Raw genomic sequence first — 250,461 nt, forward strand, 5'->3', positions numbered from 1 at the left:
ATGGCTTCAGATGTATTTTGGTGTGTGACCCATCTTCAGCAAGTGCTTGCAGGAAGAAGGAGGTAGCGATCGAGCTACATTCCTGTCTGATGTGGGCCTCCAGCCCTTCTGCCCTTACCTGATTATTTAGAAGATTGGGAGTCTCCCACTCAAACGCTTTGGTCCCTTTGTAGACCGTTAATTGATGTGCACCCATGGACTTCATTTAGGAACCATTCTGTTGCATTGAGTATTTGCATGTCTCTGTGTTTTTATTACTATAGCTTCGAGTATCACAATCACAAGTGGTGTAAATGTTCCAAATCGTTCTTATTCTTTTCTTATTGTTTTTTTTTGTTTGTTTGTTTGTTTTAAAGATTTTATTTATTTATTTGACAGAGAGATCACAAGCAGGCAAAGAGGCAGGCAGAGAGAGAGGAGGAAGCAGGCTCCCTGCTGAGCAGAGAGCCCGATGCGGGGCTCGATCCCAGGACTCCGAGATCATGACCTGAGCCGAAGGCAGCGGCTTAACCCACTGAGCCACCCAGGCGCCCCTCTTATTGTTTTTTAAAGGTTTTATTTATTTATTTATTTATTTATTTATTTATTTATCTGACAGAGATCACAAGTAGGCAGAGAGGCAGGCAGAGAGAAAGGGAGAAGCAGGCTCCCTGCTGAGCAGAGAGCCGGACTCGAGGCTTAATCCTAGGACCCTGAGATCATGACCTGTGCCAAAAGCAGAGGCTTAACCCACTGAGCCACCCAGGTGCCCCCAAATCGTTTTTATTCTTAAAGATGATTTCTTTAGCTCTTTTAGCTACCCTGGGACCTCTGTATTGTTTTTTTAAGATTTTTTATTCGTTTAAGAGAATGAGCAAGAGCATGGGGAGGGGGGAGGGGCAAGGGCAGGGGAGGAGCAGAATCCCTGCTGAGCAGGGAGTCCCAGTTCAGGACCCCAGCCAGAAAGCAGATGTGGCTCACCTGTGAGCCACCCAGGCACCCAAGGGCCTTTGTATTTTTTTTTTTTTTTAACAGAGATCACAAGTAGGCAGAGAGGCAGGCAGAGAGAGGGTGAAACAGGCTCCCCACTGAGCAGAGAGCCCCATGTGGGGCCTGATCCCAGGACCCTGAGATCACGACCCGAGCTGAAGGCGGAGGCTTTAACCTACTGAGCCACCCAGGCGCCCTGGGCCTTTGTATTTTTATATAAGTTTTAGAAAGAGCATATACATACTTAACAACAACAAAAAGCTCGTGGGATTTTTTTTTTTTTAACTTTTTAAAATCAACTTTGTTGAAATGTAATTCACATATCATAAAATGCTCTCATTTTAAGGGATCCATGATTTTTTTTTTTAAAGATTTATTTATTTATTTATTTGACAGAGAGAAATCACAAGTAGGCAGAGAGGCAGGCAGAGAGAGAGGAGGAAGCAGGCTCCCCGCTGAGCAGAGAGCCCGATGTGGGGCTCGATCCCAGGACCCTGGGATCATGACCTGAGCCGAAGGCAGCGGCTCAACCCACTGAGCCACCCAGGCGCCCCGGGATCCATGATTTTTGGTGAATGTCTGTGCCCCTATAATTACCACCACAATCAAAGTGTAAAGAACACCTTCATTTCCCCCAAAACTTCCCGTTGCCTCTCTGAAGTCTACCCCACCCTGCTCTGGTCCTATTCTAGAATTTCCTATAGTTGCAACCCTACTGTGTGCACTTTGCTACCTCACAATTTAAAAATATATGTTAAGCCAAAGACGCCAGGTAGACTCTCACACGTACAGGAGAGCTGCAGGACAAAGCCTTGCTTCTCTGAACCGGGTGGGATCACCGGCTCGACCCTCCATCATCCCTGCAAGGATGTTCTCCTGTGTGACCACAGCAGATCGTGCGGCTCTGCTCCCGTAGACCCAGTGCGGCGTTTGCCTTCATCTAGCCCCGCTCACTGGAGCCTGTGGGTCCAGCCTGGCTTTCTGTTCCATTCAGCAGTCCTGTCTTCAGTCATCTTCAAGGTGGAATAGTTAAGTCTCCCTGGTTTTCGTGTTCGTGTGTAGAATGCCCTTGGTTTGGACTTGCCCGTGTCCTCTGGATTCGAGGAGGTTGTACATCTTTGACGGGAACACCATGGAGGTGGGACCGAGTTCCCAACACCTCCCGTCAGGTGGCCCACGAGTCGGATTTGGTCCCCATATGGACAAGGCAGCCTTCAGTGCCCATGGTGTCTGCCAGCCTCCCCCACCGCAGTCTCCGCTTCTGCGCTGAAATCCATGCCATTGGAGGAAAGCACTGGGGGACTGTGGAGGTGCCGTCCTTTGCCACAATTCCGACTTCTCTGTAGGCGTGTCGGCTCACAATCTCCTATTCTGTGGGTTGTGTCTGTTTCTGTTGCTTGTGTGGGTGCTGGAAATGCCAAAGATTGGCCATGGTAGACACTCTTCCAAGGCTGCCCCTCTCCCTGACATGTCCTGTCCTCCCCGAGCACCTCTGACTTTATGGCCCGTCCAGATGTTCTGCCTCTAAACTGGTAGCAGTCCACTTCCTGGAATTTAAATTTGCCAGTTTTGCTACTTATTTTCTCTTTATCTCATCTGTCCTTTGTTCCTTTGTTTCTCTCTTAATGCTTTCTCCTATATTAAGTGTGTTTTCACAAGCGGTTCTGTCCCCTCCGTTGGCTTGTTACCTGTACCCCTTGCTCGTGGTTTACAAATTGTGCCAGGCGTCCCCGAGTGAACTCGCATCCCGCTCAGCACAGCCCACCCTCGTGTGATGTGACCCTGAACCGCGTTGTGTATGTCAGGTCGTATATCTCACGTGAGAGCCCATGCCCGCTAGTCCCCGCGGCTGCCCCGTACCTTCGCCGTACTGCCCGACATTGTACTCCCTGCGGCTTGTACACCAGGACATTGTTACTGTTTTTGCTTTAATTAACCAGTTATTATTCTTTTCATTTGTCCACTCATTTTTTCACTGGTTTCTTTTTATTTCTTGTAACGGTTTCACCGAAACCCAGGGTGTGCTTGTCTGACTGTCCTTGGCTTTGTCGGGCTTCACAGACACTGCGTGTCTTCCAGGTCGGAGGTCTGCAGCAACCCTGTTCCAGCAGGTGTGTTGGACTGGCTTCCAGCAGCTTCTGCTCCCCTGCTGCCTCCGTGTCACATTTTGGTAATTCTCACAACGCTTCAGAGTTTTTCCTTGCTCTTACATTTGGCACGATGGTCCGTGGTGGCCAGGGGTGTTGCCGCTGTGCTTGTCGTGGGCGCGTGAAGCACGCCATGGCAGATGGCAGGCTTCCTTGGTTAGGGTCCCGTGGGCTCTGTCTGCCCCAGCGCACAGCGGGTCCCCATCTCTGTCCCTTCCTCAGGCCACCCTGTTCCTTGAGACGCAACAGCCCTGAGATGGGGCCAGTCAGGAGCAGCCCACGATGGCCACTCAAGTGAAAGGAAGAGCGGCAGGCTCTCCCTTCAGATCCGGAGCTGAAAGCGACCCTGCAGAGGGAGGAAAGCCCACCGGGCTGCTGGGCTGTCACACCGGCCAGCGGCCACATGGTGAACGCAGAGGCTGCTTCCAAGAACGCAGGCAAAGAGAGTGATCCAGCCTTGCTGCAGACGAGGAGGCCGCACCTGGGGGAGGGCCAGCTGCAGTCCCCCCAGAGCGAGGCTCCGGCACTGCAGTCCCACCCAGCTGAGGAGAGCCAAGGCCGTGGGGCGGTCGGCGGCAAACGTTGGCTCCCAACGCTGACGGAGCGACGCCGAGTCCGTGACGGGAGGCGGCAGGCAGAAGCCCGGGCTAACCCGCCAGAGCGGCCGGGCTCGCTCACAAGCCCCGAGAGCTTCGGCAACAGCCATCGGTGCCCACGGAGCGGCGCCGTCAGGAAAGATGCTGCGCAGGGCCCTCGGGCCAGGGAGGGCCGCGGGCTGCAGGGCTTCCGCAGACCGGCTGGCTCTTGCCAGGGGGCGAGCCGGCCGGTGACCGAAGTCGAGCCCGGTGCTCGCGACTTTCCGAAAGTCCCCAGGCCCGTGGGGATGGCGCGCCCGCTGCTGGCGCGGTCTGCTCGGTGCTGTAAGCCCGTTGTGGAGGCTGCTGATCCCGGAGACAGACTCCCGCCACACGTCAGCGGCCCCCAGCCCCGGCGCCCCGCAGCCCCGCGGAGGAGCGCGCTCTGCCTCCAGGCCCGCCGGGAGCATCGACTGCGCGAGGTTGCCGTGGTTCCTCCGACGGGTCTGGGCCAAGCAGGCCGGAAGCCTCGGAAAGGACCCGTCGCTCCAGAGGCCGCCGCACACGTGCCGCGCTCAGGGGAAGAGGCCGCCGTCGCGGGCCGGACGGGGGTCTGGGAGAAACGGGCTCTGAGGAGCTCCGGCCCGGCCGGTGTCCCAGCGGCGGGCGCGCGTTCCGCGGCCGAGGACTCGCTCTCCAGGGCTGAGGAGGGCCCGCGGCTGCTGGAGACAGAAGCCACTCCGGGGAGACGCCGTGAAGGCTGCTGCGGCGACGAAGGGTCGAGAACGTGGCTTCGGGGGCCGTGGAAGCGGCGGCAGGGCTGGGAGCTCGGACTCAGATTCTCCGGACGTTCCGCGGCGGGTCAGACGCCGCCACACAGCACCGCCTGCTACGGGGAAGTCGCGGGTGACGGAAGAACCGATGCGGCGGGCTCCTCTTCGGTCCTCCTCCAGGAAGCTTCCGTGGACCCGGCCTCGGCCCGCGCCCCGACCGACGAGGCTGGACGCTCCGCAGCGGGCGGGGCATGACTCGGCGCAGGCCGGGCTGGGGTCGCTACTCCTTGGCGAAGTCCTTCCCGACGAAGGCACCTGCGCGGAGTATCCAGACAGACGCCGTCGCGCACCTGGCGGGCTCAGGGCCGCGCGAACCGAACTCGGCCCCGCGCTCGCCCCACTCGCCCCGCGGTGACCGGCCCTTTGCGGTGGCGCCCGGACCCCAGCCCTCTGGGTGCCTCTGCCTCTCTGAGCGCCGGGGTTCCGTGTTCTTCCACGTTGAGGCCGGTGATTCCGAACGCGTTTATTGACTCAGCTTCCCGCCCCTGGCCGCGCGGCGGGGACCCCGGCTTGGGAGCTCCCACGAGCCCTCCCCTTCCGGCCGCGCCCTCCCCTTCCGGCCGCGCCCTCCCCTTCCGGCCGCGCCCTCCCCTTCCGGCCGCGCCCTCCCCTTCCGGCCGCGCCCTCCCCTTCCGGCCGCGCCCTCCCCTTCCGGCCGCGCCCTCCGGCTGGCTCGTCCGGCCGCGTGTGGTGGCCCCTCACGTCTCCACACGGTAGGACACGCGCTGTAAACGCGTTGCAGGGCGGGAGCGAGTCAGAAGCCCACTCAGCCCGGCGTCTTCCTCACGGCGAAGCTTCGTGAACATCCACATCTTTCATGTAAAAATGAGCCGGTAAAACACCACCCGCTGTTCCTGGACTCGGCTGGCTCCGTGCTCTCTGCCTGTAGACGCTGTGAGTCGCGACCGTTCGTGCAGGTGCTGACCGCGCGGCGGGGACCGGCCCCTGCTTGACGGGCGGCGGAGCTGCTGTCCGGGACCGTGCCCGCGGCCACGCAGCTCCAGCTGGCAGGGCCCGCACCTCCCGCGGGCGCCCCGTGCCCCTGGTGACCCCATCGGGGGCCTCGGCCCCCCGGGCTCTGCCTTACGTCGCTGCGGATCCCCTCATGATCAGGCTGGTGCTTCACTGTGAAGCAACGGGCATCCAGCGTTCTTGGCCTCTTTCCGGTGACCTCGTGAGTCTCGCGGGTCTGAACGAGCGACTTCGGCCCTTGTGTGGGACGTGTTCCGGCTGCGCTTACTCGCCTCACGCCGGGTTCCCTAAGAGGAGCCTTCATGGCTCTCCTGAAAGGAGCTTCAGGGTTTTCCCTTTCTTTCTTGAAGCCGGAAGTTCTCGGCCCGCGGCGGCGGGGTGCGTCCGCGGGTCAGCCGGTGCCCGCCCCGCTCGAGGGCGACCGCCCTGCCACTCTCGTGGGGACGTCCCCTTCCGTTTGCACCAGCCCTCCTGGGGTGTCTTGCTGGGGCGGCTTTCTCCTCGCGCTTTTCCCTGTTTCGTTTCTTTTCACTTTGCTCTTCCAGGGAAGCTTTGTTTACACATTTGTCACGTTCCACCATTTGTCTTTTTAAAAACCCCGTTTCTCCAGGGGAAAGGTCCAGGAGCAAATGGACCCCAGGTATGAACCTCAGGAGAGACATCGGTAGGGATCGGGGTGGTTCTCGCGGGGGCCACTCCGGCCGCCAGGGAGCGTTTGCTAGATCCGGAAACACGGGGACCACAGCAAAGTACTTGGAGTGCTGGCCTTGGAGGGAGGCTGCCAACGTCGCCGACCACAGAGAGGACAGCAGCCCCGCCACAAAGGGTTCCTGCCCCGAAATGTCAGCGGTGTCCCATTGGACCAACCCGGTCATGGAGAAGCTAACTGGAAAGGTCGGGGTGGGGAAGCGCAGCAGGAGCCCAGGGTCACCAGCCCGGCAGTGCGGGCTGGAGGGAGGCCTCTGGCCACATCTCCCAGGCTGCTCCGGGAGCTTGGACTTTGAAAGTCACAGGGAGAGTGATGTGGTAGACACTGTGCTTTGGGGAATGGCTCTGGCTGCTGAGGGGAAGGGACAGGGAGCGGCCCCCCATGCGGGCCAGGGCAGAGGAGGAGGAGGGACAGGGAGCACCTCCGGAGCTGGGTCTGCCGGACAGGGCAGCATGCTGGGCACGGGGAGTGGAAAGGATCTTCAGCAAGCAGTTTCGCTCCCGTCCCGCAGCAGCGCGTCACAGCTGAGGACGGCAGAGAGGAGCACAGACCTCTCTCTCTTCCTCATGGGCTTCCCTTCAGCCGGCCGAGCAGGTGCAACTGTCGCAGATAGACGCTCCAGCAGAACCTGCGGACGCCGTGCTGGCCAAGCAGCTGTTCTGCAGCCGCTGCTGAGACCCGAGGTGTGGACTGGTTGTCCAGGCAGGGGCAGTGTGAGCTCGCGTCCGGCCTTGCGAACAGCGAGGCCAGTGAGGCGTGCGAGGCTGGCAGCTGAGCGGCAGCCACAAGAGAGCCCCGGGAGCGGCGCAGGGAGGGCAGTGATGCTGTTAGAGTCCCAGTCTGAACAGGCACTTTGGCTGCAGAAAGGCGACAAGACAGGGCCACAGTGTTGCTACACCACAGCCCTGGTCCAACAGGTGGGAAGGTGGCCACATGGAAGAAAGCAGATGGAAGGGGCCTGATGGCTTTGCTTTTTAAAATTACTTGCATTTTTTATTTAAAAGCTTTTATTAAGGTAAAATTCCCTAACAAGTTCACCATTTTAACCATATTAAAATGTGATGTTTAATAAATTCACAATCAAATGCAATCATCACCAGTATCTAATTTCAAAAAAACTTCATCATTCCAAAAAGAAACCCCACACCTATCATCAAGCCCTCTCCATCCGCCCCTTCCCCCACTGGCACCCACTAAGCTCCTTTCTGTCCCTACGGATTTCCTTACTCTGGAAACATTCCATAGAATAGAATCATGTGACGGGGGCTTCTTATATCTGGATTCTTTCAGTTAGCATGATGTTTTCGGAGCTCATTCATGATGCAAATGGGATTAAATGTACAAGGATTTTATTAGATGGTATTAGGTGACAAAAGATACTGGAAATAAATTGAGAGGTGGGGGGGCACTGGGGGAAGCGATCCGACGGGTGCAGCTCTGACTCCCAGTGACAAAAGTGACAGAAGGCTGGGAGTCACTGAGCATCTGACTGGCTCAGACCCAGCATGGAGTCCTCCACCCGAAGAAGTGTGGCCATCACACAAAGGCCGTGATGGATTTGAGCATATCGGCCGAGCCCCTTATGAATCGTGTTTCTTGCAGTTTGAGGATTCCTGTTTTCATGGCAACCACAACTGTTTAAAATAATAGTAATAATGTCCTGTGTCTGTTTCTTTTAAGAAAGGCTGAAAATTAATTGCTAATCATCCACTGGAAGAATTGAATAAGCCCAAAGCAAAGGAGAGGAGAGGAAATATAAAGAAGAGAGAGTAATGAAACAGAAGAACATACACATGATAGAGGCAATCAGTAAGGCCAAAAATTGATTCTTTGACAAGATTAATAAAAATAGCAAACCTCCGGAAAGATTGAGAGCGGGAGAGAGGAAAATTCATAAGTAATAATAAGGACTTAAAAGCAAACACAGCCATAGGAACAACATAGATAAAAAGGATGATATGAAGAACTTTGGGCTAGTACATTTCTAGAAAAATAGAGCTGAATCAAACTGACCCAAGAGGAGATAGAAAATCTGAACACTCATAACCTTTAAAGATAGAGGATCAGTAATTAAAATCACAAAGAAGGGGCACCTGGGTGGCTCAGTGGGTTAAGCCTCTGCCTTCGGCTCAGGTCATGATCTCAGGGTCCTGGGATCGAGCCCCACATCGGGCTCTCTGCTCAGCAGGGAGCCTGCTTCCCCCTCTCCCTCTACCTGCCTCTCTGCCTACTTGTGATCTCTCTCTGTCAAATAAATAAATAAAATCTTAAAAAATAAAATCACAAAACATCATCCCGAGCCATTGAGCTCCACTGAATTTTCAAAGTACAAATTCTCTATAGAAATGTTCCCCAACTCAAAGGACAGCATAACCTTGATACCAGACTCTGGTAGGAATGGGGGCAAGAGGGAAACTGCAGGGTGATGTCGTTCAGAGACCAGCAGTGGAAACTCCAGACCAGTTGTTAGTAAACCAAATCTCACTAGCGCCTCAAGACAATAATCAGTCACAACCAAGTCTGATCTACCCTGGGACGGAGAGGGTGGTTTCCCTCCAGGAAATCAATTACTGTGAGCCACTGTCTCAGCGTACAGGAGAAAACTCAGAAGACTGTGCTAACGCAGAAAGGCATTTGGTAAGATTCATCTATTCATGATAAAACTCCTTGAAATTAAGACTAGAGGAGGATTTCCTGATCTGGTGAAGGCACCTACTTTTCATAAGGGACTTAGCAAACATGCTTCCTGGTGAAAGGTTGAGAGTATTTTAAGATGGGGAATGACAGTGTGCCCACTGTCACATTTTGGGACATCATTGTACCAGCTGGCACGGGAAGATAAGAAAAAGAAACACAAGATACAAGAATTGGAAAAGGAGAAATGAACTTATTTTTTAAATTTTATATACGTAGAAAATAAATCTAACAATAAATGTTTAGAATTAAGCAGAAAACTTAGCAATGTTGCTTATACAAAGAAAGCTGCATTTCCAAATATGAGCAACAGAAAATGTGACTTTAAAAATGGAATCTTTTATTATAGCATAAAAATGTAAAGCACAGCAGAATAAAGCTCATATAAATGCAGGACCTAATTTATGGAGAAAATGATAAAGCTTTTTGAAATAAGACCGCTCAGATAAATGAAGATATGTATTTTGCTCATGCATTGAGAGTCTCAGTATCACAAGGATGTTTATTTTCCCCAAATTGATCCTTTTACTTATTTTTTTTAAGTGCAAGAAGGAAAGGAGTTGGGGAGTGAGAGGGACAGAGGAGAGGGAGAAGCCCAAGCAGACCCATGTCCATCGTGGAGCCCCATGTGGGGTTGCGTCTCATGATCCTGAGATCATGACCTGAGCCAAAATCAAGAGTCAGATACAACTCACTGCCCCACCCAGGCACTCCCCCCACCAATCTTTTGAGTCTATGCAATTCCCGTCAAAAGCCCACTGTGTTTGTTTGTATACACTGACAAGTTTGATTCTAAAAATTACATAGACAAAAGAGTAGCAAGAATAGCAAAAATTCTCCTGCAGGAGAAAACCCAGGTAGGTTTTATACATTAATACAGTATGGTGCTGGCCCAGAGACAGAGCCATCGTGTGAGGGGAACTGAGAACCTGAGGGTCAGACCCACACATACACACAACTCTGCTATAGGAAGAAGTTGGCTTTGAAGGGGGGAAAGAGTGCCTTTCAACCAATGGTGTTCTGACAATTCAATTATATAAAAAATTAAAGTAGATTCCTTCCTTACAGCATACAGAAAGATCCGTTGAATGTGGTTTAAAATGCAAGAAGCAAATGTATAAATTTTAGGAAGGAATATAGGAGAGCATACTCTTAACATTCTAAAATAACATTCCAAGAGAGTATCTTCACAACAGAAAATTGAAGAATTTCTTATGATTCAAAAATCCCAAAACATAAAGGAAAAACTGGGTAGATTTAGGTTATATCATAACGAGTACATCTGTATCACGAATGAGAGAAGGCTTTCCAACACTTACACCTGACAGGCTCATACAAGAACATGGAAGGACTTCGACAAGTCAATATGGAGAAAGGTGACCTCATCGAAGATGAAGCTTTGAAGGGTGTTTGATCACGGGGAGTTGTGGATGCGTGATGAATACAGAAGCTGCCCGACTGGATGGATAACCAAGGAAATGCAGGGTAAAAGCCATAGTGAGATATTGGAAATGCCCACTAGATAGACATATTGTCCTAATAATACCTGAGTGTTGGGGGGATGCTGAAGGAGCATCAGTCGTACCCTCTGGGCACTAATCTAGGGGTACCCAACGAGGCTGATCCTGTCCCATGGCTTCACAATCCCTTTCCTCAATTTGGGTCTCCCGGAGCTTCTTGTCCATATACCAGGAGAACTATACTAGATGTTTATCGGAGAATTCCTTGAAATAGTAGAAAACATAATGGAGATGTAGACACAGTGTGTCTACATCAAAGGAAAATGGACAAATTGTACAACAGACTAATATATGTGAGACAACAGATGACTCACAGCTCTGTGGAATGACAGCAGAGTATCGAGTGGGAATAGAGTCGCGGAGGGTGTGTGTACAGCTCAGCTCTATCAGCAGCATGGAGAGCGACGCAGAGGCTGTGCAGGGACATGGGGGGAGAGAAGCGTTAGCATGAAGTCCAGCAAGCAGTGGCCTCTGTGGGAAGTGCAAGTCGGGGGGCACGCAGGGGCTTCCTGGGGTATCCTGGGTCTATTTCCTAAGCTGGTTCGTGGGTTATTTCAACCTTGTGCATATTTTATCATTTGCATGTACTTCTTGTTTGATTTTAAAAAGTAAATAGAGGGACACCTGGGTGGCTCAGTTGGTTAAGCCACTGCCTTCAGCTCGGGTCATGATCCCAGGGTCCTGGGATCAAGTCCTGCATCGGGCTCCTTGCTTGGGTGGGAAGCCTGCTTCTCTCTCTGCCTCTGCCTGCCTCTCTGCCTGCTTGTGTGCATGATCTCTCTCTCTCCCTCTGACAAATAAATAAATAAAATCTTAAAAAAAAAGTAAATAGCAACATGGGGACAATTGGGAAGGGTGCCAAGAGCGGGTGGGGGCATGCAAAATCATCAAAATTTAGTGGGGGCACTAAATCAGAAAGGGGTGGCCCGTGTTTGAAGACTGAGGGGTGCAGATAAGTTGGAGGTGCAGGAGTCTTGGCTTCCTATTCTATTTACCTTTATTACTTAAAAAAATATTAATTCATACAAAAACAAGTAAAATTCCTCTTAGTTCCCCCTTCTCCAGTCCCCATATGGGAACCCAACACATACAGCTGTCTAGAAGGGGGTCATCTCATGTACATTCACATCAAAACCATGAGACACTTAGGAATAAATTTAACCAAGGAGATGAAAGATCTGTACATTGAAAACTATAGGATATTGAGGAAGATACAAATAAATGAAAAGACACCCCACTGTGCACATAGACACACACACACACCCTGTGTTCATGGATCAGAAGAGTCAATATTGTCAAAATGTCCATTCTACCCAAAGCCATCTGTAAATTAAATGCAATTTCTATCAAAATTCCAATGACATTTTTCATAGACATAGATAAAATAATCTGGGATGCCTGGGGGGCTCGGTCAGTTGGGCGCCTGCCTTTGGCTCAAGTCACGATCCCGGGGTCCTAGGATCAAGCCCTGCAGGGAGCCTGCGTCTCCTTCTCCTACTCCCCCTGCTTATATTCCCTCTCTCACTGTCTCTCTCTCTGTCAAACAAATAAAAATCTTTAAAAAAATAAAACCTTTAATAAAAAAATAAAAAACTGCACAGCAAAAGAAACCAACAAAATGAAAGGGCAACTTACAAAGTGGGAGAAAATATCTGATAAGAGGTCAATATCAAATATTGTATAACTCAAAAGCAAGAAAACCCAAATAATCCAATTTTAAAATGGGCAAAGGACCTGAACAGACATTTTCCCAAAGAAGATATACAAATAGCCAACAAGTACATGAAAAGGTCCCCAGCACCACGAACCGTCACAAGAACGCAGATCGAAAGCACCAGGAGCGGTCCCATCTATTAAGATGGCCAGGGCCGAACAGACAGGAGACATCAGGTGTCGGGGGGTGTGGAAGAAGGGGAGCCCTCGTGCCCTGCTGGTGGGAACGCAAACTGGTGCAACCATGGAAGACAGCATGGATGTCCCCAAATTAAAAACAGTGCTGGCAAATGACCCAGTGATCCCACTTCTAGGTAGGTAATTACGGAAATGAAACTGGGATCTTAGAAAGATGTCTGCACCCCATGCTCACTGCAGCTTTATGCACAATGGCCCGGACATGGGAATAAGCGTCCGTCTCTATTTACAGGTGAATGGAGAGACGAGATGTGAGACATACGTGCGGAGAAATGTCTGAGTCCAGTCATGAAAAGGAAGGGAATCCTGCCACCCATGACAACGTGGGTGATCCTTGAGGGCATCGAGCTGAACGAAGCACGCCAGATGGAGAAAGACAGGTGCCGTATCATCTCACTGACACGTGGCCTCTGGAAAGGCTGAACTCACAGAAACAGAGCAGGATGGTGGCGCCAAGGGCTGGGAGGGGGGGAAATGGGGAGATGTTGGTCAAAAGGTATAAACTTCCAGTTATCTTAATGAAGCCTTCTTACCACAACAAAAGGAAAAGGAACTGTGTGCAGTGATGGACATGTGAACTCACCTGACCACGTAATCACGGCTGATATACACACATGTCCGATCGTCACACTGTTTAGGGTCCGTGTCAACTGTATCTCCGTGCCACTGGGCAGGGAGAAGGGGAGGAACATCTGTAGAAGATGCTGGGAGGTGCTGGCCTTCTAGGTACAGTGGGGCGAAGGGGACAAGGTCTCTACCTTCCGAGAACAGGCAGGGGGCCAAGTTTCAAGGACAGTGGAGCCCAATGACAACGCTGTCGCCAAGCCTGGGGCAGTACCAACACAGAGACCCCTGAAGACTTCCTCGGGGGGACTGTGATGACACCAGTCTGTCCAGCGCGAACTTCTGTAGAGCTGGAGCCTCAGGGGCATGCCCTGGAGGTTCAAGGTGGGACATCTGCCAGTGAGTAGGACAGAGGGTAAGGGGCCAGGGAGCCCTGGCAGGAAAAGAGGGGCCTGGGGAGCAGGACGCACTGAGATCTGGAGGGGGGTGTGGGACAGCTGAGTGAGAGGGCCCAGGGAGGAAGAAATGCCATCAGAGGTCACAGGCTCCAGCCCCCTGACCCCGTGCTAACTTCCTCACTCCCAAAGACACTTCCCTCTGCACCCCACTCAGCTCAGAACTACCACCATGTTCCTCAGTGGTTCTCTTCCTTGTCCCTGCCCTGAGCATTTCCACCTGCCCCTCCACCTCCCGACCTGCAAAGCCCCTCCTCCCTCTTGGTGTGTCACCTTGTTGCTGCTTTCACCGAGAAAGTAGAGCAGCGGGAATAGTTCTCCTCCTCTCCCCAGTCAACCTACCAATCCCTACTCGGGCCGGCGGTCCCTTGGCCGGACTCCTCTCTGCTGCAGCCAGTGATCCTCCTGCATCCTGTGCCCTCTTGCTGCCACCAGGCAGCACCCCCGTCCTGCTGCGCCAGATTTTCCAAGACCCATGTAAAGACCAATAACATCCCATCTTAAGAAAACAAGCACATGGGGTGCCTGGGTGGCTCAGTGGGTTAAAGCGTCTGCCTTCGGCTCAGGTCGTGATCTCAGGGTTCTGGGATTGAGTCCCACATCGGGCTCTCTGCTCAGCAGGGGGCCTGCTCCCCCCACCCCCCATCTGCCTGCCTCTCTGCCTACTTGTGAACTCTCTCGGTCAAATAAGTAAATTAAAATCTTTAAAAAAAAAATAAAAAAAACAAGCACACAAACTCCTGAAGTGCTGGACCTCTCTGTAGCTGGACGGCACCATTTTCTGACACCCCTTTGCAGAAAAACTCACCGCACAGGGCATGCGCCCCTGCTGTATGTGGTTCCTGTGGGTAGTCTTCTTAATCCATCGCACTCGGGCTATGTCTCACTCTTGTGTGGAGACTGCTGTCCTCAGGTAACAGGTTCTTCTGTCTGGCTGTGCTAAGGACTAAGTGTTGGCCTTCCTCTCTCCGGATGCTCAGCAGTATTCGGTAGACGAGTGTGACCTCTTTCTGACATGTTTTTCCCGTGGCCCTGGAAACTGGACTCTCCTGACCCTTCCCTCCTTGAATTCGCTGTCTGCTCCTTCTCAGGCTCCTTTTCACCCACTTCGTTCTTCTGAGACCCCCCCACCCACCCCGGGCTCTTGCTCTCTGCCTCCACTTACCCCTCAGCGATGAACTCTGCTTCAGGCAGCGGCTGGACAGGTGGCACACTCAGAGGGACTGTGGACCTTGATCTGTGCAGGGTGTAACAAGACTTCGAGGGGCTCGGAGCTCCAGGCACTGGCACCTCTCCCAGGCCTGCACAAACAAGGAGCGGGAGCAGGAGCCTGAAGGGGCTGGCAGAAGCTTGGGCTGAGGCTTATGGCCAGCCCCAGGTGAGCCAGCAGGAGAGAGCTGGGGGGATACACACCTTGACTTTGTTCTTTTCTTCCTCCAAGTGCCTACTGGTGCTCCCCATCAGCCAAGTACAGCTGAGAGCTGGATGTCAAGGGAGTGGGCTGATGCAGTCTTCACAGGGCAGTGCGGGGCCCCGAGCAGAGCGGGGAAGGGCAGACAGAATGGGAGGGGCAGACACGAAGTGTCCAGCACAGCTTCCAGATTCGTATTCCAGCTGTGACCTGTTGTCCGCACCTCCCTGGCAGTGTCCGACTGCCTACTCAACATCTCCACTTCAAAATTCCTAATCCTCACCCTGTGCTCAACAAGCTCTTCCCCTCATCTCCCTGTTCCAGTGAAGACTACCGGTCAGGTAAAAATCTAGAGTGTCTGTTCCTTCCCTCGCAAGTCTCACAAGCAACACCAGCCATCCAGCCAGCTGCAGGGAGAGCCCCTGGGCATGACGCTTCTCAACCAGACACCATCTCTTCTTTGGGTTGCTGTCAAAGACCTCTCAGTTTTTCCCAGTGACAGGCCTTTTGGCAGCCTCCCTGTGATCTTCCCTTCCATTTTGCAGCTAAGCGACCCCTGTTTATGTCTGCGGTTGCTACATGGCGCCTCAGTGTGTAATGTCAGTCCTAGTCCCTTTGCTGTACGTCCACTTTCCTGCCGTCTTGAAATCAGGAGTGGTCCGTGGTCCAGATCTGCCCAATGGAGTTTAAAGAGACGTTTTCTGGTGAGCTGCTGAGGAACCTTTTGTTTATTATAAAAGGATGTTCTATGTTTACTTTAAAAAAGATGGCTTTGGTAGCCACGTTGGGCCATACGGTGACAAGCATGACAAAAAGTGTGCATTGTGACCACGGGAGGGAGGAAGGATGGAAACAGTTTGTGTTCCTGAAATGGCTCGCTTCATGCTTTTTTAGTAAGTGAGGTTAAAACTGTACCAGGTGAGAGCCGGCTTGAGTTGCTTACATCTGAATGTATCCTGGGCGACACACCCCATGGGGCCTCCTGAAGTCTGTTCCCCACTCACGAGCCAGAGGGATTCTTCCAGAATGGGAGTCATGATGACCCCTCTGCACAGAACTCTTGCCTGACTTCCCATCACACTCAGACAGACGGATCGCCCCTGGGCCTCTGCGCTCCATGCTGGTCTCCCTTTGCACGTCTCACTTCTCTACAACATTCAGACGAATTCCTAACAGAGGTCTTCCTGACTCAGTGCCACCTGCCATCCTTGTTCCGTTCTCATGGCACTCACTGCCACCGGGTGCTGCCTGCAGGTTTGATCTGCTCTCCTGTACAGGTGAAGGGGACAGCATGTGACACTGGCTTTATCCCCTCACTCACCAGGAGTGATTCCAGGAGGCTTCTTACCTGTATGTCACAAGGACCCAAATGAACAAATTGTGTGTGTGTGGCTAGTGTCTGTCATTCCTTGTGTAAGAATGTGAGCTCCCTGCAGGCAGAGCTGGGAGCCTCGTGCCTGGCATCTAACAGGGGTTTAGTGGAGTCTCTGAATAGATAAACGGTGGATGGGTGGATGGGTGGATGGGTGGATAGCACACAGCAGGCTCGCTTCAGCTTTTATTGAATGGATGGTGGAACGAAGCAATCTCTCGGCTGAGATGTTGGAACCCCTTCAGTGCGTGTTGACAGGAAGGTCTAGGATATGACTGAGGGCTGAGGGGCCCCAGGACAGAGCTGTGCATCCTGAAAACCCAAGCCCAGGAGTTGAGAACATGGTTTGTGAGGATGTCCAAGACTCTGAAAGGATGGCAGGAGAGGGCCCAGAGCCAGCATCTTGGAGCCACTGGTCCGCAGCAAGGGGAGTGAGGTGTGGAAAGAAGCATGGGGAGCCGAGGGTCTAATTCTCCGCCGTTTGGGCTGGAGCTTCGCATGGCCGGTGACGTCTCCAGCTCCTGGGGTCAGAGGAGGGGTCCATTGGGGCCGCTCAGCTCAGCGGCGGTCCGTCGAGGACTCCCAGCCCCGCCCGGCTCCCGGGCGCCCCTGCCGGGTTCGGCATCCAGCCAGGGCCCGGCCGGGCACGAGACGGGACGCGCGGACGGCGCACGCTCCCCGGCTGGGCTCAGCCCCGAGGCCCGGGGGCCGAGGCGCAGCCCAGAGCGCTGGCGGCCGGGACCGGCCGCGGGGGACAGGGCGGGGGCGGCCAACTGGGGGCGGGGCGGGTGGCGGTCTGGCGGGCGGGGCGAGCGCAGATTGGCCGGGCGCCGCCACGTGACCGGCCCCTTATAGGGCGTGGTGCGGGCGGCGGAGTCGGGTGCGGCGGCGGGGCCGGGCGAGGTCCGGTGCGGGTCCCGCGGCTCAGCTGCTTCTCCGCTCCGAGCGCCTGGCTGGTGCGCCCCGCGCCCTCCCTGCCGGGGCCGCCGGGCCGGGGGATGCGCGCGGCGCCCGGGAGCCATGGTCCGCTTCGGGGACGAGCTGGGCAGCCGCTATGGGGGCGCCGGTGGAGAGCGGGCTCGGGGCGGCGGGGCGGGCGGCCCGGGCGGCCCGGGCCCGGGGGGGCTGCAGCCGGGCCAGCGGGTCCTCTACAAGCAGTCGATCGCGCAGCGCGCGCGGACCATGGCGCTGTACAACCCCATCCCGGTCAAGCAGAACTGCTTCACCGTCAACCGCTCGCTCTTCGTCTTCAGCGAAGACAACGTCGTCCGCAAATACGCCAAGCGCATCACCGAGTGGCCATATCCTGCCGGGGGCCGGGCCGCGCGGGGGCCGGGGGACCGTCCGAGGTCGAGGGGACGGGGACCCGGCGCGCGGCCGGCGTCCGCGCCCGGGCGGGTCTGGGAGGGGCGGCCTGGGCGGGGGTGGCGGGGGGTGGGGGGGAGGCCGGGGCTGGGGCGGGTCCCGTGCGGCGCCCAGTGGCCATCTTCCCCGGGGTCGGGAGGAGGGTGCGACCTGGGGAGAGGCTGATCCTGGACGCGGCTCTCGGCGAGGAGGGGGCGGGGCGGGGCTCCGGGACCCTCCGCGCGCCGCGTGTGCGTGTGTTTGAGTGTGTGTGTGCGCGCGCGCGCGCGTGCCGTCGTGGTGGCGGCGGCTGCGGGAGCGGGATGGACACTGGGCGGAGCCCCCTGTCCCCGGACTCGTCCGTCACTCCCTTGGTGTGGGTGCAGAGCGCGCGGCCCGCCTGGAGGGCACCCGGGGGCGAATCCGCGTCTGTGTAGGTGTGAGCACCGTGTGGACGCGAGCCGGGGCGCGTGCCTGGCTGCAGGTGCTGGCGTGTGTGCGGGCATTACAGGAACCCGGTGCTGCGCGTGCGTGCGTTCGGGGCTCCGGGGACATGTCGGTGCGAGTGCCCGTGGAGGTGCATGTGGCTGCGTGCCTCTGGGCGGGGGTGTGCGCCTGCGCGGGGTCCTTCCTCCAGCCCCTCGGGTCGTGGGAGCCGCGCGGTGCGGGGCGGGGGCGCTGTCCGCGGTGCTGACGGCCGCCGGGCTGCGCCGAGGGGCTGCCGCCCGGACCGCAGAGGCTCCGCCTGGAGGCGGCCCCCGAGGGGAGGGCGGGAAGGGTGGGGAGGGCTTCCGACCGGTGGGTCTCAGCCCCTCCGGAGGGGGCCGGGCGCTGGCGGCGGCACGGCGCGCTGGGGGCTCGGCCTTCTCGCCTCCCCTCCCCCTTGGCGCCTCCCGGCCGCTCCTTAACCCACGCACTCCGTTTGAGTACATGATCTTGGCCACCATCATCGCCAACTGTATCGTGCTGGCGCTGGAGCAGCACCTCCCTGACGGGGACAAGACGCCCATGTCCGAGCGCCTGGTGAGTGTGGTGGCGGCGCGGGCCTGAGGGCGGGGCTGTGGGGGGTGGCAGCAGCCTGTCTGGTTCCGCGGCCCGCTAGGATCTGGGGCTCCGTTCAGCGTCCTCCGGCTGGGTGATCTCTTCTTCGCGGAGGAAGAGCAGAGAACTCAGGCGTCTGACACCTCCCTCGGGGCTAGAGGACTGGGGTAGCCCGCTCCGCCGCTGATGGGAAGCGTGGCCCGAGAGAGACCGCGTTAGCCAGCAGCTGTCTGCCCTGGGCCGCTAGCCGCCCGGGACCTCAGATGGGCTGTTCAGTTCCGCGACCTTATGCCGGATCCAAGAAACCAAGTGAAAGCTAGGGTGGGGGAGGGGCATTCGTAAAGGCCCAGGGAAATGTCAGGTCTGGGAGCACCCGCCTTTCTGGCTGCCCACCCTTTCCTGCAGGGCTGGGATCGTCTTTGGTCCCTGTGGTGTGGTCTTGGGTCTAGGGACTGTCCACCTGTCCTTCAGAGTTGTCTTTCTTGGCTCTCCTTGGAATCCCTTCGCCATGCCCCCTCCCCCCATGGGAAGCGTTCTTCCCAAACAATCTAAATCATTTTCACCCATTCCTGTCAAGACCTCCGCAGATCCCTGTGGAGTCCCTGTCGCACATGACAGTCAGAACTCCAGGGCAGGGTCTCTGGAGGGGCAGAGGGTGATCTGGACCAGTGAGCCTCATTTCAAAGGTGAGACTATGTCCCCTAGCCCCCAGTCTTTCCTCCTGACCTGATCCCTTTGCCTGGGCTCCGTGTAGGCTCTTAGGCCTGAGGGCAGGGAGAAGAGCAGGGGCAGGGGCCTGGAGAGGGGGTCTGAGGCCCTGCCTGAGAGCTGCTAGAGGTCCTAAAGTCCCTGAGAGACAGCGCAGCCTCCCCTAGGGGCACTGGGCATGGAGAGGAGAATCACTCTTTCCTTGTACCCTGGCAAGCAATTGGTCCTCTCCACAGTTTCTTTCCCTAACTTTGGTGGAGATAGACAGGAGGTGCTACTGGGACAGTTCAGTGCTTAGCCCTGAAATCCCCCTCCCGGCCATCACAGGCCCAGGGCTGGAGAAGGGAAGACAGAGGAAGGCTGTTTGGGGGTGCTCACACTTGGGCAAGGCACCAAAAGAAGGCAAGGAAGTGGACAGCCAGGGAATGGGAGGCTTCTGCAGGCCAAGGGTTTGGGTTGTGCGAGAGGAGGGGTGTGAGGGCAGCTCAGCTGTGCCGCCAGACACGAGTGGGTGTGGTCCTTGTGGGTGCCTCTTGCCTCCTATGGAGCCAGACAGGGGTGGCTGGCTTCCTGTGGGCCCCTTGTGCAGGCTGGTGTTGTGCTTGTGGTGAGCGTCTGTTCTGAAGGCTGGAGAAGAGAAAGCGAGAGCAGGGAAACTCTGCCAGGCCCCAGGGTGTGGCCATACCTCCAGGGAAGTCTGGCAGGGGTAGGGCCAGAAGGAAACGGGCCAAGAGTTGGTGGGGGTCGGGGGGCAGGGAGGCTGGTGTACAGTGGTCAGTCTTAGGCTTGTCCCTGCTGGGTGGCAGGCTTGAGTGGGCCAGCCAGACATCTGGGCAAGTCTGAGCTCCTGCCTCCAGGTGAGGGAAGGTTTGCTTTGTGTTGGGGGTGGGGGTTGGGGCTATGGGGAAGACAAGCAGAATGTGCCCAGCTTGGGTCTGGTCTAGAGGCATGAGGAGCCCTTGCTGACCCTAGCCCTGTGTGCAGACATAGGCCTTCAGACCCTTAGTGGAGAGAAAGCTGGAACACAGAGCAGGGCCTGGAGAGGAGGCTTGCTGGGGTAAGAGGCTAGGTGATGCAGGTGCTTCCTTGTTTTTCAGCCTGGACTGGGATGGGGCCTCTACAGCTCCCCATCTCTGGGGGCTCTGGCTCCCAGCACCCATCCCCTGTCTGAGCAGCTCGTAGCCAGAACCCCTAGCTGGCAGTCCCATTCTACCATCCACCAAGGCCCCAGCTGTCTCTCCGCCCAACCCTCCCCAAGCCGCTCCTCAAGAGTGGGGCTGGGGGAAGAGCAGTGATGAGAGAGTCTGGGGTGGGGCCGCACGGCATCTCCCAGCTCTTGCCTGCTCTTTTGTGTGGCCAGAAGCTTTCTGTTAGGATGTGTTTGCTCAAGCCAAGCTGTTTCCTGGGCCAGATGTCAGCAGCCCCGTTTCCTTGAGGACAGGGGACCCTCCAGAACTAAACTAGACTTAAAGCTTCCGGGTGATTATTCCTGTCATGAGTCAGCATCTGGGTAGCAGGACGGCAGGGCTGAGCCATGATGGACACTGGGCTGATGGGGCCCCTCAGGGAGGTCACTTCTGCCATGCACAGCTGGGAAGTTCCCAGGCAGAAGGGACACCAGGACAGACGGGGAGAGCTCTTGAGGACCAGGCTTCTTGGGGGAGGAAGGCACAGGCCACAGGCCCTCAGTGGGAGCTGAGAGCGGCTGCTGGGAGCCAATCTGGCCCTCCCCCCGCCCCTGTAGCCCCATGGTGGCCAGTCCTCGGACCCCGCAACCCTGGCCCCTCTCAGGCAGGGCTGAGCTGCTGTCTGAAGGGCAGTCCCTGTGGTGGCTCCCGGAGGGCAGACCCTTCCCCTGCCCAGTCCATCTGCTCTTTGCAACAGCGGCCCTGGTGCACAGGTGTCTGAAGTTAGTGCTCAGGCTATTTCTCATGCTGACCGTCCAAGTGCAGCCCCTTGCTCCAGTTCCCTGGGGCCCCTGTGCACCAAGGTTCTCTCGCCTTCCCCATGTGAGTGATGCCCGGGCCACTGACCACACTGGCTGTGCCTGTGTCCATGGGGCACTCTCCTTCTGGAACCCTGTGTTTCCCACCTGGCTCAGCACCAGAGGGGGCCGGCCCCAGTGCATGCTCTTGGTGGAGAGACAAGACTGCTTTGCTCACCCTGTTCCCTCCACCTGGAGCTCCTTTCCTTGCTGCCTGCCTGGATGTCTTGCCCTCCAGAGTTTCCCTGAGGCTGGGCTGTAGTTGCCCCACCAAGATCTGAATGTGTGTGTTGTGATTAGCACGAGCTGTGTGCTGAATGAATAAGCGGGTCCTGGGCTGCTCTCTAGGGAGCTGGGACTTTATCCAGGCAACTTCGGCAATGGTTGGAGCCCGGAATCAGACCCAGATCACCTCTGGGTTTGAGAACAGCTCTGTTTCCAATGAACTGTGAGTCTGCAGCCCAGTTCCTTGACCTCCCTGTGTCTGTTTCCCTTAGAGCGGTGGATTGCCGCTGGGTGGATTGCATAGCCCACAAGTGCTGTCAGCGGGGCTTCCCCTGCTGCAGGGCCTCCCAGGACCCTTCCCCGTTTCCTGTTAGGACAGCAGGGCAGGGGAGCAAATGACAGAAGTGCCTGGTCGGGGAAGTGTGGCTGGCAAGGCCGAGCGGAGGTGCGGAGCTGGGGTGGCGTGTTTGGTGCGGCTGCCGCCCTGGGCCTGCCGAGCTCGCGGGCGGTCGCGACCCTCTCTCCGCTTCTCCTCAGGACGACACGGAGCCCTATTTCATTGGCATCTTCTGCTTTGAGGCGGGGATCAAGATCATAGCTCTGGGCTTTGTCTTCCACAAGGGCTCCTACCTGCGGAACGGCTGGAACGTCATGGACTTCGTGGTGGTTCTCACCGGGTAGGCGGCCGGGGTGGGCTGTGCCCTTGCGGGGGGGCTGGGGCTTGGGCAGCAACGTCCATGCCGGGCCGTGGTGCATGCGAGGCAACGCAGGATTGCCAGCCCGTGTGGGCTGGGGCTGTTGCCCTGTGTGTGGTGATCTCGGCTGAAGGGCGGCTCCCCGGTTCCCGCTCAGGTGTAGCCGCTCCCGAGCAGAGCCACGGGTGGGCTAGGCCACCGGCATGCTGTGGGGGTGGGGGCTTGAGGCTCTCCCTCGGCTCAGCTGGTTCCCACCGAGGAGCTCCCGGCAGGCGCTCGGTGCCCCGCTCGCCTGAGCTTGTCAGCCCGTTTCCTCGGTTCCCGGCTCTGGGACGGTGCTCAGTCAGCGTGTCCTGCCCACCGCTTTCCTCCTCAAGTGGACCCTGGTCATGACCGCTTTGGGGTTCCCAAAGCTGCCCAGGAGGTCTAGAGGTTGACCTGGGGACGGGCTGGGGGCCGGGGTGCAGGCAGAACGCCCTCACCTTTCGGGGTCTCAGTCTCTATGTCTGCCTGGTGGGCCCCTCCTCTGGCCAGCAGGCTGAGGGCCGGAGCTGAGGCCTTGCTGCTTCTGCACTGGGCGCGGGGAGCGGGGAAGTGCTTGGGGAATTTGCTCCAGAGGACCTGTTTGCACAGCCCAGGCCCCAGGGGCCCCAGCCCAGGCCAGGGACGGCAGTCTCTTCTTTCCTGGGGCCTCAGTGTCCCTGGAGAGGCTCAGCCCAGATCAGAGAGGAGGGAGCAGGCCCCGCTGTGGCCCAGAACTGTCCTTCCCAAGGATCGTGATCGTGCCCAGGATCTCCATCTTTGTGCTGTCTGCCCAGTGACCCCCTAACCTGCCTTGGTGTGGGTGAGCACACGTGCGGAGGTGGTTTGGGCAGAAGGCACAGGTGGGAGGAGGTGACCATGAGAGCCTGGGTCTGGGGCTCAAGCTTCACAGGCTCCCGGCAGGTGAGAAGACACAGACTCCGCTGAAGAGCCTCTGGGCTCCCGGGCCAGGCTCTTAGGGTGCCTGCCCTATCCCGGGGGGCCCGCTTCCCTGTTTGTACAGCTGCTCATGGCTCGGCCTGAGTTCTGTGCTGGCGCTGGGCTGGCCTCCCACCTGGCGGGTGTCTCCTAGAGGGACGTCGGGCTTGTCCCAGGCCCCTCTTGCCTTGTGCCTTCCCTCGGGGCCAGAGCCTGTGGCCCTCACCACCCTTTTGCTGGCACCGATGGGACGGGCGCCTCTGAATTCCAGATGAATGGGTTTTATGCACAACTCTCAGATTTCCATTCCATGTTTCATGATGACTAAGAAGGGAGGGGAGTGGGGACCCTTCTCCGGGGAGTTGTGGGGTTCCAGCAGCAGACACAGAGGCACTCCCTGTTCCGGGCGGGTGTGGTGTTAGGGCGGCATTTACCAAAAGCCCCTGAGGCCTTGTGGAGACTGGGAGCCACCCACGTGCCCCCCATCCTCGGAGGGCAGGGCGCTCACGCCCCCCCACACCCCCATCCCCCGCAGGCACTGGGGAGGGTGGCCAGGAGTGTCGCTGCTGTTTACATTGCTCCCTCTCTTGAGGTGTGAGTCCCTGAGGACAGGAATGGTGTCTTATTTTTCAGGGTGTCCCCAGAGCCTAGCTTGGGGCGGGTCCCCAGGAGAGGTCAGACAGTGTCTGCTGAATTGACTAACGGGTTCCTGAGGTGGCGGGTGCTTGGGGCTCGGCCCTGCCTCCCAGGAGGCGATCTTTGATGCTGAGGGCTTGGGCTTCGGGGGACAAGGCAGGGAGGCAGAGGAGCCCCCACTCACCCCGTGGCAGGACCCCTGGTCTTCTGATAAGCTCGTCCTGATGGGGGTCCAGAAAGCTGGCCCCTTAGTGAGGGCTGGGAGAGACCTTCTGAGGGGAGAGCACTCCGGGCTGCCCTCCTTGGCCTGTGACACGCAAGAGAAGAGAATGTGCCCATCTTCCTGGAGGCCCCAGGGAGAGGATCCCACAGGTCCTGAGACCTTAATGCCGGCCCCTGACCCTACTCTGGGGATCCCTCCATCTGTCCTCGTCTCTTCCCTCTCCCTGATCGTCCCTTACTTCTCTCCTGCCCTTTGTCGTCCACCACCCCCAACCCCGCCTCTCTGCCTCTCTGTCCCTCCTTCCCTCCTTCTCCCCCACTTGCCTGGTCCTGTCTCCGTATTTCTGATCCTTTCTCTCTCCTTTGTCCTCTCTGTCTCTGGTTCTTCCCTTTCAGTCTTTCTCGCCGACTTTCTCTTTTCGGCCTCGTTCTGTCTCTCTTTTGGGATGCAGAGTGTCTACTCTCTGTGTCTACAGGAGGAGGGCTTGGTGTCCAGGCTCCTGTCTCTGCACAGAGTCCCCAGAGGTGGCTGTAGGCGGGGAGGGGACCCCAGGTGGGGAGGGGCTCCCACGTGGGCCTGGAGTCCGCAGGGGACCTGCTCTCTTGCTCCTGCTCACAGCTCATGGGGACGAGGGGACCTAGGTGTGTGCGTGGGTGTCTGTGGTAGGAGGAGGCCCCTGGCCCGTCTCGGTGTGCGTGCTAGTGGGGGTGGGGGGGCAGGGAGTCGCTGGATCTAGCCCCTCCCGAGCGGCAGTCCCCGCGTAGCCGTGGGAGGGGCATTACTTCTCATTACTTTGTTGTTTTTAATTAGGGTTTACTTAATTGGTGCTCAGAGGGCTGGAGGCCCATGGCGGGGAGGGGAAGGACTCTGGCTGGGAGGCCGTGTTGCTTGGTGAAGCCCAACTTGTCCCTCGAGACCCGCTGGGATCCCTGTGCTCCTGAGGCTGGTGTGGGGGTCATGGGAGGAGCCCCCAGGCTGGGATGGGGACTCCACCCCTGCCTCAGGGAACCTTCTTTCCCTCAGATACTCACCTGTAAACCAAGCCTGGGTTCACCCTTGGCACTGGGGTCCCGGCATCTAGTCCTGGCTTCATGGGAATGAGCTGAGGGGGTGTCCTGCCTACAGTCTGTCGTCTGCCCTCTTGTCCAGGCGTCTGTCACTGGAGCGGCCCTCTTTTGAGGGCATCATTTGCTAACCACTCATCACTTATTTATGCAAAGTTTGCTGAGCCTCTGCTGGGTGCTGGGGACACAGCGGTGAACCAGATCATAGAGCCTCTGCCCCATGGGCTGCTTTCTGGGGGGCACGGTCTCTGCGGCCCTACCCGGTTTCGTCTTAGTGTGAACAGTCTTCCTCAATTGTCACCCTTCTTTTACGTGTGAGGTTCCATTGTGCCATCCCCCGCCCTGGCCCTAAATCTAGGCTCCATAAGGACAGGTCTTGACTGGCCACTTCCTGGCTATGTCTCCGTGCCTGGGGTATGGAGATCAGTCTGTGAACAGAAACCCCCTGCTTCAGTCCCCACAGGGAAGAGCAGTAAGGAGTGTGGCATGTGGGCTGGGAGGCTGCCGTGTGGGATGCTCAGAGAAGTCCTCCATGATGAGTTTGGAAGGACAAGGGATGAGCCACCTAGACGCTCAGGAGGCTGTGGCTGGAGGTGCCAGTGCAGGACACAGGGGTCCTGATGGTCTCCTGAGTCTAAGACGAGACAGGATTCCTGGGGAAGCGCCCATTTGAGCCCCGGGCCCCGAGTCTGTAGGTGGGGACTGGCCAGCGAGGTGTGTGGAGAGAGAAGTGGGTGGTGTTTCTGGGAGGAAGAGCCCTTCTTGAACGGAAGCAAGAGGCGGCTGGCAGCTGAGTGAGCCTGGTGCTCGGTTGCCGAGGACTGGCTGGGAGGGGCTCTCGCAGGGACGGAGAGGGGCGCGGGGTGAGCCTCTGGGGGCAGCTCTACTTTCCAGGGAGTTTTGTGGCAAAGCAAGGCAGAAAGCTGGGGCAGTGGCCAGAGGGAGATGAGGGCAGGAGGAGGACTACGGCCTGGGCACTATCCCAGAGGCGAGGACGAGTGGAGGCTGTAGACGGGAAGTGCTGGAGAGCCGTCCTAGGCGGGTGAGGGGAAGTGGGATCCAGAACCCTGGGCTCCGTGTCTGTTGGCCTCTAAGCTGGAGGCAGGGGAGGCACTGGTGGGTGAGCAGGCAGGGCTGGTGCCCAAGGACAGGGGAGATGGAGAGGGAGAGAATGAAGGGGAGGGAGGGAGGATGGCTCTCCTTGGCCGGCATCCAGCGTCCCCTCTGCCTGGGCGTCCATCTCGGCGCACGTTCCCTCCTCCACTCGGTGTCTGGCCGTCTGTGCCTTCACTCACTTGGACGGTCCTTGCCAAATGCGTTAGTTGTTGGGGACGTGGTGGTGACACAGAGGCTGCCTTCTCCGGGGGGGACCGTGAGCAAACGGTGTGTGCCACGCGGGATGGGGCCACGCAGGCCGCAGGTGGGACACAGAAGTCCAGGAGAGCCTGTGGATGAGGCTTGTCCTTTCGTGGGGGTTGGGCAGGTCCCTAAGCAGAGGGGCAGGCATGAGGAGTGGGACTCAGGGAACTGGGAGGAGGGTGGAGGAGGAGAAGGTGCACGAGGCCCCAGGGGCTCTGGCGGGCTCGGAGAGCAGGGCTGGTGCTGGGGTGCAGGGCTGGACCTGAGGGCTTGGTAACCCTGGGGGATAAGGAGGGGCCGTGACGGGATGGAGCTGGAGGGAGCACTGGTCTGCTGGATTGCCCACAGGAAGCCCTCTGGCCCCTCCCTAGTGTGGCGTCCGCGTCCCAGCTCGCCTGTGTCTGACTTCCGGATGCTGTCTCTTGTCACTGTCTCCCCCTCCCAACCCCCTCAGAATCCCCACCCCCACCTGGTCCTGAGGGGTTGGTTCCAGCTGGCAGTCAGGACAGAGGCAGGGTGAGGTCCCCGCAGACCCCAGGGACATCTTCCTGCTCGAAGAGAACCCAGAGTCCCCAAGCCCTGAGTGTCCCTGCTCCCGTCATGGCCTCAGCCTAGTGCTTTCCTTCCTGGTCCTAGGGGACAGCGGAGAAATGTGTCCCAGCTCAGGCAGTTGGCTTCTCTAGGGGACATTTCCAACCACAGCTTCTCATTTTACTTCAAATTAAACTGGGATTTCTTTCCAGGACATGTAATTAGAGCTCAGGGTCCTGCCTCCCTGGACTGGGCCTCCTGTGGGAAGAAGAGAGGGGGGAGCAGGCAGCATTGTGTAGGGAGGAAGTTTGGTCCTGGGCCACCCTTGGCCGCTGGGAAGCCTGCTGCTTTGTTTGGTTGGGGTGTGGACAGGCCTGCGTCCTGGTGCTGAGGAGGCCTGGTGGACAGCAGCGGGGAAGGTGTGAGAGAGTGCTCTGGGGAGCCAAGTCCAGAGGACACCTGCCCTGGGCCCAGAGGGTCCAGCAAGTATGGGCCATGGCGAGCTGTGTGTGTGTCCCACTGTGGGGACCAGGGAGCTGGGTCTCCCTGCGGATGACAAGTGACTTCACACCTGAGTATGGAGTGACCCTGTGTCTGGGTTTGAGATGACAGAAGACACCACGTCAAGTGCCCAGCAGCACTGGGTTTGGACCTGGGCTGCCCCCACTGTGTGTGTGTGTGTGTGAGCTCTAGACGCAAGAGCAGGGTTCCGCTCAGCCGTTAGAGTTAGCCCCATATGGGGTCTTCCTCCTGTGACTGTGATCCTACTGGGGGGGGATCTCTGTGCCTGGTCAGGTCAGGGGCTGCTGGGGGGGGGTCTCTGTGGCTGGTCAGGTTGGGGGCTGCTGGGGGGGGTCTCTATGGCTGGTCAGGTTGGGGGCTGCTGGGGGGGGTCTCTGTGGCTGGTCAGGTCAGGGGCTGCTGGACTTTCTCTCCTCATTCCCACCTGATGCTAGAAACGACTTCCTCAGTGTGTAGTTGGGACAAGGGGAGGGGGGCTGAATTCTAACAAGTGGCCCATGGAGCAGCAGAGGGGGGCTGTCAGGACCAATATTATTTGGGGCTGAAGTGTTAGTCCCTCAAGGCAGTGTCCGGGGGTTCGCAGGCCCACCTGGAGCTGTGGTGTTGTTGATAAGCCCGTTCCCAGAGTGGGCTGGGGGAGGGTGGGGCAGAGGGGCCATGGGCCCAGCCCCCCAGGAGCCTCCCTTCAGACAGTGGCCTCCTCCTGGCTCTGCTGGTCCCTAGGGACAGACCCGGGCCCCTGCTGGATTATGTAACCTGAGGGCGGTGGGTGGGTGGGATCCCAGCCTCCTTTGGCAGCACGGGGCGGGCGCCTGCCCTGGTATTTATAGAGGACCAGCCCCTCCCCTCTGTGGGCTGCCTCTCCATGTCTCCTCTTTCCTAGTCCCCCTCCCCCTTCTTCTTCTGTTTTAGGAAGCAGCCAGAGCCAGGCCCCTCCTGAGCACTGCCTGCAGAGCCCCCTACTCGTGCCTCATGTTCAGGGGCATGGCTGAGGAAGAGCCCTGTCCTTCAGCCCCGAGGGCTGGGTGATCCTGGGTGGGGCAGGGGATCCAGATTGCCCAGCCTCCAGGGCTGAGCTGGGCCATGGGCCCCTGACCCCAGGATTCAGGCTGTGGTCCTGGGGTGTCCGGAAAGTTGGCCGGGGCTAGGCATGCCTATGAGTAGTGGGGGTTGGGGGGGGTTTCTGGGCAGGAGCCTCAGGTCAGTGTGCAGATGCTTGGGAGGGCTCTGTACAGCTTGGGGACAACTCTTCCTTGCCAGCTAGTCCAGCAGCCCGGAGGGAATATAGGCTCAGGCCATACACCTGCAACCAGGGGGCCCAGAGCAGAGAAGGAGCCCCAGGCTCCGATGTGGCCGACGACTTCCTGGGCAGCTGACGTCTGAGCTGGAAGGAGAGTGGGGAGTCGGGCAGTGACACCTTCCAGTTTCATTCTTAGTGAGCCTTGAAGCCTTGGGGGTCAGACTCGGGACCCTGCCCCCAGGGCTCACCAAGTTCTTTGGTGAGGGGATGGAGGGAGGTAGATGGGGCAGCCTGGAGGTATCAGTCCAGTTTTGGCTAGTGAGAGGGGGATGGGGTGCTGGATGGCGGCACCCATCTGGGAAGGGAGGGGACACAGCCAGGTTGGGGCTGGGCTAGGGGCTGGGGTGTGCCCACTCTCTGGTCCCACGTGCGGTCTGCCTGGCGCCCTGAGCTGTTGGGGGGCTTGGGGGGAGGCACTCAGCTGTCAAGTTTGCTCCCTGTCTTGGATCTGGGGCTGGTAGGCTGAAGAGGCATGGCCAGAGTTCTGAGATGCCAACATTTAAGAAGAAGGAGCTTTGGAGCGCTGGGGTGGCTCAAGTGGTTAAGCGTCTGACTCTTGGTTTCACCTCTGGTCTTGATGTCAGGGTCCGCAGTTTAAGCCTCTCATCGGGCTCCACACTGGGCATGGAGCTTTAAACAAGAGAAGAGGGAGGAGGAGGAGGAACTTCACATGAAAATCCATGTTTCTGTCTGGTTTGGGAGAGTCCCAGCAGCTTCTGTTCCCTTGGGTTCCTGCGGGTCTGCCCCCACTCTTGGGGTGGGCTCACCTGAGCTGGTCTGTGGCCTCCTCTCCAGGCTCAACCCTCAGGCCTCTGGGAGCGATGCTCCAGCCCACGGTGTCACTGTCCTGCCCACCTCCACAGACCTGGCTGGTGCACCTGCAGAGGACACAGGAGGTCAGAGGCCATGGAGGTTAGGCTCATGGCTGGTGAGGGCGGGGACCTGCACACCTGGCTGGTGGTGGAGCCCAAGCCTGGACTCTCCCTCCCTCCCACCCCCCTCTCACACGGTGAGCTCAGAGCTGCAAATTCACACAGAGGTGAGAAGGGTTGCTAATGGTTGCTAATGTCTTGTTCCTGGGCCTGGAGCCAGGGGCCACATAGTCTGATGGAGGGACATGTTCAACAGCTGTGCTCCCCAACCCTACCTGGCTCCTGGGCCCTTCTTGGGCTGTGTCTGTGGAGGGACCCCTGGGATGAGCAGGGCTGGGCTCTTCAGGACCCTGTGCCTCCTCCCCTGCCTGGGCCAGCCCCCCACCCTCATCTGCAGTCAGACGGACCTAGACCCCTGTGGTTCCCAGCTGGTGCCCTGGGCCTCCTGTCACTCACCCTGTAGCCCCTCACTGCTGCCCCACTTCGCTCCTCCGTTCCCTAGTTCTGTGTCTCAGCTGCCTCCCTGGGGAGGCCACTCTAGGAACTCCCAGCATGCAGGCCAATGGCACCCTCTCCCCAGAGAACAAGAGCCTGTGTCTGGTTTCCTGGCTGCGGGGTGGGGGGCCCTTGTGGCCTCTTGCCGTCTCCCACCCTCTCCTCCACCCTCTGGCCTCTCCATCCTTCTCTTGCCCCAAGAGGCTCCCTGCCCAGGGCTCTGTGATAAAGCCATCTCTCCACACGCAGGTGTGTTCCCTCGAAGGGCTGTGTGCTCGTCAGCTTAGGCTGCCGTAATGAATCCCAGACACCTGCTGGAGACTGGAGGTCCGAGGTCGGGTGCTGACACGGCTGGTTGTGGCCAGCACTGTCTTCCCAGCTTGTGGCCAGTTGACCTCTCGCTGAGTCCTTGTGCACGCAGAGAGAGGTCTCTGGTGTCTCTTCCTATTTTTATAGGACAGTCCTACAGAACTAGGACCCACCTTATGACCTTATTTAACCTTTTTACCTTCAAATACAGTCAGGTGAGGAATTAGGGCTTCAACACAGGAATTTGGTGGGAGGAGGACACAATGGAGCCTACAGCACACTGTGCTCAGACCCCAGGCTTGCCTGCACAAGCCTCTCTGTCTGTTGCCATCGCCACTGTGCCCCGTTCCGAATGTGCTCGCCCGGTGCTGTGGGGCTGAAACCCAGCTGGAAGAGCAGGAGCCCCCGTGACCCCCGCGGGCACAGGGTGGCATTGTGACTGATGCCAGGCGTCTGTCTGCTGCGGCTGGTGTTTGTGGCTGAGCACTGTCCTGCCCGCTCTTCCTGCTGTGGGCCCTTTCTCCTCCCTCTGCCCTAACAAAGCCCCAGCCCAGCAGGACCCAGGAGCACTGAGCGCTGGGTCAAGGCAGGAGCTCCCCAACCTGGCCCCCGGGCAGGGGGTGGGGGTGGATTCTGCTGATGTGGCAGGAGGTAGAAGGTCCCCTGGGTGTGCCACGGCCTCCTGTCAGGGGCGGGCGGTGGGGGAGAACCACTGAGGAGACTCCACGTGCCCCCCCCCACAGGCCTCTGGTTCTGAGAAGGCAGTGATGGGGGAGGGGACGGCCTCGGGATGGGCAGGAAGTCAGCGTTTCTTTCTCTCCGTCACCCGGTCAGTCCAGGGACCTACGTGTCCACCGAGCCACAGTCGGAGACCCAGAAGCCCTGCAGAGCTGGGAGCCTAGCTGGCCCTGCTGCCCTCCAGCCTGGCCCTCCGCTTCTGGTCTCTCTCCTTGAGTCTGGAGTCCCTCCTGCAGGGGCATTTCCTCCTTGGGGACCCGGGCAGTGCGAGGTAGGTGGTCACAGAGACCTCCAGACCTGTCCCCAGTGCCGGGAGGAAGAGGGAGGCTGGCTGGCTTGCTCCTGAGACATGAAGCCCTAAACACTGTTTGGTGAGGTCCCCTGCAGGCTGTTCCTATAGCCGTCCTGAGCCAGAGGCCACCATCAGCACCTCCATTTAAAGAATGGAGTGTTTTACCTTGAGCTTAGGGTGGATTCCCCACGTACAGAGACAGTGGCTGAGGCCCAGAGCCACACCCGGCCCCCCACTGGCCTCCGTTCGCGCCCCCTCCAGCCTGTCGGCAGTCACTCATCCGTCCTTTGTGTCCATAGTTTTGTATTTTTAAGGACAGTATAAAAATGGACTCATGTCCTTTGGGATCGGCTGTCAGCTCCGAGGCTGACGCGGGGGATCTGCTGGGCACACTCCGTTGCCCAGCGCGGCTGCCCCGTGGCCCCAGCAGCTCGCCTGGCCCCCACCTGCTGTGGGACACGGGTTGTTTGCAGGTTTGGAGATAACACGAATGAGTTGCTGTGCACTTTGCTACCGGGTTTTTGTGCAACTGAGTTTCCTCTGGGACGAGCGCCCAAGAGCACAACTACCCAGCTGTTACCCAGAGGCTGTCTTCCCATTTCCACATTCCCAGCGGCACTGTCGCTTCTCCGGGCCTCGCGGCGTGTGGTGTCACTCCTCTCGTTTTGGCCATTCTGGTAGATGTGCGGTGAGGTCTCCCTGGTTTCAGCTTGTGTTTCCCCCCGGCTGTGCTGTCGGATGGCTTTCCCGCGCTTCTGTACCCCCCGTGTGTCCGCACAGCCCGGCTCACACTCGGCTGGTGGTGTGATGGTGGCCCGTTGCAAGTATTTTCTCCTGGTCCGTAGCTCATGCTTTCATCCTTCTAGAAGGGACTTTTGCAGGGACGCCTGGGTGGCTCAGTTGGTTGGACGACTGCCTTCGGCTCAGGTCATGATCCCGGGGTTCCGGGATTGAGTCCCACATCGGGCTCCTAGCTCCATGTGGAGTCTGCTTCTCCCTCTGACCTTCTCCTCGCTCATGCTCTCACTGTCTCTCTCTCAATAAATAAAATCTTTAAAAAAAAAAAAAAGAAGGGACTTTTGCAGAGCAGAAGGGTCTGTGTGAATGACGTCCAGCTTCTCTGTGCCTGGACAGCACCTGTGGTCCGGAGTCCCGCTCTTCCACAGAGCTCAGTCCTGAAGGTTTTCTCTCCCACAAGTTTGACTGTTTGACGGATCACTTTTAAGTCCGTGACCCGTTCCGAGTTATTGTTTTTTAAGATTTTATTTATTTATTTGAGAGAGAGAGAGAATGAGAGAGAGAGAGAGAGCATGAGAGGGGGGAAGTTCAGAGGGAGAAGCAGACCCCCCGCTGAGCAGGGAGCCCGACATGGGACTCGATCCTGGGGCTCCAGGATCATGACCTGAGCTGGAGGCAGTTGCTCAACCAGCTGAGCCCTCAAGATGTCCCTCAAGATGACTTTTGTGTCAGGATTGAGGAGGAGGCTGAGGTAATTTTTTCTCTTCCTGCTTGCTCCGGAACAATTTGTTGAAAAGCCTGTATCTCCTGCGATGACTTTTTTTTTCTACTTCTGTCAAGAATAATCTGGGCATATTTGAGTGGGTGTGTTTTGGGATTTTCTCTTCGGTCCCACTGGTGTGTCCATCTCCCCACCGGGCCTGCACTGTCTTGATTACTGTGGCCACGTAAGTCTTCAAATCACACAGACTCATGCCCCCGGCTTTCTCCCCCCTCCGCCAATTGTTTAAACTGTTCTAGTTTCTTTTCTTTCCTATAAATTTTGGAGTAATCTTATTGGTATGTGCACAGACCCTGATGGGAGTTAATTTGAGAGCAGGGACATCTCTATTCCGTTGTCTTCCAGTCTGGAGGAGGCTGTCTCAGCCTGCACGGACCTCGTTCGACTTCCGTCCTCAGCATTTTGCAGTTTTCAGGGTTCAGGGCCTGCACGTGTTTCCTCAGAGTTACAGCGAAGCCCTCCTGTCCGTTTGCTTGAGGATAAATGCTGTCACGTTGTGTTTTTATCTTTGGTGTCTCTGTGTCCATCGCTGGTATGTACAAAGATAGTCGATTTGTATATGTTTGTCTTTCATCCTGCCACTATGCTGAACTCACTAGTTCTGGGAGATATTTTCTTTCTTTTTGAGATTTTTTGGAATTTTCTATGTGGACAAATATGTCATTTGTAAGCAGGGACAGTTTTGTTTCTTGGTTCCAATCTCACGCCTTCTCTCTCTTCTTGCCTGACGGTCCGACGGGCGGCGGCTCGCGGCTGAGCTGCGGTGAGAGCAGGCGTCCGTGTCCGGCTCTCGTTCGGGAGGAGACGCCCGGCCTCCGCGATCAGCTTGCTCTGGGCTCTGTAGGTGCCTGTTTTTAAGGTGAGGCCCTATCTTCTGAGAAGTCCTGTCGTGAATCAGGGTCCCTTTCGTTAAATGTTCTTTCCGCTTCGGCGTGAACGGGGCTTCCCTGGCTTTGTGGCGCGGTGGATCGCAGTGACGAGTTTTGAGTTTTGAGCCGCTCTCCTCCGCGGAATGAACACGGTCGTGGTTTCGGCTTCGTTTTCACGTCCTGCTGACCCCTCCGCGCCGCTGTGCTTGTGAGGGTTATTGGGCTGGAGTTGCTCCGGGTGTGGTTCCGTCTCGCTCCGGTCCGCGCGGTCTGTGGATCGGGGCCATCCTGCTTCCTAACGTGAGTGGAGCTGCTCCCCTCGCCACCCAATTTTCTGGAAACCGTTGTGTAGGAATGCTGTGAATTCCTTAAATACTTGGTAGAATTCTGCAGTGAATCCAACTGGGCCTGGAGATTCCTTTTTTGGGGCTTGTGGGAGTTGTTGGATCATGGATTCAGCTCCCTTCACGGGTCTTGGAAGCATGTGGCTCACATGGGACGCCCTGTGGCACTTAGTGCCTTTCGGGGCGGTGGTCCATGTGGTCTCTGTGGTCTATGCAGTCCGGTTCCGTGTGTGGAGCCGCTGCGTCCCCTGGGATAGCCTCCCTCAGGCCTCCTCGTGTCTTCTCTGTCTCTCCTAGTCGGGCTCGCTGGATGTCGTCCGTTTTATGATCTTTTCGGAGAACCAGCTCTTAGTTTCATTGTGGTTTTTTTCCTTTCTCTCTCTCTTTTCAGTTTCATCTATTTCTCTCGGTATTGTCTGTTTGCTGTGGGCTTACTTTACTTTCCTTTTTCTCAGTTCTTGTGGTGAGAACTTGGGACCCTAACGCTCTAACTGTGCGCCGTCACGGGGTCAGTCTGCCCCGGCCCTGCTTCTTCGGCGTGCAGACCTGTTGCGGGTTTCCGCCTCGCTCGCCCGGGCTCCGAGAACATTCTGTGCAGTGTTGACTGCGGTACGCGGGTCGGCGTGTGCCGGGGCCGGGCCGGGCTCTGTCTCCGCACGTCCCGGGCCCTCGGGACCGCGTGTCCCACTGTGGCTTCACAGAGCCGTGCTCCCGGGCCCTGCATGGGGTCGGTCCCGTGCACGGGAGGTCCTCCCCCGTCCCCGGGCGTCCCGCTGGGCCTCGGTCCCCTCGTTCCCTGCAAGGTCGCTGTGGGGCTGCGCTCCGGCTGGGTCGCCCGCGGTGGGATGTCTTCTCTGTCTGGTTTCCTGCGGTCCTGCCTGCTCCTCTTTGATTACTGTCCACACAGTGTCTCTTTTTCTGTCTTTCTGCTTTCAGCTCGTCCGTCCCATTCTAGGTGAAGTGACTTTCCTACAGACAACACAGCTGGGTCATGTCTGGTTGTCATTTGGTTTGGTAAATAACAATTCTGTGCAGAACAATTGTCAGTGTGGTAGGATTAAGTTCCTTGTTGTATTTTTTGTTTCTGTTTGACCTCTCTTTTTTATGTCTCATTTTTTCCTTGCCTTCTCCCGGGTTACTTGCACAGATTTTGGAACCCCACTGTAACTAATCTGCATATTTTGAGTGCATCTTTTCGATGGGTTTTTAGTGGTTTCTCTAAGTGTTGCATTGTCTACGTAACTTCCCCAGTTGTTGATGTCATTTTACTAGTTCAAGCCAAACGTAGGAATTTTCCCCTGCTTGTAATGTAATTCTCTTAAATATCTCCTCTTCTTGTGTTTGAAGATTTTTATTTACTTTATGTATATGTATATAGAGAGCAAGCGAGAGAGAGCGGGGTGGGGCAGGGGCAGAGCGAGGCGGGGCTCTCAAGTGAAATCCATGTCTGATGCAGAGCCCAGTGTGGGGATCGATCCCATGAGGATCAGGACCTGAGCCAAAGCCGAAACTCAGATGCTCGGTCAGGCGTCCCGTCCTCTGCTTGTGTTAGAAGTGCATCAGGATATGCCATGACTTCTGCTTCAACCGTCAAACGTAACTGAGAAAACTCAGAGAAAGAACGAAATTGTGTGGTTTTTACCCCGTTTTGATTCTTTGCATTGGCCCTCCTTCTTGATGGGCAGTGATCCCTTGTTTCCATCACGTTCTTTCTGACTAGAGCACTTTGTTTGTCTTTCTTTCAGGCTAGGCATGCTAGTGACAGATTCTGTTAATATTTCTTCATCCGACAGTGTCCTGATTTCTTTATTCCTGAAAGATATTTTTGTTGGGTTTTGCTGTCTGGGTTGACACTTCCTTTTCTTCAGCACCAGAAAATACTGTGTGCTTCCTTCTGTCCGGGTTCCTGAGGAGAAACCTTGTACTTTGAATTGTTTTCCCTGACAGGTAAGGCAGTCTGTTTCTCTGGCTATTTTCAGGAGTAGATCTATACACGTATGTACATGGGTATTATTTATTTATATCAAATGTATATATAAAGTGCACATACATCATTTTATTATGAAAGTTTTCAGAGAACAGTTGGGTAGCACAATGAGCAATGTATGCACATGCTCCCAAAATTCAGTAAAAGTTAATTTTGCAATTTTTATTCTTTCTGTATTATATATTTCACTAAGCATTTGAAAGATGTAGGCAAAAAAATAAAAATACAATAAAAAATAATTAAAAGATGTAGGTGTTACAAAGCTCCATCCCTAAAATGCTGGGATAAGGACTCTGGCCGACATTAGACCAGTGACAACAGCCTCACAAACGGTCCCGTTACTTACCGCTGAGTTCATCCAGTTTTCAAGTTTCCAGGTGTCATAATTTGGTTTTCAGAAGTTTGTGATGTATCTTGTCACTATCTTTCAGTTTATCTTATTTGGAATTCATGCAGCTTCTTGAATCTGTAGGTTTAAGCCTCTTGCCAAATTAGAAAGTTTTTAGTCATTACGTTGTTGTAATTACATGCCCTTCTGGCCCTACCTTCTTTCCCATTCCTTCCAGGAATGTGATTTATTAATATATCCCATAGGTCTTTGAGGCTCCCTCTTCTCTCTCCTCCTCTTCCTCTCCCTCCTCCTCCTCTCCCTTCACAGCTTCTTCCTCCTCATCTTCCTCTTCTTCCATCTTCTCTCCCTCCTCCTTCTCTCCTGTTTCGTCTGTTCTGGTATTGAGCTCATCCTCTTAGCTTTTCTTTTTGGTTATTGTATTTTTCAGTTGTAATTTTTTAAAAAGATTTATTATTTTAGAGAGAGAGTGCACATGGGAGGGGAGGGGCAGAGGCAGAGGGAGAGGGAGAACCTCAGGCAGATTCACTGCTGAGCTCGGAGCCTGACTTGGGGCTCCATTTCCTTACTGTGGATCATGACCTGAGCTGAAATCAAGAGTCTCACGGTTAACAGACTGCACCACCCAGGTGCCCCTAGTATAAAATTTTTATAGGATTCTTTTACGTATCTTTGATTTTGTTGATACTTTGTGTCTTTTTGTTTGTTTGTTTCAAGCATGCCCGCTGTGTTTGTGGAGGCATGTTTATCTAACCGCTTCAGTATCTTTGTCTGGTCTTTCCAGGATCTGTTCCATCTCTGTGTTGGCATCCATGGATTGTTTCTTTTCATTCAGTTTGAGATCTTCCCGGTTTTTTGTTGGATGAGTTTTGACTGAAACCTGGACATTTCTTCCCTAGTTTCTGAGACGGGATTTCATCTAACCCTGTTTGAGCTGGGTCTCTGACCCTTAACAGTCACGGATGCTGGTCACTTGAAGGCCTCCCTTCCCAGGGTGTCCGTGGCTGGTGTGACTGTCCTAGGTCATGGTGATGTCACTGACTGGGCCTTGCTGCACGTCACCAAAGCAGTAGGCCTCTTCTGAGCCGCACAGCTTGAGGACAAGATGCCCACCTGAGAGCCCACCTTCTGCCAGGGCAGGTCGGGGTGGTGAGGGTCAGGGAGGTCAGCTGAGGGGCCGTATAGCACATCCCTGCAAGGGTCGCTCACTGTGCCCTCAGGAGGTTGGGGCTGGTGGCCCTTGCCGTCTGCTCTGCAGGGTCCCTGCTTGTCCCATAGCCCATTGAGGAGAAGTGATGGGAGAATGGCCACATGTGTCTAGACTCTTCTGAGCTTGAAGCAGAGACTCTGACCCTTCTTGCATGGAGGACTGACCCCAGCATGTGTCGGCGTGTGTCACTGTGAGGCATGAGGTCCTGGCTAGTGTCCCAGCCCCACATCTTTGTGGCTGTGAGCCTGGACACTTGCATGTGTCTCTGAACTGCAGTTTCTTCCTCTATGATGGGGGTCATGCTGCTGACCTCTGCATGTCCCTGGCACCCAGTAGACAGGCCACAGGGTTTCTGTTTGAATGACGTGTGAGTGCCATCTGCTGCCAGCTGTGTTCTCCAGGGTGGAGACTCACACATGCCAGGCCCAGCCCTTCTTCATCCCAGCCCGTGGCTGCCTGGGTTTGGGGCAGTCTCAGGGCCTCTGGTGCAGGGGAGGTGGGCCTGGGAGGCCCTGGGCTGCGAGTGGGCTGGGAGGCTGAGGGGATACTGAGGCCTCTTTGGCCAAGACCCACAGGCTGTCTCCATGGCAACTGCCAGCAGCCTCCTGGGCAAGAGCCAGCACCTGGAAAGTCCATGACAAAGCAGTTCCTGGAGATGGGGCCGGTGCCGTCTCTGTCATGTGTCCGCCAGCTCGGCTCTGGTGTCCCTGGGCCAGAGTTGGGGCTGTGGGCCTGGCTGGCATGGCAGCTACCCGGTGGGTCCTGGCCTGGAGGCCCCCCAAGCTCCCCGGTGTGAGCTGAGGCAGGGGCATGCCGGCGTGGACACTTCGCCTGGTGGAGAGCTTCTGGTCCCGCCCGGAGCCACTTGCCTCCCCGGCCCTCAGTGAGGTCCCCAGCGGTTCTTGGGAGGCTGGAGCCGGCCCTTCTGCCGCTGGTGGTGCTGATACCACTGGGCATGTCCTGCAAGCGCTCTGTCACGCAGCCTCACCAGGGGACCCTCACGCTGTTCTTGTCCTGTCGCAGACACGCGAGGTCTTCCCGAAGTCTGGCAGCCCGGAGGAGGTGGGCTCGGGCGGGAATCCTGGCTCTGGTGGTCGGGGGCTTGGGCTCTTCCAGGCGGGCCCTGCTGAGCTTGGGGTGCCCGTGTTGGGGTGGAGGGGGCGGCCGCAGCACCCCCCGGCCTCGGCAGGGCCTGACCTTCCCAGAGGGGCTGAGTGGTGCCCCTGAAATGCTGCCTGGCTCAGGCCCTGGCTGGGATGGGGCCTTCGCTCAGCTCAGCACCACTGCTGGGTCGTAGCATCCGAGGGGGCGGGTAGGCCCCTGCGCTCCAGACCCTTCCTGCTGCGGGTCATCCACACTGAGGTTTCCAGAAGTCCAGGGGGTGTCTGTGGCTACTGTGCTGGGTCAGCAGCATGGACTATGGCTGGCCGGGGCCACCGGACACTGGTGGTCACCCTATCTTTGCTCCCTTTGCTGGGCTTGATGGGACAGGAGTCTCAGAGCTGCCCGCTTGGCCTGGGGCTGGACAGAGGACACCCTCTACCATCATCAAACAGCATGACAGTTGTCCCCCTCTTGAGGGACTGTTGTGAGGATTCAGGGAGCTTTGCATGCTCCCAGCAGGGCAGAATCCCCCAGACTGTCATCACCAGCCTTGTGGTCCTGGCTCTGATGGCGTCCCCAAACAGAACAGAACACGGGCTGATAAGGTTGGGGGCTGCAGGACCACACCAGGTCTGTGGTTCCCCGCCAGGCTCAGCATGGACATTCTGAGGGGCTGGCACAGGCCGCAGGGGCAGGAAGGCGTAGGGTGCGAGGGCGGGAAGGGCAGGCGAGGTGTAAGCCCCAAGATGTGGGTTAGGGTTCAGATTGGGATTACGTCTGGGGACATTGGTGGCTTCTCTGTCCTGCCACGTCCTCTCAGACACATAGCCCTTGTGGCTTCCTGGTCGCCTCTGGCAGTTCTCGGCATTTTCGGAAATGGGTGGCCTCATGAGGTGTGGCTGGGTTGGGTCAGGCCTCAGACGCTGGCTCCAGCTGGGGTGTGAGCCCAGAGGCTATGCACAGACTGCTGTGGGGAGGCAGGGAGACCTCAGCTGGGACCCCGGGGTCAGGGGGGACATAGTTCCTGCATGGGGCTCAGGGACGAAGGCCAAGGCTGCAGCTGTGGGAGTCCTGCCCCCCGAGGCCACAATGCCACGGGGAGTACCCCCTCCTCCTGGGTGCCAGGGCAAGAGCGGGTCTCCGCAGGGGACTGTGGATACAACCCCATGCATTTACCCTCTTCTGCTTGCCGTGCAGAAGGGGACCTGGGCCTGGGAGTTGGGCGACAGTCGCCAGCAGGGGCTTCTATGTGCTCTGGGGCTCAAATCCTCATGTGTCAGCGACACTTGAACCATAGTTCACATTAAAAAAACTTGTATTTTATCTCCTTCTTTTCCTAGAGAAGCATACTGAGGTAAAATTCACATACCGTGACGTTCACTTTTTTACAGCATATAATTCAGTGGCTTTTCGCGTGGCCGTAGGGTGCTACAGCCATGACCACAACTTAATCTGAGGACATTTCCATCAGCTTCCCAAAGAGACCTGACTGTCTGCCTTCCCTCTCCCCTCCAGCCCCTGGCCCCGTCTGGTCCCCTTTCTGTCCCTGGATTTGTCTGCTCTGGACAGATGTGGTCAGACACGATGTGGCCCTTTGTGTCTGGTTTCTTTCCTGCCACACACGTCAGTCTGTTTCACAAGCATGTTCCCTGAAATTGTTACCCTTTGCATGGCCGCCCTGTGTCTCGTTCACTGTGGTATTGGTGTTGTGTTGTGTTTCTCTGTTGCCTAGTGTGGACATGTCCTGTCTGGGTTCCCCAGCAGATGCCGTGAAGCCTCGGTGCATTATTCCGACGGGACATGCTCGCAGAGTGGCCTGGTGAAAAGTGTTTAAACACGAGGTGCATTTCATTTTGCCAAGTTGTTTTCCAACCAAATGGGAAGCGTCGTTTATAATTCCCGCTGGTTCTGTTCCAATCATGAGTGTCACCCACCCCCCGCCTGCCCCCGCCACCACGGGATGTGACGTTTCTAAAGCTCGTGTTAATTTATTGGGTGTAAAGCTGTCTCACGGCCGCCTTACCTTTCAGTTTCCAATACTGGTGATTTTTGGGTATGTTCGCACATTACTAAATTGTGTCAGTTTTATGACTCTTGGATCCTTGGCCATTTCGTTTTGGAAATTCCAGTGCTGCTCCAGGAGCACGTTCGAGCGTGCACTCCTGCCAGGCGCCCGGCTAGGTGTGGAGCTGGAAGGAGGCACTGGCTGGTCCTGGAGGGGAAGAGAGCCGACACCCCACCCCCACCTCCCTCCCTGGCTCATGTCACCACCTCGCTTTCCAGGATTTTTCTAGAGCCTAAGACTTCGGGAAGGGAAGGCACCAAGAAATTCTTGCAGAATTCAGGGATGCATGCTCTAACTACGTTTCTGTTGCTGTTCGTGTAATGTCTGTAATTAAAGTACCTCAACATTATTATTATTCTGTATTTCTTCATTTCAGTGAAGCACATTTTTCTTTTCTATGTAAGTAAAAAGACATTGACTTTCTCGCTTGAAAATGTGGATATAGGAAAGAGTAAAAACAATGGCTCACAGGCTGTCCTGAGATGTTACTGCTGCTAATATTTTGCAATATTTCTTTCCAAGCTTTTTCTGTGCGTAGGTCTTAAAAATACACAGTTGGGACCGTGTGGCGGAGATGGCACCCTGCTCCCACCACAGTCCGTCGCCCTCACGGGGGCCTTGTGTGGACGGGCCTTGGCCACACTCTGTTGTCGGACTTGTCCTTTATTTCCCATTTTGCTTTTATAGATAAGACCCCAAAGCACGCGCGCATCTATACGCCACCTTGGACTCCTTCTGAGGCACAAGGCCTCAAAGGTGGATGGTGGTGTATTTCCTCTGTCCATCAGGCTCGAACGTGGCTCAGTTTCCTGTCGTTTGGTTGCACCTCTGTTGCCAGCCCCCTCGTGCCTCCGCGCAGAGCAGGCTCTGTGTCTGTGTTCTGATTTGAACCCTCCTGGCCCTTGCTCTGCGCGTCGGCGTGTGGTCCGGTTGCTGAGCTCAAGGAAGCCTCTCGTATCTCATTAAACGAGTCCTTTACTCTTGGCTCTTCTTTTCTGAAGTTTTTCTGAGCCTTTCTTCAATTTGTTTGCCTTTTTAGTTTTCCAGATAAATTCCGAGGTCGATTTGTCGTAGTTTAAGAAATTACTTTTGGAACAGCTTCAGTTGTTGAGAATCTCTAAGCTGATTTCTGGAGAGTCAAATTCTAAACACGTGTGCTTCGTCTGTCTGTCCAGGGTTACAGTAAATCTCACCTTTATTCAGTGCTCCCCCTTTTGTCCATAAGATGCGGTGGTTGTCTTGGTGGAGGTCACTCACACTTTCCAGTTGCTTCTAAGTGGCTCCTCTTCACTGACGCCAGTGTGACTGAAGCGTTGGGTGCCACGGTCCCTCCAAGCGGGGGCGTCTGGGTTCCTTTAGCTCGAACGCCTGTGTTCCGACACGCCGCTGGGCCCGGGTGCTGTCGACAGCTCGTCTTTTCGACGGGGGCCTCCAGCCCGCTCTGGCTGTTTCTCAGCTTCCGTGCAGCACACCTGCAGGCGGCTGTTCCGCGCGCTTCTCTGTCACTGCTTCCGGTCTCGCTTTGCTGTCCTCTCCCTTGAAGGCCCCAGGCCGTTTTCTGTCCTCTGCAGAAGCTGAAGTTAGGGGTCCTCGCAAGCCTGCAGGGTGCTGTTCAAGCTGATGCAGTTGGCCAGCGGGCGTCCAAACCGAGTGACCTCAGGGCTGCTCACGGGGCTTCTCACAGCCCCGGTCCTGGCCCCCGTCCCCCGCCCCCAGGCCAGGCTCCTCATCTCATCCCAGGCGAGGCGGCTGCTGCGGTTCTGGGATGGCCCGTGAGCGAGGCTGCTCCGACCCGGCTCCTGGGAGTTTTATCTTTGCTTTTGGAAAGAATCATTTTATCTATTCATTTCCTTACTTTTTTCTCATGTTCTCTTGTGTTTGCTAGAACTCTCTAATAAGATGAAGTGAGAATAATGGTGGGGATTCTTATTTTATTGTCTGATTTTAAAGGAAATCCCTCTGATAAATGGTTTGTCGGCTCTTAAGAATGGATTTTGAGGGCGCCAGGGGAACTCGGTTAAGCGACTGCCTTCAGCTCAGGTCATGATCCTGGAGTCCTAGGATCGAGTCCCACGTCTGGCTCCCAGCTTCATGGGGAGTCTGCTTGACCTGCTCCCCTCTTGTCCTCTCTCTTTCACTCCCTCTCTCAAATAAATAAATAAAAACTTTTTAAAAAAAGACTATTTATTTGACAGACAGAGATCACAAGTAGGCAGAGAGGCAGGCAGAGAGAGAGAGGGGGAATCAGGCTCCCTGCTGAGCAGGGAGCCCAGTGTGGGACTCGATCCCAGGACCCTGAGATCATGATCTGAGCCGAAGGCAGAGGCTTAACCCACTGAGCCACCCAGGCGCCCCTAAAGAATATAAAAAAAAAGTGGATTTTGAGCATGAAAGATTATTCAGAAAAAAAAAGAAGAATCAATATTCAATTGATTAGAGTTACAAATACAAAAATGTGTTCTTTTTAAAAAATTGAGATGAATTTGTGACAACATGGATGGACCTAGTGAGACGGAGGAAGACAAACACCATATGGTCTCACTGTTATGTGGAATCCGAAGCCAGAACAAAACAAAGCAAAACACCAAACTCAGAGAAAAAGAGATCAGATCTGTGGCTACCGGAAGTGGGAGCTGGTGAGGTGGGGAGCCGGGGTAAGGTGGTCAAAGTTCCCGAGTTCCAGCTCGAGCATCAGGACGGTGAGTACCAGGGATACAACGAGCGCCCCGGTTCCCGTGGCTGCCGCAGGACACGTAGGAACGCTGGGAAGGGGGGGCCTCCGGAGCCCATCACAGCTCGTTTAAATGTGTCTCCGTGAGCTTTTGGGTGTGAGCCGGACCTGTCGTGGGGATCACCTCGCAGCAGAGGTAAACCGAGACGCCCTGCCGTGCACCACACGCACGCAGGCATACGTGCCGACCATTTCTCAGTAAAATGGAACAATTTTAGATTCAGCTTACAAAACATCGATCCCAGGACCCTGAGATCATGACCTGAGCCGAAGGCAGCGGCTTAACCCACTGAGCCACCCAGGCGCCCAACTTTTAGCAATTTTTAACAGTGGCTTTCGAGGTGACTCTAAATGTTTTATCCCATTTCACAAACTTAGTGTCAAACATTTATAAATTTACTGTAACCGGATCTTCATAAGTACTCAAGTGCTGTGTATCCAGTAAAATGTAAAGATGTTGAATCATAAGTTTGTTAAAATGTTCCAATACTTTTTATAAACTATTAGTCTTCAACTTGAAATCACAGTGTAAATAAACTTTTCTGTTAGTTTATAAAGTTAGAACACCAGGGCGAACGTGATGCCCAAATGACCGCACCACCCAGGCACCTTGGACATGGGCAGTTTTCAAAGATATTCCCATGTACTCAAAAAGGCTATGTTCTTTATTTGTTAGGAGCGGAGTTTGATAGGTGAGATAGGAAAGATGTAGAAGACTAGAACTCTGTTGTACATCAAGGCTGCTAATTTTTTTTTTAAAGACTTATTCATTTGAGAGAGAGAGAGAGAGCACACACATGTGTGAGTGGAAGGAGGCCTAGAGGGGGAAAGAAACTCTTAGCAGCCTCCATGCCCAGCACAGAGCCCAACTCGGGGCTCAGTGTCACGACCCTGAGATCATGACCTGAGAAGAAACCAAGAGTCAGACGCTTAATTGACTGAGCCACCCAGGAGTCCCAAAGCTGCTAATTTTGTTTTAATCTTAGGTAGCCTTACTGAGTTTTGGTATTCAGCCCTTCAGACTGTGAGAGGAGCTTTGCTGGACTTTTTGACTGTGTTGAAATCTGGGGTGATGACTTCTTTTATGTCTGAAAAAAATTTTTTAAAAAGATTTTATTTATTTGACGAGAGAGAGACAGTGAGAGGGGGAACACAGCAGGAGGAGTGGGAGAAGGAGGCGCAGACTCCCCGCTGAGCAGAGCGCCTGGTGCGGGGCTCTATCCCAGAACCCTGAGATCATGACTCCAGCCAAAGGCAGAGGCTCAACATCTGAGCCCCCCAAGCACCCCTGAAAATATGTTTATTTTGCCCTCACTCTTCATTGACAGTTTAGCTGGATATAAAGTTCTAAGGTGACCATTACTTTCTGCTGCTCTTGGAAGGTATAACTCGATGGCCTTCTGGCACGTATTTTTGCCAAAGTGAAGGTTTTTTTCTTTTCAATTATCCTTTTTCGCTATTAGAAGATATTTTGTCTTTTCTTTTTCTTTCTGGCAACTTCTAAGGCTGTCTTTTTATCCTTGATGTTCTGCCATTCCTCCCTGTTTCTAGTCGGATGTATTTTCTTTATTCAATGGGTACTTATAGTGCACTTTCGATTTAAAAAGTCATTTATAGTTCTGTAAATTTCTCACCTGCTACCTCCTCCAATGTTGCTTCTTCGCCCTCTGCCCTGTTCTCTTCCGCATCTCATACCGGATGTGTGCTGAGCATATGATCTGACCTCCGTTTTGCTTAATTTCTCTCTCTTATTCCTTCTTTGGCTTCTTGATGTCTGCGGATGAGTTCTTCAGTACTAGCCTCTGTACTATTTTCCAAATCACTCATGCTCTCAAACTGTGTCTCCAGCCCAGAGTGTGATTTATTATCACTGTTACTGCTGTATGTTTATTGCCCAAACTGGCTAGTCTTTCAGACACGACCTGTTTCTGGCTGCGTTTGTTTCATATGTGTCAATTTCGTCAGAACAAAGTTCTTCCAGTAGTCAGTTTTGATAGTTGGAAGTCTCTCGTAACACTGGGTTTCTTCATGTGCTCTGGACTTCCGGTTTGAACAGATATTTTCTTGTTGCCTTTCTTTCTTTTTCCACTGAGAGTTTCAGCTCTGTCTCAAATTCTATTCTCGCTGCCATGTATCTCAAGCAGGAGCACAGAGCCTTCTTCACCAAGAGTCCGGGACACATTCTACAAGCAGAACCGCCAGGACTGTTGGTGCATGGTGTATAGAGTGAGGGGAGAGAGGACTCAGGGAAGCCCTGGTTTTGGCTGAAACAACATCGACGAGGAGTACTCAGAGAGTGGGAACTGGGGAAGAAGCAAGGCTGCAGTAGGAATCAAAGCTTAGTCGCCACAGTGTAGCAGCTCTGAACTTTCTAAAGAAGTTCATGTTTCAACACTTTTATACATTAATGTTTAAAAAATGGTTCTTTAATTATGTAATGCTTGATACACTTTTTGATAGCCAAGTGGAAGGGTTAAAAGAGCAGTTGGATGTATGAGTCCTCAGTTCTAGATTTGGGTTAAAGCTGTGCGATTAGGAGTGGAAAGCACGCTGTGGCATTCAGAGCCAAGGGGTAGATCCTGCTGGGAGAGAGCCCCAGGGCCTCCACCTCCCAAGTCTGGTGCACAAGGCAAAGGTGGCCGTCGAGACCTGGAGGGGCTCCTGGGGAGTTCGAGGGAAATGAGAGAGTTGGCCAAAGGCTGGAGAAGGAACCATTTAGAGCAGGAGACTTGACCACCGGAGTTGGCAAGGTATGGGCTCAAACGGCATTTCAGGGGAGCGGTGTGGGTGGGAGCCTAACGGGGACGGGAAGGTAAGGTCAGACCCAGGACTGACCCTCTGACTGAGCTTTGGTGTGAAGGGAGCAGAGAAATGTGCGGTGCTGAGAGGTGGTTCTCAGATCTTTTGTTTTCTGAAATGGAAGGCATCAGAATATGTTTTTCTGCCAACGGACTGATTATGACGGCTTTCCTGAGTCCCCGAAGCCTCTGTTCCACCTTCCCTGCCCCACACCGCTGTTCCCCTGAGAGAAGGGCTTGAAGAGAGTGTGTGTGTGTCTGTTCAGCCTCGGTGTTACCCGTTTCACTCCTCCCCGTGTTTCTTGAGGCTGTTTGCCATGTGGCTGGGGTTGGTGTGGGAGCCTTGTTCTGGCTTGGGTTTAGCTGGAGGGCAGATTCAAGGCCAGGCCAGGTGTCAGAGACCAAGGGTCCTCTCAGGGTGATTCCTTCGAGCCAGAGGGATGGTTGCGCTGGAAGCAGCTGTTGCTAACATTACTATGGGGACGCCTGAATTCAGTCCCTGACCCTTCCTGCTTGGCAGGTCCCATACCTTGTGCCTGCCCTGTGTTTGGACAGTAGGGGACAGAAGAGACAAGGTGTCCCTATTCTTGGGAGAAAGGATGTGGGGGGTGGGGAACGGGTTCTCTTACCTGAGTATGGAAGCCTCTAGTTCCCTCCTTCTCTTTCCTGCCAGGATCCTGGCCACGGCTGGCACTGACTTTGACCTGCGGACCCTGCGGGCTGTGCGTGTGCTCAGGCCCCTGAAGCTGGTGTCTGGGATTCCGAGTGAGTCTGGCAAGAGCCATTAGACCCAAGCCTGCTTGGACTCCTGACCGCCTCCCCCAGCCTCACCACAGCCACGGACACACTTAAGCCCTAACCAGGGACCCCTTTGGCTCTGGTGACTCTAAGCTCAGGGCTCCTGACCCCCGGGAACCAGGTGTGAAGAAGCCTTGAAATTCTCTGTAAAAGCCCAGAGAGTGGCCCAGTTCTTTTGCTCTGACTTGGCTTCCCCAGCTGGAAGCTTTATTCTCTTCACATTCTCTGCTCTATTTCTAGCTCTGCTTTGTTTTCTGGGGTTAAGGTACAGATGAGAGATTGAGCAAGCTGGTGGGCTGGTGCCTGAGAAGACAGCCAGAGGCTGCAAGGGACCCCCTGTCTTGCCTTAGGCTCGGCAGGGCCGTGGACACCCAAGGCCAGGTTAAGACATGCTCTTGGATTCTGCTGCTCAAGGAGCCGGGCAGGAGGGCCAAGGTTACCGTGGGGTTGGGTTTTTCTCAGAGCCCCTGGCGGGCAGGGACCGAGAGCTGTGTCCCCCTGAGGCCACTACAGGAAAGCCCTCATTCTGCCCCAAGACCCTGCCAGGCGAAGGCTCAGGCCTGTATCTAAGAGCTGGGGCAGGTGGAAAAGGGGTCGTGGGGTTGAGCCTCCCTGTGTGCTGGTTCCTTTGGCTTGGACACACCCGTGCTGGGGGTTAGTGGTCAGACACTCCTGGGGGTGGGTCCCCTGCTTCACTGTCCCCAAGGAACTGTGTCTGTTGGGAACTCTTATACAGCCCTCCTAGGATCTCCTGCTCTCGGCCTCCCGAATCTTTTGCTTCTCTCTCCCAGCACCCCCCACCCTTTCTCCTCAGGATTCTCTGCTCACTCCCCATGGAGCCCTTCATAGTCCACTTCTCTCCCCTGACTTTGTACTCTGACACCCCGCATCCTGCTTCTCCCCTGCTTTGGGACATCTTTCTGTCCACTTCCTTCCAAGGCTTATGCTTGGTCTCCCACCCCGGGGACTGTCCTGTTTGGTCTCCCACCCCGGGGACTGTCCTGTTTGGTCCCCACCCCGGGGACTGTCCTGTTTGGTCTCCCACCCCGGGGACTGTCCTGTTTGGTCCCCACCCCGGGGACTGTCCTGCTTGGTCTCCCACCCCGGGGACTGTCCTGTTTGGTCTCCCACCCCGGGGACTGTCCTGCTTGGTCTCCCACCCCGGGGACTGTCCTGTTTGGTCTCCCACCCCGGGGACTGTCCTGTTTGGTCTCCCACCCCGGGGACTGTCCTGTTTGGTCTCCCACCCCGGGGACTGTCCTGTTTGGTCCCCACCCGAGGACTCCCCTGTAAGTGCAGGCTGTTCCCCTAAACTCATGGTTCCCTGTACTCCCTGCTCATCCCCTACTTGGACAGTGCCCAGACCAGCACCGTGCCCCGGCCCCCAGTGCTGCCCAGCCCAGGCTCTGGCTGGTCTGCTCCCCCACTCCCCCAGCCCCAGCACCAGCCCCTCCGCTCTGACCCGCCCTCCGTGGCTGCTCTGGTCCAGGCTTGCAGGTGGTGCTCAAGTCCATCATGAAGGCCATGGTCCCACTCCTGCAGATCGGGCTGCTTCTCTTCTTTGCCATCCTCATGTTCGCCATCATCGGCCTCGAGTTCTACATGGGCAAATTCCACAAGGCCTGCTTCCCCAACAGCACAGGTGAGGCCTGGCCGCGCCCCTCGGACTCATTCATCCTGGAGGCCCTGCTTGGGAGTCCAGCGGACCGGGGAGCTCCTGTGCTAGTGGGGGACACACACCACCTCCAGGAGGGCACAAACACCTGAGCAGACACAGAAACGCGGTGATCATAGATGATAGTAACTTCTGGGGGAAAACAAAAGGAGAATTGGCAATATAGTAATTGGGGAGCCTGCTTCACGGAAACCAGGGAAATCAGCCCGGGAGGCCTGTCTCCTGAGGTGGCCCTTGAGCAGCTGTCAGAGCAGTGAGAGGGACTGCTGGGCGGTTGCTGGGCCGAGGGCTCCGGTTCCAGGGCCCGGTGCGTGCAGAGGCCAGGGTGAGGGGCCGCGGGAGCAGAGGGGGTCGCGCGGGCTTCGAGGCTGTGGTGGGAACTCGGACTCTTATTCTGAGAGAGGTCGGGAAGGCAGGGGAGGGCTCTGAGCGAGGCCGCTCCAGGAAGGCAAAGGCAGAAATAGGCTCGGGGAGGCTAATGTCACGATCCAGAGAGATGGCTGCGGCCAGGCTGTTTTGGTGGAGGTGGTCAGAATGTGTGGGGTTCTAGGTGGACTTGCAGGGAGGCAGGTCATATCACTCAATGCAGAGAAAGCTCTTACCAGAATTTGAATCATTCATGATTTTTAAAAACTTCTTATCATAGCTGGTGGAAACATGTAGACTCCGCAGGGGCCAGTGCTGTGAGGCCTGGGCGCTGTGACCCCCAGCCACCCTCTGGGTCCCTGCTGGCTGGACTCTGAGCCGACTTGCCTGGTGAGCAGGGACCGCAGTGGCTGACTCCAGCTTGTGGTGGCTCCGGAGTGACAGGCGGATCTGCCGGTCAGGAGTCTTGGGGCGGCTTGACTGTGAGGGAAAGGAGAAATCAGGGTGGTAGTGGTAGGAAGAATTGGATGTTAGGACTTTGTCTTTTTTGATTTTCAGGTGCCTAAGTCCTGAGCGTGCCTCAAGCGTGAGGGGCAGGTTCTAGCTGAGAGGGAGAGGTTGACCAGTAGTTCCTGGGAGGGTTGGTCTGAGCTCGGGGAGGGCAGGTGTGGGCACGGGGAGAGAGCCGGTGCACGGAGGGATGGTGGGACATTGAGGGAGGATCCCACTGGTGCTTGATTCCTGCTCCCGCCCCTCCCCGTGATGAGGTCTCCGCAACCCAGGAATCCCAGCAGGGGTGGGAGCACTTGGTGTTTCTGGGCTCAGGGTCTGTGCTTCACTCTTCTCTTCGCAGATCCAGATCCAGTGGGCGACTTCCCCTGCGGCAAGGAGGCCCCAGCCCGGCTGTGTGAGGGGGACACAGAATGTCGGGAGTACTGGCCAGGCCCTAACTTCGGCATCACCAACTTCGACAATATCCTGTTCGCCATCTTGACGGTTTTCCAGTGCATCACCATGGAGGGCTGGACCGACATCCTCTACAATGTGAGTTGTGAGTTGTGCCTTGGCCCTGGGGCCGTGGACGGACCCTGGAGCTCCTGCAGCCTCATTTGGGGTAATATTTCTGACCTAGGAGCCTCTGCCCAACCCCAAGCTCCTTCGTCTGCCGTAGGATGAAATCTAGGCCCCTTCCTTCAGATGGCTCCACCAGCTGCCCACTGTCCACTCACACTCTTGGCCTTGGTCCTAGAGTCTCCGGGCCGGTTCCTGTATGAGTGATGCTGAGGGCTGGGCGGACACTTTCAGAGATGCTGCTGCTGATCATTGAGTGGCCATGGCGTGGTCCCTCAGGCCCCCCACGGCTCGTTGTTAGGCCCCGTGTGAAGTGTCTCCTCCCTGTTAAGTCACAGAATCATCTCGAGAACCCCATTGTACAAGGAGGAAACTGAGGCATGGAGAGCTTGTTGAATTTGCTCCAGTCCCTAGGACTGGTGGCAGCTTGCTGGGAGCTCCTAGCTATGCCATCCCTGGCGGGGTTTTCAGGATGGAGTGAGGGGCAGGGAAGCCTACTGGCCTCTCCCTGTCCTGAGGCTGCCTGGGGAAGACAGGGCAGGGCCACATGCAGGGAGACCTCTCCGATGATGCTGGGGACCTGGGGTGAGAGTGTGTGTCTTGCGCATTCGTGTCTTCTGCTCTATCTCTCTGGCACTGTTTCTTCTTGAACGTCTTGCCCATGAGAGTGCCTACCCGTCACAGTGGTGTATATGGGGCAGTCTGGGTTGGGGCCCGTGACGAAGCTGGTCTAAGGCCCTTACCTGGTGACCTTTCCCACTCCCGCCTCCCTCCACGTGAAGCTCTTCCTGGCGGACTCTGCCATGAACGCTGGAGCACAATGCTGTTTGCTTTTTCGTGTGATGAACGCCTTGCTACCTTCTACCCACTAAAGCCCCATGAGCCCCCAGGACAGGAGCACGATTAAATTAGGCCCCCAGGGGCTCTGGGAGGTAGAGAGAGAAGGTACACACAAGCTAGGACTCTTGGAAGGTTTGGCCGGCAAGGCACAGCTGGTTGATGGCTGTGTTCTGGATGGCTAGGGTGTGCCCTGCGTGGGTACTTGGGTGGAGGGCCCTGTGATACAACACATTTCACGCTGAACCTGCCACTTGTACGCTGATGTGGGGTTTGGACGATAAGCCCCTGAACCCTGTGCTCCCCAGCCTCGAGGAGCCTGGGGAGGAAATGACGGTGGTGTAGTCTGGTGGCGTGATGGATGGGAGGAAAGGGACAGAATGGGACCCTTTGCCCTGTGCCTTCTCCGTGGGTTCACAGAGAGCCAGGTAGGTCTCAGGGCTCGGTATCCAGCAAACGTGTGGTAAATGCTCACTGGGCTGGCACAGGGAAGACGAGGAGTTAAGAGAAGTTGGCCCAATGTTCCTGGAGCCAGATCCCTTCTCGGAGTGCGAGTCGTGTCTCACAACGGGCTCTGTTCAACTGAGGAAAAGAGGAACAGGCACCAAGGCGGTATGAGGGGCTTGGCTGTTCTCTTCCTGCAGCCAATCAAAGAGTAATTTCCCAAAGACAGACCCTAAAAATAGCTCTGAGCTGGCCACATCTCCGCCATCCCCACCTGAACAACAGAAACCTAGAGCAGGGTTCTGCAGCGTTCGGTGCCGTCTGGGACTTGGCCGTCGGCCCAGGTGACTCAGACTGGTGGGTCTGTGCCCTGTGGGCGAGGGGCTGCACAGGAGCCTGACCCTAGGGCAGGAGGCTGTGGTCCAGAGAGCCACAGAGATTCCTCAGACGGGGGTTTGCCTGGGACCCACTCTCTGGGCACTCCCCGAGATGCTCCTCATACCGTGGCGAGCAGGAGGCCTTCAGTAAAGGCCTGACAATGGCCAGTGCTTTGAAGACGACGAAGGAGTATGAGGAGCCAGGAACCGCGTGAAAGCAAGGCCTGGTGAGGTCTGGAAGCCAGATATGCAGGTGGGGTGGGATTGTGCTCTGGAGCTTTGGCGAGGCACCAGGACGCCGTGACAGTGGTGAGCTGTGAGGCTGGTGCCCAGGGCGGGGTCCAGGATCGGGGTCCACTCTGCACACTAACAGGAGGGTTGTTGTTATAAATCAGCTTTTAAAGGGGGTTCTTTGGAGAGAGAGCGTACCCTCTCTTCCAGCCCAGTGAGTGCAGCTTTTATGGTCCTTTCCGATGTGTCATTGGGCGGGAAGGCCCGAGACCGTGCCTATGCCTCGAGGGAGAGCCATTGGCCTGCAGCCATGGGGTGGACGGAGAGAGAGACGGAGAGCATGCTTGTTGCTGGGAACGGGAGAGGAGAGTGTGTGATGTGAGTGCCTCTCGCCGACCAGCTATGGCCCAGGGGTAGGGGCAGCCTGGAGCCCTTTTAAATTCTGACCAGGGGAATGATGAAGTCTCAGCAGAGAACGTCTGTTCAGAGGACTGCTGACAACCGACGGAGGTGGGTGAGGGTGTCCCCGACGGGAGGAGAAATGGCTGGCCTCATTTTGAAACGTCAGTGGAGTCAGATGGGTCCTAAGTGAGACGAGTCCGGATATTGTGTCAGGCCAGAGAGATGCGACGGTCTTGGGACAGCGCCATGCACGGCACAGTTCGCCTGTCCCCCTGCTGTCCCTCCCCTGCCTGGATAGTGGTGGGGTCAGTAGCCCAACAGCATGCCGAGGAAGAAGGAGCAGGGGCAGGCGTGGAGGGGCGAGGAGGGCCCAGCCTCCACCTCCCAGTGCAGGCGGCTGAGAGAGCAGAGGCTCTTGGTGTAAAGCGTGCCACGTAGTTTGTTGCCAGCTGGGACTAGACTCGTAGTTGCTGAATCGAGACCATTTTCTCCTTGAAGTGATTGCAGAGCCTTCGGTTACCCAGGAGTTACCGGAAGTCGCAGGACTGACCCCCATTTCTGCCCAGGAGCACGAGTGTGTTCAGACGGGCTGTAGGAGGGAAGCGAGGCTGGTCTGTGAGGGTGTCTGGGTGTCTGTGGTGCTGGTTGTGTGACGGCTGCCGCCAGGCGTTCTGACGCGGGAGTGCCGGCTGCGTGTCACAGCGGGCGCCGTCGCCGTGCGGTGTGGGGGAAGGAGGACCCCGAGAGGGTGTGACCTCCCCACTGCGAAGGGTGGTGCCTTTCCTTGAGAAGGGAGACTTGGGAGCCAGACCTTTGCTCGGTTTCGTTTCCGTGGGTGGTCGCGGAGCCCAAGGACCCAGCTTTGGCCACAGGCTGTTTCAGAGAGCCATTGCCATGGTGGGGACACGCCAAGTGCACGGCCGGGTGTGTGACGGGGAGCTCAGAGGTCACGGCGGGACTGAGGGGGTCTGTCTGAGGTCAGGGTCGTGCTCAGCGTTATGGGAGAGGACGCGACTGTCTCGGCAAGGGGTGTAGAAGGAGAAGCAAAGAAGGCCGAAGACGGCGCATTCTCGAACACGGCTGCTGGGGTCTCCAACATTCAGAAGCCAAGTAGGAAGGAAGGGGTGGCCAAGGGGACCGAGGTGGAGCCCCTGGCGCGGGCTGGGAGCACCACCAGGGGCTGGGGAGAAGCAGAGCCAGGAAAACAGTTTAGAGAAAGCCACCGACCAGGCCCGATGCTGCTAACTGGACGAGAGCAGTGTCCGAGGTGGGGGTAAAACTGTGGAACGTGCCGGAGAAGATAGTGTGGGATGAGGATGGCGGCCAGTGTCTGGCTCTGGCCGGGCCCCTCCCAGGGGGCATAGCGGGAGGGACTGGCAGGGGAGACGGGGATTGTTGGAGGTAATTGAGGGTTTACATGCCGTTGTCGGAAGTCTGTGGAGCGGTCCCCTGTGTCTTTTAATTATGCAGGGGGCTTGTACCCCAACCAGAATGCTGAGCCTGACCCAGTGGGGACACAGAAGGTTCCATTCTGGCAGGACCCCCGGTAGCCCTTCTGTACCCACACCCCCTTCTCTCTTACCCTTCCCCCACGCCCCTCCAGGAACCACTACTCTGCCATCGCTGTCCTTTCAGGGAGGTTAGTAAAGGGAGCTGTATGAGCATTACTTTTCGGGTTGGCCACTTTCACTGACGTGGTTCTTGGGGGATTCGTCGGGATTACTGGGTGTGGCTGACGTCTCACCCTGCCCGGCACTCACGTTACAGGACCTCTGGACCGTTCCCAGTTTGGGGTGATTGAGAACACAGCGATTGTGCACACTTGTATACAGGTTTTCTGTGCAAACGTAAGCTGTCATTTCTCTGGGGTAAATGCCTAAGAGTACAGTTTCTGGGTTGTACAGTAGTTGCATGTTTACTTTTTTAAGGAATAGAAATTTCCCAGAGGACTGTGTTCTTTTACATGCCCACCAGCCGTGCGCGACGTGTCGTGCCCTTGCCAGTGTTTGACGTTGCCATTGTTTTTACCTTCAGCCGTCTGGTGAGTGTGACTCTGGTGCAGCCCGCACCTCTGGGGGCAGACGGTGCTGGTGTCGTTCCATGCTCACTCGCTGTTTGTGTGTCTTCTCCGTGAAATCTCTCTTCGTACCCTGTGTCCTCAGTCTGGATTGTTATTTTACTGTGGAGTTTTTCTGTCTTCTAGAAACCACTTCTTTGTCAGATATGTGACTTGCAAATATTTTTCCTTAGCCATTAACTTGACTTTTCATAGTCTTTACCGGGTCTTTCACAGAACAAGCATTTTTTTTTCCCCAGAAAAATCATTTTTTATTTTGATAAAGTCCAGTTTATTTACTTTTCCTTTTGTGCATTGGGCTTTTGGGGTCGAGTCTAAAAACTCTTTGCCTAGTCCTAAATTCTGAAGATTTTCGTCTACTTTTTTAAAACAAATTTTAATTGTTTTACATTTACATGCACACTGCAATCCATTTTGAGTTAATTTTTGTATGAAGTGTGAGGTTTAGGCTGAGATTCTCCTTCCCACGTCTCCCTCCCGTCTTCCCTTCCGCCCTTACTTGCTGAGCTTACGAATGTCTGGGTCCTCGCGTACCCTTTTTGAAGGAGCTGGATTTCCTCCATTGAATTGCTTTTGCACCTCTGCCTGAGAAGTTGGCTGGATTCTGTGTGGGTCTGTTTCTGTCGCTTTCCTGTTTAAAGCAAGTTCTACACACGATGTGGGGCTTGAGCTCAAAACGCCAAGGTCAGGAGTTGTATGTTCCTCTGACTTAGCCAGGCAGATGCCCCTGGGTCTGTGTCTTTTCCAGGGACCCATGTGTCCCTCTCACCAAAACCACACAGGCTTCTTCACGGCGGCCGTGCTGTACACAAATCGCCAGGTAGGCCGGTCTTTCTCACTTTGTTCTGTTCGAGGGGATCGTGTCATCACTCTGCCAGGCCTTCCGCTCCGGGAACATGGTGCATCTCTCCGTTTACGTCGGTCTCCTCTCGTTTCTTTAATCGGAATTTCATGGTTTTCAGCGTACGAGGCCCGCGTACATTCCTATGCCCTCTGGCTCCTTTTCCTGCCTTGGTCCGGCGCTGAAACTTCCAGCGGTGTGTTGGATACGAATGGGGAGAACAACCGTATGTCCATGCTCCGAACCATAGGGAAGAAGTTCAATATAACGTGAACTGTGGGTTTTTTTGTTTTTTGTGGCTGCTCTTTATCACAGAGGCGCGTCCCCTGTTCCTCCTTTCTGAGAGGTTTTATCATGTGTGGGCGTTGAATTTTATAAAATATTGTCTTCGCATATGATAATGTGATGTTTTCTTTAGCTCGTTAGTGTGGTGGATTACACTGACTGACTTTGGAATTTTGAAACAGCTTGACATCCCTGGAATAAACCCCACGTGTCATGGTATACAGTTATTTTTATATATTGCCCAGTACTGTTTGTTAATATTTCATCAAGGGTTCTGGCATCTATATTCATGGGGCTTTTGGTCTGTAATCTCCTTCTTTTTTGAATTGTCTTTGTCCTGATATCGGTATGAGGACAACACAAGACTTAGGAAACGAATTAGGAAGAAGCTCCTCCTCTTCCACTTTCTAGAAGAGATTTATATAGGTGTATTGTTTCTTTTTTAGAGAATTGGTAGAATTCTATAATCGGGGTCTAGAGATTTCTTTTTTTTTTTTTTTGAAGATTTTATTTATTTATTTGAGAGAGAGAGAGACAGAGAACATAGGATGGGAGAAGGTCAGAGGGAGAAGCAGACTCCCCGTGGAGCTGGGAGGCCGGTGCAGGACTCGATCCCGGCACTCTGGGACCATGACCTGAGCCGAAGGTCTTCAGCTTAACCCACTGAGCCCCCCAGACGCCCTAGAGATTTCTTTTATGGATTTTTTTTTCAAATAATACTTTTGAGATATAGTTCACATATGATAAAATTTAGCAATTTAAAGTATACAGTTAATGGTTCTTGTATGTTCATACGGTTGTGTGGCCGTCAACATTACCTAATTTTTGAAGATTTTTTTCAACTAAAAAAGAAACCCCATGTCCGTTAGCATCACGCCACAGTCACTCCCCGTTCTTCCATCCTTTAGCCCCTGACAACCACTAATATATTTGTCTCTGTCTGTTAATCTATTCCAGATGTTTCCTGTAAATGCAGCCATAGAGTATGTTGACCTTTGTGTTTCTCAGGTCCGTCCATGTTGTAGCACGTGGCACTATCTCACTGCTTTTATTATCAAATATGACTCCATTGAGTGGATAAACTATATTTGGTTTATATTTCATCAGTTGATGGAAATTTGGATCGTTTCAACTTTTTTTTTTAAGATTTTATTCTTTTATTTGACAGAGAGAGATCACAAGCAGGCAGAGAGGCAGGCAGAGAAAGAGGGGGAAGCAGGCTCCCTGCTGAGCAGAGAGCCCGATGCGGGGCTCGATCCCAGGACCCTGAGATCATGACCCGAGCCGAAGGCAGAGGCTTAACCCACTGAGCCCCCCAGGCGCCCCTGGATTGTTTTAACTTTTTTATATCATGAATCACACCACTATGAACAAATGTGCACAAATTTTGTGTGGAATATGTTACTTCCCTTACGTATTTGCCTAACCATGGGATTGCTAGATCGTGTGGTAACTGTGTGTGTAGCCGTCTGAGGGGCTGCCAGACTGATTCCCGCAGTGGCTGCAGCACCTTCCATCCCAGCAGGCATGCATAAGCGCTCTGATTCTCTGTGTTCTCCTCAACACTTGGTATCATCTGTCTTTTTAAAATTTAAGCATCCTAGGAAAAGTAAAATTTAATTTTTAAAATAGTCATGCATTCATTCATTCATGATATAAGTGATTTCTGTTGTTTTTTACAGCGTTTTATTAGTTTCAGGTGTACAGTAGAGTAGTTCAGCACTTCCACGCATCACCCTGTGACCATCGTGACGAGTGCGCTACTGAATCCCCGTCCGTTTCACCCATCCCCCCACCCGTGTCGCCTCTGGCAACCAGCACTTTGTTCTTTATAGTTAGGAGTCTGTTTCGTGGTTTGTATTTCTGTTTCTGTTTTTTTTTTTTTTCCCATTTGTTTTGTTTCTTAAATTCCGTATGTGGGTGAAATCATATGGTATTTGTCTTTCTCTGCTTGACGTGTCTCACTTAGCATGACACTCTCCAGCTGCGTCCATGTTGTTGCCAGTGGCAAGATTTCGTCCCTTCGTGTTTAGACGTGTCACATCTTCCTCACCCATTCGTCCGTCCGTGGACACTTGGACTGTTTCCATACCTCGGCTGTTGTAGATGACACTGCTAAAAACATTAGGGCACACGTATCCCTCTCAATTAATATTCCTCTAATTTCGGGGGTAAATACCCATCGTGCGGTTGTGGGGTCGGAGGGCAGCTCTGTCTTCACCTTCTGGAGGGACGTCCGTGCTGTCTTCCACCATGGCTGCGCCGGCCTGTGTCCCCACTAACTGGGCGAGGCCCCTTTTTCTCCACATCCTCGACAGCATCTTGTTAAGATTTAACTTAAATTTAACCAAACACCCATGAAGTGAAATGGTATTTCATCTTGGCTTCGATTTGCATTTCTTCTAACGACTTATGATAATGAGCGTTTTTATGTGCTGATCGCACCCGTTATATGTCTTCTTTGGAGAAATGTATTTTCAGATTCTTTCCCCATTTTTAAATTGGTTAATTTGTCATTTTGCTATTGACCTGTAATTTTTCTCTCTATATTATGATGTTAGCACTTACCAGATAGATGATTGGTAAATACATTCTCACATCCTGTGGGTTGTCTTTTCATTTTCTTGATGGTGTCACTTGAAGTACAAATGATTTCTATTTTAATGAAGTCCCATTTTTCTGCTTTTATTTTCACCATGTGCTTTTGGAGTTATAGCTAAGAATTTATTACCTAACCCAAAGTCATGAAGATTCACTTCTGAGTTTCCGTTTAGTTTGGTAGTGTTTGTCCCTGTCTTTAGCTCTATGACCACTTTGACGTAATTTTGCATGTGGTGTGTGGCAGGGATTCAGCTTCTGGTGGTCTTAGCACCGTTTGTTGAAAAGACAAACTTTCCCCTGTTGCATTGTCTTGTCATCCTTGTTAAAAAATCAATTGATTGTAAGTGTAAGGGTTTATTTCTAGGTCATCAATTCTAATCTATTGATCAATATATCTGCCCTTTTTACGGGGATTTATTTATTTCTAGGTCATCAATTCTAATTGATCAGTATATCTATATATTATTTCTAGGTCATTCATTCTAATTGATCAATATATCTGCCCTTTTTAGGGGGAAAATTTTAAAATTTCACTTTCCTTAATAATTATAGTATGATTAAATTTAGCTACTTTATACTGGATGAGTTGTGCTAGTTTGTGTGTTTTGAGAACTTGCTCTGTTTCATCTGCGTTGTCGAGCATACATCGAGTTGTTGGTGGCGTTCCTTCATTGACCTTTCGATGGCAGCTGGGTCTATGTAGTGATATCCCCTGTTTCATTCATGATGTTGATAATTTGTCTTCTCTCCTTTTTTCTTAGTGTTATCAGAGGTATGTCAATTTAATAGTTTTTTTTTTAAGAACCAATTTTTTAAAAAAGATTTTATTTATTTATTTTTGAGAAAGACAGCGCATGAGAAGGGGGAGGGTCAGAGGGAGAAGCAGACTCCCTGCCAAGCAGGGAGCCCGATGCGGGACTCGATCCTGGGACTCCAGGATCGTGACCTGAGCTGAAGGCAGTTGCTTAACCCACTGAGCCACCCAGGCACCCCAAGAACCAGTTTTAAAAAATTGATTTTTTCTATTATTTTTATTTTCAATTTTGTTGATTTATTCTCTTATTTCTCTTCTCTTCTCTCTCCTCTTCCCTTCCCTTCCCTTTCCTTCTTTTCTCTTCTTTTTTTTTTTCTTCCTTTTCTTTTCTTTTGAAGCCCAGTATGGGTTGAACTCACAACCTTGAGATCAGAACATGTGCTGAGATCATGAGCTGGATGCTTGGCCGACTGAGACACTCAGACCCCTTCGTGGTCTTACATTATTATTTAGTTGCTTGGGATTGATGTGGGTTTATGTTGCTCTTTTGTTTTTCCTAGCTGCTTGAGGTGGAAGCTTAGATTATTGATTTGAGATTTTTCCTCTTTTGTAATATATGTATTCGTGCTTTAAATTTCCCTCTTGACGCTGCCTTAGCCGTGCCCTTCAATTTTGATATGTTGTGTTTTCATTTTTGTTCAGTTCAGTGTATTTTTATATTTCCCTTGAGATTTCTTCTTTGACCATGGATTTAAAATCATTTTCCCCTTGTAAGTAAGATGTCATTTCTTTTATACTACTTTCAGTAATTTGTCTTTAGTTTTCCTAAATTTGACTATGCTATGCCTTATTTTGGATTTCTTTGGATTTAACTTCTTGAATCTGTAGGTTTATGTCTTTTGACAAATGTGGAAAGCTTTTGGGCACTATTTTTTTTTTTTTTGAGTACTTCCCAGCCTTCTCCTCTTTCTCCTGTATTCTGCCGTTCTGATGATATGAATCTTAGATCTTTCGTTATAGTCTCACAGGTTGTTGAGGTTCTGTTGTTTCTTTCTTGTTTTTGTGTTTTATTTTTAATTTATTATTTATTTATTTGTAAAGATTTTATTTCCTTATTTGACACAGAGAGAGAGAGAGTGAGCATGTGCACAAGCAGGGGCAGAGGGAGAGGGAGTGGCAGACGCCCCTGCTGAGCAGGGAGCCCGATGCTGGGCTGGATCCTAGGATCCCAGGATCCCAGGATCACAACCTGTGCCAAAGGCAGATGCTCAACCAACTGGGCCACCCAGGCGCCCCTGTTTTTGTTTTTAAAGTCGGTTTCTCTCTGCTTATCAGACTGGGTAACTTCTGTTGTTCTCTGTTACTGTTCACGGGTTCTTTCCTCTGTCTCCTCCACTCTGTTGTCGTACTTTTCCGTTTAAAGATTTTATTTATTTGAAAGACAGAGATCACAAGTAGGCAGAGAGGCAGGCAGAGAGAGAGGGGGGAGAAGCAGGCTCCCTGCCGAGCAGAGAGCCCAGCCCGATGTGGGCCTCAATCCCAGCACCCTGAGATCATGACAGAGGCTTAACCCACTGAGCCACCCAGGCGCCCTGTACCTTTCCATTTAGATTATAATTTTGATTATTGTGGTTTTCAGTTCTAAGTTTTTCACTTGGTTCTTCTTTGTATCTTCTATTTGTTTGCTGATACTATTTCTTTGCTGAAAATTTCTATTTTTTGAGTGTGTTTCAAGTGTGTACATGGTTAGCCTTTGAAGCATTTTTAGGATGGCTGCTTTAAAATCTTTGTCAGATACTTTTCTCATCTTTGTCTCTTAGTGTCATCGGTCATCTGTATCAGTCAGGTTCTCCAGAAATAAAGAACCAATAAGATGCATACGTATGTGTATGTATATAGATATGTATGAAGACAGAGAAAGAGAGATTGATCAACTGATTACTAGGAATTGGCCTTTGTGAATGTGAAGGTTGGCGAGTCCAAATTGGCAGTTTAGGCTGGCAGATTCCAGACCCGGGAGAGACAGGGGTGCAGTCCCGGTCCAAGAGCCAGCAGGTGGAGACCTAACAGAGCCAGGGGTACAGATGACGTCTGCGGCAGTCTCCGAGAGAACTCCCTCCTACTTGGAGGAGAGGTGGACTTTTCTTCTCTTCAGATCTTCAACTGATTGAATAAGGTCCACCACCTTATGGGAGGCCGTCTGCTTTACTCTATCCATTAAAATGCTAGTCTCATCCAAAAACACATTTGTGGAAACACCCAGAATAATGTTTGATAAATATCTGGGGACCCTGTGGGCCAGTCAAATTGACACATAAAATTAACCGTCATGGCATCTATCGATTGTCTTTCTTCACTCAGTTTTTGCTTTTTCTGGTTTTTGGTATGGCAAATGAGTTTCAGCTGAAAACTGAACACTTTTGGTGTTACGTCATGAGACCCAGATTTTAAAAGTCAAAAGGTCTGGGTGAGACGCCCTTCTTTGCATTCAGTTTTTGGATCATGCCTGAGCGCTGGCTTCTGGCTTAAGCCCAGCCCGTGGTGAGAACAGTTCCTTGGGGACTTGTGGCTTGCTCTTGATATGGGGGGAATAAGGCCTGGGACCTTACAGCCTCTGAGCTGTGGAGACCGCTGCAGACAGAAAATCAGACTTGGGCCTGGGGCCCCCGCGCTGCATTCAGGAGAAATGTCTGTAGAGCTGACAGGTATGTCCAGTAGCCCGGGAAGGACAGAGGAGGTGTCCGAGCAGAGGCTGGGTGTGCGGCCTTCCAGGTTTCGGGGGAGCCTCTGGCTCCCTGGAGCAAATTCCTTGGCTTTTCCACTTGGCTGGGCGGAGACCAGGAGTGCTAATTGTCCTTGGTCCTTTGAGAGCTCCGGGGCAGCTTCCAAGAAAGTGCTGTGGGGCCAGGGAGGCAGGTCTGCTGTGGGTCCTGCCACTCCCCCAGCCCCGGAACACTCCCTGCCTAGGCCCTGCCAGGTATTTGAGGAGGGTCGAGGGTGCTTCTGCAGCAGGGGCTATGGGTCTTGCGACCCGTTTTTTGCTCATCTCCTTCTCGCCTGCAGACGAACGACGCGGCCGGCAACACCTGGAACTGGCTGTACTTCATCCCTCTCATCATCATCGGCTCTTTCTTCATGCTCAACCTGGTGCTGGGCGTGCTCTCTGGGTAAGCAGCCGTGTGGGCTTGCGTGTCGCCTGCCCTCCCGTGTCCTCGGGCTGAGGGGCAGATGCTGTGGTCAGACGTGGGCGCATGTGATGTGGGGAAGGTGAGGCTTGGCCTGGCCTCATGGCCCCTCTCTGTGCTGGTCCCTCCTGTCATCCTGAGCACGGGCCAGCCTGTCCTTTGTGCTGTTGTCCTGACCTCTCTCTTCACTATCCCCTGGCCCTGGCCTCCTTACCTCTATCCCCCGCTTGGCCTTCACCCTGTACCCTGAGATGGGGGAGAGGCTGCTGCTGGAGCTCACCTGAGTCCATTGTGTGGTTTTTGGGCAGCCCCGGAGCCTAGAGGGTCCCTCTGCTGCTGTAGTGGAGAGTGATGGCGCAGCCCCATATGCCGACTGTGGTGGTCACTGGGCTCTCCACCCCAGCCTTGACCCCTGGCTTGCTCCTCCTCTCCAGACCCCTTTCTGTGCTGAGCTCCTCCAGGAGTGAACAAGGGAGGGTGGGGGCGGGGATTCCCTCCTGAAGAAAGTGGTTTCCTGACCCCACATTGTACTTGCCTGTCCTGCATGGGGCAGAGGCTACAGAAGTGGTGTGTACTTGGGGGCACAGGTGGGGCTGGTGTTTGGGGATCCCGCCCTCCCATCAGTCTGGGGAAGCTGTGTCAGGAAGGCCTGGCCTGCGCTTTGTCCCACACTAGTATGATAGCCCCGGAAGACTAGAGGAGAAATCTCCATCCTGCCTACTCTGAAGTTTCCTGCTCAGGCCCGGGGCCCCTGAGGTGGGCTCGGGGAGAGGCTTGCGGACCAAGGGGCCTGTAAAAGAATAGCCACTGAGAGGACAGTGTAGCCAAGGCCTGCATGCTCTGGCTCTGGAATGTGTCCTCGGCCTCAGTCCTCTCCTGTAAGGGGTATGTCACCAGCATGTCTTTCCAGGCACCTCCATAGGGACAGGCACACCCACAGTGCAGTGGACGGATACACGACTTCTAGTCTGAAGGAGCTGCATGGTCTGAACTGGAGGAGGCCCGGAGCTCAGGGAAACCACCCAGGGAAGGGGCATTTCCACTGAGATCCAAAGGGAGACCAGGAATGGGCTCAGCAAAGCATGGGAGAGGGTTTCCCTGGCAGAGAAGAGCTGGGGTACAGGCCCAGGGGTAACCAGAGGGGCGCGTTGTGTGCTGCGGGGATGCGTGGGGCTGGAATCGGAGGGTGTGGAGGGGTGAGGCTGCCGCGGCCAGCAGACCGCAGATTGTGTGGAGCGTGGGCTGTGTGCTGAGGATGGCGCACACTGGGGAGGTGGCAGGAACATGAGTGGGTTCGCGGTGAGTTGGGAGAGCACCCTGCTCAGGGTGGCTTTGTGTGGCTTGCCCTGAAGAATGTGCAGAAAGAACTGGGGAGCTGGGGGTGCTCCTCACGGAGCAGGGCCACGGACACGGTGACTTCCCAGCCCTTCTCCCACTGGAGGGCATCCTGGCCTCTGGGGATGAGGTGATACGGGGTAGTTTTCCTAATTAGTCTCAGCTGAGCCCTCCCTCAGGCATCCAGGCCCAACAGAGAGACCCCAGGGTTCTCTTTCAGGCCGGGGTAGGCTTGGAAATAGCGTGGCCTCTAAGGCCAGCAGACTGTGCACAGCCGGCGGGTCCACGCTGGCTACACTCCACGGCAGTATGGACTAGACGCCACGTCTGCAGCCTGGCCTGGGGAATGCTTGCCCTGCAGGACTCCGTGGCTCGGCCGCGTCTGGGCAACGCTGCTACAGGGCTGTCTTGGAGCCCCTCCAGGCTTGTCCTTCCTCATGCCCCGGGCTGTCGCCCACAGCACATTTCAGAGGGTCAGGATCAGGGATTCCTCTTGGGGCTTTTCTTAGCAGAAGCCTGGGGAGGATAGGCCTGCTGCTCACTGCCGTTTGAGAAGTGGCTGCTCTGCGGGGCCTGGATTGCTGCACGTTTCTGCTGGTGGCTCTGGGACTGACTCACGTGGGGTTGTCGCTGCCCCACGCCTGCACCCCAGGCCCTCCTGCCCTCATCAGGGCCAAGGGATGGCGTCTGGATAGAGAGGGGAGGAGGGGCGGGGGCCCGGGTCCCTGCAGGGGTTTGCGGGGGGATGGGAGGTCCAGGCAGGAGCTGGCTGCTCTCATTGCCAGGGTTGCCACAGCTCAGGCCCTGGTGGACGCTGGTCATGAGCTTGGGTCAGGGAGAGCCTGCCATGGCTGTGGGCCAGGAGTGAGGTCTGCTGGGCTCGCTGCACCAAGCCCAGAAGCTGCTTCTCTTGGAGGAGAAATGGCCACTCCTCTGAGGATAGACGTTGCTGTGGGGCTGCAGGGGCGTGCCTGCCTGTCCTCTGGGGACCTGGCCTGAGAAGCTTGCCATGCTGGATGCCTAGTGTGTGTGTACTTGGGTGTGCCTGTGTGCCCATGTGTGTGGATGGCTTCCTTCTGGCAGTGCGAGCCCAAAACCTTGTCTGGGAGGCTGGGGCTGGGCTGCTGAGGGCTAAGGAGGGCAGAGATCTCTCTCCTTGTCTTCGTGAGCCTCCCAGGTTTGGCTGAGGTGGCTCTGGAATGTTTTCCTTTCATCGTTGGCTTGCCCCCATGCAGTCCTTTCTTGCCCTGTTCCTGTCTGTCTTTCCCTTCCTAGCAAGGGCTCTGTGTCTGAATCAGTGGAAGAAACAAAGTGGGAGGCCTCTGGGCTGATATCGCCGAGAAGGTCTCTTTAGGGTGTGGATGACAGAGGCTGGCATGCAGAGGGTGTGCGCCTCGGCTGGTTCTGGACAGGGTTGTGGCACTGTCCCGGCTCTCAGGAATGCCCCAGGGGACTGGGATGCACAGGTGACCCTTTGTGCTGGAGGGTCCTGAGGAAGGAGCGTTCAGCTGGGCCCCTTGAGGGAGCTCAAGCTGGTGGCGAGGGGTGGCCCGCGGCCTGGCTGTCATGTCCCAGCCTCTTCCCTGTTCCCTCTGACTCTGTCCACACTCCCGTGGGCTGGTGGCCATGCTCACACTCACTCTTCCTTTTCTGGGCCTGCACAACGCAGAGAGTTTGCCAAGGAGCGTGAGAGGGTCGAGAACCGCCGGGCCTTCCTGAAGCTTCGCAGGCAGCAGCAGATCGAGCGGGAGCTCAATGGGTACCTGGAGTGGATCTTCAAGGCCGGTGAGAACCGGGGGCGGCAGGCGTGCTCTTGGCCTGGCCTCTGTCAGAGGCCCTGGGGAGGATGAGACCAGCCTGGGAGAGGGGAGCTGGGGCGTCTAAAGTGCGTTCTCTAGCTCTCCCGGGTCCTGACACCAGGTGGCCCTGTGGCTCTGGGGACACTGGCCTTTTCAGTGGAGGCTTCCAGCAAAGCCTCTCCTAGGGCTGCTTTCTGCCTGTCAGACGGACGCAGGCACCTGGCTCTTGACCCGAGCCTGCTCTGTGCTCTGTGGCGGGCTCAGAGCTTTCTTAACCAACTGAGCCACCCAGGCGTCCCAGCTTGGGGCTTTCTGACTGCTCCCCAGCCTCCGGCTGGCGTACCTCCCTGCCTATGGGGCGCCTGCCAGGCCTCCTTAGGTGCCTTGTCTGCGTGGAGCTCGGCCAGTGGGTGGCTGCTCTTGGGAGGGTGAAGTGAGCCTGGGGATAGGCCAGGTGCCCCTCGTGTGGCACTGCCCATGGGACACATGAGGGTGTCTGTCTCAGCAGGGAAAGCTTAGCCGCAAGCCCCATGGGCTTCTGGGATTGGAAGGGCTGAGAAGCAGAGGGCATTCACCCTGTGTGCTCCTGGGGAGTAAGCCCTGGTCAGGGGTTGGGGTGGGAAGACCCCAACCTGAGGCTGTGTCTCGCTCACAGAGGAAGTCATGCTGGCTGAGGAGGACAAGAATGCGGAGGAGAAGTCCCCTCTGGATGGTAGGTGACCACTGTTAGCACCGTGTACCCAGCGAGACCCGTGAGCACGCTCACACTGGGGATGCCACAGCCACACGTCCGTTAGGGCAGAGCCCATTCTGGAAGTCATGGCAGCTCCTGGGGAGGGGTGAGCCATGGCCCAGCCTGGACGTAGTTGGTGGTGGGCTCAGACACCATGCCCGCTGGGCGTCCAACTAGGGTTCAGGGCAGCATGTGCTCCCAGTAGGCCCGAGCACTGTGCCGCCCGGCCTGGCAGCTCACGTGGAAGCCCAGGGAAGCAAACGTGGGAGACCCGTCCCTCAGGCTCACCCCCCCTTCAGGCGTTGAGAAGCCAGATGGTGCCGGAGGATGCTGTGCTGGTCGGCAGAGACTAGGTCATTCCCGTTGTCCCAGGAAGAGCCTCTGGATGGTGCTGCTTCTAGAAGCCCTGAGTTCAGGCTGAAATCAAGTTGTATCTGTTTCTGGGGCTCAGGGCGATGTGGCTCCCAGCACAGCCTGGGGTCGCCACGAGAGCCCTGTGGCCATGGTCACCAGCCTGGCGACAGGCACAGGCCCGGGGGCAGGGAGGCTGTTCTCTCTTTACACCAAAGCCAAGGCCAGAGGGATTGGCTGTGTTTGCTGTAGCCTCCGTTGAACCTGCATATGGGGCACTGAGCTGGTCTGTGCTCAGCGTTTGCAGACCTGATCGACCTTTCTGCTCTCACCTGGCCTCAGGGCGGGCTGTGGGGACAGTCGGCTGCAGCCTGGCCTTGCCCCACACAGGGGTCTCCTGCTCTCCCTGGTAGCCACTGACGTCATTGCTGAGAAAAGGCAGAGCGGCGGCATTCGCCTCTGAATTCCTTCTCCCCTTTGCCCTGAAGACTGAGAGGGACTCCCGGGGGCCCGGGGAGGAGACCTCCAGGAAGGCCCTCGCCCCCTCAGCTGAGGGACGTGCAGCTAGGTGCCGGCTCACGCAGCCCCCTCTCCCCACACTTGTTTAAAGCAGTGCTGAAGAGGGCAGCCGCCAAGAAGAGCCGGAACGACCTGATCCACGCCGAGGAGGGTGAGGACCGGTTTGCCGATCTCTGCGCTGTTGGTGAGTGTGCTGGAGCCCGCCCAGCAGGACGGGGTCTGTCCTCTGACTGGGCGTAGTGGGTGCCCCTAGCTTCCTGCCTGTCCCGCTGGGGCCCCCTTCCTTCCCTGCCGCCTACTCTCCTGTGTCCCTCCTGATGGCAGGATGTGAGGTGCCTCCTGCCCTCTGGTGTGCACCCAGCTTTCTTGCCCAGAGCCGGGCAGCAGGGGTGGGCCCCGTGTCTGGCTCCAGGAACCTCCCTACTGCCCGAGTCCCACGGCTTGTTCATGGCAGTGCAGCCCTGACTGCCCTCGGCTCTGCCGTTGCCCGGGTAGACGCAGAGCCTTGGCTGCACCCCACGGCAGAGGGTCTGCGTGTGTGTCACCGACTGTAGGGACAGAGGGTTCTGGCCATCTTCCTACCCAGCCCCCGTCTTCCGTGCTCCTGGGCCTCTGGCTTCGTCTCTGTCTTCTCAAATGGTGACAGGAGAATTCTGGTTCATTGAATCACACGGACTGCCTAGTTCCCTTCCTGAGGCTGCTACCAGGCATGCCAGCCCTTTCTCAATAAATGCCCTGTTGCTCTGAGGTCTGCGGCAGAAGAGGGCTCAGCCGTGGGTCTCCGCCTCGGCAGGCGGAGAAGGGCCCTCGTGGCGGTGCCCTGTCACTGCAAGCCCCGAGTTGGACACGGTCAGGCGGCCATGATCTCCCGCAGTCCCTGAGCCGGCCCGAGGTGCAGGTCTGCTCCTCGTGGTGGGGTCACACTCGTGAGACAGCTCTATGAGGCGTTTACCTACCAGCCAACCTGCTTCCGTCTCTGTCTCTCCATCTGACTGTCAATCTGGGTGTCTCCTGGTCTGTCATCTGCCAGTCATTGGTCATCTGCCATCGGTCGTCTCTATCTTCTCCGCACACAGGCCCAGTAAACGCGTGTCAGTGGCGTGGGGTTTGTGCCTGTTTCTCAGATCACTTGCCTGCCCCTCACCCACACACGCGTGCACACACACACAGTGTTGAGATCTCTGCATGTCACAGAAATGCTTTCATACAGATTTTTCTGGAGACCACTCCCCTCAGAAGTCTGATTCTGATTCTCGTTCGATGCTCCGTGGGGTCACAAGAATTGGTTTGGCTGCTCTGTGTCAGTGGCCAGTCATTCATTTTTAAGTACTTTGATCTTTGTCTGGAAAGTGCTGCTGAAACAAAGCCCTGTCGACCTCTGTCCTTCCCCGCAGCGCTTCTGTCCTGTGGGTGGACGTGGACCCACCGTCCCTCTGGGCGCGTGGGAGATGCTCGACTCCGGCTGGCTGGAGGCCAGTCCGACGAGGCTGAAGGGACGTTTCCCTGGGATTGCCGTTCTCATGCACTCGCTGCTCATGACCTGGAGTCTCTTTAAATGTTGGTTTTCCCTCTCAAGTTGGGTTTGGTGACTCCGCGTACACCCTGTCCGTTTTTCTGTTGGGTGGTTTGCGTCTGCTAGCTAGTGAGAGACTAATGTGTGTTGTGGGTCTGAGTTTTGTTGCAATTTTCACAAATTTATCATGTGACTGCAATATTTAGAGTCCCCTTTATTTCTAATTTACCTAGGATTTTTATTCTGATTTTGTAAAATTAATTGGAAAGATTTTTTAAAGTCTTTTTCTATGGCTTAGAATAACTTAAATAACACCTAAATAGTGTGTTTTTTAAAGGTGAGACAAAACCTGAGCCCAGAGTAAAAAGAACTTGGGCCAGTTTTATAAATTTTGCCATGTGAGGAAACCTTCCATTTTCTCAGCATTTCAAACGTGTTTCTGTAGAGTCGCCTGCGCTTTTCTCTTGCAGTTCTCCTCATCCCCCGCACACAGCTGCACGCTCGCTCTTTGGCCCCACAGACGTTGACGGGAGCCGACGGCGTGCAGGGAACCTTTCCCGGCACAGGGGCCTCCGGCGGAGCGGAGCAGGGAAGCCCCTTCCTCGTCGGGTTTTCCCTGCAGTGCCGGCTGCAGACGCCAGCAGGGGACCATGGAAAGGGTGTTGTGTGTCCCAGCTGCCTCCGAAACAGGGAAAACCCGACGAGAGAGGGGCTTGGAGGGCAGGGGCCTCGGGGTTTTCATGAGAAAGGCCCTGAAGGCCCCCTGGGGAAAGGTCCCCTTTGAGTAAAGTGGAAGGACGCGAGAGAGTCAGCTCCGAGGAAGAGAACCTTCTGGCAACATGTGAGAAGACCCCGAAGCAGGGAGGAGAGTGGCACACGCAGGGCCTTGCAGGGGTCCGGTGTGGCTGGACTGGAGTGGCCTGGGGGTCAGAAGGCCGTGGAAGGCGAGGGAGACGCAGGGACTCCAGCTGCGGGGGTTTAGTAGAGGGGAGATGCCATCCGGCTCCAGGTTGGGTGCAGGGGAGCCCCAAGGGCAGGAAGGGCAGAAGCAGGGCCTGTTCCGAGGTCACTGTAGGGATCGGACCCTCAATGGCAGCCACGGGGGTGTCTGGTGGCCAGACTCGGAGAGCCTGAAGGTGACAGCGTTGCTGGCCAGTTGGGCGTGGGCCTCAGGGGATGTGGGGCACTGTGCGCCTCAGGGTGTGCTGGGCGCCTATGCCCAGAGTCCGACGAGCGTGTGCCACATGTGTGCAAACCCATGGGGGCACGGGTGGCCCAGCTGGGGGTCTGGCTCAGCGGCAGGAAGGTGCTGACCCCTTGGAGGCCGTCCGGTACGCGCTGAGCCTGCTCCTGCTGCTTGCTCGTTGCCGGAATGTCTGTCTGTCTGCCTGTTTTATCACACTGGATTGTGCAGGGTTCATCTGTAGGAGGTCACGTAAAATGACCTGATTGTAGACTTCTTTTCCTCTAGCTTTTCTTGAATGTCATGACTTCCTCTTGTATCTTTAGTAGGTTCATCTTTTTAAATTATTTTGATTTGCTTTTTTAAGACATTCGTAATTTCTTACACAAGGTGTCTGGCTTCTTACCGACTGTCCCGTGTCCTCTTCTCTGCAGCATGAGGCCTCTGTGTCGACTGCCCCTGCTGTTCTGCGGTGTCACACTGGTCCCCGCTGTCCCCCTGCTGCGGAGGTCCTGAGGGCCACAGAGGTCCTGGGGGCTGCGGCTCCGGTTCTGGGTCAGAAGCTCCTCCTTTGCCCCAGGGACTTGGGCCCTCCCTCACGGGGGGCTTTTCTCAATGAGTTCACGTCCTCGCATCTTTTTTGCACCTCGATCCCTCTTATCTCATGCCTGCCGCCCACTTTGCTCCTGCAGGTCTCACCCTCTGTCCCTCAGGGTTTCTCCCCTTGTTCAACATGTGGCTTGTGCTCCGCCCTTCAGGCCACTAGTCTGGGTTCTGAGAGTGAACCTCCTTTCCTTTCCTTTCCTCTGCTGAAGGGAATTTTATTTTTTCTCCAGAAAGTTTCTCCTTTCAGTTTTACTTGGTTCGCTTGGTGCTGTCCTTGAGTCCCTGGGGTGTTGCTGATTTTTCCTCCTGGGTCCCTGGCAGGCAGGGCCCGTGGCCTCAGCAGGCTCCGACGGGCTCGGGTGTGGGGCTGGGCAGGGAGGACAGAAGCGGTTTGTCCCTCTGCCTGAGCTGAGGGTGGCGGCGTCTCAGGCCCTGGGCTTGTCAGCCTCTGCCCTCACTGTCTCTGGCGTCCGTGGATGAGCCCCACGTGGCCGGCATCGTCTCACTGAGCCCTATAGGAGCCACGTAGTCTGGGTTATCAGGATCTGTTTCGAAAGAGATCTCCGGGCTGTGACGGGGTGAGGCCACATGCCATGGGCAAAGGTGATGGGGTTTGTGTCTCCAGGGCTTGCTGGCCATCATCGCCTCCATCATCCCACGCTGGCGAGTGCAGCAGTGAAGCTGGAGGGAAACACGTTTCTCCTCCGTCCCTTCAGGGGCCACGGGTGGGGTCATCGAGGGTGGGGATGGATCTCAGCCGTTCTGTCATCTCTCTGCCACTCAGGCCCAAGCTCTGTGTGTGTCTTTGGAAGGAATGGGATTGTCACACAGGCCAGTGAAGACTTTCTACTAACGGACAAGCTCCTATTTTGGATGTGCTGGCAGGAAATCCAAACGCTGTGTACAGCCTTCCGTTGTTCTCACTAATGCCCGACTGAGCTGCCATTCACAGGCTGCTTGAATTCTTGATTTCTCCTAGCTTGACGATACATCTTTTGTTTAGAAAGAATGTACACTGATCAAGTTAAATATGGAAAATGCACAGCGTGAAAAGAGGTAGTCCCAGTCCCTCACCGTTTCCCCACCCGGAGCTACGACTCTGGATGTGCAGGGGGTCCGTGTTCACTGTGGACCCCAGTTTTACCAAAGAGCTGGGGTCACTGTCCGGAGCCGACCTGACCACAGGTCGCTGCTTGCTGGGAAAGGCTGACCTCCAGGGCCTGTGTCTCTGTCTCCAGAGACCCGGGACCTGTGCCGTGTTTGCCTGCGCGTCCCGGATCCCTGACCAGGTGGAGGCCGGGAAGCAGACAGGCCTCTGGTCTTGGTTCTGCCGTGGTGTGCACGTGGCACCCGTCTCCCTGGACACTGAGGGGGGCACCTCGTGCTCAGCTTGCCATTCTCTCGCTCCCCCTCCTGTCCCTTGGAGTGTGTTGGGAGATAGGCAGGGCTTCAGGAGCCAAGTAGGGGTGCATGGTTTTGTGCAAATGTGGCCGAGGACGTTTCTGTCTGGGTTTGCCTTGTTGAGTGAAGAAGCGTGTGGTTGTTTGCATGTGGGTACAGGGGGCGTGTGAAGACAGCACTCGCGGGAGGCCTTTCCCATGGCAGGGCCCCCTGGTTCCTGGTGGGCATGGCCCAGAAAACGAGATGGGCAGGGCCATGCAGCCTACCCTGGAGAACTTGCAGCCTGTCTCACAGGCCACACGTGTGTGCACACACGTCCCCTCCTTCCCAGCATGGCCCTGTGTGTGTCCACAGATGTGTACCCGTGTGACTCTGTGTGTGGTGTTTCTCTGAGAGTGAGATGGTCAGGGTGTGTGTGTGGCTTTGTTTCTAAATGATTCAGGAGCCGGTGGGCTCTCAGGACAGGTGTGTGTGTGGCTCTGCCCATGTGTGGGTCCCTCCTGGTCCACACTGTCTGCCTCCCTCTGGGCCTTATTTCTGAGGAGGGAGCAGGTGTGTCTGGCTGTGGCCTTGGCACTTTGCTGCCTCAAGAAGGCTGGCCCAGAGCCCTTGTGGAGTGAGGTCACTCTCACTGTTGGTGGCCGGTGTCTGGTGCCTGGACCGTGAGGCTGTGTCCTGGCTTCCCCAGGAGGCTGTGATGGGGCAGTGTCTTCCGTGGGTGTGGATGGGGCGTGGCATCAGGCATTGCAAGGTTGCTCCGAGGGCCGGCTGCTGGCCCTGTCCTGTAAACTACTCCTTCTGGGCCTGTGGCTGTCGGTCCCAGCGTCTCCCCACGACACAGCTGTCAGCTTATTGATCAGTCTCTCCCAAGGCCTCAGGGCCAGTCCTCATTTCACTGAATTCAAGAAAACACCAACCCTAGAATGCTATTACTGTCCCACTGAGTCTGTGTGTCCCCCCCGCCCCATACCCCTGCACCCAGGGGCCCGGTGCCCAAGCTGACTGGGCTTGGACCCTTGGAGGCTCACACAGGTCCAGACCCTTATTGAAAGCACTAGAGAGGCCGTGATGTGCTGCAGACACACGGACTGTCCTGAGAGACCGAGCTGTGCACACTTGCCACTGCCAAGCACCCAGGAAGCCTGCTCACTTGCTTGTCAGGGAGCACATGGGCTCTCGGGAAGCCCCGTCCTGTCCTGTCCTCACGGAGTGTGCCGTCTGGCCTGGAAGCTGGGCAGAGCAGGTCAATGAGCCAGTACAGGGGCAGATGGGATTACTGCTGGGGGGCAATAATCTGATTTCGGAAGGAGTGCCCAGAGAAGGGTGTTCTGTGGGGGTGATAGCAGATGCAGATGTGAAGCTGGGATGTGGGCAGCTGTGGAGAGGGGCCAGCGTGGGGAGCATTCCATGCTTAGGGTCATGGTAGAGCCGTGGCAGTGGGAACGTGGAGACAAGGGGCAGCCATGGGAGCCTAACGCATAGGCATTCTGGAGCCTGTGCTGGGCATTGTGGGCCACACTCGCCTCTGTCTCCACTCTGGGAGCACCGCCTTGGACCAGCTGCAAACCAAGCAGCTGGCTGGGTTCTAGTCGAAGTACTGGAGAGTAGGTAGCCAGGGGTCCCGGAGGGCTTGGTCACTTGGGCACCTGCCTTCTGCTCAGGTCGTGATCCCAGGGTCCTGGGATCGAGACCCACATCGGGCTCCCTGCTCTGCGGGAAGCCTGCTTCTCCCTCTCCTACTCCCCCTGCTTGTGTTCCCTCTCTGTCATAAATAAATAAATTCTTTGAAAAAGACAGGTAGTCAGTGGCTACCGATCTCTGAGTTGCAGTGGGAGGGGGCCAGAGGCCGCAGTGCTCTTCAAGGCCCACAGAGGAGCTGGGATGGCCTGGGAGCATGGGGACTACTGGCAGGTGGCCCGGAGGGGCTGGAGCCCATCTGGAGCCTGGTAACCATGGAGACCAGTAAGGCTCTCAGTCCCCTCACTTGTGAACAGGGGTGGGGTCAGGACCCACTACAGGGCAAGCAACCAAACGCCAGGAGCCCACAGGGCCTGTGGTTAGAACTGGGGCTTTGAGCTCAATGTGACTGGGCCAAGGGCCTGTGAGGTGTTCTCCTGGGGGAGCGTGTCCTCGAGGGTGTGTCCACGGGGCCCACGTCTGTGAGGGCGACCGTGTCCTCAGTGAGCCCCTTGTTCCCCCAGGGTCCCCATTCGCCCGTGCCAGCCTCAAGAGTGGGAAGACGGACGGCTCGTCGTACTTCCGAAGGAAGGAGAAGATGTTCCGCTTCTTCATCCGCCGCATGGTGAAGGCGCAGAGTTTCTACTGGGTGGTGCTGTGCGTGGTGGCCTTGAACACCTTCTGTGTGGCCATGGTCCACTACAACCAGCCCCAGCGACTCACCACGGCCCTGTGTACGTAGCTGCGGCCTGGCCTCCCTCACCTCCTCCCGAGCCAGCTGGCACCTGCAGCCCGGGGGTCCCGGTCCACAGCCTGTCGCCTTGGAATGCCCTGGGTAGAACCCAGCGCTGACCGGCGTGCCTCCGAGGGCCTCTGCTGGGGCCTGAGCTGCCCACCCCAGGTGCCGGGAGGCCTAGATGACTGCAACGGCTTAGAAACCCACTTGTCAGTGTGCTGGGAAATGAGGCAGGGCCCAGGGCGCCAGGGGCAATGGGGTGAGCTGGCTCGAGCTGGGCCCCGGGGCCTGTGTCCTCCCTGGGAAGGGCTTCAGGCTCATGGATTGGGGGACTTATCCCTCATTCCAGTCTGCCAGAGGCTGCAGCCCCTTCCTTGGGATCCTGCGGAGGAAGAGTCCTGCCTTCTTGGGCTCTTCGTGGGCTCTTGGGCTGCTTGCCGTTTTTGTTCTTTGACCCTAACCAGGGCTGACTTGCCCATGTCCGTGAGCCTAAGGACAGGCCATGAGCATCTGAGTCATGGCTTCTTTTGGCCCTGGCTACGTTCCAAGGAGGAAAGGAGGAAGGTAACCGGCCCCTGGAAGAGGCCCCTTGCCCCTCTCCAGGGACCAGGGCTGACCTTCTAGGACCAACAGTTCATACGCTAGGGCTCTGCAGGCCATGGGGAGCCTGGTCGGGGTCTGTGGTCCCACCTCACGAAAGCTATAGAGACGAAGGCTCGCAAGTAGTTTACATGCTCGGGTCAGGCCTTCCGCCTTCCTGTGACCCGGGGTTAGCTACAGTAACCCTGCTTGGTGTCTGGGTCTGAGGTGGACACATGGCCTATTTTGGGTTCCCCTTGCTCTGTCCATGGGAGCCCGGTGTGCCTGAAGCCACCTGACGTGGCAAGAGAGTCTTTCTTCCAGAGAAGAGCCTCCTGGATGTGAGTCCCAGCCCTGCCCGGCCAGCCGCGCTCCCCTCCGTCAGACCGCCGAGCCCATCAGCCCTAAGCAGGAGTTCGGGGCGCCCAGGCAGTGTTCTTAACGTGGTCCGGACCCATGTCTCCATGGCCCACCTGAAAATGGGGAGGGGGGCTGGCAGCTGGGGTGCAGTTTCCCAGACTTGTACTGAAAGCTCTTGCTGTCTGAAGGGGAAGGATTAGGGGCAGAAGAAGCCAGGGGGGCCCCTGGGCGCTCCCGACAGGCAGCCTGGCTCGGGGTCCCCAGGGCAGCAGAGTGAAGTGATAGCCGCTCTCGCCCCTAGTCCCTGTGTCCTGGGGTCTGTCCTTTGGTGTCTGGGGACTTTGCTTGGGACTGAGGTTAGTACTTCTCTCAGGACAAAGTCTCCTCCCCCTTGAGGGTTGGGTAGGGAGCAGGGAGGGGGGCTTCCTCTTGACCCGGCCCACGGTGTGGCTGTTCCCGGGGCTTCCTCGCCAGGCCTTTCCTTCCCGTGGAAGAAGCTGATGGTGCCCTGGCAGCCCTGGGGTCCCTCCCGGTTTCCTGGGGGTGTGCCACCTGAGCGTGGGCCTGCGAGTGCCCAGGGGCTGGGCCAGGCCACAGGCTTCCTTGGCCACGAGTCCTTCCCCTTGCTGCCTCGTCTTCTCTGTGGCTCCCTGGGAATTTCTAATTCATTGGCATGACCTAGGGCAGAGGTGGGTCTATGCAGCATTGGCCTACCTGGGCTCCATGCCCTGGGCTCTGTCCCTGGCAGCTGGGCTAGAGCTGAGGAAGGCCGATCCGGCCAGGCAGGGCAGGTCTTGCAAGAGGCAGAGGCAGGGGCGGAGGTGGGCGGGGGGGTGTTGCCACCAGGACTAGCTTCCCTGGGGCTCCCCAGAGGGCTCGGCCCTGAGACTGGCCAGCCTGCAGAGAATGGGTTCTGGGCACGTCTGCTGTCTGTCCCTCCAGGATTCTCCCCCTGCCCCCCGTGCCCACCAGAATGCCTGAGACGAGCTCAGCGGGGAGGAGGGAAGGGAGGCAGCTGGCCGTTGGGTCTCGTCCTCCTCTGAGGCCCCTGGCCTCACAAGACAGGCTTGAGCGCCCTCTCCTCCATCCCGCATTCCCCCAGCACCCTGTCCTCTTACGATGATACCAAACACTGTCAGTTCTCTGCCTCCTCTTCCCCCCTTGGCGTGTGACGGCTCAGAGAGAAGGGTCCGCTCTGTCTCCCCTGCGAGTTCAGAGCAGCACCAGCTTCTGAGAGCTGAACCAATTATTCAGGAGTGAACGAATGCATACCCCTTCTTGGCCTCAGAGGGGAGGCTAAGCCTATGGTGCCAAGTGAGAGTGAAGAGCAGGCAGGACTGGGCGGTTCCTGGCTCCGGCTGCTCCCCTTCTCAGAGGACGTCTTACCATTGGCACCTCCAGTGCTGGTTCCCCGCACGGCTCTCACTTGGATCTCCCGGGAGCGAGACCAGTGACCGGACTGCCGGAGCTCCAGGGTCTGGCATGTGGGTGGGGGCTGTCCCGTCTTCATGGCTTCTTCCTCTAGGATCTGAGCCCTCTGAATGGGGCAGGTGCTTTGTGACCTTGGGTGGAGGGCTCTGGGCCTCGGTGGCTGGGAGCCTGGGATCTGTGCGGGTTGTTGGGGTGTTCTGAGCTGGACTTGGGGGCAGGATGGCACTCCCTACCCCCGTCACGCCTGCTGTTCAGCACAGCCCAGGTGTCAGTCGTGCAGGCCTGGCTGCTGTGGGCTCTTCTGCCTGGGTCCGTGGGCTTCCATGCCAGGGACACCGGCTTCCCAGCTTCTCCAGGGAGTCAGCTGTGCTTTCTTCTTAGCCTGGCTCAGTGCCTTAGTGAGTGCTTGGCTGGCTTTAGAGGCTGGGCGTGATTATCCCTGTACTCAAGCCAGAGTAGGGGTAGTAGGGGTCCCACAGCTGAGACCTGGGTGCATATAGATCACTGTGTGTCTGTGTGTGGGCGGTGGGCTGGTGTCTTCTGCTCTCATGGAGTCTGGCTACTGTAGGTCTGCCCCTGGCTGTGGCTACTGGGTCTCTGTAGGGTCATGCTTGGTGGAGAGGGGTGGAAGAAAGCAGATGTCAGGGTCCGGAGCTGTGGGGTCCCCTCTTCTATTGTCTGTTTTATCAGAAGTTGCTTGAGCTCCAGTTTCCCACTGGTCTGGCTGCCAGAGGCCCCAGAAGGGTGGGTTGGTGACTTTCCAGTGACTGGACCCTGAAGCTTACCGTCCACTCCTGCTCATGACCTGTACCCTCGGGCGCAGGCTCTGCCCCGAGTCCTGAGCTGCTTTCCTGGCTCCTGGCACTCGGGGACCAGAGGCCGTGGGGCCTATGGGCCACTCTATGAAATAGCAAGCTGATTGCAGCCCAGGCCCCGGGGAGGAGGATCAGAGACCGTGACCTTGTTCTGCGGCCTGCACGGCCGGGTTTGGCCAGGGCAGAGCCGGCTGCGTCTCTTGCTGTCTGGTCGTCCTCGCCGTGTCACTAGGGCCAGGGCTGGTGTCTTGTGTGCCTGGAATTCCCAGCATTGCTCTCAGGTCCAGCGTGGCCTCCCTTTGGTCCTGGGGACAGGTCCTGCCAGGGACAGGACTCCGGGGTGAGGCAGGAGGGGGTGCCTGCAGGAAGGGGAAGGCGCCCGTGGGAGCCTCTGTGTGACTCAGAGTGAGGGGGCGGCAAGCGTTGGCAGTTCCCAGGAGCCTCGTGCTGGCCGGGCCAGGCAGTGCTCAGGGGGGAGGCGGACACACGAATGAGATGAAGACCAAACACAGTGGCGTGGGGGTTTTGAGGAGGTGTCTCGCGGAAAGACGGGGTGCTTCTGAGAAGGACACTGAGGGTCTCCACTGTGCTCAGGGCCCGGGGCGGGGAGCAGGCCTGCAGGCACAAGGATGGGAGCGGGCCATTCTCCGGGGAGTGCTGCATGGCCCCAGTCCTCACTCCTGAGCCCAGTCCCAGGACCTCACTTCCTATGGAACCCGTCTCTGGGCCGTAGGTGGTGGGCACGCACCCTATTTCAGACTGGAACCAGCGTCTCTCTGTGCCCCTCCCAGTCCCAACCCTGATCACTGTTCTCTGGAGCAGAGATCTCTGGGCTCAGGGGCCACAGACCATGCCTGCAGGGCTCAACCCTGGGAGGGCCCAGAGGTCTGGTGTCCTCCAGTCTGGGCTGGAGCCAGGTGGGAGGAGGCTGAGAGCTAATCCCCCTCTTCTCCGGCTTTTCCTAGACTTTGCAGAGTTTGTTTTCCTGGGTCTCTTCCTCACAGAGATGTCCTTGAAGATGTATGGCCTGGGGCCCAGAAGCTACTTCCGGTCCTCATTCAACTGCTTCGACTTTGGGGTGAGTGAGAGCCTTGTGAGCGGTGCCAGCTGGGGCCAGGCTGTAGAGAGTGCACACGGCCCACTCCTTGCTTGAGTGCACACGGCCTCCTCCTTGCTCGAGAGTGCACACGGCTCCCTCCCACTGGGCTGCACCCAGTGCATGCTGGGGTCTGGGCCTCAGGACCTGGAGGCGGAGTGTACAGTGCCCCTGTGTGGGTCAGGAAGGCTTCCTAGGGACAGGGAGGGGCCGTTGGACCAAGGGGAGGCCTGTTCAGGCTCTGACTTATGGGGGGTCAGCAGTAGGACCTCCTCCATCCCACCCCTGATTCTGTCCATAGAATCTGTGCCTGGTACAACCAGCCTTCAAGTGTGGCCCTGCTCCCCAGACAGCTCAGTGTCCCTAGAGAGCTCAAGGGGGCTGTGAGCCCAACCCCTCACTGTCCTATAGATCTGGCTCTGGGCGGCTTGGACAAAGGCTTCAGGGGCAGCCTGACAGGGCCGTGATGGTCTGGCCCTCCTCATGGGTGCTGGCCTGGGTCCCTTCACCAACCTCTGCAGGTCGGGGAGGCCTCAGAGCAGGTGTTCCCAAGACTCCCTGGGACAAAGCCCAGGAGGTTGCACAGGCTTTCCCAGGCCGAGGGCCGTGGACGCCTCCCTGCTACCGTGCCCAGAGCCCAGGGAGGAGCTCCGACCCAGGGGAGGCCCCAGCGAGAAGTGGCTGTTCGCCCTGAGGAAGGCTCCTGCCTCTGCAGCACCCCGAGGAACCAGGGAGCCTGGGCGCAGGTGCAAGTAAATCTTCGACTGGAGCTTCACAGCGAGGCTGACTTTTCCCGTCAGTGGAGATCCAGGGCGATGCTGACAGGGCGTCAGTGGGGCTGACGGAATGCTGTGTCTGTGGCTGTTAGACCTTCCGAAGGATGCCCACTTTGTGGACAAGGGGCTGCAGAGGTCGCTGCCCAAATACTTTGTGGAGGAGGCAGCGTGGACCCAGGGGTTCTGGCCCTGGAGAAGCGGGTGGTCACCATGCAGCACAGCCTGACCTTGTGGGGATGTAGGGCCGTGGCTGCCCAGGGTGCTCCCTGAGATGTTTCCTGAGATGGCTTCTTGTCCCCTGCTTCGTCACGGGGAAAGGCTGTGGTGCACACAGGCCAGAGGGACCTGGAGAGGGTCACGAGATCACCAAGAAGCCTTGATCTTATAAACGTGTCTGTGTCTTCCGGTTTGAACTAACGGGATCCCAGGATGTGGGAATGATTTGCGCAAAGGTGAACAAACTATTCCAGAATTTAGCAGCATAAAGTAAGTGTGTATTATCTCACTTATTCTGTAGTCAGGGGTCCACGCCTGGTTTATCTGAGTGCCTGTGGCCCAGGGTCTCTGGAGGTCACAGCGTGTCTGACAGCTGGGACACGGCCATTCCAAGGATTGAATAGGGCAGGAGAATTTGCTTTCAAGCCCGTCACATGGCTGTTGATGGGACTCAAGACTAGCTTCCAGGCTCACTCATGTGTTTGGTGGCCTTAGTCCCCAACACATGGGTCTCTCCCCAGGCCGCCTGAATGTCCTCATGACGTGACAGCTTGTGATCTGAGAGAGAGACTGACAGTACCCAAGACAGAAGCCACAGAAACCCAGTCTCGGAGAGACAACCCATCAGTTTTGCATATTCTATTTGTCAGGAATGAGTCACTTGGCCCAGCCCACGTTTGACAAGGGGTGGGAAATACTACCCAGGGACATGAACCCCAGGAGACAGGGTTGCTGGGGCCCACAGTCCACACTCTGGCCATTCCTGATGTAAAAGGCACCCATGTCCTCCCGCTTCCCCAGCCACCTCCCATCTCGGGGTTGTCTCGGAGTCTCTCCATCCACACCGGGCCCAGGTGTGGTCGGGGAGCCCCACGAACAGCTGCCCAGTCCCTCCCCATCTGTGCACCCATGGAACTAGAGAGACAAGTTGTCACCCACACGGTGATGAGATGGCCCAGATGGGCTGCTGTCAGCATTCCTGTTCAGAGGGGACAGTGGGACATACAAGGGAGTCTCTGGCCCACAGCCGTTTAGGAATCCGGTGCGGAGAAGTTGGAGGTCCTGAGATTAGTTCTGAAGGACTGGGATGCCCTTTGGGCTTCTGGTTTTGGCGTGTGCATCACCTTGCTCCAGGGAAGTGAGCGCATGTCTTCAGCTGGGTGGTTCTCTTAGCCCACTTCCTCCCGGTAGAATTTGAGGAATCCGAAGGCCACTTTTTTGTCTTGTACTGTGGGTGTCCCTTTCAGCCCAAGCTGGTGATGTTTCTGCATAGCTCAGTCTTTTCAGAATGTTGTGGGTGTGCTGTGACCCTTCTGGCTTCCACTTGACAGAAGCTACCTCCACCCCGACTCCTGTGACAGTCCCTTCCCCGTGCGGTGTCCGTGCTGAGATGGCTGAGGCCAGCACACGTTAGTGCCCTGGAGGACTTGCTGTTTGTCAAGCTGATGTCCGGAGCCGTCTCTGTGGGGCTGGGCGCCCAGGGCGTTGCCATTGTGCCCTGACTTCCTCTGGACTGTGCCATTGCCTAACTTGACACCCTTTGCTGTCTGGAAAGGCAGAATGTTTCCAAAGCTGGCAGGTCCTGGCAGACAGCACTGCCCTCTGTCTTCTTCTCCACACCGGCTATGAGCAGCACCAGGACCCCAGGTCGCACCGGCAGACTCTGCTTGGCGATCTCTGAGACCTCCCGGTCCATGTGGCAAACTTTGTTCTCTTCACACAGCTGTGGGCAGCGGTGTGGCCGAACTTCCTGCTGGCACCCAACAGGGCTCTGCCCACTTTTCTGCAGTCCCTCCTTGTCCAGAGCCCATGGACACGCTGGGCTCACTGATGTGCCATTCTGTGCCTGTTCTCTGGCTCTGAAAGCCACTCCAACGTTGGAGAGCGCCCCACTTCTGTCTCCAAAATGTGCATTGTTTTTTTCTTGATGCCTAACAAATTCCCCCAAAGTTTAGTGGCTTAAAACAACTGACACTGGTTCTCTCTCACATCTGGGTGGGGAGTCAGGTGTGACTAAACAGGGACCCCAGCTCTCAGTCTCCCACAAGACTGTAGGAACCACAGGCTCTTTGGGGCGGGGAGCTCACACCTAAGCTCCTGCTTGTGGCCAATGGCCCTCAGTCCCTGGTCACAGGGACCTCTCTCCAGTCTCCCTCATGTTCTCCATCACGGCAGCTGGGGAGCTGCAGCAGAGCTGAGAGCACCAAGGAGGAAGCCAGTCGTTGTGACCGAGTCTCAGAGGTGACAGCCCATCACTTCTGCCAGTTCTGTTTGCTGGAAGTGAGTCACGAGGTCCAACCCATCCCTGAGGGACAGGGCTATACACGGTGGGGTACCAAGTGGTGGGGATCCCTGTGGGCCATCTCAGGGGCCGTCTCATGACCCACAGTAAGAACAAAGATTGAGGAAACGGTGAGCTTGAGCCCCAGACCGACACCCGGCTGCTGTGTGCCTGTTGGAGGTGCCCAGGCTCACCGAGGACAGCTGGCGGCAAGCTTGGCCCCTGTGCTGTGCTGCCGGGTGCAGCTGCTGGGCCGTCCTCTTGCTGGGCCGTCCTCTTGCTGGGCCGGTCGCCGTCAGCAGGACGTCAGCTGTGCTCTCAACAGTGCTCCTGTGTTCGACGTGGAGACATATGCAGAGGGGGCTGTGGCTGTGGGGGGACCCGTGAGCAGTGCCCCTGCCCGAGCAGACATGTGGGTTAATGGACTAGCGGTAGACTACACGGGGGTCTCTGGTTGTGGCCGGGGCCATGGTCCTGGCATAGTCACCAGTTTCTCTGAGCTGCGCGCTGATTGGGTTTGCAGCTGGCTGGCTGGGAAACCAGTTGTCCGACCCTCGCTCTGCCTCCTGTGTGCCTGTGGTGTGTCCAGGGTAGGCGTGTTGGGGGGCAGGTGAGCACTGGGCCTGGGGCGTGCTCCCCGAGGGCAGCAGGAGCTCTTGTGCGCGGGGGCTCCCATGAGATCCCAGGTGCTTCCTGCAGAGGTGCAGGTGTGGGCCGAGTGGGCGTGTGCCTGAGGCGGAGCCTGTCCCCCACACAGGTCATTGTGGGGAGCATCTTTGAAGTGGTCTGGGCTGCCATCAAGCCAGGAACCTCCTTCGGGATCAGTGTCCTGCGGGCCCTCCGGCTGCTGCGGATCTTCAAAGTCACAAAGTACGTTACCCGTGTGCTCCCGGGTAGGGGATGGGGAGCGCAGGTCACGTCTGAGACTGAGCCACACCGGGCGCCTGTTACCAGGAACGTGTGGTGCTGGCCTTGAACCCAGCTGTCTGGAATCTCTTTTTGTGCTTATAATTGGCTTAAATACAGAAGAGTTTACAGAGCACCCGCCCAGCACGAGTTGTCTCGGCCGTGGGGGCCGCATCTGTGCTTAGGCTTCTGCAGGCTTCCGTGCTGCCAGCAGGCTCCCCAGTTCTCCTGAGCTCGCTTCCCTGCAGCTTCCTACTGTCCTTTTTTGAAACCAGCAGTCCCGTCTACTTTGTTTCGTCAACTGAGAAAAAAGAAATGATCACGTGGAAGTTTTTTTCCCATCATCCTGCCTCAAGTCTGCCCCCTCTGGTCAGCCCCGACCCCAGGGAGGGAGGGAGGCCTCAAAGGACTCTGACCTTCTGACCCGAGCCAGCTTGGTCCCTTCGGGGCTTCCTTAGGGGCTGCGTTCCCAGGCCGGCTTTCTCTGCCCTGTGCCTGTCGCGGTCTGCTGAAGCGGTGGCAGGACGACAGCCACGGGTCTGTGTCTGTTATATCCCCCTGGGTCCCTTACATAACCTGGATGCCAGTCGCTCCGTTTTGTCTCCGACAGGGCTGAGGTCAAGGCGGCCGAGTGATGCCGCTCCTGCGCGGGTGCGGGCCCTCTGCCAGGGTTCTAGTGCTGGGAAGAGGGGGTGCGTCTCCCCCTGCAAAGGCCACTCTGCCCTCAGCAGGTCGGGGCGGTGGGCATACAGCATAGCAGGGACCACGCCTACCCTGAATCCTGGACTCCTGCTGCGTGAGTGCATAGCCCACACACGCTCCAGCCCGATTTCCACGTGGTCTCCCCAGCAGCTCTGACAGTGGCAGGACCCAGGGAGAAGAACTGTCAGCAGTGAGCCTGTGCATGGGGCCCTGGGGCTCTAGGTCATCCCTGCAGTGACCTCTCAGAACCCCACAGATCTCCCCAGGGTACAGGGGAGTTCTGGGCTCTTCCAGTCTATTTTAAATCCCAGCCTGAGACCACTGGAGGACACAATGATGTCACTGCAGGAGAGTCTGGGCCAAGACTTGGGCCCAGCTGGGTCCACGAACCCTGCTGGGCGTCTCGTGGGCCATGCGGCCAGTCCTGTCACGTCCCCATGCTGTGAGGTGACCGCGAGAGCACCCTTCACCCTGCTTGCGGGGACTGGTGTTTGAGGGGCTCTGATACCTTCCAGAAGCCAGGCTGCTGTCCTGAGGTGGGCTGGCTTTTCCAGAGTTTTCTAGCCCATCTTCCATGAACCCTCAAGTGCCTCGTAGGAGAACCCATGGAAGATAGGCGAGCCTCTGTGCTGTTGGCACTTGGGAGGACAGGACCTGGGGGCCCAGGGATGTGCAGTGACTGCTGTTTGTCCTGTCACACCCACCTTCCCAGGCCGGTGGAACCGCTGTGCAGAGACATGGGTGTGTAGTGTGTTTTGAGCTGGCTGGAGGCAAAGTGCCCCCACCTCTTCTGGGGAGGAGCTCTCCAGACGCAGGCAAGGCGTTGGACCTGTGGTCACCCAGCGAGTGAGCTCTCGACAGTCAGCCTACCGCAGACTCCAGTGGGGCCTGTGTGCCATTGGGTCCCGGTGCATGGAATGCACCCAGCGACGTGGCCTCTGGCCTCCAGGAGCATTGTGGGAGTGCGATGGAGGGGTGGGCGCTATGGGACACCAGGAGATGGTCTTAGAGTGCCACCCCGCATCCACGCTGCATCCTGGGCCCAGGGGGGAGGGGCGTTCACACTGGGTTATGCAGGCCGTGGGCTGATCACCTGCTGCAGCTGCTTCTCCCCTTGTGGTCCTCGTGGAGGCACCCGGAAGCTGCTCAGGTGTTGGGGGTAGAGAGGGACTGGGCACCGTTCCGCCAGGCAGAGGGATGGGCAGGTTCGGGAGATGAGGGTGAGTCAGCCGCCCCCCGGAACCCCCAGGGGAGGGGTCTGGAGCTCCAGGGATGTGCCCTGGGCTCCAGGTGTGGGGTCCGGGAGCTCAGGAGGTCCCGGAAGGCACAGGGGTGACTGTGAGAAGCCCGGGGTGGGGCGTGGGCAGGCGGGTGGGCGCAGCCGGCGTGGACAGACCCCCTGCCTGACAGGTACTGGAGTTCCCTGCGGAACCTGGTGGTGTCTCTGCTCAACTCCATGAAGTCCATCGTCAGCCTGCTCTTCCTGCTGTTCCTCTTCATCGTGGTCTTCGCGCTGCTGGGCATGCAGCTCTTCGGGGGCCAGTAAGTGGCCCGGGTCATTGGGGGCTGGGCTCCCTCCGGGGAGGCAGAGCTCAGAGCAGATTTGCTGCCTGGGCCCCCTCCGCCTGTCTTCCGCCTGGAGGTCCCCCCAGGGGGACGAGGGTGCCAGGCACATAGCCCACCCGCAGCCCGGGACAGCACTGCAAGTTGAGGTGCCTGTCCCCTGGCTCCTGATGGGGCAGTCTCCTCCCAGGACTTCTTGTTTTTCTCAGGTTCAACTTTAAAGATGAAACCCCAACAACAAACTTTGACACCTTCCCCGCAGCCATTCTCACCGTCTTCCAGGTAAGGCTCCAGACCTGGGGAAGGCAGACTTCCCGGTCAGTGTCTGCACCCCCAGGATGGCCAACATTTCAGTTCCCTTCTGGGGAACAAGTGGGAGATGAGCCTAGGGAGGTCTCTAGTCCCTGGGACTTTGCCATCAAATCCAGAGCCTGGGTCTGGAGAGAAACTGGGTCCCAAGAAGCATGTATAGTTCCCTGGGGGACTCAAGGGTCCTGTGGCCACTGGGCTTCAAGCCACCGACATGTCCCCCAATGCCTAGGACCTGGAGTCCCAGCTGTCTTTTACGCTCTGCGAATGACACAACAAAGCACACCCATGCTTCTCCCTCCTGTCTGTCAGGCCCAGGGGTCCTTTAGTTTTCTTTTGTGTCTGGAGAAGGTGCCCGCCATGGCTCCTGGGGAAGCCAAGGCTCTGGGCCCAAGTCATCTGTGAGGCAAACCTTGTCACTCAGGCCGTCTTTGCCCTCTTGGAGGGGTTTCCTTTTGGAGACTCTCTTGGTTGAGCCTTTTGCCCCCTTGCAGGGCTGCAGTGCCCCTGGTGCCCGCTATACCTGGCCCCACCGGTAGGATAGTGCCAGATGCTTCTGTCTTATGAAGCCTCCTTTGACGCCATGCTTGCAATTGAGCGGGTCGGGGCAGGTTGTTGTTTTGCCCAGGATGACGCTTAGGGAAGACCAACAGGCCATGTGTGCTCAGGCTGGTGTCTCAGCTTAGCTCTGGCCTCTGGGGCTGCCCTTGGCCTCCAAGCTGGGGCCTCTTGCAGAGGGTGGCCACAAGCTTTCCTGTTCAGTGCGCTCTGCTCAGTGATGGTGATGGGAAGGAGCTCCTTCCTGCTGTGGGGCACCAGGGGTGCCCTGTGGGATCTCAAAAGTTAGGCAAGGAGGCTCGGCAGGAACGTGTCCAGACACCACGGTAGGAAGGTGAGTAGAGTCAGGGTAGCAAAGGCATGGGGTCCGTGGCAAAAGGATTGGGGCTGGTGGATGTCATGTTGGACGGGCCTTCCAGGCCAGGCCAAGTGGCTGCGTCCGGCTGGCGCTGTCTCAGAGGCTCCCAAAGCAGGGAGGTGACGTGACCCACAGAGCTCTGCTTTGTTCTGTTGCAGGAAGGGAGTGGGATAAAATGGTCGGTTAGTGCTGGTGGTGTGGGGCAGAGGGGAAGAGGAAGCCAAAGTTAGAGGAAACTGATGGGCTTTTCTGGTCAGATGGTGTTCTGGTTTGGACCTCGGACCCCTCTGCTCTGGAACACAGCAATGAGGTAATAAATGCATCTAGAAATTCAAAGGAGCCAGCCCAGTAGAAAACAAACTGTGGCTGGAAATGGAACAGTGAGGAGAGATACGGAGACCGGGCTGCTGGGCTGTGGTCCGAGTGAGGCAGACGGGCTGGAAGCATTGCTGTGTGGCCTGCCCGATGCGGGGCTGGGGAAGGTGTGTGACCCTTTGAGGAGCAGAGCTGAGAGAAGGTGACCACGGCTGGAGGAGGCTGAGAAGGTCACAGGGGCAGATGGCTGTCCAGGCCAGGCCTGCACTTTCCATGGACGGTGCTGGGCCAGGGCCCGAGACCCCAGGATGGTGAGTGTTCTTGCTTCTGAACAGGGCTGGAAGGGGTAGGGAGAGTGTGTGACCAGGAAGAAAATAACATCAGGTTTGCTCATGGCGAGTGTGCAGACTAATCCGTGGTGATGCTAACCCCATGAAGAGGGCCAACCCCTGCAGTCGGAAGGTGAGCTCGCTCCTGAAGAAATGGGAGTAAGAGCATGGCACAGGTGACTGAGACCCATGTGGTGTTCGAGGGAGAACTTGTAACCCATAAACAAAATTATGAAAGAAAATACCTGAGAATCAAGAGCAAGTTAATATGAAAAATAACTAAGTAGAAATCCTAGGTGTGGAAACTACTGCTGTGTAAATAGAAAAGTAAAGGTTAAATTATACCCCGGACACGACCAAAGGAAGGGCAGATGAGCTGGGAGATGTGGGGGTACTTAGGAGTGAAGCTCCCATGTCGGGTGAGAGAGGGGGCTGCCAGCGCTGTTCTGGCGAGTCTGAGGGCTGAGTCCTCGGGGAGCCAAGCAAAATGAACAGAAGTAATGTCAAACCTAGATGTGTTGTGATGAAGAGAAAATCTTAAAAATGACCCTAGAAAGCATCTCCCCACAGTAGAATGACAGTCTGAGGGTCGGGGAGGGAATGTGAAGTCCTGGGGTCAGGCCACCATGGCCCCAGCATACTGGCCGAGAGAGCCGGCACTCAAGCACGAGGGGGAGCTGGCTGTGTTCAAACGCAAATGCGGAGGGTTACCAACTGCCCGGTTGCCGAAAGCACCACAGACTCCGTATGTTTAGTAAAACCAAAGACTTAGAAGAAAAAAGAATAACATTACACTAACCCACGAAGAAATGAAAGACCTGAACTATTTCAGAAATTGAATGATTAAAAATCTGCTTACCCAAGCCGCCATGTTCTGGTAATTTTATGAGTGAATTCTTTGAAAATTTAAGAAAGACGTTATTCCAGTTGTATGCGGATGACTCCAGAGAAGACAAAAAGGAAGGTACCAGCTGGCTTTATGAGTCTAGAATCACCGTGATAAAAAACCCTCACCACACTAATGTGGGTCTGCTGCTTGTGACTTACAGGAAGAGACCACAGCAGGGGGTGGGTGTAACACAGCTGAAACTTTTATTGCAGTAAATAAGGAGATCACAAGGAATACTTCTCAAGCCAGGACTCCATGTAGGGGTAGCGGGTTCCTTTGGGTTAGGGTTCAGTTGAATATTCAGAAAGGGGAGCTTTGTCAGTGGATAGACTTCTCCCTGGGGAGGAGGAGGGCAGCGGGCATAAGGTCACGCATGCATACTCAGGACACATGCACCGTATGTTGTGCTCATGGGGTCTGGGCTCCAGTGTGAAGTGTGACTGCTGACGGCACGGGACAATTTGGTTATCCACAGAACACAACAGGAAGTGGGGTCCTACTTTGTTCTATATTTGAAATGAGTTTGTAGACTAAGACCTGAATGTGAAGAGCAAATCTGAAATTTTAGAAGGTGCACAGGAGTGTAATGGCACCAACTCAAGGTAGGGAAGTCCTTTTTTTTTTTTTTTAAGATTTTATTTATTTATTTATTTGACAGAGAGAAATCACAAGTAAGCAGAGAGGCAGGCAGAGAGAGAGGAGGAAGCAGGCTCCCTGCTGAGCAGAAAGCCCGATGTGGGGCTCGATCCCAGGACCTGGGATCATGACCTGAGCCGAAAGCAGTGGCTTAACCCACTGAGCCACCCAGGTGCCCCAGGGAAGTCCTTCTTAACATACAAGAAGCACAGATCATAAAGGAAAACATTGACAAATTTGACGGCTAAAATAGACCTTTCTGTGCATCAAAAGACACCATGAAAAGGTTTAAAAAAAGTCATAAACTTGGAGAAGACATTTCCATAGTTTTAGAATAATCACTGACGTGTCCAGGTCTGCCAGTCAAAGAGAAAAGAAAATGTCATAGCGAGAGACAGAGTGTAAACCTGCGGCATCTCACAGGAGGGGAAGCTGGGCTGACGAAAAAGCCTGTGAGAACCATTACTAGTGCTGCTGGAGATGCAAGTTAGACCCACCACGAGACAACCTCTCCACCCGTCAGCGGTGCAGAAGTTAAGAAATCCAATACCAAGTTTTAGGGAAGATGTGGAGAAATGGAGATTCCTCTAGGCTCGTTGGGTTGGTCGCCCACTGGGGTAGAGTAATGTCATAAAATCTAATAACTAGAACTTGCATATGCGTGCTTCCTGTTGTGGGTCTGTGCTCTGCAGCGTCTCCCGCCAGGCCACACAAGGAGACGGGGAGGCGTGGGAGACAGGCATTGTAGTGTCCTTAGAGGAGCAAATAACTGGGTGTTGCCAGCGATGCCCATTGTCACAAGCATGGATAGGAAGAGTGTGTTGTGGTTTCTGTACAACAGGAACACGAATGACCTAGAATTAAATGTGTTAACTCGGATGGATCTCACAAGTATAATATTAGGCAAAAAAAGAGCAAGATTCAGAAAAATACACAGCATATGATACTACTTAAATAAGGATGAAAACATGAAAAACAATATCGTCTATGGCATCTATGCAGTGAAAATGGAAACGCTTGCCTGCGAATGAGGAAGACCAGATGCAGGCGCTGTGCCGCTGGGAGGCTGGGGGTGTTCCAGTGGGGGGATGCCTCTCCCTTTGACGGCTCTCAAGCCCGGTAGTCGGTACATGGAGGTCTGCTGGGAATTCCCCATCCTTCCTTTCTAAGTGTTTGAAAGAGGACTGAAATAAAGCGTTGAGGGATACAAAAAGTTAAACAAAGTAGAAATCATCTGCAAGAAAGCTGGTATGATACTAAGATCAGCCAAAGTTTGGGGCGCCTGGGTGGCTCAGTGGGTTAAGGCCTCTGCCTTCGGCTCGGGTCATGATCTCAGGGTCCTGGGATCGAGCCCCACATCGGGGTCTCTGCTCGGTGGGGAACCTGCTTCCTCCTCTCTCTCTCTGCCTCTGCCTACTTGTGATCTCTGTCAAATAAATAAATAAATAAATCTTTAAAAAAAAAAAAAAGATCAGCCAAAGTTCAAGTTAAGGGAGAAAAGCTTTGGTAAAAATGAGTGCATTCCATAACAACAGAAAGAAGGCAGTGATCGTGGGCCAGCATGACCTCACAGCACCCTGAGCAGCAACGGATAGAAGCCCGTGGACGTCCCCACCTCACACGAGGTTTGGGATACGTTTCTGTCAAAACGTAGGATGAGGTGAGGTCTGTGGAGCTCTTCACCCAGTGGACGGTGAACAAAACAGTCTTCATTTGGGACACAGGATGGTCATGGAAACTGACCACTTGTTAAGTCACCCAGGAAATTCCTACAGGTGTTGAGGAATTGTCATCCTGTAGAGCACATTCTTAATGGAATATAAATAAACATATCATGTGTAAGAAGTTGTTTGAAACCTTCCCCAGATTTGAAAGCTGAAGGACCGAGCTAAACAAGACTCCACAACAGACTCACAAAATGGTTAGATGTGAATTATGACGTCCAGACTTATGGAATGAGACAGAAGCGATACTTAGAGGAAAACCTACAACTTTAAATGCAATCATCAAAATAAAAGGAAGACTGGAAATAAAGTAGTGATGTTCTTGTCTTAAAAACCTAGAAAAGTGAACAGGTAAACAAAAGAAAAATTGAAAGCAGGAAAAAATGGTTAATAACACAAAACTAAAACACCAAAATGGCCAAATCGTAAAAAACTTGCTGTTGGGGGGACTAATACAGTAGGCAGCATCTCGGCAAGACCGGCCAAGAGAGAACGCACAGATGAAAACTAGAGACTGGGGGGGAGGCACGCATGCAGGGAAGGGAGAGATTATTTTAAGTCCCCAAAAATATTATGGCCAGAGATTTGAAAACTAAGGGGAAACATGCACTTTTATAGGAAAAACTCAAACACATAAATTAGCTCAAGAAGAAATTAAAAACCTGAATAGCATTCTAACCTGCCCTGGGCCTGGCACAGGTATAAGGTGATGTCCTACCTTAGATGTCCTACCTTAATGTCCTACCAAGGACATAAAATTCACTTGTGCTGCTGAACACGAGACCAACAAACAAAAATATAGCTTTCCTGTGACTTAACCATTCGATCAAAAAATTCAATTAAAAGGAAATATTTCATTCTAGAGGCAACAAAAGCTATAAGGCACCCAGGAATCTAGAAACAGTATGTAAGCCTTTTATGGGGGAAATTATGACTTGTTATCAAAGGGCCTACAGATCTGGGTACACAGGGGTATATTTATAATGAGGAGGGAGGCCCGAAAGTGGCAAAGGCATCTGTTCTCCTAATTTAATCTCTTGGAATTCAGCATATTGATAACGCGGAAGACTCAGCATCCAAGAACCGCCAAGACAATTCAGGAAGGTTTGCCTTACCATGGGTGAGAGTTTTCACGAAGCTACGGTGGGAGGGTTGGGATACGAGGACGAAACACCAGGAGAGCAGACGAGAGAAGCCAGAAACATGGCCAGGCTCAGTGGGAGGCTGGCCACAACAGGAGGAGGGGCCCAGGATAGTTTAAGCAGTAGGTCTGTAAAAGCTGGCTTTCCACTGGGGCAGAACGTCGGTCTTCATCCCCACGCGTACCCAGAGCAGGAAACACGGGCTCCAGTTGGCTTAAAAACCTAACTCTGAGAAACCACACTCTACAATGGTTTGAAGAAAATACAGAAGAGTATTTTTATTGCCTTCTAACGGAGAGGAATTTCTTAGATGCGTGGCACTTGGTCATAAAGCAGAAGCTGGGAGCTCTCCAGTGAGTAGTTCCTGCAGACAGAGGGCGGGAGCGAATGGGGACACTCTCGGAGGTCTCGAGGTCAGGGCGAGGAAGACCAGGCATCTGGGGAGGCCCTGGAGGACGGCCCCTGACCAGCTGGCCCTCTCGCTCCTCAGCCAGCAGCAGTGTCCCTGCAGGTGTCGCCTAGGACGCCTCTCTTCAGGGCAGAGGTGCACGTGGCCTGCCTCCTGGCCGTCCCCGGTGTGGGCAGACCTTCCGTGCGTGCGGTGAGACTCGGCTGCACAACCTCGGGGAGAAGGAAGGCAGCGGCGTGTGGGGGAGGGCCTGAGGGACACTGTGCACTGGGGGTCGGGAGTCAGGGGGTCTGTGTGCCTCGTGTGCGTGGACCTCAAAGATACGATCCTGGGTGAGGACGGCAAACTGATGAGTGGCATGTGTCGTCTGACGCCTTCCCGGGAGTGTTGGAACATGCGTGGTGAGTTTGGTTCATAGACACGTGTGCCGTGTAAGTGGAATTCTACTGACGTGGTTCCTCATCAGGTTTGTGATTGGGTCATCTGTCGGGAGTGACCACGGCCAGTGGGACCTGATGCCCATGGGACAGATGTGAGCAGTGTCCATTTTGATGGGTGGACACGTGAACGTCTCTTACATTCTCCTCCTGCACTTTCCCACATATACGGCAGCAAGGAGAGACCTGTTTCCTGACGGGCAGGGACTGCGTCTAGCCACCCTCTTTGCTGGACCCACCGTCTCCCAGACAACATCATGGCCCAGGAGGCTCTGGGGATGGGAGTCTGGCCTCCTCAGCCCGGCCCCCTTTCCCCAGCTCACGGCTACGGTTCTCCTCCATGCCTTTGCCCACCTTTCCCTTCGGCTTGGTGTTCCCTTCTGTTTTTGGCCAAAAAGCTGGAGTGTATGCGTCTCTCGGGGCCTGTGTCTTTCTGGAAGTTTCTCTGGAGGACCGTGGGCCACTTTGCCCTCCAGAAGCGCTGTCCTCTAGCAGCCTGTGTGTGTATGCGCACATGTGCCCCTGGGCTCTAGGGACACAGCCGTGTCTTGACCCTGAGCGTGCACCTGCGTGTGCCCGTGGGCGCAGGTGGTCAGGCAGGCGTGCCCTGTGGTGCTGTTCCCCACAGATCCTGACGGGAGAGGACTGGAATGCAGTGATGTACCACGGGATCGAGTCGCAAGGTGGAGTCAGCAAAGGCATGTTCTCCTCCTTTTACTTCATTGTCCTGACGCTGTTTGGAAATTGTATCCTTCTCTGGGGCTGGGGTGCAGCATGGCTAGTGCTTGGTCTGGGTCTGCCTCTCCCTCCCCCCCGCCCCGCCCCCGTGGGAACGGTGTGGCTCCTCCCACAGGGGAACTGGCTTAAGTATACACAGTGAATGTTCTGCAGGCAGCCTGAGCTGGGGGGGATCTGGAGGCTGAGGGAACCACATGCTACACGTCGGTCTGCAGAGGGGACGGGACGGTCAGGGGCAGGCGCAGGAGGGACGCTGTGGGGAGACATGGGCTTTGAACCCTGATGGCCGAGGGTCTGGTCTTGTTTTGTTGGCCCACTTTAATTCAGTAACTAAATTTTGGCACTGCTCCCTGCTGAACGTATCCTACCTGCAGAGAAATACGCAGCGAGGTTTCCCGTGCTGGGAGCCTGTTGGGCTCATGTTTCAGGACCTCAGGCCAGGAGGGTGTGTGTGGGGCCAGGGAAAGCCCAGGAGCTCCGTGGCAGCTCTGCCCTCAGTCCGGCCGCCGGGGAAGAGGAGGCTTCAGGGTCAGGACGTAGGAGGAGTGTAGTGGGCCAGGAGAGGGGGCGTGGATGTGGGCCCACTGCCCGGGAGGGAAATCCAGGCTGAGCAGGGACACTTGGGTCCTTAGAGTCTTCTGTACATCAGAGCCCCCGAGTGGTTGACGTGCAGGTTCCAGCCCACAAGGATGATGCCGCAGGCTCCCCCGAGAGTGCTGGTGCCGAGGTGGTGGCCGGGGGCCCCACTCAGAGACCGCTGCCCTAATACCCTGCAGGGCCTGGAGAAAGGGCGGAGCTGGCCCAAACAGGTGCGAGTCATCTTCTCCCAGACCGCCCTACGGCTCTGCCCTATTTCCCCACACGCACACCTGGACACTTGACCCTGTTTGTCTCTCCTTGCCCCTGCCTGGCTGGCTCTCCGCTGGCCTGGGACCCATGACCCTGCAGGCCTCCATTCACACCATCTGTCAGCTCTGGACCCCACGGGAGGGAGCCCTGCCTTTGTGGGGGCAGGAAACCCAGCAAGGAGGAGTCCGGGGGGTTGGTGGGGGAGTGTTTGTTTCACTGTTTAGCAGGTGGGTGGGACCTGGGGGTGGTTGACAGGAAACCCGGGAGTGGCCACCAGGGTTGTTGGAGAGGGAAGGAGCCTGCAGTGTTGACTCAAATGGTGGGGGGAGGGGTGGGGAATGAGTGCTGTCCAGAAGGAGGTGCTGCCCGCCCCCACCCCTGAGACCGAGCAGTGGCCTGGAGCTCATCACAGCTCATCCTGACCCTGCACGGTCAGGCCGGGGGTATCTGTGGTCAGGCCTCGTGCTGGCCAACAGGCGTCATTCCCTCTGCCTCTGTTCATCTCTCCGGCTGGGCCCTGAGCTCTGGTTCCTGGCCTTAGACCTGCTCTCCAGGTGTGGGAAGGCCTCTGAGGTGCTCGTGGCTGGGTTAGTGCAGGGAAGTGGATCCCAGCCTCGTGTCCCGTCCTCTGATCTGCTGGACCCCTGAGCAGCCTTGCCTATGAGGCAGTACCAGGGTACATGGGTCCCCTTGAGTCTCAGGGGCATCTCCCTGCCAGACTGGGACCTGACCAGCCACAGTCATCGCTGCTGGCCTTCTACAAGCCTGCTGCTCCTCACGGTTGGCCCTGGCGGAAATAGCTGCACCTGGGTTGGGTTGGGGGTGGTGCGTCCCCAGGCCTGTGGGGAAAGAGCTCTGTGCCGGGGCTCTGACTGGGGTGACCGTTCCCCCAGAGGACACCGGCCGGGTCTGAGATGGTCTGGTTGCCCTGGGGAGGGGCTGCTGCACCCTGGTGCTGGGCAGGGGGTTACAGATGGTGCCCAACGTACCACGCAAAAGGTCGCCCCGCTCCAAATGTCGGCAGTGCTGAGGGATGAGGTGACAGGGGAGGGCCCAGCTCTGCTGGAAAAGAGTGCAGGGACCGGCTGGTCCTGGGGACATGCTGCCCAGAGGCACACAGGACAGGAGCTTGTGGGAAGAGGCGGCAGCCCAGTCTGCTGGGCTTGGCTGTGTCTGGGGGTGACGGGCCAGTGGAGCAAGGGCACTGGAGGGGCATGTAGCCACCAAGGGAAGGAGGCTGAAGTCTCGTCAGGACCTGGGGAGAGGGGGCCCAGTTCTGCACGGGGGAAGCTGGGCTGTGACTGTGGGAGGCTGGGGGCTGGGGCAGAAGGTTCCCTTCCTTAGCTGGAGCCAACCAGACACTCTGCTGAATGTCTTCCTGGCCATTGCCGTGGACAACCTCGCCAACGCTCAGGAACTGACCAAGGTACGTGCATAGGGACACGGCCCACAGCCCATGAGGGACAGGGGGGTGGGGCAGCCACCCGTGTCCCACTGCGTGGGTCCAGAGGGCCCGCAGAGGGCCTGTTCAGGGTTAAGGACTCATGTGACCACTGTCCGGGCGAGTCTCCTCAAGGTCGCAGGCAGGTGGGAGTTAGGCTGCCGCTTGGGTGTGGTGATGGTGTGGAGGAAGCGTGAGAGATGCCAGGGCAGGAGGGGCAGCTCGTGGAGAAGCCGTGGCCTGGAAGGAGTGGCCGGAACAAGAGGTCCCGCCCAGAGAGAGCCTTGAGGAGTGGGGGCAGACTACTGGCCTGGGGGGACGGACCATGACGTGTATCAGGAGATGTGGCTGCGTGAAGTGGCAGGTTCCCCTCAGCCAGAGCCGCGTGTGCGGTGGAGACCCTGAAGGGAGGTGTGGGGTCCCTGTGATCATCCCTGGGTGGTGAGGGGGCCCCGGCGGTCAGTCCTGAGTGTGCATGGTTGAGCTGGGGCGGTCGCCGGGCAGTGCTGTTCTTCAAGGCTGGGCCTGGCTGGCTCCAGCAGGATCAGCTGCTGCCTCCTTGTCGGCGGGTGTGTGGCTCAGCAGGACGGCCTCTCGTCCCGGCGGGGGCCCAGTGGGCAGCCTCTAACACTCATCTCTCATCCTGGAGCCTGGCGGGCGGTGTGATTGTACACGTCCTCCCCTGTGGTTTCCTTCCCGAGGACACAGCCGTGGATGGGGCGGCTGGCTCTCCCGCGGTTCGGCCTCAGGCCTGTGCTTTGAACGAGCCCCAGCTCCTGGTGCAGAGGGTCCGGCCGCCTGTCAGGCCCCCTGCAGCAGAGGCCCCGTGTGCTTGCTTTCTCGGTGGAGTGCGTGCCCTGTGTGTGTCCCTCTCTGTGCGCGTGCCCGTGTGCTGGAGCTCACCCATGTGCACACCCCTGTGTGTGTCTGCTGCGGTCCAGCACAGATTGCAACGCCATTGCTGTCCTGGGGCCCAGCTAGACGCAGGCCTTCTGTGAGGAAGGCAGGTGCGGGACGAGTCTGCTCTCCGCAGAGGGGCCGCTTGGGCCCAGGGCTCCCGACCGTACAAGCCCTGCAGGGCCCCCACCGCCCCCTCCCTGCTCTCTGGAAGATGGGCTCCTGCTGGAGGAAGGCCTAGTCACGTGTCTTTCTTTGCTTCTGCTCAGACTGCCTCTTCTCCCAACCCAGGCTGAGGCTGTGCTGGTGCCTGTGGGTAGAGATGCCTCCCTTGCTCTGGCTGCTGCCTTCTGAGGACGTGGAAGTCCCACTGGCCTGCTCATTTCCATGTCAGCCTGGGCGAGACGGGCTCAGCCATCCAGAAGTTGCTTGAGAGTGACAGTCTGAGACTCCTGGCTGGGCTGCTGGGGTGGGGCCAGGGGGCCCTGCATCCACAGAACACATCTTGGGGTCCGGATTTCCGGGTCCCCAAGAACTGGTGGTGCCCAGGAGCCCTGGTGGTCTGAGCACTGGCTGTCTTGGGGCAGGGGTGAGCTTGCGTCTGAAGTTGTCACTGTCTCTTCCAGCTGTGCTGCAGTGAGGACACACCAGGAGGCCATGTCCTTGGGGCCCTGTTCTCCATGCACAGATAGCCTGTCCGATGGCCCCTTGGGGCCATCTGCCCCAATTCAGGAATTCCCCTAACGTGGCAGCTGGGGCAGGTAGAGACCTAGCTGTGTCTGGCTGGAGGGTTTCTGGGTCCTTCCTGTACGTTCCCACAATGTATTACAGCATCACATTCTTTTCAAAGTGGAAATAAACTGAGTGGAGTTTGTAGAAGCTCACCCTTTGGCCTGGAGGGCTGGGGACGAGGATGGCATCTACAGCTTGAAGAAGGGCCTTGACAGGGCTTCTGTGGTAGTTTGCCTGCTCTGTGGATTCTGAAGCTTGAGGACATCTTGCTGGGAAGTCTGTAGGCAGCTAACGGTCTTAGTTCTGGCCATTTGGGGGGCCTCTAGGAGAAAATTTATGGACATTTTGGGCCACACTGGGAATGTCACTTTCCATGGAAGCCAGGTGGGCTCGGGATTGGGGTATTTGGGGAAATACGGGTGGTCTCTGCAGTCTAGCTGAGTGACATGGAGGCCTTAGTTTCCCTCCGTGGGCCCACGGGCACAGCCCCGAGCTTTCATCCAGATCCCAGGAGCAGAGCATGTTGGTTCTTCCTGGAGACCTGGGGTCAGACCAGAGGGTCTGCCTAGATGTCCACTGTCCTTCTCATGGGAGGCAGAAGCAAGGTATCTGCACGTGTGTTGGAGAGTTGCGGGTCCTCCCCAGGAGCTTGGTGGTGGAGGGAACACAGGCACTGTGAGTGGCTATCCAGGTGGACACAGGGAGGGACTTGCCACAGCCACAGCTGGAGACGGGTAGACCCATGTGACCTGATGGGTCCGAGGAGGAAGAGCTCAAAGGCTAGGAGGTGGTCCTGCTAGATCCACTCCTGCTGATGATTCCTGTGAGTGATGTGGGGCCGGGATCCAGGCTCAGGGTGCAGAGTTCTGCCCCTTGCCTTTGCTCACAGCTTCAGGGCAGAGGCTTTGTTCAGGTGGGATAGGTTCTCCTCAGGCGGAAGGGCAGTGGGTGGGGGAAAGGAGGATGGATTTGCATTCTGATGGCGCCGAGTGGGAAATGTTGTGGAACAGACACGCAGGCAGCAGCTGGGTCCCTGTGGCTGGAGCTCACAAGTGGGGTGGACATCACCAGCTGTGGCACCCTGGCAGATGGCCCATGGCAGGTCTATAGGCAAGATTCTTGGGGACTGTTGCCTTGAGTAGCAGGCATAGAAGGGGGTCCCTGATGGCTGCCAGAAAGCTTGTGTGGAATTGGTGCTCAGGGCTGGAGCCGCTGCCCGGCCCCCAGGTGCAGAGGGCAGGAAGGACTCAGAGGCCATGGCGGGGGGAGCTGATGTGGTGAGAGTAGACGCATCACACTTCTGTCTGTTCAAACAGGACGAAGAGGAGATGGAAGAAGCAGCCAATCAGAAGCTTGCCCTCCAAAAGGCCAAAGAAGTGGCTGAAGTCAGTCCCATGTCTGCCGCCAACATCTCCATCGCTGCCGCGTAAGGCTCTTGGTGGGAGGGAAGGCAGGTGGCGGGGGTCGCTGCCGTCTCGGGCTGGGTCCTCCACAGGACGTTCCTCCTGGGGGCTTTCTCAGAATCCCTTATATTGGCTGGAGCTTCTTAGGACGCAGCCCCCAGGAGCTGTGATGCGAGGGAATGGCTCCCCTCCTGGCTCCCTTCCTGCAGCAGCCTGCGAGCGCGTTCGCCGGGAAGAGCCCTGTGGCTTCTCCCCGTTCTAGGCGGAGGGAGGCGTGGCAGCGCATGGCCCTCTCTCCGGGGGTCAGACTGGCTCCCACTTGGTCCTCAGCGGGCTTGGGTGGCTCCAGGCCTCTGGCTGGACACGGGGTGTGAGTCGGGGGTCAGGTTAATGTATCTGTCCGGACTCCACTGTTTAGGGATGTGTTTTTGAGCCAGAAGATTCACGCCGCACGTCGGCAGCCCAGGAGACTTAATGCACTTCCCCAAAACATCTTCAAGGGTTCAGTACGGGGACAGAGGCCAAGGGAAGCCTCGAGGATGACAAAAGGTGAACGCAGGGCCAAGGCTTCCCCGGGGAAACTGGTCACCCTGAGGTTCCCCTGAGCCTCTAGGCACATTGCAAACCACAGTGGGAAGAATTGGGGCCTCAGAGTTGGGACAGAGGGCCCAGACCAGGGCCAAAGGCTGCTGTGTGCTGGGGGAGGTCCCCTGTGGTGGGTAGGGAGGACTGGGACTGAGGGAGGACATCTGGGCTAGTATCATGGTGGCCATGAGAGAGCACAGAGGAAGGAGCCCTCCTTTCACTGGAAGCTCGCTCTCCAGGACTGGCTGAGTGCACTCAGAGCTGGGGACTTGTCCTCGGTGCCACGGCCCACCCACCACAGACCTCCGATTTCCAACCCAGCGGGCCTCCCTCCCTCTCTCTGTTCCCCAGGAACAGCTCCAGGAACAGCCACAGTGAAACACACGTCCAGGCTGCTGAGTGTGTGTGCTGGCAGGTGGATGAGTTTGCAGGGAGAGCGGGTGTGCAGGTGTGAGAGAGGGCCCATGTCTGCTTGTGTGTGTGAGTACACGTGTGTTGTGTGTGTGTGCGTCGTAGTGGCCCTGTTCTTGTCCAGCGGTCCCCAGGAGGATGGCCTGTTTGCTAGGAAGGCCTTTGCAGAGGACCTGCCCCTCAGCTGAGCAGGAAGCACTGGCCTCTGGGGGAGAAGACGCTAGAGGAGGCCCCTGACCCCGGGGCAGGGATGCCGGGGGGCTGTAGAGAGTCGGGGAGGACTCAGCAGTCATTACTCAGACAGCTACTGGGGGCTCAGGGCTTAGCTGTCTCTGGGTTGTTGGGCTGATTCGGTGAGTTGGACGGCATGGTCCTGGGCTTGCTTGGTGGTGACCCGGCAGACGGCCCTTCTCGGGAGCTTTGTAGCTGCTGGCAGTCTGCATTAGCAGAGGGAGCTGGTGAGCCTCTGACCCATTCCTGGGCCTGTGGGTTTCTCTTCAGCATTTGCCTTCTCTGCATTTAGAGGGGGTGCTGTCCCATGGGCCCCATCCCTGCCAGAGCTGCCCGTGACTTAGGGATGTAGGGCAGGGCGTCTGTTCCCATCGGGCTGACAGCTCTGGGCAGCAGGTGCTGGGACCCTTGGCACAACCAGGGAGAACTTGTCAGGCCACCAAGAGCGATCTGGGTGCTCTTCCTCCGTCCCTGTCTTCCTCCGAGGACACTGCTCGGTAGCCACGAGGCTGCAGACGGGCACACCCAGGCCCAGGGTGTGTCACAGTTCTAGCTGTGGGCCTGACCACCACCTGGTGCTTCTTTTCTCCCGGGCGGAGCTCCCTGGGAGGCACAGGTATTCTCCCTCACGGTGGGGCCTGAGCTTGGTGTCCACTCATTCCTGCCGTGCCAGCCTGGGTGTGTGCCGGCCTTGGCCTCTGTGCTCCCCCTTCTTGGGCATGTTCCTGGGATGCAGCTTTGGGCCTTTGTCCCCTGTGGCATGTCCTCCGTGTGCCTCCATCGGATGGCGGTCGGTCTGATGTGGTCACTGGAGATCCTGTCCTGGGGATGAGGTCTGAGCTCTGGGCGTGTGGTGTTGGCTTTCCTCTCTGTCCGTTGCCCCCCACCCTCCTAGCTGTTTCTCTTCTCCCAGTGAATCGTGTTGGGTGGGTGAGCTTGTCTCCTGCTGCTGGTTGGGCTGTGAGTGAGGCCCTGAGTGACACTCACCTTGACTCTGCCCCCCTGTAGCCAAGCCGTGTGGTCTGTGAGGCAGGAGGACTGGTCCAGAGGCTGTGGCACCCTGGGAGCAGAGGGGCCCTTACTGCCCTCAGTGTTCGACGGATTCCCTGGGTTCTGTGAGACTGTGCTGAGCCCGAGGGGCGGGGCTCCTGCCTCCTCAGAGTATGTCCCCGTCCTCTGGAGTTGGGCTATTGCCTCAGGTGATGGCCCCCCTTCAGGCTCCTAGCAGGGAATGGATGCTAAGGCTGATGTGGTCTCCTGCTTCTCCATGTTTGGTCACCCTTCTCCTCGCCTGCACTCTGAATGCTGACGCACACTCACCATTCACTCAGGACGCCCAGCACTCACTGTCACGTATGTTCACACCCAGTACCACACATGCTCACTCACCTCACACGTGTCCACACACTCGCATGCATGCTCATACGCACACACCGCACGTGCACTCACACCCAGTTGCACACCCACCCACACCCACACACCTCTTTGCTCCTGGGACCTGTAGGAGGGTGAATTGTTCTGAGCCCCTCAGTGTGTAGACTCGGCCTTGAGAAGGAGGAGCTGGGAAGCGGTGGGGTCTTCCCCTAGGGGAACGACCTCAAAGGGGAAGGATCGTAGAGATTTCTGGTTTCTCTCTTGGTTTTGGGAAGGTGTCCAGAGTCTCTGGAAAACGGCTGAAGTCCCAGTGAGGAGGTGGGTTGGTGATGTAGCCTGTGTGCCCCTGGGAGCGTCAGGGTGAGCTGCAGCGCCCGGTTTGGAGCCCGAGGGGCCCAGGACTCAGGGGGGCAAGGACAGAGTGGGGCAGGCAGGTGGCAGGGCTCGGGGGGAGCCCAAAGGTAAGGTGTCCTGCCTTAGCTGGCTTTGCTCTGTCTCAGAGGCAAGGCAAATGCACAGGTTGTCCCACGGCAGCCCCGTGGCAGTGGGACACACAATGGCAGGCAAGAGCCATTTGGAATTCAGGGACGCTAGGCGCTGGCTCCTTCCAAGGCCTATGCCGTGCGTGGGGCTGGGGGTGCCAAGCTGTGGGGCTGGCCCCGACCGCAGCTTCTTGCCCTCCGGCCGTGGGGAGGGTGCTGTGCTCCTTTTTGTGTCATTGTCCCGCCCGATGCTCTTTCTTTCTCAACTTCTCTTTTACCCCGAGGTCTCAGCTGGTGCCGTTCTGATGGACGCGTCCCCGGCCTCCTGCCCAGACGCCCACCGCCTGTGCCCTGACCTGATGTGGCTTAAACGTGTTCTGTGCCCTTAGAGCCCTCTCTGCTCCTCACTTCGGTTTTGTCTTGTTTCTTTTGCATGTGCAGTTTCGTAGCGCACACTCGGGGCGCCGTGCCTCACAGCTCATCTGTCTCCAGCGTAAACTCACCGTGAGTTCCTCTGCCGTGACACCCTCTGTGCCTTCACGGCGGCTACATGCGACACCCCCCACCCTAACCGCTTTCCCCTCCAGCCCCTTGCTCCGGGGCACTTCCAGGAAAGCCTTCTGCAGCCGGCGGGGGATGGTGGGCGCGCTTCCTCACGGTCCTGATGGGGGCGTCAGACTCTGCGCTCGGCCCTTCCTCTCCCTGCTGGTCCTCTTGTCTGCTGTCTGTCCCTGTGGCGTCTCTCTGGTGTCTTGGGCATTTTTCTCCTTCTCTTGAGGTGGCTGCTGCTGGGCTGCCATGGGCGCTGTGGCCCTTGTGTTTCCCCCAAGGGAGAGCATCCAGTCGGACTCACTGAGGACATTCACGGGGTCCTCCTGCCCCATCCTTTTTTGACTTGGGAGGGGATATATCTGGGACCCTTAGGAAGCGATCCTAGTGACAGCAGAGCTGCTTTCACGTTAGACCAGCCAGAGCCTGAGGTCGGCCGCAGAAACCCCAATGTGTCACTCTTGGAGGAGACACCCGTCTGCCTGGGGAGGAGGTCCTGGGATGGTTGCCTCCAGGGGCTTCCTCTCCAGGGTGAGGCGAGGCACTGCAGGTGGGCCATCTCTGGAACTGTTGGCTGTGGTCCGCCCACCTGGATGGGGCAGCAAGATGCCCTCTCTGGGGCCCAGTAGTGTGGGAGTGCTGGCCCTCTCTGAGCCACCTGCTCCCTGCTTGGCCGGCCTAGACCTGACACGGCTTGTTCACGGGCTGTGGGGACCCTGGTGTGTCCCAGGGTAAGAATGCTGGGTCCTGGATGACTGATTCCCAGGCTGGAGGAAGGTGTGGATGTCAGTACTGACGTGTCAACAGTGAGGGCTGCCTCCCAGTACCTGCAGCTGTGCACACCTGGCTCTCTCAGCCCAGAGACCCGAAGCGGGGTCGTGCCATGGACGCTCCTGTTTGGGCCTTGCAGGTGTCCACAAGGCCTGGGTTGGGTGTGGCCGAATAGGGCTCTGCCAGCAAGCTGGGGTTGAGGCACTGTGGGAGCAGCTCCTTGTGTGACTCCTTCAAGAGCCTTTTACAATAAGGAGTTGGTCTGGAATACTGTCACTGTGTTTCAGATGGTGGCCTGGCCCTTGCTCTCACATTCTTGGTGTTGTGAGCTCAGTGGAGCGGTGCAGAGACCTGGGTGGCCCACACTACTTCATGAACCAGACAAAGCAGGGACCGAACAGCAACCTGGTGCAGGTCAACTCAGACACCAGCAAGGAGGGGAGGCCTGCTGCACGGACTCCGAGGAAGCCAGACCTCTCTAAGCAGTGGGTGGGTGCAGACAGCTCCAGGTGTCGTTAGGGCCCGAAGAGGCAGGGCGACCCAGCAGGATCAGAGCCACAGGGACCTAGGGGGGCTGTGTGAGCCCAGCTGCTCCGTGTCTTGCTCCCCTGGGAAGTTCTGGGGGAGTCTGCTAGCTCCGTGGCACCCTATGTGTGACCGGACATGTCGTCCCTTCATGGAGTTTGGCTGGTCTCTGGGAGAGAAGGAGCTGCAGCTAGGGTCAGGGGGAGAGCAGAGCCGTGTCACCAGGAGCCTGTCCTGAGCTCCCAGCCTGCACATTGTCCCCACTGTCTTTATCACCTGTCTGTTCTGGCGGAGAACTGGCCCGAGGTCTTAGGCTGCACCCAGCCCTCACCTGAGGACCATGTGGCGCTGCGTCCCAGCCTGCATCAGGTGGCCAGGCTGGCTGTCGGCCCTCATGGGCTCCTGTCACCCATCTCACGTGGTTCAGCATTGTTCACTGTTGGGTCCTTTATTTTGGTGCCAGGCTGGGACGGGTAGGTCCCCTGGGCTCTAGGTTGAAGTCCAAGGAACGGAAACAGAAGGTGGGGGGGTCTGTTGCAAGGTGTCCCTGGGAGCAGGGAAGGACAGCTTTGATGGCTCAGAGGAGGCAGGCCAGGACCTGGTGAGGCAGTTGATGGTGTTGATTAGCAGATGGCCGGAGAGGCCACACTTGTCCCCCATGCATTGCCCTGCCTGCCCAACATAGGGGCTCCCAGGTGAGGGACCGACATCGTGCTCTTTGGCTTCCATTCTTGTGAGGCAGTGCCCTGGACATGGCTCCCTGCATTGGAGCCTGGAGTTCCCCTCCAAAGGGGCTGGATCTGGCATCACCCACTTCGTGCAGGCGAGCCGTAGGCACTGGGCTGTCCCCTCGCCCGGCCGCCTCTGGCTTTGCAGGTCAGCATGGCGCTCAGTGGCCCAGGGCCCTGATGCTGGTGGCCTGTCCAGCCTGGGCCCTGGTCTGGGTCCCCTCAGGCTGTGACTCTGTGCTCTCAGTGCAGTCAGGGGTCAGGCCAAGGCCTCACCTCTTTAGAGACCTTTTTTCTGTCTTGTCTTTGTACATGTCTGACCCTGGCTCCGTCAATGACTTGGCTGGAGGGCCATCTATGAGTCTAGGCTCAGTGTCTTCATCTGTGAAGTAGGGAGGTCGCGGTGAGGGTTGGAGGCAATGGGCTACTGCAGTTCACAGCACAGTGTGGCTCTGAACAATTACCACGACAGTAGGTCCAGAAACCTCCAGAGGCTAAAGGACAAGACTCTGGCTTCAGATGAGGTTCCTGCTTGGCCAGGGTGGGACTGGGGTCACCTACTTTGGAGGCCTTATTCAGCACAGATTCCAGAATGGAAAGGGTTTCTCATGTACCCTGGGCTGGGGAGCCCGACATGTGACTATGTGGATGAGGCTGTGGGGTGGTCAAACCTTGATGACCTGTGCAGGGACAGCTGAGCTTGGAGCACAGGCCACTCCTGGTGCTGGAGGGCTTCTCTGCGCTGGTGGAAGGAAGGGGCTCTCTGTGGAGCCAGGAGAGTGGAGGGCATTGAGGACCACAGGAGGGAGCGTCTCTAGCTCCAGACCTAACAGCTGGGCTCCTGGGAGCAAGTGGTCACTGAGCCGAGTGGCGGGTGCCTAGATGGGGTTGACCACCTTAGGGAGCAGTCCCAGCTTATCCTTTGGCCCTGAGAGGGGGCCACTGCCCCCCGGCCCCTTGCTCCCTGGGCTATGTCTACCCCGATCCTGGGGACCTGCCTCTGCTCAGGGCCTCTCACAGACACCACTGTCTCCTGGCCAGTGGCTGTTTTTCCAGAAGTGGAGGTGGAGAAGCCCCTCCCCGGGGAGCTCTGCTCCATGCTGAAGCAAGGCTAGCACCCCAGGGCGGCTGCAGGGGGCTCCCTGCCTCCTGCCTCTTCCTCAGTCCTGCCCCATTCGGACGCTGCCCCCCTCCTCTCCCTGTTGGCCTTCCTAGCCAGCAGCCCACCTGCCCTGGAAGCCTGTTTGCCACCTCGTGCTGGTGCCTGTCATTCCCACTGCCCTGCATCCCTTGGCCAAGGGCCCCTGTACAGCTGCTCCAGGGTGGCCTTGAGCCCCCCCACTGCCCACCAGCAGGCTGGTGCTCTCACAGTCGGTGGGGTCATGATGGGGTGGGGGCAGGGCCGAATTCTGGGCCCCCTGGGTGTCCCTTACTTGTTCTGCACCGGTTGTCGGGGGTCTCCAGGGCTCCTGCCCCCCCCACCCCCCCACCCCCCCCCCCACCCCCCCCCCCCCCCCGCCATCCCTCCATCACTGCGTCCATCCGTGGCTTCCCCTGCAAGGCAGAGCATGGGCGGGCACAGCCCTCACCGCTGGTCTCCCCGCAGCAGGCCGCAGAACTCGGCCAAGGCGCGCTCGGTGTGGGAGCAGCGGGCCAGCCAGCTGCGGCTGCAGAACCTGAGGGCCAGCTGCGAGGCGCTGTACAGCGAGATGGACCCCGAGGAGCGGCTGCGCTATGCCACCACGCGCCACCTGCGGCCCGACATGAAGACGCACCTGGACCGGCCGCTCGTGGTGGAGCTGGGCCGCGACGGGCCGCGGGTCCCCGCCGGGGGCAAGGCCCGGCCCGAGGGCGCGGAGGCCGCGGAGGGCGCCGACCCCCCGCCGCGCAGGCACCACCGGCACCGCGACAAGGCGGCGGCCCCGGCCCCCGCCCCGGCGGCAGAGCAGGAGCGGGCGGACGCCCCGAAGGCCGACGGCGGGGAGCCCGGGGCCCGGGAGGAGCGGCCGCAGCCGCACCGCAGCCGCAGCAAGGAGGCCCGGAACGAGCGCGGCCGCGGCCCGGGCCTCGAGGGCGGCCGGCGCCACCACCGGCGGGGCTCCCCGGAGGAGGCGGCCGATCGCGAGCCCCGGCGCCATCGCGCGCACCGGCACGCGCCCGACCAGGGCAAGGACGGCGGCGCGGCCAAGGGCGAGCGGCGAGCGCGCCACCGCGGCGGCCCCCGGGCCGGACCCCGAGAGGCGGGGAGCGGGGAGGAGCCGGCGCGGCGGCACCGGGCCCGGCACAAGGCGCTGCCTTCGCAGGAGGACGCGGAGAAGGAGGCAGCGGAGAAGGAGGGTGAGGGCGAGGAGCGCGACAAGGAGAAGGAGCTCCGGAACCACCAGCCCAAGTGAGGAAGCGCGCGTGCCCATGGTGGACCGTGCCGCTGGCTGGGGAGGGGCCGGGGTCAGGGTCCACAGGGTTGGGGGTGCAGAGCTGCCCAGCGGCCCTTGTTGCTGCTGGTCCCCCTGCCCTCTGTCTCCATCTCTCTTGTGGTGGTGACAATCCTGCCTTGATGGGGTGTCGTGTAGAACGCTTAAAACTGTGGGGGCGGGCAGGGTATGCTCAGTGAATGTCAGCCATTAGTCCAAGGCACCCAGGCGGGAAAGAGGACATGGGGAAAGTTGTTGGGACTGGTTTGGGACATGTTGGCGTGCGAAGAGTATAGTGGCCCAGGGAAAAAGAAAAACGTGGGGAGAGCCCGAGGAAGGCCTAAGGAGGCCACTGGGCCAAATGGTAGAAGGGAATAGGGCCAGGCTGTGTGGCCATGACACAGAGGGCTTCCTACCCTTCCACAGCAGCCTTGTTCAGCCTGCTTCTGGCTGGGCCAGGATCCGACTCTGACTGTGAGCAAGCTGGGGTAACAGGAGCCCCCGGACTAAGGCCAGTAGTCTGTAAGAACTCCTGCAGCTGGAGGTGACCATTGGGGTCAGCCCAGTCCAGGCACCGTCTCTGTGCAGAGCCCTGTGCTGGGCCTCTTGGACTGCTGGTGTTCTAGGCTCTCGGTGGAGTAGCTGAGGGAAACCCTCCTACCGGCTTCTTCATGCTGCAAACAGTTCCTTTTCTATACACACTGTGATGCCAGACGTGCCTGGTCTCCTGCCAGCGATGGACAGGAGAATCAGCCCTAAAAACATAGAAATGTACAAAGTGCTAAAAACCAGAGGAAATGCCAGAATAGCAGAGGAAGCAATTGGGGCTTTACTTGGTCGGCACGGGGGCACATGGAGCTGGGTTTTGCAGACTGAATAGCAGTTGGGGCTGCATCGGACTCTGACATGCATTCTTGGTTGCAGGGAGCCACACTGTGACCTGGAGGCCAGTGGACCAGTGGGTGCAGGCCCTGTGCACGCCTTGCCCAGCACTTGTCTGCAGAAGGTAGAGGAACAGCCAGAGGATGCAGATAATCAGCGGAACGTCACACGGATGGGCAGTCAACCCTCAGACTTGAGTGCCACTGTGCACATCCCGGTGACACTGACCGGCCCTCCTGGGGAGACCACGGCTGTTCCCAGTGAGTATCTCCCATCTGAGTGGGGCAGGGCCCACCTTGTGCAGGCCCTGTTGGCTCTCCCCCAGCCCCCTCCATGACAGCTGCTTGGGGATGGAGCCTGCCTGTGTGAACTGTCTCACCAGCTGGAGAGAAGGTCCTCCGTGCTCGGCGTCCATGCCTTGCTGTCTCTTTGTTTTCCAGTGGCCCCGAGGAGCACTATTACTATTCCATGTCACTTAAGTGCTATTGTCCTCCCTTCCAAAGATACTTGCAAGTTACCAGCTAAGCGCCAGCCAGGGTGTTAGTGCTGGGGGACAGCAGGAGGGAGTGGGACCAGGGCTGCCCTTGTGGGACTTATAAGTCTCATCAGGAAGACAGACCCTAAGATGGTCATGACGCTTCCTAGTTATGTGAAAGCTGCTACAGACCTTGGCCCCAGACCTGATGGGGGCTGGCAACTAGCCGGTGGTCTTCCCGTGACTTACGTGCTTTGTGACTCCTGCTCTGAGGTCCCCACAGGCCTTGGTCTGAGCTCTTCTTCCCCCTCCCTCCCACACTCCTGATTGAGCAGCTGCTCCCTGCCCAGCCATGTGCAGGCACTGAGGGTACGAGGCAAGCAAGAGGCTCTTTGTGTCTGCAGGTCACTCCATCTAGTAGGGACAGAGAGACCTGGAGGGGTCAGATACAGACCCCTCACACTGTGTGTAGCAGGTGCACAGATGACTTGTGAGCACAAAGATAGAGCACCTGGGGGCGGTTGGAGAGGGCCTGGCCGTGGAAGCTGAGCTCACGTGCAAGGTGTGATGAAGTTCAGTCTTGAGAAGACCAGGTGCCATGCAATGCTGGCCCGTGTTTGCAGATGTGTCCACACGCACAGGCATGTGCACACACCCCTCACCTCTTGGGCAGGTGCTCTCTTCTGGGGCCTGGGAACCAGTGTACCATGCCAGGGGTAGCTGGAGCAGCCCGCTCTGGCTGCTTTGGCTTCCCCCTGCCCTTTGCTTCCTTGCAAGAGAACTTTACCTGGTCCATTCTCTGGTTTCAGCTCTCACAGATACTAATGGGTCTGTGTTCCCAGACTCCTGGTCTGCTTCTCTCTGGCTTAAGCTTGAGGATGAGCCCAGGGTTCCCACCTGGCTTTTGTCCATGAGTCAGGTGCAGCCCCTCCTCCCCAACTCCTAGCAACCACTGATCTTTTTACCGTTTCTATAGTTCTGCCTTTTCCAGAATGTCATATAGTTGGAATCATACAGTGTACAGCCTTTTCCGATTGGGTTCTTGCGCTTACAATGTGCATGGAGGGTTCCACCATGTGTTCTCATGGCTTGCTAGCCCATTTCTCTCTAGCGGTGAAGAGTAACCCGTTGTCTGGCCGTTCCACAGTTGATCCATGCACCTGCTGAAGGACATCTTGGTTGCTTCCAAATTTTGGCAATTATGCGTAAAGCTGTTAGAAGCATCTATGTTCAGGATTTTGTATGGACATACACTTTCAGCTCATTTGGGCAGACAGCTAAGAGCATGACTGTTGGATTGTAAGGTAAGGTTGTGTTTAGTTTTGTAAAGAGCTGGTAGTCTAAGCAAGTGGCTGTACCGTTTGGCATTCCTGCCATCAGTGAGTGAGAACTGTTCCTCCAGCTCCTCTCCAGCATCCCGTTCTGTCAGTGTTTTGTGTTTTTGCCATTCTGATAAGTATGTAAGGGTATTTCCTAGTTCTGTTTGCAGTTCCCTAATGACACGTGACATTGAGCATCTTTTCATTTGTGTATTTGCCATCTGTATGTCTTATTTGGTGAGATAACTGTTCATACCTTTTGCTGACTTTTTAATTTTCTTATTTGAAAGAAAATTTGAGACTTAATTTTTTGAAGAGCAGTTTAAGGTTCAAAACAAAACAAAGAGGAAGGTACAGAGAGTTCCCATGACTCTGTGCCCCCACACAAACATAGCCTCCCCCATTATCCACATTCCCCATCAGATGCTGCGTCTGTTACCAGGGATGAACCTCCATGGACACATCGTAATCACCTGACATCTGTGGTTTACCTTTGCGCTCACTCTTGGTGTTGCCCATTCCATGGGTTTGGACAAAGGTACAATGACATATCGCCGTCACTGTAATATGACACAGAGTATTTGCCCTGCCCTAATAATTCTCTGTGCTCTGCCTCTTCATCCCTCCCCCTCCCCAACTTTAGCAACCACTTGATGTCTTTACTGACCATGGTTTTGCCTTATTCAGAATGCAGTATATTTAGAATCATATAGTACATAGCCTTTTTAGACTGGATTCTTGCACTTACCAATATGTATTTAAGGTTCTTCCGTGTCTTTTCATGTCTTGAAAACTCCTTTCTTTTTGGCACTGAGTAATATTTCCATTGTCTGGGTGTTCCACAGTTTATCCATTCATCTACTGAAGAACATCTTGGTCGCTTCTAAATTTTGGCAATTGTGTATAAAGCTGTTAAAAACATCTGTGTGTAAGATTTTGTGTGAACTTGATTTCAGCTTCTTTGGGCAAATACCAAGGAGAGTAAATGGCTCGATCATATGGCAAGAGTGTGTTCATTTTTGTAAGAAACCACTGAACTATCCGTACCATTCTGCATTTTACTACTAGTAACGTACAAGCGCTCCCATTACTCCACATCCTTGCCAGCATTTGGTATGGTCAGTGCTCTAGATTTTGGCCATTCTATAAGTGTGTAGTGGCACCAAATTGTTTTAATTTGCATTTCCCTAATGATGTGTGATGTGGTACATTGCTTTTATATACTTATTTGCAATCTGCATTATCTTTTTGGTTAAGATCTTTGGTTGTTTTTAAAATTAGGTTGTTTTCTTGTTTTCGATTTTTTAGAGTTCTTTGTAAATTTTAGATAACACTTCTTTTCTTATCAGCTGTGTTTTTTGCAGCTTTTCCCCTCCCGTTTGTGGCTCATCTAATTGTTCTCTTGATGTTGTTTCTCACAGAGCAGAATTTATTAACTTCAGTCCAGCTGATCCATTATGTCTTTCATGGCTCACGTGCTTGGTGGTGTATCTAAAAGGTCATCATAAACAAGGTCATCTAGGTTTTCTGCGATGTCATTCCCCTAGGGGTTTCATGGTTCTGCATTTCACATTCAGGCCTACGAGCCATTTTGACCTAACTTTTGTGAAGGGTATAATGTCTGTGTCTGCGTTCATTCCCACATGCAGACATCCGGGGTTGTAGCTCCAGCTGTTGAAGAGGTGGTCTTTGTCCCACTGATTACCTGTGCTTCTTTATCTTGATGATCAGATGGCTCTGTTTCCGGAGTCTATTTCTGAGCTCTCTACTCCGTTCTGTTGTTCTGTTTGTCAGTTCTGTCACCGAGATGGCACTGTCTTGACCGCTGTAACTTTGGAGGGAGTCTTAAAGTTGGGTGCCATTGGTCCTCTTTGTTCTTCTCCTTCTATGTTGAAATGTTGGCTGTTCTGGGTCTGTTGCTTCCCCATATAAACTTTAGAATTGTTTTGCTGATATCCATAAAATAACTTGATGAGATTTTGAGTGGGATTGCATTGAGTCTACAGGGCAAGTTGGGAAGAACTGGCACTTTGGCAGTATTGACTCTTCCTGATCATGAACAAGGAACATTTCTGTCTTTACTTAGTTGTTTGATTTCATTCATCAGAGTTTCAGTTTTCCGTATGTAGGTCTTGTACATATTTTGTTAGATTTATACCTAAGAATTTCATTTTGGGGGGAGCTAATATAAATGATAACATGCTTTTAATTCCAAATTGCATTTATTCATTGTTGATAAATAGGAAGGTAATTGACTTTTGTGTATTAACCTTGTATCCTGCAATCTTGCTAAAGTCACTTTTAAAAAAAAGATTTTATTTATATATTTGACAGAGATCACAAGCAGACAGAGAGGCAGGCAGAGAAAGCGGTGGGGGGTGGGAAGCAAACTCCCTACTGAGCAGAGAGCCCAACTCCGGGCTCGGTCCCAGGACTTGATCAAGACCTGAGCTGAAGGCAGAGGCTTAACCCACTGAGCCACCCAGGCACCCCATTAAAATCACATTTAGTGCGAGGAGTTTTTTTGTTGATTCTTTTGGATTTTCTATATAGATATCACATTATCTGTGAAAAAGGACAGTTTTATGTCTTCCTTCCCAATCTGTATATGTTTTATTTCCTTTTCTTGCCTTATTACTTTAGCAAGGACATCCAACATGATGTTGAAAGGAGTGGTGAGAGGTGACATCCTTGCCTTGTAGACCTGATCTTAGTGGGAAACTTCAAATTTCTCATCATTAAGCAGGAGGTGAGCTGTCGGTTTTTTAAAGATAGTCTTTATCAAGTTGAGAAAGTTCCCCTCTATTCCTAGTTTTCTGAGAGTTTTTGTGATTGATGGATGTTAGATTTTGTCAAATGCTTTTTGCATCTATTGATATGATCAAGTGACTTTTCTTTTTTAGTCTGTTGATGTGATCATTCAATGATTTTCAAATGTTGGAAGGCCTTGAATACCTAGGACAGATCTCACTTGGTTATGGTATATAATTCTTTTTATACTTTCTGGGATTTGATTTGCTAATATTTTATTAAGAATTTTTGGGGCGCCTGGGTGGCTCAGTGGGTTAAGCCGCTGCCTTTGGCTCAGGTCATGATCCCAGGGTCCTGGGATCGAGCCCCGCATCGGGCTCTCTGCACAGCAGGGAGCCTGCTTCCCTTCCTCTCTCTCTGCCTGCCTCTCTGCCTACTTGTGATCTCTCTATCAAAAAAAAAAAAAAAAAAAGAATTTTTGCATATGGGGTGCCTGGGTGGCTCAGTGGGTTAAAGCCTCTGTCTTCGGCTCAGGTCATGATCCCAGGGTCCTGGGATCGAGCCCCATATTGGGCTCTCTGCTCAGCGGGGAGCCTGCTTCCCTCTCTCTCTCTGCCTGCCTCTCTGCCTGCTTGTGATCTCTGTCAAATAAATAAAATCTTAAAAAAAAAAAAAGAATTTTTGCATATGTTCATGAGAGATATTGGTGTATAGTTTTCTTTTTTTGTAATGCCTTGTCTGGTTTTGTTACTAGGGTAATGCTGACCTCATAAAATGAGTTAGGAAGTAATCCCTTTGCTTCTGTCCTTTGAAAGAGATTGTTGACAACTGGGATAATCTCTTCCTTAAATGTTGGGTAGAATTCATCAGTGAACCCATCTGGGCCTGATGCTTTCTGTTTTGGAAGGTAGTTAAGTTATGAATTAATCTCTTTAATAGATAAAACTCTATTTACATTGTCTAGTTCTTCTCGTGTGAGTTTTGGCAGATTTGTCCTTCCAAGGACTTGGCCCATTTCATGTAGGTTATCGAATTTGTGGGCATAGAGGTGTTCATAGTGTTCTTTTATTATCCTTTTCATGTTCATGAGATCAATATTGATGTCCCCTCTTTCATTTCTTCTATTAGTAATTTGTGTTTTCCCTCTTTTTTCTTAGTTAGCCTAAATGATTTTAATCTAAATTTAATGACCTTTTCAAAGATACAGTTGCTTTGGTTTTGTTGATATTCTTTCTTTATTTTATGTTTTCAATTTCAGTGATTTCTGCTCTTTTATTTATTTATTTATTTATTTATTTATTTTTTGCGAGGGAGAAGGATGCCTGAAGAGGGAGGGAGAGAATTTTTTTTTTAAACATTTATTTATTTGATGGACAGAGATCACAAGTAGGCAGAGAGGCAGGCAGAGAGAGAGAGAGAGGAGGAACAGGCTCCCTGCTGAACAGAGAGCTTGATGCCGGAACTCGATCCCAGGACCCTGAGATCATGACCTGAGTGGAAGGCAGAGGCTTAACCACTGAGCCACCCAGGTGCCCTGTTAATATTTTTTTAAAGATTTTTATTTTTAAGTAACCTTTACATCCAATGTGGGGCTCGAACTCATATCCCCAAGATGAAGAGTCACATGTTCTACTGACTGAGCTAGCTAGCCACCCTAGTTAACATATTTTTTACTGTGATGTTACAGTCTGTTAATATTTTATGTAGGATTTTTGGGTTGACCCAAATTCCAGACCAAATTTCAACATGGACGCCTTCCCTGCCCCTCACCCCTCCGCCCAGTACCAAGCAATTCTCAGATACCAGTAGGGTGTCCCAGAATTCAACTCACTTCTGATACTGCTGACCAGTAGATAGCATCGGGTTCCATAGCTTAAGGGTTCAGAAGACTTCCCTAGAAGTCCTAGAAGACTTCCCCCCACGCTCCACTTCGGGCACCCCAGGCTGTCACCTCTGCTTCTGACGTATCAGTTACAGATTGGGCTTCCGACTCCTCCTCTTTATGTTCTTTGGGTTGCTCACAGAACTCTGGGAAACACTGAGCGTTTGCCAGTTTGTTAAAGGCTGTGATGCATGGTAAGAATCAAGAGCAAGGTGAAGAGATACGTGGGGTGCGGGCTGGGAAGAGGGTGTGGAGCTTCCATGCCCTCTGTTGGCATGCCACTCTTCCCAGTCTCCACCTGCGCACCAGCCCCGAGGCTCCCTGAGCCCAGTCTTTGGGTTTTTATGGAGGCTTTGTTGCGGTCCTGATTTAGTAAGTCGTTGGCCATTGGCTCCTTCCTCCTCCAGCCTCTATTTCCGCCCTGGAAGTCTGGGTTGCGGTTGAGTGTCTCAACCCTCTAGTCACGTGGCTCCTTCTCTGGCCAACCAGCTCCCACCCTTGGGCAGAGTCCAGAAGTCATCCTTCAGGATACCTGTGTCACCTTTCGGGCTCTGAAGCGTTCTCAGGAACTATGGATGAAGGCCAAATGTCTGAGAAATATATTGTGGTCATCTGAGTGACCAAACGTGTATTTTTTATATCATTATATTGCATATTTTGTTTTATTTATTATTTTTTAAATCTAAATTCAATTAATTCAATATAATGTATTATTGGTTTGCTGGTATAGAGGGCAGTGATTCATCAATCATATAATTACATATTTTATTTATTTATTTATTTTTTAAAAAATTAAAAAAATTTTAAATTAACATATAATGTATTATTAGCCCCAGGGGTACAGGTCTGTGAATCGCCAGGTTTACACACTTCATAGCACTCACCATAGCACATACCTTCCTAATTGCATATTTTAAAGTGAGATGTGTTCTGTAGTTTTCTTATCCTATGTTGAAGTATCATATGGTTTAGATATGAGTGCTGTGTAGTTTCCCAATGTTTAATTTCATTAATCCATTACTGAAAATTAAATGTTATGTTGCCATTTCCTATTATTTTAAATGGGAAAATTATAATGTACTATAAAAATTTTAATGCGTTAAAGTTGGTTGTACTCAAAATCCCCAATTAATTTTTGAAAACAGAACTGTGGTGCCTGGGTGGCTCATTCAGTTAAGTGTCTGAGTCTTGATTTCGGCTCAGGTCATGATCTCGGGGTCATGAGATCAAGCCCCGTGTTGGGCTGTATGGTCAGCGTGAAGTCTGCTAGAGATTCTCTCCCTCTGCCCTCCCCCTGCTTGTGCTTTCTTTCCCTCTCTCTCTCTCTCTCTCTCTCAAAATAAATAAATAAATCTTAACGAATACAGCTCAAGGACAGGTAAATAGTGAAAAGTAAAAAACCACCTCGTTAGGACACAGAATGCCTTCCGCATTTTCCCTGATCACCACAGCTAAACTAGTTGTTCACGGGCAATTGCTGTGCACACCTTCATAGTGGCTTCTGCCCTTTCCAGAAACATCCACGCATAATTCTAATCGTCAACCAGCTGAACTCGGAATCTTGGCTGAGAGTTTTTCCCATGTTTTTTGGGTTACAGATATTATATTGAGGGGTGCTTGAGTAGCTCAGTGGATCAAACAGTGGAGTCCTGATTTCTGCTCAGGTCACCATCTCGGAGTCCTGGGGTGGGGCCCTGGGTCTGGCTCCACACTCAGCAGTGAGTCTGCTTCCTTTCTCTCTACCCCTCCTCCTCTGCTCGCTCTCTTTCTCTCTCACATGAATAAATCAATCTTTAAAAAATGTTACATTGGGTTTGGGGGAAGTATACATTTTTCCTACGTAAATGTCAGCCGAAGAACCCCAACAACATTGCAAAGCAAGATGCATGTTCTGAAGTGCCAGTGTCATCAAACTGAGGGGTCCTCTACGGGGCCAGTTTACCAAAGGTGTTCTCTATGTGCTATGCCTCTTAATGAGTCACAGAAAGAATTAGAATGTTTTCTTCTTTTTCTTTTCTGGGGTAGTGTAAGTAGCATTAGGATTGCTTGGTCTTTAAAGATTTGGTAGAATTCCCTCGTGAAATCATCTGGGTCTGGTTTCTTTGGGAAGGATAATTCTTTGATAATTTTTCTTTTCTGTCTGGATATTGTCTGTTTAAGTTTCTTATCTCTTATCTCCTGAGATCTGTTTGGCAGATACAATTTCCTGATCATTCGACCTAGGTTTTCCAATTTACGTATGTATAGTTAGACAAAGAAGTGGTGTAAGTTTTTAAAAAAATTTCCCGTTTTACCCCCTTAATCATTTTTTATCCTGTGTATTTTGTTTCCTCCTTTTTTTCTTGATTAGATTAGTGATTTGTATATTCTGTAGGTTTTCATAAAGAGAACCAACATTTTATTTTATTGATAGTTCTACTGTGATTTTGATTTTTAACCTGTAACTTTCCAATTTTATCTTTATTATTTCCCTCTTGCCTTTTTGTTTTACTTTGTTGTTCATTTGTTAGCTTCCTGAGTTAGTTTACTTATTTTATTCTTTAATTTTTGATACATGATTACTGAATATTATGAATTTTCCTCTGATTAATAATGTAATTATATGCTGTAATTCTAACATTCGATGTCTTCATTTTCATCAGATTTTAAAGAAATTATGTAACTTTGGTTTGTCTTTCCTCCAGGTGCTTGTAGACTCCTTGGGATTTTCTGCATAAAGAATCAAGTCATCTGCTAGTGGACAGTTTATTTTTCACTTTCTGATGTGTGTGTGTCTTTTTTCCTTTTCCCCCCTCGTTGCACTGTCAGCTTCCAGAACTGTGTTGAACAGCAGTGGTGAGAATGATGTCCTTCTCTTAGTCTCATCTTGTGGGAGGAGGGAACATGCAGTCTTTCAACGTGTGAAGTATGATGTTAGCTCTCGTTTTTAGTTTTGGGTTTTTTGGGGTGGGGGTGTTGGAAGATGTTCTTTATCGCGTTGAGGAAGTTCCCCTCTGTTCCTTTTTCTTGAGAGTGTTGGCATTAAATCAGTGCTACATTTTGTCAGACGGTTTTCTGCATCAGTCGATGGGACCCTGTGGTTGTTCTTTGGTGATACGGTAGTTTGCACTGGTTGGTCTTCAGATGCCAGGTCAGCCTTGCATCCCTGGGTTAAGCTCTTCTGGCCGCTGTGCACAGCCATTTGTGTACACTGTATACACATTTGTATATACCGTATACAGTATACATTTGTGTATACTGCTGAATCGTGTTTGTTAATGTCCGGTTAAGGAGTTTTGCCTCTGTATTCGTGAGGGATATTAGTACTTTTCTTTCTTTCCTTTTATTTTTTTGTGCTGTCTTTGGGTTTGGTATCACAGTGGTACTGAATTCATAATTTGAATTGGAAGGTGTTTCTTCTGTGTTTTAGAGGTGATTGTGTGGAACTGGTGCTGATTGTCCTTTTGACGTTTGGTAGACTTTGCCAATGAAACATATCTTTTTGGAATTAAAAAACAGTCTTCAATAGTGACAAGGCTTTTATCTGTTTCATACCAGCACCTGCCAGTTTTCTGTCTAGACCTGTCAGCGGCTGGGAAGGGGTGCTCAAGTCTTCAACCAGAAATGTGGCTTTGTCGTGTCTCTCTCAGTTCTGTAGGCTTGGTGTCACATACACTGCCGTTGAGCACGTGCACATGTAGAATTGCCGTCTTCTTGAGAGGTCGGCTCTTTCATCATCGTGTGACGTGTCTTTCTGTACCTGATGATTTTCTTTGCTCTGATGTCTGCTTTATCTGACATGAATTACCTACTCCTACTTTGTTTTGATTAATATTTGCATGGTATATCTTTTTCACCTTTCTATGTTCAAACTAGCTACATGGTTATATTTTAAGTTAGTTTCTTATAGACAGCGCATGAATGGGTCGTGTTTTTAACCGACCTTTTCAGGTCTGTTTTCTGTTTGGCGTATTCAGACAATTTACATTTGATGTAATTGTCTGTGTATGACAAGTCTGCTGTTTAATTTTTGTGTATTCTTTGTTTTTTATTTCTCTTGTTTCTTTCTTTCTTTTTTCTTTTTTTCCCTCCTATGGATTGCTTAGTATGTATTTTAGAGTTTCATTTTGATTTATCTGCAACTTTTGAATCTGTCTCTTTGTCTTGTTTTTTGAATGGTTGCTCAAGGTATCACATTACATATATAACGTATCCCAGTCTACTGGTTTATTTTACCAGTTTAAGTGAAATAGAGTAGGTTTACCTCTTTTTCCTCCCTGTGTATGGATGTCATGATTATTTCCTCCTCATACATTTAGAACCACCTCAGTGTGTTTTAGTTTGGGCTTCAGGTGTCAAGCATAGTGTAGAAAACTCAAGATGAGAAGGAGAGTGTGTTGTATTTACCCATACTTTTACTTCTGTTGTTCTTTCTTCTTTCCTGATATCCCAGTATTTCTTCTTTCATAATTTACTTTCTGTTTAGAGGGTCTTTCTTATCATTTCCTTTAGGGCAGGTCTGCAGCTGACAAGTTCACCACATTTCCCTTCATCTGAGAGTGTCTGGATTTTCCCTTCATTCCTGAAGGGTGTCTACACTGGGTATAAATTCTGGGTTGACAGTTCTTTTTTTTTCAGCACTTGAAAAAAACGTGTGCCTCTTCCTTCTGACCTCCATGGTTTCTGATGAGAAATCCACTGTCATTCGAATTGTTTTCTTCCTATAGGTAAGCTGTTGTTTCTCTCTCGCTGCTTTCAAGACTTTTTTTCTTTGTCTTTATATTTCAGAAGTTTGATTATGATGTATTTTGGCATGGGTTTCTTTAGGCTTATTGTGGTTGGGATTTGCTCAGCTTCTTGAATTTGTAGGTTTGTGTCTTTTTGCCAAATTTGGAAATTTTTTCATCCATTCTGTCTTTGAATACATCTTCAGCTCCTCCCTCTTTCTCTTTTCTTTCCAGGACTCTGTTAGCATGAATGATAGATCTTTTGTCCTAGTCCCAGAGGTCCCTGAAGCTCTGTTCACTTTTTTCAGTCTATTATCTCTCTGTTGTTCTGATTGGGTGATTTCTATTGTTCTGTCTTCCAGCTCAATGATGCTTTCCTCTGTGCCTTCCATTCTGCTGCTGAGCCCATTTATTGATTTTTTTCATTTGTTATTATATTTTTTCAGTTCTAAGATTTATATTTAATTCTTTATCTCTCCTATTTCTTTGCTAATGATTTTCTATTTCTTTGCTGAGTTTTTTTCCATTTGTTTCCAGTGTGTTTTTAATTGTCTGCTGAAGTATTTTTATGATGGTGCTTTGAAATTATTTTCAAATAATTCTAACATCTGTATCGTCTTGGTGTCTATTGATTGTTTTTTCTCATTCAAATTAGCATTTTCCTGGTTCTTGGTGACAAGTGATTTTTTAATTGAACCCTAGATATTTTAATATTATATTATAAAACGGGGCACCTGGGTGGCTCAGTGGGTTAAGCCTCTGCCTTCGGCTCAGGCCATGGTCTCAGGGTCCTGGGATCGAGTCCTCTGTCGGGCTTTCTGCTTGGCAGGGAGCCTGCTTTCCCCCTTTCTCTCTGCCTGCCTCTCTGCCTACTTGTGAATTCTCTCTCTCTGTCAAATAAATAAATTAATAAATCTTAAAAAAATATATTATGAACCTCTGAGTTTTACTTAAGTCTTCGGTTTTAGCTGGCCTACTGTGATTCCCCTCCAGCAGGGGCAGGGTGGGCGAGCTGCTTCATTACTGACCGTCGGAAGTGAAAGCACAGGTTTCTCATTCGACTCTCACTGACACCCACACCCGGTGGAAGCAGGCTCCTTGCTCTTGCTGGGCCTCCACTGATACCACCCTAAGAGAGGTGGGAGTGCCTTGGCAGTGCTCCCCACATGACCTCTGCTGACACAGTGCGGGTAGATCTCATTACCTCTGGGTGGTGGTTAAGTCCATGGCTGTCTACTATGATTCACTCAGGCAAGTAAAAGGGAGGGATGCCTCATTATTTTTGGGTAGAAATTGCAGTTCAGGCTGCCCATGTGATCTTCACTGATCTCACATGGATTGGGGGGGGGTCTTGTTCCTGCAGGGTCAGGATGAAAGTCTCTGCTCTCTACTTGGCTCTCTGATTCTAGCCTGGGAGGGGCTAGGGGTACCTCATTACAGGCTAGTGAGGATAGAAGTCTGCACTTCCGACTTGGCCTCTGCTCATATGAGCCAAGATGGAGCTACAGTTTTTTCTGGGGTGTTTGACTATAGTAGAGTGTTTATTGTCCCTAAGTTTCCTATCTTTATAGGCTGCATCTTTCCTGGTCCTATTGTTAGGGAGAGCTGGCTTTTTGGGGAGCTTTTAAAAATCTGTGCCTGCTGAGATTTCTGGGTTGCTGGCTTCTCCTGCACCAAACTTAGATGAGGCATAGAAGAAAACCCAGAGAAGAAAAACTTTCTGCCGTGTTGTTCCTCAGGCCCCAAGGTCCCTAACTGATCTGGCTTCTCTCCACCTCTCAGAATCTTACGTTGGCCTTATATGGTGCCTAGGGGTTTTTGTTGTGCTTAGTGGGATGCATCTTTCCAAGAGCTCAAGTCTTGAGTTAATTTTTATATATGGCATGAGGTGAGGGTAGAGGATTTTTTTTATTCCCTTCCTCCTCCCCACACGGATATGCATTTGTTCTGTTGCCACTTGTTGTAAAGGTTATCCTTTTTTCCCATAGAATGTCTTTGGCACTTTTATCAAAAATCCTGGCTCATTTCCCCCTGTCTTCTTTTCATCTTGCGATGATTTCAGTCATGTCTGTTTTCCCTTGGACTCCTTGTGGTTTCTGAGGCAGTCTTGTCTTTCTCTTTTACTTCATTTCTCAGATGATTTCTTTTTCAGTTTCTCTCCTAAGTTTGGTCAGCTCTCATCTCTCTTCTCCTGGTTTTCCATATTCTTATTTCAAGCTTTTAACCTTATTTGTGGTGGTTTTTCTCATTAGCAATTGCTGGTTTAATTGTATTTGATCCGTGTTGGAGAGTTGTGTTGTAGTTCGCTTTTCCTCTGCTTTGCGGTGTTTTTTTGTGGAGCACTTTTTATTAGCTGAAACATTTTATCCTTACCTTCTGTTTTCTTTTGCTAGAAGCTTTGTGGGGCGGTTGGGTTCCATTTTCTGAGGATGAGGAAGCGTGTTGAATTTCCGGAGACCAGTGATTACATGAGATTGTGTGGGGAAGAGGCAGGGGCTCTGGTAGCTTCCCTGCTCTCTGGTTCGAAAGCACCCTCTTCTGTCAGCCCAGTGAACTGCGGCCTCTGTTCAGTTCTTGCTGGGGGCGCTGGCTAGCTCTGGCTTGTTTCTCTTTTCCTTCATCACAAAGCCGCGGACGTGGGCTGCTCCCTTCCAAGTGTGTCTTTTGCCTCCAGAAGCAGTGTCTTCCCGAGGTTGCTGGTGTCAGGCCCGTGTACTTGGCGGTGGCAGGGCTCCGATCTCAGTATCCCTCTGCTTAGGGTGGGGCCCCTCTTCCAAGGACAAACACGGTGTCCCACCGCCACCTAGATCCTGCTGTCCTCTCCCTCCTCCACGCAATCCCTGCTCAATGCCTGCTTGTGCAGGCTTCAGCGTTCACTTAATCACTGACATGTGAGTTCAGGCTGATACTCATTTTCCGGGTGCTGTAGGGTTGGATTGTGGGTGATTTTACTAGCTTTCCTTGCTGGCTGTGTGAGTATCAGTGACTGCCATCATCTGTGGGACACCCTCTTATCTTTTTAGTTTCTCCTGGATTTGTAGTTGTGATCACTGTGACATTTCTAATTTCCTTCCCTCTTTCCTTCCCTTGGTAACCCCCTTTTCTCCTACATCTTTGTCTAGTTAAATAGACTCAATTTTTGGCTTTCTTGATCTTCTCCATTGTATCTTTGTTTTCTGTTTTTATTTATTATTTTTTCTTCCGCTTTCTCTATCTACATCATAATATTCTTTCTCCCAGTTACTAGTGGGACACGTAGCTCCTGGCATGTAAGCTCCTCCACTTTGCTGGTGTGTTCACGCTTTTAACCTTTGCTCTAAGAAGGGTTTTAGTTGTGTCTTATGAGTTTTGAAACACCATAGTTTTCATACTTCTAAATCTTTTTCCAGGTTTCATTATGATTTCTCATGACCCATGACTTATTTATAAATGTTGTTTTGAATTTCCACATGGCAGAAGTTTCCTAATTTTTTTGGCCATCAACATGATTATATCTTCTAATATTTCATCAGTTCTTGTATTTTAGATCATCCATTTGGCTTTTCCTCCCCTTGTGTTTGAAGAACACTTTTGGATTTATTTCTTTTTGTGAGGTTTGATGGTGGTAAATTCTCTCGGTTTGCTTGAAAAATCTTTATTTTAACCATTGTTAGTAAAAAGTAGGGTTTTTTAAGATTATTTATTTATTTGACAGAGAGAGAGAGAGAGAGACAGATCACAAGTAGGCAGAGAGGCAGGCAGAGGGGGAGGGGGAAGCAGGCTCCCCGCTGAGCAGAGAGCCCGTTGCGGGGCTCGATCCCAGGACCCTGAGATCATGAACTGAGCCAAAGGCAGAGGCTTAACCCACTGAGCCACCCAGGTGCCCCCAAAGTAGTTTTGTTTTGTGTGGAATTCAAGTTTGTTAGTGATTTTCTGTCCACGGTGCCACCATTCCACTGTCTTTTCGTCCCTGCCATTCTTATGGAGAACACAGCCGTCCGCCTGAATTGCTCTTCTGTGGGGCCCTGCTTCTCTCCAGGCTGCTTAAAGGAAAACTTTTTTATTGTGGAAAATCAGAGCATTGAAAGTAGAGACACAAGTATAATGAATCCGCATATTCTGTCACCCATCCTTAAGCAATTATCCACATTTTGTTAATCTTCGCTTTGAAACTGCTCATTTTTTTCCCTGTGCTTTTTTTTTTTTAAAGATTTTATTTATTGGACAGACAGAGATCACAAGTAGGCAGAGAGGCAGGCTCCCCGCTAAGCAGAGAGCCCGATACGGGGCTTGATCCCAGGACCCTGGAATCATGACCCGAGCTGAAGGAAGAGGCTTAACCCACTGAGCCCCCCAGGCGCCCCATCTTCTTGATTAACCTCCATCCCCTTTCCACAGTGGCTGCGCCAGTTTGCTTTCAGGCGCTAGTGCCAGCGTGCGAGTGTCCCTTTCTCTCTGAACCCTGCGCAGCGCTTGCTGTGCACTGCTGTTTCTAGCCATTCTGACAGGTGCGAGGTGTATCTCCTTGTGGTTTTGATTTCCATTTCCCTGATGATGAGGGACACTGAGCATCTTCTCATCTAGATGCTGTCTTTGGGAAACATTCATGTCTTCCACCTATTTTTAATTGGATTACTTGGGTTTTCTTGGTGTTGACTTGTGTAAATTCCTTGTAGATTTTGGATATTGACCCTTTATCTGATATGTCCTTTGCAAATACCTTCTCCCATTCAGTAGGTTGTTCTTTTTTGTGGTTGTTGAATGTTTCCTTTGCTGTTCAGAAGCTTTTTATTGTGATGTAGTCCCCATAGTTTAGTATTGCCTTTGTTTCCCTTGTCTCAGGAGACATATCTAGAGAAATGTTGCTACTGCTGATGGCAGAGAAATTACCCTCTGTTCTCTCTTCCAGGGTTCTTATGGTTTCAGACCTCACACTTAGGTCTTTAATCCATTTTGAGTTTATTTTTGTGTATGGTGTAAGACAATGCTCCAGTTTCATTCTTTTGCATGTAGCTGTCTGATTTCCCCAATACCACTTTTTAAAAAAGATTTTATTTATATTTTTTGAGAGAGAGCAGGAGAGAGAGCGAGCAGGGGGAGGAGTAGAGGGAGAAGGAGAAGCAGGGAGCCTGACATGGGGCTCAATCCCAGGACCCTGGATCATGGCCTGCGCTGAAGGCAGATGCTTCACCGACTGAACCACCCAGGCGACACCCCCCACACCAAACACCATTTATTGAAAAGACTTTTTTTCCTTTGCATAGTCTTGCCTCCTTTGTCATAGATTAATTAACCCTATAAACACGGGTTTATTTTTGGGTTTTCTGTTTTGTTCTTTTAATCTGTCTATTTTTGTGTCGGTACATACTATTTTGATTACTACAGCTTTGTAGTGTATCTTGAAATCTGGGATTGTAACACCTCCAGTTTTGTCCTTCTTTTTCAAGGTTGTTTTGTCTATTCAGGAATTTTTCAGTTCTATACCAATTTTAGGATTATTTGTTGTAATTCTGTGAAAAATGCTATTCGTATTTTGATGAAGTTTGCATTAAATCTGTAGATTGCTTTGGGTAATATGGACATTTTAACAATTTTTTTTTTCATTTTAACAATTTTTGTTCTTCTAATCCATGAGCCTGTAATGTCTTTCCATTTATTTGTGTCATCTTTGATTCCTTTCGTCAGTGTTTTGTAGTTTTTGGAGTATAGGTCTTTCCCCTCTTTGGTTGAGTTTATTTTATTATTTTTGGTGCAATTGTAAGTGAGATTAGTTTCTAAATCTTTCTTTCTGACATTTCATTATTAATGTATAGAAGTGGAACAGATTTCTGTATATGGATTTTGTATCCTGCAACGTTACTGAGTTCATTTATCGGTTCATTTCATGTTTTTGTCACTTACAGTTTTTTGGTAGAGTCTTTGGGGTTTCCTCTTTAGGGTATCATGTCATCTGCAAATAGTGAAAATTTGATTTCTTCTTTACCAATTTGGATGCCTTTTATTTCCTTTTCTTGTCTGACTGCTGTGACTAGAACCTACCATACTATGTTGAATAATAGCGGTGACAGTGAACGTCCTGCCTTGTTCCTCATCTTCGGGGAACAGCTCTCAGCTTTTCACCATTGCATATGATGTTAGATTTGGGTTTTTCATATAAGGCCTTTATTATGTTGAGGTATGTTCCTTCTAAAACCTACTTTGTTGAGGTTTCTTTTTTCCATGAACGGACGTTGTACATTTTTCTTTTTTAAAGAGAAGAATACATCATGTATTCTTTTTCCGTTTGTCATTCAGTGAGCGAGTATAGGGTTTTTATCTTACTTCTTTGATTTTGTATTTATATCTCTTTTCCCTTATATGAAGCAGTTTATCTCTTTGTTTTGGGTTCACAGTAAAATTCAGCAGAAAGTGTAGATTTGCTATATTTTCACTGCCCTTGCACATGTACAACCTCCCTTCCTATCAGCAACCCCCCCACTAAAAGTGGTGCATTTGTTACAGTCAGTGAGCGTACACCCGAAGTTAATAGTTGATACTGGAGTTCAGTCTTGGTGTTTTATGTTCTAAGGGTTTAGACAAATATATGAGGACATATAGCTACCTTTACAGTATCATGCAGAGTAGTTTCACTGCCCTAAAATTCCTTTTTTTGTCTTTGATTTTTGCTTATTCTGTTTTTTAAATATTATTGTTTAAAACATTGTATTTTTTAAGTATGTTGGCTTTGTTTCTAGCCACATAGTTGCCAAGCAAAATTTCTTGTTAGCCAAATAATTTCTCTGTAGATTATTTTGTTTTTTATGTAGACATAGTTATACTGCCTATAAATACATAATTTTTGACCAATGAACTCGTTAAAGTCTGTTTTTCAATTTCCAGTTATAAAATTTAAATCTTAATTGATCTTTTTGTTCCTGATTACTGCCTTAATTTCTAACTTAATTGCACTGGGGGTTAAAGAACATGACCCGTATGATGGTTTCCTTTGAGATATACTTGTAATTGCTTTACGGCTTGGCACGCGGTCAGCTTTTGTAAGTGTTCCCCGCTGTGCTTAAGAGGAATGTTCTGGGGCACCTGAGTGGTGCGAGTTGGTTAAGCACCCAACTCATCATTTCAGCTCAGGTCGTGATCTCGGGGCTGTGGGATCGTTTGGTGTGAGGTCTGCTTGTGAGTCTTTCTCCCCTCACTTTGCCCCCTCACTCATGCTTTCTCCCTCTCTCTCTCTCTCCCTCTCAAATAAATAAATAAATAAATAAATAAATCTTTAAAAAAAAAGGGAAAAGAGGAATATGTTTTCTCTAATTTGGGGAACACTGGCTTTAAAAACTTTTTTTTTTTAAAGATTTTATTTATTTATTTGACAGAGAGAGATCACAAGTAGACAGAGAGGCAAGCAGAGAGAGAGAGAGGAGGAAGCAGGCTCCCTGCTGAGCAGAGAGCCCGATGCGGGGCTCCATCCCAGGACCCTGAGATCATGACCCGAGCCGAAGGCAGCGGCTTAACCCACTGAGCCACCCAGGCGCCCTTTAAAAATTTTTTAATGTATTTTTTTATTATGTTCAGTTAGTCACTGGCCTTTTTGTATTTGCTAAATCAAGTCTTTATTGCTAAATATTCTGTATATTCACTAATATTTTGCCATATCAATGACTGACCCATTGATAATTGAGGTGCATTGAAATCTTTCTTTTTTTCTTAAGACTTTATTTATTTATTGGACAGACAGAGATCACAAGCAGGCAGAGACACAGGCAGAGAGAGAGGAGGAAGCAGGCTCCCAACTGAGAAGAGAGCCTGATGCGGGGCTTGATCCCAGGACCCTGGGATCATGACCTGAGCCGAAGGCAGAGGCTTTAACCCACTGAGCCCCCCAGGCACCCCGAAATCTTTCTTTTTTTAGACTTGTCTGTTCTTAGGAATAGTTTGGAACATGCAGCTCATTGTAGAAAACAGTCTGACAGGTGACCGAGCGTTGTTATGTATGTTTCTACAACAATAGCTCTGTGAATCTGAATCTCTTTTGTGGGGCTTTTTGTTTTATTTCTTCATTAAAACCCCCCAAACTTCTATTAAGATATATGTCGCTTTCTGCATTTGGGGGATTTTCTATGTGTGTGAACCCTTACGTCTCACAAGGTCTGAGCTACCACTGCTGCCCCACTGTCACTCCAGTGATTTTTTCTAAAGTCTGTTTTTCTGATGCGAAAATAGAACTGACCTTTTTTCTTTCGAACATTTGGCAGGTGTATCATTTTCCAGCTTTTGGCTTGCGAACTGTATGTGGCCTTACATTTTGGGCCTGTCTCGGGGACACTGCCTAGAACTGGGGGTTTGAAGTGCGTAGCCGGTGGCCAGAGCCGGAGCCGGGCTGCGCGTGTGACGGTGTGGGGTCACTCGGGCTCGCTTCGCTGGTCTCTTTCGACCTTTTTATTGCTTCATCCGCTTCAGAGTGCGGCATTCGTTCCATTTCTCCTGGGCTTTTTTCTTCTTTCCACTCCTTTTAGGAATACTAGAAATTGGTCACTTATTTGCTTATGTATCACATTTTCCCCTCTGCTAGTTTAAAAGCTACGAACTCTGTTTCGGTTTCTTTTCTCTCAGTGTCCCTGTCATGGCGGCCGCGCTTGTGTCGCCAAGTCTGTCGTCGGGTTCACTCTAAGCTCCCTTGGGCGATGCTGGGACCCTAGTGGCAGCTGCAATCACGCTTCTCCCAGCTTCCTTGTTACGGTCGTCCTTTGTAGGACAATGCTTTATCTTTTTCCTAATCCTAAAAAGTGGATGTTATTATTGTTTTGACTTTACAGAGATCACGTTTCTTTAGATCCATCCATTTCTTGGCTTTCCTTTTTATGTTGCATCTTAGATCTTTCTTTATATCATTTTTATTCTTTTTTCATTGACGTATAATTAATAGACAGTGTTATATTAGCTTCAGGTTTACAATACGGTGACTCAGCAATTCTTTTTTTGTTTTTACTTATCTGAGAGGAAAGAGAGAGAGCATGGGGGGTGGTGGGGGAGAGCAGAGGCAGAGGGAGAAGCAGACTCCCCGCCGAGCAGGGAGGGAGCCTGACCTGGGGTTTGATCCCAGGACCCTGAGACCACGGCCTGAGCCAAGGGCAGATGCTTCACCGCCCGAGCCCCCGGGCACCCCGAGTCAGCAGTTCTCTGTATCACCCAGTGTTCGTCATGGTCAGTGGACTCTGGAGCTCCTTCCCCTATTTCACGCGTCTCCCCTCCTACCTCCTCTTTGACAGCCACCGGTTTTTACTCTGTATATAAGTGCCCATTTTTTTGCTTGTCTCTTTTTAATTTGTTTGTCTCTTTTTATTTTTTATTTTTTAAAGATTTATTTATTTGACAGAGAGAGAGATCACAAGCAGGCAGAGGCAGACAGAGAGAGGCGGGGGGAGCAGGCTCCCCGCTGAGCAGAGAGCCCGATGCGGGGCTCGATCCCAGGACCCTGAGACAATGACCTGAGCCGAAGGCAGAGGCTTAAAACCCACTGAGCCACCCAGGCGCCCCTGTTTGTCTCTTTTTCATTTGTTCAAATGTTTTGTTTCTTAAATCCACATGTGAGTGAGGTCATATGGTATCTGTCTTTCTTGCATTTACTTACCTTGTTTAGCCTAATATTCCCCAGATCTGTCTGTATTGTTGCCAGGGACGAGATTTCATTCTTTTCAATACCGAGCGACATTCTGTCGTGTGTGTCCCACATCTTTATCCACTCACCTGTCTCTGCACCCTTGGGCTGCTTCCACACTTGGCTGTTGTAAATGCTGCTGCCATGAACACAGCAGTGCCTATAGCTTTCTGAGGAGTATTTTCCTATTCTTTGGGTAAGTACTCAGTAGTGGAATCACTGATCATGTGGTAATTCTGTTTTTCGTTTTTTTTTTTTTGAGGAGCCTCCAATTGTTTTCCACCACGGCTGCACCAGTTTGCATTCCCACCAGCAGTGCACGAGGTCTCCTTTCTCTCCACACCCTCCCAATGCTTATTATTTCTTGTGTTTCTGATAAATACCATTTTCTGTCTTTCTTAACTACAGACCTTCCTGCTACAACGTGCTATGTGCATTCCTGAAAATGCCATGCACTGGAGAGAATAGGCCTTGTGGGAAAGTTAGGGTAAAGGGCAGGGATCCCACACCGCGCAGCTCTGTAACTAGCACCCGCACCAACCGGAGCAGCCCCAGTAGAGCCGCGTGCCCGTGAAGTTACCTCTGTCGGCACTGACAGAGCATCCAGCCTTCAGCCTTGCTGTCGTCCCTGACACGAGCTTCCTGGAGGGCGTTTGTCTCTAGTGGGGACAGGCCTCCTCTCGCACGTGCCGCCCTGTGCAGGGCGGGGAGTGATTGGGACTCCCGTCTCGTCTCCCTGACACCCCACTCTGGGATTTTGCCTCTCATTCCCAGATACTTCATCATTCCCAAACACCAGTCTTTGTTTCTTTCTCCTTGTAAGAGTGTCGCTTTCTCCTGGGCTGTTCCCTCACACTGCAAGTAGGTACATGGCCTTAGGGGGAAAGCTGGGGGTAATTTGGGGTCACCTCTGTGCTTCTCTTCTCCCAGGGATTGTAGCTTCTTGGCTTCTGTCCAAGCTGGTTTGTTCCCAGGGCCTTTAAGACAGTTACATTATGTGTTTTGTTCAGTGTTTTGGTTGTTTTCAGTGGGAGGATGAGTGCATTTTAAGTTTCTCTGCACAGGTCATGGAAATGCTGGGAGAATTTTATAGACATTTGTTGTTCACTCATTTCTTTAAGATTCGTTTTTTATTTATTTACATATTTATATTTACGTACTTTATATTCTTCATCTAACTTCTTTTCAACTCTTGCATCTGGGGCCGGGGTGGGGGGTAACCTGTTACTTATTTCTGCTGTCTTTCATTCCTGGGGACCTTGCTCCCTGGTCTGTTTGGTGATGGTTTTTATCTTGAGTTCGTATGTGACTGACCTTACTCTGCTATTTCTTGGCTGGAGATAATGAAGGCCTGTAGATAATGAATTGATTGACTCCTTTTTCAGTTCTCCCAGGGTGGTGTACAGCTAGCGCCCTTCTGAGTGTATAGGAGAGAAATTCTTTCCAGAGCATGGAGGTCTGGAGGGCTGAAATTCTCTTCAAGTTGAGATGGGTTGCCCAGTCTGTGGGGCCAGATGAAGGATGCTTTTGTCATGACCTTTGCTTTCCCAGAGGCCCAAGGCACCACTGGCCTGGGCTCAGTTTAGCCCCTTAGAGGAGAGTAGTTCAGTGTGACCCCGCCTGGATCTCCCACCTTGTTGCAAGCCCAGGGCTCAGGGCCCTCATCCCAGCCTTGGCAGGTCATGTCCCCACGCAGTAATGTCTCAGCTCAAATCTAGAATGCACTGGTGACAGCGGGAGCTGGTGAGTGCTGTGAGGACGCACGAAGCCCTTGGACCACGTCCAGCATGTGGCTGTTGCTCGTGCATGTTCTCTCGTCCCCACTCTGCAGCTGGCCATTTTGCTGGGTGGACTGTCCCGTTTCAGGATTTAATTTTCGTTATGGTCAAGTCTTGTTTGTTGGTTTGCTTGTTCATTTTTTAGTGACTTGCTTCTAACAATGAACTTACTTAGTCTGCTGCAGTTCCGTTTTGATCCTCTCCTGTTTTTTTGGTCTGCTTTGACTTAGTTGATCACATTTGTTGTTGCTGTAAATCTCTTTCAGGAGGAGTATTTCCATCCAGTTTCTGGCATCTTTGTCCCACTTACGTTGTGCAGCAAAACTCTTCATTGAGTCCATATTTGTCCAGCCTTATTGTTATTGAGGAGTCTGAAGAGAAAAGCTATGGCTTTAAAATAATAAATTTTTCTTAATTTAAAAGTAATGCATGCTCATCATGAAAATAAATTTTTTAAATGTTAAAAATGTTGTGAAGAGAATTAAAATTCCTGTCCGCTATTGAGCGATCAGCACAATTAGTACTGTTTTAGTGTTGCTCCTCTCCCCACATGTATTACTGTTTTGGAGTTGAGTCATCCGGGATATACAACTATGCAACCTTTTTTTTTTTAACTTACAATATCGTAAGCTTCTGTTGTCATTGAAAGTACCTGTAGGCATTTTAAATATCTGTAGTATGGCGAATCATGTGAATATTGCATACTTAGTCTTCTTCCTACGACTGTGCATTTTATAGTTGTTTGTTACTGTAGAAGAACCGACAACAAACACCTTTGCAAATGCAGGTTACGGATTAAATCAGTGAGTAGGATTCTTTAGGACTTCTTTGCCACATGGCTTTCTGGAAGATTCTGTAATGACATCAGCGGGGAGCTGCTGCCCTGAGCTCTTCCACTCATGCCCAGGACCTTTCCTCGGGCCCAGCCGTCCTCCCTGGGACTGGTGGCCGCACCCTCCTCTCTACTGCCTTCTAACATCCCTTTTCTCGTGAGACGCCATGTGAGGTCCAGTCCTGGGCCTTGGCTCCAAGTCACTGCCCCATCTTCCCAGGCACCCCTGTGGTCTCAGAAACTCTGTTACCCACAAGAACAGAAACGCACCTTGAGATAGTGAGAAACGAAAAGTCAGTGGGAGAAAAAGCACGGCGCATAGACACCAGAATCCACTTAACAGGAGCAGGAATCTACCTAAGAGAATCCACTTAACAGGGTGTTTTAACCCTGGGTAGTTTGAGCGGTGGGAAAGCAAAGGATGGAACTGAGGGGCAGGGCTGCGAGCGGTGAGGGGCCGAGCGGGGGGCCCCCGTGAGATGTGGCTCTGCTGAAGTCCTCCCTGGGCTACTGTCCTGGCTCTGTAGGCCTTTGCCAGGGTCCCAGGCTGGGTCCGCCTAGACTCCTGGGTTCAGAGGAGTATCTGTGGTCCAGGTCAGGCCCCTGCTCCTCCCTGTCCTGCTGGCCCGAGAACCCTGCGGGGTTTTCTCACGACACAGACACGTGCCGCCTTTTCTTCAGGAGGCACCGAGCCCTGAACCCAGTGAGCAGAGCCGATGGCCCTGGTCTTAGGTGCCGAGGGGGACTTTGGTGTTCATAGAACATCTAGACCAGTGGTCCCTACTGAGGGCAGAGGTGCCCACAGCCAGGGGCCCAGGGCTCGGTGCTGCTCCCACCCTGACCCTCATGCAGGGGGAGGGGAAGAAGGGCGCCCGGTGCTGGCTCCGTCCTCAGCCGATGTTGGAGGGAGTCTCCTGTGAAGCGGGGTCTTAGGCACACGCCGTTCCCTGGCTGGTGGTGTTGGAACCTGTCTGCGGTGCGGGTGAGGCCATGTGATGCCAGCTTTGCAGGCACCACGTCTCTAACTGGGTGGCCCTGTGTCCTTGTAGGTGGTAACGTGGACCTGGAAAGCCAAGCCGAGGGGAAGAAGGAGGCAGAGGCTGACGGTGTGGTGCGGAGTGGCCCCCGACCCATCGTGCCGTACAGCTCCATGTTCTGTTTAAGCCCCACCAACCTGTGAGTCTCCTGTGTGCCCATGCCGCGTGCCTGTCCCGTGTCCGTGGTCCACATGCACGGTAGCAGCGTGTGCTAGACGTGGCCTGGTGGGCATGGATTCCATGCACTTTACATGTACTAGAGTCCTGATCACCCCAGCAATCTGCAATTACCCCACAGATGAGGACGGAGAGCCACAGGAAGGCCCCAGGCCCGTCCGCAGATGCACAGGAGTGAGCCCCAGTGGTAGGGCTAGGGCTTGAACCCGGTCAGCCGCAGAGCTGCCATCCCCGCTGCTGGGACTCCTCATTGCTGCGCACATGTCCCATTTATGTCCCTCGTGTGTCCACCTTCTGTCGTGCCCACTGTGCATGCACACCTGCGTTTGTCCACGATATCCACTCACTTGTCCACCTGTGTTTCTCCGCTTTGTTTATTATGAAGTCGCCAGCATTTCTCATCCCCTCATCAGTCCCACTGGTGCCTTAGGTCACCCAGTACTTACCTAATGGCAGGTTAGGTGCTGGGAGAACAGGGGAATGAGCAGAATGGACAAGGACCCCGTCCTTGACAAGCTTCTGTGCAGGTAGGAGAGACAGACAGCAAACCAGATGAATCAGTAGGGCACCTAAGACCTCACAGGGTGGGAGGCACTAGGAGGCAGCCCAGAGCTGCGGAGGGAACTGATGTTAGGGTGGGAAGGTCAGGTTGGGTGTCAGTAGGAGGTGAGGTGGGTGAGGAAGGGCAGGGAGACCGTCCCCGGCAGAGGCGATAGACAGAGCAAAGGTACGAGGCAGCAGGGGTCCTGAGGGCAGAGGGTTTGATGGAGTCTGGCTGTGCCCTCCAGCCCCACCCCTCCACACGTGCCTTCTCTCTGCCCAGCCTCCACCACCCACCCTCCCTCCCTGTCTTGTGCTTTCCCTCGGCACCCATGTCCTGGGATCTCACTGGGCTCTGCTAGGGAGCACGGTCCTGCCTGCGAGCACGGACGTGTGCTGGAGGAGCGGGTGGTGGCAGGCGATGGGGGGTCGGTGGGGACACGGCCAGCCTGGGCTTCCGGAGAGCCCTGCACAGAGCTCTGCGGGCAGGCCAGGTCTTCAGGAGGAGATGATGGAGGTCGTGTGGGGAGTTTGGGAGTGAAATGCTTGGGAAGACATTTTGGAGAGAATCTGCGGAACTTGATAAATTAGATGGTGAGAGGGAAGGAGATGTCAGGGATGACCCCCAGAGTTTCTGCATGCTGGCTGCCCCCCCCCACCCTGAGCTGGGGGCAGGCAGGTGTGGGTCCTGTGGAGCAGGGATAGTCCGCGTCATGTCTCTGCTGGGGATTGGGAGCTGGGTGGACTCCGGGCATGTGCGAGGGGGAGAGCTGAGGGGGATATTCAATCCTGAGACACAGGATGAAAGAGGCAGAGACAGAGTGTCCCGGAGAAGGGAGGAGAGGTGTGTGTGCACAGAGGATGGCGTGAGGAGGTCACCAGAGGCTCTGGTTGGTGGGGAGGCCAGAGTATGGCAGTGGTCCCTGTGAAGAGGGGAGCACAGTAGCTCCTTCAAGGCAGGGAGAGAGTGGGTGGGTGTGGCTGGGAGGTGGAAGGTCCCTTCAGACCTATGGCCCTAAGAATAGGAAGTGGTGGTGAGAGAGGGGGCCGGGCTGCAGAGGTGAGACACGGGTCTGTCCCTGCCTCCCCCCGGCACTGGTTCTGTGGCTGCTCCTCCCTGTCCCCTGGGACTGGCTTCGCTGCCCCCCTTCCTCCCCACCGAGGGGTCTTCCCAGAGCTCCTGGTCACTGCCTGCTGCCATGTCGTAGACTTTGTCAGCATCTCAGAGTCTCCCGTTGGGTGTCTGGCCACACTCCTGTGCAGCACCAGGCCCCAGAGTCCAGCATGTGCCTAACAGAGCAGAGTCGTGGTCAGTAATGCCCGTGGTGCGAGGCAGCCCTGGGGGGACCCCGCAGCCCTGGGGGGACGAGCATGGGCCAGCACGGACCTAGAAAAGGGTCCTGCACTCTCCAGAGAGGCCCGCCGTGCACAGGAGGCTGGGGTCCAGCCTTGTCCTCTCTGAGCAGAGCACCGCCCCACCGCCTCTGTAAATCTCTGTAAATCTGTGGAGGGCGCGGCCGTCCACACACAGCAGGGGACTATGTGGGGGTGGCTTCGAGCCCTCATCCCTCGTGTGCCGGCTCTGCTGTGGATTCCCGCAGCCTTCCTGGCCCTCTTCCCAGGACGCCCCTCAGGACTCGGAGGCACCAGCAGGCGCCTGGCCACTGTCTGCCACCTGCGGGGACATAGCAGAACCTGGGTCTGGGGTGGCGCGGTGCGCAGGAAGAGGCTGGGTGTGTGGCCTGGGGAGGGATTGGTCCTGCTCATCAGGGCCTTGCGGTCCGTGCTCTGCCTGCAGGCTTCGCCGCTTCTGCCACTCCATTGTGACCATGCGCTACTTTGAGATGGTCATCCTTGTGGTCATTGCCCTGAGCAGCATCGCCCTGGCCGCTGAGGACCCAGTGCGGACAGACTCCCCCAGGAACAATGTGAGCGCTGCCCTCGGGCTGGAGGGGGCCGGGCCGGGTCCTGTCTGCTTGTTCTGGGGGCATGGGGGTGACGGTTGGGGCCGGCCTTTGACAGGCCCTCCTGTGGTTCTAGGCTCTCAAGTACATGGACTACATCTTCACAGGCGTCTTCACCTTTGAGATGGTGATAAAGGTGAGATGAGTGGTTCCCTGGTGGCCCAGGGCTTCGCTTGTCTTCTCTCATGATGGGCCGGCCAGGCTGGGGCTGCTCACGGGTCATGTGCTGGCCATGCCCTGGGTGTGCGCTCGTGAGAGAACCCGTGCACATGGGCCTGCTCATGGGTGTGGCGGGGGCAGAGGCCGGTTCACCAGATGCACACCCACTCTGGGGGAGCCCCCGGGGGCCACTCCTGGCTCTGCCACTCGCCAGCCAGGCCTCCAGGCTCCCAGGAACGTGTCCCCCTTGGGCCGGTCTCGTGACGTCAGGCTGGGAGGAGGGAGGGCTGAGTGGGTGCTGAGGACGTGTGCTCAGAGCTCTCGTGCGTCCTGTGAGGTGACGGACGCAGCCCTTCACCGCGCTCAGTTCTGCGCCTTGAGTCCTGATGGGCTTTGCTCCTTCCTCTGCGTCTGACAAGTGGCTGCGCGTGTGTGTACACGCATGTGTGCAGTCTTTGCCCACAGGGCCGCTTAGGTTGTGCCCGCGGCTTGGTGGCTGGTGCGTGTGTCTGTCTGTCTGTGCGTGAGCTCCGCTTCTTCTCTTCCTCCTGCAGACTCATGGGGGAGGCACGTTCTTTGTTGTCCCGTTTTATAGACATGGAAGCTGGCGCTTGGAGACATGGGGGTGCTGGCCAGAAGTTGCAGCTGTGGGACTGGCAGAGCCAGGTCCTTGCGAACCCCACCAGCTCTTGCTCCTGCGGCAGAGAGCTGACCCCTGCGGGCCTGGGCAGGGTGTGGGCTTCCTGTGGTGGGGAATGACTCCAGCCCGGCAAGGGGAGGGTGTCACCAGGGGGTGGGGAGCCCAGGCAAGATCTCAGCCAGCCGTGACCATGTAGGGATATTTGGATCAATGGTGTTGAGGTACAGAGGCCCTGCTGAGGCCCTTAGAAGACATGACTGGTGTGGCATCCTTCCCCCCAACGCCATGAGTTTGGGGCCTGGCCCTTCTTTGCTTTCTGAAATATTCAGCACCTAATACGTGTTTCTCCCCTGCAGATGATTGATTTGGGACTTCTGCTGCACCCTGGGGCCTACTTCCGGGACCTGTGGAATATTTTGGACTTCATCGTGGTCAGTGGGGCCCTGGTGGCATTTGCCTTCTCGTAAGTACCATATCTGCCCTGGGTCTGGCTGGGCTGCCATCCCAGGGCTATGGTCGGTGTGCAATTCAGGCAGGAGGGGGCCCCCACTGGCCTCCATGGGCTGTGTGCAGCTCCTCTCCTGTCTACCTGGGACTGGGCTGTGTGGGGTTGAAAGCTTCTCATGGTCACCTCTCCCTGCCATGGCCTGTGGTTCTGACACTGGGTGGGCAGGCCTCCGGTTCCCCTGGTGCTTGCCTCTCAGGTCTTTGAGAACCACTCACCTGCCCTGACCTCAGCTATGCCACCTGGAAAGCTGGAGCTGGTGGCCGCTGGCAGGCGCCTTCCCCCAGCAGTGTTAGACCCCCGGTTTCTCTGACTCCCTAGTGGGCAACACTCAGCTCCCTTGTGGCTGGGCCTGGATCGACTCCCTTAGACCCTGCATGGTGGTGGGTGTGGGACATGTGTGGGGGCTGGGGTGGAGCTACAGGGGAGACCCAGAGATCAGGAAGACCCGAGGGACGATATCTGCATCTTCTCTGAGCACTCGGGGACGGCGGCGCCTCCTCACTGACTCTCTTCTCTTTGTCTCTTTGTTGCTGGACTCTCGGTAGGAGCTTCGTGGGGTAATGCCTTCCCTCTGCCTCACATCATAGCACAGTGTGGCCCTTCTGGGCCGGTTCACTACCATGTCTCACCTCTGCTCACCCTCCACTGTCCAGAGTGCATGCTGCCGGGAGCCATGTCCCCAGGCCATGGGTCGCTGCCTCACCTCTGGGGACTGGGCTGGGGGCTGGGGCTGGGGCTGGGGCAAGGCCAGCCCTTGGTGAGCAGGGCACCCCAAGTGAGTTTTGGAGGCCGGGAATGTGGGCCCTGAGGGCAGTGAGGGCCTGGGTGGGAGCTGCTGTCCCCATGACTGCCAGGATGTTGGCCGTCCTGACGAAACTTCTCATGTGTCTTCTCCGGCAATGGGGCTCGCTTTCTTCTCTCCATTCCCCACGACTGCCTCCCGGCGATGCGCAGCATCTACTGTGGCGGTCATAACCGGTTTTCTTTGTATATAAAGTGTCAGTGAGGGGCTTAGGAGTAAGACAGGGAAGGGGTACAGTCCAGCCGGGCGGGCTCAGAGTGAGAGAGATCTCTGAGCTAGCAAGCGAGAAGTGAGGCCTCTGGACACAGAGCACGGACCACCTTGAGGCCTGTCCCTGCAGAGACCTCCCCCAGGAAAGGAAAGCAGTGACCCTCCCTTCTGTATCTGCCAGGGGTCTGCCAGCCCACCCTGCCCCTATTCTCTTGGGACTGGTCTGCAGGGCCTCTGGAGGAATCTGGCCTGGGGGCGGGTGTCCAGAATGCTGGGGTGACAGGAACACCTGACGCGGTGTCTGGAGGTTGGCGGCTTCAGAGGGAATTTGACCTGGCTCGGGGATGTAGGCCCTGGCTGGGTCTTGGGGCAGATATAAGGGACTAGGGCTCCCCAGCTCTCCTTAACCCACAGGCCCCACCTGAGCCTCATGGCTGCCTTTCCCTAGAGCTTAGCAAGAGCCCAGAGAAGACCACTGGAGGCCCTGCCCCCTCTTCCCATGCACAGGCTCCTTGGGAACTTGGAGGGAGGTGATCTCTGAGCAGGGTGGACTAGGACCCCCAGTCCTGAGTCCTCAGCCACTGCTGAGGGGGGACTGTGGCCTTGCTTCTAAGAATCGCCTCCTTAGGCAGCGAGAAGTTCGCTCAGGGGATCACCCCCCACCCCCGCTCTCTGCCCTGGCTTTGGGTTGGCGAGAAGGCTGCACCCAGAGTCTGACAACAGCTGGGCCCCTGGCAGCTTGAGGGAGCCAGCCGGGGCTGCCCCAGCTTCCTTTGTGCGTGGCCCTGATCTGGGCCTACTGGTCCTGGATCTCCAGGCTTGCGTCGGGTACCTGGAATTTTCTTTTCCTAACTCTCTGTCTTACTCCCCCACACTGGGTTTTCTTGTCTGCTGCTCAATTTGTCTCTCTGTGGGCTCTTTCCTCCTCCTTCCCTCCCCCTCTGTTTTTCTCTTTCCTTTGGTCTTTCATTCTTTCTTCTTTGGTCCACCCTTGTGTGGCTCCGTCCCTTCCGCTGCCCGGTTCTCTCTAGCGTTTGCCGCCCTCCTTCACACCTCCGCTTCCTGCACGCCTGTCTTCCTTCTCCTCCTCTCCCTCCCGGGCAGTTCTCCATCATCTGGAGGAGTGTGGGAGCAGCTGAGTGAGGACAGGCAGGGAGACCCAGTCACGTTCCCCTCACCTCCCTCTACCCGGACTGGAAAGCAAGAGAGACCAGCCCTTCTGGAAGGCTCTTGCCCTAATGGCTTGTAGGCTTCTGAGCCAGGTCTGCGGTCCCGGGGCCAGCTCCCTTCTCTCCTCTTTAGCCCCATGGTTGGTGTCAACATGGCGGCCAGATGAAGCCGGTTTGGGTGGGCGTTAGGGGACCCCTGGCACAGAGATGGCAGATGCAGTCTGTGAGAATGGGTTCTTTCCACCCGGAAGCCCGGCTTTCCCCGTATACCAGGTGCTGCTGCCCTGGGCCTGGCCTTGGTCTGCTCAGACGAGGCCTGGCTTGTGCTCCCGCAGGAGGGGTGCGGTGGCCCGTGGGGCTGGCCAGGCGGAGGCCTGCCTGTTCCTAGGCTGTCCTCCCTGGGGCCTACGACCGAATTCGCAGGGGAGCGCCCCCCGGCAGCTTTGTGGGAGCAGCGCGGGTGTGCGTCCTGCTGTCCGCATGTGTGGCTTCTCCCTTCTAGAGGATCCAAAGGGAAAGACATCAACACCATCAAGTCCCTGAGAGTCTTGCGCGTCCTGCGGCCCCTCAAGACCATCAAACGGCTGCCCAAGCTCAAGGTGAGAGCCTGGCCCCGGGCTTGGGCAGTGTGCAGGGCTGTCACGTGCATGTAGGGCTGTGCGTGCATGTATGTGTGCCGTGTATGTGCATGTGTGCGTGTCTGTGCATGCGGGTGTGCACGTGTGACTGCCTTGTGTGCCGTGTGGGTGTGTGCCACGTGTGTGAGTGCACCTGTGTGTGCCGTGTGGGTGTGTGCCGCGTGTGAGTGCACACACGTGTGCCGCGTGGTGTGCGTGCGTCCACAGAACTCACCCTGTCTGGCTGTAGGCCCCCTTGTGGGACGGGATGCGCGGAGCTCAGGGAGATCCCACGTTGTGTAAGTGGGTCTGGCTCCCTCAGCTCCGTGTCCCTAGAGGAGAGCTTCCTCTCGGGAGTGTTCTGGAAGGCTCCTCTCCCTTGACCCAGCAGCACCAGCAGCTGTTGTACAGGGAAGGGGCCGCCTGGGTGGTTCAGGGTCCAGCTCCTGATTTCAGCTCAGGTCATGATCTCACAGTTGTGGGATCGAGTCCCGAGTCAGGCTTTGTGCTCAGTGGGGGCATCTGCTCGGGATTCTTTCTCTCCCTCTGCCCTTCCTCTCTCTCTCTCTAAATTAAATCACTTAAATTTAAAAAAAGGAAGAAGGGGCTGTCGAGAGAGGTAGAGGGTCCTGAGAGAGAGGCAGGGAGGGTGGGTGTTCCTGAGAAGTGGTTCCTGGGCTGGGCCCCAAGGATTGGCGTGGCTGAGGTCCTGGAGAAAGGAAAGAGTGTGAACCCAAGCCCTTGGAGTTGTGCTAAAATACGATATGTACTGAGCGTGGCCCTCACTGTGAGGAGTGCTTGCGAAACTTCCCACTCGGTTAAACCCATCAGATGGTGTAGTGACGTCTCCTGCACAGCACGCAGAGGCAGGCCTCGCAGACCTGAAGCAGTGTGGGGATCACAGAAGGCGGTGTGCTTGGGGGAGGGGGCTGGGGGTGGCTTGAAGGCAGCTTCAGGTGGGGACTCAGACCTGGGCGGGCAGCTCAGAGGTGTCATGGCCCCTGGGCAAGGGGGCCACGGCTGCAGGTCCTGATACAGCCGCTGGTGTTGGAGTGTGCCAGGCGGCATCTCAGGAGATGATCGTGTACCTGCGTCTTTGCACAGCCCGGGCTGCCGGGGGTCCCCTCAGCTCTGAGGGACAGGGACCAGCTCAGGGTCCGCCAGGCAGTCCAGGGCCAGCTGAGCTTCCAGGCAGGGAAGATCCTGAGAAGAAGCCTTGGTGGTGGTGCTAACAGACGGCAGTCACCTCTGGGCTACACCAGAACACGCTTCAAGTTCCCGTGTCAGAGCTGGCCACAGCACTGCGGCTTTTCCGCCCGTGCTGGCTCGCACTGATGGGCAGGGGCACAGTTTTCCACCCCCCGCCCTGGCAGGCCCGGACGCGGGAGCGGAGGGCTGGCCATCTCCCCACCCCGACCCTGTTTCTGCCGTGTGGGCTCCTCCCAATGCTGGTTGACTTGGGCTCTAGGCCGGCCTCATGCAGGTGGCCTGTCCGTGAGTGTCCCGCCAGCATCTGGGCCGTCTGCCCGTGTGGCCCCTTCTCACGCCTCCTGCCCCCGCAAGCCCCGGGAGATGCAACGGCTGTGTCGGGGGATGGGTGGCGGGTCCTTCCGTGGGTCCGGAAAAGACCCCGAGCCTCTGAGCCGGGCCCCCGCCCCTGCAGGCCGTATTCGACTGCGTGGTGAACTCGCTGAAGAACGTCCTCAACATCCTGGTCGTCTACATGCTGTTCATGTTCATCTTCGCTGTCATCGCCGTGCAGCTCTTCAAGGGCAAGTTCTTCTACTGCACCGATGAGTCCAAGGGGCTGGAGAGGGATTGCAGGTGAGCCAAGGCTGGGTGGGGCTGGGGAGGGGCTGCGGGGGCCACTGAGAGCTGTGCCTCTGCCCCAAGGCAGCATGGGGGACTTCCGGCTCGTCTTCCTCAGCAGAGTCAGGGTCCAGCCACGCTGCGACATGGTCTTCCTGCCCAGGGACATCGGGGAGCACATGGGGGCCGCTGCGGTGGCTGGAGGGCTCCGGGCCAGGCTCCGGGATCAGGGGGCTGCCCTCTCTGGACCTGGCCCCACCCCACAGGAAACAGGAGAGGGGCACTCGGTGGGGGGAACTAGGGGAAGGGGAGGTAGGGACTGGGGTGGGTGCTGAGCAAGGCAGCAGGGGCGGCTCATTCTCCCCCCTGCAGGCAATGGTCCCTGTCGCCTCTGTTCAGGCAGTGTTTTCTGGTTCGAGTGTGTCACCACGTGCCTGCCGCTCTGTGCCTGCTGGGCATGGGGAATATTTCCAGTCGGAGGCCTTCCTGACTCATCCGGGGCTCACTCGGGCTTTCTGTCTTGTGCTCTTCAGCCTTTCTAACGTGGGGCTGGTGGCCCTTCTCTGTGGTGTGATTCATGTGGTAGCCAGTGATGCTGGGTCCTCCCCAGGTGATGGACCGCTCAGTGCCCCAGGAAGGGTCTGGGCGTGGCTTCACCTTTTGTCCTGTATGGGCTGTCTCTCTCTTTCTAACTGATTCATAGGAATTTTGTAAGGTCCTAGATCACCATCCTTTGTCAGATCTATGGTTACGGTTGTCTTTTTCTCCTTTGTGGGGTGTTTTCAACTTTTTAAAACGTGTCTTTTCCGAAAACAAAGTCGTGATTGTAGTATAGTCCACTTTATCTCTGTTGTATTTAATGGTCTTTGTGTCCTGTTCAGAAAATCTACCTGAAGGTCAGGGAGAAGTCCTTTTACGTTTTCCTCTACAAGTTTTATTTTTGCCTTTCCCATTTGGATCTGGGATCTCTCTGGGGTTGATGTCGGTGTGTTGGGTGAGTGTGGATACAGACGGATTTCTGTGGGTGGATACCCAGCTGGCCCGGCACCATTTATTTCCAAAGACCCATCCTCTCCCCCATTCCGTGATACGCTTTGTTTTTATTAAGGTATGACTCCTATGACTTATCCCCTGAAAGTACACAGTTCAGTGATTTTTTAATGCACTCACAGTTATGGGCAACCATCACCATAGTCAATTGTAGAACATGTTCATAAGTTGAAAATAACACGAAAAACTCCCATGTCCTTTATTACCCACCAGCTCCCTATCTCTAGCCCTCAGCAACCGTAAATCTTTTTTTTTTTTTTGTCTTTACAGATTTCCTTGTTTGTCTAAAGGAAATCATAGCGACGTGGTCTTTTTTGTCTAACTTCTTTCATTTTTGAGTCACCCTCACTGTAATGTGTGTCCGAACATCGTTCCCGTTTATGGCTGGATTTTATTCCCTGCTGCGGGTGTGGCCCAGCGTGTCTACCTGGTCCTCTGTCGACGGGCATCTGGGTGGTTTCCGTCCTTTGGCTGGTGTAACTGATGCTGCCATGAAGTGTTTGTGTGGACGGATGTTTTCATCTCTCTGGAGTGGACCCGTTGCCCTGGACTTGATGGGTCCGTGGGGATCGGGCTCCTCCGGCGTGGCTGACCTGGTCTGTATTCCCAGCAGCAGTGGGGGAGAGTCCTCATTTCTCCACATCCTTGCCAGTTCTTGTTATTTTCCCTTTTAAAAACTAATTATCGCTCTCCTCCTGGGTATAAAGTGGCATCTCACTGTGGTTTTCTTTTGCATTTCCTGGATGACTCCAGATGTTGAACGTCTTCCGTGTGCTGATCGCACGTTGGTATACCTTCTTTGGAGAAATGCCGATTCAGATATTTCACCCATCTTTTTAATTGGGGCATTTTTTTTTATAATTGATTATGATTGTTCTTTATATACTCTAGATCCAACTCTTTTTTTTTTTTAAGATTATTTATTTATTTATTTGACAGACAGAAATCACAAGTAGGCAGAGAGGCAGGCAGAGAGAGAGGAGGAAGCAGGCTCCCCACTGAGCAGAGAGCCCGATGCGGGGCTCGATCCCAGGATCCTGGGATCATGACCTGAGCCGAAGGCAGAGGCTTTAACCCACTGAGCCACCCAGGCGCCCCTCTAGATCCAACTCTTACCAGAGAAAAAATTTTCCAGTATTTGGTCCCATTCCGTGTCGACGAGGCTCTGGAGCACAAAGCTTTCCATTTTGATGGCGTCTGCTTTACCTCCTTCTGGGGTTGGCGTCCCGTCTAACAGTCGTTCCCCTCATTCCGGGCCCCCAGGGTCATCGTCTCACAGCTTTCTAGTGTTAGCTCTCACCTGCACGTCTTCAGTCCGTTTTGCGTTGGTCTTGTACCTGGAGGGAGGTGGGGTCCAGCTTCCTTCTTCTGCGAGCGGCCCCTGCTGCCCAGCGCTCTCTGTGAAGAATACTGCTCTTCCTCTGTTGGACGGGCAGCCATTCCAGAAATCAGCTGGCTGTAGACAAACGTGTGTATTTGGATCCTCTGTCTTTATGCTCTGACCTCGTGTGTGTCCTCGTCCCCAGGGGCCAGTATCTGGACTACGAGAAGGAGGAGGTGGAGGCCCAGCCACGGCAGTGGAAGAAATACGACTTTCACTATGATAACGTGCTCTGGGCTCTGCTGACGCTGTTCACGGTGTCCACAGGAGAAGGGTGGCCCATGTGAGTGCTCACTGGCTCCATGTGGCAGAGCAGGGAGAGCAGAGGGGCAGCTCGGGCAGGGAGTCCCCACCCTGCGTCCAGGCATGTTTTAGTCACCTGGCAAATGTCCCGTTTGCCCCTCCCGGGGCAGACACGGGTCTGCTCTCCAGGAGTGGGAGGAGCAGGAGATCCAGACAAGGTGCACAGCACAGCGATCTCCTGAAAATCGTTTCTGAATGGTTGAAGGCCGGAGGGAGGATGGGCTACTCCATATCTCCCTGTCCTGCCCTTCTGGCCCCAGTTAAGGGTGGGCAGAGGGATGTATGTGTTCTGTGCCACACTGGATGACAGGGGACTCCCTTTGGGGCTGGGAGGATCACCACTCAGAAGGTGGGATCAGTGCTGTGTCTGGAGCCCAGGGCTTTCTAAAGGCAGGTGAAGCTGGGCATGAACTGGTGAGCTGGGCATGAGCAGGTGTGAGCCAGGAGTCAGCAGGGCAGGGCAGAATTCCTGGGCCTCCACCTGTCCTGGGGTTAGGACCTCTGGGCCCTGGAGACCTCCCCTTGATGGCTGTCCACCAGTCCCGAGTACAAGCCCCGTCGGGAAGGTCGTCTGCCTCAGGAGACTGCAGTCCTGGGGAGTGGGCTAGGGTCCACAGTGTTGAGTACCCCCTTCCTCTTGCCGTCCCTGGGCTCGGGTATGGAGGCCTCACTTGTCATACAGGTCTTGACTTTCCCATGGCTCTGTTCCTCGGGTCCCCCTGACACTTGGTGTTTGCCCTTGGTGCAGGGTCCTGAAACACTCCGTGGATGCCACCTATGAGGAGCAGGGCCCCAGCCCTGGATACCGCATGGAGCTGTCCATCTTCTATGTGGTCTACTTCGTGGTCTTCCCCTTCTTCTTTGTCAACATCTTCGTGGCCTTGATCATCATCACCTTTCAGGAGCAGGGGGACAAGGTGATGTCTGAATGCAGCCTGGAGAAGAACGAGGTGGGTGGCTCCCTCTTCTGCCTCATGTGCATGTGGGCCGTGGATGCTCTGCTGGGCCCCCGATGGGCAACAGAGGCAGAAGCACTGGACTTCCCTTCTGTGTGGGGCTCACTCACTGCTGCAGAGCCAGCGGCCAGCACAGGGGGCGGGGAGAGAAGGAGGAGGCTGGCCTGGGCTGCCTGCGAGGGTGGAAGACATGGGTGGGATGCTGTGGGTGCTCCGGTCTGGGGGTCCCCCTGCCCCCTCTGGGTGCTCACTGCCCCTTCCCCATGCAGAGGGCTTGCATCGACTTCGCCATCAGCGCCAAGCCCCTGACACGGTACATGCCCAGGGACAAGCAGTCGTTCCAGTACAAGACCTGGACATTTGTGGTCTCACCTCCCTTTGAGTACTTCATCATGGCCATGATCGCTCTCAACACGGTGGTACTCATGATGAAGGTATGTGGGCCTGGCACGGGGGACAGTGGGGGATAGCTGGGGTGTGAGAGAGCCGCCATTGCGGCTGATCACATCCTGGGCAGCATGGGGTGCCTACTCTAGCCCCGTGCCCGGGGTTCTCTGTGGGCTGAGACAGTGTGTCCTGGGAGAACACAGGGAGAGCAGGGACGGCTGTCCTTACCTTGGGCAGGCAGGTGCGCAGTTCTCTATGCTCTGGCAGGAGGTCAAGGTGGGGGTGTCGGGGGGCAGCCAAACCTGCGGCTGATGGCACTCATTCCCCACACAGTTCTATGATGCACCGTATGAGTATGAGCTGATGCTGAAATGCCTGAACATTGTGTTCACGTCCATGTTCTCCATGGAATGCGTGCTGAAGATCATCGCTTTTGGGGTGCTGGTAGGTGTCTTGGCTCCCTCTTGGCCTTTTGGTGGTCTGCACTCTGGCTCCCTCTCTGTAGGGGACCCTTCAGGGCCTCAGAGCATGGAGCTGGGAATTCCCTGAGCCCCCAGAGCAAATGCGACATTGCCAGGTCCCCGAGGAAGGGGCTGCTCCTGTGCTCTCAGCTGCCTGAGCTCTGCCCCAGCCCAGCTCCTGGAGACAGGCAGGGCCATGTTCCTCCTCTCTGGATGTATAGCTTTTGGTTCTGCACCTGCCCAGACCCACAGGTGTTTGCTTACCCAGCTGTGGTGTCCCACCTGGGGTGGCCCACCTGTCCCTCTGCTCCTTTCTCGATGAGGACACTTCCTGCGGCTCTGCGCCTGGCTTCTGCCTTGCTAGCCTCCAGCAGTAACTGCTCTTTTTTCTCTCTAGAACTATTTCAGAGATGCCTGGAATGTCTTTGACTTTGTCACTGTGTTGGGAAGTATAACTGATATTTTAGTAACAGAGATTGCGGTGAGTAGTATTTCCTGTCCTTCCTCCAGGGCCCCAGACTGGTTTCCTTCTGGGCGGGACTCCCTTGGTGTACCTCCAGGTCCTGAGTGTTAGGACCCCTCTCTCTTGCCCCAGGAGCCCCTGGAAAGAAGGAGGCTTCTCTCCAGAGGTGGAGTTGGGGGTTGGGTATTATCTTGGGAAATGCATTTTCTTGGATAAGAAAGTGGTTTCCAAAAGGTCTTCTGGTCTGGTGGTCTGAGAGTCACCTAGGAGCTCCATCACTAATGACTGATCTGGAAGACAAAAATCTTTTAAATCTGCGTGTGTCTAAGAAATCGAACAACTTGGCACCAAATTACATGAAGTGAATTTAGACTATTTTAGAATATCAGGTTTGGTGTGTGTGTGTGTGTGTGTGTGTGTGTGTGTGCGTGTTTGTGTGTGTAAATAAAATGAGATTACTTGTCCATATCATACTCGGATTATGGGCGAAAACTGACCAAATGCTACAACATAAACTTGTCTCAACAAATGTCACAGAATCTGAATTCAGGCATGAAGTTAGAATTAAATGGCAAAACATCTCCTCTCTGTCATAGACTGGGTTCTCCAGGAGCAGGCACGGAAGTGGGGCTCTTGTACAAGTCGTTCTAGAAGGCGCTCCCAGGCAAAACCGTGCGAGCAGGGTTTGTGGAAATGGGTGGTAAGCGAAGGAGCATCAGGAGTGTTGGATCTGGAGCCCAGTGTCGGGTGGGTTTGGTTCGTCCCCCAGGGGGCCCAGAGACAAGGGGGCCATGGCTCAGAGCTCTTGCCTCTGCACTGGTCAGTCCACAGCTATGGGCCACACCTGGGGTTCAGTGGTCAGATGCCTCCAGCCCTCCTGAGTGCACCCCATGTGGAGGCTCTGGCAGCCCTGGGGAAGAAGGAGTACCAGTCTGCATGGTGACAGGGCTGGATGGGAGTGCCTGACTGACTGCTGTGATCCCGGCCCCACTCAGCTCTGCCCACATCTCACACCGGGTTCACTTCCCTTGTTCTTCAGGGTGGTGCTGGCCTCTGGGTCTGGGGTAGGGGGTCGGGAACACCTGGAGCTGGTCTGAGTCCAGGGGAGGCTCACGCACATGTTCTTCCTGTCCCTCTCTTGGGGTCACCTGACTGGTGGCCAGCCTGCCGTGGCGCGGGTTGCTGGGCCGGATCAGGAAGCCTACAGTGTCACCCTGTGTGGCCCAAGCCCCAGCTCGTCACACTTGTGTGGTTCTGGCTGACATAGTACCCCAGTCGTCATTGAGACTGGTCATAGAGCATCTGGAAAGGCCCTGGTGAACCCCCTGATTTCCAGACAGACTTCTTCCTGCCCTGTGTGGTGGTAGCTCTGCCCTTCTCAGTGACCGGCATCAAATACCCTGGCCAGCCTGGAAGCTCTGCTCGGCCTGCTGGTCTTATGGCATGAGAGGCAGCAAGTGACAAGGGGGCCACCATGACAGCATTCCACAGTGGAACACTTTACGACCCCTTGATCCAGGACCTCTAGATCGGCCAAACCGAAACTACGGAGTTGATGAGAACGCCGTCTGACCTGGGCTGCTGGAGGGTAGGGAGGGGGCCACCCCTGCTACCCCCTCTTGCTTTCCGGGCCTGTGCAACACTGGGACACCAGCACCATCTCTTGTCTGTCTGCTCATCTTGAAGGACGTATCCCAGCCCCATGAGGCAGTTCACTGAGCTGGCATTTAATCTGGGCCTTTCGGAGGCTCTTGCAGCGTTTCAGGAGGTTCCCACCTCCTGAGTGATGTGGACTGGGGTACGCCCGTGGACCCTGTGTTGCCGGCTCCTGTGTACCTGCCTGTGTGTGCTCTGAGCGGATGTTACATGGAACCCAGTTGGGTAAATTCAATGCTGGTGCAGGCCAAGGTATTCCCTCAGCAAAGACAGACCCACACCCAGAGTGTGAGTGATCGCAGGTGAGACAAACCACTGCCACTTCCAGCTGAAAGGGTTCCCATGTAAGCCAATTATCACCAAGTGGCTGGTTGGCAGCCTAAAGCATGGTGCGCTGTAGAGGCCTCCTTGACTTCCGCGCATAGCAGGCTGGGTGTTAGGTGGGGCCGTGGCTGGGTCAGCTTTGCTGAGAGGGAGCCCACCTCCTGAGCTCAGGCACAGCTTTCATCTCAGCCGTCAAGGTCACTCCACTCACAGATCTGCTGGTGAGGATAGAGGCTGGCCATCATCTCGTGGGTCAACCATCTCAAGGCCTGGTTTTTGGTGCCCCTGCAGCTGTGGGTGGGCACCGATGTGTAATGCAAGGGTTGGCTGGGCCCATCTGGATGCTTTTCCTCAACTTCTGTTCCCTCCGGAGCCGTGGCTAAGCTTTAGCTCTTGCCTGCGGTCTTGTAGTCAGTACCACAGGCAGCTTCTTTGTCCTTCCGGGCCGTGGCTGATCAGGTTGCCCGCCGGGAACTCTGCCTCGCCACTGTCCTTCTGGTCGCCTCTGGGTGGGGTTCTAGTGAGGCTGCCCCAGTGTATTGAGGTACTGCTTCGGAGATCGGGTTTGAGTTTATTCTCCCGGCTTTAGTGATCTTCTCATGATATGTTGGGGTAGGAGTGAGCTAAGGAAGACAGGTGCAGCAAAGGTGAGAGGCCTGGGGCACTGGGCCACCTGTCATGTGACTCTGTCCTCTGGATGTGCTTGGGTTTGGCCCTGGATGCAGCAGTTCCACCATAACACTGGATTGTTGACAGGCCTGCTACACACACTCCTAAGGACAAGCAGCGGAGCCGTGGACACAGTTGTCTCATGGTCAGACGTGGTCTCCACCAGGGCCCAGTAGCCAGGAGCGGCCCCTCCCATGGGTGAGGTCTTCAGCCAATGACATGGCCTTGCTCCAGAATTGTAGGTGTTCGTGTTGACCTTTCTCTTCGGGCTTTCTGGGGACTCCGCACGGCATGTCTGCCCACTGCAGACACTGGCACCGTGAGGTCTTGCGTCTCTCAGCCCAAGTTGTCGGGCTTCTGGTACTGCAGCATGGGTCTGAATCTCCCTCCTCTGAGTCCTCTCAAACCTGGCAGCTTTGTGTCACCTGATAAATGGCTCAAAGAGTATTTCCTCAGTGATGCATGGCATTGTCAAACTCAAGGAAGCCTGCCCGAAGCAGGAAGTATGAGGTGAAAACCAGTTTGTCTTGCCTCATATCACTGATTGTAGTAGTTGTATTTTACCTAGAATATAATGAAAGATGATTCTAACCCTAAACAAAGTCTTTTTTTTAATATTTAAACTTTATTTTTCCAGTGTTCCAAGATTCATTGTTTATGCACCACACCCAGTGCTCCATGCAATACGCGCCCTCCTTAATACCCACCACCAGGATCACCCAACCTCCCCACTCCCGTCCCCTCCAAAACCCTCAGTTTATTTCTCAGAGTCCACAGTCTCTCATGGTTTGTCTCCCCCTCTGATCTCTCTCCACTCACTTCTCCTCTCCAGTTCCCATTGTCCTCTGTGTTACTCATGCTCCACTAGTAAGTGATACCATATGATTGACTCTCTCTGCTTGACTTATTTCACTTAGCAGAGTCTTTTCCAGTCCCATCCACATTGATACAAAAATTGGGTATTCATCCTTTCTGATGGAGGCATAACACTCCATTGTGTATGGACCACATCTTCTTTATCCATTCATCCATTGAAGGACATCTTTCCACAGTTTGGTGACTGTGGCCATTGCTGCTATGAACATTGGGGTACAGATGGCCCTTCTTTTCACTACATCTGTATCTTTGGGGTGAATACCCAGTAGTGCAATTGCAGGGTAATAGGGAAGCTCTATTTTTAATTTCTTAAGGAATCTCCACACTGTTTTCCAAAGTGGCTGCACCAACTTGCATTCCCACCAACAGTGTAAGAGGGTTCCCCTTTCTCCACAACCTCTCCACAACCTCTCTTTGTCAATTTTTGCCATTCTAACTGGTGTAAGGTGGTATCTCAATGTGGTTTTGATTTGAATTTCCCTAATGGCTAATGATGAACATTATTTCATGTGTCTTTTAGCCATTTGTATGTCTTCTTTGGAGAAGTGTCTGTTCATGTCTTCTGCCCATTTTTTGACGTGATTATCTGTTTTTTGAGCATTTGAGGAGTTCTTTATAGCTCTTGGATATCAGCCCTTTGTCTGTATTGTCATTTGCGAATATCTTGTCCCATTCCATGGGTTGCCTCTTTGTTTTGTTGACTGTTTCCTTTGCTCTGCAGAAGCTTTTGATCTTGATGAAGTCCCAAAAGTTCATTTTCCCCTTTGTTTCCTGTGCCTTCGGGGCATATCTTGAAAGAAGTTGCTGTGGCCAATGTCGAAGAGGTGACTGCCTATGTTCTCCTCTAGGATTCTGATGGATTCCTGCCTTACGTTGAGGTCTTTTATCCATTCCGAGTTTATCTTTGTGTACGGTGTAAGAGAATGGTCGAGTTTCATTCTTCTACATATAGCTGTCCAATTTTCCCACTACCATTTATTGAAGAGATTGTCTTTTTTCCAATGGACTTTTTTTTCTGCTTTGTGGAAGATTGTTGGACCATAGAGTTGCGGGTCCATATCTGGACTCTCTCCTCTGTTCCACTGGTCTATGTGACTGTTTTTGTGCCAGTACCATGCTGTCTTGGTGATTATAGCTTTGTAGTAAAGCTTGAAATCAGGCAATGTGATGCCGCCGGTTTTGTTTTTCTTCTTCAACATTTCCTTAGCAATTTGGGATCTCTTCTGGTTCCATACAAATTTTAGAATTGTTTGTTCCAGCACTTTGCAAAATGCTGGTGGAATTTTGATCGGGATGGCACTGAAAGTATAGATGGCTCTAAGCAGTATAGACATTTTAACAATGTTTATTCTTCTGGTCCATGAGCATGGAATGCTCTTCCATCTTTTTGTGTCTTCTTCAATTTCTTTCAAGAGCCTAAACAAATTTTTGAAGTGAATAGAAAAAGAGTGAACATCCCTAACTACTGATATGAGACTAGTACAACCTGGACACCAGAATTATTTAAAAAATAGAATATAATAAAGGAAGATCATACTCCACACTCATTCATTAACATTGAGTAAAATGCATCAGAGAGTCTAATTTAGATTAGCAGATCAAAGGATACTATTAATGTGATCCTGTCATTGGTGCAGAGAAGATGTTCAATAAAACTCAAATCGTATTCATGATAGAAATTATTAGCAATGTAGGAATTATTGACCTAATGAAGAGAATTTACCAAAAATCCTGCACTAACATCATATGATGGTGGAATTTGGAAAGAATTCCCTTTAAAATTAGGAAAAGACCGTACCTGTCAGCACTCCTTCTTTTCCAACATGGAACTTCAGGGCCTGGTTGGTTCACTAAAGTGAACGTCAGCTCTGTGAGGATTAGAGGTGTTTGTCCAGTTCACCGCCACATCCCAGGGCTTGGGTGTTTGGTAGACACTTGTTGAGTGAATGAGACAAGAAAGATAAATAAAACACCCAAGTATTAGAACAGAAATAGGCAAAGCTGCCATTATTCCTGGATAACATTATTATCTGTAGATCCGGAATCCTCTTGAGCCAAGAAGAGCGTTTGGCACGGCTGCTGAGTCGAGTACCCGAGCGAGTAGGACCACAGATCACGACTGCGTCAGCAGTCCCACCTACAGCCCTAACGATGCCCGAATACAAGATCTTTATGTGGAAAAGTCCTAGCCCTCAGTGACAGATAGGAAAGGAGACTTAAACAGACGGTGTTAGCACGTCAATACTAAGTAGTGTCAACTTCAGAGATGGTTCTGCCCAAATTGATCTGTAGATTCAATGTAATTTCAATAAGTGAATTTGTTTTTGTTTTGGAAATTGACAAGTTGCTTCTAAAACTCATCAGAAAGGGCAAAGGCCCCCTAAATACTCAAGATACTTAAGAAGCGGAGGGTGCTGCTGGGGCAGTGGGCATGGAAAGGTACTGTTCTTGTTGGTGATAAGACTTCTTATAAAGCTAGAGTGTTAAGACTGTGGTGCTGGCTTGGGGGAGAGTAAGTGAGCCAATGGACTGAATCAAGAGCCTAGAATCAGAATCACTCGTGTATGGAAACTTGATATATGACTGTGCTGCTTAGTGGTGAGATAATTCAACAATCGATGCGGGTATAATGATGATCAACATAGTGAAAGATGGAAATTGGATCTTCATCCATTCACAAAAAAGCTATTTCAAATGGATGAAAATACTTAAATATAATAGGAAAAAACTTTAAAACTCTTAGAAGAGAATACAGGAGATTCTCTTTAAGACCTCAGGATAGGGACTGATTGCTTGAGCAAACTATAGGAAGCACCATCCATAATTTTAAAAAAAATTCTGTAAAATGAAGAGTTTCTGTTCATCGAAAGAAGAAAGGACAATCCATGAAGAGGAAGGGGATATTTGCATCACATCCCTTCACTTATCTGTTATGAATCCCTTATAAATTATAAATGGATGAACCCATTATCCATTATCAATATTTATACACTGCCTATCATGTAGTAAGCAGTATTCTAAGTGCAGGGACAAAAGATGAAAATCTGAGTTTCATTCCCCTAAGAGAGACGTAGTGTCATACGATGAGAGGCACTGGGAGAAGGCAAAGCAGTGAACGGTTATGAGACACGGGACCGGGGGGCGGGGGCTTTGATGGCTGTGTGCCCAGAGGAGATGTCACTGACTTGGTGACTTGCCAATGAAGATGTCTGGGTCTGTGAGGACGTGGAGCAGGGGGTCCTGGGGGAGCAGCCCTGAGCCCTGCACCCACCCAGCACCTGCAGCATGACGAGAGGTGGAGGGAATGGGGAGAAGGGAAGGATTTGCAGTTGCAGTCAGTTCGGGATTTTATTTAGAGTGAGGTTGGAACAGGAGGGACATGATCTGCATTTTCAGACCAAACGTCTAGCTGAGAGTATAGTACAGGGCACAGGCAGAAGCAGCTCGGTGGGTTAGGGCTTAGCTGGTTATCCCAGAAACAGACCCTAAGCCAGGAGTTCAGTGCAAGTCATTCATTTGGGAGGTGACCTCAGGAATACCAGGGAGCAAGGAAGTGGGTCAGGGAAGGGAGGCGGCCAGAATATCGTGTACTCTGAGGGCAGTTACCACTGTGGGTCCTCACTGGGAGCCCTGAACCTCCATTATCCCTGCAAGTGGCAAGGCGGCTGGGGTATTTTTCAGCAAGTGCTGTTAGCCACTAGCCGAAGGCTGCTGGTGCGCGGAGGCCACGAAATGTTAATTCTCGACACCTCTGTCCTGGTCTGGGAGAATTCTCAGGAAAAAAAGATGCAGATGCCGACAATTGAGTGTTGGTCCTGGGAGAATACGAGTGCCACTCAGGGAGCCCAGTAGAGGGGCTGGGGGCTTGGGCTCAGGTGAGAGACCGTCGTTCTGGATGTGTTTTCCAGTAGAGCTGCTGGTGGTGCAGCGGTCTGGGTAAAAATTGAGGCAAGAATGGTGTCTGATCTGAGCGCGTGGGGACATGGGTTATCTGTCATTGAAATGGGAAAGACTGGGCAGACCAGGTTGGTTGTGCACTGTTTGTACATGTGGCCTGGATGCAGCGTGTGCGCGTTAGGGTGGGTGGCCTGTTGGCCTTCCGCAGGACTTGTCCAACAGGCTGTTGGACAGACGTGCCTGGAGTTTGGAGGAGAGAATCGTGCCAGTCCTACGCTGGGGACCATGAGCCTATAGGATGAAATCAGAGCCATGAGACTGGATGAGGTCAATAACAGAGAGCAAGAATGAGCTCCTCAGGCCTCAGATGCACCGACATTGATTGACAAAGGCGTGGTCGGAGGGCAGAGAGGTTTTCTGAACCATTAGTGAAGGTTAGTGTCCAAAATGTGCAAGGCCCTTCAGTGAATCATTAAGAAAAACAGAAGCAACCAGATGGAAAAATGAGCTGAAGGTGTAACTGGGCATTTTGCTAAAAGAATGAGAAACGGAAATGACCATTGAACCTTATTTGTAATTAAAGAAACGTAAAGTGAAAGACATTGAGATGCCCTTTCATACCCTCCGGTTTGTCAGACAGGAATTCCAGCCATGCCAGTGCTCAGCAAGTGGGTCAGCCAGAACCTCCACGCTCCTGCAGGGAAAAGTGTGGCAATCCCCAGAAAGTCAGGCGTAGACATGCCTGCCGCTCGGGGATTCCCTCTTAGGTCATATGCCAGAGGGTGTCCGGGCAGGTGACCCAGAGACCCTCTCACACAGAGGTTCGTGGCTATGCAGTTCACGGCAACCCCGGAATGCACCGGTTGTGACCGCCCGTGAACAGAGTGATGCGCCCCACGCACCAGAGGGTGGTCTCTGCATCAGGAGGGAAGCCCCTGAGAAGCAGTTTGCTCGCCGTCAGCAAGTCTGCCCAAGTCTGAGAAGGCCGCGTACAGTAGCGTCCCATCACAAAGGTTAAGAGAAGCCAAGTATAACACGTTTTCAGAGTTTGTGGTAAGACAGTAAAGAAAAGAAATTGTTAACAAGAATTACAGGTAGCTACTACGTCTGGGGAGGACAAAGGGGGACAAGAAGGGCTTCGAAAGTCTTGGTGACATTCTGTTTTCTTTAAGTGGGGTGATGGATGGATGGACATTTTATTCCTTTTCTTTAAAATGTGCATCTATACACATATTTATACATATTCTTTTGTGTATGTGGTATGTTTCGTGGTTTTAAAAAATTAACAATCCAAACAATAGGGGTAAAGTTCCGAGCTGCCATTTTCATGCAAAAGCCAAGGATGTTTGTCACAACAGCCATTGGCATTGTGGCATTGCCCAGGCGCTTCTCATCCAGGAATAGTTCATACCAGTGTGGTTGCTGGGAGGAGCAAGCTGACTGCTGATCCCTCCGGGCCTCATCCTTGGACACAGCAGTCTTTGTCCCCCAGATAGAGGGATCCAGACACCGAGCTCCCATCTGCAAGGACACAGCTCTGGGGTTCCTTCATGGGCATGTGTCCTCTCAGAGAGGGCAGAATGATGAGTGGGTATCAAGGGTGAGGGTTGCCAGACGTGCAGAGTGCATGATGCCTAAATGTCTTCTGGGGAGACCTCTGGCTCCAGAGAGGCCTGCACACAAGGCAGAGAAACTTCTGTAAGCAGGAGGCCCGGTGTCCGTCCCTCAGCTATTGGACACTCGAGGTCTGGGTGGCTTGTGGTTGGATCAGACCACCCTTCAAATAAGCCCTCCATGGTGGCGGCCATCAGCCCCCGATGCCCAGCAGGGCTGGCGGGAGGAATGAGGTACCGCTCGGCTCAGAAGCTTGGTGGCTCTGGCCACTAGCGCTCCCGTCCTTCACCCTGTTCTGCCCAGAGCGGAAAAGATGGAAGGGAGCCGGCGTGTGGATTAGTGGCGTCTTTATTTTTGTTCATTTGTAGTCACTTCATGTGTTACTTTGTGAATGTACTTTTTTTTCCTTAGGCAAAAATATGAGTGTCAGTTCCCACCTCCCACTTAATCAAAATAGAGTAATAGCCTTAACCAGGGTCGTGTAGAGACAGCATCCCCAAGGAAGCATGAAACTGACATTGATTTCTTTGCCTGGAAATAAAAAAACAAGTGTCTGTGAGTCATCTTTGGATTTGCATTACAAACAGGAATGCAAACGAGTGCCACCCTGTCTGCATAGCCTCCAGATTTCCAAAATATTTGATCTGGTGCATTTTAAGCAAAATGTGCAAAGTTTACTAAAATCCTAAAATTTTCCAGTGAGGTATTCGAAGTTTGAGTTTTTGCTTGTGTTGATGACTCATTTTCTCTTTTGTTTTCTGTTTTTGTTCTTGATTTACCGTAAACTACCTGCTGACTCACGCCATCCAACCAACATACAATGCGAAAACCATGTCTCCGTCTGTATGTTGTGCACCTGCTGCTCAAACATCCCAATTTGTAAATAATACGCAAATACCCATCCATGAAAACATCACATATAGGAAACGGTTGGTTTCATGACTTTAAACAGTTCTTAAAACTCCTTGCTTTGCTTGCTCTGCTCCTGTTCCTTCTCCTGTGTGCCCTCACCACCTCCTTCCTGAGGCGTGTGGTCAGAGTCTGGCAGTCCCCATCCCCTCTGGTCTCTTCTCCTCAGCATCTGGGGTCCAGTGGGGGCTTCTGCGGGCCCTCCCGGGAACTGTTTATTCAGGAACTGGCCTTGGGTCTTCTGAGCCAAGTGGGTAAGTGCCCAGCCAGTTTTTCCTGTTGGGATTGGGTTCAGAATCGGAGGGATTTTGTAGGGCATGAGTTTCGACCTGATCCTGTGGAGTCCATGGTTTCTCTGGCACCATCTCCCTTCTGCTCTGTCCCCATCGAACCCACATACAATGGTGGTTCTCCCCAGTGGCCTCTGACGATGCCTCCTCTAGCATTCTTCCTGGAATTGCCCTTCCACGGGGAATCCTCTCTGGGCCTCGGGGCTGGAGGGGATTGGAGATTGTGTCTCCGTGATTCAGAAGGGGTTGTGTAAGGCCTGAACGGAGCGGGAAGAGGGTCTGTCCCCAGAGACAGCAGAGCACCTGGCTCCTGCGTCCAGCCTTCACTGGCCAGCTCATGCACGCTTGCTCCGTGGGCTCGTGTGGGCTGCGGGTGGCGTGAACTGGGCCTTCCCCCCAGGCTTTCAGGAGTATCTGACAGGAGGGCAAAGACACCAGGAGCAGATGAAACTGAGGCTGTGACTGGAAATTCATATAAAGTAGCAAGTATTTGAGATCCTTTTACAGAAAATGAACATTAATGATCAAGTATTTCACAAGTGGAGAAGATCTTGAGGTTTTGAGAAAATGCCATTTGATGCAGAAATATCTGAGTCACTCAGGCCCCTCCATGGCTGTTTCCTGTGCCCTTGGGAAGAGCCCTCTGCCCCCGTGCCCTCCCTCTTCAGAGTGCACACAGTCCCATGACACGCTGAGCACCTTGGGGTCTGTTCCTCCTCATCGTCCCGCCAGGAAAAAGCCAAGTATGAGAGCAGCTTGCTTGCTGGACCTTGCTGCCAGCATGGAGTGTGGTACCCAACAGATGTGCACAGGGCACAGGGGATGCCTATCGGGGTCTGGGGCTCCTCTTTGGGGGGGTGTGTCACGATGCCTGGCGTGCCTTTAAATCCCTCAAATCTCTGATTCCTCAGCATCTGGGCACAACGTCCTAATGTCCCCGTCTTGTGGGTGAGGAAGCCAGGGGCTCAGAGGAGCTGGGGACCAGGGTACCCTCAGGGTGAACCATCCGCCACATTGCGGGTTGTGATAATGCCTCTTTGGGGTGCCCTAGACCTTCCCAATGCCAAGGCAGGTGGCAGTCAGGAAGGGCCTGGCTTTGAAATGTAGGTGATTGAAATGTAGGCTTTGAAATAAGGTACTTGGGGGCTCTCTGGTGTGACAGAAACCATGGACTCTGGGAGGATGGGGCAGGCCCTTTCCACCACTGAGGGGCTGGCTGAGGCCAGAGGTGACAACGCGTGGCCATGGGGAGGCTGCCGTGTGCTTGCTGACCACCCCCTCCTCCCGTTCTCCCGTATGCTGCTCGCATGCTGGTGCCTGGCAGCTCCCGCCCTGGTGCAGCCCTGGAGTGCTCTGCCTGCCACCCCGTGCTTGGGGTATCTGTGGCTGCTGTCACCATCCGTCCTCATGGCTCTCTCAGGCTATGTGTCTGTGGCCCCCCCACCTCCCTCCCGAGTGCCCCCTGGAGCCCTGAGAAAAGACATCTCGGGGGAGGGGTGAGAGCTTGAGTCTCAGCAAAAAGTAGGCCGGGGCGTGTGAGCTTTGTGTTGGTGCACTGACTATGCGCACGATCAGTGCCCTCCCCTGCCTTGTCCTCCATCCCTTCTTTCTTACCCAGAGCCTCTCTTTTCCCGAGAATCTCTAGGTGCCAGTGGCCTGAGCAAAGTCCTTTGGGCTGGGGCAGACGCTGACTGTGTTGTAACAGTCTTGGGCCCTCCAGATGCAAGTGGGCAGGTGCGGTCCAAATGGGACCTCAGAGGAGGCCAGGCACTTGGCGGAGGTCTCCCTTCCACCGCTGTGCCGGTCCTCCCGAGCTGACTGGCTCACCTGCAAACCTGGGGCCCGCAGGGCGAGTGTGGGTGTTTCCTGCACCACTGAGATTCTCTTGCCCCAGCACAGCAAGCAGGTGAGGGAGCTGTAGGCAAGCCTGTTTGCCCTCCAGGATCCCACCCCATGGTCCACTTCTGCCTTCTGCTGATCCAGACCCTAGTCAGCACCTCCTTGTGACTACCTCGTGCCTCCCACCTCTAGCCCCCCAGCAGAGACAGACTAGAGTCCTCAGCATCCCCCACCCCAGTGGGAACAAAGGGGTGGACAAGGCTGAGTTGGGGCCATGGTCCTCAGAAGTGGGAGTGAGACCTGCCTGTCCACTGAACGCTTTGTCCCAGCCAGGACCAACTGGGCATCTCTGGAGGGGGGACAGCCAGCTTTCCCCAGGCTCCCCACAGCCCCTGCACGTGCTCTCCCACTGCCGCTCATTGAACATGTCGTGTTCTCTTCTGTCTCCATTGGACCACTGAATCTGGTGATACATTGTTTCTAAGCCTGAGCTGCTTGCCTATGTTAGACACCCAGGTGTCAGGGAGCTGCTGTCATGCGGGCACCTGGTCTCTAAGCAGACAGAGGCCGGGAAGCTGCCCAGGGCCACAAGCACACCTACGTCGTCCGTCCAGAGCCGTGCTTCCTGAAAGGGATGGGCTGATAATTCAAGGTGCCCCTGGGCCCAGATGGAAGGCTCACTCCCCCTCTGATGAGGGAGCCATGCTTGACATCCCGGGATCTCTGCCGCTGGGAGCATTCGTGGATTTCCTGAGTGGCTTCCGTGGTGTGGGCAGTGGGATCACCCACACTTACACTTCGTACGGTGACTTGTCTGCAGGCACCATGAGCAGCTCTGGGGGAAATGTTTGCCCCTCTGCCAGGTCCCAGGCAGGCAGGGGCTTTGCTAGCCATGCGGAGAAGGGAAGGGCCCCTCAGAGGCTCTCCGTGGAGAAGCGGCCCTGCCCGGCGCTTGCACGGCTTGGCTGTGTCTCGCAAGAGGCGGTCCACATTGGAGGCCCATCCACAGGTGGCCCCCTGGCTCCTCTTGGCAGCAAGGGGCTACTTCTGGGAGTTCATCTCTCTCCGTCCCTGTCGGGTGCAGGGGAGCCTAGAGCAGAGGGTTTCCGTTGATTTGCTGCATGAGAAGTGATTGGCAATGACAAGCTTCACTTTCGGAAGGTTTTCTGGTGGCCGATTGCTGCTTCTCTCCTGTAGAGCAGTGACTTTCTGTTTGGTCTCTCTTTGGATCCACTTTCCTTCGGGGCACAGCAGGTCTGGGAGAGGCGGGTGGGAGGTCTGCCGTGGTGGGAGGCTGATCTCCGCCGGCTCGAGAACAGCCTGTCTTCCCCACAGAACAATTTCATCAACCTCAGCTTCCTGCGCCTGTTCCGGGCCGCCCGCCTCATCAAGCTTCTGCGCCAAGGCTACACCATCCGCATTCTGCTGTGGACCTTTGTGCAGTCCTTCAAGGTGAGGCCCGGCCCAGCGCCCTGAGCCCCGGAGCGGCCCTCCTCCTGGAGGTCCCTTGGTGCCTGTTACCCCGTTGTGGTTTACAGACCTTCTAGGTTGCCCAGACAGCTCCTCGGTCGCGCTCACTGACCCTGTGGCGGGGCGCGCGACTGCTCAGGGATGAAGGAAGCGAGGCCGCCTCTTGGTAGAGGGGCTTTGTGGTCAGTGGGGTGGCTCTGTGGCCGCTGAGGTCTGAGCCAGGCAGACCACCATCCCCTCCGCAGACAAGGTCCAAGCCAGGCAGCGGGGCAGCCCCCTGGAGCTGCCCTGTCCTCCGTGTGTCTCCACAGGCCCTGCCCTACGTGTGTCTTCTCATCGCCATGCTGTTCTTCATCTATGCCATCATCGGCATGCAGGTGGGCACGCTGACGGGACCGGGGGCGGCAGGGTGCTGGTCACGGTCACCAGATGGTACCTGTGACAGAGCGACACTCAGGGAACTTCGCTTATGAGGCAGATACCGTTTTCAGGACTTTATGAACTTAACTCTCAGAAAGGCTGTTCTATCGATTAGGACACTGAGGTTGGGCACCCCGAGTCTGGGCCTGTCTCCCAGAGTCCTCTAGTGAGGCGTAGGCCCCCCATCCGTGGCCCGTGGTACTGTGCTCTGCCGTGCTCCTGAGTAAAACCCCACGGGGCTGTTAGGGTATCGGTGGGCTCATTGGACTGGGTGCTGGCCCCCTCCGCCGGTGGAGATTTGAAGCACATGTGCCCCAGCTGGTCCTTCTCTCAGTCCAGAGAGCCGGCCTGACCCTTTACAGGAGATCGTATGTTCCAGAAGAAAAAGTCAGCAGGATCGAATTGGGTCACTATACTGTCAGATCCAGCTGGGAGAATTTAGATCCCCTTCATTTCCCCAAGAACCCTTGGTCAGCTGTTTGGAAAAACATTTGTGAGACACAAAGCAGTGTTCCAGATTTGAATCTTTGGCATCGGGCCACTTTTCAGCAGTAGGGTAGGAGTTGGATCCCAATGTTAAATTATAGTGGAAGAAGCCACTGTCTCAAAGGTTAGGTGCAAATTGATTTTTAAACTCTGTTTCAGGGAGTGAAAAGCTTCACTTGCTTTAAAATTTGCTGATACCGGATGCTCTTTAAAATGTATTTTTCGGGGCGCCTGGGTGGCTCAGTGGGTTAAGCCTCTGCCTTCGGCTCAGGTCATGATCCCAGGGTCCTGGGATCGAGCCCCGCATCGGGCTCCCTGCTCAGCGGGGAACCTGCTTCCCCCTCTTTCTCTGCCTGCCTCTCTGCCTACTTGTCATCTCTGTCAAATAAATAAAATCTTTAAAAAAATAAATAAATAAAATGTATTTTTGGCTGCTTTTTTTTGTGGATGTATAAGACCATAAGGGTCACTGATCTTTGTTTTTGGTGAAGCTTTGATAGTTCCTAAGTTTTTCAGTCAGATTACAGATTTTAAGCCACGTATAGTTACTGACTTGTTTGCATTCCTAACCCAAAAAAGAAATCAATTAAAATGGATAAAAAGCCCATTGTGGTATTTGCAAAGACACTTAAAAAGAAACTTTCAAGTTGATCTCCTAGCTATTATCACAATAATTCCCGCCTCGTAGTCACTGATGACAGAGTGAACTTTCTAGTGCGTCCGTCTTCCATACAGAGCAGCCCACGTATGCTGAGCTCCGGCCACGTTTTCACTAGGTGTGCGGACTTGTGCCTGCAGACATGTGGAGCTGGCGGGGGGGGGGGGCAGTGACACATTTGGCCGGAAGCACAGGCCCCTCCAGCCCCTGCTACAGTGGAGGTGGCTAAGGGCTGTGTCCTGGGCCTTGTGGGTCCTCACGGGCACACACCCTCCTCTGCCTGGCCACAGCTCCAGGGGTCCCAACAGCACCAGCCTGCAGCCTTCTTTCTCCTTTCAGGTTTTTGGAAATATTGCGCTGGATGATGACAGCAGCATCAACCGGCACAACAACTTCCGGACGTTTCTGCAGGCCCTGATGCTGCTGTTCAGGTGTGTTGGTCAGGGGTCAGCACAGGCTTGGGGGCTCCTCCGTTCAGGATGGACGGGGTGTGTGCCAACCCAGCTCGGGCTGGCCTCCCCTCAGTGGGCCTTCCCAGCTTCTTCTCCCCTCTTCTTGGCATCCTTCCCTAAGGGTTCCTGGGCCTCAGGGCAGACGGAACGCAAGCCCCCAAGGGAGGTCAACCTGAGAGCCCCAGGTGTGAGGCTGGCCTTGACCACCTCGGCTCAGGTCCCCGGTGGTGGCCAGAAGGCCTTAGTGAGGCTGCGGCCAAGGGTCTGGGAGGACAGAAGGTGTCCAGCAGGATCTTCTTCAGTGTGCTGGCTATAAGCTTTCCATCTGCTCACCTTGTTGACTGCAGGGTCTGTGGGACTGGGGGAAGCAGGGCAGTGGGGCTGCTGCTGACGGCGAGTGTGCTACTTAGTGACCCAAGGGACTCAGCTGGCCAGACCCGCTGGTGTGAGTGTGCCTCCAGCTGCCCTTGGGGCTCACAGGACTGTATTTCCCTAGGCTTTCTGCCCTAAGTCCAGCGTCAGAGTGGCTTGGTCCTGGCTCAGGTGCCTCCCGGTGAGGATGTGCTTGGGAGGCCTGGGGGCACCTGTTGTCCTGAGACGTGGCACACTCTCCGCAGACTGGGGGCTGTTGACCCTCTCTGTTTGGGGTCTGAAGGGAGAGGGGTGAATGTGTCTCCCCGCCTCCAGAGTCTCCTTTAGTAAGGCAAGCCCACCACTGTGACCCTCGGAGGGAAGAAAGGGGCTCTTTGGAGGGACTTGGGGAGCTGGGGGCTCACATAAGATGCCACCCGGGGCTCCTTCTTGAGGCTCCCACATGTGTGTTTCTTTTCTTTCTTTTTTTTTTTTTAAAGATTTTATTTATTTATTTGACAGACAGAGATCACAAGCAGGCAGAGAGGCAGGCAGGGAGAAAGGAGGAAGCAGGCTCCCTGCTGAGCAGAGAGCCCGATGGGGGGCTCGATCCCAGGACCCTGAGGTCATGACCTGAGCCGAAGGCAGTCGCTTAACCCACTGAGCCACCCAGGTGCCCCCACGTGTGTGTTTCTTTATGCAAATGCTTGTAAGGCCTAAGCTGGGGGAGCCCCACACAGTCCCAGGCAGGGCCTCTGGGGTTCTTTCCATGGAGGGAGAGCAGACGGGTCTGCTCTGCTAGGCCGCCTGGAGAGAGTTGGCTGACTCTTGTTCATTCAGTCAGAGGCCGACACTTTCTCCAAATGACACCGTCTCTCTAGACTTTAGCTGTTATGTTCATTTCATCTCTTCATCTGTTAATGTCCTGCCTCAGGCTGCAGTAGTTGAAGCAGGCCTCTGAATCCAGCTGCAGCTGGAAGTCTTTGTTCTCAAAGATCTCTTTTCCCCCCTGATCTCGGAGTCACATAGGAATGCCCATGTCAGTCAGGCCTGGCACAGGACAGCTGCCCTGCAGGAAGAGCCCCCTACTCCTAGCCACTGGTGATGGACAGTGGGCTCGCTTGTGCCCAGAGCTGGGCACACGGGCACAGCAGGTGGGGGGCACCCAGGCCTCTGGTCTACCTGCAAGTCTGCGGGACCTCTGGCCCGTGTTCTGACTGCATATCGGGGACAAATGTCCATGAAGAAGGTCCCCCATGGTGGCCGCTCAGGGTGGGGTTGTTCGTGGTGTGTTCCGGAAGCGCAGACGCTGCTGTGGCTGGAGTGGGCTGAGCAGAGAGAGAGAACGGGCTGCAGGCCGCACGGAATTGTGGGCAGTTGTGTGCATTTTGGATTTGCAGTGAGTTTGGGGGTCGTTGAGAGAAGTGACCTGGTCTCATCTGTGTTTGTTGGACCCACTTGGTTGTTGTGGGGTGTGGAGCAGGAAAAGCCGCTCAGAAGCTGTTGCAGAGCTCAGGGAAGGTGATGGTTGCCTAACCCAGGGTGGTGAGAGGCAGTTAGAGTCCAGCTGTTCTTTGGAGGTAGATGAGCTGATGAACAGGGGTGGTGAGAATGCGTGGAGGCAGGGATGACTGCGACCTGTTTGGCCTGAGAAACTGGAGGGGTGGAGTCCCCACTTGTTGAATCAAGGAAGGCTGGGATGGCACCTGCTGTGGGAGGGGCCAGGAAAGGCTGTGCTGGCTTCGAGGGGCTCAGAGGTCCATGGAGGGGCACTCACCATGGTGCTGGCTTCTGGTGCACTGCCTTATTTTCAGTAACTAGTTCTTTCTAGGTTAATGATCAGTTTGCAAACCTAATGCCAGAGGATTCTGAGCCCAGTGAGGGTGTGCACTAGAGCCCGCTCTTCTGGGAACCCTTCTCTGGCTGGTCTGGCCCTTCCTTCGTGGGCCTCACGGCTCTGCCCTTCTTCTTAGGAGTGCCACGGGGGAGGCATGGCATGAGATCATGCTGTCCTGTCTCAGCAATCAGGCCTGTGATGAGCACGCCAATGCCAGTGAGTGTGGGAGCGACTTTGCCTACTTCTACTTCGTCTCCTTCATCTTCCTTTGCTCCTTTCTGGTAAGTCCTGGTCACTGTGCCCATGTGTCCACCTGTCTCAGTCCATCCCAGGTCCCCCTACGTCTCTCACAGATCCCTGGTACTGATTCATGTCTCATTGCAAGCTGATTCTGTGTTGATGGTCCTGTGTCTCTGGAGATGATGACCTATAAAAGGACCCACTCTGTGATGAGCTCCTGTGGGCCTTTCCTTCTCAGAAAGGGTTTTAAGTTTCCACAGGACACCTGTCCTTTAGCCTTTAGCCTCTGTCACAGTGGTGAGTTACAGAGAAGCAGCACTCCAGCCAGCGTGCCTGGGGCGGACGAGCCTTGGGAACTGGGGCGGTGGGGAGCTCAGTGGACTGGGTCCTGGGGGCGTGGATTTTGTTCCAGGTCAGCAGACACCTCTGGAAAACTTGGAGCAGGGGCATGACACAATCTGGGTGACGTTTCCAAACCTTGCTCTGGCTTCTGATCAGGAGAGGCTGAAGAGTGACTGGGGAGGTGGCTGGAGGTGACGGTGCCTAGAGAAGGGTGGGGACCAGCAGGACGGGAGATTAAACGTGGGCATAAGAGCAAACAAGGAAGAAAGCAGCCCCTGCAGTCTGCTGGTGTTCTGGAGAGAAGCCCTCGTCCACGGCCAGCGGGGCTGTCAGGTGGTGTGGCGGCTGTGGAAGTCAGCATGGCAGCTCCCCGATAAGGGAACAACAGAGTGGCCGTCTGATCCAGCAGCTGCACTCCGGGCACATGCCAGAGCTGAGGGCAGGGCCTCAAGCCAGTATTTGTACATGCACGTTCGCAGCAGCATCATTCACAATGGCCTGGAGGCAGAAGCAACCAAAGTGCCCACCAGTGAGTGATTGGTTGTGACATGGACACACAAGGGAGTACAATTTGGCCTTAGGAAGAGAGGCTCTTCTGACCCATGCTACGGTACGGATGGCCTGTGAAGTCATGACGCTAAGAGAAAGAAACCAGCGGCAAAAGGAGAAGTAACGGCATGGTTTCAGCTGTCTGAGGTCCTTAGAGCAGGGAAGCTTGTAGAGACGGAGAGCACGACAGCAGGCACCGGGGACTGGGGGAGGGGATGGGGATTAGTGTTTCTCAGGGGGCAGGGTTTCGGCTGGGGAAGATGGAAGAGTTCTGGGGACAGGTGGTGGGGATGGTGCCCCTCAGCTGTGCACTTCAGAGTGATTAAATCGGTAAGCTCATTGCTTTGTATGTTTTACCAAATTCAGAAAATGGTCTTAAAGAAGAATTAACATAAATTCTATTCAAACTCTTTTTATTTTTAGAGGGGGGCGGGCAGATGGAGAGAGAGAGAATCCCAAGCAGACTCAATGCTGATTGCGGAGCCTGATGTGGGGCTTGATCTCATGACCCTGAGATCATGACCTGAGCTGAAACCAAGACTGGGACGCTTAACTGGCTGAGCCCCCCCAAGGGCCCCTTGCTCAAACTCTTGCAAAAAGTAGAAGAACAGAAACATCTAACAAATCCTATGATGCTGCCATTATGCTAATACCAAAAGCAGGAATGATGCCACAAGAAAGATAACTACAGACCAACGTCCGTGCTAAGTACACAGTAAGGATCCTGAACAAAATACTAGCACACCGGCTCCCACAGCACGTTAAGGGGTTAGACACGGTGATCAGGTGGGGTTTATCCCAGGAGTGCATCTTTCATTTATCCCAGGAGGGTTGCATCTTCAACATACAGAAACTAACCAATGTGATGAGGGAAAAAACTCACATGATTATCTCAATAGATGCAGAAAAGCACTTGACAAAATTCAACACCCTTTCATGACAGAAGCACTTAGCAGACTCAGAAAAGACGGGAACCTCTGTAACGTGATGAAGGGCATTTATGAAAACCTGTAGTTGACATTAAACTCAGTGACGAAGGACTACAAACTTTTCCTTCAAATATCAGGAACTGGACAAGGATCCTCACTTCCTTATCACTTCTACTCAGCATTGTGCTGGAAGTCTTAGTTAGAGGAGTTAGGCAAGGAAAAGAAATAAAAAGCACCCAAATTGGAGAGGAAAAGGTAAAGCTATCTCTATTTGCCAATGATATGATGGTATATGTAGAACATCTTGAAGAACGCACATGCATACACACGCATGCACACACGCAGGCACATGCACACACACACATCCACGCACAGTGCTAGAACTAATAAATGAGTTAATCAAAGTCTCAGAGTATAAAGTCAACACATAAAAGTCAATTATGTTTCCATGTACCAGCGATAAACAACCTGAAAAGGAAATTAAGGAAATAATTCAATTTCCAGTAGCATCCAAAGGGATAAAATACCTAGGAACAAATACCCGTGAAGATGAAAACCTTAAATAAGTTAAAGAAGACCTAATTAAGTGGAAAGACATGCAGGCCCATGGATCCGAAGACTTAATGTTGGTGAGGTGGTGATGGCCCCACAGAGTGAGCTCCAGATTCAGTGTGGACCCTGTCAGAGCTCCAGGGCCCTTTCTACAGGAATGGGAAAGCTGATCCTCAAAGTCATATGGAATGGCAAGTAGCCCCAAATAATAAAAAAATCTTGAAAATTAAAGACCAAATGAAAGAACCCATGTTTCCCTATTATAAAACTTACTATAAAGGTACCATGAGTCAGAGCAATGTGGCTGAAGAGACACTTCTCCAAAGAAGTCATACAGATGACCAGCACGTACATGAAAAGGTGCTCAGTGTCACTGTCATCAGGGAAATGCACATTGAGACAACAGCGACCCATTGCCTCGTACATTTAAAATGGACTATCATGAAGAAGACAAGAGATGGCAGGTGTTGGCAAAGATGTGGAGAAAAGTGAACCACTGTATGCGGTCAGTAGGAATGTAAATTGGTACAGTCACTATGCAAAACAGTATAGATGTTCCTCAAAAAATAAAAAATGGAGCTAAAATATGATCCAGCAATCCCACTTTTGGGTATACATCCAAATGGAAGGAGAACAGGATATTGAAGACAGATCTGCATGCCCACGTTCACTGCAGCATTACTCATGATAGACAAGACATGGAAACAACCTAAGTGTTCATCAGCGGATGAGTAGATAAGGAAGACTTGGTGTGTACACACACACATTCACAGTATTCAGCCATGGGAAAGAAGCAAATCCTTCTTTCATTTGTGACAACATGGATGGATCTTGAGGGCATTGTGCTAGGTGAAAAAGGCCAGACAGAAAAAGACAAATACTACATACATCACTTACCTGTGGAACTTTTTTTTGGAAGCCAAACCATAGAAACAGAGAGTTGAAGAACTGTTGCCAGGGACTGGAGAGTTGGGGAAGTAGGGATAACTTGCTGAAAGGGTGCACACTTTCAGCTCTAACATGAATAAAATCTGAGAATGTGAAGTAAAACATGGTGACTATAGCTGATAACACTGCATTGTATAACTGAAATTTTCTAGAGGGCAGAATGTAAATATTCTATCAAAAATATGTGATGGACGTGTTAGCTAAATGGCAGGGATGCTTTGACAATGTGTGTGTGTGTAGAGACTGGAATATGTACTGTAAGTATCTTGTAATTATGTTAGTAGTCGCGTTTATCTCAGTAAGGTTGATGTGGGGACAGTAGGTATTGGTGTAAGGATAGACCATTAGAGTGGGACGGAGATTCCAGAAATAAATCCAAATATCTGTGGACAGTTGATCTTTGACGAGGACGCCAAAGCTGCTCGGTGTGGCAAGAACAGTTTCTCTGACACACCGCGAAGAGACCGCCAGATGTCCACATGTGGAAAAAAAAGATGGACCCTACCTCACCCCATATACAAAAACGAACCTAGAACCGGTAAAAGACCTCAATGTAAGAGCTAACACTACAAAACTCTCAGAAGAAGCCTGGGGGCAGCTCTTGATCTCAGATTTGTCAAAGGGTTCTTAGATCTGACGCCAAAATCACAAGCAACAAAAGAGAAAAATAAATTAGACTACTCAAAATTAAACTTGTGTGTGTCCAAGGGGATTATAAGAAATGTGAAAATGCATTCTAAGGAATGGGAGAAAATATTTACTAATCGCATATTTTTAAGGGGATAATATCCAAAACACATAAAGAACTCTCAGAACTGCAAAAGACAAGGATAAAAAAAAATGGGCAAAGAATCAGAATAGACATTTTTGGCCAGAAGGTATACAAAGTGGCCAACGAGCACATGAAGATATTCATCATCTTTGGACTAAATTAAGGAAACTCAAAACCACACACTTGCTTCACACTCACTGGAATGGCTACAATAATAATAATTTTTTTAATGGAAAATAACCAGCATTGTCAGGCACGTGGAGAAATTGTGACTCTTGCGCATTTCGGTAGGAATGTAAAATGCATCAACTTCTGTGGAAAACAGTTCAGCCCTCAGGTGGCAACAACCCAAATGTCCTTCCGTGGGTGGACAGAGAAGCAAACTGCTGTGTACCCCACGGGATGTTATTCAGCCTTAACACGCTGTGCGGTTCTGCGCCCAACGACTGGGTGAGGCTCATGGGAAGCAGAGAAGCCGGGCCCAGGAGGCCCTCGAAGTCCCTGTGCTGAGGGACTCCTCTTGCATGAAACAGTGCAAGGAGACAAGCCTGTGGGTGCCGAACAGACACTGTAGGGAAGGGGGACAAGTGAGCAGCTCCTTATGGCACAAGGCGTTTTCTGGGGTGATAAAGAATTTTTAAAACTCGAGGGGTGGTTGACTGATGTGAGTAAGTAAAGCCACTGGGTTGTAAAATACTGGATGTATGTTCTGTGAATTTCAACTCAAAGGGGAAAAGAAGCCAAGCTTTTGGCCAAAAGCTTGGCCAGAGTCTAAACCCCTAACTCCAAAGTTGCTGCTTCCCTTGACAGCCAGCTGGGAGGGGACGATGGTGATGGGAGGTGGGGCAGCTTGGTGTGTGGATGGGGTTGGGGGGGGTTGGGAGAGCTGGCGGGATCTAGCCCCAGGGCAGGGGCCTGCCGCAGGGGTGGTGGTGGTAGAGTGGAGGGCGGAGGCTGCGGGGGAAGCAGGGCTGGCGCCCGATGAGCTGGAGTGGCCTATGCTGCAGGGATGGTTTCACACAGACTTTGGCAGGAGGGAAAGGGCTAGAGTAGAGGGCAGGCTGAGGTCTCCTTATGTCACCCCTTCTCCTTCCTGTCCTGCAGATGTTGAACCTCTTTGTGGCCGTGATCATGGACAATTTTGAGTACCTTACACGGGACTCTTCCATCCTAGGGCCTCACCACCTGGACGAGTTCATCCGGGTCTGGGCTGAGTACGACCCGGCTGCGTGGTGAGTGGCCCCCGTGCTCCGTGGTCCTCAGGGTGGTCCATGCCACGGAGCTCGGAACAAGGCTGGGGGGCTTCAGACCTGTGTCACGTGAGGTCTGTCCCTCAGTTCTCGGTGGGGCCCACGTAGGGTGGTGCTAGGTCCCCCTCTGGGTGGCACGCTCCTTCTCATGCCCACAGTGCTTTCTCACAGCTCCCTGGGTGGAGAAAAGCTCCAGGAGACCCTCAGCCCGGCCCTTAGCAGCTTCTGAGGGGTCTGTGAGGCTCAGGGCACTTATGGAAGGGGAGCATATGGTCTCCTCGAAGGTCTGTCACGTGAGGTGCGTGGAGGGCTCAAGGAAGAGGGTGTGGACACAGCAGGAGGGCCTTCCCTTGGGGCCTCACCATCCTCATGAAGCTTGGAGGCCTTCATGGCACAAATGACATTCTTCTTGCCCATGGGCTCAGGCCTCTCCCTCTCTGCCATCACCCTTGGGAACAGGAGCCAACACGCACCTGTGTCCCCAGCCCAGGCTGCGAATAGCAGGCGCTTGGTGAACTTTTACTGACATCGAAGAAGCTACCAGGAAGGGTCTAGTATGTTGGAGACCCTCTGGTCCTGGTGGGTAAGGTTACTGTGTTGCATCAGGTGAGGGGCGGCTCGTTTCCAGACAGCAAGGGTGTCGTGAGGGGACTGGCTGGGGCTAAACCGTTGTTCCATGGTGTGTGTGAGAGTCCCGCACATGGGGACTGCTCTTACCCTCGGGGCCCGCGGAGCAGCGCGGACTCACCGTCTGCCCGTCTGTCTGTTCCTTCATCCGTCGCTCCCTCACTGGCTTATGCACTCATTCACGCTCTCAAGCAGGTTCTTGAGTAGTTGTTCAGGGTGCGCTCTCTGCAAGGCTGCCAGGACGTGGAGGGGCCAAGAGCCCTGGCTGCTGGGGAAGGCACGGGCCTGCTCCCCATCTCAGTCATGGTGAGCGCCCAGCAGACGCAAATGTGAATGAGTGCGTGTCCATCCCTCCCATGCTTGGTGGCAAGGGGAAGCCTGGGAAGACGGGGTGTGGCCACTCCCACGTCCTCTCTCCATGGCTCCCCGGCCTGCCTGTGCCCCCTCACGCAGCTCTGGGTGTGGTCACCCCCTGTGTGGTAGAGGCCTGGGGGAGATGGTCAGTGTCACCGTGGTGAGGACCCTACGGCCCACAGATGGCCCGAGCTCCTACCTGTGTTTCCCTCAACAGAAACTCAGCGAGGGGATCAGGTGCTCTGACCCCGGGGCCCGGAAGGCCTGGGGGCTTGGCAGGGCTCCCTCAGCCTCCTTTCCTGCAGCCTTCCTGGAGCCCCTACCGCATCCCAGGAAGGTCCAGAGGATGCTGCGGGAGACCCTTCCCGGGCCGGCGTGCCCTGAGACCACGGGCAGCACCCGCAACCCTCGGGCATCGCTGTGCCCGTAGTGTTTCTGGGTGTTCTCCATTGTGAATCTTTTGCCATTTTCATACATTGCCGAGTGAGCGTAGCTGATACTTAACATTTCAGGGTGTAGGTGACTGTTTCCATGGCCTTGGGGAGTCTTACCACTGCGCTGATGCGTCACCAGTCTCGTGCTGGGGGCAGGTGGGGTTCTCTGGTCAGGTCAGAGGGCAGGGGAGACTCCAAGTGAGGCTCTTCCCAGGAGGGGCATCTGGACCATGGGGTTGAGTGATGCTGCTGTTTGCGGGCACAGTGTTTCTGGAGGTTGTGTTCCAGGGAAACGGAGATACTGTGGGTTGTGACTTGGACATATGTCCACGTGGGCAGGACAGACGCAGGTCGGTGCAGGCCTGTGAGAGGGGAGGACTTCTCCCAAATCTTTATGAACTGCAGATCCAGGACTTCCCCTAGTCCAGCCGCAGGTGGAGCAGAATTAGGACAGACAGGAAATGGACCAGGGCTGGACTGTGGTTTTGTGATGGCTCAGACTTCCTGAAATCCAGAGTTCTGAAAACGGGGCCTTTGGAAGGCAGAGGCCATTGGGAGTGTGGTCAAGAAAGTCTGTGGAAGAGTAGACAGCAGATAGAAGCCTCGCGCCAGAGGTGGCCTCTGTGAAACAGCACACAAGCCCGTGTCCGAAGTCACACGGACGTGACCAACAGCTGACACTCAGACTTGCTGCTCCCACATGTGCCTGGGGCTGAAAACAGAGCTTGCCTCCAGATGGCAGGGGGACAGGGGAAGGCCCAGCAGAGGCCACTAAGCAGACCGAGTCCTGGGCACAGGAGCAAGGAGAGTGCTTTGAGCCCTTCCTAGCCTGCGTGGTAGACGTTATGTCCCAGGTGGCCACTCTGCGGTCTCCTGGTTCTTGGAGAGACTTAAAAAACAGCAGAACTTTGTGAAATTTCCACGCTTTCATATGCGTGTGTGTGTGTGTGTGTTTGTACCTGTGTGGCTCTGGGAGTGTGTGCACAGTGCATATGTGCAGGGGTGTTTTTGTGTGGGTACGTGTATAGGTCTGTACATAAGTGGCATGCATATGTGCACGCGTACAGCAGACATATACGTGTGCACGTGCGCACGTGGTTGTGTGTACATGTACCGGTACGCACACATGTGACTGCAGACATTTGAGTGCAGTGATGTTTGTGTGCTCTTGTGTGTACTCGTGTGCACGTGTGCATGAACGCCTGTGTGTGTGAGTGTACAAGGCATGCGTGCTTGTGTGTGTACACGCGTGTGGACGCAGGTATGCGTGGGCATGCATGCTGTGGGGAGATGAAGAAGGCATGGGGTTGTTGCTTTCTGGTGCTGCCCTTCCCCATCTTCGTATTGCTTCACTTTGTGGTGGTGTGGACCCTTGAAAGGAGAATCACGTCCTACCTGTGCGCGGTCTGTCTGCTCGTCTTTGTGCTCATCCATCTGCCTGTCACCATCCCGGAACATCCGCCGTGTGCTGGGGGCCGGGGGTGTGTAGGCGAAGCAGGCTCGGTGCTCTCAGGATGCTGGGTGCAGCAGCACTGGGGGGAGATCAGGGGAGCTGTAGTGGGAGCCCGGCTGTTTGGGGAGGGAGAGACCCCATCTGCCTGGTGAGTCAGAGGAGGTGGCATTTGAGCCAGACTGGAAGGGGCAGGGTGGATGGAGCTCCGGAGAAGCAGGTGCAGTAGGGTTGAAGGGAAGGGGGTCTGATTGTGTCTGATGGAGAAGAGAACACATCGCAAAGGAGCTGGAAGGGTGGCTGGGATAGGCGGAGAAGGTCTCGAACTTCAGGACAGACCGTAGCTTTGACTTAATAGACAGCGAGGACAGTGTTTGAGTCGGGACGATGGTCTTGTTCCCCCACTTTCCATCTGGTACCCTCTGAGGGTGGAAGAGATGGTGGAAGAGAGAAAACGAGCCAAAGAACAGGCTGGGCATTGGGTTGGGTGATTACTGGGGCTGGGGGCTTCACCATGCTTCCAGACCCTTTGTGATGGAAGGGTCCAGTGAGGTTAGCAAGCAACTTGGGTGAGGCAGAATGGGGCTTCCTCTTTCTTCCCTTTTTTCCAGAAGTTTGGATCTGATTGGACAGGAAAGAGAAACATATGTTGGCTGGGGTGCCAACCCTGGGACAAGGGGGTTCTTAGCTGGACCAGCAAATTCCAGGAGATTTGGGAGGTGGGGACCGTCAGGAGAGCCAGGCATGGGGTCTCAGGCACTCGGGGAGCACGAGTAGGAGCTGCCGGAGAGGGTCGGGGAGCAGGGCCCAGGGAGAGATGGACCAGTGGTTCCAGTGTGTGCACGGTGGGGGCTGGGGGCCGGGCCGGCCATGTTCTGTGTGGTGTGTCTCCTGCCTGCCTCGGGCTCAGACATTATCTTGGGGCTGCCATGCTTCCTGGGGCTGTCGGAGCCCCAGGGTTCCCTGCAGGGAGCTGCCTGTCCAGCCGCGGGGCTCCTCTTCCTACCGCAGGCTGGGTGGGTGGGCGGGACGGGCTCAGCTGCCTTGGTTGCCGTAACCTGTGACATTTCCTTTCCAGTTGCCGGATTCATTATAAGGATATGTACAGTTTGTTGCGTTGTATTACGCCACCCGTTGGCTTAGGGAAGAGCTGCCCTCGTAGGTTGGCCTACAAGGTTTGCGACTTCAGAGCCTCCATCCCACATACTCTCCCCTGCCCGAAATGCAGACACAGCACACACTCCCTGCCTGGTTTGGGAATGACGACACCTCACCTCTCTTTCCTCCTGCCCTGCCCTGCCCGCACTCCAACCTCCTGGACGCTTCGGTCCCCCATCTGATCTCCTGACCCCTCCAGCTGGCCGGGGAGAGGTAGCCTTCTGAGGCAGTGCACACGGAGCTTTCTGGCTGGGCCTCGAGGGCAGGGGTCGGCTGCTGGGTGGGAGCTGGGGGCCAGGCCCTGCCTGTGCCCAAGGAAGCAGCTGTCTCACCTGGCTCTGCCTCCAGGCTCTCAAGGGTGGGCTGATGGTCAGACAGGCTGGAGGCCAAGGGCCCCAGAGGAGGAGAGCATGGGCACAAGCAGACCAGGAGCAGCTGCCCCTCCCAGTCCGAAGAGCCCAACAGCCCGGGGGTTTCTGGTCCCTGAGGGAGGCGAGGGCGGAGGCAGTGGAGGCCCAAGGATGGGCTCTCCTGCTTCACCTCTGGATCGATCCACTCAGCCAAGGCTGGGCACCCTGGGAGGAGGGCCAGGCCCTGGGGCAGTTGTTCTGCCAGGAAAAAGCTGTCCCTTTTCTGTCCTGGGAGGCCTGCACCTGACCATGTCTCTGGGACCCCAAGCAGGTCGCATAGGCAGGTATCCCTGGGAGTGGAGTTGAGGCTGCAGGCCTGGTGGCCTGTCTACCTCTGGAAGACACAGTCAGCAGCCCCAGACACCTCCCTGGATCTGGAGCCGGGTCCCGTTCGTTGGCCCCAGCCCTGCTCCTGGCGTGCTGTCAGGAGGGGGCAAGAGTGGCTCCAAGCCACGTCCGACCCCAGCTGCCCACCGCGCCCCCTCACCTGTCCCCGCAGTCTCCCATTTCCTGCCCAGCCCTGACTCCCAGCAGCGGCCCTGCCCTGGGCAGCCTCGGGCGTCTCTGGGCTTGGAGCAGGACTCGCCCGTCCAGTTTGTCTCGAGAGCCTGCGGACTCCTTGCAGAACAACATGGCTCCCACTCTAGTTTTCTGGCCTGTTTTACATTCTTCTCCACTTTTTAGCCTCCAGGCTAACTTGGAAGCAAATTGAGCATTAAGGAACGCTGACGTTTCTGCCGTGGTTCTCGGGCTGGCCTCCTGGGTCAGGCACCAGCTCTCCCGGCATGGTGAAACAGCTCTTTTCCAATTTGGCATTATCTGTGGTTTCTAAAAGTGTAAAATCCGAAGTTGATAACCCAAAGCCGCCCCGATGCAGCCCTTCCTCATCCCTCCATGTTCATTAGCTCAGATGTCACCCCTGCCCGCTGCCCTGCGTGGGGCTGGAGTGTGGAGGTGAGGCTGGGAGGGGCAAGGAGGGGATCGAGTCAAGCAGAAAAGTCCCTCATTTGCGTATTTTGACTTTTGGCACGTAACCGACGCTGGTTAACTGGATCTGTTCTCTTGTCTGCTTCCTCCCCTCCCGCTGCACCCCTTCCTGTGGACCCCACCCTGCCTCTGCCTCTCTGGGCCGGGTCTCCAGTGGGCGCATCAGTTACAATGACATGTTTGAGATGCTGAAACACATGTCCCCACCCCTGGGGCTGGGGAAGAAATGCCCTGCTCGAGTCGCATACAAGGTAGACCCCGACCCTGCACCCCGAGGCTGGCTGTGCTGGGGATGGCCTCCGGTCTCCTCTGGGGGCTTATCCGTCTGTCTGTCTGCCGCTCTGCTGTCTCACTGTTTCTTCCTTTTCTCTGCTCCAACCACGTCCTCTACCTTCCCAGACAGAGGGACACGGATACCACGATGGTGTCTCTGCAGCCGCCCCTTGTTCCCGCCGGTCTGCCCACCCTGAGAGGCCCTGAGAGGCTCAGGAAGACAGAGGCGGAGCCCTCCCCCTGCCTTTCTTCCCTTTCCTTCTCTTTCCTGGAAATGATGGGACAGACCACCTTCTTGACAGAAGCTGCTTTTGTTCTGGGCCGAGGATGGCACTCAGCTTCTCTGTCCCATAAGCGCCTGATGAAGGTGGAGGTATCCAGCCCTTCGGGTCTGACCCTGGGGTGGTTTGGCTCTGCAGGGCCTCTGGCACTTAGGAGGAGCCCACGCCCAGCTCCACACGTGCAGAATTTCCCGGGGTCTGGGCTGCCGTCAGCCTGGGGAGGAAGCATCCCCACAGTGGGAAGGAGGCACTGTGGCATTAAGAAGGAAAAGGGTGCCAGGGAGAGGCGTCCTGCTGTCATTCCTGGGGCTTCAGAGGGCTGCTACAGGGTAAGAGAGCCTCAGGGGCTCAGGTGGTCCCAAGCCCCCTCCCTCCAATGCCCAGGAGGCTGAGTTGCAATGAGGGGTAAACTGAGGGACACCTCCTGGCATCCCTCTTAAGGAAGTGAGCAGGTCACATGGCCCAGCCCACAGCCTGCTCCCATCTGCCCATGTGTCCTCAGCCACCCCCCTTTGGTGTATAGGCACCTTCCATCTGTCCAGCAAACCCCCCACCTGCCGCCCAGCACTGAGAGCCCTCCTGCAGCTCCTGCTGCTCCCAGGAAACAGAGCCAGCCTGAGTCCTGCGGCTCAGCCAGCGTGTGTCTGGAGGCTCCCTGCCCCGCCCTCTCTCTGAGCAAGCCTCCCAGCAGAGCTCTCACCTCTCTGGTTCTGTCCACGCTGTCTATGCTCCAAACCTGGGCCTGTCTCTGTCCCCTGGCTCAGACAGCCTTTGGAAGCTGAGTAGTTGTCCTTCAGGCCGTCGGCGGACACCTCTGCTCTCCTCCTCAGCCCTCCCCTGCCTGGCCTGCACGTTGTGCCTGCCTGGATGCCTGCATGCGTGGCCATAGCTTTGTTCCCAAGAAGGAGAGTTCTGTCCAAACTGGTACCTGGGGTTGGGCTGGGCATGCAGGGCCCCGATGGGCTAGCCTTTTGGGCCCCTCCCCAGCTGTGCTGGCCAGTTCCAAGGTGCTGTTCACGAAGAGACTAGGGGCGGCTGCAGCCTGGGTGGGAATGGAGGGGCGTAGAGAGCTGGGGAGGGTGCAGGAGACGGGCAGAGTGCTGTGACCAGGAGGGTCTCAGCCCAGGGCAGAGGTGCCTGTCTGTTTGCCCTGGCCTTGTCCTGCTGCTGCTTCCTGAGATCCTGGCCCTTCTAGGGCCTGGTCAGGCAGAGGAGAGCCTCTGGTGAAGGTGCCTTGGACAGAGCTCTCTTCTCTTGGTGATCACCTGCTCGCTCCTCCATGCTGGTGCCCAACTCCCTGACCCCCTGGAGAGGAATCCCTCTGCCTCTCCTTCTGTCATCGGTGCCGGTCTACAGGGACACCGTGCTCTGGAAAGCCCGTTTTCCTGGTGTGCGTCACACAGGTTATGTGTGTGGTCCTGGGACCACGAGTGGGTGTGCCAGGTGGGTCTTTGCCAGCATTCAGCGGGGCAGAGTCTGGGCTCATGTCTCCAACCACCCAACCTCTATTAGATTGAGGATTGGATTTAGGGCCGAGACACTAGGGGCAGGGCTGAGGGCCCTCCCAAAAGGGGCTGTTGTGTCATAGGGTACGGGCTTGGCAGAGGACAGGCAGAGCCCAGGGAGGGACCCTGCGCCCCCGTCTCTAGCTCTTGTCTTGTGGCAGAGGACAAGAGACTGCTGGGAGGAGACAGGTGGGTCACAGTCCCCCTAGGGCTCCAGCTGGCCAGCTAGGTGACCTGCCATGTTGAGGCCATTCCAGACACACTAGGGACAGTTTTCTTCCTAGACATCACATAAGTTCTCAGAGCCTTTGGCTCCGGGTAGCTGTTGGCTATTCCTGGAGGTCTGTGGGATGGACACACGTCTGTCTCCCACGGTTCTGTCCTTGAAAAATGAAGAGAGGAGAGGGGCGGTTCACCTGATGGGGAAACAGGGAGCGCAGCAGCAGGACGCCGCCCCCAGGCTGGTCCGGAGTACTTTTACTCCTGTGCAGTCGTCTTGAGCCTCTCCCGACGAGCCTTCACGTTGGCTCTGTGCAGTCCCATCGGCTCTGGGTCCTTCTGACTGGACGGTGCTGGCTGCCTCTTCCAGGTCCCCTGGCTAGGTGGTGAGAGACGAAGCCTACCTGGGTGGAGGGAGGCCTCACTGGGAGCTGGAGCTCAGGGCTGTGCTCATGGCTAACCTGCCCTTTGTCCAGGGCTCCGGGCTGCCGGTAGAACGGATGACACTGGGCAGAGCAGTGAGGACGGAGGTCTTCCCGCCCATCTGTGGGCCATCCCAGGGCACCCCAGCCTCAGTTCTGCAGCCCAGACCCCTCCCTCTTGAGCCCAGGCCACATGCCCCTTACTCCAGCCTCGGGCAGGGGTCCTTCCAGCTGAGCATGTGCCTGTTCTTTCAGAGGGACCTAGCCTTCTGGCTTGGTGCGATGCGACAGTCTTTACCTGGGTGTCCGTTTGTCTGCGGCTAGGTGAAGCCTCAGCTCTGGTGAGGGTGGGGGTCCAAGGGTGAGTGCGAATGCTGGCAAAACTCCCAGCCACCCAACTTTGCTTGGGCCTGGGCACCTGCAGAAGCTACCCCCAGGAGAAGCCCAGCCTCTAGGGGCCTCTAGCACCTTGTAGTCCCATGGTGGAGGGACCCTGGTAAGCCTGGCCCTGACCTGCTCCCCTTATCCCTAGCGCCTGGTTCGCATGAACATGCCCATCTCCAACGAGGACATGACTGTCCACTTCACGTCCACGCTGATGGCCCTCATCCGGACCGCACTGGAGATCAAGCTGGCTCCAGGTGAGCAAGGCAGCATCTGGGGAGGGCACCGAGCCGGGGCCTGGCAGTCTCACTCCAGAGCCGCCCCCAGGGGGGTGTGCAGGGAGGAGGGGTGAGGAGGCCTGTCTGGAGGGGACGGAGGACAGGTGCCCATGGCGCCTCTGTCGGGCGCCAACCTTGTCTGTCATCTGACAACCACCCTGGGGCATTGTGAATGATCCCATTTGCATGGGAGGGAGCTGAGGTGCGGTGAGGGTTATCGGCCGGTCCAGGTTACCCAGAGCTAGAGCATGTGGAGGCAGCACCCTTCCAGGGCGGAGAGTCTGTGTGCCTGCGGTCCACTCCCCGAAGTGAGCCCAGTCCCTGGCAGGTCCTCTCCTGAGCTCCAGTGTGTCCTCCCCACCTGCAGCCTCCTGTGACGCCTGCTGTACTTTCAGAGGAGATTAGAGCCACCAGAGGGAATCCGCCCTGTCCCTGCCCCCACACCGCCCTCCAGGCTGCATTCGTAACCTTGAGCTCAGCCATTTTGTTTATAGCGGATGAGTCAAGGCCAGTCCCGTACCCCACCACCCCTTGCACTCTAGGTCCCATTCTCATCATCTACCCAAAGATGTCACGCCAGAAATTCTGCACCGTGCTTCTTGTCCTGTTACTTGTTTCCTCCCTGTTGGAGTCTTTGTATCAACATATAGACGCGCTATGATCTCTCCCATCTTTGATCTCTCCCATCTTTAAAAGGTTTTCTGCTCCCTCCATCAGCTTCCCTATGTTTATTCTTCCTCGCAACAGGCTTCTTGAGAGACTGGTCTGCAGAGTCTCTGTGGTCTCTCCCGTTCACCCCACAGGCGGGTCTGCACGGCCGTGCTGCGGGAGCAGCGCTCACTGAGCTGCTCAGTGACCTTATCTTCCCTGTCCGAAGCTCAGCCTTTCCTCGGCTGTCACCTCCTTTTTGAATCCCTTTGATGTTTCTTGTTGTGTTTTCTCGTGTCTCCCACTCTCCGGATGTCACTGCGCCCCTCAGACTCTCTGCCCCCTTGGTGCTTCCACCTATTCTCATGGCTCTAAATACTGGGAATTCCTACTTCGTGTTTTAAGTCCAGGCCTCTTCCTGAACCCCAGACCTGCATTCTCATGTGAGGAGCTACGTGAGAAAAGTTATTTACTGTCTCCACTTGGAAGCCCAGGAAGCATTCCAAAGTTCACTTGCCCGGACTTGATCACCACGTGTTCCCCGTGGTCGTTCCCATCTCCATCAGTGGAAACTCTCTTCTTCCAGTTGGTCACTCAAGCCAAAGCCTTTGGAGTCATTCTTACCTCCTTTTTTTTTTTTTTTCCATCCTTGCCCCAGTTTTGACCTATATCTGATCCCTTGTCATATCTCCTGACTCTACCTTCAATATCTACAGAGTACGATCACTTCTCTGCCCTCTCCCACTGCCAGCTCCTGTTCAAGCCACTGTCTCTTGGGTCTTGGCTAGATTGTTGCCGTAGCTTCCACCAGTCTGCCTCTGCTCTTGTCTGCCTTCAACATACCAGCAAGGATGATCATGTTGGAAACCAAACCAATAAAATTAATAAACCTCTGGCTAGACTAATCAAGAAAAAAGGGAGACAAAAATAACCAATATAAAGAATGAAAGAACACCACTACAGGTCCTGCCACCATTAAATGGATAACAAGGAAATTTTATGAACAACTCTCTGTCAGTAACTTAAATGAAATGGGAAAATTCTTTGACACCAACTACCAAGCTCATTCAGGCATGGATAACCTGAGTGGGTTAAAAAAAAGGAAGAGATAATCTGAGTAGCACTATATTTAGTAAAGAAATTAAATTATAGTTAAAAGAATTCCAACAAGAAAATCCATGGCCCCGTTAGCTCCATAGGTGAAGTCGGCCAAACATTTAAGGAGGAAATAATACCTGTTCTATATAAACTCTTCCAGAAAATAGAAAAAAAGAGCATATTTTTCCACTTACCGTATGATGCTAACATTACTCTGACACCAAGAAGAGACAAAGACATAATAAGAAAATTATAGATCACTATCCCACATGACTGTAGGCACAAAAATATTCAACACAGTTTTCTCAGACTGAATCTGGATGTATATATTTCTATTTACTTGATGACAAAAGTAGGGTTTATCCCAAGAATGCAAGTTGAGTTCAAGTTTAAAAATCAATCAATATAATTTACTGTATCAAAGAAGTGGAACTATATGATCATCTCAGTAGATGCAGAAAAAGCATTTCACAAAAATTAAGTATCTACTCATGATTTTAAAAATTCTGCATAGCGTACTAATGAAGGAAGCCCCTTCAATCTGACCAAGGATATCTGTGAAAAACCTTCAGCAAATGACACGCTTAACAAAGAAAGACTTTCCCCCTAAGATCAAAAACAAAGGAAGGATGTCTACTGTCATCATTCCTGTTCAACATCTTACTTTAGGACCTAGCCATTGTAATAAGTTAAGAAAAAGAAATAGGAAGCATACCAGTTGGAAAGGAAGAAATAAAGCCGTCCATATTTACAACTGGCATGATTATCTACGGAGAAAATCTGAAAGGCTCTAAGAAAAGGTGAGTAAAATGGAGGTATCTATAAAACAAGGAATGCCAACGATGGCTGGGAGCCACCAACATCTGGGAACAGGCAAGGAAGAATTCTTCACTAGAGCATATGGAGGAGGCACCGTCATGCTGACGCCTTGATTTTGAGCTTCTGGCCTCCAAAACTGAGATAACAAATTTCTATTGTTTTAAGCCATTAAAAGAAGTTACTAAAACAACACACAAGTATAGCAAGGCTACAGGATACAAGGTCAATGTGCAAGAAGCAAATGTATTTCTACGTATTAGCAATTAACAATCGAAATGGGGAAAAGTTCCATTAAAGTCGCACCAAAACCATGAAATACATCTGTGTTGCTGGATAACTCTACAACGTATGTATGTGAGATTCGTATGCTGCCAGTTTCAAAGCACTGGCTGAGAGAATCAAAGAAGACCTAACTGAATCAAGCACTGCCTCGCCTTCCTGCACGGAAGACTCCGTGTCGCCATGATGTCAGCTCTTCCCACACCGATCAATAGAATAAATGTTAACACAACCAAAATCCCAAGATGTTTTTAGGTAGAAATGTACAAATGAATTCTAAAATGTTTGTAGAAAAGCAAAAGAACTTGAGAAACAATTTTGAAAAAAGAACAAAGCTGGAAAACTTACTCCACATGAATCAGAGACTACCTATAAAACAAGTCAGTTGCAGAGACATGGGTCAGTGGAACACAAAGGAGACTCACACTTACACAGCCAATGGGCTTTTGATGAAGTTGTAAAGGCAATTAATGGAGAAAGGATAATTTTTTCAACAAATGGTAATGGAATAATTTAGACTGCTATATCCCCCCAAAAGGGAAAAATCTTAACCTTTACTATCTTAGTCTGCTTGGGCTGCCAATAACAAAATACCATAAGTGAGTGGCTTAAACACAGAAATTTATTCCTCACAGTCTAGAGGCTGAAAGTCCGAATCAAGGTGCCGGGAAGGTAGGGTTCATCCCCAGGCCTGTTCTCCGGGTTTGTAGGGTGGTCATCTTCTCACCATGTGCTCACATGGTCTTTCCTTGAGTGGGTACAGAGAGTGAACGAATTTTCTGGTGTCTCTTCCCATAAGGACACTAACTCTGTAGGTCAGGCGCCCCCCTTCTGACCTCATTTCACCTAATTACCTCCTTCTCAGCCTTATACAGTCCCAGTGAGAGTTCCGGTTTCAACAGGTGAATGGGGTTAGCGCACAATGCAGCCCATAGCACATACCTTTCATCTCCTACCAAAACTAACTTGAAAATGATCATAGACATAATATAAAATGTGAAATTATAAAACCTCTAGAAGGAAACACAGGAGAGAAATTTTGGCAATTTTGAGTTTGGGAAAGATTTTTCAAGACAAAAAGCATGAGCCATCAAAGAAAAAAAACGATAAATTGAACTTCATCAATGTAAAAAACTTTTGCTTTACATTTAGGAAAATGAAAAAACAAGCTAAAGCAATGGTGAAAATATTTTTGAAACATATATCTGATATAGGATCAGTTCCCAGAATAGGTAAAGGTCTCCCGCAACTCAGTAATAAGAAAATAGACAACCTGATAAAAATGGGCAAAGGGTTTGAACAGACATGTCACCGAGATATATATATGGAAGGCAAGTAAACAGCTACAGAGACGCTCAGTAACTTTAGTCATTAGAGAAATCCAAAATGAAGCCACAATAAAGTAACATTACATGGTTATTAATATGGTTAAAATACTTTTTAAAGGGGCAGTATTAAGTCCTGGTGAGAATGCATAATATGGAATTCTTGTCACCCTTGTTTGGCAGTTCCTTATGGTTTGGCCCAGCCATCCCACTCCTAAGTGGGAAGAAAAGAAAACATACATCTTTACAAAACCATAGATGCAGAGGTTCACAGCTTTATTTCATAATCACCTCCAAATGTAAGCAACTCAAGTGTTTACGACTGGTGAATGGATAAGCAAATTGTGGTCTGTCCATACAGTAAGATAGTCCTCAGCTATCAAAAGAAACACACTACCGACATGTTTGCCAACACAGATGAGTCTCAAATGCACTGGGCTGAGTGGGGAAGTCTCCCCAAACCAAGACACCCTGTGATGTTATTTGTGTGGCATTCTGGAGAAGGCCACATAAACCGGACAAAAAACACACGGGGAGGGGGAGGGAGGGGAGGGGAGGAGAAGGCCAAGGGTCAGTTACAGAGGGAGCATGGAGGGGCTTTGGCCGTGGTCCCACGTCTCGATTGTGGGGGTGGATATGTGGCTTCATGGGTTTATCGCAGTTCACAGAATGGGATAACTGAAAAGGGTGAGTGTCACTGTATGCACACCACACTAACCCTGATGCTAAAAAAAGATAAATCAGTATTTTATCCCTCTGCTGCTTCCCATCTCAGCATCTGCTCCTTGCAACGCCCAACCCCCATGCCCTGCTCAGTGAGCCTTGCTGTCCTGGCTCATTGTGTGACACACCCTGGTCCCTTTCTGCCTTCAGGGTCGTTGCACACACGACAACTTTCCTGACCACCCTGTCCAACACGGCAGGCCTCCTGGTATTTCTCATCCCTCCTACTTGGCTTCTTCTGTACCCAACACCCTAGATTTTTAACTTGCTGCCACTTTATTAAGCCACGTCGTGCCACAAAGGCAGCTGCTTTTGTTCCATCACCTAGAACAGTACCTGGCATGGGTGGGTGTTCACTCGATAGTTTTGAAGGGCTGGACTGCCACCGTGACCTTCTCCACTCCCAGGGCCCATGCACGCAGGCCTCTGTCTCCAGACAGGAGCCCATCAGGGGCGCTCTGATGGCCGACGTGGCCACGCTTCTTCCTCCTCCGCCCTCTCTCCTAGCACTGTCCTTGCCCTGTTTCCCTCTACACCACACCTCTCCCTGCCTACTCCCCAAGGGGGCTATGGGACGGCTGCTGACATCTCTCTTCCCCTCCACACCCTGTCCCGCCCCAGCCGGCACCAAGCAGCACCAGTGTGATGCCGAGTTGAGGAAGGAGATCTCCTCTGTGTGGGCCAATCTGCCCCAGAAGACCCTGGATTTACTGGTGCCACCCCATAAACGTAAGTAAGGGAAAGAAACTCCCCTTGTTTGGGGCACCTGGGTGGCTCAGTGGGTTGAAGCCTCTGCCTTCAGCTCAGGTCATGATCTCAGGGTCCTGGGATCAAGCCCCGCATCGGGCTCTCTACTCAGCGGGGCGCCTGCTTCCTCCTCCCCCTCTCTCTGCCTGCCTCTGCCTACTTGTGATCTCTCTCTGTCAAATAAATAAATAAAATCTTAAAAAAAAAAAAAAGAAACTCCCCTTGTTCACCCCCTTCTGTGTCCTACCCAGAGGCAGTGCCGGGACCCCTGGGCCAGGGTGACCTCATTGATAGTCTAGACTTAGATTCCACCTGCGGGGAAATGGTCTTACGAGTGGGCGCATAGGGACTGTGGGAGGGGATTACCTGGGCTTATTCTGTTGGCCACAGTCCCCCACATTCCTGGTGGGGGGGTGTACTTAAAAAGATTCAGAGAACAGCAGGGAGACTCCTGTTAGAGAAGAAGGGCTTAAAGATTAAACCCCACATCCACTTAACTGGGAGGAGATGCGGGGCCCTGTGGAGAGTCAATACAGCTCCTGGGAGCATGTGCCCAGTGTCCAAAGACACCATGTGGGGACCGCGCAACTTTGGCCAAGCCCTGTGCCCTTTCCTGAGCGTGTACAGGGTTCCTCATGGTGGGGTCTCTTCCCTTGTCCCACCCCACCCCACCTTCCTCCGCCATACGCCATCCTCTGTTTTCTCCCTTCCAGCCGATGAGATGACTGTGGGAAAAGTGTACGCGGCTCTGATGATATTCGACTTCTACAAACAGAACAAGACCACCAGAGATCAGATTCACCAGGCAACAGGAGGCCTGTCCCAGGTACTGGGTTTCAGGATTCCCAAGAAGTAACCCTCAGGCTCTGACACCCGTTAGCTGTTTCGACAGCAGAGGGAACGCACATCCTCCTGGGGATTGCACGGCAGGAAAAGGAGGAGGAGGGGTCCCAACTGTGGCTTCACCTTTCCGCCCCCAAAGTCAGAGACTCCGTGCAGCCTGTCTGCTTTCCAGTGGCTGGTCTCTTGCTGGTCCTGGGGTCCCCTGACTTGGAGAGCTAGTGTTTGGGAGCAGTAGACAAGGGGCTGAGAACATGTTCCCTGGACATACCACTTTTTTAAGTAGTAGAAGAAAGTTTGAAGAACACTCGAGGAGGTTGTTTGGGGATGTGCGAGGAGAACTTGCTTATCCTGCACACGGCAGGGAGCAGAGAGATTCAAACTGATGGGTCCAAGGCCATGATTTCTTCCACCATGACTCTGACTGGGCTGGTTTGGGGCCCCGTCTTCCTGATGTCACCCTTCAAAGAGAACAACTTGCCCACATAGCCAAAGCACCAGTGACCATATGTAGACTCTCTTGTCTAGAAATTTGCCTGGTGGTCAGGGCTTGCAGGGACAGTCACCCCTCTTGGAATGGGAACTATCTGATGCCCACCCATACCACAGCCCCCCGTTCCTGTGTCTGTTGCAGATGCCCACCCGTGCCCTGCCCCCCCACCAAGGCCTGAAACCTCAGAATTCTGCTCAATCTGGGGCTCATGCGGCCTCTGCCCGTCAATCCAAGTTGATGAGATGAAATATTTTTGCCATTTCTAAGTGGGTGCAGTCCCCAGATTTTGTAGGTGAGGAAGCTGAAGCTCCAAGAAGTGAAATGACTTTGCTGATGTCACTCACAGGCCAGGCTGGGGGGAAGACTCTGCCTCCCTCCTGTGAAGGGCTGGGGCAGGGCAGAAGGAGCACCAGCCCACGCTGCGGGGACATGGTAGCTTCCTGGTGCACCTGTCTCTGCCCTTAGAGCTCTTCCTGTTCTCTGCATCCCTTCTGCAGATGGGCCCTGTGTCCCTCTTCCACCCTCTGAAGGCTACGCTGGAGCAGACACAGCCCGCGGTGCTCCGAGGAGCCCGGGTTTTCCTTCGGCAGAAGAGCTCTGCCTCCCTCAGCAACGGCGGGGCCGTGTGCGTACTTGGCCAGGGGGTGCAGTGCTGGGAGGAGGGAGGATTCCTGGTGTCGGCACTTCCCAGAGGGGCTCTCTGCAGGCATGGCCTCAGGACACGGAGCCTTCAGGTCCCATCGCCACTTTGGGAGACGGGCTCCACTGTCCACCCCATGCCCACCTCCACCCAGATGGTTCCCCATGGGTGGTGCCTGGAAGCTGGTCCAGGTCGGCTGCTGGAGCAGTCTGTGGTGGTCCCCAGAGCTGATTCCCAACGTGACACAGGTGCCTTTGATGGTACTAAGGTCAGCGGCTTCAGACTGTCCCCTCCCAGCGTGTGTGCCCATTTGCCTTCCTGGGCAGGGGCCTCTGCCTCTGCTCCCTCCCTGCCCGTTGAGAAATTAGTTGTTTCCATCTCAATCCCCACCGCATTCTGTTGACGGCTTGTGTGTGTCCAGTCTTCCGAACCCCTCTAAGATGCCTTCCCCTCAGATGTCCACTCTGGCCGCGCTTTCTGAAGCAGCTGTATCTGGTACACAACCTGGTGACATCCCTCTCGCCTGTCTTCTAACTCTTGCCGCAATAATTCTTGGGCATGAACCACCCAAACCAAGTGCTGTGAAAGAGCAGTGACCTGTCCTGCGCTGTGTGTTGCCGAGGGGTGGTACAGCGGGCTGCTCTGCTCTAGCCACCCCCTGGGGCCAGCAGAGTCCCGTGGCTGCTCACACCCCATCGGCTCACACGGACCACTGGCTGAGTGCCAAGGGAGGGGCTTCTGCTCTGCCTCATGCAGCAGGGGCTGAGGTGCGGTCCGGAGAGCAGACCGGGCGTGGCTGGCTTAGGGCTCCCGACGCCCTCTCCTTGGCACAGGTTTGGGTGCTCTTCTTCGAAGCCTGGTTGTGGGTCTTGCCCTGTTAATGAGGTAGGTTTTGCTGAGTCCTAAACTGCCCGTAACGCAGCAGTCAGGGCTTGCTGGGCACAAGCATAGACAGGATGTCCGTTCTGGGCGTTGTGCACGTCGTACACGTGTGGTCTCATCCTTGCTGAGGACCACCCCTGCTCCAGCTACACGCAGGAGGCCGTATTTAGGGCTGAGGGAGCTGCTGGCTGAGCCCAGCCCTCCCTCGGACTCCTCTCTGGGGCCCTCTCTGGCTCCGAGCCTGGCGCTGGGTCCACACCCCTTGCCCTGTGGCCATTTGAGGGGCCTGCACGGGAGGGCCTCGCGCCGCTGGGCTGCTCCTGAGCCTGGGCAGAAGGGCTAGTGTAGCTTCCTGGCAGGCTGGGGCCAGGTCCTCGGTGGACATTCCGGGGCCCACAGGCCTCTGAGCCAACAGGACAATCGTCTGCCCTACAGACAAACCCAAGAGAGCGGCATCAAGGAGTCTGTTTCCTGGGGCACTCAGCGGACCCAGGAGGTGCCCAGTGAGGCAAGGACATCCCTGGAGCGTGGCCACTCCACAGAGATCCCAGTGGTGCAGCCGGGAAAACCGGTGCGGGTTCCTGGGGCTGGGGAGTCAGGCTGAGGATGAAGGACAACAAAGGGGTGGGGGTGAGGCAGGGATGGTGGGAGATGGCAGGAACGTGGCAGGGAGCCCCGGGGGAGGGGGAGAAGGTGAGAGTGGAGTGGGGGCTGCCGTGACTGTGGGCCGCTCTGTGCCCAGGCCGTCGATGTCCAGAGGCAGAGCGTGGCCCTGAGAGGTCCTGATGGGGAACCCCAGCCTGGTCTGGAGAGCCAGGGACGAGCAGCCTCCATGCCCCGCCTGGCTGCAGAGACTCAGGTGGGTGGCCTGGGAGGGTGAGGGTCATGGAAGGGTGGGGTAGTGGGGGATGAGGAAACCTAGCTTGGGGAGGGCTTGTGTCCCCTGTGAAGGCTCCCCACCTTATGGCAGTCTGGACTCTGTCGGCCCTGTTGGGGACTCCTAGGACTCCATGATGGACTCAAGAGGAACGGCCAGAGTCCTCTGAGGCCTGCCAAGAGTCTCCAGCACCAACCTGTGGTCAGCCTCTTTTTGGGATTCTGTGGCCCAGTGTGCCTGACCCAGCCTTTCCCTCTCTAGTGCACCCCCCTTCCCCCCAGTGCATAAGGTGCCTCACACCTTGGTCCTCCCTTTGCCCGGTCGAAGCTCTGGGGATGATCTGCCCTGTTCCTTCTCTGGGTGTGCAGGAGCTCCCAGCTCCATCCCCTGCTGGGGATGCAGGGACGTTCTAGGGCAAGGGAGCTGCGTGCCCTTTCACAAGGACTCAGAGAGGGGCCTGCAGACCTGAGGCTGGGTCGGGAGCCCTGCTTTCACTTGCTGGGAAGGTGAGGGGCTTTAGAAGAGCATGGCCTGGGGCCTGGGACCTTCAGCGCTGACCTGGGGTTGGCCCTGTCCCTACCTCTTTTGTGGTTCCTGGCTTTGCACGTTCAAAATGACTTCATCCTCTAAACTTATCTCTGTGTCCCACTGCTGGTGGCTCCTGCCCTCTTCCCCTTCCTGACCCTGGCCAGCAGGGCGGCCAGCTGGAGGACACTGAGTGGAAGCCGTAGGTCTGCTCCACGTGGGGGGCCCATTTCCATGGGTCCTGATTTCAGCTCAGGGCAGCAGCCCCGTGACCCTGGCCCAGCAGAGTCATCACACGCAGTACCCCCTCAGTGTTCTCCTAGCCCGGCCCCAGCCTCCCTCTTCCTGGCATCCTCCCTGTCCTCCCGGGACACTGAGGCCAACAGTTCTCTGCGCCCTGCTGGCAGAGATGGACAGCAACTTTGCAGTGTGCTCTGGGAGAAAGGGTGGGCCTGGGTGGGGAAGAGCTTTCCAGGGAGAGGGAGGGGCCTGGTGGTTCTGGAACCCCAGACTCCTCTCTCAGACAGCCCTCCCACACCCACCCCCTCACCCCCCCACCCCCCACCCCGCAGCCGGCCCCCAGTGCCAGCCCCATGAAGCGGTCCATCTCCACACTGGCGCCCCAGCGCCCGCATGTGGCTCATCTCTGCAACGCTGCCCTGGACCGCGCCCCGGCCAGCCAGCCTGTGCCCCACCACCACCACCGCTGCCATCGCCGCAGGGACAGGAAGCAGAAGTCCCTGGAGAAGGGGCCCAGCCTGTCTGCAGACACAGATGGTGGTGCGTGCAGGGGTCCCTCAGATGTCCAGGGCCTGGGGCAGGGGTCTGAGACCCTCTTCTTTTCTGTACCTCGACCACATAAGCAGTCCTGAGTAGGGGGTGGTGAGTCGCAGGTCTGGGGGGACCAGGCAGGACCACCCGCCCACCTCAGCTCTTACCCTGGGTCCTCCTGCTAGTCATGGGGACCAGGTCTGGGCTGGGGGTCTGTCTCCCCACCTGGCTCTCTGTGCTGACTTCCCCTTTTTCCGGCCAGCACCCAGCAGTGCTGCAGGCCCAGGCCCACCCCCGGGAGAGGGACCCACAGGCTGCCGGCGGGAGCGCAGACAGGAGCGGGGCCGATCCCAGGAGCGGAGGCAGCCTTCTTCCTCTTCCTCGGAGAAGCAGCGCTTCTACTCCTGTGACCGCTTTGGGGGCCGTGAGCCCTCGCATCCCAAACCCTCTCTCAGCAGCCACCCCACATCACCAACAGCTGGTCAGGAGCCAGGACCCCCGAGACGGGTAAGACAGGACCCCCTCGCTGCCCCTCCTTATGAGACTCCCCTTCCCCACCATGTTCTGAATCCTCCTTCATGTCCTGGTTCCCTGGCCTGGGTCTGTACTCCCAGTTCCTTGCCCCACTGCTGCCCCACCAGCCCAGGCCTCCCGTCCCAACTGCCCTGGACTGGCCTCTGGTCTCGCCTCTCCCTGAGCTGTGCCTGTCCCTTTGTCACCCACTGTTTCCAGCTACATTTCCCCCACCACACACCCTACCAGTCTCCCTCCTAGGGTGCCTGTCTCTCTCCACGCCTTACTGCCCCTCCCCCCAGCGGTTCTCGCCTGCATTGGCCTCTGGTCTGGTACTTTCATTTTTTTCTTTTTTTGCTCTGTTCTGCTTTCTTGTAGGGTGGTGGTTCAATGAATGGGAGCCCCTTGTTGTCGACATCCGGTGCTAGCACCCCTGGCCGTGGCGGGCGGAGGCAGCTCCCCCAGACTCCGCTGACCCCCCGTCCCAGTGTCACCTATAAGACGGCCAACTCTTCGCCTGTCCACTTCGCTGGGGCACAGACCAGCCTCCCCACCTTCTCCCCAGGCCGGCTTAGTCGTGGCCTTTCTGAACACAACGCTCTGCTCCAGAGAGACCCCCTCAGCCAGCCCCTGGCCGCCAGCTCTAGGATCGGCTCTGACCCTTACCTGGGGCAGCGTCTGGACAGTGAGGACACAGCCCGCACCCAGCCTGAGGACACACTTACCTTCGAGGAGGCTGTGGCCACCAACTCAGGCCGCTCCTCCCGGACTTCCTACGTGTCCTCTCTGACCTCCCAGTCCCACCCACTCCGCCGCGTGCCCAACGGCTACCACTGCACTCTGGGACTCAGCTCGGGCGGCCGGGCCCGGCACAGCTACCACCACCCAGACCAAGACCACTGGTGCTAGCTGTACCACCCACGCCACGCACCTGCACAGCGGCCGCGTTCCGTCGATGAGTTTTATCATCCACGCTGGGCTCCTGGGGACACTCAGGGGCACCGAGGCAGGGGCAGCAGCCCCTGGGAGGAGGGGCCCTGCCTTTGGGGCCAGCTGGGGGGAGGCCCCGCTGCTCCCCCCACCCCCCCACCCCACCTCCTCTTTCACACTGGACCAAGTCCTAAAGCCCTTTCAGAGAGGGATGTGGCTCTCTCTGTCTGCTGGTAGGCTGCCTGCCTGGGTCTCATACCACAGACCCTACACGGGAAGTGGCCGCATGTGCTAAGTAGGACGCTGCCAGTCTGAATCCTGTGTGATGGGTCCCAGCATCTGGGGTGTGTGTCTGGAGCCATTCTGAGGAGGTCTGGATCTCGCGGAGGCCATCCTTTATCCAAGTCTGTGGTACAGGGGAGCCTGGCATGTTTGAATGCCTGGCCAGACAAGACAGAGTTGACGGTCCCCAGCAGCAGTCTTGGGAGCCTGTGCCGTGGCTCCATGCATTCTTGTCAGCGCCCACAAACACAGACACGTCTGGCGTGGCTCTTTGTACCTGAAACCACAAATGGACACCAGAAATACACTCACACACTCTGTCCTCTCTCAGATGCTGTCAACCCTGACAGGGACCAAATCTGGAAAAAATTCTGGCTGTTGGTTTTGGTTTTTAATCACAACACTCTTCCCTCTTTTGTCAATTCCATATACTTGATTTAGAAAAAAGAGAAAAACAGAAAACTGGGGAAGGAAATAGTAATACTACTTAAAAAAAAATCCAACCTGTAGGAAGCTCTCAGCTCTTTGGTGTGTGTGTGTGTGTGTGTGTGTGTGTGTGTGTGTGTGTGTGTGTGTGTGTCTCTTGTGTGAGGAGACGCTCTTGCGTCCAGCCTGGGTGGTCCCCCAGCTCCCCTGGCCCCTGCTGCTCTCGACCAAGTGCCTGACTTCCGAGCCCTCTCGTGCCAGGCTCCTGGGGGCGGTGACGTGAAGCCTGCGTGAAGCGTGGGTGAATCCTTGGAACTGTTCCCAGTTCCAGATATCGACCAGGTGCAAGGCTGGTGTCAGTGGAGAACACTCGTATAACATCCAGTGGGACGGCTGTAGTTGGAAACGAAGCGACCATTTCCCCGTTTTCCTCCCACGAGTGAAAGGGCTTCCTGGGAAGCCACACAGCAGCGTAGAGCATGTCCTCGTGTGGGGTGTTTTCAGTCTGTTGCACATCTGAATCTCAGGGACGGGATGCCTGCCAAAGGGGGCATGATGTCTGTTGTCGTGAGTTTCTTTTCAGAGAAGGCCAGAGAGAGGGAGAGGTACTGGGAAGAAGGAGAGGTGGGGGCAGGAGGGAGGGTCTGTGTCTGAACAGATGCGGCACTTGGGACACCCTGAATGAATGAGACCAAAACTCAGAGGAAGTGACGCAGGAAGAAGCTTTGAGACTGTGGCTCGGGTGGGAGGCACACGAAGCCCGGCACTGTTTGTGGCACAAGACATGGGAAAGCAGAAAGCGAAAGAGAAATCCAACCTCATGGCCACTCTCAAAGGGGAAACACTGGAGTTAGGAGGCTGTGGGTAAAATGCCGGGAGACCCTTTGTTTCGTGGACCAAAGGAGTACTTAGATGGTTAGATTTTGGTGCGCCCTCCATGTTTGGAAACGTCAGATGATCGCTTTGCTGGATCATTTGAGTGTTCCCATTGGCTGTCGCCCCATGACTCACCTTAAAGAAACTTGGCCTGTGATGTGTGTGTGAGTTTCTCTGTGTGGAGGTGTGTCCCAGTGAGTGGGTGTCGCTAACCCATAGGGCTATGCAACAAAAGACACATGTTCAGTAGAACTAAATCACATCAGACCACCACCTGTTCTAGGGTTTCAGCACGATTGTGACCAAACCATTTTATAGAATTTCCTTACCGGAAGGCACAACACTCTGAAACTTTAAGATTACAGAGTATTTTACTGCAATAGGAAATGATAACTGGAATGGTATCTCAGCCTGCATGAAATAGCTGTGCACCTGTTGCAAAGCGGAAGGATGTGTGTTTTGATACTGATGTTTCATCTCTGGCCCATGTTATTTTGAATGTATCCATTCTGTGCAGAACCACAGCTGCTTCCAAGGCCATGGTGGGTGGAGAATCACTGTTGTAGCCCTGCACAGCCTCACCAGTTTGTCTGGATTCTTCTAGACACTGGAATTGGTGAAAACTACAGGGAGTGGGGGAGGAGATACTGTGTCTTGTTTTCCTGACTTTGGGTTTTGTTTCTGTATTGTCTCTTCTCAGCTATCATATGTTTCCACTGAGATCTCATAGTGAGTTGCCAAATTTGAAATGCATTAACCAGTTGTCTGCATCTGGACCAGTCAAGCAGTGGCTGTAGTTTGAATAAGTTATGTGTGCATGTAAAATATATACATATATACATATATACAAGTATGTGCATGAAATGTATATCTTCGTACTTTTTGATACAATGTACTCATTTGTTAATTTTTAATTATATTTGATATAAATCAAAGGTTTGTTGCAAAACTTTATATTTAAGAACAGTGTTAAAAAAAACCCAAAAAGAAGTCCCAACCATGCAACACAACTGGGACCTGCTTTAAAACAATCCTGTGATTGATGAGTTTGCTGCCTGAGTAATATTGATCACCCAGACTTTGGATTCTGCTATTGTTTCTACAATGACATTTTGTATGAATCAAAGTCCTTGGATTAAAATAAAACTTAGCAAAAAATCAAATCAAACCCCACCATGCTGCCGGGTGATGTATGCAGGGGGCGCGGGAGTCAGCAATCTGTGTGTCCTCAGGAGTCTGGGCTGCCTCCATGGGCACGCGGGCAGAAGTGCACAGCTGAGGCGCTCTCTGGAGAAAATAACCCTCTAAAACTTTTTTGGGTCTGTTCATGATGCAAGTGTGGGGTTGGGGTGACAGTCATGGGCTGGGGTCAGGATCAGTGTCTGGATCAGGGCCATGGTCTGGGTTAGGTTTAAGCGTAATCAGCTTTCTTCCCCCTCCTCCATCTCCCTACGCCTCCAGGATGGACAGGACTCACCCAGGGTCGCACGTGAGTCAGAGGTGAGTTGGAACATTGGTTTTTGGCCTCTCGCTCCTGGGCTTTAACAGAAAACTGTAATAGCTCGTCACTGTTTCAGATCCAGCTCAAGCCCAGTCAAGAGCTGTAAGGGCCTCAGAGGTCATACACAGTCTTCCTCCCTCCCACCTGTGAAGGTGCCACTGGCCACACTCTGCCTGGGCAGCCACAAGTTCCAGCACCACCCTGACCCACGAGGGCACTGAGGAAACACATATGGATTGATAAAGGACTGACTACAGTGGCCTACCTGCCCCCAGGTGCACTCTCCTTGCAGGCTGGTGGGGCTCTCCTGGCCCTGGCTAGATCCTCTGTCCCATCCAAGTGGATCAACAGTGAACAGTGGACAGGACAGCCCTTGGCCTCTCACCATCTCAGGAAGCATCTGTGGTCCTCCAGTTCAGGCCAGGCATGGTCTTGACAACCCCTATGGCCAGTTACTGAGCTGACTGTGCTCCTGGAATGTAGTAAGTCCATGGGCAGTGTAGACAGCCCCACAGGATGTTTCCATTCCCAACATCTGCGTGGTTGAGACAAGCACGTCCTCCCTCAGTCTCTTAACCTTCCAAGTGTTGGATGTGGCCCTGGCCACAACAGCTGTCCAGCAGACTGGCTCTTCTGTCCTTTGGCCTCCCGATATGTAAACCTTGGACATGCATATTTGTTAGAATCAAGGTTATGGGACTAACTGTGTCTCCCAGTGAGCAGTTTTCTCACTGAGACTGTGTGGTTTCAGAGAGCCACATGCATGATTCAGGGACTGTGGCCTCCAGAAGGTGTGCCACGTGTGGATTCTAGGTGTGGAATGATCCTTGAGCCTCCCATGACTTCACTGAGCAATAATTTCCTGACCATCCTCATATTTGGTGTCTGCGCTTTGTAAAGGAGAGAGAAGAGACTGGAAATGAGCCAGTGTGTTCTCTGGGCTTGGGTGATTAATGTGTGTGGGGGGCAGGGGTGACTCCCAGGCTTCCCTCCTCCCAAGGACACAAGTGAGGCCTGTGTGCCATCCAGTCTCTGAGATAGGAGGACCCAATGCCCAGGGCAGGAGCCTTGAGTTTCCCACCAACAGCAAAGTTGTTTTCTCAGCAGTTAGAAGAGTGTCTTGCCATCGTGGGAGGACAGGAAGGGCGCTGGATGGGCAGTTGCAGCCCCTGACCCTAAGTAGACCCTTTCCTTCCCTGGGTTTCAGATTCCACAGCCCTGTAGTCACCCACCAGTGCAGGATCTGCTGCTTTCCCTGCACAGCATCTGCTCTCACCTCCAAGGCCAGCATCTCAGCTTCCCTTTGGGAACCACATCTCACCTGCCTCCCATCCAAACAGTTCCAGAGGGCAGACCCCACATTCCACCCCCCTCAAAGATGGACCCATGATCCAAGTCTACCCAACCCCATGCTCTGTCCTTTGGGTGCTCTGATGGCTTCAAGGATGAGAGTGTGACCCAAGCCAGGCCAAAGACACTTCAAGTCATGACTTCATGGAACCCAAGGGAAAGAGAAACCCTTCCTAATATAATGGATGGTGAGTGGATGTCAGCCTGGAGGTGTGGGAGGCCCCAGATGCAGTGAGAGAGACTGTGCCCGTGAATGGGGTCTCCCCAGAGCACTTAGCAGGATGGAGGGTTGGAGAGGGTCCAGCTCATACTCTGAGAGTATGAGTCCTTGGGCCTGCCAGATCTAGACCCACTCTTGTTTCTTGCAAGTATTAATGTATTTCTACCATTTAAAATATTTATTTTAGGGACGCCTGGGTGGCTCAGTTGGTTAAGCAGCTGCCTTCGGCTCAGGTCATGATCCCAGAGTCCTGGGATCGAGTCCCACATCGGGCTACTTGCTCGCCAGGGAGCCTGCTTCTCCCTCTGCCTCTGCCTGCCATTCTGTCTGCCTGTGCTCGCTCTCTCTCCCTCTCTCTCTCTGACAGATAAATAAAATCTTTAAAATATTTATTTTACCTCAGTAAATATGTCCAGTCCCTTGCCATCCAGAGTGCTAGGTGACACATCAGGGTTGACAGTCCCTGAGACTTCCCATGCACGGTGTCCTCACAGGGTGGGCCATAGCTGGGGGGAGACAAGAAGGTGGGGTCAGATCTCAGGGGAGCTCCGGAACAGTTCTATTCCTGTTGCTTCTCTGTCCCCGGAGAGGAAAACCCCAGAACAGGGAGGAGAGAACCAGCAGGAGCAAGAGGCCCCTGGATGTTAAGTGATCTGCTTGTTTTTTCCTTATTTTAGGGTCCATTTTGTTAATGTGCATTCTTTTTTTTTTTTTTTAAAGATTTTTTTTTTTTTATTTGACAGAGAGAGAGATCACAAGTAGGCAGTGAGGCAGTCAGAGAGAGAGAGGAGGAAGCAGGCTCCCCGCTGAGCAGAGAGCCCGATGCGGGCCTCGATCCCAGGACCCTGGGACCATGACCTGAGCCGAAGGCAGAGGCTTTAACCCACTGAGCCACCCAGGCGCCCGTTAATGTGCATTCTTATTAGGAAATTGCCCATTTCCTCTAGGCTTTCTGTCCGATGCAATAGGTTTCTCTTATTTGACTTTTAATTTCTACTCCTTTAAAAAAAAAGATTTTATTTATGTATTTGAAAGAGAGAGAGAGAACAAGCAGGGGAAGCGGGAGGGAGAGGGAGAAGCAGGCTTAACAGGGAGAAGCAGATGCTTAACTGACTGAGCCACACAGCCGCTCCTAATTTCCCCTCTTTTTCTAGTTTTCTACAAAATTTTCACAATTAATGAACAAATATTGATATGTTATTTTTAGCTAACGTCTGTATTTTACTTAAATTCCCTCCGTTCTACCTTTCTTGCTCCAGGATCCCATGCTGGGCACCACGTGACATGGACCCATCATGTCTCTTTAGGCTCTTCTTGGCTGTGACATTTTTTCAGATTTACTTGTTTTCCTCATGAGTAGACTAGGGTTATGGGTTTTGAGGAAGCAGATCAGGGAGGTAAAGGGCTTTGTCATCACTTTATAACAAGGGAACACTTATCACTGTCCGTGTTAATGGTCACCTGGCTGAGGCAATGCTGGTCAGGTTTCCCCATTGTGAAGTGACCCTTTGCCATGAGCAGGAAGACACTGCTCTGAGCCCACACTTTAGGAGAGGGGAATTAACTCCATTTCCTTGATGAATGGCCGAGTGTCTACATCCATTATTTGGAATTATTTGTAATTTGTTAATAAAAATGCAACCCGGTAATTTAAAAGATCCCACTCCCATTGGCTTCATTGAACAATTCATGAAATAGGCAGCATCTCATTTAGCAAAATGAAAGGGGCCCCTTTGAGCTGCAGGGAAAGGAAGGTATTTAAAGGCACAGAGGGGATTGAAAAAAAAAATTACTAGAAAAGGATGCACTAGATGCATTCTAGGATGCATTAGACAATGTCCCCTTCCTAAGGGGAACAGAAGGGGCCATTCCATTCATTTTCCAGGTTGGCTGGTTGAAGTTTATGCAGAGGTGAGAGTGTGTGGAACTGCACTTAGTCAGATAGTAAGTCTTGGTTTGCCGGCTTGGGTCTCTTGATATAAGTGACTCCATTTTGGGCCTGTGGTTTCTTTTTTAAAACATCATTTATTCTGGAGCACCTAGGTGGCTCAGTTGAGTGGCTGCTTCGGCTCAGGTCATTATCTCAGGGTCCTGGGATCAAGCCCCAGGTCAGGCTCCCTGCTCAGCGGGGAGTCTGCTTCTCCCTCTCCCTCTGCCTCTTCCCTCTGCTCATGCACTTTCTCTCTTTCAAAACAATAAATGAAATCTTTAAAGAATCATTTATTTTTACCAGTATGGACACCAGGGTAGGTCATGCTCCTGCACTACAGTGTTTGGTTGCTGGCTCATAACTGCTTTGGTGATTGGGAGCGCTTTCCATTGGCTCCTGCTTTCCATTGACATCATTCCGTCTCTGTGGCTCTTTTCCTGAGACTTCCTTACTTTCTGGTACTTCCCGATTATCCTGGCTCCTATACTTCCTGTCTCAGTTCTAGTGTCAGCAATTTCAAGGAGCCCTGGTTAGTAGAGGATGGTATTAAAGTCTTACACGTGGGAGCTAAATGTGCTCAGCGGACAATGCAAGGCAACAAATGCATGTATTCTCACCTATGCTGACACACCTAATCTTAAAGATTTCTATGTGCAACTGTCTGTATCCGTATCAAGCTAAAGTTGAGTTTACTTTGATGTCTCCAACCTGGTCCATCACCACGTGGAGATTGTGATCTTCTCCCTTTGCTGACCTGTAACTTCCTACTCTAACAGGGACAAACCTGGCTCTCCCCACCTGCCATTGATTTAACTCTGGCTCCGTTCCAGAACGGATGTGGTGTCTTCAGAACTGATAGCTACAACTCTTCAGGGAAAGAACTTTATCAAATGGAATCCACTGTGTACATACAGTACATTTTTCTTTACTCTAAAGATTCCATTCATTTCCAAAGTTACTTAGGTCAGCACCTTTTGTCATGCAATCTACAGTGAGGGTCTTTTTTCCCCATATGTTCCCCCCACACACAAAGATTTATTTATTTATTTATTTATTTATTTATTTATTTATTTATTTATTTATTTGACAGACAGAGATCACAAGTAGGCAGAGACGCAGGCAGAGAGAGAGGAGGAAGCAGGCTCCACCGAGCAGAGAGCCCGATGCAGGGCTTGATCCTAGGACCCCGGGATCACGACCCGAGCCGAGGGCAGAGGCTTCAACCCACTGAGCCACCCAGGCGCCCCACCCCATATGTTTCTAATACAGTTAGATTATGTGTCACGTTCTGCATCCCATTGAAGGGGAGGAAGAATTTTTCCTTGGTCTGAAGTTCTTACCGTGGGACTAAGAATAAAATTGACATGAGACAGATTAACAGGAGAAAAAAACCCAAAGTGTAATGATGTGTGCCTAGAGACCCCATAATGAAACTGAGGTCTAAAGAAATGATCAAGGAAGCCAGGTTTCATACTTTCTAGACAAAGAGAAAAGAAACCTGTGATGAAATCAAGGACAAAGAAAACTTAATCTTGGGAGCTTTGGTTAGTAAGGCATTCTAGACAGAATTTTGGCTGGGGTAGTAAATTAGTAAAAAGTAACGGGGATTTTTTTTTTTTTTTATATATACAGCCTTATGGCTTGAAATGTCCCATCTCTTGTGATGTTGAAATCTCTTTACCTCCTGGTACAGGGACATCTTCACATGAGAGATCGATTTTCTGCTTCCGTGGGGACAGAGGAGGGTCTAGGTGTCCTCATTGCATAGGCTGTCTCTTAAGTAACTTTTATTAAAATGATCTATATGTCAAAGTGGCAGATTTGGGGCAGCCTGCCCTTGAGCCCCTATACCATCCTGTGACACTCCCACATCCTAAATAACATAGTTTCAGTAGATTATGATTTACTCTTTGGGATGTACAAATGTTTGTGTTTTTTAAAGATTTTGTTCTTAAGTAACCTCCACACCCAACATGGGGCTCAAACTCAACCCCAAGATCAAGAGTTGCATGCTCTTCTGACTGAGCCAGCCAGGTGTCCCAAAAGGTTTGGGTTTTGACAGATTCATAATGACAGGTATAAATCATTAAAATATCATGGAACTCACCCCCTGATGCTTTTATCATCCCTAGCTTTGCCTTTTCCAGAATCTCCTACAAAGTATGTAGCATTTTCACACTGGATTCTTTCACTTAGAAAAATACATGTAAAGTTCATCCTTGTCCTTGTATGGGGCGATGGTTCGTTTCTTTTTATTGCTGTATAGATTAACAGGAGAAAAACAAGTCAAAGTTTAATATCATGCATACGTCTTGTATTCATGGGAGATGCCCAGGAAAACGGAGTAACTCTGTAAGTGGCTCAGCCCTCACCCTAAATGCCACCTTCAACTAAAGACTAAAAGATTTTGGGTGGTGGGAAGGCCAGTTAAGGAATGTTATCAGTGAGCAGAGTAAACGAGGGTACAGTTGTTACACAGATTTAAGTCTGTGCCTTCTCTTTTGGTATGAGTTTCTTGAGGTTTAGTCATTCTGTTCCTGATACAGAGGGAGACAGGCTTACAGATGGAGTGTTCCTTTAGAAGTGTACATTTCACTCACCAAGGGCAACTTTTACTGAGTAGTCAGATATTCTCCCATATCTGCCATTTCTTAAGATTAATCAGCCCAAATAACCCTTGTGACAAAGAGGCATACTTTGGGTGGCATATTCTGCTTCCTTCCCATGGATGCACTTAGTTCCCTTATGGATTCATTTATGGAAGGTCATCCTGGCTTCTCTAAATTTGTAACCATTATGAATAGAGCTACTGTGCATAACTGCATGTGAGTTTTTGCTTGGAAATAGTTTTTCAAAGCAATTGTTTAAATACCAGAAGTGCGATTGTTGGATCTTAACACGAGACTTATTTAGGTTTGGAAACACTGTCCAAACTGTCTTCTGAAGGGACAGTTGCTGTCATTCCTCCCCTTCCAGCAATCGGTATTCTTGTTTTTGGAGTTTATCATTTGTAATAGGTGTGCAGTGCTGTGTCACTGTTGTTTAAATTGTACTTTCCTAATGATGAGGTTGGGTATATTTCTGTATGCTTATTTTGTACTGTATATCTTCTTTGTCCAGGCACTTTCAGTTCCTTAGCCATTATCGATTAGGATGTTGTTACCTTATTGTTGAGTTCTGATAGCTCTTTGTATATTTTGAATGCAAACATTTTACCAGATATGTATTTTGCAAACATTTCCTCCCATTTTTTGGCTTGTCTTTTGGTTTTCTGAGCAAGGTCTTTCACAGAGCAGAAGTTTTTAGGACTTCATGTTATCAATTTTTTTCTTCTGTGGATTGGCTTTTGGTGTTGTGTGTTAAAAACTCATCACCGAGCTCAAGGCCATGTGGATTTTCTTCTGTTTTCTTTTTGCTATTTTGATTGTTTTACATTTTAAATATATCTAAATTTTGAATGAATTTTGGCATAAGTTGTAAAGCTTGTGTCTGTATTTCACTTAATTCCATACGATTTCTAATTAATTGTTTCTATTTCCGGAGAACTCAGGGGATAATTGGACTCGGTTTCAGTTTGCATTTCCAAAATGTAATGGATTCAGCTGCACCCCAGGAGGGACAGGTGTCTGCCCTGAACGGAGTGCACCGCATCCTGCGCCTCCCCAACCGCCCGCAGGGGGCGCCAGAGTCCCGCTCGCGACCCTTGCTGCGCATGCGCGCTCAGGCCGCTTTCTCTGGCGCGCTGACAGGTGTCCCAAGGCTTCAGGACCCTCTGTGTGGACGCCCAGGCTTGGGGAGGACGCGAACCTCCTCCACAGTCAGGAGTCCGGCCTCCTCAGGACCGTCTGCGGAGGATGTAGGGCTGCGTCCACACCGACAGGGGTCCGGCCTCCTCAGGACCCGCTGTGGGGGCTTCCGGGGGATGTGAGGCCACCTCCACGCTGACAGGACCCGCTGTGGAGGACGTGGGGCCGCGTCCACGCCGACAGGACCCGCTGTGGAGGACGTGGGGCCGCGTCCACGCCGACAGGACCCGCTGTGGAGGTCGTGGGGCCGCGTCCACGCCGACAGGAGTCCGGACCCTCAGGCCCCGTCGTGGGAGAAGGTGAGCAGAAGCCTCCGGAGCGGGCACTGCCGAGGGGTGCGGGGGTCCCAGGGCCCCGCGGAGGAAGCGCGCGCTGTGTAGACGGTGCGGCTTCCGCGGCTTTGTGTGCGGCGCGGGGGTCCCGCGGGGCTGAGCCCGGGGCTGTGGGGTCCCCCCGTCCGGGCTCGGATGCGCCCCGGGTCGCGGCTGTGTCCGTGCGCCGCGGACGCGGCTCCTGCGGCTCCTCACACGGTCCCGGCGCGGCCGCCCCTCGGGGCTCGCGCTCCCCCGCCGCACCCCGACCCTTCGAGGTCCTTCCCGCGTCCACACCCGCCGCGGGGCCGGCCCGAGTCCGGGCGTCCGGGAGCGACAGCGCGGGCTCTGCGGGCGGCGGGGACGGCGGGTGTTTCCCGCGCGGTTCGTCCCGGAGCCCGAGCGTCTCCCGTCCCCGCGCGTCCCCCTCCGTGTCCGTCGTCAGCGGCGCGCGGCGTCGCAGGACCGGCCTGTCCCCGGCTCGGCGGGTCCGGACAAGGCGGGGGAAGCCGGGAGGGCTGCTGGGAGGGCGCGTCCGTGGAGAGAGGCGGGGGCGGCGGGGGCGGCGACTTCCCGCCGGGGATGAACCGCGGCTCCCCGGGCCAGAGCGGGCGCGTCTCCACCGCGGGTCTGTCGCGCGCCGAGCCGCCCCCTTCCCGCCGCCGCTCCGGCTCCCCCGCCGCCGTCCCGAGGCCCGACCCGCTTCCTCACGGCTCCGACCGGGCTGTGGGGGCGCCGCGGGGTCCTGGGACCCCGAGTCCCGCCGCGTCTGCCGCGCCGAGACTCGGCCCCGACTCCGTCCTCCCTCGGGCCGGCCGCGGCCTCCTGCAAGGGCGAGTGGCCCGTCCACGCGGGGGACCCGGGCTCGGCCTCCCTCCCGGAGTCCGACGTCGTCTCTGCTCCTGCGACCTGGTGCCGCGGGGGTGTCGGGAAGCGCCGCGTCCCCTGCGGTGACCTGGGATCTGCGGGACCCTGTCCCCGCCGCCGCACAGACGCGTCATCCCCGCACGCAGACCCCCGCTGTCGCTTCCGAACCACGTCTGTCGTGTGACACGCGCTGCTTCCGGCAGACAGCGACACCGTCCCGCGGAACCCCCACGGAACCCCAGGTGAGGAAACCCTGACGGCGCCCGCAGTGGCCCCCAGACCGCAGGCCCCCGTCAGCGGCCGCGCCCGCCGCACGGTCCGGCGTCTTCTCCGGTCCCGTCCGGTTTTCTTCTCGCTGAGCCGCCCCGAGACCCGCGGTGTGCCCGACCCTGACGGGTTTACGGCGCAGAGGCTCCCGGCGGAGGGCATTTCCACAGGTTACGTCACGGGGCCGTTTCCGGGTGCACGCGCGTGGGGACAGCGTCATCCTCCGTGTTTTCACGGCGACCCAGCACGACGACACGGACCGCGCCAGACGCGGCAGGTGGCAGCTGCGCAGCCTCAGCCCAGGTCACGTGCCGCACGTCGGTCTCCAGAACGTTCTCGCTCTCCCGAGGGCGACCGTGTGCGCGAAGCACCCTCTTCCGGTCCCTCCCTCGGCCCCGCAGCCGCATCCGGCTGTGTCCCGGACGCCTCCTCCGAGGAGCGGGTCCTGGTGTCTGTCCTCCCGTGAGCGCCGGCGTCCGGCCTCGCTCCGGATCTCCGAGCGGAGCCGGCGGCCTTCAAGGGGCGCGCGGTGTCGCCGTAGATTGACGGAAAATGACCCTCATTCCTGCTTTCGTGAGTGTTTGCATCCGCGACAGGCGGGCATTTGGGTCAGAACATTTCTGCGTCACTTAACAGGCCCGCGTGGTTTCACTGAAACATTCATTGTGGTGCGCAACATGGTTTCACTCTCTGAAGCGGAGACGCTTGTCAAGAGACACTCGCTTATGGCGCAGACGAGTCCGTGAGCTCTTGGTTTCCAGTTTTCCTGGTCAGGCTCCTCACGTTTACTCAAAGAAAGCTGTAGGAATGCACTTCGCTGATCCTGTGATGATTTCATTGGGGCTGGTATTAGTGGTTAGGGTCAGGGTTACGGTTGCCTTAGGGCTAGGGTCTCCCTGTCCTCGCCCGCACAGAGCCCGTTCTCCTCCAGTAACCAGAGTGGTCTTTCTGGAACATAAGCTTTGGGCTGTGGTTTGCTCCCCTCCTGCCCCCCCCCCCCCCAGCCTCACCTCTCCCACGGGGACCCTCCCTTCTGTGGGCACCGAGGAGTGTGGTTTCCCACAGGTGCCTCCGGCTGGAATCCAAGCCTTTGCATACGCTGTGCCTCTGCCAGGAGCACGGTTCTCTCCTCCTGCTTCACGTCTGGCTTGTTTCCCCATTGGCTGAGCCTCGACTTGCCCCTGATGGCCTGGCTCATGCCTGCTGGGCGTGTGTGAGCTTCCCCCACTTACATGTGGAGCTGCATGGGTTTCCAACCTTCTAAGCCTTAGGGTCCCCTTTGTAAGGTGGGGTGCTGATGGCCCCCATCTCTGGGAGCAGGAGGTAGGGAGGCCCCATGGGCGGACTCACTCAGGACAGGCTGGGAGAGTGGCTGTTGCTTAAAACAGTCCAGAGCCTGCCCCCTAGAAGAAGGTGTACATGTTCACAGCCCCCAGCTCTGGGGTCCTGCTGCCACCCTCTGGCAGTGAACCTCCCCACACCCTGTCCCCTGTCCCTATAGCTTCCTGGACCTGTTCTTGCAGACAATGGAGAAGCCCTCCATGGTGGGACACAGGGTCACCTACTACATCTTCACTGATCAGCTGGCTGCGGGGCCCATGTGTCCCTCTGGGAGAGCCAGATGTTGGTGGTCCTCATGGTGGCCACAGGGTTACCTACTATGTCTTCATTGACCAGCCGGCTGCCAGGCCTGTGTGCCTGTCCAGGAGGGCTGAAAGATAGTGGTCTTCATGGTGAGACATGGTTGGACATTCTTGGCTCAGGCTCCACATGCTGGGATTGGGAGCAGGTCATCTGGACCTTCTGGACTCGTGCTTCCATGCCCATGACATGGGCATAGGCTGATCTCACAGACTCATCAGAGGAGACCCAGTGCAGGAAGATGCAGGCCACTACATGGGAGATGCCAAGTGACCCCAGAAGGAGCACATAGGCCTTGCACAAAGCACTGGGCTCAAGGGACCCAGCGCAGGATCTGGGCACCAGGCCACAGGGCATGGGGAGTCCTGGTGGGGGAGGCCCTAGCGGGGATAGGGGTTCATAGAAATGTCCCAAAAGAGGCAGGAGACAAGGAAGACAACAGGGAAGGCAACAAGGAAGCTTCCCCAGGAGGTCGATGGAAGAGTCAGAGGATCACAGAGACCTTTGGGTAAACTCAGAGGCCCTGGAGATGTTGGCTGAAATGTTATTTGATCAGAAAAGTTGTGTCACAAACCCCTAGTCAACATTGAATGAGTTACTCTTTGTTGCTTCTAGGAATCAGTGTGTATGGGCCATTGGAACTCACATTGCATGAAGTCTAGGATATATTTACTTTTCATCATTTTTCAGGACTAGATTTTTTTGAGGAAATGCTAAGCATGTGTCTTTCCATTCTTTTCTTTGTGAAATGGGCCTCTGTTTTCAGGAGCAGATTCCTGGTGCTCATCACCACTGCGAGCCCTGAGGACTACCCCCTGTCACCTACCACAATGGATGTGACCACATGGGTTGAGGGATGCTCACTGATGAAGCCCTAGTGCTCAATACAGAGAGCAGGGACCCCAGGTCCTCGGCTGAATGAGGGAGGACATGAGGGAGGATGGGAGTGAGGGAAAGAGAGAGGGAGGGAGGATGGGACAGAGGGAGGGGAGAGAAGGAGGAGGAAAGGGATGATGGTAGGGAGGGAGGATGGCAGGGAGGGAGGGAGGATGAGAGTGAGGGAAGGAGGAGGATGAGAGGGGAGGGAGGAAGGCAGGGAGGGAGGAGATTGGAGTCAGGGAGGGAAGGGAGGGGTAGAGGGGAAGGAGAGAGGGGGGAATGAATGATGGAGTGAATAAATGAGGTAGGGAGGGAGGGAGTGAAACCACAGAAGTTGGTCCACACATCAGGAGCCATTATTTTGGGTGAGATAGGAAGGAATCACAACTCAGGCCGTGGATGGTGGCTCAGGGCAGGTCCATCTGTCCTCCCAGGATCCTCTCCACCTCCTCCTTAAACAATTATGAATGTCCCCAGGAGCAGGGTGGCAGGAGTGGGGTCTCAGGAGGGGCTGCCAGATCCTGTGCCCCAGACAACACTGAGAAAGTAGCCACAGGACATTCTGTCCTGAGGACTGGGATGAGGATCCCATTCATCTCCTTTGGCATGAATATTGTTCCATTCCCTGCTGTCTCCACCACTGATGTGCCAAATCCTACTGAAAACACATCTGTGAAAAAGCGAGCCAGAGTTTCTGGGGGTGAGTCTCAGGCTGAGCCCTGCTAGGTGATAGGTGCACCTGTGGCCTGGGATGGGTGCTGCTCACTGTTGTCCCAGGCAGGGGTGCCTGTCCCCCTTCTCTCCAGGGGACCTGCATTGGACGTCTGCTTCCTCACGTTCTCCCCAGGGCTGCTGGTCCCCAGACCAGACACCTGCCAGTCTGAGGGCGACCAGCACTGCCTCCCAGGGTTTCCTTTGCCCGAGTCCTTCCCCAGGAGCTCCTGCATCTCCTGACACATACTCCCTGTGTGCCTGTCCTCCCCCTTGAACTTGCACGTGTTTCGTCTCTGTCCCTGTCTCTGTCCCTGTGGGACCCAGTGACTTGGAGCATGGATCGGAGCAGACCCATGGGAAACCTTTCTCTGGCCTAGGGTTGTGAGCGACGCTTTTGCCCTCTGCGGTGTGTCTTCCAGCTTTCTGCATTTGCCTGGTTTCTGTGAGGGCCACAGGAGGAAACAGCCGTGTCCTGTCTGGGGACCGACTGTGGGGTCCCCGCAGGAACAGGGGCCTTGGCCCCAAGATGGTGCCCAGAATTCCTAAAGGGGTCCCTAGGATGACATCTCCTCTGTAATGCATTCGGCGTCTCCACATCCAATAAGGGCAATTCTATGTCCAACAGAGAAACAAACCAAACGAGTGCCCTTTGACAATCGGTGCGACACAAAGACACCTGTGGAGGGATTCCACTTGCAGAAACCTCCAGAACACGTGCAGGAACAGAAAGAGAAAGCAGCTCCGCGGTTGCGAGGGGCCAGGCTGGGGGAGCGATGGGCAGGGAGGGCTTGGGCTCGGGGTCTCCTTTGGGGAAGGAGCTATCCTGCAGCGAGGTTCTGGGGTGTGGTGGCCCGGCGTTGGGAATGGATTTCATGCTCATGACGTGTTCAGGGGAAAACAAGTCCTTTTATTTAAAATAAACAATACACAGCATACAGGAGATGGACGGCGACTGTAACGGTGACTACACACAGGAGAGGAAGAACACTGGGGGAGGGGAAGAAACATACTGGGGGGATGTCGGGGTCAGGGGAGGGAATGGACGGTGTTTTTATGGGGAGATCTCTCCGCAGAGTTGTGGGCTCTGGAGGCGGGTCTGGGAGCCCCGCAGGAGAAGGTGTAGGGGCAGGGGTTGGGCTAGGGGTGGGGACAGGGTCAGCAGTCGTGGCCAGTGCAGGACCCAGAGCAGGAGCTGGGTCAGAGACAGGAACAGGAGCACAGGCCAGGGCAGGGAAAGGAGCAGGAGCAAATGATAGGGACTGGGTCTGGGGCGGGAACAGGGGCCTAGGCAGGGGCAGGGGAAGGGACAGTGGTCCTGGCAGGGCCAGGGGAAGGGATGGGGGCAGTTGAAGGGGAAAATGCAGGGGCAGGTTCTCGGTCTGGGGCAGGAACAGGGACGCAGGCAGGGGAAGGGGAGGCTGTCCTGTCAGGGGCAGGGGCAGGGTTAGGGGCAGGGGCAAGAACAGGGGTAGGACTTGGGTCAGGGGCAGGGGCAGGGGCCGTGGCCCTGGCAGGGAAAGGAGAAGGGACAAGGGTAGGGGAAGGGGAAGGGGCAGGACCAGGAGCTGGGACAAGTGCAGTGGTGATGACTGGTGCAGGGTCAAGGGCAGGAGCTGGGTCTGGGGCTGGAACAGGGGCACAGGCAGGGGAAGGGGAGGCCATCCTGGCAGGGGCATGGGAAGGGGCAAGGGAAGGGGCAGGAACAGGGGTAGGACCTGTGTCTGGGGCAGGTACAGAGGCAGGGGCACGACCTGGGTCTGGGGCAGGTGCAGGGGTAGGTGCGGGGGCAGTGGCCCTTTCAGGGAAAGGAGAGGGGATAGGGGCAGGGGAAGGGGCAGAAGCAGGAACTGGGGCAAGTGCAGGGGTGATGGCTGGTGCAGGGTCAAGGGCAGGAGCTGGGTCTGGGGCAGGAACAGGGGCACAGGCAGGAGAAGGGGAGGCCGTCCTGGCAGGGGCACGGGAAGGGGCAAGGGAAGGGGCAGCAACAGGGGTATGACCTGGGTCTGGGGCAGGTGCAGGGGCAGGTGCAGGGGCAGTGGCCCTGTCAGGGAGAGGAGAAGGGATAGGGGCAGGGGAAGGGGAAGGAACAGGAGCTGGGGCAAGTGCAGGGGTGATGGCCATTGCAGGGTCAAGGGCAGGAGCTGGGTCTGGGGCAGGAACAGGGGCCCAGGGAGGGGCCGGGGAAGGGGTGGGACCAAGGGAGGATCTGGGTCAGGGGCCAGAACAGGAGCACAGGCAGGGGCAGGGGAAGTGGGAGTAGCTCTGGCAGGGGCAGGGGAAGGGGGAGCGGCAGGAGCAGGAGCAGGAGCAGGAGCAGGAGGAGCAGGAGCAGGAGCATGAGGAGCAGGAGCAGGATCAGGAGCAGGAGCCAGCTCTCCCTGGACAGCATCAGCATCTCCGTGGGCAGGCGCCCAGGCACCTGTCGGCTCCTGGTCTCCTGCTGAAGTGTCTCCGGTCACCATCTCCCCCTCTGGAGTTGCTGAAGTTGGGAGTGGGTCTAGCTCCTCCGCTGGAGTAGCTGTGAGAGGAGAGAAGGTCAGCCGCGGGCCTGCCTCTCCCTGTGGCTTTGCAGAGACAGAGCCCAGCCCAGGGCCTCCCGGAGAAGCCGCAGCCACGAAGGGACCCTCAGAGGGATGTCTCCCCGACTGCAGTCCACCCCCTGGGTGCTCCGAGCCAACTCGTGGCTCCTGGCCCCACACCAGTCCGTGGGGATTTCTCCCTGTGGGGCTCAGCACCGACCACTCCCCACACAGCCACAGGCACCCCATCCCAGCCATCTCATCCTCGGACTTGGCCTCCGTAGCCTCCGTGTCCAGGACCACAGTCCAATTGAGTACCGGGGGCCTTCCCAGGACCGGGGACTCCTGGTCAGGGAGGAGTGCGTGTCTTCCTGCCTCCTTCCTCTTTCATCCGTGGCCTGCCAAGGCAGAGACGGGGAGTGTGCAGGAGGCATCAGAGCCCTGCCCGGCCATCCCCACCGTCCTCCCGCCCAGCGCCCCAGCTTCTCCCGGATCCCACGCAGACCTGCGTGTGCACAGCCCCGCACCTGGGTCAGTGACCCGTCCCTTCAGGGTCTCAGGATAATCCCTGGGCAGAAGGGTGCAGCCCCACCCCCCATCCCACCTAGCCAGCCTTAACCTGGGGTGTGAACATGACCTGCCCACCAGGCATCTGACCCCTCATCAGCCTGCTCCTGCTCGGGGTGTCTCTACCTCCGATGAGCTCTTTACACACACGTACACACACACACACACACACACACACACACATACACACGGGGAGGAGACATGGGGCTACACAGGTCTATCAGAAGGTGTGGGGCTGGCTGACTCTGAGCCTCCCGGTGTCACCTTTGGATTCTTCTTCCCAAAGGGCCAGAGGCGTCGGAGAGCCCCGACACGACCTCCCCAGCGAGGCGACGTGTTTGGCGGGCGAGCTCTCCTCCGCCCGCATCCTCTGGACTTCGGTAGCAGCACAAGAACATGTCGCTTCCTTGAGGTTGTCCAAGGAAATGAGCCGGGCAGGGGGCTTTTCTCTGGAATGTGGGTGCCTGGATACGTGGGTTCCAATTCCGTTGGGCTCTGTTGTCAGGGAAGTGAGGTCACCACTGCCTGGGGGCTCCTTACCCGACTTCCTCCTCTCACCAGAGCTCCCTGCGGGCGCCCCTTCCCCACCTGCTCAAGGCTCACCCTCCACCCCATGCCCTGTCTCTAGAGTGACCCCCACACAGCCTCTGGGAGGCCTGGGTGCAGCTGTTGTCCCCACTGTGAGGGCACAGAGCTGGGTTCAGACCGGGCTCCTGCTCCTGCCCAGGACTGTGACCCCGGACACACCCTGTGGCTCTCAGGACCTCCCCAGTCTCCCCATCTGCACATTGGGGGTGTTCTGGCTTCTACTTCTAGGGATGCCATCAGAAGTTATAGGTCCTCTCCATACGTTCCATACCCGCTCTCCCAGGAGGCTGGTGCACACACTTGGCAATGCATGGGGGAGCCAGGGGCTGGGCAGGGGCATGGAACACAGCCCAGAGGGGCCCGGATCTGCTCTGGGATCCAGGCAAAGCCACCCTCCTCCTGCCTGGGTCCCCTCCCCCGTGGCAAGGTTGCAGTGCATGGATTCTGACCTTGGTGACAGACTTCCCGGGGCTCCCATTAGGTTGAGGTCCAAGGACCTCATCTGCGCCCATGGGCTGGGCAGCCCCCACAGTGGTTCCCGGGCATTCCCGAATCCGTCCTCCCAGGGTGGATGGCCCGTGGGACTGAGAAGGGGACCAAATGTTTGGCTGTCATTTCCCAGCTGATTGAGGAAAGTCTGTGACTTCTCCTGGTTCCCTCTCTCCTGTGTTCAGTGTCTGTCTCTGTCTTTGTCTTGGTCTCCGTGTCTGCGTCTGTCTCGGTTTCTGTGTGTCTCACAGGAGCAGGATCTGTGGGCTCCAGGGGTGATGGGAGAAACCTCAGAAGTCTCCCTTGTCCCTGTTTCCCTCTCCTGTGCTGGTGCTTGGTCCCTTCCTAAGGTCTTCTCACCCTGAGCAGAGCACTGACTCTGGAACCTCTTCCCAATGGGGACCCTGAGGCTGCAACAAGGAGGGTCCTGACCTTGGTCCCCAGACCAGGGGTCTAGTGCTCTGCCACATTCTGCAAGCCCACATCATCAGCCCCCCAAACCTCCAGGCTGTCCTCTGCTCAGAAGGACCTTGAGGGAGTCCAAAGCATTTTCCCAAGACTGGGAGCACAGTGGGTCTGGGATAGAGATTCAAGGCCAACAGGCTCTTCTACCAGCCTGTGGGAGCCTAGGGACACCCTGTCTCTATGGCCCCATTGATAGAAGAGTGAGGGGAGGCCTTTGGTGTTACAGCCCTGTCCACATGGGGGGGTACCTCTTCCTACTTCCAGTAGTCCAGGGTGGTGATGGACACCAGACTCCAGACCCTATCCTCACCCAGTGCCCTGGCAAACCCCTGGGCCCCTTGCAGACGCCTTGACCATCAGCCTGTTCTGTCTCCCCTCTCCATGCTATGGATCTCCGTCCTTGCCAGGAGTCCTGATGACCCTGACCCCATGGCCCAGCTGTCTCCAACCTCTTTCTTCTTTTCCCCTTGTCACCCACCTTGTTCCCAGGGTGTACTCCCTTTCTGATCCCTAGCTTGGAAGTCAGAGTGGTGTGTGTGTGTGTGTGTGTGTGTGTGTAAGCACGTATGTCTCTACCTGTCTGGGGATGCCTGAGGTCATGTCCCTACATGGGATGGGGTGGATAGCTACCCTGAGGATCTGAGGGGCTCTCACCCTCAAAGAAAACCTCATGAGACAGTTGGGGCTGGCCTAGGACTGGAAGGAAGCTCTGCTCCTCGGACTCTGTACCCCTCTTTTGTCCTGGGCCAGTCCCTGCCTCTCTTGACCACAGTTTCCCAACTGTCCCTGAGGGTTGGACATGGAAATGCTTGAACTTGGCCATTCCTCTGGGGTAGGTGGAGGTGGAGGAAAGGTGCACCAGGCACACAGACCTCCATTCCGAGAGGGCCAGGTGTGCACAGGAGACCTGCACACAGCACCTGTACCATGACCCAGCCTTATGGTAGATGTGTATATGACCCATAGCTCCGTACCTGACTGGTCCCCCATGTTCCCTCACCACTGCCAAGTGCTCTGTGGCCCCAAAGTCTGCTGAGCCCCAGAACCATGTCTACCCTGGGAAGCAGGGCTCAGGGTGCAAGGCCAGGTGGGTTGGACATCTGGGGATGCAAAGGTCACTGAATACACCCCACCCAGCTTGTCTGGAATTCAGACTCCCTTCCAGGGTCCAGCTAAATGCGGGGTTGAGCCAGAGGACATGGAGATATCAATGGAGGCTGACTCAGGGCAGGGAGAAGATCAGTCTGCCCCTTCCATTTCTCCTCTCCTCCTTCTGCTTTGTCTTCCTGGTTGTACCCTGGGACAGATGTCTAGCCTATCCCTGGATTCAGCCCTGGCTAGAGTCAGAGGGGTGGGAAGGAGGAGAGGGAGGTGGGGGCCACCACCAGGATGCCCAAGTGTGAGGGTGTTGTTACCGTAATGAGGGACCCTGTGGACACTCATGGATTTCAGCCCTTTTTAGACATAAGCAGTGGTCCCAGGACTCAGCCCCTGCCCCCTCCTTCACCCTCCATGAGGGCCCGCATTTCCCCCAGCCCAGTCCTTATCTGTAGGCAGTCCTCCCTCCAGCCCTAGGAAATTCAGCTGCTCTAGGACGCGTCAAGCTCATTACAAGTTGGAGCCAAGCCAGCCCTATGGGGCCTGGTTTCAGGTCCTGGAGCCCCATAGTGAAGAGAGGTGATATGGGGCAGGAGCAGGGAGAGGGCAGATGGACTCTCCCTGGGGGCCATGACTTCCTGGTCTGTACAGATCCTGTTGTGTGCTGGCCGCTAGGGTATCCATACTCCAGTTCCCAGGCAGGCTCCGGGAGAAGATCAGAATGTGGTTTGTGCTAGCTCAGACTGTTACTCTGTCCTGTCGCTATAGCCTGTCCCGCCAGCTGGACTCCCTCTCCTAGTTGGTCAGCAACAGCCTCAGAGCCAAGAAGAACAGCCCATCATCCAGCTCAGGGGCCGGTGTGTGGCTGGGAAGGCAGGGGAGGGCTCGCTCTGGGCTCAGGGAGTCCCTGGCTGGGCTAGTGGTGGCTCGGGAGGGCTGGCCTTCCAGCCCCTCTGCTGAGCATCCCTGTGACTGGAGTCATTTGCCTCCCCTCTCTGGGCCTTGCTCTCCACCTCTGTGCAATGCGGTGATCCTGAGTGATCACTCCTGTGGCAGGAACATATGGGATGCTGGTGATTGACCTATGGTGGGCACAGAGCCTGGATTGCAGAGTGCTGTGGGGGATGGTGCACAGTGTTGCCAGTGAGCACCCCTCTTCCCAAAGCCATTCAGCCCTTCCACACAGCTGCCAGTCCCCTGGGAGACCACACTCCTGACACCAGGTCCCTATGTGTGGCTCTTCTTCAGCAGTGGGACAGGGTGGGAACCCTGGGACACGGGATCAGCTCCTCACTCGGAGGGCAGGAGAGCAAGGAAGACTTTTCCTGGGGTCCCCCAAGGCCATGTAAGAGGGGAGGTGGCTGCCCCCAAGCAGTATATTTGAAATTCTGTTTCTGTTAGAACCTGAGAACTGGGGTTTGGTTCTTTCACTTGCTGGGCTGACAAGACACATACGCTCTCCATGACTCCTCCTTGAATGAAGAGCTCGTGCAGGGTCCTGGGCATCCTGGACTTGGGAAGAGGGAGGGGCCAGTCTTCTCTCTGGCTCCTGGAGGAGACCTGTCCTCTCAAAGACAGGATTGTTTCTAGTCATGTCCTGGGCCAGGATGGGAGACAGCCCCTTATGGCTTCTGACTCTGGGGCTGAGGGGGCCTTTCTCAGGTGCAGCAATGCCCACCGAAAGTGGGAGCTTCAGAAAGAACATATGCCTGGAACAGGTTCTGCTCCAGGGTGGTGGCTGCCTTCTCCAGCTCTGGAGAAAGAGGGACATCCTCTGCTTCTCTGGGCGTGGGGTCCTCTGACCCATGAGCAGGCACTGGAAGGTTTCTAGTCTGACTCTGGAAGTGCACCAGTGGGTCAATCACTATCCACACACGAACACGGACAACATGCTAAGGAAGTGCCGAAGGTGATCCTGTGCCAATGGCCTGTGGTTGGTGGGGCTGGAAGCTTCAGTGCCCTCCAGCAGGCCCCCTTTCCCTCAATGGGAATTCCCCTGGAGTCTCTGTCTTCAGCGCTCTCTTCCTGCTGGTTTCAGGACCAAAGGAGACTGTGATGTGGCTTAGAAGGCTCCACCCTGGCCTCCCTCCTTCTGCACACATCACCACATCACTGCTACCCAAGAAGCAGGGGCTGCTGCTCCCATACTGCCCCACACAAGGCTGGTTTAAGGCACTCATTCCCTCCATGCCCAGCTGCTCTGGCTCTGTCACATACACAGTGGGCACAGCTGCCTAACTAGGCCAGGAGTTCCAGCAGAGCTCTCCTTTCCTGGGATCAAGGTTCATATTCTTAGCCAGAGAAGGAAGCCCCATCTGTCCTCTGCTAGAGAAGGTGAGTTCTTGGGCCAGGTGGACCTCAGGTGCCTGAGGACAGGGGGGTCTCCTGCAGTTCCCCTGGAGAGAAGGGTGATGGACACCCCGTCTGGGAGAATGGTGAGCAGCATCCATCCTAGGCCACAGGTACACCCATCACCTAGCAGGGCTTATACTCGGACTCACCCCTGGAAACTCTGGCACAGTTTTTCATAGATGTATTTTCAACAGAGTTCAACATAGCAGTGGTGGAAATAGCAGCAGATGAAACAATGCCAATGTCTATGGAGGTGGATGGTGGCTCAGTTAAGCCACTGGGTTTTGATTTTGGCTCAGGATGTGATCTCATGGTGTGTAGGGTCTGTGTTCAGTGCAGTCTGGGTTCATGGTTCTCTCTTCCCCCTCGTGCCTCTCCCACCACTCTCATGCCACACACTCTCTCTCTAAAATAAATGAGTAAAATACAAAATTGGAATCATACAGAATGTACTTTTAAAAAATTGTAAAGAATTGGGGCACCTGGGTGGCTCAGTGGGTTAAGCCACTGCCTTCAGCTCAGGTCATTGTCTCAGGGTCCTGGGATCGAGTCCCGCATCGGGCTCTCTGCTCAGCAGGGAGCCTGCTTCCCTCTCTCTCTCTCTCTCTGCCTGCCTCTCCATCTACTTGTGATCTCTCTCTGTCAAATAAATAAATAAAATCTTTAAAAAAATTGTAAAGAATTGAACATTGATTTTCCATTTTAAGCATTTTCAGTATAAAGTCCAATAGTGTTAAGTGTATTTACACTGCTGTGAAACAGATCTTGAGAACATTTCATCTTACAGATGTGAACTTCTGTTCCCATTATTATTTGTTTTTCATTCAGAAAGTATATTTATTTATTTATTATGTTCAGTTAGCCACATATAGTACAACATTCGTTTTCGATGTAGTATTCAATGATTCATTAGTTGTGTATAACACCCAGTGCTCATCACAACACATGCCCTTCTTAATACCCATCACCCCGTTACCCCATTTCCCTCCCCTTCTGTAACCCTCAGTTTGGTTCCCAGAGTCCAGAGTCTCTCATGGCTTGTTTCCCTCTGTGATTTCTTCCCATTTGGTTTTCCCTCCCTTTCCCTATGGTCCTCCATGTTATTCCTTGTGTTCCTCATATGAGTAAAACCATATGATAAGGGGCACCTGGGTGGCTCAGTGGGTTAAAGCCTCTTCCTTCGGCTTGGGTTGTGATCCCAGGGTCTTGGGATCGAACCCTGCTTCATGCTCTCTCCTCAGCATGGAGCCTGCTTCCTCCTCTCTCTCTGCCTGCCTCTCTGCCTACTTGTGATCTCTGTCTGTCAAATAAATAAAATCTTAAAAAAAAAAAAGAAAGAAAACCGTATGATAATTGTCTTTCTCTGGTTGACTTACTTCACTCAGCATAGTCCCCTCCAGTTCTATCCATGTTGATACAAATGGCGGGTATTCATCCTTTCTGCTGGCTGGGTGATATTCCGTTGTATATTTGGACCATATCTTCTTTATCCATTCGTCTATTGAAGGGCATCTCGACTCCTTCCACAGTTTGGCTATTGTGGACATTGCTGCTATGAACATTGGGGTGCACATGTCCCTTCTTTTCATTACATCTGTATCTATCAGGTAAATACCCAGTAGTGCAAATGGTCGGTTATAGGGTAGCTCTATTTTTAATGTCTTGAGGTACCTCCATACTGTTTTCCAAGGTGGCTGTACCAGCTTGCACTCCCACCACGAGTGTAAGAGGGTTCCACTTTCTCCACATCCTTGCCAACATTTGTTGTTTCTTGTCTCGCTAATTTTTGCCATTCTAACTGGTGTAAGGTGGCATCTCAGTGTGGTTTTGATTTGAATTTCTCTGATGGCTAGTGCTGTGGAACACTTTTTCATATGTCTTTTGGCCATTTGTATGTCTTCTTTGGAGAAGGGTCTGTTCATGTCTTCTATCCCTTTCTTGACTTGATTATTTGTTTTTTTGGGGTGTTGAGTTTGATAAATTCTTTATAGATCTTGGATACCAGCCCTTTATCTGTAATGCCATTTGCAAATATTTCTTCCCATTCCATGGGTTGTCTCTTAGTTTTGTTGACTTTTTCCTTTGTTGTGCAGAAGCTTTTCATCTTGATGAAGTCCCAAAAGTTTATTTCTGTTTTTGTTTCCCTTGACTTTAGAGACATGTCTTTTTCTTTTAAGGATTTTTATTTATTTATTAGACAGAGAAAGACAGAAGGAGAGAGGGAACACAAGCAGGGGGAGTGGGAAAGGGAGAAGCAGGCTTCCCACTGAACAGGGAATCTGATGTGGGGCTTGATCCAGGACCCTAGGATCATGACCTGAGCTGAAGGCAGATGTTTAATGACTGAGCCACTCAGGTGCCCATAGAGACGTGTCTTGAAAGAAGTTGCTGTGGCCGAGGTCAAAGAGGTTTCTGCCTATGTTCTCCTCTAGGATTTTGATGGATTCCTGTCTCACATTGTGGTCTTTCATCCATTTTGAGTTTATCTTTGTGTATGGTGTAAAAGAATGGTCCAGTTTCATTCTTCTGCAAGTGGATGTCCAATTTCCCCAGCACCATTTATTTAAGAGACTGTTCTTTTTCCACTGGATATTCATTCCTGATTTGCCAAAGATTGGTTGCCCATAGAGTTGAGGATCCGTTTTTGGGTTCTCTATTCTGTCCCATTGATTTATGTGTCTGTTTTTGTGCCAACGGCATGCTGTCTTGATGCTCTCTTGATGCTTTGTTATATAGCTTGAAGTCGGGCATCGTGATGTGATGATCCCAGCTTTGGGTTTCTTTTTCAACCTTTCCCTTGTTATGTGGAGTCTTTTCTGGTTCCTGTTTGTTCCAGCTCATTGAAAAATGCCAATGGTATTTTGATAGGGATGACATTGAATGTGTAGATTGCCCTGGGCAGCACAGATATTTTGACAATGTTTATTCCTCCAACCCATGAGCATGGAATATTTTTCCATCTCTTTGTGCCTTCCTCAATTCCTTTCATAAGTGTTCTGTAGTTTCTAGAGTATACAGCCTTTACCTCTTTGGTTAGGTTTATTCCTAGGTATCTTATGGTTTTCGGCGCTGTAGTAAATGGAATTGATTCCCTAATTTCTCTTTCTACAGTTACATTGTTAGTGTATAGAAAAGCAACTTATTTCTGTGCATTGATTTTGTATCCTGTCACATGACTGAATTGCTGTATGAGTTCTAGTAATATGGGGGTGGAGTCTTCTGGGTTTTCTACATATAGTATCATGTCATCTGTGAAGAGAGAGAGTTTGACTTCTTCTTTATCAATTTGAATGCTTTCTATTTCTTGTTGTTTTCTGATTGCTGATGCTAGGACTTCTAGTACTATGTTGAAAAATGGTGGCAAGAATGGGCATCTTTGTTGTGCTCTCAGCTTTTCCCCATTGAGAATGACATTCGCCATGGGCTTTTCATAGTGTTTTTTATGTAATTGAGGAATGTTCCTCTATCCCTACACTCTGAAGAGTTTTAATCGGGAAAGGATGCTGCATTTTGTCAAATGATTTTTGTGCATCAATTGAGAGGATCATATGGTTCTTGTCTTTTCATTTTTATTAATGTGCTCAATCATGTGATTGATTTGCAAATGTTGAACCAGTCTTGCATCGCAGGAATAAATCCCATCTGGCTGTGATAGATAATCCTATTAATGTACTGTGGGATCCTTTTGGCTAGGATCTTGTTGAGTATTTTGGCATCCATTTTCATCAGGGATATTGGTCTGTTCTCCTTTTTGATGGGGTCTTTGTCTGCATTTGGGATCAAGGTAATGCTGGCCTCACAGAATGAGTTTGGAAGTTTTCCTTCTGTTTCTATTTTTTATTTTTTTTTGAAACAGCTTCAGAAGAATAGGTATTATTTCTTCTGTAAATGTTCAGTAGGATTCCTGTGGGAATCCATTTGGCCCAGGGCGCTTGTTTTTCGGGAGGTTTTTGAACACTGCTTCAATTTTTGTCAGTGATTTTTGATCTCTACAGATTGTCTACTTCTTCTGTTTCAGTTTTGGTATTTTATTAGTTTCCAGGAAGGCATCCATTTCTTCTAGGTTGCTTAATTTGTTGGCATATAATTGCTGATAATAATTTCTAATAATTGTTTCTATTTTCTTGGTGTTAGTTGTGATCTCTTCCCTTTCATTCATGATTTTATTAATTTGGGTCCTTTCTCTCTTCTTTTGGATAAGTCTGGTCAGAGGTTTATCAATCTTATGAATTCTTTCAAAGAACAAGCTTCTAGTTTCTTTGATCTGCTCTACTGTTTTTCTGGTTTCTATTTCATTGATTTGTGCTCTAATCTTTATTATGTCTCTTCTCCTTCTTGGTTTAGGTTTTATTTGCTGTTCTTTCTCCAGTCCTTAGGTGTGAGGTTAGCTTGTGCATTTGGGATTTTTCTACCTTTTTGAGTGAGGCTTGGATGGCTACATATTTCCCCCTTAGGGCCGCCTTTTCAGTATCCCATAGGTTTTGAATCGATGTGTTCTCATTCTCACTGGTTTCCATGAATTGTATAAGTTCTTCTTTAATTTCCTGGTTGACTCAAACTCTCTCAGCAGGATGGTCTCTATCTTCCAAGTGTTTGAATTTCTTTCAAAGTTTTTCTTGTGATTAAGTTCCAGTTTCAAAGCCTTGTGGTCTGAAAATATGCAGGGAATAATCTCGATCTTTCAGTATTGGTTGAGACCTGATTTGTGACCCAGTATGTGGTCTACTCTGGAGAAAGTTTTGTGTGCATTTGAGAAGAATGAGTATTCTGTTGTTTTAGGGTGGAGTGATCTGTATATATCTATGAAGTCCATCTGGTCCAATGTTTCTTTCAAAGCTCCTGGGTTTTTAAATTTTATTTTATTTTATTTTTTTTTTAATCTTCTGCTTAGATGATCTGTGTATTGCTGAGGGTGGAGTGGTGAGGTATCCTATTGTTAACGTATTATTATTATCATCAATATGATTATTTTGGTTAGCAGTTGGCTTATGTAGTTGACTGTTTCCATGTTGGGGACAAAGATATTTACAATTGCTAGATCTTCTTGTTGGATAGACCCTTTAAGTATGACATAGTGTCCCTCTGCATCTCTTATTACAGTGTTTAGCTTACAGTCTAATTTGTCGGATGTAAGAATTTCTACCCCAGCTTTCTGTTGAGGTCCCTTGGCATGAAAAATGGTTCTCCATCCCCCACTTTCAATCTGGATGTATCTTTAGATTCAGCATGTGGATGGGTCATATCTTTTTATCTAATCTGCAACCCTGTGCCATTTTATGGGAACATTTAGGCCATTCACGTTGAGAGTGAGTATTGAAAGATACGATTTCAATACTTTCAATACAAGATACTTTACAATGATACTTTACAAGATATTGCCTGTGAAATTGTTTATATAGTTTTTCTCCATAAATAGCTGGTCTATATTACTCTTGGGGTCTTCTTTTATAGAATCCCCCTTAATATTTCTTGTAGGGCTGGCTTGGTGGTCACATATTTTTTCAGTTTCTGCTGACCCCAGAAGGCCCTTGTCTCTCCATTCATTCTGAATGACAGCCTTGCGCATAAAGTATCCTTGACTGCATTTTCTTCTCGTTTAGTACCTTTGATATATCTTGCCAGCCCTTTCTGACTTCCCAGGTCACTGTGGACAGGTCTGACATTATTCTGATATTCCTCCCTCTGTACATAACAAATTTCTTCCCCCTGGCTTTTTTCTAGATTGCTTCCTTTGTTCTAAGACTTGCAAGTTTTCCATTTTTAATTCTAATAGTGTATTTATAGACTATTTTGGATTTTCTATGTACAGACTCATATTATCTGTGAATAGTCACTGTTATTCCCTCAATTCCTATTCTTTTTGTTTCTCTTGCTTTATAACACTTGATAGATTCTCCAATGCAATGTTGACTAGAGAAGCATTGTTTGAAGATTTTAATATGCCTTTCTCAATATCTTACAGAAAAAGCAGACAAAACATTGGTAACAAAGGTGACCTAACTGACAAATATGGAACATTACATAAGTGTAGAATACATTATTTTCAAGTGGTCCTAGAAGATTTACCCAAATAAGTGATATGTTGGGCCATGAATCAAGTCTACACATTGTAAAGCCTGAAATTAACTAGATTAAATTCTTAGACCACACGGAAATTGAGTCATGGTCATAATGAAGAAAAAAACCCAGGAAGTCCCTCAATGTTTAAAAATTAAATGTAAATTGATGTAGTGAAAAGAAGGACCATCTGTACCCCAATGGTTCATAGCAGCAATGTCCACAATTGCCTAACTGTAGAAAGAACCAAGATGCCCTTCAACAGACGAATGGATAAAGAAGATATGGTCCATATATACAATGGAATATTATGCCTCCATCAGAAAGGATGAATACCCAACTTTGATATTAACATGGATGGGACAGGAGGAGATTATGCTGAGTGAAATAAGTCAAGCAGAGAAAGTCAATTATCATATGGTTTCACTTACTGGAACATAAGGAATAACACGGAGGACATTAGGAGAAGGAAAGGAAAAGTGAATTGGGGTAAATTGGAGGGGGAGATGAACCATGAGAGACTATGGACTCTGAGAAACAAACTGAGGGTTTTGGAGGGGAGGGGAGTGGGGGGATGGGTGAGCCTGGTGGTGGGTATTAAGGAGGGCATGTATGGCATGGAGCATTGGGTATGGTGCATAAACAATGAATCTTGGAACACTGAAAAAATAAAATTAAGTTAAAAAAATTAAATGTGACTTTACTATATATCCTAAGGGTCAGAGAGGGAATCACAGAGGAGATTCTCAACCGTTCTTACATCAGAGCTCACAGACAATGACACTCTATCTCTGAAGAGCACTATAAATAAGGTAGGCAGGAGTTGAGTCTTTTTTTTTTTTTTAAAGATTTTATTTATTTATCTGACAGACAGAGATCACAAGTAGGCAGAGAGGCAGGCAGAGAGAGAGGAAGGGAAGCAGGCTCCCTGCTGAGCAGAGAGCCCGATGCGGGACTCGATCCCAGGACCCTGAGATCATGACCTGAGCCAAAGGCAGCGGCTTAACCCACTGAGCCACCCAGGCGCCCAGGAGTTGAGTCTTAAGTTGGAGTTCTTCCTGCTCCAGCCACACCTGGCAGCCTTGGCCTGTGCCCCTCTCCCCAGCTGCTCTTTCTGGTGGCCCTGAGCTAGTGGGGACAACATGGTCATATGGGGATGGGAAGCTCCACACCCCTAGTGATGATGGTGCTATTGTATTGTTCTCACCAGTCCAACAAAATGATTTCCGAGTGAAATATGACAAAATAGCAGCTTCTTGACCTTCTTAAGATTTGAAAATCATCTTGAGTCATCTATTAGAAATATGGTTTCAACATGTCTTCTTTTTCTGAAAAAAGTAAGAAAGAAAGAAAGAAAGAAAGAACCCAAATAGTAATCATGGCTTCCTGAGCACCTGATCTTGAGAGCCATCACACTGGCTCTTTGTGGAATTGTCCCTCATAAACTTTTAAACTGTGACGTAGGTATTTTTAGGCATATTTTCTAGGTGGTTAGATAGGGGCTTTGAGACGACTCGAGTCAGAGTGAATTTTAGTGTCAGAAACCTAAATGGCATCTCCAAACTGATTCAAAATCCCTTGTTATTCCATACACGGTACTATTTCCCTCTTATCCGTGGTCTTCTCAATCTGAAAACATCTCAAGTCTCAGGGTTTTCTTGCATGGCCAACTGGAACAGATTCAGCTGGCTTTTAACCTCTGCCCATCATGATCATTAGGATAATTATCTCAGTGGAGGACCTCTGAGTAAGATACTCAAAGATCTTTAAGAATAGAGACATTATAATATTTTTCTGATATTAAAATCACTGAAAGAATTACCTTTTTAAAATTAATTCAGACTCTGGTATGTTCAGAATGTGCTGTAAGACAGATCTGAGATAGTATTTAAAAACACTCACCTCAGCCTCTTCTACAAAGGGAGACAATGCTTATAAACATTGCTGAACTATTCCTTTACCTACGGTTACTTACTTCCCAACCACTGCAGTGTTTATATGGTATGACTATGACTTACATTAGTCAAAATCTGCAAGGAAAGAACTTAGACAGTGTACCCAACTTTAGGCACACTGCATGTTTATACTAGTGTTGTGACAATGAGCTACTCTGTTTTGTTCTATAGTCCAAGGGAATGGTGCCAGACATCTTAAAATTCTGACTTTAAATTATCTGTGTGCTTCAGAGATTTGGGCAGGAGAAGGGAAGGAGCCCAGTGTCTGTATACATTTCTGTTATCTGTGTTGACCATGGAACAGGTAAACTTCTGTAGACATCATTTTGATTTCTTGGTACTATTGTTAAAGGTGCTTTTGTCTCAAGTTCTTCCCTTTAGAAGTACTTAGAATGATAATGGGAATTTTTATCTGTTACCACCTATGGGCCCAGATCCTGGGCTCCCAGGGAACTATCCTTTAACATTTTACCAAGCTCAAAATGATGGGGCAAAACCTGAGAGCATGGGCCCTATTTCTGCCCTAAGCACATGTTTCACATCTGCTTTGAGAAGAAAAAGATAACCAAAGACTGCCATTGCAAACATAAAGATAAGAAAAACAAAAGAACCTCTCCTGCTCCCATAAGATTAAAATCATACTGACTTGCACATACTGAAAACATATGAAAAAGTTCTGGAATGTTCTTCCTCATGATGATGTGTAACTCTGTATGTAAAACAAAACAGAATATAGAAATTTGTCCCAAATGTCCCTTCCCTGGAGTCCTCCTTTTCTTTAAGATTTTATTTATTCATTTGAGAGAGAGAGAGAGCGAGCGAGCGCACACAAGCCAAGGGAGAGGGAGAAGCAGGTTACCACTGAGCAGGGAGCCTGATGTGGAGCTCAATGCGGGGCTTGATCCCAGGACCCTGGGATCATGACCTGAGCTGAAGGCAGACACCTAAAGGCTGAGCCACCCAGGTGCCATGAGCTCTCCCTTTTTTGTGAAGATTGTGTCTCCCAGGCAGCTGTCCTGACTTGGGTTTGAAAAAAACTCTCTTCCTTTCTCTCTAAAATGTTTAAAAGGGTTTGTCATTTAGTGTCAATAATAACAATATGTTTTCTTTTTAAGTTAAAAGTATTCCTGGTTTACAACTCCAACAGCACAGAAGGGCGGCTGTTCTCGTTCATCCTGGAGCTTCCCTGCAGAACCAAGCACATGTATATGTATTCCAGCACAAATGGGCTCATCCTAGAGGGTGCTTTGAAGGTCTAAGAAGCACTATCCACTCCAGGGGTGAGAGTTCTTCCCACTTGGAGCATTACTATTTGGGTCTTAAAATTGTCTTGGAAATGTGGGAAGTCATGGCATTTCCTGAAGTCCAAGCCTCAGAAGGTCTGAGAACAGCTGACCTCGTCAGGAGCCAGGCACAGCTCCTCAGGAAGTGTTGGTGCTGGAAGGGAAGGGGCAAGGCTCTGAGGGTGGTCTGCAGCTAGAGGAATCTGGGGAAGGGGCCCTGTGTGTGGGGGCCCCGCCCCAAACTCCGCCCATGCCTGTGCGGCCCAGTCAGCTGCACAGGTGGGAAGGGCCTCCAGGATCACCTGCAGTTACAGGAAGGCACTGGTATAAGTTCCGGCAGGCACAGCAACCAATGGGCTTGGGGCACCACCCTCCCTGACCAGTCACCGTGCGGGGGTGGAGCTACTTCTCTGTGGGTGGGCCCCCAGCTGCCCCAGGATGCAGTGGTGAGGCAGGAGAAGGCGAGATTGACCTTGGGGGTTCCCTGGTGGGTGAGTACACGCTGTGGGCCCGGGTGGGGACCTGGGGGACAGCTTGAGCCCCACGTGGGAGGTGGGGGTACTGGAAGGGGGCACGGAATGAGCCAATCCTGGGAACTCATGTGCGTTCTCCTTTTTCCCTTGAAAGTCTTCTCTGCCCTATATCCGTTAATTGGCCATATCCCCCAGATCCCTGAACTCTAGGGCGCCCACTCACCCCAGGTTTTGTGGGATGAGTTGTGGACACTTCAGGTTTCCCAGTGTTTCCCGGGAAGACTGCATGTAAGGATGGCACACAGTCCCCACGTCAATGGGTTGCACCCCGATCCCTGACACAGTGCAGATAATGGACCTTGAGCAGCACCTCCAGTTCAGCAGGGTCCCCCTGTTCAGGCACAAGTGTGGCAGCACCAAGCCTCAGAGTCGTCTCCCAACTTCAGCATTGTGCCCTGTGTCCCTTGGAGATGGTGGTAATGGCCTGTCAGGTTCATGCAGGTGGGTTCCCCTGGTTCCTGTCTCCAGCCCCAGGCACAGGTGTGGTGGTAACAGCCCCAGAGGCATCCCCCAATTTTAACATTGTGCTCTGTGTCCCTCATGGATGGTGGCAATAGGCTGTCAGGGTTGTGCAGGAGGGTCCTCCAGGTCCCTGTTCTCCCAGGTACAGGTGTGGTGGCAACAAGCCACAGAGCAGTCCCCCAAATTCAGCATTCTGCCCCGTGTCCCCTGGTGATGGTGGTAATGGGCTGTCAGGATTGTGCAGGAGGGTCCTCCAGGTCCCTGTTCCCGCAAGCACAGGTGTGGCAACAAACCTCAGAGTAGTTCTCCAACTTCAGCTCTGTGCCTTGTGCCCTGGGGTTGGTGGTCATAAGCTGTCAGGATCCTGCAGGAGCATCCTCCAGTTGGGGGCCTGGAAGCTGGAGTAAACCAGACCCCACTCAAGTTGCACAAGGAACAGGTGAGTTGAGGTGTTCATTTGGAAGAGTAATTTCACTTTTCCAAAAAAGACAAAGTCATCAGTCTACTTTCGATGAAGATAATTACTACTTAAGAAACAAGTGTGTGTTTCCCCTTCTCGCAGGAATTGAAACAGAAACAGATGTGCAGGCCATAGGTTGCAGATGCCTACTTGTGCCCACCTGACAACATTTCTCTGCTCTGGCTCCACAAAACCTGAAGTTTTTTTTTTTTTTTTAAACCTGAAGTTTTGAACACCAGCATCTGGGTCAGTGATGCAGCTTGTCACAGGACATTGATGTTCAGAGAAAGCAGCAGATACATTGGGCGCAATGTCACATCCATGTCAGGAGTAGAGGGGAAACTTCTCATTAACTCAAAACCTCCTGGGCTTTCCTCTTTCCTCTAGTTGAGTCATGAAGTAAAACTTAAGTCATTGTCAGCATTCTGGATTTGGTGCAAGAGTTACTTAGTTTCCCTGCAGGTAGAACATTGGAGGGAATACCATTTTTTCTGTTCATTTATTGCTTACAAAATATAATCTGAACATCTGTTTCTGAGGAAATCACTTTATTGGAAAGGGAAGATGAGATTTACTCTTTGTGTGTTTTTAACATACAATTTGGTCCTTCATCTAACAAGGTTTATTCCGTTGGGCCTAGGGTATAGTTAGGTGGCCAACATCTAGAGTTGGGTGGCTTTTTGTCATCAGATACAGACTTGGATGATGTCTTGTCATTTGTCAAAGGTGATGTTTCCTATTTGATCAGTCTTTTCCTCAAAAAAGTTATAATTAAGGTATAGTGAAAATTCAAAATTATTCAAAGTAGCCATTTAAAAGTTGTTTAAATGTTTAAAAGTTGACCTTGGCTTTCTAGTTTGACTAAATGCATCATCTAGATATTTTGACGTGCTGTATTTTCTCCGCAGGTTCTTTGGTGGTAGAGTCAGAAGGAGAGACTTTGGAAATTCTTATGGATAGATGCATGCTGGTGGCTCGAAGGAGCTTGGTGTCAGGAGCCCTGGGGTGAGTTCTGCAACTGCTTGCCTGACCTTAGGTGAGTCAGGTTATCCCACAGAATTTCTGTTTCCTCCTTATGAAGCTGCTGGCAGGTAATAATCTATGGAAAGGCTTTTTACACAGAAACTGTAATGTGTATTGAAGAGCAAGTAAAAATCAGATGATTTGGCTGTATTATTCTGTAAACAATAGTTTTAACTCCTGCCCCCCCCCCCCCCCCCCCCGCCCGGGGGTGCCTGGAGGTCTAAGAGATGGGTTCTAAAGCCTCTGCCTTCGATAGAGATCAGGTCATGATCTCAGGGTCCTGGGATTGAGCCCCACATCAGGCTCTCTGCTGAGCAGAGAGGATGCTTCCCTTCCTCTCTCTCTGCCTGCTTGTGATCTCTGTTTAAATAAATAAAATCTTAAAAAAAATAGTTTTAAACCCCCCTGTCATGAGATATGGTATTTTATTGCACAAGGAGTCCTCAGAAGGCTATAATGAAAGTGTCAGATCTCAGAGCACATTCAGGTTCCATTGGTAGGTTAGTTACCATTTGCCAGATAGGAGGTAAGTGGAGAGAAATATGACAGAAGGCAAAAGTAGGTGTTAACCATTCACTAGGTTGCATTCTGCATTTCTCATGAAAGTGAGATGGTGGTATGGGATCATACCTGCTGATGTTTGTGTCTTGGAGAACTCTGAACTTCTACCCCCTCCCCTACGTTTTCAAAGCATTCTAAATGGAAGGAAAAGCATGTGCAGTCTCTGGATATTATGACTCATCGTGTGAGCAGATCTGAGCCTGGAAGCATTGTCATATCAGACATCTGGGAGAATGTGAGGCAGTGGTGGTGTACCATCACTCTTGAAGGCAGGCCATCCTGCTCCAGGGACAGGGCTCTGCTCCCTGGCCAGCCCTACTGCTGCAGATGTACCACTAAAGTTACTTTCTCTTTGGTTCTTATGCCCTCGGCTCAGCAGGGTTGTTGGTGGGAAGCAGCCCACAGGCAACCTTATTGATTCTTGCCCAGGTGCCCCTTGCTTCCTCAGACGAGGCGCAGCAGGTGTTCTCTGCCTGGTGTCTATGAATTCAACCAGCAGAAGCGCTTCTTCCAGAGCCACACCCCTGAGAAATCCTCCACTTTCCTGTGCTATGTGGAAGAGGCCAGTTTTCAATTGGAAGTGAAATATCAGCTCCTGCTATTAGGTTCCAAGGCCACAGAGCACACCAGTCTCCATGAAGCTCTAGTTCTGCTTGGGTCCTGATGTACAAGACTGAGGCCAAACCTGGGTAGCCTGCTGCTGCTGATGCAGGTTTCTTCCTGAAAACTGTGCACCAAAGTCTGGTTTGTGATGACATCCCAGGAAAGAGGGATAGGTGCACCACTCTGCCTGACCACAGGAGAATGCTGGATGTCAGTCACAGGTGGATGGTGTAGGGAGGAGCGATGGCTGTTTTTCCCAGGACCTGGACCAGAGGGAGATTGGGGCCCTGGGATGCTTTTCTGCTCATCTTTCTCAGGTGAGCTCATCAGGAAAGGGGAGAAAGTGTGTGTGCTCACCTGTAATCGATGAAGGTATCTGGTTTCAGGTTTCATGTGCAAGTGGATTCCCCTTATGGCTCATTTTCCTGATGGTGTTGAGGGTGCATTAGGTGGACCCCTTGGCCCAGGCATCCTGACTGTGCAAGAGCGCTTGTCACTTTTTCCCCCAGGGATCTGGACTAGGAAATTGGAGTGAGTCAGTCAGAAGGGAAACCATCCATGTAGGCCTCTGTTTCTCCCTTGCCAAGATGAACTGTTGACTGTAATAACTGCTCTGGAAATATAATGCAGGAGGCAGGGTTGGGGTGATGAATGGGAGGTGGGGTGGTGGTTGCTATTCACATAGGGGGAAGTTGGTATTTCACTAGGAAGGTGATACTTGAATCAAGACCTAAAGAAGGTGACTGATATCACATCAAGAGCATTCTAAATGGAAGAAAAAGCATGTGCAAAAGCCCCGGGGCAGGAGCATACCAGGTATGTCCAGGAGCAGCAAGAAGGCTCTATGGCCACAGGAGGCAGCTTAGGACGTGACATCTGGTAGGTGACAGTAGGGTGACAGAAAGCCATTCTGTGACCCCATGGGACCTTGTTTCACTGGGCCACCCTGGCTACAGTGTTAAGAACAGATGACAGGGTTGAGGATGGATAAGGGAGGTGAGTAATGAAGCTTTTCTAGGAACTCAGGCAAGAGATGGGTTCTAGTGTGGACCAGACAGGTGGCCTTGGAAGGAGTGGTTAATTCTATTCTGGATACATTTTGAAGACGGAGTTCACAGGATTTGCTGATGGCCTAGATAGTGGGAATGGGAGAAAGGAGGAATTGAGAGAACTCCCAGCTCTTGTTGATTGCCCCAAGTGAGGGGAAGGAAGAGGAAGGAAGAGGTTTCTGGGAGTAGGAGGTAGTGTGTGTTCCGCATGCTGAGAAAGGTGCCTTTCACAGTGGACCTGCTGATGTTTGTGTCTGGGAGAACTCTGAACTTCTACCCCCTCAGCAACTTTCAAGTATAAGTCTCTCCTACATTTTCAAAGTTCATGGTAAGACACTTGGCTCTTTTGAAAGATCTACGTTTTTACCCAGCTTCAGTAGCAGGAAGAAACCTGAAGAGGATTTCCCTCTTACAAAAAAAGCCAAAGAGTGGACATTGCGTTCAGCATCTGTTTTGTGGGGAACCCCTACAGAGGCAGCATGCACCCCAACCAGCTCCTTCCTGGGCACTGGTCTCCATATCCAGCCACCAGTGCTTTGAATTGTGTCTGTGAGCATCCGTTGTGCTTTATCTCCATTTATTTTGGGTATCCATTCGGAAGTTGTGTCCTGAGGCCAAAGAAAGGCCAAAGAGAAGAAATTTTTGGAGTCTGATCATGCTCACTAATTTTTCTGTATAATTTAATGGTAATTCCTTCTTTACACAATTTCTGCTGTGAAAGGTTTCCTAGGAAAACTGTACTTTCAAAGAGCAGGGGAACCTGTACCTGCAGGGTTAGCTCTAGTTTCCATGTTACACAGAACATTCCATGTCTTGCAGATTTTTTTTTTTTTAAAGATTTTATTTATTTGTCAGAGAGAGAGAGGGAGAGAGAGCAAGCACAGGCAGACAGAATGGCAGGCAGAGGCAGAGGGAGAAGCAGGCTCCCTGATGAGCAAGGAGCCCGATGTGGGACTCGATCCTAGGACGCCGGGATCATGACCTGAGCCAAAGGCAGCTGCTTAACCAACTGAGTCACCCAGGCATCCCTGTCTTGCAGATTTTATCACTCAAACATTGCGCCTTTGACCACCTTCATCTGTTTCCTGCCCCCCCCCCCCCCCCCCCCGTCCCCGCTTCTGAATCTGGCAACCACCAATTTGTTTTCAGTATGTATGTGTTCATTATGTTTTTGTTTCCATGTGGAATTGACATGAAAGCATCTGGTATTTGTCATTCTGTGTCTAAGTTACTTAGCATAATGCTGTCAAGGTTTATGTTTCCATGTCTGGTTATTGTGAACGATGCTCCAGTGAACATGGGAGTGCGTCACTCTTTTTGAGGGAGTGTTTTTGTGTTCTCCAAAAAATATTCGCTAGAGGAATTACTGGGTCTTAAGGTAGTTGTGTTTATTATTTTCAGGAACCTCCATACTGTTTGCCACTGTGGCTGCACCAATGTACCTTCCCACCAACAGCCCATAGGGTCCGCTCATCTAGACATGCTTGACCACAGCTGTTGTCTGTCTCTGGGACAATTGCCGTTCCAACATTTGTGACAGCTGACTCCTGTTTTGACTTTCAGTTCCCTGATGATGATTAGTGATGCTGAACAACTTTTTCTGTGTCTGTTGGCCACATGAATGTTATCGTTGGAAAGTATCTATTCACATATTCTCCCCGTTTTTTATTTAGTTTTTGTTTAGATTTGTGTGTGTTTTGTGTATTTTGGTTATTAGCCTCTTCTCACGCTTATGATTTACAGATGTTTTTTGTCATTGGGTAGGTTGCCTTTTAAGTTATTGATGGTTTCTTTTGCCATGAAGAAGATTTCAGTTTGATGTCGTTCCACTTGCTTATTTTTGCCTTTGTTGCCTTTGCTTTTGGTGTCTGATCTGAAGACTTTGCCAAAACCAATGTCGAGAAACTTACTGCCTGTGTTTTCTTCTTGGAGTTTTATGGATTCAGGTCTTAGGTTCAATTCATTCATCCGTTTTAAAATTTCTGTGTGCGGTGTTGTGATCTAGTTACATTCTTCTGCATTTAGTGTCCAGTTTTCAGTATCATTCACTGAAGAGACAGTCCTCTCAGTGTTGTACATTTTCTGCTCCTGTGTTGTAAGTTAAGACCATATATGTGTGGGTTAGTTTCTGAGCTTTGTATTTTGTTTTATTCTATTCTCTGTGTGTGTTTTTATGCCCGTACCATACTGTTTTGATGATCATAACTTTGTATTCTAGCTTGAAATCTGGGAGTGTGGTGACTGTAGCTTTCTTTCTCCAGATTGCTTTGGGTATTTGTGGTCTTTTGTGAAATTGTATGAATTTTAGAATGGTCTTCTATTTCTTTGAATAATGTCATTGGGATTCAGATAGGGATTTCATCACATCTGTAGATTGCTTTGGGTGATGAACATGTTAACATTATTAACTTTTCCAGTTAATGAGCATGGCATATGCTTCTGTTTCTTTGCGTCGTCTTCCATTTCTTTGACCCACACATTCCTCCCCATCCCGAGACACACGTGCTCTTCTTTTATTTTCCATCGTGTGTTCAGTGTACCAGGTCTTTCTTATTCTTGGTTGCTCTTATTCCTAGATATTTTTTCTCCATGCAATTGTAAATGGCATTGCTTTCTTAGTTTCTCTTTGTGAAAGTTTGTCTTCAGTATATAGAAACACAAGTTGGGGTACCTGGGTGGCTCCGTTGGTGAAGCATCTGCCTTCAGGTCAGGTCTTGATTCTGGGGTCCTGGGATGAAGCCCCTGATTGGGCTCCTTGCTCAGTGGGGAGCCTGCTTTTCTCTCTCCCTCTGCTGTTCCCCCTGCTTGTGCTCATGCTTCCTCTGTCAAATACATAAATAAAATCTTTTAAAAGAAGAAATGCAACAGGTCTTTGTATGCCAAATTTGTATCCTGCAGCTTTACTGATTTGTTTTCTCTAACAAATTTTTGGTGGAATCTTTGGGGATTTCTATATACAGTATCATGTTATCTGCAAAGAGTGACTGTTTTCTTTTCCTATTTGGATTTCATATCTTTTTTTTTGTCTAAATGTTTTGTCTAGGACTTTCAGTGCTATGTTGAATGAAAGTGGTGAGAGTGGGCATCTATCTTTGTCTTGTTTTTGATCTTAGTGGGAAAGTTTTCAGTTTTTCACTCTTGAGTATGGTGTCAGCTATGGGCCTTTCATATAGAGCCTATTAAAAAATTATATTTATCTATTTATTTTAAAATTTTCTTTTCAGTGTTCCAGAATTTATTGTTTATATACCACACCCAGTGCTCCATGCAACATATAGAACCTTTATTGTGTTGAGGTATGTTCCCCCAATACCCAGATGGTTTAGGGTTTTATCACCAATGCATATTCAATCTTGTGAGAAGTTCTTTCTACATCTATTATAACAATCATATAATTTTATCTTTTATTTTTTTTTAAATTTTAAAAAAATATTTTATTTATTTATTTATTTATTTATTTATTTTTTGTGGGGGAAGGTTAAACATGTTTATTAATTCCCACACACATTTTCCAACTTGGGAAGAGAGGGCAAAATCAGCCAAAAGGCCTTCTAAGAAAGGAGCTGGGGTGGATGAGAGATTTTAAGATTTACCCCCTAACCAGCTCCAGAAGGATACATAATAACAATTTATAGAAACATTTTTACCACCTTTGAACAAAATACAATTTTATCCATAGTTTTCAAACTCATTTTCCACTCTCAAGAAAATGGAAACTCATATTCTTGTCCAGAGTTTGAAGTATCTTGTTTTAAATTTTTCCTTGCCCAGACAAGCTCCTACTTGCCTCAACAGGGTCTGCCAGCTTACATGAGAGCACACTAATTCTCAATCTGCCCCTCGCTCTGTGTGATAAAAAAAACTGTGTGGTCCGTGAGGTCAATCAGCAAGTGGAAGCTGAGAAAAACAGACCGAAATTCCAAAGAATTTTTGTTGCAAGCAGTACACGTGCTGGATGCTTCATTTACAATATAACCACAGCCTGAGCATTGGTGTCGAACTACTGTCGTGGCGTCATCATCAATATTCAGCGTAGAAATGTAAGCATAAAGAATGCCATAGAAAGGGTCAGCCTTCCCTTCATTCTTCGAAGCTTTTACTTTTAATTGCTCAACTGTGTAGACATCAACTATTGTATTTAAATCTACGGATTCTCTCAAGTAACTGTCCATTTCAGCATCCAGAGGATTTGTTTCTTTATTTTCTCTTATAAAATTCAACAGGATGTTAGCTTCTGGGGTATCTGGATTAGTCGTAATAATGGTTTTTGAGATTACAGTTGCCGTCATGCAGTTCCGAAATTTGTCAAAACTTATTCTTACATCTGAGGCAAATATCACTGTGTCTCGCGGCACCCAGCTCTGTGCAACCAGGATAGATTCATTATCCCAACATATCATTGCAAAAGAAGACTCTGTCTCATCATAGAGCTTCACCTCACACCTCTGGCCTTTCCTCGGGTCTGAAGTTGTAAAGTGTTTTGGCTCTCCAACCGACCGCACTGCTGCAAACACGTTAATAATCCTCCCATCCAGACTGCATCCATTTGCAACAATGTCACCCAATGAATAAAAATCATGAGACTCTTTGACAGGTAAGTATATCAAAGTAAGGAGCTTGGTGTCCACTTGATAACTGGAACAAACTTTCACTGTGGAGTGATTCTCACTGAGCAATAGCTTACAGCTGCTGGGAGTTGCAGGGCTGAATTTTTCTTCTCTTTCTAATTCCTTTCTTTGAATCAGGGGATTTTCGATGATCACGCACTCTCCAACCCTAAAGCTGTCAGAAAGTGACCTGATGTAACCTTCGCTGCCCCAGGATGTCACATTGACAAAATGCGTTGGTGAGTCCCGAATGGTGAAACTGAAAGTGTATCTCTCTGAACCGATATTTTTTCTGTCTGGAAAGCCTTTGACATCTGTTTTCCCAATAACTATACCAATTATTTTCAGATTAGCCATATTTGGATGCAGATCTGAAAGTGTGGTGAAGGTCTTTGATGCAAAGGAGTTTGCCATTCTTTTATCTCAGCTGGGGCTCCACGCGCCCGCCGGGCCTCGCGCTCCACAGCCTCTCTGCAGCCGGCCGCGGGACCGACCGTTAGCGCAGGCCCCGCCCCCATCCCGCCCCGCCCCTCGCCCCACCCCAAAATATTTTATTTTTTATTTGACAGAGAGAGAGATCACCAGTAGGCAGAGAGGCAGGCAGAGAGAGGGAAACAGGCTCCCCGCTGAGCAGAGAGCCCGATGCAGGACTCGATCCCAGGACCCTGAGATCATGACCTGAGCCGAAGGCAGCCGCTTAACCCACTGAGCCACCCAGGCACCCTATCTTTTATTTTGTTAAGGTGGTGTGTCCCATTGGTGGATGTGCAGATGTGGAATCATCCTTGCATCACTGGAATAAATCCCACTGGACCATGTTGTGGGATTCTCCTGATGTATTGTTGAATTCAGTTTGCTGATTAATTTCTTGAGGATTTTTACATCTGTGTTCATGAGGGATATTAGCGTTTCCTTTTCTTGTAGTGTTTCTTGAATCCTTTTCTTGAATTGTTTTGGTAACAGGATAATGCTTGCTTCATAAAATGAGTTTGAACGGATGCCCTCCTCTCCTATTTTTTAAAGAGTTTGTGAAGGATTTGTATTAATTCTTCTACTATCTGGCTGAACCCCTCAGTGAAAATTTTTGGTCTTGGACATCTGTTTCTTGGGAGGTTTTTGATTATCAAATCAATCTTTTTACTAGATCAGTCCGTTCAGATTTTTTTTCCTTTCATGGTTCAGTCTTTCTAGGTTGTTGGTAGGGACTTATCCCTTTCTTCTAGGTTGTCCAGTGTATTGGCCTCTACTTGCTCATAGTACTCTTATGATCCTTTGTATTTTTGTGGTATTCATTGTCATGGATCATCTTTTGTTCCTTTTTTTAAAGTTTCTCACTTTTTAAAATTTAAATCCAATTAGGCAAGGTATAGTACATCATTAGTTTTTGATGTAATGTTCAATGATTCAATTAGTTTAGTAATTCTATGATACTGTGTTATTCCTTATATTGCACATATGAGTGAAACCATATGATAACTGTCTTTCTCTGCTTGACTTATTTCACTTAGCATAATCCCCTCCAGTTTCATCCATGTCAATGCAAATGGTAAGTATTCATCATTTCTGATGGCTGAGTAATATTCCATTGTATATATGAATCACATCTTCTCTTTTTAAAGGATTTTATTTTTTTGACAGAGAGAGAGAGAGAGAGAGAGATCACAAGTAGGCAGAGAGGCAGGCAGGGAGAGAGGGGGAAGCAGGCTCCCCACTGAGCAGAGAGCCTTATGCGGGGCTCGATCCCAGGACCCTGAGATCATGACCTGAGCTGAAGGCAGAGGCTTAACCCACTGAGTCACTCAGGGGCCCCTGAACCATATCTTCTTTATACATTCATCTGTTGAAGGACATCTCAGGTCCTTCCACAGTTTGGCTATTGTGGACATTGCTGCTAGGAACACTGGGGTGCATGTGCCTGTTGTTTTTACCAAATCCGTATGGTAAATACCCAGGAGTGCAATTAGTGGGTCACAGGGTAGCTTTATTTTTAATGTCTTGAGCAAAGTCCATACTGTTTTTCAGAGTGACTGTACCAGCTTGCATTCCAACCAGCAGTGTAAGAGGGTTCCCTCTTACACTGTTGTGTAAGATGTTTCACATCCTCACCAACATTTGTTTTTTCCTGACTTTTCTGTGTCTCATTGTGGTTTTGATTTTTATTTCCTTGATGGCAAGTGATGTGGAGAATGTTCTCATGTGTCTGTTAGCCATTTGTATGTCTTTTTTGGAGAAGTGTCTTTTTATGTCTTCTGCCCATTTCTTGAGTGAACTCTTTGTATTTTGGGTGTTGAGTTTCAAAAATTCTTTGTAAATCTTGGATACCAGACCTTTAACTGTAATAGCATTTGCAAATATCTTCTCCTGTTCTACAGGTTGCCTTTTAGTTTTGTTGATTGTTTCCAAGCTTTTCATCTTGATGAAGTACCGAAAGTTCATTTTTGCTTCTGTTTCCCTTGCCTTTAGAGACGTGTCTTGAAAGAAGTTGTTGTGTTGGAGGTCGAAGAGGTTGCTGCCTGTGTTCTCTAGGATTTTGGTGTGAGACAGGAATTAATCATCTTTCTTTCCTGATTGTATTTGAACCCTCTCTCTTTCTTGGTGAGTCTAGGTAAAAGTTTGTAAGTTTTATCTTTCTAACAAAGGCAGCTCTTATTTTCATTGATCTTTTGTCTTTTGAGTCACCATTGTATTTATTTTCACCTTCCTTTTTGCTATTTCCTTATTCCTACTGATTTGGGGCTTTGCTTGTTTGTTTTTTTTTATAATTCTTTCTCATGTAAAATTATAATGTTTATAGGAGAGCTTTCTTGTGGATTGACAAGGACCTGAATCTCTATGAACTTCCCCCTTAGAACTAATTTCGCTGCATCCTGTAAGTTTTTGTAGGTTCTTTTTTTTTTTTTTTGGTCTCGAGGTACTTTTAAAATTTCTTATGATTTCTTCTTTGACTGTTGGTAGTTTAGTAGCATGTTGTTAAACTATACATATTTTTGACTGTCCCATTTTCTTCTTGTGACTGATTTCTAGTTTCATACCATTGTGGTTGGACAAGATTTGAATCAGAATGTGAAGGGAGCATTCAGGATAAAGGTTTGTTTACTGGGCTGTTTTTCTGAGGGCAGAGAAGGAGCTCCATACAGTGGAAGGTTTTGCAAGATGGTGGGGGGTGGTCAACCCTTGTTAGGATTACTGACTACCATGCAGGCAGTGTACCACCATTCACACTGTATTCCTGAAGGATTTGCACTTCATTAGAAGCATTTTCTTTGAGGTGCAGGGTTGGCCTTCTCTAACAGAAAGGTGACATGTGGGTTCATGGCCTGGCCCCAGGTCAGCAACCAGGATGTATGGTATTGTGTGGGAACAGAATTTTCTTTGAAAGTGACAGAAACAGATCATGGTGAGCTTCATGAAAATAGCCGAGGTCCTGAGTGACCCACTGGGTGTTGGTGGTGGAATGGGTAGTTGGGTCTGTTAATCTGTCTCATAAGATCCTGTGGAACTCAGGGACACCCTCCTCTGTCTGTTGAATTGTGTGGAGACAGGTAGGCAGCAGTTTCTGGCCAAGCACAAGGATTGCACTGGACCACCACCAGAGGGGCAGTGTGCCAGGGGAGCCACTCCTTCATTTCCATAAAAATTCACCAGGGTCTGTGACTGTGATTTCTAACAGCAGCATGGGGAGAGGAGGGCGGTAGTGGTGCACACTTCCTAGGTTTGTGCTCAGGACTAGTCTGGAGCCCACTGAAGTCAACCATACCTGGCACAGAAGGATTCTAGTCACTGTAGCTGTGAGCACTGTGTCAGCTCCCATGCTGTTGCCTCCTATTTTTCATCATCTTTATGGTCATGAGCCTCTGCTCTTGCCCCATGGCCTCCAGAGTATTGCTCTCCCTCCATCTGGCCCTCCTCTTCTGCCCTGTGTATCCTGATGGCAGGGTACCTTCTCAAGAGGCAGCTCAGTCAGTTCCTTGATGGAACACTTCCATGGATCCCCTGTGAGGTGAGGACAACACCTTGCCCAGGAAGGGGGCTGCAGGTCCCCAATCAAGAAAGCCTCTCTCTTTTCAGCCTGACCTGCCCTCCCCTCAGTCTTCTTCAGAGAAGGTCTTCTCACTTCATGAGCTGACAGCTCTGAACTTAAAAACGAATATTGTGGGGCGCCTGGGTGGCTCAGTGGGTTAAGCCGCTGCCTTCGTCTCAGGTCATGATCCCAGGTCCTGGGTTCGAGCCCCACATCGGGCTTTCTGCTCAGCAGGGAGCCTGCTTCCTCCTCTCTCTCTCTGCCTGCTTCTCTGCCTACTTGTGATTTCTCTCTGTCAAATAAATAAATAAAATCTTAAAAAAAAAAAAAAACGAATATTGTTTTCTATTTCTCAATGCCTTGGTTCATCCATGGCATGTCTTTCAAAACTGTCAGTGGGTTTTTAGCAGTCCTGGAGGGCTGCCTGCTCAAGGATGGGATGACCTGGGAGGGGCATCCTTCCTTCCCATCTTCCTCAGTATGTCCCTGATCCCTGGAGCTATCTGTCCTACTGAGGGTTGAGGGACCCAAGACAGCCCATCTTGAGCCCAGGCTGGGTCAGCTGTGTAGACTGATGTGTACTAGTAGTGTTGGGAAGCTGGCATGGGCCAGCTGCAGGCAATTTCTCCTTCTCTTTCCTTTCTCCCTTCCAGCCCAGAGGTAGCTCAGAACAGACTTCAAGCCCTGCATCTCAAGATCCTGTGACCTGGGCTCCCTGCTTTCAGCTGGTGACCTTAGTGGTTTCCTGTTGCTTCTGCCTCCCATACCCACTCCCATGGCCGTTCCTAGATCAGGGGAGGGATCGTACTCTTGTCTGTACTTGGTCCTCTTCCTGTCCCACACCAAGCCCACCCACATTTGTATTCCATGTATGTGCTTGGAAGCAAGCCCATCCACAGGAACTTATCAGCCAAACAGATCCATGTAATGACCACTGAATTAGAGATCCAGGGTGTATAACAAACCTGCTCTGAAACCTGTCCCATACTCTCTGACAATCTGACACAAAAACAGAAACAATAATAGCTTTCTGGACAGTGAAGTGACCTCCGTCTTTGCTTACACTCTCGAAAGCATAGGTGCTGACCCCAGATTTAAACGGACCATGGCTCTTGTGGGCTACAATTAACAGGAGAAGTCAAGAATTTAGTGAAATTTGAATTCCAGGCATAGAGTGAATAATTACTGTAGAGTAAATACTCTCAAGTAAGTCTTATGAACATTGCATAGCTAAAGCTTTTTCAAATAGTTTACTGAAAGAAAAAAACCTTTTTTTTAAAAGATTCTATTTATTTATTTGACAGAGATCTCAAGTAGGCAGAGAGGCAGGCAGAGAGAGAGGAGGAAGCAGGCTCCCTGCTGAGCATAGAGCCCGATGCAGGACTCGATCCCAGGACCCTGGGATCATAACCTGAGCCGAAGGCAGAGGCTTTAACCCACTGAGCCACCCAGGTGCCCCAGAAAAAAAACTTTTTATTGTTTATTTTAATTCAGGTAGAGTTAACATACAGTGGTATATTAGTTTCAGGTGTACAATATAGTGATTCAGTGATTCTACATATTACTCAGCGGTCATCAAGAAAAGTGTACTCTTAGTCCCCATCATCTATTTCACTCACCCCTCCATCCACTTCCACTCTGGTAACCACAGAGTCGGTATTTTGTTTTGTATCTTCTTTCTCCTTTATTTATGTATGTTCGTTTCTTAAATTCCATGTAAGAGTGACATCACAAGGCATTTGTCTTTCTCTGACTGACTGATTTCACTTAGGATAATATTCTCTAGCTCCATCCATGTGTCTGCAAATGGCAAGATTTCATTCTTTTTATGGCTGAGTAATTTTCCACTCTGTGTGTGTGTGTGTGTGTGTATACATGTATCATCTCATTTATCAAATTACCAAGAAATAATTGGATTGCTTCCATATTGTAATATTGTAAATAATGTTGCAAGAAACATAGGGGCACATGTATCCTTTTGAGTTATTGTTCTCATGTTCTTTGGGTGTGTGATTGCTGGATCATAAGGTAGTTCTATATTTAACGTTTTGAGGAACAGTCATACTGTTTTCCAGAGTGGCTGCAGCAGCTTGCATTCCCACCAACAATGCAAGAGGGTTCCCTTTTACCCACATCCTTCCAACATCTGTTTTCTTGTGCTGGTGCTGTTAGCCATTCTAATAGTATAAGGTAATATCTCATGGAACTTTTCATTTGGATTTTCCTGTTGATGGGTGATGGTGAACATCTTTTCACGTGACTGTTGGCCGTCTGTATTTCTTTTGAAAAATGTCTGTTCGTGTCTTCTATTTTTTTTTCACATTAACATTCTTAGTTTATTAATCCTCTCATGAAAAATCTGCACAATCACTGCAGATAAAGCCACTGCAGCATCTTTACTCCTTCTGTTGTCCAATCTCCAGCTCACTTTTTGCCAGCACCAACATTGGCTTTCGCAGTCCCCCTGACTTTTTTCATTCTGTTCTTGCGTTCTTTTCGCTGTTTTCTTGAGGTCTTTTTCTTCTCATACAGACCATGTCTTGCAAGTCTATGTTTGGGTTCATTTTTCTTTACATAATCCAAGGAATCATAAATCATGCCAAAGCCAGTTGTCTTGCCACCACCAAAATGGGTTCTGAATCCAAATACAAATATGACATCTGGTGTGGTCTTGTACATTTTGGCTAGTTTTTCCCGAATTTCTGTCTTAGGTACTGTTGCCTTTCCAGGATGAAGGACATCAATAACCATTTGTTGTGCTGAAGTAGTCGGTTGGTCATGAACTTCCTGGTCCGGATAGTTACTGTGTCGTTCATGATGGCTCCCGAGTTTCCTCATGTCTTCTATTTTTTAACTGGATTGTTTTTTTGGGTGTTGTGTTGTATCAGTTCTATATATTTTGGACACTGACCCTTTATTGTACATGATATTTGCAAGCATCTTCTCCCATTAAGTAGGTTGTCTTCTATTTATTACATTTTCATTGTTCTTCTGCGGTGCAGTAAGTTTTTATATTGATGTCGTTCCAGCAGTTTATTTTTGCTTTTGTTTCCTTTGCCTTAGGAGGCATGTCTAGAAAATGTATGGTTCATGTCAGAAGTTACTGTCCGTGCCCTCTTGTAGGTTTTTTATGATTTCATGTCCACATTGAGGTCTTGAAACTGTTTTATTTGTCTGTATGGTGTAAGAAAGCAGTCTAATTTCATCCTTTGTGCATAGCTGTCCAGTTTTCCCAACACCATTTGTTGTAGAGACTGTCCATTTCCCTTTTAGTATTTTTGCCTGTTTTGCAGAAGATTAACTGGGCGCATAATTGTGGGTTTACGTCTGAGCTTCTATTCTGTTCCCTTGGTGGCTGTGTATATTTTTGTGCTAGTCCCATACTGTTAGGATGACTGCAGCTTTGTACTGTAATTTGAAATATGGAATTGTGACTCCTCCAGCTTTGTTTTTCTTCATAACATTGTGTTGGTTGTTCAGTATCTTTTGTGGTTCAATACAAATTTTTAGGGTAGTTTCTTTGAGTTCTTTCATTTTTTTAAATTTAAATTCAATTAGCCAACTTATCACACATCATTAGTTTCAGATGTAGTGTTAAATAATATGTCAGATGTGTATAATACCAAGTGCTCATTGCATCATGTGGCCTCCTTGATGCCCATCACCCAGTTACCCTCCCCCCTCACCTCCCCTCCAGCAACCCTCAGTTTGTTGCTATAGTTAAGAGTCTATTGTGGTTTTTTCCCCTCTCTGATGACTTCCCATTCTGTTTCCCCTTCCTTTCCCTATGGTTCTCTGCCCTGTTTCTGATATTTCACATATGAGTGAAACCATATGATGATAGTGTTTCTCTCGTTGACATATTTTACTTAGCATAATATCTCCCAGACCCATCCAGGTTGATGTGATGATAAGTGTTCATCCTTTCTGATGGCTGAGTAATATTCCATTGAATATATGAACCACATCTTCTTTATCCATTCCTCTGTCCATAGATATCTGGGTTCTTTCCATAGTTTAGCTATAGTGGATATTGTTGCAATGAACACTGGGGTGCAGGTGCCAGTTCTTTTCACTACATCTCTATTTTTGTGGAAAAAGCCCTGTAGTGCAATTGCTGTGTCTTACAGTAACTGTACTTTTAACTTCTTGAGGAAACCCCATACTGTTTTCCAGAGTGGCTGTTACAGTATGCATTCCCACCAGGAGTGTAGGAGTGTTCTCCATTCTCTGCATCCTCACCAACATTTGTCGTTTCATGTCTTGTTAAATTTAGACATTCTGCCTGGTGTGATAGGACACCTCAGTGTGGTTTAGATTTGTGTTTCCCAGAAGCCATGTGATATGGAACATTTATGCATATATCTGTTGGTTACATATGTGTCATCATTGGAGAAATGTCTGTTCATATTTTCACCCATGTCTAAACCTTACATTGGGTTATGGCCCTGAAGCCTGGAAGATGCAGTCAGCCAAAACTGTGGAGAACTTCACGAGGTCTGAGTTAAAATGGAGTTTTAGGGTGTGTATGAAGCTCAGGGATTGTGTTCAGAGAGTGGATGAAAGTGTAGGTTCACTGACATTGTCTCAGGTTCGCATTCAGATTTCTCATGCTCTGAATCCAGTCTGGAGTAAAAAAGGGAGTTTCCTTTTGTGTGGCAGCCTGATCCTCTGGTTTTGCTGAAGTGTTCCCAATGCCTGGGGCTTGGGATCCAGGCCTCTACAGATGGACCTCTCAGAACCACAAATAGGGTTAGGGTTAGGACCTAGGAGCATGGAAGGTCTGAACTGCCAACCCTGTGGTGAGCATCCTGGAGGGCTGAGTTGAGGGCATGGGTTAGGTTGAGTGTCCAGCTCAGGGTTTCAATCCATGAAGCTCTTGAAAGTGGGAGTTCACTGGGATGGAAACAGATGGGCCTTTAGATTTCTACTGACCTATATACTTATTGGAGTCCATTAGGGAAAGATTTCCTTTTGGGTGGGAGGCTGAGTCCTCTGATATTGCTAAGGCATCTCCAAATCCTCGGGTTTTGGAGCCCACCCTTGAGGGATGGATACCCGAAGACCCAACCTAGGGATAGGGATGGGTTAGGGTCAAGGGGCATTGCAGGCCCAGTCAGCTGACTGTGTGTGTGGTTCCTAGAGGCTGGAATTAAAGATCAGTGTTCTGGTTCAGGTCAGGCACAGGGTTTGTGGCCAAGAGTCTACTGAAAGTGGGGGTTTGCTGGGATAGGCTCAGATGGGCAGGCATTTATCCTGCTTTGAATATTTTATAGAGGTCTACATGGCATGCTTTCCTCCTGTGTGCTAGGCTGAGTCCTGTGGTATGGCTAAGGTGACCCCAGTCCCTGGGGCAGGGGCCCAGGCCCCTAGGAATGGAATGCTCAGAACACAAACTAAGCTTCAGTTAGGGATTAGGAGCATGGCAGGCCCAATCTGACTGTGGAGTGGCAAGCTATCCAGAGGGCTGAGTACAGAGTGATGGGTAGAGTGTCAGCTTCAGGTTTGTGTCCAGGGAGCTGCTGACTCTGGGTGAACTCAGTGGTGCATGACAGATTTCTCCTGCTCAGAATCCTTTGCAGAGTTCCAAATGGTATAGTTTCCTTCTGGGTGGCAAGCAGAGATCTCAGATATTGCTCAGGTGTCCCCATCTGTGGGACTTGGGCGCCAGTCCTCTGGGGACAGAAGCCTGAAAACCCAATCTAGGGTTAGGGTTAGGTCCCAGGAATATGACAGGCCTGATCTGCTGGTGTTGTGCAGAGCTCTCAAGGAGACCGAGTGCAGAACATGGGTCAGGCTGAGTCAGGCTCCGGGGTTGGTGTCCATGGGGCTACAGAAGATGGGGGTGGCCATAGGGGGGAAGGCAGATTTCTCCTGCTCGGAGCCCTTGGCAGAGTTCCAATTCTACTGTCTCCTTCTGGGTAGAAGGCAGAGTCCTCTGGCATTTCTCAGGGTACCCACGTATGTGGGGCTTCGGTAACCTGTATTCTGGGGACACAAGACAGAGAATGCTCCTAAGTTTAGGTTAGGGCTGAGAGCATGTCAGGCCCAATCTGCCACCCTGAGAGGAGCGACATGGGGAGCAGAGTTGAGGACATGGGTCAGTGTGAGTGTTAGGATCCAGGTAGTGTATAGGGGGTTGCTGAAAGTGGGATAACCTCAGGGGGCCAGGAAATATTCTGGTATAGTTCAGGTGTAACCCATCAGTGGGGCTTTGGTGTCGATCCTCAGGACAGAAGACTGAAAACACAACCTAGGGCTAGGGATAGGGCGCAGGGGCATGGCTGGCCTGATATGCCAGTGCTGAGGTGGGATGTCTGGAGCACTGAGTTGAGGGCCAGGGTCAGGTGGTGCATTACGCTCTGGGTTTGTGCCTGGGGGACTGCCGAAGGTGGAGGTGGCTCCAGGGGGCATGCAGGTCTCTCCCATTCTGAGGGTTCTGTGCAGCTCCAAACAGAATGGTTTCCTCCTGGGTGGCAGACGGAGTCCTGGGTTGGGGCTCAGGGGTCCAAATACGGAAGAATTGGGGGTCCAACCTCTGGGGATGAAAACTGAAAACCCAACTTAGGGTTAAGGTTAGGGCCAGCAGCATGGTAGGCCCAATTTGCTGGCACTGAGGAGGGATCCCAGGGGGCTGAATTGAGGGCAGGGGTCAGGTGGCATGACAGCATCCAGGTTTGTGGCCTGGGGTCGCTGAAGGAGGGGGTGTGCTCAGGGAGGCATGCAGTTTCTCCCACTCTGGGGGTTCTACTCAGCTTCAAGTGGCACGGTTTCCTCCTGGGTGGAAGGCAGGCTGAGTGTCAGCCTCCGCATTTGTGGCCCAATGGTGTGCAGAAGGTGGGGGATGGCCTCAAGTGTGGCGTGCAGGTTTCTCCCACTCTGAGGATTTGGCACAGCTCCAAACAACATGGTGTCCTCCTGCATGGTGGGCAGAGTCCTGGGGTGTCACTCAGGGGTCTTTAATCTTGGGGTCTTGGGGTCAGGCCTCTTGGGATGGAGGCCTGAAAACCCAAATTAGGGATAGGGTTAGGGCCTAGGGGCACGGCAGACCTGATATTCCAGTGCTGAGGCAGGAGCCCTGGTGCACTGAGTTGAGGTTGGATGTCAGGCGGTGCATTATCCTCTGGGTTTGTGTCCAGGCGTTTGCATAACCTGTGGGTGACCTCAGGGTTGCATGGAAGTTTCTCCTGCTCTGAGGGTTCAGTGCAGCTCCAAACAGTACAGTTGTGCCCTGTGTGGCAGGCTGAGTCCCAGCATGAGTATCAGGCATCCTCAATCTGGCGGACTTAAGGACCAGACATCTGGGCACAGAAGCCTGTACACCCCTCCTAAGGTTAGGGTTAGGACCTAGGGGCATGGCAGGCCCGATCTGCCAGCACTGAGGCACGATACCCTTTTGGCTGAGTTGAGGGCATATGTCAGGCAGTGTCTCAGAATCCTGGTTTGTGGCCAGGTGGCTGCAGAAGGTGGGGGGTCACTTCAGTGGGGTATGCAGGTTTCTCCCTCTCTGAGGATTCAGTGCGGCTTCAAATGGCACAGCTTCCTACCACATGGGAGGCTGAGTCCTGGGGTGTCAGTCAGGAGTCCTTAATGAGGCTGGTTTGGGGGCCAGGTCTTTTGGGATGGAAGCCTGAAAACCCAAACTAAGATTAGGGTTAGGGCCTAGGGGCATGGCAGGTTCTACCTGCCAGTGCTGAGGCAGGTTCCCAAGTGGGCTGAGTTGAGGACACATGTCTGGAGGTGCATCAGATTCCAGGTTTGTGTCCAGAGGTTCCACAGAAGCTGGGGTGGCCTCAGGGGGTCATACAGGTTTCTCCCATTCTGAGGGTTCTGTGCAGCTCCAAGCAGCAGAGTTGTGCCCTCAGTGGGAGTCAGAATTCCAGTGAGTCTCAGGGGTCCTCAATCTGGCTGTGTTTTGTGGGCCAGACCTCTGGGCATAGTAGTCTGTACACCTCACCTAGGTTTAGGCTTAGGGCCTAGGGGCATGGCAGGCCTGATCTGCCATTTCTGAGACATGCTCTGCTCAGGGTCAAGTTGAGGATTTGTCAGTCATTGCATCAGAGTCCGTTTTTGTGGCTGGGGGGCCACCGAAGGTAGTGTTGGCTTTATGAGGACATGCAAGTTTCTCCCACTCTGAGAGCTCAGCACAGCTCCAAACGGTCCATTTTACAACTGCATTGTGGACTGAATTTTGGGTGTTACTCAGAGGTACTTAATCTGGGGGGCTTTGGGGCTAGGCCTTTAGGGTGGAATCCTGAAAACCCAGATACGTTAGGGTGAGGGCCTAAGGGCATGGCAGGCCAGATCTGCTGGTGCCGAGGTGAGATCCCTGGTGGGCTGAGTTGAGGGAGGGCATCATGCAGTGCCTCAGTCTCTGGGTTGGTGACCATGGGTGCCACCGAAGGTGGGCGTGGCCTCAGCGAGGAGTGCAGGTTTCTCCTGCTCTGAGGGTTGGGCGCAGCTCCAATGGCACTGTTTCCATCTGGGTAAAAGGTGGATTCCTGGTGTGTGGCTCTGGGGTCCCCAAACTGGAGGGCTTGGGGGATAGGCCCCTGCAGATGGAAGCCTGTAAACTTGACCTAGGGTTAGGGTCTGGGGCATGGCAGGCCTGATCTGAAATCGCTGAGACCGGCCCTCCAGGGGGCTGAGTAGAGGGAGGGTTTGGCCATGTTGGCACCTGGCTTTTAGACTGCTTTCTCATGGAGTTTGGGCTGTGACCACTTGAGATCATGGGCCGGGCCCAGATGGTTGCCCTGCAGGTCCGTGGCTCCAGAAGCAGTTTCACTGGGGGGTTTTCTGGCCATTTCTCACGAGCTTTATTCCCAAATGGATATTGAGTTGGGCGAGAAACTCATGAGAATTGGCCGGCGTTGGGTGGCAATTTGGGATGCACTCACCCCCGCTGTCTAGAGTGCTTTCTCCCTGGTGCACGCTGCAGCCATCCAGGAACTTGGACTGGGCCCACGCAGCTCCCCTGAGGGCCCCAGCTGATGGGAGAATTCTGGGAGGGTCTCAGGCTGAGAATGAGGCTCCATGTTTGTGGCCCATTTGGGTGCTGAAGGTGGGGGTGGCCTCAGGAGGGTATGAGGGTTTCTCTCCATCTGAGGGTTTTCTGCAGCTCAAACCAGTACTGTTTCCTCCTTTGTGGCAGTGGAGTCTTGGGGTGCAGCTCTGGGGTTCCCAATCTGTAGGGCTTGGGGCCAGGTCTCTGGGGATGTAAGCCTGAACACCCAACCTAGGGTTAGGGTTAGGTCCTAGGGGAATGGCACACCCGTTCTGCCAGTGCTAAGGCCGGCCGCCCAGGGGACCTAGTAGAGGCCAGGATTGGCAGCGTTCTGGGGCAATTCTGAGCACGTGTGCATCTGGAGTTTAGAGATCTTTCTGGCGAGGTTTGGGCTGCGACCCCTTGGGACAATGGCCCAGATCCAGGCAGCTTCTCAGGTTTCCTGCCTCTGCATGTGAGTTCAGAGGAGGTTTCTGGGCAATTCACATGAGATTTCTGCCAAAATTGATATTGATTTGGGCAGAAAATTTGTGAGAATTGGCCGGCATTGTGGAGCGATTGTGGTCACACGTGCTCTTAGTGTTTGGATTGCTTTGTCGCTAGGTTTGCGTTGCAGCCATCTGCGACCGTGGGCTGGGCCCACATGGTTCCCTGAGAGCCCCCACTGATGAGGGCAGAGTTGAGGATGGGGGTCAGAGTGAACACCAGGCACTGGTTTTGTGGCCTGTGAGGGCTCTGAAAGTGGTGGTGGCCTCAGGAGTCATGCAGTTTTTTCTTGCTCTGAGGGTTTTGCGCAGCTCCAAATGGCATGGTCTCGTCCTGGGTGGCAAGCATAGTCCTGTGGTCTGTCTCAGGGGTTCCCAGGTCTAGAGGGACAGTGCCACTGTGGCTTGAGACCTGTGAGGCGTTGCAAGCTGCATTAGGAGACTCATGACAGTTTATGAATCACAGATGAGATTGACTCGGTGTGTGTTTTGAACATGGAATGTGTTCCTTCATCTATCAGTGTTTAATCCATTGGGCCTAGGCTGTGGTGGAATGGCAGGCATCTAGAGTTATGTGGCTGTTTGTGGTCAGATAGTGACTTGGATGATGTCTTTTCCTTTGTCAAAGGTGATGTATCCTAATGGATTCGTCTTTTCATCCAAAGAGTTCCAATGAGGGCAGAGAGAAAAATCAAAATGATTCCGAGGAGGCTTGGATGATTTAAAGGGAAGCTTGACCTTCTAGTTTCACTAAATAGACCATCTAGATAGTTGGATATGCTGTATTTTCTCTGCAGTTTCATGGGTGGTGAAGTCAGTAGTAGAGTCTTTGGGAATTCCCCTAGATAGAGGCATTCTGGTGGCTTCAAGGGACTTGGTTTCAGGAACCCTGGGGTGAATTTCTGTGGCTGCTTGCCTGACACTTGGTGAGTCAGGAAATCCCACAGGTTTTCCATTTCCTCCTAGGGAACTGCAGGCAGGTAACGTTCTGCTTAAAGCGGAACCCTCCTGCACTGTCGGCGGCCATGCAGGTTGCTGCAGCCTCTTTGGAGAAGAGTATTGTGGTTCCTCCAAAAGCTAAAATCTGAACAACCCAAGGATTCAGCAATTGCATTTGTAGGTATTTATCCAAAGGACACAAAAATGCACATTCAATGGGGTACAAACACCGTGATGTTTATAGCAGCATTATCAAGAATAGCAAAACAATGGAGGGACTCCTGGTGTCCGTTCACTGATGAATGGAGAGAGATGTGAGAGATCTATCTTCTATCTATCTATCTATCCGACAGAATAGGACCCAGCCTCAAAAAGAATGAAACCTTGCCATCAGCAAGGATGTTGAAGGATCTAGAGTGGATTAAGGTAAGCAAAATCAGTAAGAAAAGACTAATGGCCTATGATTTGACTCCTATGGAATTTCACCTAATTAATAGCTTTTTTTATTTCAACTTGGTAAGATTTTAGTTCTTTTATTTCTCCATGAAGGGCTTTTATCTCTCTGGAGAGGGTTTCTCTAATATCTTCCATGCCTTTTTCAAGCCCGGCTAAAACCTTGAGAATTGTCATTCTGAACTCTAGATCTGATGTATTACCAATGTCCTTAGTGATTAGGTCCCTAGCCTTCGGTACTGCCTCTTGTTCTTTATTTTGTGGTGAGTTTTTCCACCTTGTCATTTTGTCCAGATAAGAATATATGAAGAAGCAAATAAAATACTAAAAGGGTGGCAAAGACCCCTGGAAAATGTGCTTTAACCAAATCAGAAGAGACCCCGAATCATGGGAGGGAGAAAGGGGATAAAAAGAAGTTAAGGAAAAAAAAATAAAGAAAACAAAGAAAAAATATAAAAAAGAAAAAAAAATATATTAGACTGGTGACTAGAACAGGGTCACCCACTTAATTTGGGGAGTATTTTGGTTTCTTAGAAGAAACTACCTCCCCAAATTTTAAAGAATGAAAAACATATATAAGGGAAAACACAATGAAGGGATGGAATATGACCTTTAAGATGTAAAAAAAAATTTTTTTTTAATTTCAAAAAAAGGAGTTGATAAACTAAGTTGGTTGAGAGAATAAGGAAATAGAAAGTCAAGAGAATTTACTTGGGCTGGAGACGAGAACAAGCCCAGAGCTAGATTTAGGGTATATTTGATCTATTAGAAGAAGTTGTACACCAAATTTTCAGAAGAAAAAACCCTATGTGTATTCAAAAATAAGGTTAGATACAATGAAGGATAAAATGTGACTATAATAATGAAGGTTCAAAAAATTTTATTATTTTTAATGAAGGTATTGCTAAGATAAACTAGTTAAAAAACGTTAAAAGAGGAAAGTTAAAAAAAATTAGCTGAGAAAAAAAAATTAACTGCGAGACTAAAGAATCATGGGGAAAAAAGCAATGAATTCTGTGCTTTGCTTTCTCCTCCTCTGGAATTCTGCGGTTTTCCTTGATAAGTGAACTTGGTCTTGGCTGGGTTTCTTGTTGGTCTTCTGGGGGAGGGGCCTGTTGTAGTGTTTCTCAATTGTCTTTGCCCGAGGCAGAATTGCACCGCCCTTACCAGGGGCCAAGCTAAGTAATTCGCTCGGATTCGCTTTCGGGAGCTTTTGTTCCCTGAGCGCTTTCCGTAGAGTTCCAGAGGATGGGAATGAAAATGGCGGCCTCCCAGTCTCTATGACCCAGAGGAACTGAGAGCTCGGGGCCCCACTCCTCAGAGAAAAGTGCTCAGTCACTCCCGTCTACCTGGTCTCCAGCCATGCTCCGAGCTCACCCAGCTTGTGACCAGTTCAAGGTAACCCTGAGTTGAGAGCTCACTCCTCAGCTCTGTCTCTGTAGCCGGCTTCCCCGCTCTAATACCTGCGAGCTCTGCGACACTCAGATACCCCGATCCTTCTCTGACCCTGCAGGACCTGGGGCCATGCTGACCCCGCGTGGGTTTCACCCCGGTTAAGCCTCTGGAGCGATGCCCCTCAGTGGAGCAGACTTTTAAAATTCCTTGATTTTGTGCTCCGTTGCTCCGCTGCTTGCCGGGAGCTGGCCCCTCCCCCCGCGGTCTATCTTCCGGTAGCTTTGGACTCACTTCTCCGCCGGTCCTACCTTTCAGAAAGTGGTTGATTTTCTGTTTCTAGGATTGTTGCTCTTCTTCTCTTTGATCTCCTGTTGGATTTGTTGGTGTTTGCAATGGTTTGACAAGTATCTAGCTGGTCTCCTGCTACCTGATGTCGTCTCAGCCTGCTAGTTCACCACCATCTTGACTCCTCCTCTATGGAATTCCAGAAAGAAAACAGATGAACATAGTGAGGGGAGAAAAATAAGCCAATGAGGGAACAGACTCAGCCTTAGAGCACAAACCGAGGGTTCCTAGAGGGCAGGGGTGTTGGGGGGAGGGTTAAATGGGTGATGGCTATTAGGGAGGGTACTTGTTGTGATGAGCTCTAGGTGTTCTATGCAGGGAGGAGTCACGAAATTCTACCCCTGAAGCAAAGGAATGAACACTGCATGGAAACAAATTGGAATTGAAGTCAATGAAGAAAAGAAGAAGACCATGTTCTACTTCATCAACACTGAGGTAAAACTGGAGTGACTTTTGGTCTCCTGTTCTGTAGGTGATCATTTTGAAACACTCTGTGGCATACGGGTTTCTCCTTGTCTGAGGGTACTGCGCAGCTATAAATGGCATGGTTTCCTTCCACGTGGTGGTCACAGTCCTGAGGTGTCACTTAGGTGTTCTTAATCTGTGAGGCTTGGGGGCCAGGACTTTTTGGATGGAAGCATGAAAACCCAAACTAGGGTTAGGGTTAGGGCAAAGGGGAATGGCAGGCCCAATCTACCAGTGCTGAGTCAGGATCCCTGGGGGGCTGAGACAAGGACAAGGGTCAGGCGGCGAGTCAGAGTCCAGGTTGAGGGAAGGGGTCTGGCTGAGGGTCAGCCTCCGTGTTTGTGGCCCGCTGGAGTGCCAAAGGGTGGGGGGTGGCCTCAGGGGGTCATGGTGGTAGTGTGGTAGTGTGTTTGATGTTGGTAGTGTGTTTAGGGGCTTATGTACCTTCGTTTCTGGAGGGTAGGCAGAGTCTTGTGGTGTGGCTCTGGAATCCCTAGTCTGGAGGGCTTGTGGTCCAGGGCTTTGGGGATGGAAGTCTGAAAAGACAAGGTTAGGTTAGAGTTAGAGCCTAGGGCATGGCATGCCCGATCTGCAGATGCTGAGGCAAGCTCCTCAAGATCTGAAGTTAGGGTCAGTGTCAGGCGGTCGCTCAGGCTGGAGTTTGTGTCCATGAGGGCCGCCGAATGTATGGGTGGCTTCATGGGGACCATGAAGGTTTTTCCCGTTCTGGGAGTTTTGTGCAGCTCCAAATAGCAATGTTTCATTCTGGGGGACATGGCTCAGGGGTCCCCAGATGGAGGAATTTGAGAGCGGAGCTCTGGGGATGGATGCCTGGACATCCAATTTAGGGTTAGGATTAGGTCCTCATGGCATGACAGGTCTGATCTGCTCACTCACGGAGCTACCCAGGGCACTGAGTTGAAAACAGGTACAAGCTCAGGGTCACAATGAGGGTTTGTGTCCAGGGTAGCTTCCCCATGTCCGGGTGGCCTCAAGGGCCATGCAGTTTTCTCCTCCTCAGAGGGTTTTACACAGCTCCAAATAGCAAGGTTTCTTTTCTAGGTGTCAGACCAGTTCTGTTTTATGGCTCAGCGGTCCCCCATATGCAGGGATTTATGACCGGGCTTTTGGGGACAGATGCCTGAAAACACAAGACCATTGGGATTAGGGCCCAGGGGCATGGCACATCCAACCTGCTGGCTCTGAGGCTAGTTATCTGTGAGGCTGACTCGAGATCGGGTGGGGCTTAGCCTTTGTCAGACTGCGCATTAGTGATCAGCATGGCCTATGAAAGTGGGGTGGCCTCAGGGGCCATGCAGGTTTCTCCTAATCTGGGGTGTTTTGCAGCTCCATAGGGCATGGTTTCCTTCTGGAGGGCAGGCAGAATCGTGTGGTGTGGCTCCGAGTCCACAATCTGGAAGGCTTGTGGGCCAGGACTCTGGGCATGGAAGTCTGAAATCCCAAGCTAGGGTTAGGGCCCAGGGTATGGCAGACGCGATCTGCAGACACTGAAGCAAGATCCCCGGGATCTGAAGTTAGGGCAAGGATCAGGTGGTTGCTCTGGCTGGAGTTTGTGTCCCCGAGGACTACCAGATGACAGGGGCACCATATGGGGCAATGGAGGGTTCTCCCTGTCTGGGGATTTTGTGCAGATCCAAATTGCTAGGTTTCATTCTGGGGCACAGGAGGAGTCTTGCTTTATGGCCCAGTGGTCCTCCATATGGAGGGATTCAAGAGCAGGGCTCTGGGTATGGATCCCTAGAAACCCAAACTAGGGTTAGGATTAGGGCCTTGGGGCATGGCAGGCCCATCTTTAATCGCGGAGGCAGGCTCCCCTCAGGGCTTTGATGATGTCCGGCAGCGTGGCTGATTCCGGGTTAGGGTTAGGGGTTAGGGTTAGGGTTAGGGGTTAGGGGTTAGGGTTAGGGTTAGAGGGTTAGGGTTAGGGGTTAGGGTTAGGGTTAGGGTTAGGGTTAGGGTAGGGTTAGGGTTAGGGGTTGGGGTTAGGGTTAGGGTTAGGGTTAGGGTTAGGGTTGGGGTTAGGGTTAGGGTTAGGGTTAGGGTTAGGGTTAGGGTTAGGGTTAGGGTTAGGGTTAGGGTTAGGGTTAGGGTTAGGGTTAGGGTTAGGGTTAGGGTTAGGGTTAGGGTTAGGGGTTAGGGTTAGGGTTAGGGTAGGGTTAGGGTTAGGGTTAGGGTTAGGGTTAGGTTAGGGTTAGGGTTAGGGTTAGGGTTAGGGTTAGGGTTAGGGTTAGGGTTAGGGTTAGGGTTAGGGTTAGGGTTAGGGTTAGGTTAGGGTTAGGGTTAGGGTTAGGGTTAGGGTTAGGGTTAGGGTTAGGGTTAGGGT

At 53.0% G+C, this 250,461-nt stretch overlaps 2 protein-coding genes and 1 pseudogene across 11 annotated transcripts; 1 reads left to right on the plus strand and 2 right to left on the minus strand.

The window, feature by feature from the left end:
• Nucleotides 1–17,031: 17,031 nt before the first annotated feature.
• CACNA1B (calcium voltage-gated channel subunit alpha1 B) lies at nucleotides 17,032–192,015 on the plus strand. 10 transcript variants are annotated; one of them, XM_047700142.1, is made up of 48 exons: nucleotides 17,035–17,433; nucleotides 18,394–18,499; nucleotides 21,972–22,111; nucleotides 47,080–47,171; nucleotides 48,694–48,846; nucleotides 50,099–50,289; nucleotides 62,229–62,332; nucleotides 65,355–65,470; nucleotides 66,140–66,196; nucleotides 67,179–67,271; nucleotides 73,992–74,201; nucleotides 78,354–78,466; nucleotides 82,515–82,627; nucleotides 84,776–84,907; nucleotides 85,138–85,210; nucleotides 92,663–92,780; nucleotides 94,980–95,047; nucleotides 98,008–98,117; nucleotides 101,619–101,681; nucleotides 105,360–106,139; nucleotides 107,086–107,303; nucleotides 131,464–131,590; nucleotides 133,967–134,096; nucleotides 134,209–134,268; nucleotides 135,288–135,394; nucleotides 138,123–138,219; nucleotides 139,901–140,061; nucleotides 142,623–142,760; nucleotides 143,529–143,730; nucleotides 144,006–144,170; nucleotides 144,457–144,567; nucleotides 144,982–145,065; nucleotides 155,007–155,012; nucleotides 158,457–158,573; nucleotides 158,903–158,968; nucleotides 160,495–160,586; nucleotides 162,932–163,076; nucleotides 168,232–168,359; nucleotides 172,321–172,417; nucleotides 177,030–177,138; nucleotides 182,673–182,780; nucleotides 183,512–183,624; nucleotides 184,629–184,756; nucleotides 186,089–186,224; nucleotides 186,396–186,512; nucleotides 187,628–187,835; nucleotides 188,089–188,333; nucleotides 188,718–192,015. In XM_047700142.1, the coding sequence occupies exons 1-48, from the start codon at nucleotides 17,153–17,155 to the stop codon at nucleotides 189,246–189,248; spliced, it is 7,059 nt and encodes a 2,352-aa protein (XP_047556098.1). In that variant the 5' UTR covers nucleotides 17,035–17,152; the 3' UTR covers nucleotides 189,249–192,015. The 10 variants fall into 10 exon arrangements, 9 of the variants coding, with proteins under 9 accessions (XP_047556098.1, XP_047556097.1, XP_047556099.1 ...); XM_047700141.1 differs by lacking the exon at nucleotides 172,321–172,417 and adding an exon at nucleotides 173,952–174,048; XM_047700143.1 differs by lacking the exon at nucleotides 172,321–172,417 and adding an exon at nucleotides 173,952–174,048 and having other exon boundaries at nucleotides 67,182–67,271.
• A 37,863-nt stretch (nucleotides 192,016–229,878) lies between these two features.
• On the minus strand, nucleotides 229,879–231,496 carry LOC125084050 (meiosis-specific with OB domain-containing protein-like). The gene has a single exon (XM_047701156.1). It carries the CDS (start codon nucleotides 231,422–231,424, stop codon nucleotides 230,225–230,227), a length of 1,200 nt encoding a protein of 399 aa, XP_047557112.1. The 5' UTR covers nucleotides 231,425–231,496; the 3' UTR covers nucleotides 229,879–230,224.
• A 5,844-nt stretch (nucleotides 231,497–237,340) lies between these two features.
• LOC125084051 (40S ribosomal protein S24-like) lies at nucleotides 237,341–237,858 on the minus strand (annotated as a pseudogene).
• Nucleotides 237,859–250,461: the final 12,603 nt, after the last annotated feature.

The sequence above is a fragment of the Lutra lutra genome, chromosome 13 (genome assembly GCF_902655055.1).
Source record: "Lutra lutra chromosome 13, mLutLut1.2, whole genome shotgun sequence".
Lineage (NCBI taxonomy): Eukaryota > Metazoa > Chordata > Mammalia > Carnivora > Mustelidae > Lutra > Lutra lutra.

What these genes read in the sequence shown, in the direction of transcription:
- LOC125084050 (XM_047701156.1), bottom strand. Translation starts at nt 231,424, where the DNA reads ATGGCAAACTCCTTTGCATCAAAGACCTTCACCACACTTTCAGATCTG.
- CACNA1B (XM_047700142.1), top strand. Translation starts at nt 17,153, where the DNA reads ATGGTCCGCTTCGGGGACGAGCTGGGCAGCCGCTATGGGGGCGCCGGT. An exon ending in CGGTGGTACTCATGATGAAG is followed by an intron (nt 144,171 to 144,456) that starts GTATGTGGGCCT and finishes TTCCCCACACAG; the next exon opens with TTCTATGATGCACCGTATGA. An exon ending in ATGCCATCATCGGCATGCAG is followed by an intron (nt 158,969 to 160,494) that starts GTGGGCACGCTG and finishes TTCTCCTTTCAG; the next exon opens with GTTTTTGGAAATATTGCGCT.